The sequence below is a fragment of the Sus scrofa genome, chromosome 4, assembly GCF_000003025.6.
Source record: "Sus scrofa isolate TJ Tabasco breed Duroc chromosome 4, Sscrofa11.1, whole genome shotgun sequence".
NCBI classification, from domain to species: Eukaryota; Metazoa; Chordata; class Mammalia; order Artiodactyla; family Suidae; genus Sus; species Sus scrofa.
In genome coordinates, this window is record NC_010446.5 from 60,437,905 (window position 1) to 60,726,262 (window position 288,358).

Sequence of the window (288,358 nt, forward strand, 5' to 3'; positions counted from 1 at the left end):
ACCACATGGTCCGCCCATTGGGCTCAAGTACATTTTTATCTGCCTCTCTTTTTATCACATATTTCCTTACTTCGCATTTATATTTAATCCATCGACTTCCGTGATTTCTTTTGTATCGGAGAGCATGTAAAACACAGGGAAAATGAGTCGACATAGTCACTTAGCAGGGCTTTCTCCCTGGTTCTCTTTCTCTCTCTTTCTAGCTGAAACTCCATTAGGCAAAAGTGCTCCTGGAATTAATCTAAGATGATTAGCTGTGAAGTGGAACACAAAGACCAGCCTGGGGTGGAGCTAGCTGATGGTGAGAAGACACTTTAGAGGGAAAGAATCAAGAAGAACACGAGTTTAAGAGGCAAACTTCAAATAATATTAGGCACAGGAAATAATAATGTTAGCTACAGCTGCAAACCAAATGGCAGAGTGTGTTCACCAGTATGGAGATTGTTATTGGCCTTGCATTCGCTGTGCCTGGCGGCCCAGAGAGCAATATCAGTGTATTTAAGGTTTTTTTTTTTTTTTCCTCTCCCATTCTCTTCTTTTCTTTTAAAATCTCAAATCACCTGACCTTTTTTTCCTCCTATACCTACCTCTTCATTTCTCATTCCTTTAGCTCGCCTAACGAGCCATTATGTTGTGTTAGAGGCAGCACTGCTTACCTTGTATATTATGTGCTCCCCTAAATAATCCAGCCTTCCTTGCAATTCTGTTAAGCCATGAGACTAGTTCCAGCCAAGACTGATTTATCAGAGGGGACTTGTCACCATTGGTGAGCCAAATATCTGAGAGCGGGGGGTGGCACCTTCTTTAGGAAAGTGTGGCATCACAACATGTAGGGAACCTGGATCCCTGAGTCCCCTAATGGAAGTATGACACCCGTGACTGGCATCCAACAACCTATGAATAATTATTAAAGGTTATATATTTAAACTACTGAGATTCCAGTGTTAATTTGTTCTGATAGCATGATGTAGCTTAAATGTTAAGCTATCTTTTAAACTAAGATCTACACTGATATTCACCACTAATGTGCCAACTAAGTGGAAAGAGTGTACAGGCCATATACTGGGAGTCTAAGATTTTGTTTCTATCTATTTGATATTCCTTCAAACAATGTGTATTGAGTTTCTACAGCATTTTAGTCATCACTTCAGATATGCCCTGAGAACAGTAAGTAGTACAGATAAGAACCTTGTTCTCAGAAAGAGGGGTCAGGTAAAAAATAAGTAAATGAATAAATTAGGTGATTCGACATTTCCTAAGCACTGTTAAAGTTAACACTAACATTGCGTGTGACAAGTCACAGGGGAGGGAGTATTTAATTGAATAGTTAAGGAAGGGCTCTCCGTCTTAGAATTAGGACATGGATGAAATAAAAGAGCTAGTCTGGGAGTTTTCTTGGGTGCAGTGGGTTAAGGATCCAGCATTGTCAGTGCAGCAGCTGGGGTCACTGCTGTGGCTCGCGTTTGATCCTTGACCCAGGAAATTCTACACGCCATGGGCATAGCCAAAAAAAAAAAAAAAAGAGCTAGTCCAAATATTTCAGAAAAAGGACCTTGAGTACAAACAAATATGCTTAATGCATTAAGAAGAAAAAAATCCAAAGTAATTGAAGCATCATAACACAATGAACCTGGAGAGGGTAGTCCTATGTGAGGTGAGAGTGATGTGCTACATGTTGAGTCTGTAGCAAGAATTTGCAATTTTATTCCAAATTTTATGAGAAATATCAGAGGGATTTAAGTAGGAGATTTATTTCAATTGTGTTTACATTTTCATAAGTTCATTCTGGGTGTGGTGCAGAGAAGAGACATGTTTTTAATGCAGAACTGATTAGATTCACTAATGAATTATATATTTAAAGCAGAAAAATAAAGAAACCCAATAATGTCTCCAAAAATCTAAGTACAGAATGACCTCTTTTTTTTTTTTTAAAGGGCTCACCTGCAGCATATGGAAATTCCTGGGCTAGGGGTCCAATCAGAGCTTAAGCTGTAGGCCTACACCATAGTCATGACTACATGGGATCTGAGCAGCATCTGTGACATACACCAGAGCTTGCAGCAATGCTGTATCCTTAACCCACTGAATGAGACCAGGGATTGAACCCACCTTCTCATTTATACTAGTCGAGTTCTTAACCTGTCGAGCCACAGAGAGAACTCCTATAGTGATGTCTTTTGCTAAGATGAAGGAAACTGAGAAGAAGTTTCTCTCAGATGGGATTTATGTTGCCAATCACACATCCAAGTGGAGCTGTTTAATAGGAAATTAGATATAAAATACTAGAGCACAGTGAAAAACAGTAAGACAAAATTTGGAGGTATTTTATGAAAATTTCATTTAATGTGCTAGATTGGTGATGATCACTTAGAGATCTTAGACAGAGAAGAATAATCATCTGAGGGTAGAGTCCTGGCATATGCCAGCAGTTGGTAATTCAGAGACTTAACTCCTCAATCTCTTATTTCTCCTCAAAGCAGGTGACTTGAAGTTGCTAAAAGCTTTGTCTTGAGGAGATCCGTAAGGAGTGTTTCTAGTGAAATTTTCATGTATCGTGATAAGCCATTGAGAGAAGTAAAATCAGTAGGAGCACTTTTGAAAAATCGATAAATCACACTGCATAGGTAGTTGCTTATTTTATCTACCACCCTGACTTAATTATGAAATAGTCTCCTAACCCAGAGAATGAATCCTTATTGTATGACTCTACATAGGGAAAGTAAGAGCAAGCTACTTCCTTTAATATAGGCCAGGAATACAATCATAAATTTGAAATAAATTATAACCCTGCCACAAATCTTGATTGGGTTTCCATGAATAGCCCACTAGTGAAATATTCACTTGGCTAGTCAAGGAAGTGATAAGGGGGCCACCGACATGAGTAATTGTTCCAAGAGTGATCTGACCTAGTTTGTTATACGGCTTGGGGATATCACTCAAATTTACCGTGTGTGTTTTGAAGCAAGTGCTATGAAACGACCAGCAGTAGAGGTTCCATTTGCCGTCTTCGTGGCCTCTTTTCACAGGCAAACCACAACCATTGCTCATCAGGTAGCATGAGTACAGTTCTTATTGGTAACAAAAGAGACATCAGGGACAGTAGCAAACGATGTCTCAATGAAATAATGATGTTTAGCTCTTGAAAAACCACTGATAAAGTCCAGAATGCCAGCCACAGACCTCTTCTATATAGCGCTGTGAATACTGTACCCAGGCAAACCAAACGAAGAGAGTACACAAAACGCCTGTATCACAGTCTTAATTAGCAATCTCATGAAGGAGTCAAATAAGAAAGACTGGTTTGGGGAGGAGAAAAATTATTCACTCAATTTGTTTGGTACTTTCCTGCATAGAACTATTGCATCTCTTATGGATACACTTAGTGAAAATGGACTAAGAGAATGGAATTGCATTGTTTGATTCCTCATGAGCATTCTGATGGTCACAGATAAGTATTGCTTATTGGATTGTTGTTCGATATATAGTTGCTGCTATAAATCTGAGCAGGAACATAAATAAAGTGAGAAAAGAGGAAATGAAATAATATAAAGAGGAGATGATTCTCACCTTATGTGAAGCCTGCGTGCCAGTGACCCAGCAGCACTCAGATCCACGTGAAACAGGATACTTATACTTGCTGGCCCTTCTCCAAAGCCTCCCCCATCTCAACACATGCCTAATTTACTTAATTATTACATTTCCATGAGATTTGCCAAGTTTTTCCTCATTTCCAGTTGGACATCTCTCCCCCAGTAGTCTCTGTTCACCCCTGCTTCTCCAGCATGAATAAGCTGGTTACGAATTGAGTGCTATTTTGGAGTTCCCTGGTAGTTCAGCAGGTTAAGGATCCGGCATTGTCGCTACTGCAACTCGGATGGCTGCTGTGTTAGTGGGTTGTTCAATCCTTGGCCAGCGAACTTCGGCATGCCATGCATGTGGGGAAGTGGGAGAAGAATCAGTGTTCTGAGTACACCACAGTTTGCATCTGTTACCAGTGGAACTTCTGAAAAGCCAAGATAATACCTGAGTTTAGCCTGATGAGTATGGTATATCCTGTCAGCTCATCTTGAATTTAAACTTACATTTTTACTCAATTTTGCCTGAACTTTTACATAGCAAGCACTTTCAGATAGTCATCCAATTAATTTATTAATTTATTAAATATTTTTTAAGCACTTATGCTATACCAGAGTCCCTCTATGTATACTAGATACAAAGCAGTGAGCAAGATAGACATATTCCATGCCCTCAAACAACAGGTGGTTTCCTATGAAAATGGGCATTATTATATTAAAAATTACAATGAAATTTGATGACTTAATGTACAGAGTGATTTTGGATCTCACTACAACTGTCATTAGGAGTATCAAACAAATCATGTCCTATTATATAATCTGCAAAAGACCTTTAGGAGAAATGGCTCTAGATCCTCTCTCTCTTTTTTTTTTTTTTTTCTTTCTACCAGTCACACCTGTGACATATGGAAGTTCAAGAGCCAGGGGTTGAATTGGAGCTGCAGCTGCCAGTCTACACCATAGCCATGGCAACACTGGATCCAAGCCCCATCTGCGACCTACACTGCAGCTTATGTCAACTTGGAATCCTTAACCCACTGAGCAAGGCCAAGGATTGAACCATTGAACCTGCATCCTCACAGAGACAATGTTGGGTCCTTAAACCACTAAGCACTAAGCCACAATAGGAACTCCCCCAAACCCTCTTTTTTCTTTTTTTTTTTTTTTTTTTTTTTTTTTTTTTGCTTTTTAGGGCCGCACCCATGGGATATGGAAGTTCCCAGGCTAGGGGTTGAATCGGAGCTACAGCTGCCAGCCTACACCACAGCTCATGGGGCAACGCCAGATCCCCGACCCACTTAGCAAGGCCAGGGATTGAACCTACATCCCCATGGATACTACACAGATTCGTTTCTGCTGTACCTCAATGGGAACTCCCTAGACTCTCCCTTGAATTTTGATTCACACTGGGATATTTCCGGACTTTCAATTAAGTTAGTATGATCAAACATTTTCCCTTCAAAGCAATTTACTAAGGTGTTTTCTTGACATATCTAACATGTGTATTCTCTATCTCCTATCTATGTAAATCCTGACCATATAACCTCAGACACGGTAGAAGTATCATAGAATAAGGACTGTCCACTAAACTGGAGGCCTCGAAGTAGTTTCAACTCAAATGCTAATCTATGCTTTGTTGAGAAAGATTTTGGAGTCACATTTGAGATCAGCAAGAAAAAAGACCAACGCAAATATCTGTGACATGGAGTTCCCGTCATGGCTCAGCGATTAAGGAACCCAACTAGTATCCATGAGGATGCAGGTTCTATCCCTGGCCTCACTCTGAGTCAGGGATCCAGCGTTGCCCCAGGAGCTGTGGCATAGGTCACAGACTCAGCTCGGATACTGTGTTGCTGTGGCTGTGGACTAGGCCAGCAACTGTAGCTCTGATTGGACCCCTAGCCTGGGAACTTCCATATACCGCAGGTGTGACCCTAAAAAGCAAAACAAAACAAAACAAAAACAAAAAAAGAGAGAGAGAAGTGGTCTAGGGGAGTTCTGAAAAGACAAAAAAGAAAAAAAATCTGTGACATGAACATTAGAAGAGGAGGAATGAATCCTATTTGCCATTTCTGTGCTAGACTGAGCACCCCTCTTTGACTAAACTGAGAACTCCTCCCTAAGACTGAATTCCCTGGGGGCTAGACAATGTCTTATTCATTTCTACACTTATTTAGCGGCCTAATCGTTGTAAACGAGAGAGCAATTTTAGATAGCCTCCTTCCACTGAGAAATATCACGAGGAAAATCTCTGATTTAACTCAATTCCACATTTTTGAAACAAATGGAAGAGGATTTGCAGGGAATTTTTTGGAAAATGACTTATCTCTCTATTCTTCATTAGAAGGTATCAAACTTTGCCTTTCTACTTCATATATGTCTTGGGGGGGCACAGCAACAGCCACAGCTATACCACATATGAGTCACATCTAGGACATATGCCACAGATTTCAATAATGCAGGATGCTTAACCGTCTGAGCAAGGCCAGGGTCCGAACCCACATCCTCAGAGAGACAGTATCAGGTTCCTAACCCACTAAGTCCCAATGGGAACTCCTTCATATAATATCCCTCACATTCATATGTTGATGTGTTTGTTTTCTAAATTCATACTCCACCCAGAAAAAAAATGGAAGTGCCAAATGCAAGAAATTAAGTTATATCAAATTGACAAGGTATGACATGCATGCAATAGAAGGGGAACTTTTTTCTACTTTTTTTTTTACTATATTTATTCAAAAATCCAAGTATGTAAAGCATAAAAAGCCACAGAATAGATAAAAAAGAGTTTTTTAAAATATTAGTATCCTAATAAATCATGTGCAACAACTTATAAAAACTCCCCAATTCTGCATTTTTTCCAGTAAAAACATTATACCTATAATAATTGACTTTTTCTCCTGAACGAAATGGCAAATTGTTGTGATGTTGCTTCTAATAAGATTTACTTTTGTTTCTTAAGGAAAAGATGTTTTCACAATTTTCTCTTTGCTGGCACGTTTCTTGGGTGTGCTGCTTGTTCTGAGCAACTGTTCATTTCACATGCATATTTGGCACTTCTCTAAGTGCTTATTAAAAGCCTTTCAAATAATTACCCAACCAGATTAAAATTTTAGAAGAGACTGCGCTTGATACTTTTGTCAGGGATAGGGTGGGCAACATTAAAAGAAAATTGTTAATATTGTCTATGTTACATTGATTCATGATGAAAAATGTTTCTTAGTTTATTGCCTCCATCTGAGCAGCAAATCTATGTAGAAAATCTGATCAAAGCACACTCTTTAATAATGCATCATGTCTTTACTATTGACATTCTTAAGTTGTGTTGACTTTTACAGCACTGGTAATAGTAGGAGAAGCCCAGCATTAATAAGGGAACTGATATTTAAAATATATGTGCTCCACCTGAGTATTTGGAAAGTCATTTGAATGCTGTCTTAGTTTAAATATATTGTAGGAAAAAAAAATCTCTCTCAATGGCGGATGGAATAAATGTCGCTAAATGTAGACCCTTATTTGTCTCTGTGCATTTTCTTCTCATCTAGTAGAATTCTGCTGTGTATCAGGGCTGCACTTTAGCTGCTGGGTACCCAGTGGATTGGTCATAAGTGTCTGATCTGTGAGTGGTGAGTTTTCTGATTTCAACACTAGCAAAGGTGTTATAAAAGTGTTGTCTCCTCAGTCAGTATTCTAATGACCTTTCAGCACTGAATTGAGATAAAGCAATGGATGCCACTAATAGAATTTGCTGCAGGGAGGCCCATGGTGAATTGCTGACTTCACCATGAACTCTAATGCTATAGGACACTAAAACAAAGCTAGGGTGAAGGAAAGAAAAGTGAATAGAACATAAAAAAGGAAATAATTTTTTAAAAAATTAATCTGAATATTCAGAGACTGTGAAAAATATTATGTGATTTAATGTACTACTATTTTGTTCGTTAAATTGGAAGCTGGTGTCTTCTTAGGTTAAATAAGCCCTGCAGTGATGCACATGTTTTTATGCTGCTTTGCAGTACTTAGGATGGTATTATACATTATAATAAACAAAATGCTGGAATGTCACAGTTGGCTAAATTCCTATCAATTATGAACTTAATTTTTACACACATTTAATACTTATCTCATTTCAGACTTTGCTATACTGAGAAATTTTCTTTTAAAGAAAAATGGTTTATACAGTTCACTTCCTGCCATAATCAAGGTCTTTCTAACCTGATATCTGAAGGTTATGCTTCAGTGAATAATTCAGTAGGTTAGTGAAACTCTGGCAGCAAAGAAAGTGCTAATCTTAGATGGAAGCTGTGAGGGATATTAAGAAACAATTGCAAAAAGTGACATATTTAATAGAGAAAGATTACGCTGTGCTACATCTATTTAATTTGAATTGAATAAATTTTGCCAGTATTTTATGAGATGCAGACTAGAAATTATGTGAAACTTCATAGTGTCACTTTAGGAGAGAGAATAAAAGTCTTAAAAAATATTTTATTGTGATTTTGAAGACTTCTCTGTCATTGAAGAGAATTTTGAAGAAACAGAAAAAGAATTCACTCCAGGACTTTATTCATTTGAATTTTAAAATAAAGGTGATTTACCAAAAGATGGATAAGGTGCAGAACTAAAAGGAAATCATGGCATCAGAGTCCTTGAAATCAGGGAATTCCTTCTGGACTGTGACTGAGTGAGGCGGGCTTCCTTCTCCATTTTTCAAGGGAAATTTAGTTGATCTGGCCAAGACAAGTCTGAAATTATGAATAATTGCAAGTGGGAAAATGATGGGGGGAAGTTTGGGACCTTAATCACTGAGTAGATCCTCATATGAACCTATCTCTGGCATTTCTAATTGTGTTTTGCCATTTGTACACCTGACATAATTCCTGAAAAAAAAAAATCTAATGCTTAACCAAGCACTACATAATTTAAGAACTTAAAAACGGTAAATTTATTAACCAATCCACTTGAACAGAATTTATCTGTAGGAGTGATTGCAAGTATAAAAATATCTCAGAATCTCTTCTCTCTGCCCAGATTATGTTCCATGAAAGATATGAGCCTGTTTCAAATAATCTTGGGAAAAATATACATGCTATCTTCTTGGCTAGCCTCAATATTATTTAACATATTTTTTAAAGTCTAAAATGTCCTGCTGGAAAACAAATTAAATTTTTAAAAAATATATATTCACCAAAATAACATTTGTTTATCTCCCATTTCCCAAATTTGACTTCCACAGTCTATCCTCTTCCATATAATACCTATCCTGAAAAACACATTTTTGGAAATTGCTCTTTATATTACTATAATAGACTGAATGCTTGTGTCCTTCCAAAATTCATATGTTGAAGCCCAGACGGCCAATGTGGTGGTATTTGGAGGTGAGACTTTGGGGAGGTAATTGGTAACGAATCCTGAGAAAGGAGAGCCCATGATGCAATTAGTGCCCTTATAAAAAGAGGAAGAGATACTAGAGCTTCCTTTTGATGTTCACATGCACCCAGGAAAGAGGACACATGAGAAAGCAGTCATCTGCAAGCCAGGAAAAATGTCTTCACCAGAAGCGAATCAGGCTGGCACCCTGACCTTGAACTTCCAGCCTCCAGAACTGTGAGAACTGCCTCTTGTTGAAGCCACCCAGTCTATAGTATGCTGTTATGGCAGCCTGAACAGACTAAGACAATTGCTTGACCCTTTTTCCTTTTATACTCTATTTTATCCATATCATGTCCTGGGATCACAGGAGTTTCTTCTATCCTTCACCCCCACAGAGACATACAGGTCCATCTTTTAAAAGATAGAAATTTTTTTTTTTTTTTGTCTTTTTGCTATTTCTTTGGGCCACTCCCATGGCATATGGATGTTCCCAGGTTAGGCGTCCAATCGGAGCTGTAGCCAACGGAGGATCCGAGCCGCGTCTGCAACCTACACCACAGCTCACAGCAACACCGGATCATTAACCCACTGAGCAAGGGCAGGGACTGAACCCACAACCTCATGGTTCCTAGTCGGATTCGTTAACCACTGCGCCACGACGGGAATTCCAGAAGATAGAGACATTTTTAATGTGGGAAGGACAATGGCCTTGCCATCTGTTTTTACACCCAGGTTTTGCTGCAACATATCCCAGAGGAATTTCCATACTGAGCATTACCCTTCTCACCTAAAACAGTATTAGTAAAACTAAATCACTAAAATGATGTCGATTAAATATGCCCCTTGTATAAAAAATTTTAACAGCTCCTGTTTGCTAGACAATTCGTATGTGACAAGACATTTTGATCATTCTTAAAGGAAATCTAAAAACCAAACCAACTAACAAGACTACTGTTAGTATGTGGGTATGTGCCATCATAATATCAAAACAATTTTGCAACACTGTGAGAGAATAGGTAACCTTAGGATGGAAGTATTCTGGCTTTCTGATCCCTCTTCTTCTTAGCCCTATGGCATATTGAGAGAGAAAAACGTGCCTATTTAGTTACTGTGGCAGATACGTAAGTTCCTTGGCTCACAACCTGTGGACTTATTTCACCAGTGTCCTCCTGCTAACTTCCAGTTGCCAGCCTCCTGCCCCTGAGCTGAGTACCCCCAAGAGAGCTTTTAATCTGGCCACTTGGGCCCATGAGAAGAAAGCTGGATGTACTGGGGAAATCAATATCAGCCTCGCTCCCCATCCTTCAAGAAATGACTCTTGAGAGTTGGGTATAAATCTCCCAACTCGCTTGCCACTGGGTGGGATAATTCTGAGTACATTCCTCAGAGTTTCCATGAAAGATTAAAGTCAACTTCTTACTTTCCTTTTGATGTTTCCTGTACCTTCCAAACAAACTATTTGTCCTTAAAGTTTTGTCTCCTTCTGCTTCTAGGAGAACCCAACCTGAGTCAACGGCAACTCCTTGGAGTGGAAAGCAGGGTGTTCACGTAGGCTGTGATGCATCCATACATAAACAGCTTCTTCAGAAATGCTCTGAAGTCTAGGTTTACAATCGCAATTGCTATGAGTCCTGAATGACTCCATGGCCTTTTCTGCAAACATTAGGAAAATTAATAAAAACAAAAATGAGAACTGAATCCTCACTGTATGTAATGGCAGCACAAACAGTTACTTGGTTTTACAGTTGACCCTGGAGTTTAAGTCATCTCATATCTCTGTATTCCACAATGAGAGAGTCCAAAGGGCTTCTTGAATTTCCTGAAATTCCCAGAGAAGGATGTAACTGCTCAGAGTCACCCTTGCCTCTGGAACCATGCTTCCATGCAAGCCTCTTTCTTTTATTTAAAATTCTCCCTCACACTAATTAGCAGTTAAGTGTAGTAACTTTTGAAAACTTGGAGGGTGGAAAGTGAGAAATAGTTTGTATGGTGACAATGAGGAGAGCTGTTGTTCTTCCACAGAGCATTAGGCAATCCATTGTCGAAATATTATTGGGCCACTATGTTCTCTGCACTATAAAATATGTCTGCACTATAAAATATGTCTGCACTATCACAGATTCTACCCTGGCTTTACCTAAAGCCATGCCCTGAAGCATCCTGTCTGTCATGACCCAACCATTCTTTCTTTCTTCTTTTTTTTTATTGCCACTCTTTGAGAAACATATTATTCATTGCTCAGACCCTGAGAGCTTCACTATTTCCCCTACGATCACAAGGCCTTTTCTTCTCTAAGGAGTACTCTGGTGCCACTTCTTTACATTTATACTGTTTACATGTATTGTGTTAACTGTTTATTTATCTCATTAGATTAGTAACTTTCAGAGTAATGGCTTTCATCATTATGTTTCACTTGTTATTACAACAGCATTAATAAATATGACAAAATTATAGTGTTCAGTTCTAGGATAAACAGATGAACATTGTTTATTAGTTCTAAATTTATTTTATCTGAATTAGAAGCAGTATAACTGTAACACTAAACTTAAAGTTTCAAAGAAGTCATTGTGTAAGAAGAGATTACTTTCAAAAATTCTGGTTCAAATTAAAGTTGATATAAATAAAGATATTATAGGGAGTTCCTGTTGAGGTTCAGTGGGTTACAAAACCAACTGGTATCGATGAAGATGCAGGTTCAATCCCTGAATTCACTCAATGGGTTAAGGATTCAGTGCTGCTGCGAGCTGTTGTATATATAGGTCATAGAGACAGCTCAGATTGGCATTGCTGCACCTGTGGCATAGGCCGGCAGCTGTAGCTCCAATTCGACCCCTAGCCCGGGAATTACTATATGCTGTAGGTGTGGCCCTGAAAAGCAAAAAAAAAAAAAAAAAAAAAAATTATAGAGAAGTCGGTCATACTTCTGACATGGCCAACTAACATGACAAGGATTATGAAGCTGGTTTTTATTGACTGAATGAAAATGGCTAGGAGGGAGTTCCCCTTGTGGTTCAGTGGTTAATGAACCCGACTAGGATTCATTAGGACGTGGGTTTGATCCCTGGCCTCCCTCTGTGGGTTAAGGATCCCAAGTTGCTGTGGCTGTGGCGTAGGTCAGTGGCTACAGCTCTTATTCAACCCCTAGCCTGGGAAGCTCCATATGCTGCTGGTGTGGACGTAAAAAGACAAAAAGACCAAAAAATACTAAAAACTGAAAATGGCTGGGAGAATGTTTGTCATGATTCAGGTCCTGTTTTATTTGTCTCAAATTTTTATACATTTTTGGAAAGTACATGCTATTCTCAATTGCACTGTTAAATTTATTTTACCAGCTCTGATACACTAATTGCAATTTGTTGTGACTCTCCACTTTGCCAACTGTTCAAAGTTGAATTCTAACCCTAAGTAAAGTTATATTAGCCTAGTTATTTTGCTATTTAATACTTCACACACATGTGCACACATATGCATAGATAGATAGATAGATAGATAGATAGATAGATAGATAGATAGATAGATAAAGTTACAAATATGGGTAGACATAGTTTCACCTGCGGTGCTTTTTCATTAGATTTTCCTTAATATTTCTCTTTCAGAATATAGTCTTTTATATTCTTCTAAAGTAAGTCGGCTTCTCTAGCCCACTGTGGATTTGAAATAAAGGAATAAATCCTAGGCTAAGTACCACCTTAAAAAAGGTTTTCTCTTTATTTACTCCATGGTTCTTGAATTCAAAATTCTTGCTCTCTGTGTTACTCCTCCCCCAAATTTCAAAAAGCATAACGAAAAATGACCTTCATGCCACTGTACTGGGATTTCATTATTTAACAATTGTAAGATACTTTTACAATTACATTTAGATTGGTTCCAAAAATTGGGGACAGGAGAGGATGGAGGTCATAGTAACTCTTCAGAATGCCTTTGAATATCAGTAATCATTCATTCACCAAATATTGTGTCAAATATCATGCCAAGATTAACTAAAATGAAAACACAATGGATCTTGATGCACAACAAAATTAAATTATAATTTTTGCTTGCCCATCTTCAGAGTGAATGCAGTAATGTGACCATATTCATACTAAATATTAAAATATTTATCTGATATGATTGAATAGGCTACAGCCTAATTTCAAACTTTGCCATCAGTGCAACTTATTTCAAAGAGAATAAATTTTAAAAAATCATTTCCATTTGTATTTCTTTTTTACCTTGTCTTTGAATATGATTTTACCCTTTTTTCAAATATTGTCCATATATACTTAATTGTATCCTCAAAACAAACAAATCAACTGCATAGATTATGGCATTGCACCAGACTCATTAATGAGGTCACAGACAGAGAAGAAAAGCCACGTGACCTTTAAGAATGTCAAACTTGCTTATTTCTGTCTCCGTCCCAGTCCCTCCCACTGTGACTATACCCCGCATCTCCTAGTTGGCCATGGACAAGTGGATCTATAACAAACTAGTGGCTAGGGAAGTGGTCACGCACTTACAGACTTTAACCATCCAATCTTTACCCTAAAACAACTGTGCCTTCACCTTGGTACGAAGTAAACCACTGAGTTCACACATTTCCCCAATCACTATTGATACAAAAACAAACCAAAGAATGATCCATCAGCTTTTGTTCAAAAATTGTGATTCACTGTCTCTGTTTAGACACCTCATAGAAAGGACATTTGTCTTCTGAGTTACCAGCCTTTCCACTTCTGCCCTAAATCCTGTAATTTTCACTTACCTTCTATTTCATTTCCTCTCTATCCATCCATCTCCTCACTTCTGCCTTCAAGCACATCCAAGACATTTACTATCAAAAGAAAAAAAAATTCAACACTGTAGCTTCCAACTTGTATCTATTTTATTTTTCCTCCCATTGTACTTTCTAAAATTTAACTTGCCACAATCTGTCTTTAGATACATTTTAAACAATATGTATTATAAATGCTTGAATATCTGTAAAAGTTGAAATGTATTAAATAGTACTCGGTGAAAAACAACTCCTCCTCCCAAAGCTTCCACTAGCAGCGCATCTCCTTTTCTCAGAGGCAGCCACTTTTATCACTGTGTGTTCGTCCAGAGGTAGTCTAAACATATTTAAGCATGCATGTTTATATCCTGTTTGGTTTTTACACAGTTGGTTACATGCAATGGGCACCATTCCGTGTGTTTTTTTTTTCACCAAATATTAACATATCATGGCTGCTGTAGAATATTGCACATATGAAATGCCTAGGTTTATTTTTGTTGTTTCTTCTATTTGTTTGTTGACTTGTTAGTTTTCAGAGTTGCTTTGTAATCATTGCATGTGAATACCATCATTTATTTACCTGTAAATTAGCCCTTAGGTGTCTCAAAGTTTTGATATTTTAGTAATACTGCTGTGAATATCCTCTACATAAGTCCTTTCTCACATGGGCAAGTATATGTGTAAGATAAATTTCTAGGAAAAAGAAGTGCTCACTTAAAAACAGAATTTAAAGAAAAAGACCTCTAATTTTTTTCTCTCTGTGTATTATTGAATTAGTCTAGGTTCCGGTCACAATAACTCCGTGCTCCTCATCACACACTTACTTTCACATTCATTTTGCGACCTTCTCTTTAAATGTCCTTGCTACTGTTTCCGCAAACTCAAGTTATTATCTTCTTTTCAATTAACCAAAGTCCTTCTCTTTCATGAACCATTTTCTAATTCTTCCATCCACAAGGATACATCCTGTTTCTTTTTTCTTTTTTCTTTTTTTTTTTTTTTTTTTTTTTTTTGTCTTTTTGCCACTTCTTGGGCTGCTCCCGCGGCACATGGAGGTTCCCAGGCTAGGGGTTGAACCGGAGCTGCAGCCATTGGCCTACGCCAGAGCCACAGCAACGCGGGATCCGAGCCGCGTCTGCAACCCACACCACAGCTCACGGCAATGCCGGATCACCAACCCACTGAGCAAGGCCAGGGATCAAACCCGCAACCTCATGGTCCTTAGTCGGACCCTCTAACCACTGCGCCACGACAGCAACTCCATCCTGTTTCTTAATACCCCCATTAAATCTTGTTTACCATGAATGCTCATGACACTTAATACTCTCAACTTGGTAATGCAGTCATGTGCATTAATACTTTAATTCTCACCTAGTTTCTTAGAAGGCAGCTTATACCTTTTTTGTTTGTTCCTTAGTTGCCCTTAGCACAGGCCTGTTTATCTAGTAGACTCAATAAATGCTTGTTGCATGAATACATTATTAAATAAATGAATGAAAATGAATAAATGAGAAAGTGAAAGAAATCGAAGTTTCGCAGAAAATCACATTTAATTCAGTCTGAGAGGACTCTGAGTATCCTTCTGGACTTTTCTCTTTGTATCTACTTGATAATTTTTATCTCCAAAGCTATTATCAAATGAATAAAACCTTAGGGTACTTTAAAGACCCCTATAAAACTGAGGTGCATTGTAGTCCTTTCGACTTTATCATTACCCTTATACATTCGACATCCAAATGAAGATGCTGTTAGGAAAATGTTATTCTACTCTCTTTACAGGGTTAGATATCAGTTCCTACTAGTAATTGAGAACAAATGCATGGTTCATGAAGAAGCATATCTTCTGTTCATTGTTGTTTGAGGGAGTTTTGCCTTCTCTGCATCCCTCTATTATTTTTTTCTAGAGTCTAGATTCTACTGGGGTTTGGAAAAAAAAAAAAAAAAAAAACCTAGACCTCATATAAAGCAAAGTACAGGGCTTCTGATTATTTCTGTGAAAGATATACCATTGTGAGAACTGCTATCACAAGGAACAGCTAACCACATTTGCAGCCCCCACTGTACAAGTAACAGCATTTGAGATTTTATGTGATGAAGCTCTGTCTTTCTTAACAAAATAGACTATGCAAATGATTTTCTTGTCTCAATCCAAGGTTTGGGTCAATTGGGTAATTATTATAACTATTTGGGAGGGCTTTTTAAAAATTTTAGGCATTCTCAGATTTTGTAGTTAAAAAAAAAGCTGTTTAAAATACAGATAATAGGATATTGTGATATTAAAAGAATGTATTAGAAATTACAAGGAAGGGCTCTGGTCCAAACTCTGCCTCTTCTGTCACATTGTCCAGTCTTTTCCCTTTCTGTTCTCCATCTTCTCATTGAATAAATAACGATTTAGACTAGAAAATTTGAAGGTCCATTTAAGTCCTAATGATCTATTTAGGAGTGGAGCTCTGGAGATAGAAAACCTGCCTCCCAGATACAGTTCCACTATTTCGTGCTAAGTGAGTCTTGGCAAGTTATTTAAGTCTCTGTGCCTCCATTGCCGTCTTTTTTTCATTTGAGGCTAATGATGCCTACTTTACACTGTTATTGTGGGGTTTAAAGAAAACAAAGAAAGGAAAGATAATTGTAAATTTAAAGTCACTACATACAATAGTACTTATTAAAATAGTGTTGTCATTTCTTTCCTAATTTTGCATAGAGAGGATTCTAATTTTTCTTGCACAATGTTTTTTTAGGTGGTGAATAAAGCATGCATGGCACATTGTCTCCATAACCTAAGCTCTATTTTTTTGTCAAAACTTTGGGGACGTCAAGTTATGTCTTTCAGTCACAAGATTTGAATACCTCTAGGAAACAAACAAAAAAAATTGTTTTTTTAGAAAAAAGAATAAATGTTAAATAAGAGTGTCAGATGCCATGCAGGAATATTTGAAAATAAGCCAACTAATACCAAGAAATGCTTAAACATTTCTAGACTCTGTATATTTCGAATAATAGGTAACATTTTATGTTTTAGTTTCAGGCACTTTTCTAAGGATTTTGCGTGTGTTAGTCCAATTAACATTTAAAGCAGGTATAGATCATTTCAATTTTACAGGTGAGGTTAACTGTGGAATAGTTGAAGTAATTTGATCAAAGTCAGATCCGTAAGGAATGTAGTCACCATTCAGTTCACATGGTCCAGGTCATAATCACAGATTATGACTATAAACTACTTCACTTGTAAAAGGTGTTCAGTAACAAAAAAATATGCAATAGTAAGAATTATTTCTGGCTTAGGTATCCTAAAGAGTCATAGAAATAAAATTTGGACTTGCAACTTGTTTATTATTCCTATGTTTTTATTTTTGTTATTGTTTTTGTTTTTGGTCTCACCTGCAGTGAGAAGTTCCCAGACCAGGGAACGAACCCTCACTATGGCAGCAACCCAAGCCTCTGCAGTGAAAACACCAGATCTTTAACCCACTGAGCCAAGAGAGAACTCCACCAGTATTTTTAAATATAACATGAAAAGAATGGAGAGTCTCTGTGAGATAAGAGATCTGCATGCAGCAGAAGGAAGGGTTAAGAAAAAATTATTTGAAAGTCCATGATAGCTTTGTTTCTTTAAAGTCAATTAAAAAGTCACTCTGGAAAATGGCTCCAATTCTGTGGAAAATAAATACTGATATTAACTGCAGTTTGGGAACAAGTATCAATACCAGCTATAGTAGCATCAGTATGAAGACAGTAGTCAGCATTAGTGCGTAAAAGATACTTTGGAGCATAAAAATTGTAAACAAAACTGCACTATTCCATTATTCTTTTGCTTTCTCTTTGCATGTCTTAAAAAGATTGCCAAAAATAGAGGGAAAATGGTATAAAGAGATGTGTATTCTTTACTTGTCCCTGCCCTTTGAAACAGCAATAGTATGTTGTTGTGGCTTTTTTTAATTTCTTTATACAAGTGCGAGGTTGACTCTTTTTGCCTTTTGATGATTTACTTTGTTTGGTTATAGACTGTAGCATATTCATAATCAGTAACATTTGTCTCTCCTCCAATTAGGAACTAAATGAGACGTCTAAAACCATCAAATGTTATCATTGCAATAATGCTACCAACTGGAAGCAATTGGAAATTTAGAGAAACTAACTTGCCTTAAATGTTTTAGGCTTAAAAAGCTTTTAGAATCTCTGGGCAATTATATCACTGATTTTACCAACATGGCTTGGTCAATGACTCAAATTAAAAAAGGGTGTGTTGCACTGAGCATGATTTATTTACTTTCCATATACAACATGTTATTTTATTTAAAAAATAACAAGCTGCTTGAAATGTGGCAGGCTAAACTTACTGTGAACATGGTAATGTAGAATTAAAGAACCATAGGCATAGACAACCACAGAGAATGAGAGAGTAATACGTCTTCAAACTTAAGGCATTTGGTGTATTTACATACAATCAAATGTAGCTAATGGGCTTAATTTACCAAAGCAAAGCAATCTAGTTCCCTTTACGTGTGTGTACGTGCTTGCATAAACACTTGGGTATAGATGCTATCCTTCACAAATGCACCTTGTGTACACATGTCACAATAGATGAGAAGTGATATTGTCAGAAAGATCCTTAAACATTAGGATTGTATTTCTTCGGAAGAAGGTAAGTGAAGTTATCCTCCAAGCATTAGTTAATGTGCTTAGTGACTCAGAACTTCACTTTAGACAAGCTCTTGAAATTTTACCACCCTGTAGGTTTAAGGCAAGTACTATAGGTCCCTTGTTTTATATCTAGTTTGTTCTTAAGTAGGGACGAACAACTTTCTGCCTTCTGCCGGAAGAGTTTAAAGTCCCCAGTTTCCAGGAAGGCACTTGAACAAGGTTTCTAAGAAACATCGTATTCTCTTGCAAAGCCAGAAAGAAGGAGAAAAATGCCATGCTTAGATTTCTAGTAATACATAATTAGCAAATCATTACCCATAAAGAAAGCAAAGGGAATACAAAATGCAGAAGCAAGTGGAGTCCTCTTAAAAGTGGATACTACTTTTATTTCTTGTTTTTTAAAATAAAGTCCTTAACTGTGTATTTGTATAAGATATGTATACAGGGCAGAAATTGCATTATTAAAAAAACTAATATAAATGTATATACATATATGTATGTGTACATTCTTCTCTGCCTATCCATTAGATGAATATGGATATTCATATGGGTGGTATAGATATACATCCATCTTGATGGATAGGTAAAGATATAAATACAAATATACATAAAGAGAGAGAGAGGAACAAGAGAGAAAAAAAGGAAAGAGAAGGGCAGGAAAGGTCAAAGAAAGAAGGAGGAAAAAAAGAGAGAGAAGGGACAGATTTTTATGAAGAGGGAATCTTGCAGGATCTGAGAACTACTTCATTTGCTTTCATACCCTTTGCTTCCTAGAAGCTATAGAGTTGAGTGGCATATTCCACATGGCTTAGAGAAAAAAGGAAATTTTCTTACCTCTTTTTCTCTAACCCCTCCAATTAAATCCCTGCCAACAACCTGCAGTCAGTCTCCAAACATCTCTGCATAATGCTAGGGATTACATTTAACTATACTCTGAAATTGAGAATACTCATTCCATTGTATATTTCCATTCAAAGAAGGAAATTATAAAAATGAAATCAATTCAATCAATAGTTCGTATTTTGGAATCTATAATAAAACAGAGGGAAAAAAGGAAATGTAGAGTGATATAAGAATAACACTCAGGTAAAATATAGATTTACATCACAATATTTATGGAACACCAATTAAGAGATGCATGTTCAAATTGTGAAGATGAATATTCCTTTCACAGAGCATCATAAATGTTCATGTTGTCCTGAACCGAAGGAAAAAAAATATAATTATATCGCCACCTAGTGGATATTGGTGGTAAAGCAAGTGCAAGAAGTAAAACCTAAAAAAAAAAAATCCCATCAAATTAAAAAGCAGCAAAACAGGTTTGCTTTAAAAATCTTGTAAATGAACCCCAAATTAGTTTATGATGTCTCGAGAGATTTTAAGAAATATTAGGGTACTCTTGTTTTCAACGTTTTATCTAGGACAGCATTATTCTCTAGATGTTAGAAAATGATGTCCACACCTCCATAGGCAAAGTGTTTTCACCAAGCAGCATTAAGCCAACTTTATTTTATACATTTGAACTGTGCTTTGCAGCTGGTCTGAGACAGAAAAACATATACTTTAAATGGAATTGGAGATCGATTTGTATGCTTTGATGTGTATTTGGGTGGATATTGCCTCTCAAATTTTTGCCTGAAGAAAACAGTGAGCTTCATAATAATCGCTGGAAGCCAAAGAGAATTCCAGATTCAAAAAATAATAATAAAAGATAAAAAGAGATCCTGGGGTTGTATGAAGAACTGCCTATTTGCAATGATTTTGATGTTAATAAGGGAAAAGCTGGACACACAGGCAAACTCATTCAGAACAAAAAGTTTAGGGAGGGGTTATTTGGTGTAATTTAATTTCCTTAAAAAAACAAAACCAAATACCGAAACCCAAAAAACACTGTAGTGTTTTTTAAACAGCACAAGCATTTTTACTCCAGGAGCAAATGAAAATTTTTATTTTGGCTTTCCCCCTTAAGTGTTCAAGGGAATGTTATAAATATTTAAAAGCTATGATTTACAGCTATAAGATCTAGAAGCAGTGGACTGAGGTAATCTGCACCATGTAATATGTTTAGCACAATAATGTTCATCACAAAGACATATATCTGGTGTGTGTGTTGGGGGAAGGGGGAAAATGCACTTCTTGGAAAGCCAATGGATACATGGCATTAAAGTACTATGATTTCTCAACACAGAAACATGAAAAACATACACTGAGATAAATCGTTGCTAGAAAAACAAGATCACTGACAGTTAAAAGAAAAAAATTGTGGAACCCAAACTAAAGATGACTTTAAAAAATCATGAATTCTCTTAAAAAAAAAAGAATATAGAAAAAAAGATTTTTTTTAGAATGAGTGAAGAGTAGTAAAACTTATCAATTATTCATGGTAGACAGGGAGGAAGAACTGTAATTGATGAATTAGGTAATTACATATCTGGAAAGGTATATTAATACCAGAAAAAAATCTTTCAATAATAAAATTATACCATGAAAAACTGTAATTGCAAGTAAAAAGTAAAAAAAAAAAATAGCAGCAAGAAGAAAAAGGAATAAAATTTCAAAAGTCCATCAACTGATATGCTAAGATTTCTTTCACTTGTGTGTTTCTTGTTTCTTTCTTTCTATTTCTCCTTTGTTTTTGTTTTTAACTTTTCAGATTTTTAAAATATAACATATTCTCAATCTTTCTATTTGGAAATATTGTGATATGTTAGCTGTTATTGTACAGATCAAGTTTTCTAAATTGCGTTTTGAATGGATAGTTTTATATATATATATATATAATTTAAATAAAATTCCCTATCCAAATTTCTTTTCTCTTAGAAAATGGAAAGTTAATTTATAGCTCTACTATTCACCATTCTGTTTAATTTTTAGTATTCCTCACAATCTTTTACTGGCTTTATATTTGCAACAGATTTTGGATGACATTTTCACAAGTTAGCACATTTAATGTCTTGCTACCTAACTCTACTTACTATTTTTAAAATTGGTGATAAAGCAATTTTCTAATTTAATAACAATTATTTAATGAATAAAAACTTGTGAAAATGTAAAGAGGTCCCTTTTAAAAACAGGACTGGCGAATTATCCAAAAATCAGAAAATTGAACTATGTATATCAGTATTTAGTGCAAATTTTCAGGTCTGTATTGTGGTAACTTAGAAAGCTAATTTAGTAACAGAGCTGCTTCCACTATGTAATAACAGAAATGAAACTCTTTTCATTTATATATATCCCTGCAAATATTTTTGTAATTTTTCCTGAGACCTCTTCTCATTTCTTGTGAAACTGAATATAGATACCATGTCTGCTGTTGTCCTTCTAACTAAAGATTCAAATTTAAGAAATAATAGATGCCTGTCTAGACAACCCTAAAATTGTTTTACTTACTGATGTATGGATGACTGATAAATGTCATCTTTTCTGCCTGCAGTGCATTTTGAATCCAGTCGACTGACATTTGTCTATAGCTGACCTGGGTCTGCATTTTAGATTTACATGAAACATTTAAGTTTTACAACTATTAAACCTTTCTATTTCATTGTTCCTACTCTACATCCAATACAGTAAAACAATTAGATCCTCTACCATGTTTCTCCTTTCTCACATGGATGTTTTTAATTAAACCAGCAGGGAAGATTGTAATCAAACGCAAGGCAATGGAATTTACTTCATCCCTTACCTAGTGAAACAATTATTAAATTCCCTAGCTTCATATTTCTCATACCGATAAAATTAAATCTGCCGCTCTGCTAGGAAGGGCGGAAAGAAAAAAGCAGTGCCAAGTAATCAAAGCCTATAGGTCTTTGGAACAATAATGCAAAATATATAACTCTGTTGTCTGGAAAATTGTTAGCTACTCCTGTAGATTTCATATCAGTTTCCCTCATTTTCACTTTATTGGGAAGTGCTCCTATATTTTACACATAATAACAGAACAGTAGCCCTTAGAAACGTGGTTAGAAGACCTAATTAGGTTATTTCTGAACAATGTTTTTGCAGAATAATAGCTTACCTTGAGTTGACCCACAGTTCTATGGAAAGAAATAGGGTTTGGGAGCTTATGTTATATTATAAACACAAAATTATCAGGAATATGAATACTAAGACATGTTTTGCAGGCTGTGTGTCTATGAGTCTTTGTTAGACATCTCATTACCCTGATACACCATGACATGTGACATTCCCGCTTTTCACCTTATTTACAAGGCTTGGATATATTTAAAAATTTATATAAAAACCAATCTTCCTTACATTTTTAACATACGGAGAAAACAGTTTACATAATTCCTAGCCCATCAAGAAACAACTGATTTTTTTGTTTGTGAGCATCTAGAGAAGTGATAACTTCAGCAATATGAACAATGATTCTGACAGCCCTTCACATAATTTAGGTTTGCCCTGGATATTTGTTTAGTTGGCAATGGCCAGGGAAAATGTTCTTCCTATGTACATACTTCGTTTACAGCACTTATCTCAAATATATCAGCATTTGTCTCCATCACTTGACTGTGAGATTAAGAGCAGGAAACATAACATTTGTCATCATCAAGTACTTCACTCATGGAAGGCACTCAATCAATGTTAAATGGATTAATGAATTAATTAATATTAAAGGAAGGACTCTATATGGTGATAGATAGTTGAAATGCTGATATTATGTTACTGAATCAGACCCCATCCTCTTTCACATCAAAATATTTTTAAAAAACTTGTTAATTTTCCGCAGGATCTTATAAAAGATTCTGAAAGTCATAAATGAAGTTCACCCACAGATAAAAGCACAAAGACCCTGAAAAGTAAAGGAGAAAAATCTTCTGTGTGAATAATGTATTTGGATGAGATAAATGGAAGAAAAAATAAAACAATTAAGATGAACATAATTTAACAATATTTTGATTAGGAAGTTGAAGGTTTAAAGTACATTAATTGAAGGCACTTAATGAAAATTAGGCTGCAATCCTAACTTCATGACTCTTCTTTGTGATTTATTTTGTCTGGTTTCCAAATACATCTACGTTCTCTGAGGAATGCAGACTCTAATTTATAAAGTGATTTACACAGGCAGATTTGGACCACTTTGGCTAAACCTGGTGTTTGGTCAGGGATTCAGGAAATGGAGTCATACCTGTGACAAAAGTGGCTATAGTCAATGAAAATTTTGCAGACAATGTGATTTGTAAGATGATAGCATTTTGGGTTTTTTGGGTTTGTTTGTTTTGTTCTGTTTTTTGTTTTGTTTCGTTTTGTTTTTTTGTCTTTTTAGGACCACACTGGTGACATATGAAAATTCCCAGGCTAGGGGTCGAATTGGAGCTGTAGCTGCCGGCCTACACCACAGCCACAGCAACACCAGATCCAAGCCACTCTGCAACCTATACCACAGCTCATGGCAGTGTAGGATCCTTAACCCACTGGGATCGGCCAGGGATTGAACCCTCATCCTCATAGATACTAGTCAGATTCATTCATGCTGAGCCATGACAGGAACTCCCAAGATGATAATGATTTTTGAAAGCAATATTTACAAAGATAAGTTATACTATCTTGCACTGTTTTGGACATCAAGAAGACGGTACAGGAAAAGTAAAAGAAAAATCCTCTCAGGGGAAAAAACAAAAAAGAATATTCCCCAAAGGGGATACAATGAATAAAATTATACAAAACATAGGTTAATGCATTATTACTCTCCTTAAAAAAATTATCTTCATTAATTCCCTTAGTTATTTTTTATCCAATTTTTATTTATGTGCAGCTAGTTAACATAAATGGAAAGAGAAATAAGCATTTCTTAAACTTGCAGCCAGAATAGTTAATAAATTAGAAGATATATTTAAAATGAATTTAAATTAGAAGATAGATTTTAAATGAATTTAAAATGAATTTACCCAGAATGCATTACAGAGAGAGGAAAAAAACAAGAAATATGAAGAGGACTTCAAAATATCAATGCTAGAATGCAAAGATACTAAATATACCTAAAAATGTTGTTGAGTCTCACTCTTGACACTGTGGAATAAGTTTTCAGTAGACTTACCTTCCCACAGCTATTTATTGTTATAAACTCTGAACAAAATACCATAAAACAACTACCATATGGGTTTGAAGGGTCAACAAAAGGAAGCCTATTTTGGATGAGACCCGACTATGGAAATATAAACCCTCAAGAGGTGACTGCTCTCTCTGGTAGCTTTAGCCTGAAGGCAGGCTCAGATTGCCACATGGCGCAGGTGGACTCAAGCTCCTTTAAAAAATTTGCCATCATTCTGGCTTAAGGAAAAGGAAGTTGGGACAACCAGGAAAGTCTGAATGTAAGGGAAATATTTGCACAAAACAGATCCGGAAAAGGAGAGCCCATTTCCCTATATAAAATCTATCCACGTCCTGGACACTGGATCCAACATATGCCATTAGCAATCTATAAACATTTCAGCCAATAAAAAACTTTCAAACAGAAAGGCCAATTTGCAGTTTGAGTCAAACCTCATTCATTACATGCTACATCAGAAATATCGCATTGGTTGGAGGAAGGTCATAGAATCCAGAAACTCTACAACCTAATATTCAAAATGCAAAGAATACAGTTCAAAATTCCTTGATATACAAAGAACTTAGAAACTGGGATCCATGACCAAAGTAAAAGATTATCAACATTAGCAACTGTGAGATTATAACTACTCTCAATGAGAGAAAGAAAAATCCTTTTGAAATCAAAGAAAAGATAGTAAATCCTCAGCCAATAATAGAAAATATAAAAAAAGATTTATAGATCAAATCATGCCCCTTCCCACAAAGTACGTTGATATTTTAACCACTGGTATCTATGAATGAGACCTCATGCGGAAATAGGGGTTTTGCCAATATAATTAGTAAAAATGAAGTCATACTAGAGTAGGGTAAGCTCTGAATCCAATCATTAGATTTTTTTATAAGAATAAACTCAGAGGGAGTTCCTGTTGTGGCATAGCAGAAACAAATCCAACTAGTATCCCTGAGGATTTGGGCTCCGTCCCTGGCCTAGCTCTGTGGGTTAAGGATCCTGTATTGCCGTGTAGGTCCCAGATATGGCTCAGATCCTGCGTAGCTGTGACTGTGGTGTAGGCTCTCATTGGACCCCTAGACTGGGAACTTCCATATGCTTCCAGTGCAGCCCTAAAAAGCAAAACAAACAAACGAAAAAAAAAAAGAGAGTGAGAGAGACTCAGATGCAGAAGAGATAGGGAAGAATGCCTTGGAAAGATGGAGGTCAAGATTGAAATTATGCTGCCACAAGTACAGGAAGGCTAGGAATTTCCAGCAATTACCAGAAGATAGGTGAGTGAGGAAGGATTCTTCTTCCCTAAAGCATTTGGATGGGGCATGGCCCTGCCATACACCTTGATGTCAGCCTTCTAGCTGGGAGAGAAGAAATGTCTGATGTTTTAAGTCACCCAGTGTGTGGTAATTAATGACCACAGCCCTGAGAAATTCATACAATAATCAAATGGAGAATTTCAAACTGCAAAATACGTTATAGAAAGTCAATATTCACTGCATGGGCTTTATAGCAGAATGGGGTTAATAGAGGGGAAAGTCCACAAGTTTGAAACGAATCAATAGAGAATATCCAACCTGAAGAATGTATATTGACTTGCAAAAGAGGTGCAACTATTTTGAAAATAAGTTTATAGGCATAAAACAATGTAATCTGAATGAGTAGCTTTTACTCTGCTCACATATAACTTTTAAAGAGATTGTAAGAATTATAAATTAAGAGAAAAGTGTGAGAATTTACTCGAGAATTTATAACTTTTTATTGGGGCCAAGAAACCAATGATCAAAAGGAGAATGAAATGTATTTCCATATAAATGAATGCGTGGGAAAGGTACCTAGGAAGAGAGGTTGGGGATGACCCATTCTGCATGATAAAAAGGTTTCAGTTATGTATGTGCTGATGGATGACTGAAGTAGTTGAGAAAATTCACTGGAATAAAAAGATTTTGGAAAATGGGAAAAACATTCATAATAGAGGCATTAACATAGATATTAAGATCACAGAGTTTAGTGAAGGGAATAGAGTAAAAGAAATAAAACAAGTCTGGTTCTAATATTTCAGAACAAACTCATTAATTTTTTTTCAGGGGTTTTTTTTTTTTAGATTTTTTTCTTTAATGGCTACATCCACCACATATGGTAGTTCCTAGGACCAGGGATTGAATCCAAGTTGCATTTGTGAACTACACTGCAGCTGTGGCAACCCCAGATATTTTAACCCACTGCTATGGGCCTTAGATCAAACCTACGCCTCCACAACAACCCAAGTGACTGCAGTCAGATTCTTGCCACTGTGCCATGGCAGAAACTCCAGAACAAACTCATTTAAATAACATTTATTGGCCTCCTACTGGGTACTGGTCACTGTGAACGATAATGCACAAATAAATAGTCTATTTTTCAAAAACATAGTAGGGAGTCAGGAGGGTGTCTTAGCATTAAAGTTAGTGGCTATGAGCATATGTGTTAAACATATGGAATGGATGTCTTCAGAGACATGTTGTTGAGATGTGGTGCAGCCAAAACTGTAAAAGTGGGAATGGGGTGTGAAGTGGATCATGTTCTCCTCCTGAATCTGAGCATCTGGGGAAACCCAAGAAGCAAAGGCTGCAATATTAAAGGGAAGTAGAAGAGTCAGAAGAACTTCAAATTAACCCTAAGGGAGAAAAAGATGGGGGAAACAATTCCATTATTTCAGAGGTGACAGGAGGGATTGATGGCAGTATATTAAAAAGCCATAGGGATTGCGGGGTCATATGGAAGTACGGACAAAACTCTGCTTAAAAGAGACACATGCACCCGCATGTTCATTGCAGCACTATTCACAATAGCCAGGACATGGAAACAACCCAAATGTCCATCAACAGATGATTGGATTCGGAAGATGTGGTATATATACAAAATGGAATACTACTCAGCCATAAAAAAAGAATGACATAATGCCATTTGCAGCAACATGGATGGAACTAGAGAATCTCATACTGAGTGAAATGAGTCAGAAAGAGAAAGACAAATACCAAATGATATCACTTATAACTGGAATCTAATATCTAGCACAAATGAACATCTCCTCAGAAGAGAAAATCATGGACTTGGAGAATAGACTTGTGGCTGCCTGATGGGAGAGGGAGGGAATGGGAGGGATCAGGAGCTTGGGCTTAGCAGACACAACTTGGAATAGATTTACAAGGAGATCCTGCTGAGTAGCATTGAATAGTATGTCTAGATACTCATATTGCAACAGAACAAAGGGTGGGGGAAAAATGTATACATGTAAGGATAACTTGATCCCTTTGCTGTACAGTGGGAAAAAAATAAGTTATTTAAAAAAAAAGGTCAAAAAAATAAAGGTAAAGCAAATATGGAAAATAGAGATTAGACTATTTGTTGAGATTCTGGAAAAATGGCTTTGACTAACATATATTTTTGGATCTTTGCTTTTTTTGCTTTAGTTCTGTTTAATTAACTTTGCTGAATCTGTTTTTAAACATACCAATTTATTACTTTGATGATAAATTTCTTATTTAACTGATTTCATATTTCTTCTTTAATTTTCACTTAAGTAGTAATTTTCATCTAGACTGCCTTTCACACCATTTTTATCTTGCTATAAAGTCAGTTATATACAATAATCTTTGAGTCTAAAAATTACCTGTTAATAGGATCAAATAGCTGCCCTTTTCCTCTGATACAACAAAATGCAACTGTTTATAGTAATCAATCTTAGATCTTTTTTTTTTTTTTTTTGTCTTTTTGCTATTTCTTGGGCCGCTCCCGCAGCATATGGAGGTTCCCAGGCTAGGGGTCCAATCGGAGCTGTAGCCACCAGCCTACGCCAGAGCCACAGCAACGCAGGATCCGAGCCGCCTCTGCAACCTACACCACAGCTCACGGCAATGCCAGACCGTTAACCCACTGAGCAAGGGCAGGGACCGAACCTGCAACCTCATGGTTCCTAGTCGGATTCGTTAACCACTGCGCCACGACGGGAACTCCTCAATCTTAGATCTTAATGAACTTCTTTAAATAAATTCCCCTTTGTAATTTATATAATTATGTGAAGTTTTAAATCACAGCTACCTAAGGAAATATGGAATAAACCAACTAATGATTTCAAGAGAGCTAAAAAAATAAATAAAAATAAAAAGCCATAGGGTAGGGTGTTCCCTTCGTGGCTCGACAGTTAACAAACTTGACTAGGATCCGTGAGGATGTGGGTTCGATCCCTGGCCTCACTCACTCACTCAGTGAGTTAAGGATCCAGCATGCCATGAGCTGTGGTGTAAGTCGCAGATGTGGCTTGGATCCTACTTGGCTGTGGCTGCGGCATAGGCTGGCAGCTGTAGCTCCCATTCAACCCCTAGCCTGGGAACCTCCATGTGCCATGGGTGCAGCCATAAAAAGCAAAAAAAAAAAAAAAGAAAGAAAGAAAGAAAAAAGAAAGAAAAAAAAGAAAAAAATCCATAGGGTAAAAGTAGAAATAGTTGGAAGGAATTGGTCAAAAGAAGGTTTTAAAAAGGGCAAGACAGAGCTGATTAGGGTTGAGAGAAGTAGAAAACAGATTTTGCCTCCCCTTACACATGGCATGAAGAAGTTCCAGGCCAGGGATTAAACCTGGACATAATAGTGACATTACCAAACCCTTAACCTCTAGGTCACCAGGGAACTCCCAGGAAACAGATCTTTTAAAATGATGAATCAATGGATTGTAGATGTGGATAAATAGAGGAAAAGAATTTTGTTGTAGATGGGTGTACAAGTGACTGTGAACATGTATATACTTCTGTGTGTGTGCTTGTGCACACCTTCATGCACATACAAGTATAAATGGTGAGGAAAAGTGAGGTGAAGAAATATAAAGCCTGGAGAGGAAGTGTAGGCAGTATTTTTTCTTCTAAAAGTGATTTGATTGATTTATGAAATTGGTTGGAGTAGAGTAGAAGGAGATATATTTCCAAAAAGTACCAAAAATGCTTTAATTTTTTAAAACTATTAAATTTTAAGTAGTTCATATTTTCTTTTTTCTTTTCTTTCTTTCTTGTTTTTTTGTTTTGTTTTGTTTTGCTTTGCTTTTCAGGGCTGCACTTGTGACATATGGAAGTTCCAGACTGTGGGTTGAATCAGAGCTGCAATTGCAAGCCTGCCACACAGTCACAACAATGCAGGATCTAAGACACATAAGTGACCTACACCACAGCTCATGACAACGCTAGATCCTTAGCCCATGGAGCAAGTCCAGGGATTGAACCCTCTTCCTCATGGATGCTAGCTGGATTCATAACCTGCTGAGCCACAATGGTAACTTTAACAGGAACTTCGAAGAAGTTTGTATTTTCAACAAGCAGCCAATTATATCCACCTAGTTTTTTAGAGTCAGTGCTTTTCATTTGCAGCAGTACCCCTTGAAACAACGTAACAACATTTCGTGGTTTCCTATGTAAATATACTATCTGGCTGGAATAAATCATTGTCTCTGTCTTTGGGAAGTACAATTTTACATGCCACTGAGAATTGAAAGCAGGATGTAAAAGGAAAGGAGAAATTTTATAATGTAGTAAGCAATGACTTTATCAGCACCATTTTTTCCATGTAACAATAATGAAAGTACATTATAATTAAGTGTGATACAACTTGTTGTTTTTGTTATTGTTGTAGTTTTTAAATCAAGGACCAAGTACATCCAAAATAAAACAGGCCCTATAGCTGCCGGCCTACACCACACCCATAGCAACGCCAGATCCAAGCTGCACTGTGACTTCATCCCAGCTCACAGCAACACCGGATCCTTAACCCACTGAGCAAGGCCTGGGATTGAACCCATAACCTCACAGTTCCTAGCCTGATTACGTTACCACTGCGCCACGACAGGAACTCCATCCACACGCTCTTAATTATTTAACGTCTAAACTCGTTCTTCAAAGAAATGGAAACTTTTTTTAAAAGTTTTCCTAATGTATACTTATCTAAAACCTGAAAAAAATAATATTGAAAGAGCATCATTCCAAAATAAGCAGTACCAGGAACTCCCAATGTGGCACAAGGCGATCAGCAAAGTCTCAGGAACACTGGGATGCAGGTTCAATCCCCAGGTTCAGCACAGTGGGTTAAGGATCCAACACTGCCACAACTGTGGCTGAGGTCAGTACTGCAGCTTGTGTCTGATCCCTGGCTCAGGAGCTCCATATGCTGCAGGGCGGCTAATAATAGGGGAAAAAAAAAAAAAAAAAAGCAGTACCGAAATATCATATTTTAGACATGTTTAACAATATTTACCTTAGCACATATCTGACTTGTAACACAATTTTGTCATTTTAGATTATATTGAAAAATTTCTGATGTTTTAAAAATTATTTTTAAAAAGGGCTTTAAATACCTGACTATTCCATTACTTATTTGTAAAGGTATTCTTTTATTTAAAAAAAATTAATCTTTGATGAAAAAGTTAATTGCAACACACAGCGCTCTCAATATCTAAGTCAATTTGAGCATAAATATAGAAAGCAATTTATATACACACAAAACATATATAAATATATATGAACTGTGGAATTGATTTGGTGCTCCAGTGATAACTGCTAAATCTTTCTCATGAAAATTAATAAATTCATCATTCATTGTGGCTCTGGTGAGTGTCTCTGTTCTGATTCCAGGCTAGGTCCTCAGATTCTGTTGTTCTGACTTCCATATACTCTGTGATTCTGTCTGCCTCACCTGTAACAATACTAGTAAAATTTATTTTCCAAGGATTATTTTCTAAGTTTACAGATGTTTAAAGGCAATTTTAAAAGTAAAACATTTGTTATAAACAATATTTTTGATGTGACTGGGTTACCTTGCTGTACATAGAAAATTGACAGATCACTGTAAACCAACTATAATGGAAAAAAATAAAAATCATTAAAAAACCCCAATATTTTTGAAACTCCAGCTATTTCTGTTTCTATTCACCACTGAACACATCTGAGAGGTTCCAGTGTGTCCCTGGAAGGTGACTAGGATTTCATAGTCCCCATATCACTTAGAAGGTTGTAAACAACTGGTATCATTTGGAAAAACCTTTCTTCAGATCTTGGAAAACCTAGGAGTTCCCTTGTGGCTCAGTGGGTTAAAGATCTGGCATTGTCACTGCTGCAGATTGTGTTGCTGTAGTGCCATAGGTTCAATCCCTGGCCTGGGAATTTTCACACACTACAGATGTGGCCAAAAAGAAAAAATAATTTTAGAAAAAACTTTAGTTACATTTTGTGTTTTATCGCCAACACTCCTCCCGGTGGCTATAATGATTCTATGAAATAGTCCAAAAGTCACTTAGGGATTTGTGTTCGAACTATTTAACATTGTGAATGTATACATTAAATTAATTTTCTTCATAGTACATAGCACAAATATAACAAAATTTATTCTCCAGATTATACAAATATTCCCACCACTATCCAGAAAGAATTAGAAGCAGTCACATATGAACTGAACAGCCGTTATCCTTCTTTCAGATATTTAGTTCATTCTAAAAAGATCATAAGGAATTCCCATTGTGGCTCAGCAGGTTAAGGACCTGACACTATCTCCATGAGGATGCTGGTTTTTATCCCCTGCCTCACCCAGTGGGTTAAGGATCCAGCATTGCCACAAGCTACTGCATGGATCACAGATGTGGCTGGGATCCAGTGCTGCTTGGCTGCAGCTCTGATTCAACCCTTAGCCTGGGAACTTCCATATGGGGCAGGTGCAGCTGTAAAAAAGAAAATAAGTAAATGAATTTTCAAAAGAACACAAACTTTTTATAGATTTAGGCTTCAAAGTTATAGATTATTTAGGGAATACTTAGCTAAAATTATAGGATGGGAGGGATGAAATGATATATAAAAGGAAAGAAAAATTTGGTATAAACTTTTCTTGCTGACTTTGTATTTTTTGTTTTGGGGCTTCACTGTTTGCCTGATCTTAAAATATAAGTAATTATCTGAAACAGTGATATATCTGTTCAAAGTCTCCTCCAAGTCTGCAGTAATGAGGACTGGTCTAAGACACATGGGCACCCCAAAAATGCTCAGAGCCTGATACACCTTCAGATAAATATCGTTAAACTACTATTCAACATTTTTTTTTTCTGTAAGGAGGACGTTGGCATCTACAAAAGGGAGAAGGGAAAACAAAGGATTGTAGAAGTCAATATAATACTATCTCTAGGAATTCATCTCTAAATTCCGTGCTCCAATCATACATGTATTTTCCACTTTGCAGAAGATTAGAATTTCCTGAGTCAAGAATTTAACATGACGATTAGGGTTGGGGAAACAAAGCTCACCCTAAGTGTTCCATCTTTCAATTATTTGCAGAACTTTCCCTGAAGACATTTCTGGGAACCACAATCTTCTTCATCCTCTTACATTTCTGATGGTAATTAACTGCCTACACTAGGACATTGAACAGTTTCCATAATGATCTTCCAGAAAAACCAGTTCTGATATTTTCAGCATTTATCTTAGTTGTCTGAAATTCAAGACAATAATTACCTCTATGTCTTATAAGCATTTATAGATATGACACCTTTAAAAGAATGTCTTTACTTGCTGAAAAAAAACAAATGGGCAAGTCTCATTAGAGACCGAGAGATATAAGCATTGCCAACCCTAAACAAAGGGGAAGTTAAGCTTATTATATTCAACAAAGCATTTCCTTCCTCTCCACCTGTACCCGCCCCCCCCCAATCTCTCTCCCAATTCTCCTTTTTTCCTTGCACAAAATCTCATATCAAAACTTATTTTTCTGGCTTGATGTCCACATGTTAATTCTTTCAGCTAAAATGTGTCACAGCCTTATCTGCTCCCTTAAAACTTATCTTTTGATGCCACATGTCATCAAACTAATAGCCAAGGATCTGAAGAAAGATGACACAGTGGGATGCGGGTGAGTTACTTGGTAATTTGTATCACTGAATTAATTAATATAAATTGTAGTCTAGGCCAGCAGTGAGGTATGTTTTTCCCTAATGGGTAGGGAAAATCCCTTACATAACATCAGGTAGGAAATTCACAAATCCTCTTTAGGTAATTGTTTATTTAGGTAATGAATTTAAACACCAGAAGAAACATCTGTATTTAAATCCAGGTACGCCATGATCCAGAATCACCTATGAACAGCATTCACTGACTTTGAGCTCTGGGAAAGTCATGAGGTTACTCAAATCTCAATCTCACTGTAAACTGGAGATATTATTGGTACCTATTAGTATTAATTCAGACAAATGGAAAAATGCACATGAAGTACTTAATACAGGGTGTGGGAAATTGAAGGCATGTAATAAATATTATCTGCTACTATAGATGTTATTTATCTCAAGTATTCACTAAAACAATTAGGATCCTGTTGGTTTAATGGCTGAGTTTCATGTAGTCTGTATTCAAATACTAAAGAATATGTAAGTAGCCAAGTCTAAAATGATACAATCTTTGAAGTATCTTCACAACCTGAGGTCTAATGACTCTATGATTCAATATGAACTACATTGTGTCCAGTCAAATCTCATTCTAAGTACAGTATCATCAATATATTTTTCAGTTTTCCTTGTTTTAAAAACTTTGTAGATTTTTGAACAGAAGTATGGTGAAACTGAAAAGCAATGGATTCTGGTGGCAATTTTCTTAGTTTTCCTTGAGTATCCACTATAATAAATGTGGGGGTGACTGTTTTATTGATTGAGAAAGTGAAACTAAAATCATCATTGAAACAAATGGGGGCAGATGATCCCCCATCACTTTAGATGACATCATTGTTAAAGATCATTTCTTTGGAGATGTGTTTGCTGTCCAGTCCCATTGACATCAGGGAAGATGCCTTCATTATCTAGCTGCCCTGACTCGATGTTCATGCAGTGAAACTTAGAAAATGCCAGTAAACAGCCACAATTTGATGATTTTAATGTTTTTGCTCTTTCAAAACTCAGATTATTTTTTTTTTCCTCCATGGCCAAAGGCAGTAATGCCAGACAGGCTGTCCGATTATTTGGTTTAAAAATCAAACTGAACTCTTAAGTCCAGTTATCATCGTTTTGACAGATTTTGAAACAGCCCACCAGAGCTGTACTACAAACTGTCAAAAAAAAAAGTTGTGTTTCAATTCTATAGCTTCCCCAAGGCCTGGTTACCATTTGGTATTCTTAACTTACTTATTGAATTTTCACTCAAGTAGTCGGGGTTTCTGAGAATTGTCGGGCTGTTCTATGAGAAAGGAGAGCTCATTTGTAGACGGGCACTGCAAACACGGCTCAACCAGAATTAGGTCAATTCGCTAATTTTCATCTTCCACACGAATACAAGTCTTATTTGAATATGACTGCGCCTTGGTGCAGAATGAACAGTTTCTGGAGAGGTTGTGGTGCCATTAGAACAGATAAGAGAAGGATGAGGTTTAATTTTATGTCAAATTGAAATATTGTGTCACAAATCAATAGGTAAAATACAAAATGGTTTAAAGATTATATTAGTAGGATGTCATAGTTTTTCTAAACAGAGGAACCTTTTTGAATATATTTTTTATTAAAAAAATGAGTGACAGTAGTAATTTTGTTTAACACATTCTTGACATATTTCCTTTCCATGGCATTATTTATAGTTTCTTATACTTCTTTCAAAATAGAAACATTATAGAACCACCAATTTATTACTGGCTCTAGAAATTCAAGTAATTTATAGATATGAACAATCTAGGTGTGAATAAAAAAGGCAAGCCATGCGTCCATGTATGTGGCCAAACACTGGCTTAAAAATGAGGTTTATTTTCAACATGAAACCAGGTAGAATTTTAGAAGTGCAATTGAGAGACAATATGGCATAACCATCCCATTTTACAGATATGAGGAAACTATACCATGGAAATTATTTTTCTCATAGTTGTATCTGCAGCTATCCTGATTTCCCGTTCTTTGTGGTTTGCCATGAGCTCATGCTACTAGCATATAATTATTATTAATTCTGACTGTATAAATCAAACACTTCTTTTCCAAGACTCTCCCCATATTTTGAATTTTTTTTGCAAAAAATGCAAAAACATTTAAACAAGATCTACAGTTTAAAACTTTGCTTCCTTTGAGATGGAAAGATTACTGTAGGAACAAATTAATGTCCAAGTATTCTTTTTCTTATATTTTAAGTAAATATGGGGATAAATGAGGTGGGAAAAATACAGCCAAAAAGGAAAACAGTTTGTTCTTTAAGACTGGAAAGTTGGGGAATTCCCTTCGTGGTTCAGCGATTAACAAACCCAACTAGGATCTATGGGATGTGAGTTCAATCCCTGGCCTCAATCAGTGGGTTAAAGATCTGGCGTTGCTGTGAGCTATGGTGTAAGTCACAGATGTGGCTCGGATCCCACAAAGCTGTGGCTGTGGTGTAGGCTAAGGACTGTAGTTCTGATTCAATTCCTGGCCTGAAAACTTCCATATGCTGTAGGTGTGGTCCTAAAAAGCAAAAAAAAAAAGAATGAAAAAGTTGGATTTTGGTAGACTTATCTTCTTCATCTTTATCTCAAATGCTTATTCAACTGGAAGCACAGCATTACTATTTTATATATTTGCATAGACAAATATACACATAGTGGCATATCTACCAAAATATGCAGGAAAAAAAAACAGAGAAATGAAAGGATATTGACCATAGGAAGTATTATCTTTCTTCTCTACATAACCCATTTCTTCTGTATTATTTCATTTGTTAATTCTTGATTTCAAAGTTTTTGGTTTTTTTTTTTTTTTATCTTTTTGGAGGGTTCTCTTGTGGTGCTGGTATCACTGCTATGGCACAGGTTTGATTCCTGCCCTAGGAACTTCCACATGTTTTGGGTGCAGCCAAAAAAAGGAAAAAACAAAGAAATCAATTCAGTAAAGTTGCAGGATACAAGCTATATTACAAATCTACAGTAACCAAAATAGTATGGTACTGGCATAAAAATAGAGATGTAGACCAATAGAATAGAGTAGAGAACCCAGACATAAACCCAAATATATACCAGTCAACTAATTTTTGACAAACATGCTAAGAACACAGTAGGGAAAGGATAGTCCCTTCAATAAATGATATTAGTTAAACTGGATATACACATGCAAAAAATGAAACTGGACTATCATACCCCTCACTAGAATAAATTTGAATTGTATTAAAGACTTAAATAGAAGACCTGAAAACATAAAACTCCTAGAAGAAAACAGGGAAAAAACTCCTCAACTTTGGTTTTGACAGTGAGTTTCTGCATGTGACACCAAAAGCATAGGAAACAAATAAAAAAGTAAACAAGTGGACTACATTAAACTAAAAATCTTCTGCAGAACAAAGGAAACAACAAAATGAAAATGCAACCTATGGAACGGGAGAAAATATTTGCAAACCATATATCTGAATAGGGGTTAATATCTGAAATATATAAGGAAATTATTTAACTTAATGGCAAAAATAATAATTCCTCTTAAACTGGACAAAAGACCTGAATATATATTTTTCCAAAGAAGCCATACAAATGACCAACAGGTGTATTAAAATCATTAATATCATTAATCAACATCACTAATCATCAGGGAAATGAAAATCAAAACTACAATGAGATATCACCTTACATCAATCTTTTATCAAAAAGACAACAGAAAACAAGTTCTGGAAAGAATATTAAAAAAAGGAACCTCTGTATATTAATGGTGGTAATGTAAAATGGGACAGCCATTACAGGAAACAGTACAGAAATTTCTCCAAAAAATTAGTAAAAGTACCATATGATCCAGTAATCCTCTTCCAGGTTTATATCCAAAGGAAACAAAATTAGCATCTCGAAAATGTATTTAAGTTCCCATGTCCTTTGCAGCATTATTCACAATAACCAGATATGGAAACAACTTAAGTTTCCATTCATACATGAGTGGATTAGGAAGATGTAAGCTATAGATGTGTACATACAACTATATATCACATCATATATATATATATATATATATATTCCATTATATATGAATATATATGTAATATTACTCAACCATGAAAAAGAAGGCAGTTCTGCCATTTGCAACAATATCAATGACATTAGAAACCTTATGCTAATGGAAATTAACCAAAGACAAATACTATACGATCTCACCTATACATGGAACTTTAAAAAAATTAGAACTCATAGAAAGAGAGTAGAATGCTGGCTCTCTGGAACTGAGAGTAGCAATGGGTAAGATAGGAGAGCTGGGAAGAAGCTTGTCAAAGGGTCAAGTCTTTAATCATAAGCTGAAGAAATTCTGTATGTATTTCATTTGTTAATTCTTGATTTCAAAGTTTTTTAATATACAGAAAAATTTTAATATACAGTACAGCAACTATCATTAATTACAATGTGTTGTGTGCTTGAAATTTGCTAAGATAGTGGAAATTAAGCCTTCCCATCACACACACAAAAAAGAAAAGAATGTGAGGTTGATAACTGTGTTAATTAACTTGATTGTGGTAAATAAAATTATCATATTTTATGTTTTAAACATATAAATTTTTTTCTGTCAATTATACCTCAACAAAGCTGAAAAAAAAAAAGAAAACTATATCTGGTTAACAATCTCATCTAAAGAAAGAGAACAGAGATGACTAGCATTTTAAAACTGTATTTTATGATGTCATATACTAAATATCACTGGGCCCAGGGCTTAAGAGTAAAGAAAAATTATCTTTATCGATATTTTTAAATAACAAAGATTGGGATAAATTTAGTCACTAAATGAAACCTTATAGCTAGTTAATGTTTTATGACTATTTTTACATAAGAGGCAGAGACAATTAAGAACAGTATATACTGAAATATCGCTTGGTTAGCCAGTCTAACACAAACAGACTCTAAAAACTCATCATATTCACCCTCATAACAAAATAACACAAAAAATTGTTTTAACCTCCAAATTAGCTTCACATTTCTTCTCACTGATTTTCTGTTTCCTTCTACAAGTTTTAGTTATATTCTCAACAAGTCATTTAATATTCTTACCACCTTTATTCCACTACAGATGTGCAGCTTCTGAAAGGAAATTTTTTGTTTGCTTTTATTGATTTTTTTCCAGCAAAGTTTGCAAACATCTATGAGGTATATTTGGGGATATACTTACCTATTTTAGCAAGCTGTTATCAAAAACATCATGTACATTTCCAAGTTTCCCTGAAAAATAAAACTCTCTGAAGTACATGTTACATTAAGAGGTAAGAGGTTTCTATAACTAGTTTAAATGTTCTTTGATTCTTAAAGAGAATTCTAAAAATAAAGTTCTAAATATTTATAATAGAATAAATATTCTATTATTAATCATTTCTTTGATTAGCACTTCGCATCATGTAGCTCTTCAAGGTATGTTTAATAGGATCAAATGACCATAAATTGGCATAAATCCTTATAATGGAAAATTCAAATTAGGTACAATACCATTCACCTATTAAGATCTGTAATAGAGTTAACACCTGAGATGTTTGACTTGTCACATAATTATTTTCATTAATTTGCCTAATTGTTTCTGAAGGGCAGTAACACTGTGGCAAAGTCAATGAAACCACCTGATAGACCATTCCACAGAGTTGATACATAGCTCATCAAGTACCTGAACAAATATTGTCTGAAATAGGATTGAAAATAATTTTCTAATGTGTTAATCTTCCATCATCTGTCTTTTCTTACTAGGAATTGTAAATTACCTTTTTGCTTCCCTCACCTCTGTTAAAGTCTCTCTTCCTCTGGCCCTCTCACTCTCTCTCACTTTCTCTCCCATGCAATAATCACAAGTACCATTTAAACATTGACAAAATTGAATTTACTTCCAAATATCAACCTGTTACTATGTCTTATCTCTTTGATCTCTGATCTCTTTGAGTCCTCACATTTTTTTTTTCTCTGCTAGGATCAATTGTCATACTTAAGGTATATTCTCTTTGCATTTTGATCAAATAAAATATCAACTCTATTTCATCCCATCATTATATTCCCTCTACTTACTTATTACTTTATAGCTTAAATCAAGTGTTTTTTTTCCTTATATTTTCAAATTTTTATTGGCTAAATTACATACAAAATTTTGGGCTATGGGTCCATCATTTTCATGAGATTTTCAAAGTTTTTATGATCTTTTACCAATATCTTACATAATAGGGATAAAAACACACTTTGGGGAGTTCCCATCATGGCGCAGTGGCTAACGAATCCGACTAGGAACCATGAGGTTACGGGTTCGATCCCTGCCCTTGCTCAGTGGGTTAAGGATCCGGCGTTGCCGTGAGCTGTGGTGTAGGTTGCAGAGGCGGCTCGGATCCCGCGTTGCTGTGGCTCTGGCGTAGGCTGGCAGCTACAGCTCCAATTCAACCCCTAGCCTGGGAACCTCCCATATGCCGCAGGAGCGGCCCAAGAAATGGCAAAAAGACAAAAAAACAAAAAAACAACAACAACAACAAAAAAAAACACTTTGAACTAAAATGTCCCTTGGGAGTTCCCATTGTGGCTCAGCAGTAATGAGCCTGACTAGCATCCAAGAGAATGAGGGTTATCCCTGGCTTCACAGTGGGTTAAGGATCCAGCATTGCTGTGAGCTGTGGTGTAGGCTGGCAGCTGCAGCTCTGATTTGACCCCTAGCCATGGAACTTCCATATGCTGCAGTTGTGCCCTAAAAAAGCAAAAAAAAGTAAAAAAAAAAAAAAAAAAAAAAAAAAAAAAAAAAAATCTCCTGATTAGCTGTCTGATCTTATACTGATTTTAACAATTTACATCATATCACTTACCAAAATAATCCCACAAATTATAATGCTAACATGCAAATTAGCTTCACATTTCTTCTTACTGGTATTTTTGGTTTTTTTTGGTTTGGGGGGTTTTTTTGTTGTTGTTGTCTTTGTCCTTTTAGGGCCCTACCCATGGCATATGGAGGTTCTCAGACTAGGGGTCTAATCAGAACTGTAGCCACTGGCCTACGCCAGAGCCACAGCAACATCAGATCCCTGATGCATCTTCAACCTACACCACAGCTCATGGCAACGCTGGATCCTTAACCCACTGAGCGAGGCCAGGGATCAAACCTGCAACCTCATGGTTCCTAGTCAGATTGGTTTCTGCTGTGCCACGACGGGAACTCCTATTTTTTGTTTTAAAAAGTTAAAAATCACAACTGAATATTCAATGCAGTAAATCTTACTATCAATGATATTGGGTATATAAGAAATTACTGAGGATATAAATAATGAAGAAGACAATAAGGCAAAGGAAATAGAAATATTTTCCTCGATTTTGCTGGAAACATTTTAATGATTTATATAACACCTTATAACCTTTTTTGGTACATGTAGGAACTATTAATAGTAGTCACTTTTTAAAAAATACAACATCTCACAGAGAATGTTATTTTTTTCCATTAGAACTCAAGCCATTAAATCCATTATCCATTTTCGTTTCCTTGTCAATGCAATCTGTCTCTTTGCTTTGCCCCTATTAATGCCACATTGAAAAATTGAATCTGTTCCCTAAGTTAGTCTCTAACCTCTTTTATTATTTGAAAGAGAGTTTAGTGCTTGGAAACTTGCTCAGGGAAATAGAATTCCCGCCCGAAAATTTTCCGCAGCACAAACATCAGTATTGCAAGCATGTTCACCAGTGAGCCTCTAGCCTGCTTTTGAAGAATTGCTGAACAAAATGACTGAGGTCAATATAGGGCCTCTCAGAGCTCAGCTAATTTATATGTTACAGGTGATGCTGATCCCTTCGGGTTAAAGAAAAACCACTGCATTCTAAAGCCCACAGTATGGGGGGAGTATGGGAACAAGGGGATTATTTGGCTGGTCTACACACTTTGGGACCTACAGAGAAATACGTTAATATATGTAACACCAATTTTTGGTACCTTAAAAGACCTTCCTTTATTTAGTCCAAGATAGATTCTATTTTGCCATATTACATTATTTTATTTATTGTTTGATGAAATTATTGATCATTATTGAATAAAACTTGCATATATGGGATCAGCTAGAATAATGTGAGAGCTCAGCATTGAATGAGGTTATCTAAAAAACAAGTCAAGATTTATTTTTTTTTCTGCCTCAGAAGTACAGGAACATAGGCTAGACTAATTAGCAAATTTTAGCCACCTCTGACACCCTGAACTCAGATCTCTGTCTCCTGGTCTCCTCAACTCTGTGAGACCACCCTCGCCACTGCAGGTTCCTCTCCGTACATCGTGGTCTACACAGTGGGACTGTTCCACTATGTAAACAGCCAAGTTGACTATTGGACTCATATCATTGTTTTCTTTCTAAGAGATCACAGTCCTGCATTTTTGCTTCTCTAATGTCTAAAAACAGTAGTTTTGTTTGTTTTGTCCAGCTTTCTAATTAATTAATTAGTTTGCTTGTTTGTTTTTACATGGGGCAAGTCCGTTCTCATTGACTCCTCATGACAAGAAGCAGAAATCTCTTCTTATGTTGTGAGTTTGTTACCAAACGGAAGTAGTCATGGTCCCTTGTATAGCTTTTTCTTTTCTTTTCTTTTCTTTTTTTTTTTTTTTTTTGTTGTCTTTTTAGGGCTGCACCTGTAGCATGTGGAGGTTTCCAGGCTGGGATCCAATCGGAGCTGTAGCTGCTGGCCTACACCACAGCCATAGCAACACCAGATTAGAGCCGTGTCTGCGACCTACACCGCAGTTCATGGCAACACTGCATCCCCAACCCACTGAGAAATGCCAGGGATCAAACCTGTATCCTCATGGATGCTAGTCAGATTCATCTCCACTGAGCCACGACGGGGACTCCTAGCTTTTTCTTTTTAATATCCATACTTTAATTATTAAACTCATTCTGATAGAGAGGTGCAATTTTCTGATTCTGTCTATTTAACATTATACTCAAAGTTCTGTGTACTTTTGCCTTTTTGTTTCAGAGCTCTGTTCCTTTGTAGGTTACATCCCCCCCGCCCCCGGCAACCTCTAAAATTCTTTCTTTGTCATAGATTTTTTTGAAAGTTTTAAGGTAATGTGTCTTAAGTTCTTTTTGCATTGCGGTCATTAGGGATGCTCTTAGCTTGTTAGATTTGTATATCCAGTTTCTTCCCCAGATTTAGGAAGTTCTCCGCTATTATTTCTTTAAATAAACTCTCTGTTTCCTCCCTCCTCTTTTCTCCTTGGGGGATACCCATTATCTTTATGTTGCCTTTCCTCACGGAGTCAGATAGTTCTCACAGAATGTCTCCATTTTTTTAGATCTTATTTCTCTCTTTTCATCTCCCTGTATCATTTCTATATTACTGTTGCTAAGCTCACATATTCTGTCTTCCATATGGTCTGTTCTATTTCTAATGCTTTCTAATGCATTCGTCCTCTCATTTATTAAGTTCTTCAGCTCCAGAATTATTGTTTGGTTCATTTTTAGAGTTTCAATCTTTTTAGTAAAGTATTCCTTCTGTTCATTAATTTTATTCCTGAGCTCATTGAACTGCCTTTCTAAGTTTTCTAGTAGCTCATTGTATCTCAGTCGTGACAGCTATTTTGAATTCTCTATCAGTTTGATCACAATATTCTGTGTCTTTAAGCTTAGTTTCTGGAGAATTGCCATTTTCTTTTCATGATATCACATTAACATGGTTTTTTATGGTTCTTGGTGTGTTCCACTGCTGGCACATTTGAAGTAGTGAACACCTTTCTTCCTTAGATAAAGTTTTTAATTTTAATTTTTTTTTAATTTGACTCTAACAATTCAACAGATCAGTAATTACTTTCTTTTGGATTTCAGTAGGTGGTGCTATAGCACAACTTTTGGTTTTTCTTACCTACTCTACCGCTGACTACCTTGGAGAATCAGCACTTTCCAGCCTCCGCAGCCTCTGCCAGAGATATTGCCCACTGCCCTTGTTGTCACTGCTTATGTTTCCGGGTCGCTGTGGCCATGCTGCTGCCAGTGTTGCTGCTGGTGGTGGCATAATCGCCTGGGGCCCTGGGATGGTGGGTACCTCTGCTCTTTCCAGTGTCACTTGGATTTCAGGCTCTGCTTCCATTAGGGGCAGGGGAGCCAGGGTCATGGGTACTTCTGCTGCATCTGGGGTTGTTGGGTTTACAGGTGTTGCCACTGCAAGTGGTGATGCCAAAGTTACAGGTGTCTCCATGTCTGCAGGGATAGGGTCACAGGCCCCACTGCAGCTGCTGTCTGATTCCCTATGGCCACAGGCACTACTGTAGCTAGGAGGCCAAAGTTGTGTCTGTCACCTCCCCTGCTTCTACCATGTTGTCTGGGGCTGTAGGCTCAGCCTTTAGGGCTTTAGGGCTAGGCGGCCAGGATCACAGGCCCCACTTCTGTTCTTTCCCTGGTTCTGCCTCTTCTATCTGATCCAGTCCATCGACTTTTAGATGGGACTCTAAGGAATTCTGAAAAGTTGGGCAGAGAAACCTTGGTTGAGTAATGGATGTTTCACTGGTTGTAGATTAAAGGGGAGAGACAAAAAGAACATCTCATGTGGCCATGATGCTGGTGTCATGATTCAATTTTATTGCTTCTTCTCATATCATTTATACTTCTTTTAAAAAATATTTTACCAGGAGTTCCCACTGTAGCTCAGAGGAAATGAATCTGACTAGTATTCATGACGACATAGGTTCAATCCCTGGGCTCACTCAGTGAACTGTGCTGTAGCTTGCAGACGTGGCTCAGATCCTGTGTGGTGGTTGTGGTGAAAGCCAGCAGCTACAGCTCCAATTTGACCCCTAGCCTGGGAAACTCCATATGCCATGGTGCGGCCCTAAAAAGATAAATAAATAAATAAATAAATAAATAAATAAATAAATAAATAAAATATTTTACCAGTTAGAGTTTATAATTATATTTCAAAATAATGTGGAAAGTAAATCTTCACATCCTATACTACTCTAAATGTGGCATGGATATCTTTGAATATTTTCAATTTCTTCTTTCCATTCCTTGTGATATTGTTGTCATTCACTTAACTATCCATGTGCAATAATCATCCATCATATTGTTACTGTTACTGCCATAGTTATCTTTTAGACCAATTAAAAATATGAAAAATAAAGTATTTTATTTTATCTTTATTTCTTCTCCATTGCTCTTCTTTTCTTTATTATGTAAATTCAAATTTCTGATCCAAGTTACCAACTTTCTTTTGCCAAAAGAACTTCTTTTAACATTTTTTACAGAAGTATAGTAGCAATACATTTCCTTAATTTTTGTTTGAGAATGTCTATTTTCCCAAAACTTTTGAAGTATAATTTCACTGGCTATATAATTCTAGGTTGGTGGAGTTTGCATGATTTTTAATGAGAGTTACTCTATAATCCTCATACTTTTTTATAGAGGTATTTTTTTTTCTTTCAAGATTCAGCAGGGATATAAAGGAATATTTCTTGGGATTCTATAAGAACCTAAAAGTGTTCTAGAAGCAAAAAAAAAAAAAAAAAAAAACAAAAACAGACAGTGTGGAGGCCCGCTCTAGAATCATGGTCTGCAGAAGTTTCTCACTTTTGTGCTAATCTATAATCAGCCTCCAGCAATTCATCCAAATTACATTTTTGATACTCCCACCAGTTTATGGCTCTAGCAACTTCTGTTCCACCTAAGACAATCTCAGTTGCTATATGTCCTCTGATGAACCCATCTCTTCAGAGTTTAGAGTGTCAGTTTTCCATGTGACTTCCTTCCTCTGAGTCCAAGACAAGTCACTGGTATTCAGTTTGTTCAGCTTTTTCTTATAAGAATGGGAGTAATGACTTCCAAATTCTTTTTATATAGGAGGTAAAACTGGAAGTCCTCCTTCTTGTGTTTTCAGTATGCAGTAAGATAGTTTTAATGGGTTAAAAAAAAAAATAAATGGATTTTTGTTTCAGACTATTCTAGATTCAAACCCTGTTTCTCCACCTAATAAGTGAGTGACATTAAACAAATTAGTCTTCTGAGCATCAGGTTCCTCATTTGAGATTGGACTAAAGATATGTACCTAGATCGTCTATCATTGGCAATAGTGCACGAGGTATTTTCAAACCAAATTTTTGCTGACAACTGTAGAAAAAAAGAGTAGGGGAAAAAAAAAAACCCACACACTTCCAAATTTTTCTTTTAAGTCACTGAAGTAATGAAGAATTGTATGACCACCAGATAGGAGAGAAGGGTAATTGTATGACTACCATCTAGGAGAGAAGGGAAGCCAAAGAGGAACCACTTTCTTCCCAGGTAACTACTAATTTCAGGGGTGGTGGCTGAGAAGCTAAGCATAACTTTTGTTAGATTCATGAACAGTGAAGGCTGAAAATTGATTTCAAGTCCCTACAAGCAATAAAGGCCCAGAAAAATACTCCAGGAGTTCTGTTGAGACCTTAAAGTTTATTCACTACAAGAGTAAGGGTAATTGGTTATGGACAAGGGCACTTTTCAATTGGCCTTAATCTATTATTAGATTAATGTTTTTTCGGAATGGTAGTGTCCTGATCCAAGATCCTACCACAAGCAAAAGTAAATTCTCTCTGGAGGAAGAAAACCTTATCTAGTGCCTCAAATAGATTTATGATTTTTTATATGGTTCCTGAACAGATTGATTACTAGCAGTGAAATTGAATTTATAATTTTAAAAAAACTCCCAGCTGACGAATTTCAGGACCAGATGGCTTCACAGGTCAGGTTAATTCTACCAAACATATAAAGAAGATCCAATACCAATCCTTCTCAAACTATTCCAAATAGTGAAGAGAAGGGACACTCCCAAACTGACTCTAGGAGAACACTATTACCCTGATACCAGACAAAGACACTATAGAAAAAAAATATATTACAGGCTAATATCTCTAATGAATATAGATCTAAAAAATCCTTAACAAAATATTAGAAAAATGAATTCAAAAATTCATAATAAGGATCACACACCATGATCAAGTGGGATTTATCCAGGGATGCAAGGATGATTCAGTCTGAAAACCAGTCAATAAGATATAATACATTAACAAAAGGAAGGATAAAAATCACATAATCATCTCATACATTCAGAAAAAGCATTTGAAAATATTCAATATTCATTCAAGATTAAAAACTCTCAACAAGGTCGGAACAGAGGAAACATATCCCAACATAATAAAGGACACTTATGACAAAGCCATAGCTAATATCATACTCAGTGGTAAAAGTTGAGAGTTTTTCCTTCAAAATTAGGAACAAGACATGGATGCCTACTCTCACCACTTCTGTTTAACATAGTAATTAAAGTCCCAGAAATATTATTCAAACAAGAAAAAGAAATACAAGGTATCCAATTGGAAAGTAAGAAATAATATTGTCACTAACTGCAAATGACATGATACTATATATAGAAAACCCTAAGGTCTCCACCAAAAAACTATTAGAACTAATAAATGAAATCAGTAAAATTGCAATATACAAGATTAATATACAGAAATATGTTGCTTTTTATACATTAATAACAAAATATCAGAAAGAGAAAGCAAGAAAACAATCCTGTTTAAATTGCATCAAATAGAATAAAATATCCAGAATAAACTTAATCAAGGTGAAAGACTTGCTCTGAAAAGTTTAAAATGTTGATGAAGAAAATTGAAGATGATAAAAAGAAATGGAAAGCCATCCCACCTTCATGGAATCTAGGAGTTAAAATTGTTAAAATATCCATATTATTCAAAGCAATCTACAGATTAATGCAATCCCTATCAGATTAACCATGGCATTTTACACATATGAGAACAAATAAACATAAGATTTGTATGGAACCAAAACAGCCCCAAATTACCAAAGCAAAACTGGGGGAAAATACAAAGCTGGAGGTATCATGCTCCCAGCCTTCAGATTATACCACAAAGCTACAGTAATCAAAACAACATGGTACTGGCACAAAAAAAAACCAGATATATAGATCAATGAATCAGAATAGAGAGACTGATTAATTGACACACTTAGGTCAATTAATCTACAACAAATAAGGTGAGAATATACAATGGGGAAAAGATAGTTTCTTCAATTTGTTGTGCTGGGGAAACTGGACAGCTACATGTAAAAGAATGGATCTAGAACATTTTCTCACACCATATACAAAAATAAACTCAAATGGGTTAAAGACCTAATTGTAAGACCAGAAACCATAAAACTCCTAGAAGAAACATAAGTAGTATACTCTTTGACATAAATCATAGTAATATTTTTTGAATATGTTTCCTTGGACAAAGGAAACAGAGGAAAAATAAACAAATTTAACCTAGTTAAATTTCAGAGCTTTTGCATGGCAAAGACAACAATCAACAAAATGAAAACAATATTACTGAAGGGGAGAAAATATTTCCAAATTATATAACTAAGAGGTTCACATCCAAAATACACAAATAGTTCATACAACTCAGTATCAAAAAGGTAAACAATCTGATTTTAAAAAGGGCAGAAGACATGAATAGATATTTCTCCAAGGAAGATGTACAGATGGCCAACAGGCATATGAAAAGATGTTCAACAGCACTAATTATCAAAATCACAATGAGCTATCATCTCACATCTGTTAGAAAGCCCATTTTCAAAAAGTCAAGAAATAGTAAGTGTTGTAGAGAATGTGGAAAAAAAAGGACACTCCTATATTGTTGGTGAGACTAAAAATTGGTGCAGCCACTATGAAAAACAGTATAAAGTTTCCTCAAAAAATTCAGAATAGGACTACCATATGACCAGCTATTTCATTTCTGAGTATTTATCCAAAATATACAAAAACACTACTTCAAAAAGACATACATTCTTCTATGATCATTGCAGCATTATTTACAATAGCCAAGAAAACAATCTAAGTGGTCATCAACAGGAGATGTGTAACACACACACATACACACATGATGGAATACCACTCAGCCATAAAAAATAGAAAAATCTTACCATTTACAACAATGTGGATGGACCTTGAGGGTATTATACTAAGTGAAATTAAGTCAGATGGAGAGAGACAAATACTCTCTGTTACCACTTATACATGGAATCTAAAATAGGACAAATGAAAGCATATAACAAGACAGACTCATAAAGAGAATGAACTAGCAGTTACAATTGGGGTGAGGCAAGTGGGGAAGAGAAAGATAGTAGTAGGGTATTGAGGTACTAACTACTATGTTGAAAATAAATAAGCAACAAAGATATATTATACAGCACTGGGAAATATAGCCATTATTTTGGAATAATCATAAATGAAGTATAGTCTATAAAAATATCAAATCAGTATGTTGTATAGCTAAAACTAATGCACTATTTTAAATCAACTGTACTTCAATAAAAAGAAAACTAAGAAGCTTAATTCTACCAAATTCATACAAATTAGCGTTCAAGACAACAAGCATTAATAGTGGTAAAAAGAGATATTTTCCAATGACAAACTTTGAAGGAGACAAAGTTATCTGGCAGAGAAAATCTTTTCATTTTGCACTTCGGTTCTGTCTTGCTTGTTCTTGATTGTTTACATTTTTATATACATTTTAGGTTTATTTTATCCATTTTTACAGAAATATTGTTCTGAGATTTTGAGTAGAATAGAATAGAGTCTAAAAAAGCATTTTTTGAGAACTGATGTCAATTATTTATAATAATCTTCTAAACAGTGAACACAATACTATATGTTATATCTTTATGTTAATTTTTTAGTTTTCTACATGTGATTACAAGTTAGTCCATGAGTAGCATGGCATTTGAAATCTTAAATATAACTCATGTGATATTTTTATCATCATTTCCATCAGCAAATAAATTAATTTGCACAATGGATTTTATAAAGAAGCTTCATTTTTCATGAAGTTTCAACTATTTTACATTTTAAATGTATATTACAATATGAAACTCCATTTATTCATTTGCATAGTTTCACACTTTAGGGATTTTTTAATCAATATTTGCTTGAAGGATATAAAATTAAAAGCTTGTAGTGCTCGTTATGAGGCCAATAAAAGGGCATGCATATTATCATAGGGTTAAGGCATCTCACAAAGTTGTAACAGCAGAAATGAAAAAAGATTTTAACACAGTGATTTTGAAACTGTGATTAACATGCAACTGTTTTTGCATATTCAATCTTCAGTCATTGTTCTTCCTAAAGAAAACGTCCAGAAAGTTGACTTTCATAAATCCAGGTCTCTATTTGAAGATTACTTCCACTCAAATTATGAAGAAGACTGGTACAAAGCTTAAAGATTAACTATATTGCAGGATATTACTACTGGAATCTAAATGCCTAATAGTTGTTATTAAAGAAAATGTCCAGAAAGTTGACTTTGATAAATCCAGGTCTCTATTTGAAGATCACTTCCACTCAAACTTTTCCATTTATCCCACACTATCTAGGACCTTACCTCAATTCTCTTTTTTATTTTGTTTTTTCAAGTACTCATATTACCTCAGTGTTTGAAACACTGTCTATACAGTTATTATGTAAGTGTTAATAAATATATAATATATAATTATATTCATAAAATAGTATAAATAAAATAATATATAATTATTTATATAATCCTGTACGGCTTGTAAATATCTCAGATATTTAGTGTCATAAATAAGATCTTAACTTAGCTGAACACTATGTAACCCAAAGTTTTCGTGATTAGACACTCCCAAGCCCAAAGTCCAAATCTGACCAAGGAGTCACAACTGAATACCGAGTAATATTGTTGGAAGACTATTTGTATAACAATTACTGCTCCTATTTTTAATTATAAAATAGTAAATTCACTATGTAAGATGATTATATATACATTAAACTAACACAAGTTTGATTAATGAAGGAAAAATACTTTTGCTGTATTTGTGAATATATTTTCAATAAGGTCATTGTTTCTCTGATCTACTTGTCAGCTCTTTCACCAACATGACACTCTCTGGATTACTGTATCTTTGTAGGTTGAATTGCTGCAGGGATTATCTAGGTTTTCTTCTTCTTCTTCTTCTTTTTTTTTTTCTTTTTGCTTTTTAGGGCCGCATTTGCAGCATATAGAAGTCCCAGGCTAGGTGCTGAAACAGAGCTACAGCTGCTGGCCTACACCACAGCTACAGCAACTTGGGATCCGAGCTGCCTCTGCAACCTACAACACAGTTCATGGCAACACGGAGTTCTTAACCCACTGATTGAGGCCAGGGATCGAACCTGCATCCTCATGGATACTAGTTGGGTTCATTAACACTGAGCCACAACAAGAACTTCCTATCTAGGTTTTCTAAATGGTTTACCTAGCTAGGTAGTCCAGTTCCTATTCTTCAGCCCCTCTCATCCATCTAAGATTACTTCACTTCCTGTTCCCAGGTTCTATTTTACTCTCCAGATTAGTCATGCCTGCAGCATACGGAAGTTCCTGGGCCAGGGTTCGAACCTGTGCCACAAAGAAGTGATCTGAGGCACAGCAGTGACGATGCTGGATCCTTAACCCACTGAGCCACCAGTGAACTCAACACATTCTTAATTAGCTAAAAAAAGAAAAGAACTACAGCTAGTCAATAACTTCAGGAATTATATTTTAGAATATGCTATTAAGACTAAACTTCCTGGAGTTCCCATTGTTGCTCAGCAGGTTAAGAACCTGACATAGTGTCCATGAGGATGCAGGTTCCAACCCTGGCCTCACTCAGTGGGTTAGGGATCAGCATTATTGCAAGCTGTGGCATAGGTTACAGATACAGCTGAGATCCAGTGTTGCCATGCTTGAGGCCTAGGTCTGCAGCTGTAGTTCCTGTTCGACCCCTAGCCTGGGGACGTCTATAATGCCGCAGGTGTAGCATGAAAAGAAGGAAAAAAAAGAAAAAAATTTCTTTCTTTATTGTAACATTCCTAGTTTTTCCAGTTAGATATATGATTTAATGTTTGGAGTTACTTCAAGCCATTATTATTTCATTTTTTTCCTAATTTCAATTTATATCCTCTGCCATTCAGTACATTTCACACTGTATTTGGAAGTATCAAAACACTTTCAAATTGAAAGACTGCCAAACTCAAAGACTACAGAGTTTGTTTTGTTCTGTTTTTATCTTTTATGCTTGAGCATCAGTTTTATTGTGATTTTTTGGATACCTTCAAGGTTTTAAGTATTGCATCCAAGATTCCGTTGCAACTTCCATGACTGCCAACACTAAAATAGCATTATAGACATATTGCTGAATGTGGGATGAAACTGCTCAAGTTGGAGGATGATCTGATAAACTATTTTGAGCATTATGCTTCTTTAAGATATGTTCATTTGAGAAATTCAATTCTATGCCCGTAGGGGAAAAAGTAATTATTAATGCAATTCTTCAAACATTAGACTTAAATTTACTAGTATTCTCAAATTCCTTACTTTTTCCTTATAATTTCTAAAAGAACAAGGAATGATAGAATGTGAATCTGATTTTCAATATCTGTTTCATCAGCTTTATTTAAAAACTTTCTGAAATGTTCACATTTGAATTAACAAGACTTCTTATTAGTGTGTATATGCTGTAATAAAACAATCAAAAACATATTTTTAGGACTTCTGGTTGTGGCTCAGCAGGTTAAGAACCTGAATAATACCCATGAGGATGCAGGTTTGATCCCTGGCCTTACTCAAAGGGTTAAGGTTCCTACACCGGTGCAAGCTGCAGCATAGTTCTCTGATGTGGCTCCGATCTGGTGGTGTTGTAGCTGTTGTGTAGGCCAGCAGCTGCAGCTCTGAGTTGACTCTTAGCCTGGGAACATACATATGCCATAGGTGCAGCCCTAAAAAGAAAATAAATAAATAAATAAATAAATAAATAAATAAATAAATAAATATTTTTAAAAGCAAACTAAAAAATACATTTTTTAAAATTAATTGCAATTTTATGATAATGGATTTAGTACTCACATAAAAATAGTCTTCAGAAAGAGGAAGAGATCCACAATGTCAGAAGAATGGAACAGAAAGTACAGAGAGTTCCTATATAACCCTTATCCCAACACTGAACAATCCCCGCCCACCCTCCATCGCCATCTTTTCAACATCTCCCACCACACTGGTTCATTGATTTGGTACAATTAATGAACCTATGTTGATACATCATTACCACCCAAAGTCCATGTTTCACATTAGGGGTCACTGTTGGCACTTTATATTCTATGGGTTTTCGCAGATGTGAAATGAAATGTAGCTACAATTGCAATAAAATATAAAATAGTTTCCATGCCCTAAAAATCCACCCTCCTCCAAAATCCTCCATGTTTTTTCTACTCATCCCTTTCTCCCAGCAGGTCCTGGCAATCATTCATCTTTTTACTGTTTCCATAGTTATCTATTGCCTTTTCCAGTCATCTGGTTGAAACTGTACAATAAGACCCTTTACAGATTGGCTTTTTTCACTTAGTAATATGCACTTCAAGCTTCTCCATGTCCTTTCATGGCTTGATATCTCATTTCTTTCGGTGCCTATATAGAGTTTGGGTGTACCAAAGTTTATTAATTCACTTACTGAAGGACATCCTGGTTGCTTCCAAGTTCTGGAAATTATGAATAAAGTGGCTGTAAACATCTGTGTGAAGATAGCTATATGGGAAAAATTTTTCAGCCCCTTTGGGTAAATACTGAGGAGAATGATTGCTGGGTCATATGGTGAGAGTATGGTTAGTTGTAAGCAACTGCCAAAATATTCTGAAATCTGGCTGTCCAGTTGTATACGCTATTGCAATGAATGAGAGTTCTCTTTGCTTTGCATCTTAGCCAGTATTTGGTGGTGTCAGTGTTCCAGCTTTTGGATATTCTGAAAGGTATATAAGTGGCATCTAATTTTTGTTTTAAATGCTTTTCCCTAATGACATGTTTCATAATAATATGTTTCATATGTCACTAGGGAAAGACATCATAGGCTTATCACATTGTTATTTATCACTCATATATTTTCGTACATGAGATGTTTTTCCAGGACTTTTGCTCATTTTTAATTGGGGGGAGTTTTTGTTGAATTTTAAGAGTCCCTGTCTGTGTTTTTGAAGAGACTTTTATCACTGTTTTATAAATATTATCCTCTAGTCTGTGACTTGTCTTTCAATTTTTTTGACAGTGTCTCTCACAGAAATTTTAAAATTTACTAAAATCTAGCTTAACAGTTATTTCTTTCATGGATTATGCTATTTGTTTTGTATTCAAAAAGTCATTAATATGCCCAAAGTCATCTAGATTTTTCCCTATAATATTATCTCAGATTTTATAGTTTTGAGTTTTACATATAGCCCCATAATCCATTTTGAATTGATTTTTGTGAAGGGTGTGAGATCTATGTCTGAATTCATATTTTTATATGTGGATGTCCAGTTATTCCAGCATCATATGTTGCAATTTTCTCCATTGTATTGGTTTTGGCCCCTTTGTCAAAAACCAGTTGACTGTGTTTATATAGATATATTTCTGGGATCTCTATTCTGTTTCCCTGATTTATTTTTCAACTCTTTCACCAACATGTTCTCTTGATTACTGCTGTTTCGTAATAAATCTTGAAGTTGGGTAGTGTTGTTCCGCAAACTTTGTTTTTCTTTTTTCAATATTGTGTTGGTCCAGAATGTGGTCTATCCTGGTGAATGTTCTATGTGAGCTTGAGAAGAGTGTGTATTCTACTGTTGCTGGATAAAGTGCTCTATAGATATTAATTATATCCAGTTGATTGATGTTTCTGTTCAGTTCAGTTATGTCCTTACTGATTTTGCCTGCTGGATCTGTCCACATCTGATAGAGGAATATAGAAGTCTCCAACTATAATAGTAGATTCATTTATTTCCCCTTGCAGCTCCAGCAGTTTTTTCCATAGGCATTTTGATGCTCCGTTCTTAGGTAAATACACAGTAAACATTATTATATATTCTTCCAGAATTGCCCTCTTTATCATTGCGTAGTTCCCCTATTTATGGCTGATAATTTCCCTTGCGCTGTAAAATACACACTCTATCTGAAATTAATATGGCTATTATTGCTCTATTTTGATTAGTGTTAAGATGGTATATCTTTCTCCATCTCTTTACTTTTGATCTATGAGACTTTATATATATATTTTTTTAGTTGAGAGTTGTTCTTTGTTTGTATGTTTGTTTTTGTCATTTCTTGGGCCGCTCCCGCGGCATATGGAGATTCCCAGGCTAGAGGTCTAATCGGAGCTGTAGCTGCCAGCCTACGCCAGAGCCACAGCAACGCAGGATCCGAGCCGCCTCTGCAATCTACACCACAGCTCACCGCAATGCCAGATCATCAACCCACTGAGCAAGGCCAGGGATCGAACCCACAACCTCATGGTTCCTAGTCGGATTCGTTAACCACTGCGCCACAACGGGAACTCCGAGACTTTATATTTTAACATAGTTTTCTTGAAAACAACAAATAGTTGAGTTTGTTTTTTGTTCTACTCTGATGACTTCTGTCTTTTAATTGATGTGTTTAGACCACTGACATCTAAAGCGGTTATTGATAGAGTTCCCGGGTAGTTTAGTGGTTAGGATTTGGTGCTCTCACCACTGTGGCCCAGAGTTCAATTCTTGGTATGGAAACTGAGGTCCCATATCAAGCTGCTTCACACTGTGGCCAAAAAAAAAAAAAGTTGTTATTGACATAGTTGGACTAATAACTGCCATATTTGTTATTGTTTTCTATGCACTGCCCTTCTTTTGTTTACTTTTGTCTTCTACTTTTTTCTGCATTTCATGGTTTTAATGAGCAATTGATATGATTCTGTTTTCACTCCTATCTTCCCATATTAGTTATATTTTTGTGTTAACTTTTACCAGTGTTTCCCTTAGTGTTTTCAGTATACATTTACAACTAATCTAAGTCTACTTTCAAATAACACTATAGCATTGCACAAGTAATGCAAGTACATTGTAGTAACAAAAAATTCCTAATTCAGGAGTTCCCCTCATGGCGCAGCAGAAACGAATCCGACTAAGAACCATGAATTTGTAGGTTCGATCTCTAGCCTCACTCAGTGGGTTAAGGATCTGGTGTGGCTGTGAGTTGTGGTGTAGACCGCAGACACAGCTCAAATACTGTGTTGCTGTGGCTGTGGTGTAGGCTGGCAGCTGTAGCTCCAATTCAACCACTAACATGGGAACCTCCATATGCCACAGGTGTGGCCCTAAAAAAAAAAAAATTCCTAATTCCTCTCTCCTATCTTTTATATCATTGCTGTCAGATTTTTTTTTGGGGGGGGTCTTTTTAGGGCCACACCCATGGCATATGGAGGTTCCCAGGCCAGGGGTCGAATCAGATCTGAGCCACATCTATGACCTACACCACAGCAATGCCAGATCCTTAACCCACTGAGCAAGGCCAGGGATCGAAACTTCATCCTCATAGATGCTAGTCAGATTGGTTTCCACTGAGCCATGATGGGAACTCCTCAAATCATTTTTTTCTGTAATCTCAGTTTAGAATTGATGAACTCTTTTGGGTTTTGCTTGTCTGAAAGGCTCTTTCCCTCTCCTTCAATTCTGAATGATAGCCTTGCTGGGTAGAGTATCCTAGATTGTAGGTTTATTTCCTTTAAGCACTTTAAGTGTACCACACCACTTGCTTCTAGTCTGCAATATTTCTGCAGAAAAATTAGCTGAGAACGTTATAAGGGTTTCTTTGTATGTGACTCTTTGTTTTCCTCTTGCTGCCTTTAAAATTCTCTATCTTTACCTCTTGCCATTTTAATTATGACATGGCTTGGTGTGGGTCTCTTTGTATTCATCTTACTTAGGATCGTGCTTCCTATACCTGGATATCAGCTTACTTCTTCAAGTTTGGAAACTTTTCAGCCATAATTTTATCAAATACATTTTCTACCCCCTTTCTCTCTCCTTTTTTCTTCTGACACTCCTATAACTTGAATGTTAGTACTCTTTATATTGTCCCAGGGCTCCCTGAAACTATCCTTAATTTTTTAATTTGTTTTTCTTTTTGCTGTCTAATTGCATGATTTATATTATTCTCATTCAAATTTCTAATATGTCCTTCTGTGTCACCTAACCTGCTGTTAATACTTTCTTTACTCCCTGGCTTTAGAAAAGCATTCTGCCAGTCTCCAGGTCCCTTTCAGCAAGAGTTGCCCCACATGTAATTATATTTTAATGTGTTCTTGAAGGGAGGTTAGCTCAGTGACCTCTTACTCTACCATCTTGATTTTTCCTCCAGGATAAATTTTTATGTAAAGAATTAAATTGCTTTGATAAACATCTGGTTACTTAAATTTTATACTTTTTATGTCAATTACAAGAATTTTTTTTTTTCCTTTTTGCCATTTCTTGGGCCGCTCCCGTGGCATATGGAGGTTCCCAGGATAGGGGTCCAATCGGAGCTGTAGCTGCCAGCCTATGCCAGAACCACAGCAATGCGGGATCCAAGCCGCGTCTGCGACCTACACCACAGCTCACGGCAATGCTGGATCGTTAACCCACTGAGCAAGGCCAGGGATCGAACCCACAACCTCACGATTCCTAGTCGGATTCGTTAAACACTGCACCATGACAGGAACTCCCCACAAGAAATATTTTTAAGAAATTTATCCATTTCTTGGAAATATTTATATGTATTCCATAAAATTGTTAATAATTTTTGTTACACTTTAATGTATGAAAAACTTATACTGATGTCTACTCTTTCTTCCTTTATGTTGGTAATTTGTTTTCTCTTTTTTTCCTTGACTGTTCTTTAGGGATTTATTAATTTCATAAATATTTTTAAAAACTAATTTTTGTATGTATCACTTTTCTCTAATGTTTGTCTCCTCTTATTTCATTGATTTTTTTTTTTTCCTCCCTATATTTTTTTTTCCTTCTATTTTAGGGGGGGTTAATTTATCTTATTTTTTTAGCTTCTTTTTTGTTTTGTTTTGCCTTTTTTTTTTTTTTTATGGCCACACCTGCAGCTTGGAATTTCCCAGGCCAGGGATTGATTCTGATCCATAGCTGCACTTGAGCCATAGCTGTGGCAATGTCAGATCCTTTAATCCACTACACCAGCCAAGGATCAAGCTCACACCTTTGCAGTGACCTGAGCTGCTGCAGTTGGATTCTTAACCCACTGCACCACAGTGGGAACCCCTATTTCTTTAGCTTCTTAAGAAGGAAGTATACATTCTTGATTTTTTCAACCTTTGTTTTATAAAACTAGTATATAAACTACATGTTTTCCTCTAAGCACTTGCTTTAGCTGCATTCTACAAGTTTTGACAAGTTATGCTTTCATTAAATTTCATTCAAATGTTTTCTAATTTTCCTCCTTATTTCTTCTTTGGCCCAAGTGTTAAAGGGAAATGTACAGCCTAATTTTAAATATTTGTTACTGCCTAATTACATTAATTTTATTGATTTCTAGTTAAATTTTGTTGTGGTCAGAAGTCATATTAGATGCAATTTCATAAATTTTCAAAGTATTAAGACATGTTCGTGGCAACATATACAGTTTATCTTTGGGAATTGTCCATCTGTTTTTGAAAAGAGTGCTTATTCCATGGTTATTAGGTATAATATATCTCAATTATATAAAATTTCATGGTAATTTTGTTTAAATTTATATGCTTACTGATCTTTTGTCTATCTTTCAATATTTTTCTGTCAATTACTAAATGATGAGTGTAAAACTTTAGCTCTGATCTTGAATTTGTCTGTTTTCTCCTTTACTTATCAATTTATTTCACATAGGTTTTTAGATCTGATATTAAACAACACAAACTTATTATCACTATGTTCTTGGTTAAATGAATCTGTAATATTACAAAATGTCACATATCAACATAATCACTTAATGTTTGATTGTTGAATGTTTTCTACACTTTATTTGTAGTATATTTGTAGGTTTATACATAAAGTATAAGGAGCATATAGTTTGATCTTGCTCTATATCCAGTCTGAATATCTCTGACTTTAAAGGTTTAGTTAACTTATACTTGAGGTTATAGTTAATAGGTTTGTGTTTATGTTTACTACCTTTTGTTTTTCATTTACTCCATATGTCCTTTCTTCCTGTTTTGTCTCATTTATACTTTCTAATAAATTAATTTAGCATTTATTTAGCATTTTTAAGTGGTTTATTTTATCTGGCTTCATAGCTTTTTGTAGTACTTTTTTTTTTGTTAAGTTTTTGCTGGCTGTGCATGATACCTCAAGTTGAATGTCTGTCTTTTTTTTTTATTTTTTATTTTTTTTTTTATTTTCCCACTGTACAGCAAGGGGGTCAGGTTATCCTTAGATGTATACATTACAATTACAGTTTTTCCCCCACCCTTTCTTCTGTTGCAACATGAGTATCTAGACATAGTTCTCAATGCTATTCAGCAGGATCTCCTTGTAAGTCTATTCTAGGTTGTGTCTGATAAGCCCAAGCTCCCGATCCCTCCCACTCCCTCCCCCGTCTTTTCTGTCTTTTAATTAATTCTACAAATGTGTATATAAACTACATTCTATGTTATTATCCTAGGAGTACAATGATAAATAAACTCAACATAATTTCTTATCTCGAGTAACCTCAATTCTAAATGTATTTGTGCGTGGAGAAATTGTAGACAATTGAAAAAACAAAATAGTAAAACACTTGTTAGTTGAGATACATGTATAAAGGCATTCATTATGATGATGAAAGAAAAGATAACTCAGGGGACAGAGTCAAATTTCTCTGAAGAGGTGACATATGAGCTAAAACATGAACTGTTAACAATGTGTTAACTATATAACCAATATTCTGAATAGATGAAACAGCATGGTCGAAAGCCCTAAATTCCGCTAACATAAATAATGATGATAATGATAATGATGGGTCTCCAGCATAGTGAATGAAGAGGGTCTAATGGGAAATGATTAGATTGAAGAGACAGTATTTGGGTTTTGGGGGAAATTGAAATTTTACTCAAAGCTTAATAGGAAACCATTAGAGGTTTAAGAGGGGGGCTTCAATGATTATTTCTGTTTAATTACTGCACACAAACCCAAATTTCCAACAGAAATGTACCTTTCTCATTCTGGCCCAGCATTTGAGTCCAGTTTTATATGTTACCAAGGCATTTTGCTGTGAAGGAAAAAAAATGACTACTTCTTTCAAAAGATATTTTTGAACAAACCAAAACATTTTCATGTGCATTTTTATAATTTTATTTATTGAGCTATACCTTTAAGCAATTATCTTCATTTTATACTTAGGATTACTAAATTTTTATTATTTTTTAGCTGTTAAAGGGCATTAGTTGAAGAAATTGTTTTGTAATTTTTCAAATGGTTTCCTAGGGAAGGCTTTTCTTTATATCTGATCTTATCTGAATCCACCCAGGAGTCAGGAGATTGTCTTGACCCCAGAATGAATTGCTGTGAATACTTGGCTAGATTTCAAAATCCATGTGACTAGCACTTTGAGCTTGCAGTGATTACAGAAAATTATCAACCTATAGGAATTGACTTAGAGTGATTTTCATTTATAGCACTTTTGCAATTGTGCCTGTGTAATTATTTATGGCACATAGAGCAGCAAGAGCACAGATTGTCACTCAGACTGTCTAGATCTTATGTATGGCCACATAAAACTTGAACCCCTGGGCTATGTCCTTGGGATCATTCTAGATACGTGGTTCGGGTGCACCATCAATTCTTGGATAAGAGCTAACCACTTCCTTGCATATCTACCATTCCCTTTCCAGCCAGGCATTCCTTATATAATAATAAAAATATATATTAATGTAGATGTTGTATATCTCTTTTAAATTAATATTTGTAATTTCAAAAAAGCTTTTTTGCTACAACATATACAGATATTTGTTGTTTTTTTCATAGTTCAATAATTAGAGTGTAATCATGTTGATAAAGTGTTGGTCAGTAGGTCCTTAGGTAGTTTATATAACTTTCTATTGCAGTGTTTTACCAGAATATGAAAATAGCATTGCCACATTAGAGTACTCTATAAAAAAGTAATATGCAATATGTTTAAAAATTCCTGGTATATATTCAAATTATGATCAATACAAGATTATGTGGATCACTTTTTAAAGGAGGAATGCAATCTGAGTGTTTTTTTAACTGATTAAAAAAAAGTGGATTATTCACCTAAATTCTTAATAGAATTATTAAGATAATATATCAGAAATAGCCTGAAAAAGGACCTCGTTGTTTTTCAAAATGATATTTTACAGAAAAATTTCTCCAAAATATGTTCTACAAAACTAAGGAGCATTTCACTCTAAACTGGCAATAAGCAGTAATTAAAGTATTGGCGTAAATGCTATAAGTAGTGGCATACACAACAACTAGTAAGACACATGAAGGAGGTTCTTAATTTTAACTGAGAAGTTTATAAAAATGTTTATGGGGGAGTTCCCGTCGTGGCACAGTGGTTAACGAATCCGACTAGGAACCATGAGGTTGCGGGTTCGGTCCCTGCCCTTGCTCAGTGGGTTAAGGATCCGGCGTTGCCGTGAGCTGTGGTGTAGGTTGCAGACACGGCTCGGATCCCACGTTGCTGTGGCTCTGGCGTAGGCCAGAGGCAACAGCTCTGATTAGACCCCTAGCCTGGGATGTGGGTGTGGCCCTAAAAAGACAAAAAAACACAAAAATTATCTTAAATGTTGATGGACTAAACGCCCCAACCAAAAGACATAGACTGGCTGAATGGATACAAAAACAACATCCATATGTATGCTGTCTTCAAGAGACCCACTTGACTTATAGGGATGCATACAAATTGAAAGTGAGAGAATGGAAGAAAATATAGGGCTCTGATTCGACCTCTAGCCTGGGAACCTCCATATGCCGCAGGAGTAGCCCAAAGAAATAGCAAAAAGACAAAAAATAATAATAATAATAATAATAAATAAATAAAAATGTTTATGGGGAAAACGATAGTGATATATTAACTAAATCTTAAAGGACAAGTAAGAGCATGCCAAAAGACCAAAGAAAAGAGGAACACCAGCCAGAAGATACAGCCTGTGAAAAAAAGATGCAAGAAATTTGTCACCATTGCGAAACCCTTAACTACAGTAACTTATTCTAACAGAAACTCAGATCTGGCCAGCTTTTTCATTTTAATTACTATTTTCACACATCTGTGTATGGCTGTTCTCTTGCTTTCTGTACATCCCTCTGCTTGACCAGTGCCTGCTTCACCTATACATTGTTCGCATGACTGACCTTCCTACATACTTGTCCACACCCCAGCTAGTGATTATTCTTATCAAAGGAGCAGTGAGGGGCATGTCCCTCTGCTAGTTTCCCTGATAACGGATGAGCCAACTTAACATCAGTCTCCCCTAAAACTGGCAAACTCCCCTTTGCCCTAGGAGCTAAGACTACCACCAGGTCCTGCCCACTGTCTTCTGCACAAGGTGGAATGTCACTCCAGGACCATGCTTCAGACAAGTAAGAACCCCCATCCATTAAACCACTGATATGTCACTGACTCTGAGCTCTTTCTTTGATCTTGAAGATAAGCAGGCACAGGGCTTGTGGGTCTGCAGGGTGCAGCCCACCAATTGATAATTCAACTTTGTCAGCATTTTCAATGCTTCCTTTTCCTCCTAATTTATCAGTTTTGTTAGCTTGTTTTTTTTGTTTGTTTGTTTGTTTATTTGTTTTTTCTTTTTTTTTCTTTTTGTTTTGTTCTTGTTTTTTGCTTTTTTTAGGGCCACACCTGCAGCATATGGAAGTTCCCAGGCTAGGGGTTGAATTGGAGCTGCAGCTGCCGGCCACAGCCACAGCCACCACAACTCGAGATCAAGCTACCTCTGTGACCTATGCTACAGCTTATAGCAATGCTGGATCTTTAACCCACTGAGCAGGCCAGGGATGGAACCCACATCCTCATGTATACTAGTCCCATTCTTAACATGCTGAGCCACAAGGAGAACTCTCTAATTCAACAGTTTTTGATACCTTACTTTGTCTGAAAATGAACTAAGCTCTCAGAAATATTTCCTAGTTTTCAGTATTTCAGTGCAAGTATTTTTCATTAGATTGTTTTATAAATTTGATTTCTGAAGTTATTGTACTTTATACTGATTTTTGCAAATCTGATTTTTTACAAATATTATTTTTAATGATAATATTTAATTTTATTTTACAAATACCTGTGATGGTTGATAAATATAAATCAAGTCTATATGTTATTTCTGGTTGGATTCCCTAGGAATCAGATGGATATTTATTAGGGAAAGCTTTAAGTATCTATACCCAAAAGAGAGGATAGAGGCAAACTTTGGGAAAGGAAGAAGTTAAGCTGTGATGTAGATTCAAGAAAGACCTCAGCCAATCCCATAGTGAGCTCTGAGACTGGACCATTCATCCCGAGTTAGTGGAAGAAAGCTAAGCCTCTATGCCCCTTCATAAATCTTTAGATGTAGGCTGCCCCCAAGGAAGAGCATATGGTAATAAATGAGGTCACTTTCAAGTACAGGTAATTTTCACAGATGTCTGCCAGAAGAGAGTTCTTAGCCATTTGCATTCCAGCAACTGGCAGAATAAGTCTTTTGGTCTACACTGTTGACTGCACTATAACCCATGTACCTCTCCCATGCATATCTTCCTCTAAATTTAGGTAGCAGATCTTCTCTGATTCTAGAGAGCCCCTTTTCTGGGAGAACTTTAAGAAAAAAAGGTAAGTGGAACAGACTTGATAACACATCAGTGAAGATGTTCTTAAGGCTGCAACTGATCACCACTCCCTCCTTCTTTCACCACCTGGTCTAGAGTCTCCTCACCTTCAGCTTAACCACTGCAGTCTCAGTGGCTTGCGTGGTTGGCATGATCCAGACCTTCAACTCAGAAGTCTGAGCCTCTCTTTACCAAGCTCTTCTCAGGCATTGGCTGCTGCACTTGTCCATTTGCCTTCAAATTGGGCAATGGCGTACCAAGAAATGCCCAATGGATCAGTTGCACTCTGCTCCCATTGTGTAGCAGCAGCCTACCTCCTCCTGATAATCAAGATCAACTACTCCTATTGGGATAGTGATTCTTCTTTTAGTGTCTTGGTATCTTGGAAATATAAATAGAAAATATCTGTAAATGGAAATCTTTTTCAGAATTATCTCTTTAGAATGATCACCGAAGGAGCTCTCATCGTGGTGCAGGGGAAATGAATCTGACTAGGAACCGTGAGGTCATGGCTCAGTGGGTTAGGGATCTGGCACTGCTGTGAGCTGTGGTGTAGGTCGCAGAAGTGCCTCAGATCCTGCGTTGCTATGGCTGTGGCATAGGCTGGCAGCTACAGCTCTGATTAGCCTGGGAACCTCCACATGCTGAGGGTGCAGCCCTAAAAAAAGACAAAAGACAGGAAAAAAAAAAAAAACATAGAATGTTCACTGAGAGACCAGAATTGTGAGGACAGCGAACACAAATTCACCAAAGGGGCTGGGAATGGTGGTAGTAAGTAGGACCGCTATTTCCACCATTCGGTTTCCAGACTTAATTATTTTACCTATTGGGGACAGAGAACATGTCATCTGTCCTGAAGAATAACATCCTATCCTCAGATTTTATTATCTGCAAGCTATTTCCTCTGATGGACCTTCAAGAAGTCATTTCTTCTCTCCAGAAAGACAACAGATTCTGGCTTAATAAGAACCATCTCTTTTCAGGTCAGGCCTCCTTGGTTACTTAGCTAAATTTTCTGCTCATTAAAATGCTTGTGCTTGTTTGCGTCACCACTCAGCCTCCATGCTTTCAAGGTTTCTAGACAGGAGGATAAATTCTGTGTCCTAGTAGATTATTTACATATTAATATGATCTCCCTTAACCAGAGCTGCAGCTCTGATTCAACTCCTAGCCTGGAGCCTCCATATGCCACAGGCACGGCCCTAAAAATACAAACCTGTTGACTACTGGTTTTATAGCTCGTTATGTTGGAGATTAGACCTTTTTTTCTCTCAGCAAGCCTAGCACTCCCCTGACCTGGTAATGTTGTAATTGCACCCTAGATATTGGTTTATTTAACAGAAGAGGATGAGGGGACACGTCCTGAAGGGCACATGTCTTGTCTGGAGAAAAGGACTTTATTAGTCCTCAAGCAGTAAGTTCTTAACAGGAAGAGTAAGGCACTTCAAAAACTGACATCACTTATGACTCAAACCCAGCCTAAACCCAGACTGGGACTTGAACCCATGGCTTTTAAATTAGAATCACTCACCAGGTATCTGGACTTACTGAGGTTCAGGTTCTTTGTGCCTCAAAGCAGAAGGGATTCAGTGAAAGACAAAGTGACAGGAGAGAAATAGATTTATTAAGATAGAATGTTTGTGAGAGATGCAAGCAGGCAGGTGAGGAGGCTTTGCCCTGAGGATTAGGTGGGCTACACTTTTGTCATCCAAGGGGAGCGGGGGTGGGAAAAGACCCCTTCTTCTTCTGTCTTTGAGTAGTAGGATTTGACCATATAAGATCAAACTAGGACTATCGAGGTGCTTATTCAAATCAGCAGAAGATCAGTCCTTAAACTCCTGCCCTTGCTCCTAAAGGTAACGACCTGAGGCACATCTCCTTTTATTTGTGGTAAGCCTGCTTGGTTCTGATGGCTTTCTTGAGTGATTAGTAACTTACAGTGGTCTCCCAAAGTTCCCTAGGTTTCCCTCTCTAGCTATGGTCCCCTACTGGGACTTCTACAACTACGTGTGTAACTATCTTACTCCATCCCTGTCACTTCTGCAGAGAGAGTTATAGGGTATCAGGGAATTCAAGATTTTCTGTAGAAGTTCCTATCTCAATTTCAAGGTCTCATTTTTCCCAATCAGGGCCCTTATCCTGGTGTAGCTGACTTGTCTAGTTTGAGAATTTAACCACTCTGGAACTTGGCTACACTTCTGACTAAATTGTGGGCATGACTTCAAGCTTCTCTGTCTTCCTGATTATTACAATACTCTGAAGTTAGGATCTCACCATCTCTTCTGTAACTGAATACAACTCCTCTGATTTGGAAATTGTTGTGGACCTGACCCTCCTTCACTGGTGAGCCTGTCTGCCTCAAGAAATCAGAGGGATTTCACTGTGAGCCCTCTGCACATGGGTCACTGCCATACTCCCTTATGTTCTTGGTTCTGAACTTCATTGGTGCATGCTCTGTCCTTGGTCTTTAGTCTCTAATGTTAGACCACTGACGATTTTTTTTTTTTTTTTTTTTTTTTTTTTTGTCTTTTTGCTATTTCTTGGGCCGCTCCTGTGGCATATGGAGGTTCCCAGGCTAGGGGTCTAATCGGAGCTGTGGCCGCCAGCCTACGCCAGAGCCACAGCAACGCAGGATCCGAGCCGCGTCTGCAACCTACACCACAGCCCACGGCAACGCCGGATCGTTAACCCACTGAGCAAGGGCAGGGACCGAACCCGCAACCTCATGGTTCCTAGTCGGATTCGTTAACCACTGCGCCACGACGGGAACTCCCCCACTGACGATTTTGAGGTCTCTATTTGCAGAATTTCATATTACTTTCCCAGAAGCACCATTACACCTGTGCTTAATCATAGACTAGTCTGCATTTCCTTTACTCTGATGTCATCTGCTCCATATTTTGCATCAAAAAACATTTAAGGTTTTTTGATGCAAAACATAAAAGAACCAGAGTTCCTGTCGTGAGTTAGCAGAAACAAATCTGACTAGAATCCATGAGGATGCGAGTTAGATCCCTGGCCTCATTCAGTGGGTTAAGGATCTGGCGTTGCCATGAGCTGTGGTGTAGGTCACAGATGCAGCTTGGATCTGGTGTTGTTGTGGCTGTGGTGTAGGCCGGCAGCTGTAGCTATGATTTGATCCCTAGCCTGGGAGCCTCCATATGCCGTGGGCGCAGCCCTAAAAAGACAAAAAAAAAAAAAAAAAAAATTAAACGTTTAACATTTATAACATTCGAAATCTCTGTAGAGATTTTTCTTATTTTTAAGAAGTCCTTCCCTGGGCAACTCAGTGTAATTGGAGGGAAGGAAGGAATATAAGTTAAAAGCATCATTTCAAATCACTGAGTTGAAATGGATGTCATATTGCACTCAAGTATGGGGTTGCAATAAACTTTATTATTAACGTATATGATGTGTTTATTCTAAGTCACATTCCTTCTGTGAACTGCAGCTAGGACTATTCTTCATCTTCTCCCTTATGAGTTTAGGGTCTATTTCTTCTATTCTCCACAGAGATATAAAAACTACCTGTTTGGGGAGTTCCTGTCGTGGCTCAGCAGTTACGAACCTGACTAGTATCCAGGAGGACAAGGGTTAGATCCCTGGCTTTGCTCAGTAGGTTAAGGACCTGGAGTTGGCATGAGCTGTGGCTTGGATCTGGTGTTGCTGTGGCTGTGGTATAGGCCAGAAGCTACAACTCTGATTCGACCCCAGCCTGGAACTTCCATATGCTATGGATGCGGGCCTGAAAAGACAAAAAGAAACAAGAAAAAGAAATTACCTGCTTCATATTTTGAATGGTGGTTTGAAAACTTCTTAAAATAGTAACTACTAAGTAAAAATACAGTTTAGTAATAATCTGGGCAAATGCGGTAGGGATGGACTGTTTGTATACAGATAAGCTCTAAAAAATTGAAAGATATTAAAAATCATAGACTTTCAAAACTTGGTGAAAAATACCAGCTAAAACAGCTGCAATAATTGAATATAGTTACTACAGAGCAGAACATGAAGAGCAGGACTACAGGTTTTCACTTTACACGTTAAGTATAACTTGGGTTTTAAAATGATGTACACATACTACCCTGTTAAGAATGAAAATAAAGTAAAACCTAGTAGAATTCTACAAATGTAAAATCATTGGTCTTCATAACATAAGAGACTTTACAAAGAAGCTTGAAATGTGAACAAAGGGTACCAGCCATTAAAACATTTAGGTTAAAAATTTATATGCCACATTTACGTGTACAGTGTTTAAGCCCGCCTAGGTCATCTTTTTAAATTATGTTGACAAAACTTTCAAGTAAAACAACATAATTAAAGTACAAATGTGAAGATTCTCCCTTCAATCAGTGACCAACTATATGATCATTTGAAGATGTGCTAATGAATTTTTTTCTGGCCTCTAAAGACTAACATTTGCAAACTCTACATAAATTTAATTACATAACCACATAAAATATATTATCGGTATCTCTAAATTTATGAAATCTTGTCTGAACCATAATGAAGCATCACACTTCAATATTTTTTTTTCTCAATTTTTATTTAGAAAGTTTAGTGAAACAACATGGTATCACAGTTTAGAAATATTTTAATCTCATTATAATTTAACATTTAAAAAAATCTAGTAATTTTTGATTTTCAACAATGAAATTTATAAAAATAATTTTGCATTTATAAAATGAATCATTATTCGACAATAAATTATTCCTTTTTATTACCTGAAAAAAAGTAGTGTGCTATATAAAAGCTATAACTTTCCTTATCAACATCTTGAAAATATGCTGAAAACTTCAGTTCTCCTTTGTCCAGCATTTTTGGCAGTTAAGTATACAAAATATTATATTACACATCCCCTGACTATAGTCATTAAAACAAATTTGTTGGCAATATTTTCTAAAACATGGCTGTTTAGTAAATATATGCAGATAAGTTAGAGTGTTCATTAAAATGATGTATGTTTTATATTTTAAAGGTTTTTTTACTATCTTCCAAGAGGACACACAAAAAATTAAACAGAAAACTACAAAATATATTTCCTCTTATAAAAATCAAAAGCATTTTTATTCATGAAATAGAGACACTAGCATAAATTAAAAAGGAAGAGCAAAGTTAAAATTTTCTTCTGTTCTCACTCTCTCAAAGATATATTTTAAGGTTTCCAGGTCCAGCTCTTAAAGGAACTTTATTGATTCTATTAAATCAATGAAGTTTCTCTGTAATCATTTTTCCATTTTAAGAGTTCATAAGTTGGTTAAAGTTAACAGATTTTTACTTTCAGGGTAGGTAGGGACTATGAAATCATAATCTTAGAAATTTTGAAAGGTTCTGTAAAAATCATTTAATGCAGTCTCTCAGAGTGGGGAAACCTTTTTTATATCATTAATAATTACTAAACCAGTTTTTCCCTGCTTCAGCAAATAAATGTGTGTGTGTGTAAGGGAGAGAGAAAGAAATACTGTTTCTTGAGGCAGCCCATCACTTGTTTTTAAATAAGCTGCAGCTTTAGATAATATCAAATAGTTTGAGGCTCCAATGAACTATAATTCTCAGTCCACTGATTTTTGAAAATATGCTGAGTTAGTGATTTAAATTTGTTTTTGCTTTCATCATAACCTCCTTGGTATATATTTTATTTTCTTTAATCCATTTAAAAGATTTCTTTTTAGAAGAAAGACTTACTGAAAGTACAAAAGTGTTTTCTTATTCATGCTGCAACAAATTTACACTTGTTGACATATAAATATGAGTTATAGGGAACCCAATGGATAATATTCAATGATCACTCAATTGCATATATTTAAGAACCACAGTAAGAAGCTCACACTTGCCTTCCAAACCAAAGATTATTCTTGTGAAAGTTAACCAGACCTGGGCTTGAATGTGGCACTCCTACTCCTTAGGTTAATAAACTTTGGTTAAATTACTTAAACCCTCTAAGCTAAAGGTTTATTTATAAACGAAAGATAATAATACCTCTCTTACAGGGTTGCTATGAGGATTAAATGAGGCAACATGTGTGTGACAGATGGCAAAATCATCTCCCACTATCAGAAGCCCAGAGATGTACAGTTTTAGCTGGCACCAGGCTTTCTACCTACAGACTACACTCCCAGCCTCCCTGAGAATTAGATGTGGACATGTGCCAAGTTCTAGTCAATGGATGACTACTTCTATATTGTCTTAGGAGAGAGAAATAAATGTATGCCTTGATTGAGCCACCCTTTGAAGGGTTACTCTTTTACAGTTTAGCCTGTATCCTAACTGATAAAATTAACACATTTTATTTTAATATACATCTTCAAATATAGGCAGAGTTCAAGGAATACCTTAGTCATCTTTGGAATGCCTATTTATAATTTTCTAAACTCTACACAGGCATATTTCACTGTGGGCTAAAAAGGTGCTTTTTAGACACAGGATAACCATAAGTAATCCTCCTTTGAAGAAATACATCCTATTCTACAGCAACGCTTAATCTTTCAGATTTGAAGGTTTGAAATTATAAAAAAAAAATGGTTCAATTAATATTAATCTGGGATTTCTGATCTACTGTTCTTCTTCAAAAAGAGTCCTTAGTTCTACATCACATCACCATAAAGCAATTATTTACACATTTAAATTAATAATAAGACAACAAATGAAAGGTATACATAAGATTCAACTGGTTCAGGCACAGTACAAAGGAAGGTGGAAAAAATATACTGTACAAACATATCAAAACTCAGATATACACTGATTGCATCTAAAGCTTTCAAACAATAGCAACAACAAACAAAATGAGCATATAAACAAGAATAGAGGATACCATCTTATAACAGCACCATGAAGAAGCCTTGGCTGAAAGTTTGGCAAAAGTGCTATCCTGAGATATTTCAAGACCAACAACATTTCACATTTATGCAGTGCCGTTCAGAAGTAAACATATTCTCACAATTGCTTTTGTTTGGAGAGAGGCTGATGAGAGATGACTGAAGCTTGGTTTGCAGCTATTTTGTAAGGTTCTTGTCCAGAGCCTTGAGGTGGGGAAGGAAGTGGGGTTTCAGGAGTTGCTAAAAAAGAATCAAAGAATTGTATGTAATGGCGACAGTCACCCTGGCCCATCCCATTATATCCTGCATGGCACCAATATGCATTACTTTATTTTGGATATGTTTTAAAAGACTGTATACAAAGTAGTGATTATAAGACATTATCAGGTCATTTACATACCATTGGAGATGCACTCCCATCTTACCTCCTTAAATAGCATTAAATTAGATCATATTTAAAAATCTTGATAGTCAATGGGTATTTTCTACCTTCATTTTCTTCCTTCTTTCCTGTCTCTCTTTCTTTCTTTTTATTTTATGGCTACACCCATGGCATATGGAAATTCCTGGGCCAGGGACTGAATTCAAGCCACAGCTATGTCAACACCAATCCTTTCAACCCACTGTGCCAGGCTGGGGATTGAACCCACACCTCCGCAGTGACCTAAGCCACTGCAGTCAGATTCTTAACACACTGTATGACAGCAGGACCTTCCTGCCTTTCTTGATAGCATTTATGAGCATCTGAGTCTCTCATAAACCCAGCAGAAAAGAGTTAAAATGAAAAGAATGAACAGAAAGCTAGTTTTTCCCCAAAATCTTAGAAAACAAATGTTAACAATACTTGCAATCAAAACAGCACATAAAACATGATTGGTTTAGATTTCACTAACTCATTAGATGACATAAAAAAATTAAGGCAAGATAACTTTTCAGATGCTTTGAAATCTATGCTGTAGTTAAAAGCATCTGAAAAATACTAGCTTGGTCACTTCAAAATTATTCTATTACAATTGACCTTGGCTTTCCCTATCAATGCAAAGGTCACTGAGTAATTTAAAAAAGATGTTACAATTAGAATATTTCATTGTCTATAACAGTATTTCCTTGAATTGGCAAATTTTTGCCGTATTATAAAATAATCTAAGGGGAAAAAATAAATAAATAAATAAATAAAAATAAATTAAAAAAGGAGTTCCCATCCTGGCGCAGCAGAAACGAATCCGACTAGGAACCAGGAGGTTTCGGGTTCGATCCCTGGCCTTGCTCAGTGGGTTAAGGATCTGGCATTGCCATGAACTGTAGTGTAGGTCACAGACGCAGCTCAGATCTGGCATTGCTGTGGCTGTTGCATAGGCCGGCAGCTGTAGCTCTGATTAGACCCCTAGCTTGGGAACCTCCAGATGCCATGGATGTGGTCCTAAAAAGACATAAGACAAAAGACAAAAAATAAAAAATAAAATAAAATAATCTAGGAGCCATTCTCTAACTTTTAAAAACTTGAAATAGTTTAGTACTTATATTTATTATTACTCCATATATTTAACAGAAGAAATAGAAAATGTTTGATGATCAGAATGGGGCATTGCAAACTTTATCCATTGGTTTTCTGAACAGTTTAAAAAATATATAGAAAGAAGAGAACAGTCCCTTTTGCCTGTTTTTTTTTTAAATATATCAACTTTATATAATTAAGTATGAATTAGCAATTACTTAAAAATAACATTTTTAGATATAATTTAATTAACAAAAGAATCACCAAATTTGCTTAAAAATTATTTCTAGGAGTCCCTGTTGTGTAAAGAACCCAACTGGTGTGCATGAGGATGCAGGTTTGATCCCTGGCCTTGCTCAGTGGGTTAAGGATCCAAGTTGCTGTGAGCTGTGTTGTGGGTCATAGACACGGCTCAGATCCCATGTTGCTGTGGCTAAATACATACAAATATATATGTATTTAGGATAGATCAAATAGTGCAGTAGTCTGCTCTAAAAGACCAAAAAAGTAAACATGAACTTAAATTTTTGTGTGTGCTTGTGTTTAATGTTTTGCTTTGTGTAAAATATTAACTGTTCCAAATAAGCACAGGCAAAATAAAGTTGCCCTTTACAAATTAGTCTCTTAAATATTATGTTGAAAGAGGTAAAATAACAATGAAAAGTTTGATGATGTGGTTCTAAAATGATTAGGGTTAGTCATAGGCTTTTAAAATACTAGAAAACTAGCATTTAAAAAGTAAAGGATTCAACCACGAGCAAAATTTTAAGCTTTCTTGCCAGTTGTCTATAATGTTTAATGTGTTGTTAATGTGTTTTATTTTCCAAGTTTATAAATAACTGATCTCTAAGAGACAAGACTTTTTGGTGTGCTTTTGGGATGGGCTCGCTCTGTTATTGACTATTAATTACATGAAAATGGTAACATTTTCTTGCTAAGAATGGTCCAGTGTGAAGGTCCCTCAAAAAATTAAAACTAAACTGAAGAAAACAAAAACACTAATTTTTTTTTTTTTTTTTTTTTTTTTTTGGTCTTTTTGCCTTTTGTAGGGCCGCTCCCTCGGCATATGGAGGTTTCCAGGCCCGGGGTTTAATTGGAGCTGTAGACGCCAGCCTACGCCAGAACCACACCAACGCAGGATCTGAGCCACGTCTGCAACCTACACTACAGCTCACGTCAGCGCTGGATCCTTAACCCACTGAGCAAGGCCAGGGATCAAACCCGCAACCTCATGGTACCTAGTCGGATGCGTTAACCACTGTGCCATGATGGAACTCCCAAAAATGCTAATTTGATATATGCCCCTTAATGTTTTTTTACAGCAGCAGTATTTACATTTACCAAGATAGGGAAACAACCTAAAAGTCCATCAACAGATTAACAGATGAAGAAGATGTGGAATGTGTATGTGTGTGTAGTGTACATAAATAGATAGATAGATAGATAGATAGATAGATAGATACATATATCTCTCTATATATAATATTACTCAACTGTTAAAAAAATGCAATTTTGTCATTTACAACAACATGCATGGACCTGTAGGATATTATACTTAATGAAATAACTCAAACAGAGAAAGACAAATACTATATATTTTCACTTATATGTGGATTCTGAACAATAAAACAAGTGACTGAAAATAACAAAGGAGAAGTAGACTCATAGATACAGAGAACAAACTAGTGGCTATTAGTACGAAGTGGGTAAGGAATTAGATAGGAGAAGGGGATTGAGAAGTGCAAACTACTAGATGTAAAATAGATAAGATACCATGATGTAATGCACAACACAGGGAATATAGCCAATAAATGTGATACAATCTATAAAAATATTGAATCACTATGTTGTACACCTGAAACTAATATAACATTGTAAATCAACCATATTCCAAGAAAAAAAAAAAGAATGGTCCCAAACGAATGTCTTTCAAGTACATTAGGGCCCACAGAATAAATGTGCTATACTGTACATCATTAGCATATTTTAACAATTTCATTTCTGCCTCTGTCATTTACTCAATGGACTTTGTGTTCAGAAACAATTTACAATAGACCTACCATCATATATATCTACAGGATAGCATTGTGAACATTCATTTCTGTGGCTTCTACTCTCTCTACCACTAGGTAGCAATTAGACTGAACTCACTAAATGGTTGTCACATTGTACTGGACATTTGAGTAAAACAAAACTGTAACTAGCTAGTAAGGGCTATTGTAAATTTAGTAGGCAATACAGATAATCGTAGTAATTACATCTCAATAACTCAAGACATCTCAGTGAGGTGGCTGGTTTAGTGTTTACAGGCAATAAATCAAAGGTGAATCTGGGATTAATTAGTATAAATTCAGAAGCAATTAATTCTAGATATTTTGTCAAGGAGAGATTTTTAATCTCCAAGGTGGTTTATAAAAATAAAATTTGTGTTAAATCTGCATTAATATCATATTAATTAGCTACTAATGATCCCTAGTACATAATTAGTCCAAAGAACTAAAGAAGCTGAAGGTCTTCTCTTCGCACAATTCTAATATTCACGAATTTTCAGTTATTATAGCTTAGTTAAATGGCACCAGACTTTGGAAAATATAGTTCAAATTTCAGTTAGCACAGTAACTCAAATTAACTGTGAGTGGTTCGTAAACACAAACTAACTAGTTAGTGAGATAGTGTTAGCTCACTGCTAATTCCTCAGTCTACAAATAATTACTGAAATAATAAATGTGCGTTTTGACCAGTGACCAATCACATCACATCCTTCAGTCTGTCCATCATTGGTCAATGAATATATTTCATTCAGTTCACACACTGACTACAATGCATATAGTTGTGTTACCTGCTTGTCTCTCTCCCAATGATAAATTCACATGACATTTGCAAAAATGGACAGTTGAAAGAGAACTAACCAAAAGGAATGAATGTGCAGTAGAGAAACAAAAAATGATAATGATTGAAGTGAAATTGAAGTTGAACATAAATGAAGTTACAGAAGACATGGAACTGCTGACTATGGAAACACTGACACCACTGCTTGATTCTTTTAAAAGTATCCAAGAACTCAGTGAAGGAAAACTTGTCACCATAAATGAGGAAAACAAATTGTGTTAAAAGAGATCCCAGAGGAAGTGAAACTGGCAAAAAAGTCACATCAAATGGATTCTCAGAGACATTTCAGGATATTGAAAATGCAAAGGATAAAATGTTGGAAGTTAACCCGAACTTCCAAAAGAGTAAAATTCACCAAAGATGCTCACTTCCTCTTATAAGTTATTGGAGGAGGTGGCAACCACTGTTGAAACTACTCTTCAGATCTGTTTTACCAAGACAACATATTAATTCTCCAAGTTTCTAATATTTTAAATTACAGTGTACTAAATATTAGAATTGCTATTTTAAGCTTCCCAATATATTTATAACATATAATTAAAAGAATTATTAGTGTTTTCATGAAAAGATGTTTAACATCACTCATTATTAGAGAGATGTAAATCAAAACCACTCTGAGGTACCACCTTACACCAGCCAGAATGGCCATCAACAAAAGTCTACATCAATAAGTGCTGGAGAGGGTGTAGAGAAAAAGGAACCCTGTTACACTGTTGGTGGGATTGTACACTGGTGAAACCACTGTGGAAAACAGTATGGCGATTCCTCAGAAAACTCAAAATAGAACTCCCATTTGATCCAGCAGTCCCACTCCTGGGCATCTATCCAGAGAAAACCATGAGTCGAAAAGACACATGTACTCTGATGTTCATTGCAGCACTATTTTCAACAGCCAAGACATGGAACCAACCTAAATGTCCATGGACAAAGGAGTGGATCAAGAAGAAGTGGTACATATACACAATGGAATATTAATCAGACATTAAAAGGAAAGAAATACCAGCATTTTTAGCAACATGGATGGACCTAGAAATTATGCTAAGCGAAGTCAGTCAGACAATGAGACAGCAACATCAAATGCTTTCACTTACATGTGGAATCTAAAAAAAGGACACAGTGAACTTCTTGGCAGAACAGATACTGACTCACAGACTTTGAAAAATTTATGGTTTTCACAGGAGACCGTTTGGGGGATGGGGGGATGCGCTAGGGTTTGGGATGGAAATGCTATAAAATTGGGTTGTGATGATTGTACAACTATAAATATAATAAAATGCATTGAGTAACTAAAAAAAAGAAAAAATAGGAGCAAGCATAAAAAAATAAATAAATAATTCTTAGTGTTTTGACAAACATATTTAAATGTCACAAGCAATCATAATTTTCTCATTGATTCTTAAGATTCCTTTGCATGGGGAGTTCCCATCGTGGCTCAGTGGTTAACAAACCCGACTAGCATCCATGAGGACACGGTTCAATCCCTGGCCTTGCTCAGTGGATTAAGGATCCAGTGTTACTGTGCTTCCTTTGCATGGGTCCAACTTAGTCATTTTTATGGTCAACCAAAGCTAGGACTGCTTGTATATTCTTCTGTGCTTCCTGAGCGTATGAAGTATAAGGATTTAGGTACTCATATTTCCCTTTTAGGGAACAAACTCAGACCTAAGGAGAATAAGTGACTTGCTAAGTATCACAATCTCCCACAATTCAGTCCTGGAAAAGAAATTATGTCCAATTTTTACAATTTGGGGGTAATACTAGATTCTTTCCTCAAACTCCACTTTTTCTTGGTAATTAAGTTTAAGAGATATTACGATTCAAAAGTAGCCCAAGTACTTACAGATCTGGTCTGTATGAACTAGGGTTGACATGGGACCCAAAAGTATAGTTTGTCCCGTTAATGGATCTTGAGATAAATGTGGGTGCATCGGATGATGGAGATGGTTAGTATCACTGGAAGCACCTAAGGAAGATAAAAAGATGCTTGCCTTAGTGATATTTAATCAGGAATAGCAAGGTTACCTTGGAATTAATGTTTTGATTGACAGCTTGAATATTGTTATTTTTGTAAAGTGCTTTTTGGGAATTCAAAAATAAATTAATAGAGCCACTGCCATATTAAAGACAACATCAGCTTTCAACGTACATTGGCTAGATTAATGTTGTATCATGTTACATTGTATATTAACAATGGACCTTCTGTGCGGTTTCATTAGGTTTGCTGCCTGTTGTTAAGGTAATTCCAAGAATCACTTACCTCAAGTTTACAGTATTTAGAATCACCCTAATAGCATAAACAAACAACTTTTATTTCAGAAAGATAGCATTAGAAACACATTAAGCACTAGAACCTAAAATTAAAGTGATTTTACAAGGAAATTTAATCTGGATCAGAACACAAAATAAAAGATTTCCTAAATTATGCCCGACATCTACTATAGCAATGAAATCCCATTTTTCCCTTCTCATCGGGTTGTGTAAACTAATTATTTCAGGAGCAGAAAGTGTATTTTTAAGGTATTTACTATACGCATTTTTTGGTTATGTTGCAATTCCTATGTCCTAGAGCTTTTAGAGGCGGTGAGGCATAGAAAATATAATATACTCCAAGAAGTACTAAAATAGGAAATATGCTTCTATTTATCATATTTGGAAGGACCTGGAAATTGAGATAAAAAGGGGTGGGGTGGAGTAAAGGTGGTGGAAGCGAGTAAGAAAGGAGGTTTGGATATGCTCAATATTTTTGTATTTTTGAGTACATTAACATCACAGACAAAAAGCAAACAGGTCAAGTTTGTTCTAGAATACGCTGTGGGAAGCTAATAAATAAGAGAGAAACTGTTAAGCATACTCACCACCCAGTAACATTTCCTGAAGAAGATTGTCGATTTTAACCATCCCAAAAAGTTTAACAAATTGAATTTGCTCAATCATTTGCCAAGTGATGCTTTGCAATGTGGGCAGGAGCAGGAGCAGCTCTCCAAACCTGCCGCGGGAATCATACTGCCGGTCATTGATGTAGTCTTCCAAACTCAGCTGTACTTGGAACCGCATGTTTTTAATCTTCACTGGATCACTTAGCCCTTTTGCATCTAATAAAGAAATAAAGAGGGCAGTCTAAATACTCAGTCTTACTAGAGGGTGTACTTTTTTTTTGGACATGACCCCAGTGTACTGGAGTTCTGGGGCCAAGGGTCAAACCCATACCACAGCAGTGACAATGCCAGATCCTTAACCTGCTGAGCCACCAAGGAATTCAAAGAGTAAATATTTTCATATTTTAAAAAGTAGTTTAATTTCCACTACAATTATTTTTAATGGAACTTTGGAAACAAACCTGGATCAAAAAATACAATTGCTTTCAAACAAGCATATTCATTGTCATCAATCTGAATTTCCTGAAAGGGCCGGACCAGCTCATCTAGAACCCGATTGGCCACACGGCTGATTTCAACTTCACAGCTGTTGCGGTGGATAACGTAATTGTTTCCTAGGTAAAACAATACATAAATAAACATTAAAAATAATCACTCCACACATACAAAAACTGTCAGATTTTGTTTAAATGTTTACAAATCAACGTTTTAAATGTTTTTCCCTTGAAGAAATAGGAATGGCACTTCCTCTGTCAATAGTATTGTTAGTTCTGTTAGAAAAACTTAAGAACACTGATGGGATCAATAACATTGATAATATGATCACATGCATTTTAACAGCCTCGGTCACTGGTGATAATACTAAAGTACAGACTAATAACAAGCTAATTATTGACAAGGGAGAAACAAGATATAACGATTAGCTTTCCACTATGTCAGTTAGCTATTAGTGCCTTAACTCATTAATGAGCATAATTACAAAACCTAAAGAATCTCTCTGGCTTACAGTGAATTGGAAGCAGCATTCCTTTAGGGGTCTAGGAGTATGTAGGTGTAACAACGACTGAGACATAATTTTAACAAGCCTAAGTCGATGAAGTTGCTTTTTTAAAATTAGTGTGTATACTCTCATGAGTTGCCTTATCACATAGTAAATTCTCTCCTCTTGGGCTTTTTTAAATAGAGATGGGATGATCACTTTATAAGGCTGAATTCAAGGGAGTTCAGAAATTGGACAGAAAGCCGGACCACCTTATTCGTAAAGACGTTGCACCTTAGAATGTCTCTGGCCGTAATATGATAATACCATAGCTTCTAAAATATTAGAAAATTGGAAGCTTATTTTAGCCTCTAAAATAACAGCTAAATGTTTATGTTTGGTTTTATAAAAATTGGAATATTTTGAATTCTTTCACTGAGGGCAAAGACGATCTTCAATATAATAACGTGTGCAAAAATGTTTTTTAAAAATGTAGCCCTGCTCTTCTCATGAAAAGTTAAATTGCCTAATGATTTAGGGTAAAACAATTTAGAACTGTGTAGCAAAATTGTTTTGTGTTGTATGTATATTGCATGCAAATGCATACAGAGAACAGTATTGTAGGGGTCCTGAAAATGTAAGAGAGCATTTAATAGAATTTTAAGACAGTCTCATTAGATGGTCTAGGATCCTGCCGCTATTCCTTACTTGCTTTGTGATCTTAGGGAAACTTTCTCTGCCTTCATTTCTCCACCCACAAAACAGGCTGAAAAATAACACTACCTATGACCTAGGATTGCTGTAAGGATGAAATGAGACCATGTCCATATGTGTGTAAAGAACTTAAAGCAATACATTTTAGATAGTAAGTTCTCAATAAATAGTAGCTGATTGGGATATTATGTTCAATTTATTTATATTTGGGACAACATATGTCACAAAAATACAGCAGACTATTTAGTCATCATTTCACACCATCAAAGGGAAGTAGAGTCAATAAGCAGTATAGGGATCGGCTCTCTCAATAAGAAACCTAATTTTCTAAGTTAAGAGCACTTTCTTAATGGAGACACAAGCTCTTTCCCTCTGTGACTTATTCTACCTGCCCTCTATGTTCCACCTCCCAGCCTATGTTTGCCTGTTGCAGTACTGCTATTTCCTATCAGGATTTTTCCAGACACTGTCACCAAAATTTTTCTTAAATTTGGGATTTTGTAGCATATCAAAGCTCACGAGATCACAAGAAATAAACATGTTCCTTAAAAGAGAGAACTTTACCCAATAGTCTGTGATAATCTACATGGGAAAAGAATCTGAAAGAGAATGGATGTGTTAACATGTATAAATGAATCACTTTGTTGTGCAGCAGAAAAGATCACAACCCTGCAAATCACCTCTATTTCAATAAGACTTTAAACAAAGAAAAAAATAATATACACCATAATTTTTAGGTAGATACTAAGGTGTCGGAAACAACCCTGGGCCTTCATAAGATGGTGACACGAATCACTAATTCTTTGTCCTGCTATGAAGTAAACATACATCAATACTATGTTTCTTGAGCAACATCTCTTTCTTATTTTTATTTAGTTATTTATTTTGCTTTTTAGGGCCATACCCGCAACATACGGAAGTTCCCAGGCTAGGGATCAAATTGGAGCTGTAGCCGGCCTACAGCACAGCCACAGCAATGCAGGATCTGAGCCGCATCTGCCACCTACACCACAGCCCAGGGCAATGCTGGATCCACCAGATCCATAACCCACTGAGCAAGGACAGGGATTGAACTCGCATCCTCGTGGACACTAGTTGGATTTGTTTCTGCTGAGCCACGGCGGGAACTCCTCTCTTTTATTTTTAAAGCTTAATGCACCCTGAATATCTCAATGCACTCTGAACTTGCTTGTGATAAAGGCAAGGAAAATCAGGGCTTGAGTGAGCACCTGACCAATTAGTTCAATTTGTGAGGAGACAGCACCATTTGACAGTGTCAACGAATGCCTGTACCTTCAGAGTACAGAACAGACCCAGTGGAAGGATGGAGCATGCATAATTGTTCTCAAATTAGAGAAAGACTTACCCAAAAGCAAAATGTCTTTATATGCCATAGATCTCTTTGTAGCTCCAAGCAGTAAATGTTCCCCTGCGTGAGCTCTCAACAGTGCCACCTTAATGAAAAATTCCAAGATTAACAATTAATTATAAAATGTAATGATTAAAAGATTGTATAATATGAGTCTGATTAACTTAGTGTTCTTTAAGATGGGGACTTTTTTTTTTTTTAACAAACTATAGTAGCCAGAGATTCTTGTCATTATTAAGCCTTCTATTTTTCTATTTTAGCATGTCAACAGAGTTTTACTTTTTGAAATTTTTAAACCTAACAAGTCAATACAATGGCAACAACAACAAAAAAAAAAAAAAAAGAAGAAGAAGAAGAAAAAAAGAACAGAACAGTTCAGTGTTTGGGAGTAAATGATGTTTGGAATAGAGTCAAGCAAATCAGAGTTCACATTCCAGCTTGGTCGCTTACAACCTGTTTAACCTTATGTTAGTTAACCAGTATGTCTGGGACTCATTTGTGGTCATCTATCAAATGGAGATAGTGACAAAAATCTCAAAGTGTGGTTAGGAGAACTAAAAGAGAAAATATATGTAAAAATGTGATCTCTTCCACTTAATAAACTGAGGAAACAAAAGCAAAGCCAAGCTTTGTGATGTAGTGAAATGAAGATTGGGAATTCTGGGTTTTCTAGATTGAAACTTTAATTCTGCAGGAAGCTCTCAAATGAGCTCAACTGCCTTCTGAACATCATCAGTAGGAGGAATAGGAAGCATTTCAAATTGAACACATCAAAGTGATGCTTCTCTAACATCTTCATCATCTTATTAAATGGCGCCATCATCCAAAACGCTTTTTCATGTCAAAAACAAGAGTCCATTCGAACCTACATCTAAGTGTGTGGTAAATCTTATTGCTGCTTCACTACTGCTATCACCCTTGCCCAAGCCTTGTTCATTCCTCACCTGGCCCAACACAATACACTCCAAAGAGCTAATAGGTATTCCTGCTTCCTTTCTGGTCCCTCCATCCTAAGTCTGTCTTGATAGACAGCTTCTAAGATGATATTTGTATAATGATAATCACTTAATATCACTCCCTGCTAAAAACTCTTCACTGGTTTCTTATTCTCCTTAGAATAAAATCCAAACATCTTAACCATGGCCTCACATGAGGTGATGGCTCGATGCTCCCCCTACCCAACCCCCGTGTCTCTGCTCATTTTTCTCTGGGCACTTTATGCCGGCCCTCAGAGCCTTTGAACTTGCTGTTCCTGGATCCAGAATGATTTCTCCCCTAGATCTGACATGCTTGGCCCCATGCCACCAGGTCTGAGGAAAAATCTAATCCCCAATTTAAAGTATGTTACCATCCCATCTCCAGTCATTCCCCAACAACTCATCCCATGTCATTTTATAGAACTTATCCCCACCTAGAATTAACTTTGCTCATGATCTGTATATTTTTATTGTCTGTCTCTCCCAAATAGAATGTGAATTTTATGAGAATGGTGATGTAATCTGTATTTTTAGTGCCAATACTTACAGAGCCTAAAACTGAACAATAGTTCTAATAAATAAATATTTGTTTGATGAATTTGCTGAGTGAATTTAACTGACCTATGGTTCAGTTTTATAAACTATTAAAGTGGAGATTATAAAATTCATGCCGCTGAGCTCCTGAGAGCTTTAAATAAAATAATGTAACATATAATGCAACTGAAAACTAATTACCTAGTGCCTTACCCACTGAACATTCACCAATGGACATTCACCAACCCATGGCTATTAATGTGATACTGTTAATATTAAAGTGTTAGTTGGTAAATCAAAACTATTATTGACAAGTTACCGGATTTCAGTTTCCCGATTTTTAAATCATAGTCTTCACATATGTCAGCAACTTTTAAAGAAGAATGATAATAAAAATATAAAACTGATAAATAACATAACCTTACTTATATGGCTTGGGGTGAGACAAGTAAGTTTTAGCAATTTAGCATTATTCACTCTGAAATAACCTTCTGAGCCAAGCTATCTTTATGATATGTCCATAACCATGACTCATACCAGGAAGGGAGTTACAGGACATATTAAGAATGATTTCAGGTTTCACAGTATTTTCTTTTTGTCACTAGGTGAAATGTGCTCCTGGAAATATAACTGCTAACTTGCTGTGATTACTTTTATTTTTGGTTGTGTCAATATTTTGCCCTTCTTTGGTTTTTAAACAATCTTGCACCTTTCCCTTTGATTGTTTCTTTGTTTTAGTGTATCAGTGATAAAAGGAGCACTGGTCCGAGGGTGTAAAAATCGACACTGGTTATATTGTATATCATATTTCATTCAATCCGGAAAATTTCAAATTATTTACATCCACAAAATATTATATACTGCTTAGAGGAGTTTAAAATGAATCTTAAAAAAATAAATCTAATCTTTATTGACTAGAAAATGGAACTTCTTAACTATTCACTAAAAATATCTTAATATGCACAGGACACAATATGAACATGGATACATTAGGAAGAGATCACTCTATCTGAATTCTATTTTCTGTAGATTTCAGAGCACAACTCTACAGACTTTTTTTTTCTTACCATATTTATAATTTTTACACAGTGAATGCTATGATAAAACTGACAACATTAAAGGCAAAATCATATAAGTTAACTGCATGAAAGTGCCTACAAAGACACCCACACAACCTGTGTGATTTCTAGAAGTGGCCTGGTACTTCTGGATAATTTTATGCACACCTTCTGGTAAACACCAAGAGACCGTGGTGTCCCATTTGCCTCCCAAACTTTTAAACTTTTACTCTTTCCATACTTTGTCTCACAAAGGCAGATACCTGCTTTCTGTCTTTCTCCCTCACTTAAGCTCTTTAAACCTCAGGAGGAAATAACACGGGCTTGATCAACCCTCATCCAATCAATACATATGTACGACCCCTAAAATAGAAGTTAAACAGGCTGCCTCTTAATAGATTAAGGTGACTGAACAAGAAAACCAATCTTTTTCTCAGAAGATAATTTAACCTTTGTCAAAGATAGTAAATCGACTACAAATATAATTAAAAGAACAATGACAATGGCAAAAACTTAGCCAAGTTCAAAAAACTTTTTTAAAGCATTCAGAATCTCTTTAAATTATACCTGATCATCCAGTGGTAACTCACAGAAGGCAGGGATATATTTAGCCCATTCCACCAAGACTAAGAGCTGCTGTTTCATGGATTCACAGACATCACTGATACTGGCAATTTTCTTAACATTTATGTCAGTGCTTGCACCAGGGCTTGGGACTGAGATCTAGTATTAAGAACGTACATTAATTTGTCATTTAAAATAACACAAGACCAATATTTCTTTTTTTTTTTTCCTATGACTGCCATCATTAAAGTGAGCTTATCATTGTTATGGTATCTTGAAATGTACTAAACATCTTAAAATTGAGAAATAAAATACCTATCAGTACAAGTTAAATTGAGAACATTCACCACATGGCACCATGGTCTGGGAATAGTATCTTATTTTACTGGTCAAATCTGTAAAATAAGTTACTACAAGTTTTGGAGAGGTTCATAATTCAAAAGGACTATACAACGAGCTATAGGTTTCCAAATGAAATCATGTTGTGGGGTTTTATTTTTAATTAAAAATGTTACTTCCGGAGTTCCCGTCATGGCTTGCAGGAAACGAATCTGATTAGTATCCATTGAGAACTCAGGTTGGATCCCTGGCCTCGCTCAGTGGGTTAAGGATCTGGTGTTGCCACTGAGCTGTGGTGTAGGTCGTAGATGGGGCTCGGATCTGGTGTTGCTGTGTCCATGGCGTAGGCTGTCAGCTACAGCTCCAATTCGACCCCTAGCCTGGGAACGTCCATATGCTGTGGGTGGTGTCCTAAAAAGAAAAAAAAAATTAAAAACATTACTTCCATTAAGAAATACTTCCATTTTTAATAAGTTGTAATTTATGAAGAAAAGTTTCCATTGGGTAAAGTTTACCAAACTGAAGGAAAAAGATTTAGATGAGATGCCAGACCTTTAATGTTGCTGCATTCAAGGGAAGCCCATCCAAATGAAGTTAAAAAAAAACAAGCTTTGACTCAGCAACTTGAAAAGATGAACAAATAATGATGTTTTTAAAATTATATGTAATTTTGAACTATCTAAAATGTCAGTAGTGTTAAATGCCTTTCTGCTGAAAAAAAAAATCACTTCCTAAAAGTTTTTATACATTTAATTTTTGACCATGTGTGTGTGCATATGTATATGTCTTCCTGGAGTATATATAAATTTCCTCACAGCTCCTTTTAGGGCATACTCAAAATGCTTTATAGGACCATCAAGTAATCTTCAAGTAATGATGATGATAACGGTGATTAACCTCATCATATTACCCTGGTATTATCCAAAATGAAAGTAGTTGCACTGACTCATTATGGGGCCTGATTAATAGTTAGCTATTTCATAATTTGCTTTATATTAGAAAAATATGATTAACATTTCAAATAGGGGCAATGCTAAAGTAAACGTTCTTCAAGTTTTCTTTATTTGATTCTTCAGTGGTTTGTTTTTATTTATTCAACTGTTCACCTACATGTTTAAACTTTAGAACTGATATTCTCATTGTAGAAATGTAAAATAATAAACTTTCTCCTGTAGTTTCTGAATTCTGGCTCTTCCTTTAAATATCCATTTCCAAAGCAGGTGCCAAGGTGAGCTCTTGAGTCTAGAGGTCATTTTCAAGGAAGGAAGCTCTGATGATTTCTCAATACCCCCAAAGCTGTGGGTAACTAATTTTCCAGATTCAATCAATAAAACAAGATACTGCCCCTAGGGCATTGGGCTACACATTAAATATTTTAAATAGACCTTGTAAACAACTTTCCTTTTAAAAAACTTAGATTGAAATGCACTTCATTTTTCCATTTAAAAGATAGGAACTTGCCTGTGAAAGTCAAAAGTCAGTCAAAGGTCCAAGTAATATTTTCAAAGTAAAACTCTTAAATTCACATAGATGTAATTTATTATAGTAATGAGCATATTTGAATGAACTTATATCATTTTAACATCATGCCTAAACAAACAGCTGATTCTATCACGTAGGGTTAGATGCTAGTGAAGCAATACCTGGCGAGACCGAACCTCTGCCTGTGCCAGTGTATTAATGGAGGGGATATTGCTGCCATCGAATGTGCTTCTTCTGGTGCTTATTCTGTCACGCTCATTTTGCACAGCTAGGGGAGAAGATCACAGCATCTATTAGTCGGTTTTCTTCAATATATGTCAAAATACACAGTGTGACATCCAAAAAAAAAAAAAAAAGTAGGGTGAAAAGAGAGAAGAGATATTTCTACAAGACTTTGGGACGGGGGTAGGAGGCAGGAAGAAAAGTATGACTGAAGATATTTTTCATTCTGTACCACTTTTAAAGTAGAAAGAGCCAGGCTTGTCACTAGAGTTCATAAAATATTGCCTTTGGGGACTTTATGGTGGCACGCGTGTTAGAAAGTGTTGGATCAGCCAGTTCAGCCATGCTGTATCTTTACTAGGATGGTTTTCCATTCTCTCTGAGTTAATGATACCATAAGATAACTAGAGGAAGAGTACTGCCTGTGAGATTGACCAGGTCAAAGATAAGAGTGGATTCACTTGTCAGAAAATGTGAGTCATACATTTTGAAACTCCCATTTTTCTCTCGCTCTTCTAAAACACTAGCAAAAATGGAAGGTAAATTTATTTTAATTAGGGTTTCTTTCAGACTGAGATCTCATGATCTCTTATGAAACAAGGTCCTCGGGACAGTTTACAAATACCAATAAAGCAAAAGTTGCAGCCTCTAGGGGCCTCTCTTGAGAAGACTGAGATCTGAATACCAGCATTTTGGAACAATGAAGAAATATTAACTATTATATGAAAGTCTTCTAAGAAAGATACGGATCTACGTGTTTCAGAAAGGAAAAAAGAATAATGTGTATCTCCCAATTTTGTATTACAAACTACATTTTTAAATATAAGGAAGGGGGATACAAATTTGAATGTTTGTTATATATAGAATAATGTAAGTCAGATGTCAAAGTTGTATTTCAATATATGAGGCAAAATTATCTTCTCTTAACCAAAAAGTATGAAAACAAAGTATGTAGCCCCTGCATTATTTATTTTAATGCTCTACTCAATTCACCCAGAAAGACAAAACTATTGGAATTTCTTTCCGTAGTTATTTTTTTAATTAAAGAAATGTACCAATTCCTATGCTAAAATTTACTACCTAACCAAAACTTACTGTTACCTATCAACTCCATTAAGTTGAAAGAGAAAATACTACTCTTGCCTTTAAGAGTAATCTTTAGTTTGAGGGATCATTAATATTTTGTTTTTAAATCATATTTACTGGTAGCTTACTCCTTCTCTGTCTGTCTTTTTAAACATATACTGTTATTGACTTTCAGCCTAAATAGACTTATTTGGAAATATTTATATGGAGATAAAAAAATTAAAATGTAAGCTATGCCTTTATCAATTTCATTTATGAGATTAATCTTTAGAAAAACACTAAAAGATATGGTGACACATGTAATCTTGCTATTACCATTTTTGACATAAAAACATATTTACATGTGTTTCGATATAACTAACTTTAATATTATGCTGTAAATAAGAGAAATATATTTATTTTGAAAGCTAAAAGTCATTTCCTCATCTACTTAGGAAAAATTAATGCATTGTTCTATGAACAATATAAGATGTATTGTCACTATTTTTCTTTCTTTTAGGGCCACACCTGTGGCATATGGAAGTTCCCAGACTAGGGGCACCACCTACACCCTACACCACAGCCACAGCAATGCCAAATCCTTAATCCACTGAGTGAGGCCAGGTGTAGATCCTGCGTCTTCATAGACACTAATCAGGCTCATAACCACTGAGCCACAATAGGAACTCCCAATTGTCACTATTTTCAAAAATAATCTTATTTAACAAATTGTAAAATTCTTATTAAAGGAAATACAAAATTGTGATTTGTTTGTACTTTTGTAGAAGTGAAACAGAGGTTCAAGTAGAAATGGATAAAGATACCAACAAAGTATGTAGTTAATCCCATAAACTACCAAATACGCCACTAGAAATAAATCATTTTGAAATGAGAAAGTGTTTCTCCTTTAATTTTGTAAACTTCATTTTGCCTTCTTTTTTGAAACCAGCAACTGAATAAAACTAATGGAATTTTTGTCTCTTGAAAATAATGAGCAACAAAAGAAATTATGTTTAAGATATACTCGATTTTTCTTTTTTTCTTTTTTTTTTTTTTTTTTTTTTTTTTTTTTGCTTTTTAGGGCTGCATCTGCAGCATGTGGAGGTTCCCAGGCTAGGGGTCTAATCAGAGCTACAGCTCCACGTCACAGCCACAGCAACGCCAGATCCAAGCCGCGTCTGCAACCTCCACCACAGCTCACAGCAATGCCAGATCCTTATCCCACTGAGTGAGGCCAGGAATCAAACCCGCACCCTCATGGTTCCCAGTCAGATTTGTATCTGCTGTGCCACAATGGGAACTCCTGATTATTTTTTCCAAATCTGCAGTGTAATGATTTTCTCTAACTTATTTTAAATAGTGTGTGAAATAGTTCTGAAAAATATCTATTTGTATCTGATAGCGACAGGCACAGGCATGTGGCAAAACTGATAAGCACGAAATCTTATAGCGGCTATTCCCTGACAAACACTTAAATGTGCTGAACACTTTTGTTGCTAAATTAACCATAGTTATACTGTCAGAAGAAGTATATTTGGTATATTCTAAATGAAGTATATTTGATATATTCTAAACGAAATTAGCGCACATTAAAATAGAGCATCTAGTCTACAGTCTCTGTCCTGAATAGAATATAAGCTTCCTGAGAGGTGGAGATTATTTTGTTTGTTATGTTTGCTATTGAAACCTCAGCACCCAGAACAGTGTGTGGAAAGCAGACGGGCTCGATAAATTTGTGAAATACATAAATGAATGCATGAAAAGTCAATATTCACTTAATGCTTATGAAATGTATAAGACACTTACTGAGAATAAAAAGCGCATTTAAAATGCATTTATAATTTCATCCTATTAATATATTTTGTCATCTATCTTTTGGACAGGACAGTGAAACATTTTGTAGACAATAATTTTAATGCCAGGAATAACACAGTAATGGTCAGAATGGTGTCAAATCAATCACAAGGTAAAGACTGGCTCCACCACTTACTAGTGGGTATCAGTGTCCCTGAGTAAATTCTTAGTCAAGGAACTATAGATTCTCCACTGATGAAAATCATAATTCATGTAAAGGTTATTGTGATTAAATAATAATGTATGTATAACATTTTTCACCAATTATGTTCATTATCATTATGTTACATGTTATTACCTTCTTTTTTCATTCCTGCTCTAAAGCACTTTCTTAATCGACAGTATCTACATTGATTCCTTTTGTCTTTGTCAACAACACATTGCCGACTGAACCTATAATATCAAACAAAGATACATTAGTCTGCAGAAAATTACTACTTATCAAAAAAGCAAAGTGTAAAAAGTATGGTCCATCTTGGGTCAGTAGAAAGAATATATAATGATAAGAATATATGATTTTTCTAATCTCATGATCAGCATGTACGTGGAAATACAAGGATTAATTCTGGTGTCGTTCTCATAGTAAAAACAAAACTGAATATCTCACTTTTGGTCAGTATCCATCATCATTTCTATCATGAGCCATGAAAGCCAAACCTAGCTTAAAAATCTTTGAAATACAAATTCTAACGCTTACTGCTAAATTATTTCAGTGTGATGGAGAATATATCAGAACTTCATTCCTCTGAACTTTCATGCTTTTCTCTGTTTGAGTATTCTTCTATTAATTTTACCTCACATTAATTGGAGTTTAAATTCTAAATGACATATCAAGAGGCAGTTGAATGCAGCATTCAGAGTATAGTCTTTGCACATTAGGTACCACTTCACACCCACTACAATGGCTATAATCAGAAAAAACAGACAATAACAAATGTTGATGAGGATGTGGAAAAACTGGACCTCTCACACATTGTTGGTTGTAATATAAAATGATACAGTTGCTTAGGGAAAAAAAGGTTGGCAGTTTTTCAAAAAGTTAAACGAGAGTTACCAGATGACCCAGCAATTCTACTCCTAGGTATATACCCAAGAGAAATGAAAACATATGTTCACATAAACACTTGTACACAAATGCCCATACCAGCATTATTCATAATAACCAAAGAGTGGGGCCAACTCAAATGCCCGTCAGCTGATAAGGAGATAAACCAAAAATGAAAATAAACCACACAAGGAAATGTTAACAATAAACAAGGAAGTGCTAACACATACCGCAACACAGACGAGCCTTGAAAACACCATTATAAGTGAAAGAAGCTATATACAAAAGGTCATGTATGATATAATTTCATTTGTATAAAATGTGCAAAAGAAGCAAATCTATAGAAACAGAAAGTAGATTACCATTTGCCTCATATTGATGGTAAGGGAGTCGGGGGGAGGGCAATGAGTGAATATGAAAGGGTACTAAAAGGTTTCCTGATGGGATGATGAAATACTCTTTTTTTTTTTTTTTTTTTTTTTGTCTTTTCTGTCTTTTTAGAGCCGCACTTGCAGCATATGGAGGTTCCCAGGCTAGGGGTCTAATCGAAGCTGTAGCCACTGGCCTATGCCACAGCCACAGCGATACCAGATCCGAGCCTCATCTGTGACCTCTTGGCAATGCTGGATCCTTAAGCCACTGAGCAAGGCTAGGGATCAAACCCTCAACCTCATGGTTCCTAGTTGGATTCGCTAACCACTGCGCCATGACAGGAACTTCTGAAATACTCTAAATTGATTGTAGGAAGGGTTGCACAGCCAAATATACAAAAAAACTGAATTGTATATTTTTAAAAAAGGTACAGTCTCTGGAATTAGAACTGAGCTTGATTCCCGGGGTTCACCATTCACTGTCCATAGAACTTAGGAATGTTATTTTAACATTCTAAGTTAACTTATAATTGTAAAATAGGGAGGACTTGCCATCACAGGTTGTTAGGTGAGTGTAATAAAAAGACTTTTGAGACCAGCAAAACTTAAACTTAAAAAACCTTTATGCCCCTAAACTCATATCTATATAATATTTTCCAAATGGAAAATCATAGCATTTGCTTAATACAGAAGAAAAATGTAAAGAAGGCTAATTGGCAGAGGTATTCATAATGGGAATGCGGGAAAAGCAAAGCCATCCATGTTATAGATGTTGTTGGAATTTTTTTTTTTTTTTTTAATTTCTAAAAGTCCCAGGAATTCCACAATGGCTCAGCAGTTAACGAATCCAGCTAGTATCCGTGAGGATATGGGTTCCATCCCTGGCCTTGCTGAGTGGGTTAAGGATCTGGTGTGGCCATGGCTGTCATGTAGGCCAGCAGCTACAGCTTGGATTGGACCCCTAGCTTGAGAATTTCTATATGCTGCAGGTGCAGCCCTAAAAAGACAAAAGTAAATAAATTAATTAAATAAATAATAATAAACTTCCCAAAGTCCGAACCGGGACATTCCATTCCCACTTTTCCCATTCAAAAAGGGTGGAGATCTTGTGCTGACATTATCTGACCCTTAAAAGTTGTTGCTGGATTGAGTTGCTTAGAGGACCATTTTTCATACATATTTATTTCACCTTCAACAGACATGACTTAAAAACTGTAAAAAATATTCTTTCCATGTTGGTTGGTATTTATTTTGGTTATTACTCTTTGAGAAGCACTCAATACTTGATGTAATCACAGAGAAAATGCTTTTGTTGAAGGACGTCCACTTGATCGACTTTATACCTCTAGAATTTGGCTGTATATAAAAGCAATATTATACTTTTATGTTTGTTTACCAAGAAGGTTTTAAAGTGGGTGATTTGCATTTTTTTAACCTACTTTAAGCTCTCCTAGAAAAATTACTAGAGAACGCTAGTTAGATAAACGGGAGTTATAGATTAACTTTTCCCACACCCCTAGAAGACAAATGGCCTCATACAGTCAGAGAGTTAACTTCTTCCCAAACATCCATCTTGCTCCTACAACCCTTTGGCAATCCTACACATGACTTTCAGAGGCAGGGCAAACACAGATATTTTTCTGTTAAAATCAGTCATTTTTAATAGCCCATATTTAACATGGATGTAATCTGCATTCAAGAACTGTCATTCTGAGCATTCAAGATGAAATATCTAACCCTAAATTGTGTTATGATGTTGACTAGATATTATTTTTTAAAAGCCTGCTAGAGAGTTCCCATTTTGGTTCAGCGGTAACAAACCCAACCAGTATACATGAGGACGTGGGCTTCATCCCAGGCCTTGCTCAGTGGCTTAAGGATCTGGCACTGCTGTGAGCTGTGGTTTAGGGTGCAGACGCTGCTCAGATCCTGCATAGCTGTGGCTATGGTGAAGGCCAGCAGTTGCAGCTCGGATTTGATCCCTAGCCTGGGAATTTCCATATGCCATGGGTGCAGCCCTAAAAAGCCAAAGGGGAAAAAAAAAAAAAAAAAAAAAAGTCCACTAGAAACATGTGATTCATGCAATAGAGTTAAATACATTTTAGAGCAGACATTAAATTCAATGGCAAAAATTGTGGCATGAAAAATACATTTAAGGAGTTCCCGTTGTGGTGCAGTGGTTAACGAACCCGACTAGGAACCATGAGGTTGCGGGTTCAATCCCTGGCCTTGCTTAGTGGGTTAACGATCCGGCGTTGCCGTGAGCTGTGGTGTAGGTTGCAAACGCGGCTCGGATCCAGCATTGCTGTGGCTCTGGCGTAGGCTGGTGGCTACAGCTCCGATTCGACCCCTAGCCTGGGAACCTCCATACGCCGCGAGACCGTCCCAAGAAAATGGCAAAAAGACAAAAAAAAAAAAAAAAACATTTAAAATTTACAACCAAAAATTTCATTTTCTTCATCAACAGCAACAAGCTACCAAAATCTTTTGAACTTTCAGAAATTTGTTTTAAAACTCAGGATGTGAGGACACTAAAAAGATAAGCAACATGCAGAAAAATACACTCATTGCAAAATATTTTAAATACAGATTTATGTCTATTGGTATACGAACAGAAGAGGTGGTAAAACAATAAAGAAACACAAGAGGCAAACACCAAATTTCAGGTAATAGTTACCTGTGGAAGAAAGGGGAGGAAGAGAAAAGTGACAGAGGAGGTGTCCACTAGAGGCTCTGACTATATTAGTCTAAATTGGATGGTAAGTACCTGGGGTTTTTTTATGTACGTTTTATAAGTTAAGACATTTCATAAAAATGAACCACCCATATGAATGCATCTGCATACACACCCACACATCCTCCCTTTTAAGGTAGCTTATAAATTCTGTTCTTAGAGTTACAGAAATACGAAAGCTCTAAGTTTTATTCCCTTCCTCCCGCAGGACATTTTGAAACACCTCTGCAGATAACCTTCCCGGAAGGAGCACTGCAAGTACCTGCAGGAATAAACGTGACTCTTGCGTATGCTGCGTCTGAAGAAGCCCTTGCACCCATCACAGCTTGAGGCCCCGTAGTGCTTTCCTGTTGCTCTGTCACCACATATGGCACATAGACAGTTGACACCGTTATCCGCGGTATTCATACTTGTTGTCTCTGGGACAGAACTCTCTGTTAAAAACAAGAAAGAGTAGAGTGCAAGTTAGTTCTGGGGATATCATACTTAAATTATCCTACTAATTATTCATAGGGGCAAAACAGTCCATTTCCTGGCTCCTTGGAAGCCTCACACCAGTGCTCTCCTTTCAACAACTGGTTGCTCCTACCAGTCTCCATTCCAATCTCCCCACTCCCATTCCTGAGGATTAAACCTTGGGACACCACAGGGGTCAGACCCCAAATCCACTCTTTCCCAGGGGAAGCCCATCCAGTCCCATGACATTACATATCATCTATATGATGAAAAATCTCCCAATTTTTTATCTCCAGTCCTGATGTGTGCCGTCGGTATCGGCCTGAAATGCTCAAATACATATTTAACAACTTCAATTTGAAGTTTGCTAAGAATTGGATATTAATGTATTAAAAATAGAACTCTGATTTTTTTTTTTTTTTTTTTTCCTCTCTCAGAGCTCGTTTTTCCTTCAGTTTTCTCTAGTCAGCCAATACTCACCTATGGCCAATAATCTCGGAGTCTTCACTGATTCTCGCCTTCATTGCTTATATCCAAAATAAGTCAATATTTAAAATATGTGTCGAGTCTACGACTTTTCACCCTTTTACCACGGCCACACTTATCGAATCTGTCATCTTTCCCCTGGATCACAGACGTAGCTTCTCTACTTCCACCCTATTCTCCTACTGTTTACTCCTCAAAGCCCCCAGTGTGCTCTTGTCATAAGAAATTCACATCATATTAACTATATGCATCCAACCCTTAGTTACAGAATAAAGCCTACACATCTTGCCCTGGCCTTTAGAGCCCTGAGTGAAAAGGCCCTCCTCTCACTCTCTGGCCCCATTATCTGGTAGTGCTTTCATCCTATTCACTTCTCTCCAGTAATGTTGCCTCTTTTTTTATCCCCCCCCCCCCCCGCCCCTTCATTGAAGTCTGTCCTCATTCCAGAGACTTTACACTTGTTGTTTCTTCTGCCTGGAAGGAAAGTTCTTCCTCAAGAATTTTTTGAGATGGCTGTTTTCTGCTCAAATCTCACATTTTCTGTGAAACATTCTCTAAACACGCATTTAAAAGGGTTATCTTTCATCTGCCCTTCAAAGAGAACCTAAACCCTCCTTATTTTTTAAACTAACAACTTCATTGTCTAAATGACATTATGCTTTGGTCTATTCACTTATTACCCATTTTTCCCCATAGAATATAAACTTCATGATGTCAGAGGATTTATCTGTCTTAGTCACCCTTCTGCCTTCCAGATTTTAGAACCACACCTTACACACAATGGCACTAATTGTTGTGAAGAAAGAGGCTTCAGAACATCCACATAGTTATTTTTTACTTAAACAGTTCTTAAATTAGTTACTGTTGTTACTACATCTTTGTAAATATGTATTCAAAAAATATTAACTATATAAGACTATATTATAAATAATAATATAAATATAAAATTTCATTATTGTAGTTCCAATATAAAAAAGATAAAATCAAAGACTGTCATATCCTAATTACATTCTATGGTAATACATGTATTCTACTCACTAATACTTCTGAGCTGACAAATATTGTCATATATAATTTCATAAAGTTAAAAAATCTTCAATAAGAATATCTTTAAGGCTAATCATGTGATTATAGATTACAGAATTTCAATGCTAGGAATTTTTATTTTGGTAACAAAAACAAAATGGATATTAGAAATATGGTAGTTAGAAGTGTTAAGGATTGATTGTGTTCTGGAAGATTACATGGAAACACACAAAAAAATTCAACTCTTGCTTCCAGTTTAATGTCATATTTACATGTTATTAACAAGAAACGTACACATTATTACAAGAAAATAAGTTAGACCACACTGGAATAGCCACATAAGTCAGTTGTTTTAGTAAATATTTATGGTAGATCTGTCCCTATTATTTAGTAATCTATAGTCTTTAAAAAAAAAATCCTTGAGTCTACTGAGGTAAATACTCTATTAAATACCTCTAGCCAAGTCTAAACATGAGGATTCAAAATAGTGACTTGCTAATAGTTGCACTACAAATTGATTTTAACTCCCTTGCTCTAAAATTTCAGGATTCATTTAAGCATTTAGAGAACTCTTCTGACTAATAATTATTGTTTATTGTAAATATAATAGCTGTAGTAGTCACTGAAATTGTACAGCATAGTAGAACATTAAGATATCTTTATTAATACGTATAATTAATCATTTTGTTGTACAGCAGAAATTATCACAACCTTGTAAATCAACTGTATTTCAATAAAACTTTAAAAAATGAAAGAAGTAAACTTTTATCTTTTTATAGTACAAAAAAGATATCTTGATTACAAGATACATTCTCAGTCCTGAACATACAAACACATATAGACAGACACTTTCCAAAATATACATAATTAGTAGGTTTCAGGAGTTTTAATAATTGTATCTAATCTTGGCAAGCTTTTTCCTTGGGAAAAAAAATCTAAATTCAAAGTCAAAAGTAAACTGTATTCTATAAAGACATGAGCCCTAAACAAGTCATGTCTTATTTAAAGTTAAAGTGTTACAGTAGATGAATGCCGAGAGCTTTGTGAGGCTAAACATTAGCTTGTCAAGTGTGGTTATAATATAAACCTTTATTTATTTTCATATTTGTGTTCAGTGCAAGAACTTGGTAGTAATTTTAAATACAGTTTCTCAGCAGCAGCAGTTGAGAACTGGAATAATGAAAAGAGGAGGTAACCAGTTAAACTCCCCAGTGTGCTAAGGAAACTTTTCCATATGTCATTTTAAATGTTGCATAGAAAATATACTTTACAGCCAACCTTCCAATATTACTTATTACTGTGATTTACAGTAAATAAAATAACTTTTGAAACTACTCTTTCTACAGAACTGGCCCATGACAGAATTCCGAGGTTACTTTATTACGCATAACTAAACTTTTTCTATCTCAAACATAAAATAGCCATAGCATTATTAATTTAAATTTTGTGATGAAGTGCAAAAGCCTCAGATTTGTGGCCTTAAAAAAGCAAGCCCTGAATTCCCCAGCAATAAAACACGGAGCTACCACCTGGGAAGCTCAGTTTTACTTCTCTTGTTATACTTACTTTTCTTTTATCTACCAGCAGATGAGAACTCACCGTTTGAATTATATAGAATCTGCATAGTTTCAAACTCCAAAGTGGTGTAAGTTGGGTCCAAAACTTCACTGTAATTTGCCATCTCCATGTCCAGTATCGGTTCCGATACCCTCATCATTGATTTAGAAACACACATACAAGTGGCACCACAGGCCCAGAGTGTGTGATGGCTGTTTGGCCTTCAATCTGTGAGTGATAATCCAAAGTTAACTGTAACTGAGTGACTTATGTGCTGCAGTGGGAGGAGCTGTAAAACTGTAAACTCCTTCAGCAAGCCATATTCTGAGTATTTCTTTTGCTTTTATGGCATGCGATAGCAATTCCCTGTGATAATGCTGGAATGCTTCATGGAATCACCTTATCTGAAGTGCTTAGTGGACTAATATGATTTCCTAAATTGATTTCCAGTAGACAATAAATGATGTCATTAAAAGGATTAAAAATAGAAAAGAGAACATCTCTGGTTTTGAACTGTAATTAGTGCATGATTTATCCCATTTAAGTGGCTGCAGTCATACGCCATGTGTTCCAAACAGTGGGACTTATTTACTGTTATATAGTCAAGACTATAAGTTAATACTTAACATAAGCACTTAATAATTTCAAGTTTTCTTACCCATACACTAAAGATAACTTTATATTGAGGAAAAGAGAATTGGTAATTTGAAATGACAAGGATATATTCCAGTAGGAGCCTGGGCATAGCCTTGATATGGCATAAAACATAGTCTCTTAAACTATCAACCTATGAGTCCGTGTCCCCTGCATGTTTAGAAACATCCCAAGGGCAGAACCAGGACAGTTGCTAATATATTTCAGGCATTCAGTGAATAATTGTTACATGATAAGGTGTCATTTCTTTTTACTACTGATGCCAATTACAGTCTAGGCATTAAAACAAAATAAAATTTCCCTAACATGTGTGGATCTACACATTCCCATCATCAACTTTCTCCTACCTAACATTACTATATCTTTTTTTTTTAATATTAGCATTTTGTCTTTTCTTCTTTTTTCATTTTTTAAGGCTTTATTGATGTATAGTTGATTTACAATATTGTGATAATTTCTGCTGTACAACAAAGTGGTTCAGTTATACATATACACATATCCATTCTTTTCAGACTGCTTTCCCATACAGGTTATCACAAATGTGGGGTAGAGTTCACTGTGCTATACAGCAGGTCCCAGTTGACCATTCCTTCCATATACAATAGTGTAGCACATTGTATCTTTTATGTGTCTGTGTGACAAGGAGCATTTAGAGTGCGGGGAACATTTAGGAGATAAGATTCAGAGTACATTTTATTTCTGAGAATATGCTTATTGATCTTATCTTCCAAGAAAGAAGTTCAGCCACATTTACATTATAAAGTCAGAATTTCATTTTCCACATTTGTTAAAGATTACTGCAAGGTAATAGTTCCCATTCCATTTCTTAATACCAAAAACCTTGTGGCTATTGTACCTTAGAAATTATTTTATTGGAGTTCCCGTCGTGGGGCAGTGGTTAACGAATCCGACTAGGAACCATGAGGTTGGGTTCAATCCCTGTCCTCGCTCAGTGGGTTAAGGATCCAGCATTGCTATGAGCTGTGGTGTAGGTCGCAGACACAGCTCGCATCCGGCATTGCTGTGGCTCTGTCATAGGCTGGTGGCTACAGCTCCGATTAGACCCCTGGCCTGGAAACTTCTATATGTGGCGAGTGTGGCCCTTAAAAGAAAAAAAAAGAAAAAAAAAGAAAAAAAAAAGAAATTATTATATATTTCATCTGGGAAGACTGGTCTCTTAAACTCAAAGCCATGTGAAGAATTGTGAAAATAACAGCGAGAGTCATTTTAGCAGCCAGAGTCACTACATCAAACGGTAATCATTGAAATAGTCTTCTTTGCCTTCATAGTCTGTAGCACTCTTAATTGTGAGGATAATATACAAGGAATACATTTTAGGGGCTGATTTTCTTTAGAAGGTCAACTGTGGCTATTCCATTTTCTAAGGAGATAGCAAGCAAATCCTGTGGTTTTCATTTGCATGAAGTGGTTCCCTTTTGTGGTAAGGTAGCCTAGACCTGTTGTGTTTCCTGCATGAACCAAAAGAGTGCATTGTGCATAGCCCACGATCTTTCTTGTAGTGACCAACCAATGCTGAGGTATGTTACCAATGGGAGTTTGCCAACAGAAGGAAAAGGAGAGAAGGAAAAGGTAGAGAACCATTCATTTCTAAGTCTGCACAACACTAAGAGAAATGTGGCTATAGTGCAGGAGAACAATGCTGACAGTTTTGTTGGTTTACTGCATTCTGTGCCCATGGGTGGCATCACCATGAATCAGGGCAATACACTTGAAGGTAGAAGTGGCTTTAAATTCATCTCAGCACAGCTCCTCCAGTAGCCACTAGCAATGAATCAGAACTGGCTTTCAGGATGAAACCTGTTTCCCAGCCATGTCATTGCAAATTATTTCTTCATTTTATCGAATAAAAACTCAAGACTTTCCAGAAGACACTGCAGACCCAAGTAGCAGGAATATCTCCTCAAGCAGAAGAAGTCTGTCTTCCTAATGGTATTCAGAGGTAGAAACTCCCACAGAATCCAGTCAGCCTCACTCTAGTGAAGGAAAATTTCTCTTAAGTTTTTTGGGTTCCCTTCAAAAAGATTACAAATTAGAGCAGAAGTCCTCTTATGTTAAATTCTAGAATTGGTAATTTACTGAACTGGTTAAGCAAATAAAATGATTGAAACAGAGAACCATAAAAATGGTATATCCATACTTAATATGTATAATTGCTACTGTTTTGTTAGATAACCAAGATGTTTTATTTGAGTAAGAATCCACTACTTGGAATTTTTCTTTTTTTAAATTGAAGTATAGGTGGTCTACAATGTTGTATTAGTTTGTGGTATACAGCAAAGTGATTCATAAATATAAGAATATTTTAATATATGTATATATATGTATTCTTTTTCAGATTATTTTCCATTATAGGTTATCACAAGATATTGAATATAGTTCCTTGTGCTATACAGAAGGACTTTGTTATTTATCCATTTTATATAAAGTAATGTGTATCTGTTAATTTCAAACTCCAAATTTATCCTTCCCCATCCTTTACCCCTTGGTAACCATAGATTTGCTTTCTATGTCTGAGTCTGTTTCTGTTTTGTAAATAAGTTTATTTGTATCATTTTTTAGATTCCATATATAAGTAATATCATATGATATTTGTCTGACTTACTTTACTTAGTATGATAATCTCTACGTCCATCCACATTGCTGCAAATGGCATTATTTCATTCTTTTTTATGGCTGAGTAATATTCTATTATATTCTGGAATGAATATAATAGAATATTACATCCACTCTTTTTTACCCACTGATCTGTCCATGGGCACTTAGGTTGCTTCCATGCTTTGGCTACTGTAAATAATGTTGCTATGAACACTGAGATGCATGTATCTTTTTGAATTAGAGTTTTCTCTGAATATATGCCCAGGAGTGGTATTTTTGGATCACACGGTTAACTCCATTTTTAGTTTCTTTTAGGGAACCTCCATACTGTTCTCCACAAGTGGCTGCACCAATTTACATTTGGAATTCTTTTTTTTTTCTCTCTTTTCTGCCACACCCGTGGCATATGGAAGTTCCTGGGCCAGGGATCGAATCTGAGCCATATCTGTGACCTATATCACAGCTGCAGCAATGCCAGATCCTTAAGCCACTGCATCAGGCCAGGGACTGAACTGGCAATGCCACAGAGACAAGCCAGATCATTAACTCACTGAACCACACAGGGAATTCATATTTGGAATTCTTTATTATTTTCTTCCAAAGATCCCATACACTGCTTTTGACTTCCAGTATTTCCTTAAGTGGAAAAAAAAAAAAATCAAAGTTATCTGTAAAGCAACATGAATACAGAAGCCTTCTAGAATTTTTTTGTATTTTAATCAACTGCTTTTATTCACTTCCAAAATTTCCCTGATTTTTATAAGGAAAGATGTTCCTTTTAACACTCATGTTTCATTAGATTATGAAATATTTAACTACATTATAAAATGAAATAACAAGAATGAATGGTATCAAGACACTAGATAACAAATACAGTGATCCTTGACAACTATATAAAGTTGATGGGATGGTCAGAGGACACTGCAGTGCTCTTCACAATTACCAAGGTGGAAACAATATAAATGTCCAAAAGTGGAGAAATGGATTAAAAATGTGGTATACAGTGGAAAACTACTCAGCCTAAAAAGGAGTGAACTACTGGTACCTACTACAACATAGATGAACCTTAAAAACATTACAATAAGTAAAATAAGCCCATCACAGAAAGACAAAGACTGTATCATTCCCCTAACATAAGAGATCTAAAGTAGTCATGCTAATGGACTCAAAGAAAGGAATGGTGGTTGCCAGGGGCCGGGGGAGGGAGAAAGGAGGAGTTACTAATTAAACAATTTAAAATTTTACTGAAGCAAGATGAATATGCTTTTTAGAGATCTGCTATACAATATCATATCAGCTGGCAATGATGTATCGCACACTTAAAAATGTGTTAAAAACGTAGCACTCATGTTAGACGTTCTTAGCACAATGAAGTCAAAATATTTATGATGAACTGAAAATGCACAACTTTACTAGTAATCAGAAAAATGTAAAATAAACAATCAATGTTGTTTAAAAGAAAAAAAAAAGCCTCTAATTAAGGTAGCCTATCCTAGAAACTAACCAGTATCTTCCACAAAGGAAGCTGAGAAGTTAAATGAACACAGGGAACTGGCTAGGTAGAGATTAGTTAGATTTTCTCTTGCCTTGATTGTAACATGAAATAACTTGTATTTAAAAATTAATTATACCCTGCCATATGACAAACCCTCTTGCTACTTCTAAAATGAATTAGGCTTGATTCAGAATATTTTTCATTTGCTTAAAGAGGAGTAGGAGAGGACAATGAGGAGAATGAGAAAGAAAATAAATAGAGGAAAGGAAAAAAGAAAAGAGAAATAATTTTAGATATAGTTATGTTTGGATTTTTTATTATGTACCATAATCAAGGCACGTATCATACTCTTTAGTATTTTTAGTGTTTTCCCATTCAATAGTGATTGTGGAATTTTCATAATTCAATAACTTTGATTTTTGGTAAGATGTCACCTGGTAAAATTTATCAAAATAAAATTGTATACAATATAGTTGTATAAAACAGTTATGGTGTTTACTTATGTGTTTTCACATTGAAACTCAGTTATTTTCAGGAATGGGATAATTGCTTCATTAAAAACTTCTCCTGGATAAATTCACTAAGGTTATATTAGATTAAAAACTTAAGCAATTATAAGAAAAAAATGTATTAATTTTATGCCTAGGTGATATAGAAACAATTGTCCTTAAAATGGGACTTGTATTAGTAAACCCTACATTGAACATAAATTTATGAGTAATTAAAAATTCATTTCTAAAAGTTTACTTGGGAGAATCATCAACTATTCATGCTAATTCCTAAGACAGTAATTTGTCATACCTAGCACACATTTTCTAAAGTAGAGATATATAAACTTAATCTACATCCAAAAATATAAATATATGTGGTAAACCGTGATTTACTGAAAATTTCGCTAAACATACGTCACTTTGCAGTATCTGTGCTGTAAGCTGGAAAATGATATTGGTCTTTGGTGTGATCTCATAGTTTGCAGGCTAAAATGTACCTTCTTAGTCCTAGTCAGATCAAATACCTCAGAGAAAAAGACAACATTATTTGTAGATAAAAGGTTAATTTTAAATAGGACAACTAATGTTGTCGAAAAATGTCTTAAAGCAATGGTTTCTTAACTGGCAGGTGAAATACGATATTTAGAGCAACATAGCAAGAGATGAAAACAGCATTGTGTTTAAAGAAGACCACAACTCAATTCACTACTGACTGACTATTTAGGGTAATAGCAGAAACACTTCTATCTTATCTGTAAGACTATTAAGCTTGTTAAATTGCTCTATACTTTATATTTGATTTAATCTTTCCTCTGGAGCATGCTTTAAAATAGAAAACAGGATAATAAAAACCAAGATGATTGTCATAAAAGAATTTTCGTAAAAATAATTTGAAATGTTAATATTGAAACAGTGTACTTTAAAGTTTTAGTCAATAAAATTTGTTCTGTAAATGTATTCCTTTGAGATTGCTTTTCATTACTAAAAGTACTATGCTAATCACAATCACATTAGTAGTTTCTTTTGTTTCTGTATTCCATTTTTTCAAGTATGACAATTACACAAAAGTGACCACTGAAAGTTAAATGAAAAGCAACCCAATTCAACCCAGTGCATTTTTCAGTATAAACAGGAAAACATTAAGAGGAGAATTCTACCCAATAAAATGGGTTATTAATTCAAAGCAAAGCCTCCTCATTTCTCAAAAAAAAGTAGTCAATTATTTTCCTTGCTGCCACTGTCTTAACCTAATCATCGTTCCTTTTTTGAGATAGAAATCTTGTCTCTTCTCCTTTCTACTTTCAATAAGGGAAAACAAATATATTTAAAAATTAAAACAAACAAAATAGGCATTGGAGTTCCCACTGTTGCATGCAGTGGGTTAAGAATCAGACTGCAGCACTTCAGGTTGCTGTGGAAGTGCGTGTTCCACCCAGGGCCTGGTACAGTGTTGCCACATCTGTGGCTTAGGTTGCAGGTGTGGCTTGGATTCATTGCCCAGTCCAGGAACTTCCATATGCTGGGGGTACCGCCATTTAAAAAAAAGAAAAAAAAAAAAAAAGGCACTTTAATCTTCAAAGCAAGTTGCTATCACTAATATGCAAAGAAAGAAGTCTGAAATCAGATCTAATGACAGGATTATATCTTCTAAGTGCTTCATAAATTCTCTTTCTTTTTTTCTATTTTTTTTTTTTTTTTTTTAATTTTGTCTTTTAGGGCCATACCTGCGGCATATGGAAGTTCCCAGGCTAGGGGTCAAATCAGAGCTGCAGCTTCCAGTCTACACCACAGTCACAGCAATGCCGGATCCAAGCCGTGTCTGCGCCCTTAACCCTAGCTTGTGGCAACGATGGATCCTTAACCCACTGACCAAAGCCAGGAATCGAGCCTGAGTCCTCATGGATACTAGTCAGCTTTGTTACTGCTGAGCCAGAACTCCCATAAATTTTTTCTTAAAGCCCAGATTATATATCATTTTTAAATAAACAAAACTATTTTTCCTTGTCCTTTTTTATCCTTCTTCGACCTAGCTGATGATCATGCAACAATTACCAAAATCATATAACTCATTAGGTCATTTAAGCCAAAGTCATTACCAACATTAAAAATATATATTATTATTATTGAAAATACTACTAATCTCAGAACTGGTGGAAAATTTTTAAAATAAACTGAACTTTCATAAATTTTGCTTACAAATTTCTATAATTTCCCTTAAAAATTATAATTTATTCCATAGCTCATTGTTCAATTCATATTGTTTTTCAATTCATGACTATACCCCAAAGAAACAACTTTAAATCCTCATTTTTAGATCCATCATTTATCTGATCAATGCAAACAACCCCACATTACTACTAAAAAATGCTAATTAAATTGGATACATACAGCACCTTATGAAATAATTGAATTAATTTAGAAATATATAACTTTTTTTATAATACATAGTTTATCTCAGCTATTCTTTCTTTATTTGCTCATTAAAACATCAGACTGTTACTTAAAACTAGTTGTATATAAATGTAAAACCCTAACTAATGAGGAGGGAAAAATGATATCAAAATTAAATCAGTTACAGTTAGGACAGACAAAAAGAAGACTGCACAGCTAAAACCTAAATGTAACCCAGAAAATACTCTGAGCATAAGCTTAGAGGTGATATGAGAAATCTGCATATATTAAACCCACCTTCAAGGTCAGCTGCCTTGTGATTCAAAACAGACTCTCCTTTTCAGATGATAAGGAGCTGATTAGTACTAAATTATTAACTGGAGTATAGATTATACTGGCAAGGAAAATAAAAAAAAAAGTCTGGATATAAGGAACATGTTGGGATTTGACAGTCACTATTTCTGCATTTCCTTTTTACAATGGGTATTATCACTGTTGCTACTGCAAACTCAGCAGAGTTAGTCAGAATATTTAAGACTATGGTGGCACTCTGATACCAAAGATGCTGCATTATGCAAAATGAAAAGAAGAAAGTTAGCAGTTGAGGCCAGTACTTATTATAGATATGTTCTGAAAGGTATAATGTTTAGTAAAAATAGCAGCAATTCTAGTAAGTTGAGTGCACTGTTAGACTTGAACATTTTGAATGACTGTATTATAATGACTTTAAACTTTTGCATCTGGGAGCCCAATGCATACATACATACATACACATATAGATACATAATGGTTAGTTCCTTTTAAGAAATGTAAGACGTTATACACTCAGTCTTATCATCAAGAACTGCGCAGCCTTCCTCCTTAAAGCTTCTTATGTAGATTGGGAGAACAACATATTAATATGACATCTGATTTAGATAAAACTAAGATTTCCATCTCTGTTTAATATAGTAGATATTTGGTCAACTGTAATGTTAAGTATTTCACCACTTTTATGTAAATTTCTTTTTGAAAGATGCAATATTAGTTGATTTTTTTAAAATACCGTGACGAAGAATATCTTTTGGAATAAAAATATAAGACAAATAAAATGACATTAATTTAATTTGAATCAAACATCATAGGTAAGATCATGGCTTTCGGCAAAGTGCTAAGTTTCAAAATCAAAGTATCAGAAGCTATCATCACTCTCAAGCAAGTAATATGGATTGCTTAACTTCTCACTCATACATTAGTTCAGTGATTCACAAGTTCTGCTGAATATCAGAATCATCTGGGGAAATTTTAAAGACCCCCATAGTCCAAGTGACATCAGTTGCCAATTACACTAGAATGTCTGGGGGCGGGAGTCAGATATTAGTGTTTTTAAAAATCTTTAGGGGATTCCAATGTGCTGTAAAGTCTGGAAACTATTGCTTTAAGCTTTAAGTTCTATGAAGACAAAGATTTTATATTCTCTTACTTATCAGTGTGTCTTTAGGGCCTAGAATAATGTCTGCCGCATGGTAAACACTCCACAAATACTTAATGAATGTGTGAATAAAATGCATAGGTGAATAACTTAGAGTGTGGCATTAACATTGAGCAGATAAATACATTGTATGTCAAGCACATTCTGGGTAACTGAGTATTTCTATATGAACAGAGAAATTTCCTGCTCTCATGAAACTTATAATACAATAGTAATAATTGATATCTTTACAAAGAGGTGGATAATTGAACCATTGAGTTTCCACTGGATTCACAAAGCTGAACTGAGAAATTCAATGTCTTATATATTTAGTCCTTGAAACAGTAAACTTACTGGTCTGTAGGTAGGTAGAAAGAGGTGCAAACTTTCCTTACTCTCTGATTCTTAAATGCCTATTTTAATTTACATTGTTTTTTATTCTTAGATATTTTGGTGGGAAGTTGCTGCAAACACTGAATTAGCAGGTACTGAACCTTCGCTCCTAGAAGAAATATGGCATTAGGTTCCTATGAGCCTCTGGTCACAATATTTTCATCAGTGAATCAATTCATAGCCTTGTTTTACGTGGATTTCATTTAAAGACCCCTTATTTAATGACTATATTTTTTAATTACCACAATGAGATCATAATGAAAACAGCATTATAACTCATGCCTGAAGGAAGCTTAACACACATTTTCTCTGTAAGGCATATCACAGCCTTCAGCAATTAGGAACATTAGACAGTACTACACTTGGAAGTGATTTTATTTTTATTTTGTTTTATTTTATTTTGGCTGTACCTGCAGCATGTAGAAATTCCCAGGCCAGGGACTGAACCCATGCCACAGCAGTGACCCAAGGTGTCTGCAGTGACAACACCAAATCCTTAACCCTCTGTGCCACAAAGAAACTCCTTGGGGGTCATTTTATTTTATTTTGTCTTTTTGCCATTTCTTGGGCCGCTACCGCGTTATATGGAGGTTCCCAGGCTAGGGGTCTAATCAGAGCTGTAGCCACCGGCCTACGCTAGAGCCACAGCAACTCGGGATCCGAGCCGCGTCTGCAACCTACACCACAATTCACGGCAACGCTGGATCATTAACCCACTGAGCAAGGCCAGGGATCGAACCCTCAACCTCATGGTTCCTAGTCGGATTCATTAACCACTGCACCACGATGGGAACTCCCTTGGGGGTCATTTTAAACAGCAAGATCACCAACAAGAAGCACAAAAATAAGGGAAACATGGCACTAATTATGTTGTGAAAAGGACATTCATTTACAAAACAGAGCCGAAACAAGAAGGCGCTGCAGCTTTATTTAAACTCAAATGAGAACATCATCATGGAGCAACTCAAACTTTTTAAATTGCTAAGCACTGCAAAAGTGTTTTGGGTATTGATTTTGGGGTTAAAAATAAATTTTAGCAAACAATCAAATTCATAAACACAGAATCTAGAGTTCCCGTCGTGGCGCAGTGGAAATGAATCCAACCATGAGGTTGAGGATTCCATCCCTGGCCTCACTCAGTGGGTTAAGAATCTGGCATTGCCATGAGCTGTGGTGTAGGTCTCAGACAAGGTTTGTATCTGGTGTTGCTGTGGCTGAGACATGGGCCAGCGGCAAGAGCTCCAATTAGACCCCCAGCCTGGGAACCTCCATATGTGGTGGATGCGGCCCTTAAAAGACCAAAAAAAAAAAAAAAAAAAAACCACAGAATCTACAAACAATGAATGATCTGCTATTTATACACATACACATAATTATTGCGGTTTTGTTATGCAATAAAAAGAAATTGGCTGTGATAACCTGTTAATTACATTTTGATGCAAATAAAAACTTTTTGAGAATTACAAAGTCCATTGTAGTTTATCAAATATACACATATTTTAAAAATTTCTGTGTTAATTTGTTACAGCACTACCAACCTTTAAAAAAATCTGTGGAATATATTTCTGTGCTTAATATTTGAGTTAAATGTAAAGAAAAATCCATTCTTTTTTTTTTTTTTTTTTTTTCTTTTTAGGTTTGTACATTTTCGTTGAACCAATCTCCAAATGCTTACCAGTCATTCTTTTTTGCTGTTGTTACGGGAAACTAAACAATAACTTTTCAGTTCCAGGGCTTTCAAAGTAAAAATCATATTTCCAAATCTTTGATTTAAAAAAAAACCTTCAGGAGTTCCCGTGGTAGCGCAGTGGTTAACGAATCCAACTAGGAACCATGAGGTTGCGGGTTCGGTCCCTGCCCTTGCTCAGTGGGTTAACAATCCAGCGTTGCCGTGAACTGTGGTGTAGGTTGCAGACGCGGCTCAGATCCTGTGTTGCTGTGGCTCTGGCGTAGGCCAGCAGCTACAGCTCGATTCGACCCCTAGCCTGGGAACCTCCATATGCCGTGGGAGCGGCCCAAGAAATAGCAAAAAGACAAAAAACAAAAAAAAATTTTAAAAACCTTCAGGAGTTCCCGTCATAGCTCAGCAGAAACAAATCTGACTAGTATCCAGGAGGACGCAGGTTCAATCCCTGGCCTCACTCAGTGGGTTAAGGATCTGGCATTGCTGTGGCTGTGGTGTAGGCTGGTGGCTGCAGCTCTGATTTGACCCCTAGCCTGGGAACCTCCATATGTGGCGGGTGTGGCCCTAAAAAGACAAAAAAAAAAAAAAAAGATATTTTAATGTTTGCATAAACTATTATCATGAGCCTACACAAGAAATGAAAAAGATGAGTAGCAATTGGTATCACTGATTAAGTGTGATTTTCATTCTAAGTTTTGGGAATATAGAATTATTTCAGTTATGTAATTCTTCTGTGCTTAGAAAAGAGTATACTACTGTTTATTTATTTTTTATTTTTATTCTTTGCTTTTTAGGGCCTCGCCCACACCTTATGGAAGTTCCCAAGCTACAGGTTGAATTGGAGCTACAGCTGCCAGCCTACACCACAGCCACAGCAACGTGTCTTCAACCTACACCACAGCTCATGGCAAAGCCGGAGCCATGGGTTTGATTCCCGACCAACTGAGCAAAGCCAGGGATCAAACACACATCCTCATGGATACTAGTCTAATTTGCTTCCTCTGCACCACAACCAGGACTCCCGTGTGTTGCACTTTAAAATGTTTATATTTCTATATCCTTCTCAAAAAATGTATCCCACTGGCCTTCTTTTAACTAGAAAGTTTAAGCTGTAAGCTATTCTTTTTATTTTCTTCTTGAATCTATCTGGGAAAACTTCAGGAATATTTATTTCCACAGCTTTAAAACTGGATCTGATCATCACCAATATTTATTCTTTTGGACTTGAGTATGTTCTACTATTAATTCTTATTATTTCCCATTAAAAAATTGTCCATGTCTAAAATATTTTATTTATATTACATCTTGCTTAAGATAATACTTTAAGATTTGGATAGCAGTAAACTTAAATGAGAAAAACTTGCCATTCTTCACATTTAATATTATATGTGTTAGTATTTTACTCCACTTTAAAATTATTCATACAGGAGTTCCCATCGTGGCAGAGCAGAAACAAGTCCGACTAGGAACCATGAGGTTGCAGGTTCAATCCCTGGCCTCGCTCAGTGGGTTAAGGCTCCGATGCGGCCGTGAGCTGTGGTTTAGGTTGTAGATGCAGCTGGGACCCCACATTGCTCTGGCTGTGGTGTAGGCCAGCAGCTATAGCTCCTATTGGACCCCTAGCCTGGGAACCTCCATTTGCCGCGGGAGCAGCCATAAAAAGACAAAAAAATTAAAACATAAAAACAAAATTATTCATATAACGATTTACCTAAGATACTATCAAGTTATTTTTAAAATTATAATGTTTATTGAAAATATTAATTTTATGTTATTTGTAAAATTCAGCTACTTTTATAGGAAAGCAAATTATGTTAGGAAGAAAAATAAATAAGAGAAGTTATTTGGCAGACAAAATAAGCAAAAAGACATGGTAAAAGAGGAAAGAGGCACAGAAATTTAAAGCACTAAATGAAAGTGGTCATCATTTAAAAATTTACCACGACTTATGAACTTTGGCTATTACATTTGTATGACATCCATTAAAGGAATAGATGGTCCTAAAATCATAATAGTGGAAGAAGGAGGTCTTACATAATGTATATAACTATTTCCTATATAACTAGTATTATTGAGCTCTTTATACATTTCTAGCATTCTGCTAAGCTATTATCCTATTTACTATCCTATATCACTATTTATTTATATCTATCAATTGCAGATATTTAGTATTATTTATTATACTACTATACTAGTATTATTATATTATTATACTATTTACTATATCTTTATATACACTATTCGCTATTTATTTTATTATACAGTTTACCAAATCTTTACACTATCCAAACAACGATAAAATGTAGATACTACTTTCCATATTTCAGAATAAAGGAGATCAAAGAGATTAAATTATTGCATTGCTTCACTTATTCAACAGCAACAAAAAATGGACAGACACATTGATGTCTAAGGAGGAAGAAAAAAATTCAATAGAGGAAGTAAAATGAAATCATAAAATATGTTTAATTTAGCACTGAGAAGCCAGCAAGAGACACAAAGGGAAACAAAACATAAATGGAACAAATAGAAAACAACTAGCAAAATGGTAGATCTTAATGCAGTCATATCAATAACTACCTTAAATACAAATAGTCTAAACGTTACAGCTAAAATACAGAGATTGTAAGGTTGAATAAAAAAGTAAAACACAAGTACATACTGTCCATAGGACATAAATAGGTTAAGGGTTAAAAAAAAAAGTTTGAATAAAAAGTAAAATACAGCTATATACTGTCTATAGGACATAAATAGGTTAAAGGTAAAAAAAAAAAAAGAAAAAAAAGTTTTTTTTCTTTTTTTTTTTTTTGTCTCATATAGGGCTGCGCCTACAGCACATGGAGGTTCCCAGGCTAGGGGTCGAATCAGAGCTGGAACCACAGGCCTGCTTCACAGCCACAGCAATGCAGGATCTGATCTGCATTTGCAACCTACACTGCAGTTCAGGGCAATGCCAAATCCCACTGAGCAAGACCAGGGATTGAACCTGCATCCTCACGGATGCTAATCAGATTCGTTTTCACTGAGACATGATGGGAACTCCAAAAAAAGTTTTTTAAAAAGGTATATTATGCTTTTATTAAGTAAAATAAAACCGTATTAATTTCGGACAAAATAAGTTCAGAACAAGGAATATTATCAGGATTAAAGAAGGCCTTTATACAATAATAAAAGAGTCATTCTTGCTCTCTCTCTCCGACTCCACCAGAAAACTGTTAGAGCTCATCCACGAATTTGGCAAAGTTGCAGGATACAAAATTAATACACAGAAATCGATGGCATTTCTATACACTAACAATGAAAGAGCAGAAAAAGAAATTAGAGAAGCAATCCCGTTTACCATCACATCCAAAAGAATAAAATACCTAGGAGTAAACCTACCTAAAGAGACAAAAGACCTATACTCTGAAAACTATAAGACACTGATGAACAAAATCAAAGATGACACAAATAGATGGAAAGATACACCATGCTCGTGGATTGGAAGAGTTAATATCAAAATGACAATACTACCTAAGCCAATCTACAGATTCAATGCAATCCCTATCAAATTACCAAGGACATTTTTCAGAGAACTCAAACAAAATATTTTAAAGTTTATTTGGAAGCACAAAAGACCTAGAATAGCCAAAGGACATCCTGAAAAAGAAAAATGGAGGAGTTCCCGTCGTGGCGCAGTGGTTAATGAATCCGACTAGGAACCATGAGGTTGCGGGTTCGGTCCCTGCCCTTGCTCAGTGGGTTAACGATCTGGCGTTGCCGTGAGCTGTGGTGTAGGTTGCAGATGCGGCTCGGATCCCGAGTTGCTGTGGCTCTGGTGTAGGCCAGTGGCTACAGCTCCGATTGGACCCCTAGCCTGGGAACCTCCATATGCCGCAGGAGCGGCCCAAGAAATAGCAAAAAGACAAAAAAAAAAAAGGAAAAATGGAGCTGGAGGAATCAGGCTCCTGGACTTCAGACTATACTACAAAGCAACAATCATCAAAACCACATGGTACTGGCACAAAGACAGAAATATAGATCAGTGGAACAGGATAGAAAGCCCAGAATTAAACCCATGCACCTACAGTCAACTAATCTATGACAAAGGAGGCAAGAATATGCAATGGAGAAAGGACAGCTTGTTCAATAAGTGGTGCTGGGAAAACTGGACAGCCACATGGAAAAGAATGAAATTAGAACACTCTCTAACACCATACACAAAAATAAACTTGAAATGGATTGAAGACCTAGATATAAGGCCAGACACGATAAAACTCTTAGAGGAAAACAGGCCAAACACTCTCTGACATAAACGACAGCAACATCTTCTCAGGTCCACCTATCAGAGTATTGACAATAAAAACAAAAATAAACAAATGGGACCTCATCAAACTGAAAAGTTTCTGCACAGCAAAGGAAACCCTAAACAACACAAAAAGACAACCCACAGAACGGGAGAAAATTTTTGCAAGTGAATCGACAGGCAAGGGATTAATCTCCAAAATTTATAAACAACTACTGCAGCTCCATACCAAAAAAAAAATCCCCTTCAAAAAATGGGCAGAAGATCTAAACAGACAGTTCTCCAAAGAAGACATACAGATGGCTGAGAAACACATGAAAAGATGTTCAACATCACTCACTATTAGAGAAATGCAAATCAAAACCACTCTGAGGTACCACCTTACACCAGCCAGAATGGCCATCATCCAAAAGTCTACAAACAAGTGCTGGAGAGGGTGTGGAGAAAAAGGAACCCTAGTACACTGTTGGTGGGATTGTAAATTGGTGCAACCACTCTGGAAAACAGTATGGCGATTCCTCAGAAAACTACACATAGAACTACCATTTGATCCAGCAATCCCACTCCTGGGCATCTACCCAGAGAAAACCACGACTTGCAAAGACACATGTACTCCAATGTTCATTGCAGCACTATTTGCAATAGCTAAAACATGGAAACAACCTAAATGTCCATCAACAGAGAAGTGGATCCAGAAGATGTGGTATATATACACAATGGAATATTACTCGGCCATTAAAAGGAATGAAATAATCGGCGTTTTTAGCAACATGGATGGACCTAGAAACTATCATGCTAAGTGAAGTCAGCCATACAATGAGACACCAACATCCAATGCTTTCACTGACATGTGGAATCTGAAAAAAGGACAGACTGAACTTCTTTGCAGAACAGATGCTGACTCACAGACATTGAAAAACTTATGGTCTCCGGAGGAGAGAGTTTGGGGGGTGGGGGGATGTGCTTGGGTTGTGGGATGGAAATCCTGGGAAATCAGATTATTATGATCATTATACAACTACAGATGTGATAAATTCATTTGAGTAATTTAAATAAATAAATAAATAGTCATTCTTTAAGAAGACATAACATTCCTAAATATATATGCACTTAAAAATCTCCAAAATACATATGCAAAAATTCATAAATCTGAATAAAGAAACAATCAAATCCACCACAGTACTCCTCTCCGAGCAACTGACTGAATAAGGGACATCAACTCAATAAAACATAGGTGACTTAACTCAAGCAGTGAACTCACAAATAAAGAGGTTCAACATAGTCATTTGATTTTGAGAAGATAGTAAATTGGAAATAAACATCTGGCAAGATTATAAAGGAAAGAAGAAAAGACACAAAGAATATTAGAAGCTATAAAAGGAATAAAGCAGTTACATCAGATATTTTAAAATAATATGTGAACATTATGAACAATTTTATGGCAGTGATTAGAAAATCCAGACCATATGGGCATTTTGCTAAACAAATTTAATTTACAAAGTTTGATCAGAAGATGTAGATAATCTGAATGAAGTAATTATTGCCTTAAGAATTGTATCTATTTATTAGAATCTACCAATTATAAGATTCCAGGCTCAGGAAATTTTATAAGCAAGTTATGTCAAACACTTAAAAAGTATATAAACTCCATCTTTCATACACTATTTTAGAACATAAATCAATTATTTTTATGAATATATTCTTAATTCGGAAATCAGGCAAGGACAGATAAGTAGATACAACACAAATAAAAATTAGCAAATTAAATCCAATGATATATAAAAAAATACAATATGATCAAGTTGGATATACTGTAGGAATGTTTGGATGGTTTAATATTTGAAATTGATGTAATTCTAATTTAATTTAGAGATTAAAGTAATAAAGATGACAATGTAAAGTAGAAGAATTATTTGATAACATTCAATAGCCATTCATGATAAAAGTTCTTAGCAAACTACAAATACTAGTGAGCTTTTAAAATAAAAATTAACACCAAATATTATTCTTAACAGTTAAAAAATAAGATCATAACTTTTAAAGTCATGAAAGAGATGAGATGGCAACTAACATTGCTTTTATTCAACTATGTTCTAGAGGACTTAAATGGGACTTAAAATTTTTTTGATCAACTTGTCCAAAGAGAAAACCCAAAAGAATTTACTAATACTTTTACTATTAATATGATCACTCAAAAAGTTTACTGAACATAAGCTCAAAAAATCCCAAATATCAATTCTATCCGCTGTACTAGCAATAAACTGATAAAAAGTCTGGGTTTTGAAAAGAAAAAAAAAAAAAATCTCCCATGCAGCAGTGGAACAAAAATGTTAATGTACTTAGGAATGATGAAAAATATTATAAAACCTTATTGAAACTCATAAAAGTTAATCTACATAAATGGAGACATATACCATGTTCATGGATGTTAACACTGCTCAAGTTATCCTACATCTTTAACTTAACTTTCACCCATAGCCAGTGATGTTTTCATTGTATTTGAATAAGTGATTCTATAATAGATGTAGATGAAGAAAAGGCCCAGGAAAGCCAAGAACAAGCAGGAAGGACATTCCCAATTAGACATGAAGGCATACTTAAATATTATAGTATGATATAGTTACAGAGATAGTTAATATAGAAGTAGAATAGAATAAAGTGCTGAGTTCCCTGTGGCATTCCCTTGTGGTGCAATGGGTCAAGGATCTGGCGTTGTCACTGCAGTGGCTTGAGTCACTGCTTTGGTTCAGGTTTGATCCCTGGCCCAGGAACTTCCACATCACACGCCACGGGCACAGCCAAAAAATAAAAAATAAAGCACTGAAAATACAGCTATGTCTGGGTGAGAAATAATTGATATGTAAATGCCATTCCAGACCAATGGGCAAATGGTGGAATATTTAATAAATGGCCCTAAGAAGTTAATTATTCCTATGTAAATTATATGATCAAATCCCAAACATAAAGTATACGTAGGTAAATGATTTAAATATATAAAACAAAGCTTTTGTGAAAAAAAATCAATAATATTAAATATATTTATTTTCTTAGTATAGGAAATGGAATCATAATAAAAGATTCAAAAAGCACAAACCATAAAGAAAATATTGATATACCTGATTACATTAAATTAATAAAAATTTTGTTTTTGTTTTATAACATGAAAAGATACCATAAGCAAAACAAAAAGCCAAAGTGCTAACTGAATAAAATATTAAGCAGTAATATAAAATGATTACAAGAAAATGTAAAAACACTGTTATTAAATATTAATTCAAAATGAGTTTTAGTTACATAGACTTCACTTATATAAAACACGCATAAATACACTCACTCAGAGATAGATGATAGACATGGAGATAGATGAGACAGAGAAAAAGAGTGAAAAAGAGAGAGTGTTTCACTCATGGGCCTTATTTATAAATTTTACTTTGACACCATTTCCAAATGAATTATGACAATGCCTCTCAGTGTATCAGTATCCGATGATACCACCATATGATGGGCATTAGAATGTTCAGGTTTCTTACCCTCGAGCTCATTTGCTGAATTCCTGTTAGTCTGCCCAGTCCTGACTAAATGCCTCCAATTAACCTCAGGTCTCTTGTCAGTCAAATCTGAGATCCACAGCACTAAATATGGACCCCAGCATGATTCCCAAACTTTTGCACTTTCTATTTCTTTCTCATATTGGTTCAGTCCTTGGCTTTTCACAGTGAAAACTGTCTCATTACATAGAACTCCCTAGAACTAGGAATAAGACCCTAAAACCCTAGCTACAAATATCTCATCTTGCTTTTCTTTGGATGTTCTTTCAGCTGATTTCTATGTGAGCAGGTTCCTGCAAGTAGTTCTGCCTCCATGGTACTTTGTACTCACTTTCTAAGAGGACTTAATACACTATTTATGAATTTTCTGCTTGTGAATCTTAGCTGAACTTTCAGTCCTATAATCACTTCTACTCAGTTCTCTTCCTGAGATATCTGCTGTTTTAGCTGTCATTACTTACATTCTGAAGGTTGGTAATCTCATCTTCTCTGACGGTTGCAATTATGTATATATGAATAATTATCATATATATATATATATATATATATATATATATATATATATATACTACACACACACACACACACACACATATACACACATACATATACAAACATACAGAAATGATAGAGAGAGGGATATGGGTAGAGAAAGAAAGAGAGACAGAGTCAGAGAGAGAGATGTGGCCAAGCTAAACTAGACCAACCCTCTCATTTAGCCTCATCTTAGTATCTCAAACTTAGTATGTCCTAAATGGAAATTATCCTCTTCAAAACTTTCCTACCACCCTCCCAAGTCAAATCTATTTCTCTAGCAGTCTCTTAATCTATAATTGGTACCATCATCAGCCTAGAAGACCAACATCATCAGTCTAGATAAAATCCTAAATTTTATCAAATTCTTCCTCTCTCCCCTCTCTTCTACTCAATAATCAATTCCTGCTACATCTATCTCACTTTTACCCTCTTTCAAAAGGAACACTTTGTTCTTTTTATCATGTTAAAATTAAGTTTAGAATCCTTTTGACAAGTTTTTCCCAAACTGTAAATTAATTCAAAAGCTTCTGAATGATTTGTATGTGTTAGTTTTCTCTGGAACTTGGTAATTCAATTTATCCCCTTTTATGTTTTCTTTTAAATCACTTAATAAGTTTACAATTGTCTTAAATTTGACACATCTCTGCTTACAATTCTTTCCAAATACCATGTATTTTTTAAAACATATAACTAAATTTTGATGGAATTAGTATTTTTTGGATCAGTTTTATAACTTTACTATAAATATTACTTTTATATGTAAAATATATTCCCTGGAGTTTCCATTGTGGCTCAGTGGGTTGAGAACCCTACATAGTGTCCATGAGGATGCGGGTTCTATCCCTGGCCTCAGTCAGTGAGTTAAAGATCTGGTGTTGCCACAAGCTATGGCATAGGCCAGCAGCTGCAGTTCTGATTTGACCTCTAGCCCAGAACTTCCATATGTGGCAGGTGTGACTGTAAAAAGAAAAAAAAAAAAAAGAAATATATATATATATATATATACACACACACATATATACACACACACATATATTCCTTATAAAAAGAATAGTGATGAATATCATCCCCATTTCCCTTGTACCCTTTTGTTTTCTTTTTTTGCTTTTTTAGGGCTATACCTGCAGCATCTGAAAGTTCTCCAGCTGGCATCAGAGCTGAGCTGCAGCTGCCGGCCTATGCCACAGCCACAGCAATGCTGGATCTGAGCTACATCTGCACTCTACACCTCACCTCCCAGCAACACTGGATCCTTAACTGAATGAGAGAGGCCAGGGATGGAACCTGCATCCTTAGGGATACTATGTTGGGTTCTTAACCTGCTGAGCCACAGTAGAAACTCTCCCCTTGAGCCTTTAATTATAAAAGTCATATATGTGTGATTGGAAAAAAAAGCAAATTTTACAATGTAAGTAAATTAAAATTTGAAAGTCAATTCTTCCCCTCAGCAATGTCACTCTTCAGTGATAGGGATACAGAGACAGAGATTGTAATAAAGTAGGAGGTAGACATGTTATATAAAAAAGATAATTATCTATAATTCCTATATATAATCCATATATAAATATACAAAATACATTTCTTAAACACTCACACATATATAACATACACATATACAATGTAAAAGTTTCTATACATACAACCTTTTCAAATGCCTATAGAAATTTTCAGCCCAAATAAAATTGTATGTTCAACTGACGAGACAGGAATATTATTCTTCCTTTATATGTGGAATATCTATATCATTTTTACTCATTGTATGAAAGGATTTTTTATTGTTATTGTTGGAAGCTATTTCAGTGGTTTCCATCTAGGTCACAAGAACTGGAAGGGGGAAATAATCCTTACAGACTACCTTTTGATTTTACATAGGAGAAGAAAAGTGGAATTTAGGAAAAGCCAGTGCATAAACAACATATTCAGAAAATATTAGGAACTGTAATTAAATAGTAGTGAGCCAGTTCAATCAGGAAATCTACCAAGCTTTGAATTTAGAAAGAAGGTCAAAGGGAATGAGATTCTAGTAATCAGGATACAGACTACCCTGTAGGAATCAAAGAATAGGAAAATGAGGTGGCTTGTTAATTATTTTCTCTGATTAGGTTACCTATTTCTCCCCATGAACATTTAAATATTAATCAGAGATTCACTTTAGTACAGGGTTATTCAAAAGGATAAAATGAGGGAAGAGTTCAAGTACAAGATAAACAGCCACTTAAAAAGGAAGATAAGAGTTCACTGCTTACTAAACCTAGTACTTAATAATTATTAAAGCTTCTTATAATTTTATGATAGATTTCATTTTTGCTATCTTATAAACTAAATTTTCGTGTTGATGAAATTAGTATGGTATTTGTTTGACTTCGCTCATATTCTTATAAAAATCATTAAATCTTCTACTTTCAGTCCTATTTAACTTTTAGGCTACACAGTTTCTAATAAGCTAGAAGGTTGGTATGCAGTGGTAGAAAGAAAAAGTACCATTCTCTATAACAAATATCTAATCTTAGGTTACTTACATAACCCTTTTTAAAAGCACTTCCAGGTTTTTAAAACACAAAGTAAAGCTGTCCTTTTCGTTAAGGGAGAAAAATCACTAAACTAACCAGTTTTAAAAGGGCAATTTTACCTCCAGGAATCTTAAACTGTGGAGATATCTTTCACAATTAGAAAATTAATTAGAGTGGACTGTTAGTTATTACAAACAGACTGTCAAGGGTCATTCCACTTAAATCACTGAGTAGTAAGCAGAGTTACTTATTCAAAGTCCGTGTATGTACAAAATATTTAAAATGTAACTGAGAGTTAAATGAATTCATCACATTCTCTCAGATGATTTTTAAACTAGATGGAAAAGTGTCAAGGATTCAAAACCATGTGTATTTGCAACTCATATTATGTAGTGCTTTACTATAACTACTGTATTATGGAGCTTGCAATATAACTATCTCTAGTCTCAGGCACATGTGTCTTGTTTATAAGTGACAGGACAGTCAGAATGACTCAAAAAGACTGCAGGACCAAACAATGTTCTTACATATTTTGCTTTATATTTGTCTGTTTTTTAGTAAATGAACATAATTTCAAAACAGCAGGATTTGGGGTTTCAAACTTTTGAAAACTTTGTACTGTTTATCTTGCTTTGGAAAAGGATTAAAGAGTGATATAGGGAGAAAATCCAACTTAGTGTAGACCATGGAGAATCTGAAATTCATTTGGAAATTCCAAAGGTGTATTTGGAGACAAGAAATGTACAGTATTAATGAATCAATAGGCACAGCCAGCATGGAGTTTGAAGACATCTCAGGATAATGCTTCATTTGCAGTTGAGGAATCAAAGAGTTTAAGCAATTCATCAAAAGTTCACCAAGTTAGCAGAAGAATTGGGTTGAGAAATCAGTAACTAAATCAAATATTTAGCGGGTAAAATTCGTTCTCACACTCAAAAACTAACATATTTTCAGAGAATGTGAGCACAGAAAAACAGAACCCTTCTCTCTAAACTCTAATGAACTATTAACAAAATCCTCTGCAAAGAAAATTTCTAAATGATAGTCATAATAATGCTAAGAGTTAACTATATTGCAGATTCTGGTAGAAATTTCTATAACTACCACCATTAGTAAGAGAAATTAAGAAATACCTACTTTCCTTTTCACTCATGGACCACCAAATATAATAGGTCTAATTCTAAATCACAACTTCTTGAGTCAGACAGATAAAAGGCTCAAACCGGTTTCCAGAAGTCATAATTCAGAGTAAAAGACGCCAGAGTACTTAAATACAAGTAACGATGGATCATTTTAATTTTTAATAAAAACATCCAGAACCTAATAAATCATCATAAATGGAACATAAATACACAATTTAGAAAAAAAGGAAATATAAATAAAATACCCACATACGGGAAAACATCCAAACTTGGTAATAATTAAAGGACATTGATCTCAAAATATAATTTTATGCCTAGCATATTAGTTTATTTTATAAATGACATTACATGCTGCAGATAACTGATATCACTCATACAATGCTGATAACAGTATAAGCCGCCCTCCCCTAAACAGATATATATATGTATTTATATGAGTGTGTATACATCAAGAACTGTTAAAATACTTAGAACTTTTGGCTGAGTAATACCAGTTCTAAGAATGTGTCTTTCTTAAGATTTAGGAAGCAGAAAGGCACTTGGTATTTTAAAAGCAGAATTACTATTGTTTAATATAAAGGGTAAGACTACATTTTCTGTTTCCTTTCCTGATTGTGCCCAGAATTTTACTGGCTTTTAGGGTTACAGAGGCAACTTTAGGTTTTGCGTATTCTGAAAATAGTCCACAATGATCCTTAGGTCCTTAGATCACCTGGAACTTAGTGTTTACTGACCTTAAACCAGTCGGTAGCAAAGGCTTATAACCTGTGATGACATAATTTTCTCATATGTGGCACACCCCCATTGGCACACCCAGAATTGTCAACAATTCTCTGCATTATGGCTGAAGGTAACCCCACTCCTTTCCTATTCAAAAAATCATTTAACAATTCGAATGAGTGATAGAGGTGTTTTTTTATTGGCATAGCACTGATTCAGTTCTAACACAAAAGAAACAATCCTCAAACTCTGCTCAAGGACTATGAGAAACAAGTTACAATATACACAACAATGACTGTCACATATCTGCTTGTCATGGCACATTATAGGGGAAGCTCTGATCTGGATCAGCAGCCAGTGTAAGAATATCTTGACAATATCTGTCATTAGAAGCCAAAAACTCTGTATATCAATATTCTTGAGCTACTATTTCTACTACTAATAAAAATAATATATGGCTTTTATTAGATGATTACTCTTTGTCAGGCCGTACTTACTTTAATACTTTATCTTATTTAACACTTACAATAGCTCTGAAGATGGCCATCATTTTAATCTTTATTTTAGAGAGGAAAATGGTTCTTAGAGAGTGTAACTGAAATATAGTAACAAAACCAAATACGAATATGGAGCTATCTAATGTCAAAGTCTGTTCTTATAACCAGTGCATTGTTTTTTTTTTAACCACAGGAAATCTCTTTGAATATTAAGAATTATTTGCCTATAAAGTTTTTGATATGGAAAATAATCTCCTTCTCCCTCTAGATCCCAAACTGCCCTTCCTAGGGGCACCACAGCTATTTCATCACTATTGCAAATTTGTGCAGAGAAAATATAGGCATGTAAAAACTGAATGTGTGTAAATATGTTTGTGTACTTTTTAGGTAGAAATAAATCAAATCTACATTATGTCCCTCAAATGTCTTTGTTTGCTTGAGCATCTATCCAGGAAATGCTTCTACACCATGTATCGGGCAATCACTCTCTCAATACAGTCAAGTTATCTCCAGGCATTTGCTCTTATAGATGATATTATTACAAATAGTCTCTAAATATCTTTGCCCGCAATGTGTGAGTCTTTTCTAGAGACAGTATCCCTGAGTCAACAGGTATAATTTTTTTTTTCTTTTAGAGAGATCAGGTTAAATTACTTCAAAATTGTTGTAATAATTTATACACACACAAATACTATGTGACAATAAAATGCCTGTTTTCCCACGACCTCTTCAATATTAAGTAATAATGTAAGATTTTATTTTAGCTAAAATGAATAGTAGAAATATTATATTGTTGTGAATCCTTGCACTTCTTTAATTATTTGTATAGACCAGGCTTTTTTGGTTTTTTTTGGTCTTTTTGTCTTTTTGTCTTTTCTAGGGCCGCACTCACAGCATATGGAGGTACCCAGGCTAGGGGTCTAATCAGAGCTGTAGCCGCTGGCCTAAGCCAGAGCCACAGCAACGCGGGATCCGAGCCGCGTCTGCAACCTACACCGCAGCTCATGGCCACGCTGGATCCTCAACCCACTGAGCGAGGCCAGGGATTGAACCCACAAACTCATGGTTCCCAGTCAGATTCATTAACCACTGAGTGATGACGGGGACGGGAACTCCAAGAGCAGGCATTTTAAATCTATTAGAAAGTTTATTTTTTTCTTTGAACTACACGCAAACATCCTTTGCCTATAAAGCTGGTTGCTACTTTCTTGATTTAAAAAAGCTCTTTATATATTAAAATTTATATTTATTCATATTCATTTGATATTGTAAATTAGCATTTTTCTCAGGCAGATTTTTAAACAATTTCACACAGTTAAATTTCATTATTTGTTGTGTTGTATACTTTACTGTGTTTACTGTTAGAGGTATTCTTATTAAAATTAGAGAAAAAATATTCTCACAATCTCACTCCCTCTTTCTTACAACCTGTGTAGCTATTATTTTCCATTTAAAAATGTATTTCATCTGGAATGTATTTTAGCATAATATATGAAGCAGAGATGCACTTAAAAATTTTTCTCTGACTACTGTCCTATCGTCTACATGTATTTATTGAATAAAATATCGTTTAGCAATCATTTGATATAGTCACCATATAAAAAGAAAAAAAGCTGTGTGTGTGTTTAGCAATACATTTGGACTATTTTATCATAATTCTATACCAATTTTTTAAAATTATAGTAGTTTTTTAGTATGTTTTAAAATCTGGTGTTGTCTATTGTTCTCAGGAGGTATATCTACACACACAACAAATAAACATATATAAGTATATACATATATAGTAATTATATATTTATATTTATTTATTTATAGTGTGATTGTTTTTAATATTCAAAGGGTTGTGCAACCAGATCACTATCTAATTACAGAACATTTTCATCACCCCCCCAAAAGCCCACTCATTATAAGCCCTTAGTGATCACTATTCCATATATTTTCTCTATTAGATTTCTTCATTCCAGACAATCAATACGAATGGAATATTTTGTGTGTATGAATTTGTCATATTCCTTTCATTTAGTATAATGTTTTCTTGATTCATCTCTCTTGTAGCATGTATCAGTACTTCATTTTTTATGGTTGAATAATATTCTATTGTGTGGATATTACTATTATGTTTATTCATCAGTTGATGGAAATATAAATTGTTTCCACTTTTGTCTTGTGAATAATGCTGCTATGAACATTGGTGTAGAAGTTTTTTGCATCAACATGTATTTTAAATTCTCATAGTATATACCTGAAAGTAGAATTGCTGAATCTTATGATGAATCTATACTTAACTTTTTGAATAACTGTAAAAATTTTCTTCCCAAAGCATCTGTGATATTTTGTATTCTATCCAATAATGTATGTGAGGTTTCAATTTTTCAATGTCTTAGCTAATACTTGTTATTGTCTGTCTTTTTTATTGTACTCATCATAGTCTTATTTCATTGTCATTCTAAATTGCACTTTCCATTTATGGATCTTCTTTATGAAACTACCTATTTAAATCCTTTGCTCATTTTTAATTGGGTTATGTATCATACTACTGTTGCAGTGTAATAATTCTTCATATATTCTGGATACTATCCCCTTAATAGATTTATGATTTTCAAATGTTATCACCCATTCTGTGGGTTGTCTCTTCACTTTCTTGATATTGTTCTTTGAAGCACAAAGATTTTTAATTTCGCTGTCTTTTTTTCTTTCATTGCCTGTGTTTTTAGTATCATATATAAAAGTCCATTGCTTAATCCAAGTTTATGAAGACGTAAAACTATGTTTTCTTATAAGGATTTTATAGTTTTAGCTCTTACATTTAGGCCGTGATCATTTTGAGTGTATTTTTATATACTGTGTTAAGTAGAGGTCCAACTTCATCCTCTTGCACATGAATTTCCAGATGCCCCAACACCATTATACTCTTTTCAAAATTGACTAATTATAAATGTATGGACTTATATCTGGAATTATCTCAATTCAACTTCATTGATCTATGTATCTATTTTTATTCCGGGACCATTCAGTTTTAATTACTGTAGCTTTGTAATAAGTTGTAAGTTTTGAAGTCAAGAAGAATGGGTCCTCCAACATACTTTTTTTTTTTTTTTCAAGATTGATTTGTCAATTCTGGATTCCTTGTTTTTCCGTATGAACTTTAGGATAATCTTGTTAAGGTCTGCCAACAAAGGCTGCTGAGATTTTGTTTAATGAGTAGATCAGTTTGGGGATTGCGCCATTTTAACAACATGAAGTCTTCCAAACCATGAATGTGGGATGTCTTTCCACTTACAATTGACACTTGAATAACACAGGGATTAGGGGTACTGGACCTTCACACAGTGGGGAATCTGAGTTTAATCTATAGTTGGCTTTCCATATATGCAGTTCAATATCTGGGGATTTAACCAACCTCTGTTCATGCAGTAGTACTGAAGAAAATTCGCATGCAAGTGAACTTTACAGTTCAAACATTTGTTGTTCAAGAGCCAAATGCATTTAGATCTTCAATTTATTTCAAGAATGTTTGTAACTTTCAGTATATAAATCTTGCACTCCTTTTGTTAAATCTATTCTTTGGTATTTTATTTTTTTAATGCTATTGTTAATAGAACTGTTTTCTTAATTTCATTTTTGGATTGTGGACTCTAGTACATACAAATACAACTTTTTAAAAAATATATTGACATTCTATCCTATAACCCTGTTGAATTTACCATAGTAGCTCTAATAGCTTTTATGAAATTCCTCGTGATTTCATATACACAACATCATGCCATCTGCAAATAGAGATACTTTTACTTCTCTCTTTCAAATCTGGATGCATACTCTTCCTTTGCTGGTTGTCCTGGCTAGAACCTCTAATATAAAGTTAAATAGAAGCAACAAAAGCAGGCATTCTTGTCTTATTCCTGATATCTGGGGGATGTGTTCAGTCTTTAAACATTAGATGTGATTTTTTTGTTGTTGTTAGGTTTGTTTTAACTAGTGAAGGAAGTTCACTTTTTCTAGATTGATGAAAAGGATATTGGAGTTTATCAAGTGCTTTTTCTGAGATGATCATGTCATTTTTGTCTGTTATTCTTTTAGTATGCATTGATTGACTTTTGCATCTATATTCATAGAGTTACTGTCTGTAGGGTTTTTTAATGATATCTCTGTCTAGTTTTGGTATCAGGGTAATACTGGCCTCATAGAATATATTCAGAAGTGTTCCCTCCATTTGAATTTTTTAGAATAGTTTTCAAAGAATCTGTGCTAATTCTTTTTCAAATATTTGTTAGAACTCATCATTGAAGCCATCCAGTCATGGGTTTTCCTTTGATTACTGATTCAATTTTATACTTATTAAAAGTCTATTCAGATTTGTTATTTCTTCTAGAGTCAGTCTGTATACTTTGTGTCATTCTAGGAAAATGTCCATTTCATCTATGTCACTGAATTTGTTGGCATACAATTGTTCATAGTAAAGCCTCATTTTTTTCTCTTACTTGTTAACTTGACAGAGTTAACAGAAGACCCAAAAAGTGGGTATGGATTTTGAATAATATACTCCAAAATAATTAATTATAATTAGGAAAATATCATTTCTGAAGAAAAATCTGATTTATATAAATGTTGTTGGAACAAGACTCCCTGCATTAAGCAGTCTTTTTTGTTTAAAATTGTGTATTGATACTCTGACATAAGGGATTATATGGTAGAATTTAAGGATTCTCTGTGGTTCACAAATGTCTTAGTGTTTGCCTACAGTATACCTTAATTTTCTTTTGAAATTTCCAGTGAGGCCTCTATTAATATGTATATAATAATATCATTATGGTATATTTTAAAAGAGTCTGTACATATTTTTGAAAATTTTTATACCTGAAACTGAGACACCAGGGTAATAGTAAATACAATTTAAGTTTGGCTTCTAAATTGATTTGTAATAGCACAGCATCAGACTCTTCTTTTCATAAAAAAAAAAAAAAACAAGAATCCTATGAATAAATTCATAGAGTAACAATTGCTAGGAACACAGAAATATCTAGAGAGTTTCTTTCATTACTGTAAAGAAAACAAAGACATCTAGGAAAGATCAGGGAGCAACCAGGAAGAAAATAGATTTGATAATAGGATTTAAGATGAAATAAAGATTTTCTGCCCTGAATTTATAATGATGTTCTTCTCTTCAATAGTTATAGGAAAACAATGTTATCTTATTCTCTGTGAGTTATTTATAGGATATATTATTTACTGGAATTTACACCTCTTTTAATTTCTCTATTATGTCCAGCAGTTAAGAACTCCTTCTGCAAGGAATCAGATGTGATATCCTCTGCCTAATGAAGTTAAATTTACTCTAACAACACACAAACACAAACACATTTCTTTCTGTTAATAGAACAGACTTTGTGTTAAAACAGCTGTTCTATGCACCTAAGGGTCTTTAAAATAGATTCAAATACAAATACACAGCTCTCTTTGGTTCTAAGTCATTACACTCTTCTCATCTACACAACATTTATATACCCAGTCAAGTCTACTGGGAAGCAAAGGGCTGTGGACACTACTTAACCAAACTATTCTGAATCATGGGTCAATGAAACTGAGAACATGTACTCTGTTACAGCAAAATCTGTACTTGGTTGACAAGGTAATATTTCTAAATCAAGTAAACACCACTGCATTTGATTTTTCCTAAAACGGCAATTCTCATAATCACAAAACTTTATGCTGGTCATCTGAGATATGGCAAAACCTTTTTATTAAAACTGATTTTAATGCTATTTACACATATAGTAATAATGTAGTTGATCCTGCCAGCTCCTGAGTCTAGTGAATTTGGGGACTTATAGTAATATTGCTGGTTAGTGTCTTGTTTAAGAGTAACCTCCCATCCTTAACAATGCTAATAAAAGTGATAATAGTGAATGCCATCACATAGGGATATTCCAAATGGAGATTTCTGAGATATTACAATTTATTAAAGTTTTCTTTAATCTTTAAATTTTCTCATTCACACACACATACACACATGGTTGACAATGTAGAAGGAGACTAAGGAATAATCATGTGGTAGGTAAGTGATTTATTTGATAGTATTTCATATAAAAGAAGAGAACAAGATGAGATGGGTATGGGGGCACTGTTTCATCTTTCAAATCGTAAAAACTATAACCTGTGAGTCAACTGCTAAAGCACAAATAGAATAAGAAAAAATTCATTTTGCTCCAAAACCATTGCCTTTTGTTCTCCTTCCGTGATATTCCTCATTCTGTCCTCCATTTTTTTATTTGGTAACATATAACAGCTTATTACTGGAACCTAATTACTCATTAATGGAGACCAAACTTCATGAAACTATGTAGTTTCCTTTTTTTGGGGGGGGGTCTTTTTGTTATTTCTTGGGCCGCTCCCGCGGCATATGGAGGTTCCCAGGCTAGGGGTCCAATCGGAGCTGTAGCTGCCAGCCTACGCCAGAGCCACAGCAACGCGGGATCCGAGCCGCGTCTGCAACCTACACCACAGCTCACGGCAACGCCGGATCCTTAACCCACTGAGCAAGGGCAGGGACCGAACCCGCAACCTCATGGTTCTTAGTCGGATTCGTTAACCACTGCGCCACGACGGGAACTCCTATGAAGTTTCTTAAACACCAAGAACATCACCCTGCCCACAGATGGCAGGCCATAATTTAAATAAAATTTCTTCTTGTCACCTTTTTAAAGTATTAGCTTATTGTTAAACTAAAATATATTTTCAATGATTTTGTCTCTGAGTGCATGTTTATTTATATGTATATCCTGAGTGAACAACATTATCTAAAATTTAGCCCTTTCAAACATTACCTTTTACCATATTCATTCATTCAAAAGACAGTAACAATCATTTTTATGTAGTAGACACTAATCTAGGCAATAATTTCAAGGATTAATAAGTCATCGTACTTGTACTTGATAAAACTGTTTCTAAATACACATGATTCATAATATTTTAATATGCAATCTTTATTTATTATATTCAATAAAAACAAATTTAATCTCTAGTCAGTAGCAGTATTCTCAAGGGTCACAAATTAAAGGCCAATTTATGCAACTATAATAAAAGACCTTATTAATGTGTGTCTCTTATTTTAGGCCATAAAAATGGCTTAATTTTCACTTATCTACCACATCATTTGCTGCTAGAAGGTAGGGGGGAATGCTTTCTACTCACTCCCTGCAAAAACACTTTGTCTGACTTTATTATGTCATTTATTTCATGTTAATTTATTGAATACATGTTCATAACCTCAATACACTGCTTTTTTGCAGGAAGATTCAATGTTTTATAAAACTCAGATTTTTCCCATAGCTTTTCAACAAAGTATGGACTCAGTACATTATGATTACTTAGTCAGTAGTCCTAAAATATATTACTATTTAAATATAAATACAAGGCTTTCTGGGATCTCAGATTTTGAAAATATTAACATAGTGAGAATGGATTTTTATGTCTGCAAATTTGCTTAGAGTGGGAAATGTAGCAACAGAGAGAATTTTTTAAAAATGTACCTCAATTATTGGGACAAATTTTCAACTATTTCTTTTGGAAAAGGACCACAATAAAAAACGAAGTCAGACAATGAAATCAGTAGGTATCAAAGGAATTTTCTAATTTTTACTGATATCGGTGGGAATTATATATGCTTATCAAGTATTTAAAAAGGATAAAAACACTATGAGGCTTATATAAATTGATTTTTAAAACACTGTTAAAATAGATACTATGAAACATTAAGAATATATACAATTTTGGGGAGTTCCCATTGTGGCTCAACGGTAACGAACCTGACTAATATCCATGAGGACTCAGGGTCGATCCCTGGCCTTGCTCAGTGGGTTAAGGATCCGGCATTGCTACGAGCTGTGGTGTAGGTCACAGATGTGGCTCAGATCCCATGTTGCTGTGGCTGTTGTGTAGGCAGGCGGGCAGCTATAGCTCCGATTTGACCCAGAGCCTGGGAACTTCCATCTTAAGGGGATGTGACCCCAAAAAGACCAAAAAAAAAAAAAAAAAAAGGAATATATACAATTTTGAAAAATAGGAAACATAATTACTAAACAAATACATAGACAATTTCACTCTAACTACACTGAAAACTATAAAGAGTATTTTTTTTTTACATTTCAAATTAGCATTTTTTTTTTTCAGTTACAATACCCAATGCTAATAAAGATACAGTAGAATGGACAATCTTTTACACTTATGTTGGAAATACTCATTAGGTACCAACATTTTACAAAGGTACGTTTATAATATTTGCCTCAATGATTCATTTTGTGAAGAAGAGGGCCTTTTTAGGGAACTCTTCAGGGTGGAGAAGCCCATGTCCCACCATCTTGCATTTCTCCTTAGGGCATCAAAGAGTCTACCTAATCCAGTTCAGCCCAATAGCTCCCTTATTTACCTTGCTTCCTTCTCTAAAAATTTTCAACACGAATCTGGTCCATCTCAAGGATAAACCAATTTCAATCCAAAATTTCACTAAACACATGTTAAAACAATTACAAAGGAGGCTGTTAGACTAAAGTAGCTCTATTGCTTTGGTGGCTTATGTAAGCAAGTCAAAATCTAAGCTGCAAATGCTTCAAAAGTAGGAAATTAAAAACTAAGGATAATAAATCATAAATAGTCAATTAGGTTTCAAGCTAATCAAATGCTTTCCTTTATTTGCAACTTCTTGATTGGCCTGTCCCCTAGCTCTTGTTCTGGAGGCTCCCAACTACTTAAGTGTTGGCATTATCCAATCAGGATTGACTTTTGGTCAAACTTTAAAATTTTTAATATGCCTCAGTTTAGCTTTTAACAATATAAGTAAAGGTAGACACACATTTTTTCATGCATTTTAATGTTTTATGATCTATATATGATACATGTGTATTTGTACATATACATATATATATATATACATATATTTTAAAATTATGTTCCAATTCTGTTCCCTTATGCATCTTTCATAGACAGTGGGTCTGCTGGTTGCCACCTGTGTCTTGTGCCAAACCAATTTTTTAAATTTAATTTTTATTTTATAATATTGTATAGTTGATTTACAACATTGTAATATATATATGTATATTCATTCTTTTTCAGATTTTTTTTCCCATATTGGTTATTACAGAATATTAAGTAGAGTTCTCTGTGCTATACAGTAGGTCCTTGTTGATTATCTATATTACATATCATAATGTGTATGTGTTAACGCCAAACTCCTAATATATCCCTCCCCACCATGTTTCCCCTTTGGCAACTATAAATTTGTATTTGAAGTCTGTCGGTCTGTTTCTGTTTTGTAAATAAGTTCTTTTGTATCATTTTTTTTGTTTTAGATTCCATATATAAGTAATATCATAGGGTATTTATCTTTCTCTGTCTGACTTATTTCACTTAGTATGAGAATCTCTAGGTCCACCTATGTTGCTGCAAATGGCATTAGTTCATTCTTTTATATGGCTGAGTAAAATCCCATTGTATATGTGTACTATGTCTTCTTCATCAATTCCTCTATCAATGGACATTTAGGTTGCTTCCATGTCTTGGCTATTGTAAATAGTGCTGCAATGAATACTGGAATACATGCATCTTTTCGAATTATGGTTTTCTCCAGGAGTGGATCTTATGGTAGTTCTATTTTCAGTCTTTTAAGGACTGCCATACTGTTCTCCTTGGTGGCTGCACCAATTTACATTCCCATCAACAGTGTAGGAGGGTTCCCTTTTCTCCACATCCTCTCTAGCAATTGCTGCTTGTAGACTTTTTGATGATGGCCATTCTGAATGGTATGAGGTGATACCTCATTATAGTTTTGAGTTGCATTTCTCTAATATTTAGTGATGTTGAGCAGCTTTGCATGAGCTTTTTGGCCATCTGTATGTCTTCTTTGAAGAAATATTTGTTTAAATCTTCTGCTCATTTTTTGATTGGGTTGTTTGGGTGTAAAACCAATCTTGCTCCAAGAACAACCCTCCTCCTTGCCTCCAAAGGGGAAGAGGCAGAGACTTTTTAGGTTGTTCTTCTCTCACTTTTTCAAAGAGAAATCATTTTCATTTTTTATCAATGAAAGCTAAGAATGCCTTTCTGGCCTTCCTCAGGTAGTGCCTGTGAGGATGAGATGGGCCATTCTGTGGAGTGAGCTGGGACTGATAAAAATCAAGTAAGGGACTTCTGTGAATAACCTCTTTCAGGCTCTGGTTCATCTCTTCAAAGTAAGGATAACAAGACATCTCATAAAATGGTTTTGAAGAATAAATGAAATAAATTGTGAGAAATCTTTATGTAATCTATGAAGGAGCATAGTAAAGCCTGTTAGTATATATAGTAAAATGATGCACAAACAAATAGGATTAATATAAAGCTCCAATTAGTGTTAGAATTTGCATTTTATCCATAAATATTCTCTGATTTAACTAGATTTTCCAGTCTCTTTTTAATCTTTCACTGGAGAGCTATTGAAGGGATAGTAAAAGAATCTCCCCTGCCCTACATGTGTTTCTCTGTGGGTTAGATATTATCTGAATGGAGATTAGATTAGCATCTAATCTCCGATGCTGGCTAGAGTGATTCATCACTATCAATGCTGAAAGAATTCATAAAAGGAAGAAACAGTAGGTGGGAATAACAGGAACAGATTGTAAGGGAGGTGACACCTCTGCTGGGCCTTGAAACACTGGAATTAATCTTAAGAAACAAGCATTCTAAATCAGGAGTATGAAAATAAGTATTAAAAAAAAAAAAAAAACCCTCATTTTAAAGGTGAGTTCCTTCAGCATACAGGAAAAGAATGAAACCAGGTCATAACAATACATGTTGGTATAAAGCAATGGATAAGAAAATCAGCACTGCACTGGGGCAAACCTTGCCTGGACAGGTTATCATGGAAACAGGCTTAAGAGAATGGCTGTAAGGACCTCATTGTCTAAAGCTGCTTGCTGGTTTCCAGCTCTGCTCTTCTTGTGCATATTTTGCCCACTGCAGTCTGTCTCAAATAGCTGGCTTCATCTCTTTGGAAATCTTCATAATGGATCTAAACCTTTATCTCCTAACAGATTTGCATTCTCCACTTCATTGAGAATCATAGTGATCTTAGAAGGATGTTTTCATATTCCTCAAATTTCTATAATTAGAAAAAAATTGCCCAAAAGATGCTAGGGTCTTTATGTATAATTGTTAACTACCCATTTTCTTTATTCTCAACATGTATCTATTGGTATATAAAATATAAACATGGTAAAATTAAATTCTTTGGCAAAAATTACACATCAGTAATGTCAGAACCATTATAGAACCAATTAAAATGTGCTTGTGCTAAGACTCTATATTATCACATTTATTCTTTCAATAACCCTTTTCATAGATATTCTTCTTATTATTATTATCATAGTAGAATAAAGTGCTATTTACAAGAATTAAGTTACTTTCTTCAAGTCACAGACCTCATAAATGGCAGATGTGATTGAAAAGTTCATACTGTTCAAATATGATTAAATGAATTTTAAAGATTGGGCAAGATGTGTAGCCTTTGGGATTTCCAAACCATACAGGGTGTTACAAAAACCCCAGCTTTAATTCACAAAGTGTATACTGGTACTGAACCTACCAAAGTAGGAAGCTGGGGAACCGAAAGTGAGAAATTCATATTATTAAGCACACACCTCTTTCTGCTGAGTATTTTTTATGTCTATGTGTGTAGTTTCAGTCAGCTAAGAGTAGACAGTCACAATCTTCAAATTGCTCTGTTCTACTGAACACAGAAATGTATTTTTTATTATCTGAATTATAAACATTAAAAATTCTCCTGGTTCACAAAATCACAAAAGAAAATCCAAGAGAAAAGAGAACTTCCAGAACGTTGACTCTACCACATTAGTGCAAGGGGGTTAAATATGTGCATCTGCTCTGATAAACAATTTTTATTAACAGAAACTGTTTTCTTTGTCATTAAATAAATGTTCTTTAAACACTAAACTTCTTAGTTTGAAAATGTGCTAATTAGTTACTCAGTACTAGGTTCCAAACTGCTGCCCTGCTTAGTGCTCAGTCTGGGACCTCTGCATATAAGCATTTATGATATTTTATCAGGAGTTATATCAGAAATAAGAATGGCAAAAGGCATAATCATAATATTGGTGGAACAAATCCTATTTGCAATATAAAATAGGAAGAAAAGGAGTTCCTTAAGAAGGTTGTGGTCAGTATACACACTGACACCTTTCAATGTATACGAAATCTTAGAAATCACAAGCAAGGAGACAAGAAGAAAAGAGGTCTTTACAAGGTGTCCAAGTAATAAATAATTTACAAAGCAATTTAGAAACCTCAGCAGTCACCACTTACAAGGCTGTGGTAGGGAACGGAGTCTATATTTGTAGAGAAGAGTAGAATCAATACAAGGAGTAAGCTGTCAGTTTTTTCTATAGTGTCAATATCTCAGACTGGCTGCTTTCACTGGTGCTCCTGTGGAAACAATTTCCAAAAGTATACTATTGAGTGACATGCTGCATGGATTAAATGATTTACTTTAATCCCCTAACTGCATGTTGAAAGACCAATAGCCCAAAAGGAATACCAGACAGCCTGAGGACAAAGCAACCTATAATAACAGTGTGATTTTTGGAATGGTTTATACTTAAGAAAATCCCAGTGCCACAGCCAGTTCCATCCAGAACAACAAGTAAAAATGAGAATTGGCCACAGCAGATTTATAATATCTGGCTATCAGGAGGCTCATTCGCAATATTGAGAGAGCTGATTAAATAGATTTATTGGCCAACTTTCCAGTTTGTAAGTCATCAGATAAAATGGTGATTTGATCTTAGAACAGCAATGGGTAGTCTTAACTACTCCCTTTGCATTTATATCGATGCAAGAAAGATCTGGCAAAATTGTCTGAAGTGTCTTATCAAGCTCAAACACGGTCTTAGCACTAAGTAATTAGGTATAAGAAGTGCTAATTTCATTTACGTCAGAGGCTATAAAATTAAATCGACTGTAAGCATAGAGCAATGGAGAGGTTCAGAGACAAGGGTAGCAAGAAAACACGCCATCTCTAGACATGAAGTAGGTTTTAAAAGGGTGGCTCTCCCAGCTCCATTGTGATGTGACTTTGATCTTTTCATCTTTTAAAGATGAGTTCAGTTTATCTCTAGTCTCTTCCAGCACTAACAATTCTGTTAGTATAAACATCAATTACTGTTCAATGATACAGCACACTGATCATCTGTGAGCTACTGAGGTGTGTGGGAACATTTGCCCTTAAATTGAAAGGCATTGAATTGCTGGGATAAAAAACTACAATGTAAATATAAGTGGGGTTTTTCGGGTTTTTGTTTTTTGGGTTTTCTGGGTTTTGGTTTGTTTGTTTGGTCTATTTTCCCAGTTCAGATTCTACCTTTTAGGAACAGTCACATACATTCAGAAGGTGGAAAAGATGCAGATTCTTCACTGCTCCTGCAGCAGTAGCAGGTGAATAAATGCTCAGGCTTCAGCACATAGGAGTTTCTCTAGTGGCCTCTGTTGTGTTCCTGATACTCAGCTCCTTCAGTGTTGGAAAGTAGTTTTATCAAGGCTGGCAGCTCCTTAACTCTCTAAAGTCCATGGTGAAACTGAAAGCTAAGGTGTCCTTTCCCGAATTCTGTTTCTCCAGGCCTTCTAATGGTTTCGTGAGTAGTTAGTTTTTTGAAATCCCTTCCTTCTTCAGATTTCTAAAGTGGCTTCCGTTTTGTGACTGAAGCACAGAGTGTCTTTTACGTTTATTAGTAGGTGGAAAATATCACAACACACATTCATTTTAAAGTTTGAGGAAACAGAATGAGAAAGAGTGTCAAAGACACTTGAAATAAAGACTATTAAGAATAGCTGATCCATACTGCCCCCATTTAAATCTCAGTTTTCTCATCTGTAAAATAAATCATCTGGTATATTAATCTCTAAAATCAAGGCACTAAGATTACATGATTCTAAATTTTTATTCAAAATGTCCAAATGTCCAATTTTGTTAAATTGCTTATAACAGCAGCAATTTCAAATACGGTTTTTATTTTCAAGGAGTCTTTATCTACTTGGGGAGAGAAAAATCAGTAATTAGCAGGAAAAAGTGGGAAATGAAATTATTCTAACTACTGAAATTCAGGGAAAATTTCTAATTGAAGATTTGGGTAATCATGATATTAGGTCTAAGCTGGGATTTGCAAAATGCGTTGATTTTGATTGGTAGACAAGAGAAGACTTTGGGGTAAAAGGAAAGCAAATAATGGGTGATCGAAAGAATATGCAGGACTTTGATTAGACTTTAAAAGCGGGGCTACATTATAGAGGGGGTAGCAAACGCTAGGCAGAAATTTTCGATTTTGTTTCCAGGCATGAATGGAAGCCATTAAAAATTTTTTTTGAGTAGATAAGCGGTAAGTGTACAAATCAAATAACACATAAAAAAATCAAATATGTATCTATCCTGGAAGTCTTAAATATTGCAGGCCTTGAAACCAAGGACATCTTATAAATTTTGATAATAAAACAAAATAAAGAAAAAAAAGAATGAGTGATCCATACATATAATTATATGCAAAAGGACAACTCATCTGTGAGTTGGCAAAAGGAGACTGCCTCAAGGTAAACCTTATCAGTAAGGAAATGAAAGACTGTGAAAATATGAAATGTAAAAGTTGTGAAAATTCTTATTCAGAAAAGAGTGAGTAAACAAAATGGGGTTACCAGGTTTCACAATGTTTCAGATTTCTGAGATGTTAAGTGGGATTATAAAATTACTCAGTTTTTGAATTCCCCTTTGGAGAGTGAATTTTCAAAATCGACTTTAAAATTTTAAGCTGGAAAAGGTTTTAAAATTTTTGTTTTTGGTGTGCTAGAATTGGGCCAGGTTCCATGCACAAAAGCATAGATAAGCTACATGGTTCACTCCACAAATGAACCATAGTAAATTATTAGTAATTTAAATACTACTAGATAAAGACTACTATTCACATGTATTTTGTCTTTCATCTCAGGGCTTAGCTCTACTCTGCACTTAACAAAATTTCAGCATACATCTATGATCAAGGAAGGAAGAAAAGATGGCCAAATCAGGTTATTCAAATCTAGTTATTAAAATGTAATAAAATGTACTGTCAAAGCTCAGGGAGAAAGCATGTTGGGATCTCTGCAAAAGGGACAATGAAAGTTACATTCTAAGTCATGTAGAGGATTTAAGGAGAAATAATTTGGCAAAGGCTGGTCCTAGAGACAATGTCCCAAGGAAGGATCATCAGATTCATTTGTAACATCAAGCCAAGAAGTCCAATATCCTGGTTAAGAAAAATCAGCTAGAAATTAGCAATCTAGTAAGAAAGAGGGTATTCATTCATTCAATCATTTACTCATAAGATTGACTTTGGATTAAATTATGTGGAAAAGTTAATCAATTGCTAATTGTATGCCAATTCACGAGATGGTTATAGCTCTGCAATATACAGAACTCTGATTTTTCTCTTTCACATAGTGTGATTTTTGAATGAAAACTCTGGAATTTGGTGTCAAAATATCTGGACTGAGCAGTATGCACCATTCTAGGGTAGATAGATTTTAATAACTATTTTCCTTTTTATAGAAAATGATAAAAACTTAGTGTAGAAAACTTGAAGAATGTTAAGATTGTGGGCAAAACTTAAGAACTACTGCAACCCTACCACTATATCTTTATGTATTTTTCAAAATGTAAAATGCTTGTAAATTCATTATTAATAATAAATTAACATGAAGTTGGTGATCTCTCACCAAATTAACCAACAAATATGAACATTTAATATAGTTCAACAAAATATAGTTGACATTATATTAAATGCAACAACTTGCACAATCCATGGCTAAAAGCTTGGGCACTACATTCCAAGACATCAGATTTCAATTTGAGCTGCCCACTGACTTGCCATATAACTTTGGACAATTATTCTGTCTCTAAGATTGTTTCCTTATCCATAAAAGGTGGTAGAGATGGTCCCCATTTTATAAGTTTTATTTGGAGTCTCAGAGAGATTATGTGAAAATTCCTCAGCACAGCACCTTACATCCATTCATTCACTCATTTCTTCAACAAATTACATACATATATTTGTCTTTCATCTTTTTAGGGCAGCACCCGTGGCATTTGGAAGTTCCCCGGCTAGGCGTTGGATCAGAGCTGTAACTACCAGCCTACACCACAGCCATAGCAATGCAGGATCCAAGCCACGTCTCCAACTTACACTGCAGCTCACCACAATGCCGGATCCTTAACCCACTGAACAGGGCCAGGGATCGAACCTGGATTCTCACGATACTAGTTGGGTTCATTAACCACTGAGCCATGACAGGAACTCCAACAAGTATTTACTGAGCTTATACGGTGACCCAGTTTCTGTACTGGGCATTGAGAAGCAAGGCTGATGCAATTCCTACTCAGAAGAAGTAATAGTCTATTGAGAAGAGAGCTGAGCAGAGATTCAAATGATATTACAAGATGATTATTATGATAAGTACTAGACTGTTAGGAAAACACATAACTGGGGTGGTACACAGCTGGTCTGAAGTGACCCTGAGGATCAGAGAATGCTTTCCTGAGAGGGTAACATGTCATCTGGAACCTGAAAGATTAGTAGCCAGGCAAAGAGATGAAACAGGAGAATTGAGAGAGGATGCTGAGGTGGGTGGAAGCCCTGTGCATTGAAGTATTCAAGCTTAGGACTCAGAGGAATGTTTCTATAATTATGATCATACACATTTTACAGTTGTATATCCTGCTTTTCTTCACTTTATCATTAACCTGTGAACACTTTTTCACATTATTTGAAAACAAGATTTCCAAGAGTTGCTTAATGCTCATCATGAGGATACACAATAATATACTTAAACATCCTTCTATTAATCATTGGATTTTTTCTAATAATTTCTATTTTAAGAAAATGCTGAGATAAAAGTTCATATTTACTTGAGATTACTTTTGCGTAATGATACATTGGGTCAAAAGGAAAAAATATCGTCAATTTTGCCAAAATTTCATTTTATTAAAAGGCTAAAAATTTACATTCTGAAAATCAGCCATCCACTTGGCTTCCTTAGTGTGTCTTTCTTAACTTATTTTTGAATATTTAATAATATCTGTATAACAATCATAATACTAATAGGGCTGTGATAATCCAATGAGAGATTTCATATCAAAGTGTCATCCGAAGAGAAAACTGTACTAAGATGTTAGTTATTCTTTTCATCAATGGTGTTATTATTGCTCAAGTATATTAACACAGAAATATTAGTTCCAAGCAACTATAACAAATAATACTTATTAAGATCTTAGCCTGTTTAATCCTGCAACGGGTGTCATCATGATAAATTTTTAAGGGGAATATCTGCTATGACTTAGTTTTAATAATATTTACTTTCTAAAAAATATTATCTACTTTCTATTCAAACACTATCATTTTTCTTAGTTTTAAAGAAAGTAGACCTATCACTGAATAAGCCCAGGTTTAGATCAATGACACTGAATTTTAATGAAAAGTTGTGCAGACTACACATTTTTAGAAACAAAAAGAAAGATGAGTAACCCAAACAATTTAGACTGTGAGGCCACTTGGTGAGATGCAGGGGGCAGTGTAACAAAAGCTGAGGAAGGAAGTGGCAGAACTGAAGGAGTCTGAGCAGGGAGGAACCAACCTACCAGCCTGGTCGTCCCTGAGCAAAACAGGCGGTTAGTTCTCTTCTAACAAGAGAACATCACTGCTTATTTTGTTAACAGGACTGTTAAAAGAAAAAGTACTGAGCTCCGAGCTACCAAAAGCACTTCAAGAATTACATTTGTGTTGGAAAGAGAAAATAAATTTCCCTTGACTAACTTACCAAGATAAAATTTGGGAAATTTGTATCTGATCTAATTAAAATGAATGAACAAATATTTTTAATAAATAAATTATTTTTAGAAAATACAATCAATTTTACATGCATTTTAGTAAAATGTAACATGATAAACAACTGGTGATTTCTCATAATTGAAAAGTTATTTTATCATCACTTCAAACTTTATGTTATAACCCCTGTGCATGTTCAGTTCACCTGTCATTGGATAAGAAATGTTCAGTCGCCTTTCTGAATGTCCAGTCATGACCAAACACTGTCATTTAGTCATAAACCGAACAAGTGATTAGATTAAAATTTTAACTAGAATATGAAAAATTAATTGGGAACAACTTCAAACAGGAAATGATAATAAAATGATGGGGTAAACCTGTGATAAACACTATCACTGTTACCTAGAGAATTAAAACATGAGTGTCTCAAATCGTGTTCGTTTAGTTTAAAATTTAAACAGTTTTGATGGGAATAAGGAAGTGTGATTGCCAGCAGGGCAATACTTAAAAGAACATAAGCGCCAACAGTTTTCTAGTATATTTAGTGAACATTAAAGGTGCTCAGAAAAAGCAGCTAAAAGAAAAACAGCTCTAATATAAATGATCTCTTTCAAGATTAACACAAGAAGGTTGCTTTAAAGTCCTCTCAAATTTCCAGATGAACATTCTGTGTCCTTCTAGGCAACTGGCTAATCTGTCTGCCTCTTTCATAACTATAGTACAACTCTGAAATATTCCTCAATACCCTTGGTGAACTGGAAGGCATTTTTTATATTATGCTGCAGGGCATCAAGTAGAGGGTACCGAGGTTAAGAGTGAAGGATTTTACCTTAGAAGATATCCACTTACAATTTGATCATCTTGAGAACATTGTCACATTGCTATTGACAGTCAAGTTTGCACTAGTTTATAAATATCATGATGTTAAGTGCTAATATTTCCAATAAGATTCACTAAGTTTTTGTTGAACAAAGGTGCAAGGTTATGTTCACGTTTGGGGATGAAAACACGTGCATGTGTGGTTCAGAGGTGTATATGAATGACCATCGCATGTGTTTTATTGTTCCGGCACATTTGGGGTTTTATTTTAAATGTTTCCAGAAGTTAAATTTTTCATTAAAAATGTATGGAGTTCCTGGCATTGTGGCTTAGCAGAAACGAATCTGACTAGCATCCATGAGGACGCAGATTCAATCCCTGGCCTCTCTCAGTGGGTTAAGGATCCGGCATTGCCTTGAGTTGTGGTGTAGGTTGCAGAAGCAGCTTGGATCTGACGTTGCTGTGACTGTGGTGTAGGCCAGTGGCTATAGTTCCAATTAGACCCCGACCCTGGGAACATCCATGTGCTGCAGGTGCGGCCCTACAAAAAAAAAAAAAAAAAAAAAAAAAAAAGAGAGACAAAAATATAGATGTACAGGGAGTTCCCGTTGTGGTACAGCAGAAATGAATCTGATTAGTATTGATGAGGATGCGGGTTTGATCCCTGGCTTGGAGTTGCTGTGAGCTGTGGTGTAGCTCCCACATTGCTGTGGCTATGGTGTAGGCTGTGGCAGCTGTTGTTCTGATTTTACCCCTAGCCTGGGAACCTCCATATACCATAGGTGCAGCCCTAAAAAAACAAATATATATATTTGTATATATATATAATTTAATAATATCGATTTTAAATTTCCCTGTGGAAAATCCCCAGGAATCCCATTAAGACTATGCCCCAGATGCTACACATGCTCTGCATAAAGTGCCCCATCATCCCACCACTACCTTCTACCCTTCTCCCTACTCCCGCTGGTCCCCATAGGAATTAGAGATCGCAACTCTTCAAATGGATAATGACCATGATAGAATGAAGAACAGGTATGTACCTCAAACAGATGCTCACACATTGTTATTGAAATTCCAAGGAAGGGGAGTATCTCCTGCCCATCATAGAGATGGCCATAGACTTGGACCTTGAAAAACAAGTGCAGTTGCTACTGATGAAAATGGGCAGATGGGCATCCCACCTGGAAAAGTCTGGAATACAAAGCAGTGGTGATCTGTGTGTTTGATTCCAGCACAGGAATTGGGAAAGAAGAAATGGATCATAAAATGTTAAAAGGGAGAGAAATTCCAAGTGTAATCTAATCCAGAGGCTTTTCAAATCTTTACTTTCTGGAAGTATTTTTAAACAAATCTCAAGCATGCAACTAATAGGTAAAAACACAAAAGTCAGAATTGTGTAGAAGACTAACGCACTCCTGATCTGCAGGACCTGACAAAGCACTGTTTGAAAATTCCATCCCCTGACGAGAAAGTGAGACTATGAGAAATGAAGTTACTTACTCAGAGTCATACTAGGTTTTGAGACCAAGGGTACTTTACTTACTTTGCAGTAATATGTATAACACCATGGATTATCTCAGCTATATTTTCCAGTAAGGTTCAGGAAAAATAAGGTAAAATATTATTTGGATACACACTTCAAAATGAACAAATTAATAATGGTAGACGATTTTACCTCCAGCTGAATTTCATTTTATTTTAAATGTTATCTTTATAACTCATTCTTGCATTGATGAAAATTATTTATTTATTTAAAAAAAATTTTTTTTTCTTTTTAGGGCCACAAGTGCGGCATATGGGACTTCCCAGGCTAGGGGCTGAAATCAGAGCTACGGCTGCCAGTCTATGCCACAGCAACAGCAAGGCAGGATCCGAGCTGCATCTGCAACCTTCACCACAGCTCACTGGCAATGCCGAGTCCCCAACCCACTGAGCGAGGCCAGGAATCGAACCTGCATCCTCCATGGATACTAGCCAGATTCATTTCTACTGCACCACAATGGAACTCAAAAATTGTTCTTTAATCTAAAAATACAAAATCAGATAGAAGGCTTATAGTTGCTTATCAGTCATGCTGCAGGTTTCGGCCTGAGCCACCACCTTTGCTCTCTTCAACACTTTCAACATTCACTCTGGGAGGGGTTCCATCATGACTGCACACAGGTTACAATCAAAATGGAATACCACTCAGCCATGAAAAAAGAACAAAATAATGCCATTTGCAGCAACATGGATGGAACTAGAGACTCTCATATTGAGTAAGTCAGAAAGAGAAAGACAAATACCAAATGATATCACTTACATCTGGAATCTAATATACGACACAAATGAACTTTTCCACAGAAAAGAAAATCATGACTTGGAGAATAGACTTGTGGTTTCCAAGGGGGAGGGGGAGAGAGTGGGGTGGATTGGGAGCTTGGGGTTAACAGATGCAAACTATTGCCTTTGGAATGGATTAGCAATGAGATCCTGCTGTGTAGCGCTGGGAACTATGTATAGTCATTTATGATGGAGCATGATAATGTGAGAAAAAGGAATGTATACATGTATGTGTAACTGGGTCACCATGCTATACAGTATAAAAAAAATGTATTGGGGAAGTAATAATTAAAATAAAATAAAATAAATAAAAACAAAATATTGAGTCCTGCTTAAAGAAGCAGAAATGATATTTCCCATATTTGGACTTCATATCACTGTTATGTATTTGATACATTCCAATTAACTGAATAAAGCTTTGTGTGGTCTTTAATTCTTAAATTTTTATTATTTAGGTTAATACAGTAAAAGCTGCTTTATATATTACATAGATAAGTCATTTCTTACCTACTAGGCAATTAAGTACACATTCACCAGAAATTACATTGTTTGGAAATTGCACAGTATTTTTCCCAAAACGAAACTCTTAACTAAGAACCAGAAAACCCCTAAAAACTAGGTATTGAAAAGAATGTTTTTTCAACGTTTTCCAGCTTATCATAAAATGCTCCTTCACATCCACATGCATGATAGTTAAACAAATATAGAATGTTTGTCATATTTCCTTTTGTTATCCATTTTCTAGCAAACAAAATGTTCATTCAACAAAAAACTTACTCATACACAGTACAACTATTCTTTACACAAAACATACGCATACCAAAAATCATTAGAAGCAAATGGCAGAACCTCATTAATGACATAGTGTGGTATTATTTTTTTCCTGACTTTATCTATTTACTGTGCCATGAATAAGTATACAGCTCCAGTCTCCCCAAGTTCAAATTCTGGTTCCACTACTTGTGTGACCTCAGTGAAATATACCCAAATTCTTTTTATCTCAATTTCCCTACATATAAAAATGGAATCATATCTATATATATGTGAAGACTGAACATGTTAACACGTGTGAACTACTTCATGTGGTAGCTGACATTTCTAAAACAATTAATGAGTTATTACTATTAGTCTGAAACTATAAACAAATGGAAAATTCACACATGTTCTTTTTTAAAAGGTAGAAGTAAATCCAAATATTCCATATGGATTAAAAAACTAAAAAGAGGAGTTCCCGTCGTGGCTCAGTGGTTGGCGAATCCAACTAAGAACCATGAGGTTGCGGGTTCGATCCCTGGCCTTGCTCAGTGGGTTGAGGATCTGGTATTGCCCTGGGCTGTGGTGTAGGTCGCAGGCACGGCTCAGATCCCGAGTTGCAGTGGCTCTGGCATAGGCCAGTGGCTACGGCTCCGATTCGACCCCTAGCCTGGGAACCTCCATATGCCACGGGAGCAGCCCAAGAAAATGGCAAAAAGACAAAAAAAGAAAGAAAAAAAAAAAAAGAATGCAGATTTTCTTTTTTAAATCTTAAGAAAATGCTTAAACCATCATACAATGTTGGTTTTTTTCCCCCTCTTTGCTTTCTTATAGGTGGAAAAACTACCAAATTTCTGACACCTCTTGAAATACTATCTTTGGGTTACCATAGAATTGTATATCTGGAAAAAGAAAAAGTATCAGAGACTACAGAACAGACTCAAACACCATCCTCTCCTAAAGATAGAGCACTTGATTCCATATAATCTGCATTTGAAAATTGCATTATCAAGGAAATATGCAAGAAATGAAAGGTTTGACTTCAGCAAATGTGGCTCATTTTTAGGTGCATGAATCTGCTGACTGTTCAAGGACAATCATTTCTATTTCTTTAGGTAAAACAATCATTTGCCTTCATTCATGAGCAAAGCCGAGAGATATAATCTGAGAGGTGGATTTATCTTTTAATAGGGGTTGTAGCTTGGAGAGAGACAATTTGATGCATTGCAATTGAAAGGAGAATATTGTGCTTAACAGATACTGAGGGGACTATTCCGTGCCATGCATTTTGCAAGGGCTTTTTCTCATTTAATCCTAACTAGATTTTATACAGTGATGTGTTATTGTTCCCAGTTTTATAAACAAGAAAACCAAGACTCAAAAGGGAACAGTAACTTGAGCAAAGACACATATTACTCACAGTACTAAGAGTCTAACCCAAATTTATCTGGTACCAAAATGGATTCTCTCAGGTCACCACACACATCTGAAGATTCCAGAGTCTGATTAAGTCACTTCCTTTAGTTTTTAAAATGAATTCATAGCTCCTCCATTTGCAGACTCAACATCTAGCTCTTGCTTTGCCATGAATTTCATGATATTCACCAAAAGAAACATGTTAAAAATTCCACTATATAGGGCCTGGAGTTTGGAATCCATGTAACAATAAATTTTAAAACTTTAAAATGTCTGGGGAAGTCTCATGAGAAATCTCATATCCATGAGGTCCTTAAAAGGTTTTCATCCTTTGTCCCTAGAATCTTTTGAATTTCAATATATATTTATATAAGTTCGTGAATCATGAGAACTTGTTTTAATAATTCTTATAATGGTACAAAAAGTAATACAAATAAAAATGCAAGGTCTAACAGAATAATGAACCCTGAACTTAGTTTCATTTAACTTGGATTGACCCTATATTGAGTATTTCTATACTCAGAAAATAGGTGTTTCTCTCTTCCTTGGATATCTGTTGCCCTTCTGCTCCCTGTACATATGTTTCCAAATTTGGTCACCTGATAATGAACTTCAACTTCTGTATATATAAGAACTTCAATTTCTGTATCTATAAAGAGACATGAAAAATTTGATTCAAAATATACATGATGCAATAGACAATAGTATTTCTCTTCCCCATAGGATGATTTTAATAAATATTTTAGCTCTAAAAGTTGACAGTTCAAAAGATTAACCTAAGAATCCTTTCAAAATGTAATAGTAGGCTCTGACCTCAGGGAACACATGGACAAATCAAGTCAAATGGTCTCCTTTTCAATTTCAGGATAATCTAAAAAAACAAAATATTTAAGATTATTGAGGAGTTCCCTTCGTAGCTCAGCGGTTAATGAAGCCAACTAGGAATCATGAGTTTGCGGGTTTGGTCCCTGGCCTCGCCCAGTGTGTGAAGGATCCGGTGTTGCCTTGAGCTGTACTGTAGGTTGCAGATACGGCTCAGATACAGCGTTGCTGTGGCTGTGGCGTAGGCTGGAGGCCACAGATCCAATTCAACCCCTAGCCCGGGAACCTCCATATGCCGTGAGTGCAGGCCTAAAAAGAAAAAGCAAAAAAAAAAAAAAAAAAAGATTATCGAAGCTAAACTGGCAAACAGTTCTATTTCACTCGACAAACTCTAGTGAAAGGGCCAGCCATAAAACTGGCAAGGTGTTGATAAAGCAAGTGGATTGAGGAGGGCTAATTAATGTTAAAGGCAAATACTAAATCTTTAATTTTATTTTGAAACAGATAAATAAGCCAAATTACCAACCACTACATTCATTAAAACTTTTATGCTTAGTTTTCAAATTAAACCCTCTCATGAATATTAGAAATATTAATATTTTGGTGGGAGACACTTAGTCCTCACTCCTGATATTTCTTTCTGTAGAACTGAAGCTGTCTGACCCCAGGCCACCCATTTCTCCTGGCTCTGGAGGAGGTGAAGAGACTTACGTGGTAGGACAATTCGGGAAGATAAAACTGGGGTGTGTAGCCCCAGTCAGGCCCTCTTTCCTTAGGGAGCAAGCTGCTTATAAGTTCTTATAGAAGGTTACACAGAATGGAATTCTTACTATCTGAGTTACTAGTAAAATATGACATGAATAAATTACAGCATATGCAAAAACAAAACAAAAACAAATTTAAAAAATTATGCATCAATACGTTATCTTCTCACAAATGCTGAAACACATAACTGGGTTAATTTCGCCAATGAGTTCAGCCTAACAAATGTAAAAAAAATCCCATAAGCCTGACATTGGAAGTTGACATGAAGATATATACTGAAACTTGGAAGTTCAACAATTTGCATTAGAAGTTGAAGTTAAATTAGAAAGTCACATACAAATTGCCAGTTGTAGACACTTAATACGTATTGTAGTTTCTTTTCTATAATATGATTATATTTCTATGGCTTATTGTAAATGGAAAATAAGACTGGGAACTGGGCATTTTCTTCTTGGCACTTTAAAATAAAAACAATAAATGAATAAATTAAAAACCACATTGAAGCTGTAGGTTGCCAGTGCTCATCAATATAACTGATCCATGAGCCATTAGTGGGTCATAAAATAAGAAAGCTCAATAAAATAATCATAATCTCACATGTTTATTTAGTTCTGAGACTCAAATGATGGACCTTTGTACCTGACCATGCCCGGAGACAGAGTTTCATTACACATACCCACCCACCCCACCCCCACCTCCCACAAACATGTTTATGGTCATGTTCTCTCTTTTAATTGTGTAAACTCACATACACACATGTTCATGGGATATCTATAAAGCCATCATAGCTTTCCTTTAATAAACAACAAAGGGCTGCTATTTAGTTTTCTTTTAAAAACAAATAACTTAAGCAATGGCTTTTTATTTAAACTATAGTAATTCACAAGTCTCGACCTCTGAATTTCCTCTGAAAGGCAGATGAACCCAAATGAAAAAGAAAGGCTCAACTTAGGTGAGCGTACTTCAACCCTCTGTCAAGATATTTCTAGCCTCTGAACTTGTTTCATCATTATCAAGTTCATTTTTTTCTTTTTCTCTTTTCTTTCTTTCTATTTTTTTTTTTTTTTTTTTTGGTCTTTTGTCTTTTTAGGGCCGTACCCGTGGCATGTGGAGGTTCCCAGGTTAGGGGTCTAATCGGAGCTGCCGCCACCAGCCTACACCAGAGCCACAGCAACGCAGAATCCGAACTGTGTCTGAGACCTACTCCACAGCTCACGGCAACGCCAGATCTTAACCTACTGAGTGAGGCCAGGGATCGAACCCACAACCTCATGGTTCCTAGTCAGATTTGTTAACCACTGCGCCACGACGGGAACTCCTCAAGTTCACTTTAAGGAGGTTTTCAGGATTTGAAATTCAAGATTTTCATACCAACACTTAACCTTCTTTTTTCTAAGTTCTCAACTTACACATAATATGGTATATACATTTATTATTTCTCAAGTTATAGTAGTGATTTAGACAAATTTAGGGTGAATAAAGAATGTTTCTTACATAGAAAATTAAATGTTTTTACACACTTGAAAAATGTCTTTTGTTAGTAACAGAAAATTAGTAGGCTAATGCCATATCTCGATTCAAACTTTCAAACTGTTTGACCTGGTCGATCTTAAACATACAGAAAGCAATGTTTTTAACTACATATTTCTTTTAAGTTTCTGTTATCCAGGACCATACATCCCCCTCTTAATCACTAGATTTTAGAAGAAAGGAATTTTCTTCCTTCCAAGGGAATCTCTTTTAACTAGAATTTTAGTTTCATTTCTCATCTATGTCTAGAAGCCTTCTATTGACTCTCCCTGGTTGACCACAAAGATATTCATCTCTTCCCTATGTTAACAAAAACTTTGTAATTCTACTATCCTACTTTTTTCTCTTAATTTTTTTTCCTTAGACAGCAGTTCTAAGAAATTGTTTACTATTTGGCTTCCATTTCATCATCATCACTCACTTTTTTTTAAGCTCTTTTCACCCAAGTCTTGCCAAGAAATTTTTCTCTAGGAGTGGTCATTGATCAAGGCCAACTTCCTTATCCTGTGCTGATTATTATTATTATCATTATTGTTATTATTATTATTTGCTTTTTATGGCCGCACGTGCAGCTTATGGAAATTCCCAGGCTGGGGTCGAACTGCAGCTACAGCTGCAGGCCTACTGCACTGGCACAGCAACACCAGATCTGAACCACATCTGTGACCTAAACCACAGCTCATGGCAATGAGTGAGGCCAGGGATGGAACCGAATCCTCATGAATCCTAGTCAGGTTCATTAACTGCTGAGCCACAAAGGGAACTCCCTAAACTGACTCTTTTGCACAGTCCTTGGTCTGGTTTTCCCAATTCCAATCCAATTTACTCATTCCCAAGAGACTGACCTTTTTCATCTTTCAAACATGTAGTTTGGTTAAATCCTCTTAATGTGGAGAATAGAGACAGCAGAGGGCAGAGGAGTCTCAATGATTTAATAGCTAAAGAACCAAATGGATTCTTCTTCCCCAGAATAAACTTCGTCCTGATTCACCATTCTTTCCACTTCTGATTGAGCAAAACTGTTAAAGTCACTATTCTTCTATACAGCATTCACATGCCTGCCTCAAACCTTAATATTCCCTTTGTGTAAAATAGTATCTTTCGAGTACTTTTAACCATGACCTACATACAGTGAGACGTACAGTTTAAACTGTGACCATGTATACATAAAATGATACATCTGTATTTTATGTTGGTATCACATAAATAGACCCAGTTTTCATGAAATAATGATACTCTATAAACTTCTTATATGTAAATCATGATCCAATAAACTTATTTCTTCCCTCAATAATGAAGTGCAACCCATTGTTTAAGCATCCTGATCTACATTACTTAAACCCTTAAGTTTTTTCTAGATCCGATTCAATTATATACTTCATTAAGCCATTCATCATTCATTCCATTCGAAAAACAAGTAATAATCCTTTGCTGGAAGTCAGGCACTTCTGTATGCACTGGGAACAAAATGACAATGAGCATCAAGCCCCTGCCTGCATGGAGTTTGCCCTGTTCACCTTCAAAGGATAATAGTCCTTCGAGCTTCTCTCTTCTTAAAGCATTTACCTGTTCCAATTGTTTCATAGCTATGTCATGCTACTTCTCATTTCTTCATTTTTATGTCTAAATTCCATATCCACAAACAGACTGTAGTATCCTTCAAGAGAGAAATCTTACATATTTGCCTCCTATACCTTCACATAGTAAGGGGAACAATAGAGTGAAAAAAAAAAAAAAAAAAACCAGCTGAGCTCTCTCCTCAGCTCAGCACTTACCAGCTTGCAAGTTTAGGCCAGTCACTCAACTTCTCTCAAATTCAGCTTTCTCATCTGCAAAATGAGAAGGTGGGGCGACATCAGCAGTTTTCAAATTCTACTGCTCAAAGTTTTTAGGATTCGGTGGAGATTTCAAAGTATGACAATATGGGGTCTTTACTCAGAAAAGAGGATCCCCCTCTCCTGCCTCAATTAGAACTTAATGATTTTGTTTAATTCTTGATGGGTTAAAAAAAAAAAGTTAGTTTATTAAATACCAAGATTTTACAATCATGTGCTCCATCTTGTCCAGAGGTCTGGGAAGAATAAGGTAGAAATAAATGAGGGAATATAGAAGGAAGAAAGGAAAGAAGAGAAAATATTTTTAAAAGAGTATATACTACTATGTTTCAGAAACCGTGTTAGGATCAGTATAAACATTACCTATTTTTGTATTCAACAGTTTCACAAGATAGGAATTATTAGACCCCCTTTAACCCATGAGAAAAAATCCTCAGGAGTTCCCATTGTGGCTCAGTGGTTAACGAACACAACCAGTACCATGAGGGCATGGGTTTTGATTCCTGGCCTTGTTCAGTGGGTTAAGGATCCAGCATTAGCTGTGGTGTAGGCTGGCAGCTGTATCTCCAATTCCACCCCTGGCCTGGGAACTTCCATGTGCCTCAGTTACAGCCTTAAAAAAGACCAAAAAAAAGAAAAAAAGAAAAAATCCTCACAACTTTGAGGACTATATTTCAGCATTATCTTTATTTTGCCAATTAGGGAGCTATGGTTCAGAGAAATGAAAGTTATCTGCCCTAAACTAAATTCAGTGGGGGCAAGGATGGAACGAAATGCCTGAATTCACTTTTTTATGCTTTTTCCATACACCAAATTGCCTCCTTGAAAGAAAGAAAGAAGGAAAAAAGAAAGAAAGAAAAAAGAGGGAAGGAAAAAAGGAAGGAAGGAAGGAAAGAAAGGAAGGAAGAGAGAGAAATGGGAAAATAGTAAGAGGGAAGGAGGCAGAAAGAATGGGACAGGTGGAGAACTAACAATTCCACTGCTTACTTAAGAGGGCTAGTGAGTCAGATAATTTAATGGAAAGTACCTTGAAAAATCTGAAACAGTCTATCAACATAAATCATCATTATTAACTCTTCAAACAGTGTGCCCTAAAGATGACATTTTATATTTTTGTAAAATTCCGTGTGGTAACTGCAAATATAAAAGAGCTATATAACGAATTAATTACTTAGACATACTACAGAAACTCGTATAAAAGAAGAGCAATCTGACACTCTTGAGATTATGATATAAGAATTGGTTACACACGCCTGCTTTCTGTTCATGATATACAGTCTCTACTGGCAGTAGAATAATTCAAATTTTCCATTTTTCTGGGATTTCATCACAAACTCAATCAAAAGCATGAAAGTCAGTATTTTAATATCCTTGCACCATGTGAAAAGTAATGGTATGCTCTACTACCTGAACTCTCAGGGCATTTTTTATTTTGATTGTCTTCCCATTATACTGAGAGATTGTCAGGACTTTATCAGGAAGATCATCCAAACAAACTAGAACATTATTAAGGTTCCAGCAGTGCAGTAACTCACTGAATGTATGAGTGATTAAAAGCCACACAGTTGTGACAAGGACCATAAGGAGATCAGACAAAGAAGTTACATGTCTTTAAAAGGAGAAAAAAAAAAAAAAAACAGGGCTAGAATGATTTAACCCTTTGTATCTTTTACAGGTATTAAAGCTGTGATATTCTTTGATCAATATTTAAAGCCTTATGTGACTGGATGCCTTATAGCAAACAACTTCCAGAGGTCAAAACAGTGACAAATACGATTAGCACAGAATTACACTATGACTATAGCCTTGTTTTGATGCCAGCATCCCAAAATATATATGTATCATAATATGATGCCCTAACATCAGTAAAACCCTATCATTTTGTAATTTATCACTGACTATAGTTACATTTTTTGGTTCATTGAATTATTTGTGCTTAGAGAGACATTCCCACGTCATTTAATATTCAAAAGCCTATTAATGAAGTGCTTCCTATTTGCCAGACAATGCATGGTTCCCTTGAAATAGGGTGTACACTGAGAACAGATGCTCCTTGGAAGAATGAACAAACTAGGGTGAGAGAGAAAGAGCTAAATTAATTTTTACAATAGAACATAACTGAAAAAAAAGCCTTTGTCATATTCTTAAATTAAAAAAAAAAACCTTAAAAAAAATAGTACCAAAAAGGTTAACTGTATTCTCTAAAGCCAGAGAACAATGATTGCTATAGACTCTTTATTTTATTCTTTACACTCTGAATGTCATTTCATTTTTTAAAGTTTGGTGTACTTTAATGATCAAAAATACAGAATCCAAGAAAAACTGTTTAATGGATATTCAGGTAGAATGCTGAGAGAACCCCAGAAGAAGACCACCCACTGAGTCAATCAGAGCCTGAGGGAAAAGGGGAACTGGCTCTGGAAGGGGAATCAGGTTTACTGAGTGGAGAAGATAATAGATTATGGACAAGGGAGTGAGAGAATCATCTAGAAGAGTGAAAGGTTTTGCAGTCAGCATTTTACATAGTTTGAGTGGCAGAGAGAGGAGAAGGTGGAGGTTTCTCATGTGAGAATACCTTGAGACCAAATTGCAAAGGGCTCTAGATGGTACCCTAAGACATGTTGGTTTTGGCCGTGTCCTTGACATGTGGAAGTTCCCAGACCAGGGAATGAACCTGTGCCACAGCAGCGACCCAAGCTGCTGCCGTGACAACACTGGATCCTTAACCCACTGAGCCAAAAGAGAACTCCTGCTAAGACATTTAGAGTTCAGTCAATGGAGACTGAACACAGCCCTAGCAGCTGAGGCCTCTAAACATGGGACACTCTCAGATTTCTTTTATGTAAGATGCTCTGGCCCCAGATGTCTATGAGGTAAAACTTCTGGTTAAAGCTGAAAATGTCTAATGGAGTGAGGGGATTTGAAAGGTAGGATGATTTGCAGCTGACAGGATCTGTTCACCAGTTGGTATAGGGACAAGAAAGAAAGAAAATGTGATAATAACACAAGAGATCTGGTGATGGGAAATTAAGGAGAAGCAGGATTAGGGTAAATAAAGAATTAAGGAAATAATGGTGCATATTGAGGATAAAGAATATCCTCAAGGAGTTCCCATTGTTAGCTCAGCAATAAAGAAAAAAACTAGTATCCATGAGAATGTGGGTTCAATCCCTAGCCCCATTCAGTGGATTAAGGATCTAGCATTGCTGTGAGCTATGGTGTGGGTTGCAGAGGTAGCTTGAATCCTAATGGGATCCCTTATTGCTATGGCTGTGGTTACAGCTCTGATTTGACCCTCAGCCTGGGAACTAAAAAGACAAAAAAAAAAAAAAAAAAAAAAGGAATATCCTCAATATTGAGGAATATTGGTTGGACTGTTTAAAACACAGACCTTACATTCACAAGAGAGACTGAGACGCTTTCCTCTCTAATTTTCATCACTACTACAGTAGAGTAACTAATTATATATCATTAAGAAGTGTGGAGTTCCCACTGTGGCTCAGCAGAGACGAATCTGACTAGTAACCATTAGGTCAAATGTTCAATCCCTGGCCTTGCTCAGTGGGTTAAGGATCTGGAGCTGTGGTGTAGGTCACAAACACGGCTCAGATCTGGCGTTGCTATAGCTGTGGTGTAGGCTGGCATCTGTAGCTCCGATTTTGACCTGTGGCCTGGGAACTTCCATATGCTGTGGGTGCGGCCCTAAAAAGACAAAAAAAAAAAAAAAAAAAAAAAAGAGTAAATGAGTAACATTTTTAATCTAGTAAATTCTTATTTTTTGTCTTTTTAGGGATTTGTTACTTCTGAGCCACGACAGGAATTCCATAAACGAAAATTCTTTGAAAAAAAAAAAAAAAAGCTTGTGGAAATTTCTGATAATGGCAAGATAAACAAAAAGTCAGGTACATCAAGAATATTCATACTTCTATTCACGTACTTTCCTCTTGATATAAATTGGATTATTGTTCCATTTATTCAGTTTCCTAAACTAGGATTATACAGCCACACCCTGTGCTACGTAATTTTATAGTGCCTCCCACTGTGGGTGGAATATACTTCCCTTCCCCACTAATGTTGGGCTTGGCCATGAAATTGCTTTGACTAAGAGAATGTGAGTGGACATGATGTAACAGAGACTAATTGCTTGCGTGGCTTAGCTTGCTCTCTCCTGCACCTGTGATCTGCCACAAAAACAACATGTCACTCATTCTACTATTCTTTCAGCCTGGACTTGGGTTTGAAACTTAAGCAGAAGCCTATAGGGTAGCCCTATTCCAAAGGAGTCTAGCCTAGATCAGCCATTTTATACCCTTGGGAGAGTAAAAATAAATTTAATATCAGTAAGCCACTGAGCACTTTATGATTTTGTCGTTGCTATTATACAATATTGTACCAAGAGCTGACTAAAACAGCACTTCCTTTACCTCCAAGTAAAGAAAACAGAGGGTTTTTTCCTTTAAAATTAAATTTTTCTATAAAATCATAATATACTTAATATACATATTCATATACATGAAAGGGTCCCATGGAGAAAACCCCAAAGCTGAAGAAAATACCAACAGAGTTCACCTCAACTCAATAAATCATATTAATCCACAAAGTTATAACAATTCCAATGAACATCCAATTGTGATTTTTAGTGAATTTTAATAAGCTCATTCTAAACATCTATACAGTATTGAAAAGAAAGAGAGTAGCTAAGACAATCTTGAAGATAATATCTACTTGACTTTATGCATGTATGGCATTTTTATAGTTTCAAAAATTAATGTAAACTTAAAAACAGAAATAACTATAGAACTAGAATGAAATCTTAAAGATTAAACATATGATAACAAAAAACATAAAATGCATCAGAAGCCTAAAAGTAATAAAAGTATTTCTTATGTAAAGATCAAAAGTGGAAAGAGAATTAAAAGATGAAATAAAAGACAAGAGACAAAAAATAACTAATCTAGGAGGTGCAACTAACAGAAATGAGAGTGAGAAAGAAAAAACAAAGAAATGGGAAAGAAGAAACTATCAAACAAAAAATGAAAATATCTCCAAACTAAAGCAAGATAATAAGTTTCAAAACTGAACAGGCTCATGGGGATCCCAATATAATGAGTGAAAAAATTGCCCACACTCATATCTTTGTGAAATTTTGAGATACTGCATTTTGAGACTTAAAAAAAATATGTAGAGCTTCACATGGAAGTTTCTGGGGGGTAACCTCTGAGACTTTGATGGGAAAAATAAAATGAGGATAATGTAATAGCAAATTTAGAGCAGAAAGCAAAAAGAAACACAATTCAGGATAAAAACTGACCCCTATGAAAAAGTCAAAGCCCAGATATAAAGCAAATGTAAATCTGGAATAATATCAAGCAACTGAATTAAAAAATAAACAAGGAGTTCCCGTCGTGGCGCAGTGGTTAACGAATCCGACTAGGAACCATGAGGTCGCGGGTTCGGTCCCTGCCCTTGCTCAGTGGGTTAACGATCCGGCGTTGCCGTGAGCTGTGGTGTAGGTTGCAGACGCGGCTCGGATCCCGCGTTGCTGTGGCTCTGGCGTAGGCCGGTGGCTACAGCTCCGATTTGACCCCTAGCCTGGGAACCTCCATATGCCGCGGGAGCGGCCCAAGAGATAGCAACAACAACAACAACAAAAGACAAAAAAAAAAAAAAAAATCAAAAAATAAACAAAAAAGAGAGTCTATTTGTGAACTTTTTTCCGAGAGTGTCCCAGGTTTCCTGGGATGGGCTCTATCTAAGAACAGAGCATACTTGTGATTCATCATCAGACAGTGTTTGTGGAATGCCAACACTGTTACACATTTCCAAAATTTAGAATCAACATATTAAAAAAAGACTTGGTGGTGGTTACACAAAGAATGTAAATATAAACAGGCCTGACAATATAAAAGTAAAAGTTTAGCTGGCTAAAACCCTCTGTGAGAAGGAAAAACTGAGGAAATGAGTAGAAGTATGAACAACTTGTCTTAGAAAGTAAACAGTATGGGCTCGTCGGAAAAGAGAAATAGACTTTCAGCTACATATTTTGCATTATAAAAGTAATCAATAAAAGAACAAAACTAAAAATATAAATGTCAAATGCTGAAAGGAGGTGCAGGGAAAGGCAGGGTAAGCAAAGTGGGACAGATCTGCAAGTTTCACATCAGAGGTCAAGGATATCAGCTCCAAGGTCATGTGATTAAGAATTGCAGAATAGCAGTGCAAAGAAAAACAACTAAAAACGTCCAGTTAAGAGTTGCCCCTGAGAAGGTGAGCGGAGCAAAGGAATAATGAGGCACAGATAGTGCTTTATTATAACTCTCTTTAATGTGAGATTATAATTAAAAAAAAAATATTTTAAAAGACTGACCAGGATCAATTTCCCATGAATCTATTAGTTGTACACTTAACAACAAGCAATAAGGAAAGTTTCATCTTAAAAAGCTAAGTATGAAAAATGGAATCAGAAAAAAGTCATCATCAGGTAATGAATGAATTCAGATACTCTGTTTAACATTTTAGTAAAAAAAAAAAAAAAAAAAAAAGGCAGGCCAAAAAAAGTACCAAAAAACAAAGCACACTAAAAGAAAAAGAGAGAATACTGAACCACAGAATATTATTTGTTAAATAAAAATAAAGCCTATAAAATGCTTAACATATTTAGAAAATAAATAGTTTCCATAGTTTAATTATTATCAGACAGTACTTGTGACACTTGAGGACACATGTAATATTTTACCTGCCTTCTCTTTGTTATTTTCTAAAAATTGAGGTGAAGAAACAAGCAGTTATTGACCATCTACCTGCTCACTGTTTAATTATGTTTCCATTTGTTCTATGAATAAAATTTGGTATAAGTTACCACCATTTCAATTCTAAAGAAATGGCACTAAGAGAGTCCCCTCAGGTTGTACAGGTAGTAAGTGATGGAGCAGGAATTTTTCTAGATTCAGAACCACTTCATTATGTACTATATATATAATCTATACATGTTATACCCTATCATCATTTTAGTGGTCATTAATCTTACTGATTATGATTTGGTCTACCAAATATCAAAATATCGATTTTGAAATACACTTAGAATGGCAGTATATTTACCTAGAACTGTTTAAGCTTTGGTCCTCGTCAGAAGATGCCCTAATCACGGAAGCCACGAATACGTTACCTTATACTGCAAAAGTGACGTTGCAGATGTGGTCAAGGATCTTTAAAATAGGCAGATTATCCTGGATAATTGGGGTGGACACAGTGTAATTACAAGAGTCCTTCAAAGAGGAGACAGGGAGACAAAAGAGTCAGAAAAGGAAATGCGATGACAGGAATAAAAAAGCAATGAGATTGTTGGCTCTGAGGATGGAAGAAGAGGCCATGAGCCAAGGGATGGGGGAAGACTGTACAAGCAGAAAAGGCCAAGAGAAGGAATACTCCCCAAGTGTCTCCAGAGGAATGCAGTCTGGCTACACCTGGAATTCAGCCCAACAAGACCCCTTTGGGACTTCTAACCTTCAGAGTTGTAAAATAATAAATCTGTGTTATTTCAAGCCACCCAGTTTACTGCCATTTGTTACAGCAGAACTAGGAAGGTAATACAGAGGCTCCTCCAGAATCAGAAAGATCTGGGCTTAAGCCCAGTCTTTGCTAGGTGACTTTGAGCAAGATTCCTACCCTCTGCGAACCTCCAGTTTCTTTATCTGCAAAAGTGAATTTATAAAAACATCCGTCCAAGCAAGTTGACTGATCGTTAGGCTACAGTTAGAATTCATTAAAGTACAGATATTATTACTAGGTACTAATTGTAGAAGAAAAAAGAAAATTTGTAAGAAGAAAGATTAAGATTGTCTTTTGCCTCCAGACCCCCCCCCCCCGCCGCCAAGTCAGCTAGCCAGTGATTCTTCATAACATACTGTCTATAAGTTGAAATATGAAGGAGGAAAACTCCTCCAATATTGAAACCACGATTTGAGCTCATTCACTCTACTTCTTTAATATCTAGCCTCTTTGGGGAAGAGGCAATATCCTTGACTGGCTATAAATTTATGAGTGTAGTTGCTTTTATGGCTCTGGATGTAATAGAACCTAAGTAAATACTGATAAGTTCTCTATTCTTCTGAGAAGTTTCCACCCACATAATATTGTCCTATCATTGGAAATCCCCACAGTTTTGATAAGAATGAAGGCAAGAATGCTTTTATATATAACACTTGTCAATTAGAATCAGAACAGCATTCATCATTTTAGTAGGAAAGGTTATGGGGTTTTTTTTTAAAAAAAAAACCACTTGAAGTCTATATAATGAAATTTTGCCTTATTGTCTTTTGAGCACCTTCTGCTGGTTTGGGAGGTCAACGCTGGCTTTCAAGTTTATTTTTTTCAAGCATCCTGTAACATGGTTTGCATTTATAGATTAAGTGGTAAATTGAATTAAAGGAAATAAACACTTTCTGTCACCACAGTCTCCACACATAAAGAGACTAAATTTGAAAACCATATCCATTTTTTCAATACAGAGATAGGTACTGTCTTCGTAAACCAGGCTTGCAGGGAACTATATTAACTCTTTCAAACTACTTTGTCACCAGTCATTTTCAGGAATTCTTTGAGACCACAATATTTTTAGAGTTTTTTTTTTTTTTTCCCTCAGATGCAATGTATTGATTTAACCTTTCTGTGTACAGGATTATAACACAGCACTAGTTAATTAGTACCCAGGAGGCCTCACAAGTACGTGAAATCTCACTGAAAATCATGATCACCCTAACTGGTATAAAATCTGACTAAGGACAAATGATTACAAAACTCCCATTATTTCTGTGGCATATGGTTTTTCACTGGTATGCACCTCAGTTCAAGATACCACCTAATTCATTTATAAAATGACTCCTTAAGGAACCATTATTGGTATTCACCAAAAGATCCTGCAGCTCTTATATGGGTATTTTGCATTGGCTCTAAGAAAACTGCTTTGGGTGTTTCTTAATTGGACATCAGGATGAATTTCATACATCACTAAACAGAAAAGTCCCTGTTTCTTGTACAAAGCTAGTAGGTGCTCATTAAATGCTTACAGAGTGACATACACACAAACACACACATACACAAGTTCACAATTCTGAGAGAGGGAACTTTTTATAGACTGCCAGCATTCTGAAGATAAGTGTCAGTCAACCCCACTATCAGTGTCTGGATCATCCCAAAGGATAACAGGTATTACAGACTGAATATCTGTGTCTCTCTAAAATTCATATGTTGAAACCCTAATCCCAAAGTGATGGTATTTAGAGGTAAGGCCTTTGGGAGGTTATTAGGTCATGAAGGTGGAATCCTCATGAATGGGATTAATGCCCTTATAAGAAGAGGCCAGAGAGCTAACTAGTTGTCTTTCTGCCACATAAGGATACAGCAAGTCTTCTATCTGCAACCCTGAAGAGGGCTGGTGCCATCGTGGTTGCCATGATCCTGGACTTCCAGCCTCCAGAACTGTAAGGAATAAATGTCTGTTATTTAAGCTACCCTGCCGACAATAATTTGTTAGAGCAGCCCAAACTAAGATGGGAGGTATGAATAAACAGTATGTGATTAAATGCACAAATGAACAAACATTTCCTGAAGGAGCATATACATGAATTAGTTACTTGATTTTAAACAAGGACATAGCAGAGTTTGTTTCTCTTTGCTAATATGAAGCCAGAGTACACAGTTCATTTATAAACACCACTACATGAGCAACATTATGAAGTCAAGACTAGAATAAATATTTTATTATCCAGAATCCTATCACCTAACAAAGCAACTATTTTTTTCATGTTCCTATTGATTTCCTGATCATATTTTACACAGTTTATTTGTTTAGCTCCAAGAAATCAGAATATTTTTCCATATAATGAGAAAAATTCAGGCACATTTTAAAATTCTCCACATAAATTAGGTCTTATATTCTTGACAGGTCACAGTGATCTCTCTTTCCTAAGAACCCATTGCACTTTATAAATTTCATACCAACTAGGGAAGCAGTCATATATGTACTGCTACAAGACACATTTGAGGGAGATCCCATTGTGGCTCATGGGGTTACAAACCCGACTAGTATCCATGAGGACGCAGGTTCGAACCCTGCCCTCGCTCAGCAGGTTAAGGATCCCGCATTGGTGTGAGCTGTGGTACAGGTCACAGTCACGGCTCAGATCCTGTGTTTCTTTGGCTGTGGTGTAGGACTATAGGACGGCAGCTGCAACTCCAGTTAGACCCCTGGACTGGGAACTTCCATGTGCCACAGGCACAGCCCAAAATAAAAATTTAAAAAAAAATTTTAAAGGCGAGGATTATACAGACCATCTTTAAAAAAGACACATTTGATATTACCATTTAGCCCATGTTCTATTCAATTTTATATGTGTTATTCGCTATGAAGCTCCTTCTTATTAGAAGATAGAAATTATGTCTATTTATATAATCCCACCCTGCCTAGAAGTGTTTTAATAATAGATGGATAGATAGGCAGATAGGTGGTAGATACACACATAGATATGCATTTGTTCAGTGAATGTGGAATGAATGTAGTCATTGTGAGTGAAGAAAAATAAATGGAAAAATTAAAAATGCCAATATTTTAAATTATTGTATTTTGAATATAGTTACAATAGCTTATTTCAGAATCTTACCATCTAAGATAAAAGAACCATTACTGTCCCTTAAAATTATATATTTTAACAGAAATAGAATTTTTACACGCATTTTTATCCATCAAAAACAGTTCAAAATATCAGAAAGTCGTTAGGAAAATAAAAGAGAGCAAGAGGGATTATTATTATTCTCTGCAACTTTTGCTTTTGATTTAAAAGCATACATGAGAGGAAAACTGTATTCTTAACTTTGACCTACTTAACTATGCTGAAGAAACCTGAACTCTGCCCCTGAATGCCAACCTGGAAGTGGAAGTTATTGCCTCTTCCCACGAGTGTATAAATTCAATTACATAAATGTAACAAAGGCACCAGACTTTTAGGAAACAAAGACATGAAGAAGACACAATCCCTGCTTTCAAGGAGCTTACAGGACAATGGAGACATTCACACATATCTAGAACTGTCAAAGTCAGAACAGGTTTTTGTTTTGTTTTGTGTTTCAGTAGAAATCACAAAAATTGGATCCCTTGCTTTCTTTGGGAAAAATGAAGTCTTTGAAAATCAGTCTGGAGAGTGGGGTGGTTGGGGAGCTTAGGGTTAGTAGATACAAACTATTGTGTTTGGAATGGATTAGCAATGAGATCCTGCTGTGTAGCACTGGGAACTATGTCTAGTCACTTATGATGCAGCATGATAATGTGCAAAAATAGAATGTGTACATGTATGTGTAACTGGGTCACCATGCTGTATAGTAGGAAAAAACATTGTATTGGGGAAATAACTATTAAAAAATAATAATAATGACAATCAGTCTAAGCGTGTCTTTATCCTCAGGGTTTTCCCTTGTTTTGACAACTTTCCCTCCATGGTAAGTAGATAAATCTAGTTTATTAAATATAAACAGTCGCCTTCTTTCTCCTAATTATTTCCTTCCTTCCTCCTCTTCTAAACTGGGTTTTACATTTTCCTCCTATCCTTACTTCAAGATTTGGTCTTTAACCTCATCTTGTTTATATATAAATACATTAATTCAAAAATCTTATGTACGATTAGAGCTGCTACTATTATTATTATCTCCCAAATGTATGTTTCTAATCCTAATCACCTAGCAATGAACAGGCTGGTCTTGAAATAGAACAGCCCATTCAATTTTTTTTAAAATTAGCATCATTCTCTAATTTGCTCTTTACTGTAAATGGTCAGTATCTCACTCCTAGCCATGTATACATATAACTGTATGTGTACACACATACACACTCATTTGTAAGTATATATATGTGTGTGTATGCATATACACTTCTAAAAAAATAACCATTTCATTTTATACACTGCATTTGGCATAAACACATTTTGATAATTCCTCAGGAAGGAGGAATTAATTTCTGCAGCAGTCCTAGCAAGTGTTTATTCTCTTAAAAGTTTCCACTATCTAACAAGGAACTCTACCTTATGATGGTCACTCCTCTATCACTAAATTAATCACCCCATCTTGAGGATCCTGAATCCAACATAGTGATGATGCCAAGTTCCCCATGAATCTGCTTAGGGCCATGACCTAAGGCCCACCAGTTTAGCTCACACCCCAGCTCTCTTCAAGTCAAGGAGACCTGACTGTGCCAAAAGAGGGGCAGGGCAGTGGAGGTTAATGCACATCCAAGTCTCACTTTCTCTTAGATTAAGGGTATGTAAGAAATATGGTTTTTCATCATGAAAACAGTTGCACGTGTCTTCTCTTTACAACTGGCCCACAGAACAGTTCCTCACTATAATATGAGGCCTTGGAATCTACTTTGAATACTTCAGATACTTGGTAAATGACTAAATTAATTAATTAGTCAATGGATCTGTCTGGATATATCAGACTTGGTAAATATTTAAACAAATTAACTGGTTAAAACAGATCCTTCATCCTATGTGGCTTTTACAGAGAGTGTTAATTTCATCATTTTCAGACTATCAGGAAGAGATTTAAGTCACTACTCTGGTAAGAACTGTATTTTTTATACTTTTAGAGGAAATTTTGGAGTCAATTCTTTATGTTCCATTATCTAAAAAGGAATTAGGCCTAAAAATGGCCCATATAAGATATAACATCAAGTAAAAACTTGAAATGAAAATCAAGCAATCCAAGAAAAAACAAAAAGTGTTACATTTGTCAGGAGTTCCCGTCATGGCGCAGTGGTTAACGAATCCGACCAGGAACCATGAGGTTGTGGGTTCGATCCCTGCCCTTACTCAGTGGGTTAAGGATCTGGCGTTGCCGTGAGCTGTGGTGTAGGTTGCAGACACGGCTCGGATCTCGTTGCTGTGGCTCTGGTGTAGGCCGGTGGCTACAGCTCCGATTAGACCCCTAGCCTGGGAACTTCCATATGCCGCCAGAGCGGCCCAAGAAAATGGCAAAAAGACAAAAAAAAAAAATTTTTTTTTTTTAAAAGTGTTGCATTTTTCAGAGGACTGTGCTTTCAGGAAAATAGAAAAAAGGTTAAAAAAAAAAAAAAAAAAAAAACCAAAAACCTCAAGCATACAAATCAGCAAATGCTCACAATAGTCCCAAAAGTCTCTTCTTGAACTGTATTACATTTCAGTGCTCATACTACCCTCAAACTTTTAAAAACTCATTCTCGGTAGGTGATTAATCCATTTAAAATTAACTTTATACTTTTCTGTTTCCTTCCTCAGTAACAATAACAATGCTATGCTGAATTTTGAATAATTCAATTAAGATCTTACGGAGAGCATAAGATCTCAGAAGTGTAGGAAATGAGCCTTTTAGGTATGCAAGGTTATGGGCAGGTTAATAAAATATGTACTTTTGGACAAAGAAGTCTCAGATAAAAAAATAATGTATTTTATAGTTCCCATAACCAGTTAGTTAACTATGTCCATAAGGTAGAAAAGTTCATATAACTTGCCACAAACCAGTTCTGATTTAGAAGACCAAATTCCATTGAGATTATTACTCTATTCAATTAGAACGTTTTGTTTTTTGCTTTTGGTTTGGTTTGGTTTGGTTAATATTTTGAAGAAGAGGAGATTAAATCAGTCTTCATAAAGAAAATATACAAATATTGTAACTGCTAGTATTTTAAAAGCAACTAAAGTAAATTATAGAAGAAACTGTATTAACAGTGCATCATGGTTATTTTTAAAAATCATTTTAACATCCAACCGGAAAATGTAAAGGCAATTACTACTCCTATGAGCTTTTTCAGTTATTTCAATGACACTGAATGACAGTGGATGTGTCTGCAAAATCAGAGAACTGAAATAATTTATCAAGATAAATGTTAGTAGAACATTTTCTGAAATTACTTGCACATTTCATTTTGCTATACTTTAAGCTGAGTTATCCAGAACATTATAGTTCTTCAATGCTCAGGCGTAACAGGAAACACCAGGTTGTAGCAATTGATTTTAATTGTTCTCTTGAGCATAAATTACCTGAACATTAATCACTGCATTGTTGTCATGGTTGAATATGTATGTGACTAAAGATACCAACAGTTTATGAACCTTATTTTTTAAATTATCAGTTATTTCCTGTCTAGAAGCTATGTGATTCTTAAATACAAATAAATAAAATACCTCTAAATAGAGACAGATGGAAGAGCTATGCGAAATATAACACCTAGATTTAAAAAGTTCATAAATTTCACTTTCTCTAAAACTACATTTTGTGTTTTCAAAAAGAGCATAGTAATCTGGTATTAATTTCTTAGGAAGTCAATTTCCCAAAAACTTACAGTTAGTGTTTTATTGCTCTGATGGTTGATATACTTAAATTGGAGGATGAATTATTTGTTTGGTTTTTGATAGAAGAAGGAATATGTCATCTGCACTTAAGGAATATGTTATCTGCACAAAAGGGAGATGTGCGGGAGTAAAAGGGAAGGAGGGATTTATGACCTATATCTCATTTTTCATATATAATTGACAGTTTTATGTTATTCCATCCAAAATGCTAATGTTTATAGCAACATACATATATATGTGTGTTTCTAAGTAGTTTGATTTTTAATACCAGCATATTCTTATATGATTTCTTTCGTTCAGTCAAAAGACAGTGTTTAATGATGCCATAGACAAGATGCTCCCTAAGTGCTGGGAACAGAGCAATGAATTAAGGACAAAGTCCCTGCTCTCATGGACCTCATTCTTGTGCACAAGGGGGTACTATAAAAATACATATCAAAATATGAGTGCCTGCTGAATACAATGAAAAGAAATGAAACATGATGAGATGATAGCGTGATGAAGGCTATTTTTAATTTGATTGGAGAAGACCTCCAAGAATTTGACATGTAGGAAGAGACCTCAGAAAATAACTAGGGAGAAAAGGGCAACAGTGGAGAGCCCTTCCCACGGTGTGCAGCAGCTACATGGAAGCAGCAACAATCTCTGGGCATTCTGGAGACTTCGGGTGGGCCAGTGTGACTGCAGAACAGGAGGGTAAGCAGCTGGAGTCCTTAGAATGTCCTAGGAAGTGTACTAACCATTTTGTATTTATCATACTTAATCCTCAGTAACGTCCTATGGGAGATGTTATTTTCCTCATTTTGCAAAATAAAACATAAAACAGAGATCAGAACTATGAAATAAACAACCTGCCCATGGTTGAGGTAGAATAAGACCTAAATCTAGGAGGTCAAAATCAATCTCTTTAGTTCCTAAAATATTCTGCTTCTGGCAAGGAATGAACAGAACTGATAGTCCTGGACTAAGGAGTCTGGCTGTAGGTATTAGAACAGCCTGGGACAGAGAATAGAAAGCTTAAATTGAGGGGGCCTGACATTACTGCTATGTAATGGTGAGGACTTAATCTCTTAAATTTAATTATGTAATCATTCCTTTCCTCATTAATTTATTCAAGTATATCTATTGAATGATAATCAAATGTGCCTTCAAGCATCCCTCATTCAAGCGGAAGACAAATCTATGGACATACCCTTCAAGATAATATAAGTTCAATAAATAGATAGAAAAGAGTGCAATGAAAACATCAAGCCGGGAACAATCCTGTCTAGTTGTCAGCTTTCTGTAAAAGTCAGAAATGATGCTCCATGATCACATTGGGCCTTCCGCACCTCTAATATTTTATTCTGTCAGTGACTGAGTGACATTCTATACATCCTGTGAGAAAGCAATATTATATAAATTCCCATCATAAAGTTTAAAGTTTTTTGGCAGATATAAGGCTATAGTAGGTTCCTCTTTCTCACCTTCCTATAACAACCCCTGTAATTCTAAATTATTTTTTCTAGTAAGATACAGGCTCAGAAATCTTCACAGGTCATGAGTTTCTTCATTGGTAGCAAAAATAATGGGTAGAAAGGATGTCACCCAAGTATATAAGAACTGGCTACCACTCAAAAATGAAGCATGTGCAAAGGGAAACTTTATGTATATTTGACTTGCCTTTAACATTTGAAAAATAAAGTCAGGTCTTTAAAGTATAATCTTAGAGGAAATAAACTTGAAGAGCCCAAGTTTATATAACTGGTGACATGCATCTTTACTAAAAAACACTGTATATAGTTTGCATCCACAAAACTAGTTTTTAAAGATTTGAATAAGCTCAAGAATAATAAAGGAGAGTCAGCCATACAATGAGACACCAACATCAAATGCTTTCACTGACATGTGGAATCTGAAAAAAAGGACAGACTGAACTTCTTTGCAGAACAGATGCTGACTCACAGACATTGAAAAACTTATGGGAGTTCCCGTCGTGGCGCAGTGGTTAACGAATCCGACTAGGAACCATGAGGTTGCGGGTTCGGTCCCTGCCCTTGCTCAGTGGGTTAACGATCCGGCGTTGCCGTGAGCTGTGGTGTAGGTTGCAGACGCGGCTCGGATCCCGCGTTGCTGTGGCTCTGGCGTAGGCCGGTGGCTACAGCTCCAATTCAACCCCTAGCCTGGGAACCTCCATATGCCGCGGGAGCGGCCCAAGAAATAGCAACAACAACAACAACAACAAAACAACAACAAAAAAGACAAAAGACAAAAAAAAAAAAAAAAAAAAAGAAAAACTTATGGTCTCTGGAGGAGACAGTTTGGAGGGTGGAGGGATGTGCTTGGGCTGTGGGACGGAAATCCTGTGAAATCAGATTGTTATGATCATTATACAACTACAGATGTGATAAATTCATTTGAGTAATAAAAAAAAATAATAAAGGAGGCTAACTTGAGATTTGTGCTGAGGCTCATATAATGAAACTCTAGATAAGAAACCAAGTGTGAGAACAAGTTATCAAACTAGAGGGTGAGCTAAGCTGAACCTAGTAGTCTGTCTAGAAACAGCTTTGTGTTTCTAAAGTATGGCATCCCTCTTGAGGAGTTAAAAATCCTATTTCTCTACCACAGCATTTATAAAACAAAAAGTACATGCAAAATCTAAGAAATGGGTAATTCTAAAAATAAATAAATAAATAAGGAATTCCCATAGTGGCGCAGCAGAAACGAATCCGACTAGGAACCATGAAGCTGCGGGTTCGATCCCCGACCTTACTCACTAGGTTAAGGATCCGGCATTGCCATGAGCTGTGGTGTAGATTGCAGACACAGCTTGGATCCCACATTGCTGTGGCTCTGGTGTAGGCTGATGGCTACAGCTCCAATTTAACCCTTAGCCTGGGAACATCCACATGCCATGGGTACGGCCCCAAAAAGATAAAAAGACAAAAATAATAATAATAATAAAGAAATGGATAATTATGAGTCAGAAACTAAAATTTTTACGTAAATTAGTAAGTAAAATGTTGACTTTCAAGTTGGACCTATGACATAAACAAATTTACCAATACTCCAAATGAAAACCAAGAGTCAGTTCCTACAATCTCTACTCTCTTCAAAATGAGATAATATATCAACTTAATGTTTCCATTCTAACATAAAATCAAATGTTGTTTTAATATAAATGTTATATTAAATGGGGTTTGTGATTACTTCCTAAGAATTGAATAATAAATCTTCCATTGAACATTAAATTTGATTAGTCATGCTGACACTTGCTGTGTTGATCAGGAGTCTAGATTTGCACAAGATGTGACAGTCTTTGTTGTCCAAGCCTAATTAATAATAGCATGCACTTAACTCTCAAAAGTTTTCTAGTTTCTAGTTTTGAAGATTACGGCCTTTCTCAGAACTTAAAATAGTGTGATAAAGAATAAACTTAATATTAGAGAGAAAAAAGGAAAAGAGAATTTACATCTTTCTAAATCATATTTGGTGAGCCATCATGTATGTTTTTTGTGCCACTGATCCATTCTACCTCTAACTACAACCAGAAGCTCAGTTAAGAAATCTGAAATCTTATTGGTGCTGTACTAGACACTAAAATAAAAATAACTTCAAAGATATACCTTTCTTGGCAGAAATTAACACTAAATAGAAAATAAGGTGGCCTACCAAAGAGTATATAGAACCCAAAGCTACCAAAATGGAAATATAAAAGCAGCCATGTGAAAAGACACACATATGCCAGGAAAATACACTCCTTATGTAAATGAAAACACGCCTATATAAAAAAAAAATGAATTTCATCTAAATTTGATTTACTTGGTTTAAGTATTTTTCTAAAAATGTTCATTCTTGTTTAACTATATTAAGCATTATAATAACACTAAAGAAATATGGGCTCGAGAGAAAGACATTCTTAATTATTAGCTTTGATATTTGAATGTAAACAAAATGTAGGCCTATTATTGAAAATTTTGTAAAATATATGAAAGTAAAAAGAAAAAATAACCTATAATTTTATCCAAATTACTACTTTGAATGTTTTCTTACATTAGATATACATATATATTTATATGCACATATATATTACATATGAATGCGTAACGTATTATACACTCATGTATATAAACATTTGCCATATACATATTATTCTCTATTTGTAGATTTTTTCCATTTTTTTTCTTCTTTTCATGCAATATAATGCCTTGAGCATTGTCCTATATCATTATTATCTGAAAATATTTTTATTTTTTCTGGCCGCACCCATGCATACAGAGGTTTCTAGGTTAGGAGTAGAATCAGAGCTATAGCTGCTGGCCTATGCCACAGCCACAGCAACGCAGGATCTGAGCCGAGTCTGCAACCTACACCACAGCTCCAGGCAACACTGGATCCTTAACCCACTGAGCAAGGCCAGGGATCAAACCTGCATCCTCATGGATGCTAGTCAGATTCGCTTCCGCTGAACCACAACAGGAACTCCTGAAAATATTCTTTTAATAGCTAGACAATAAACTGTAATGACTTTGACTACATCATGAATTATTTTAAAACAGGAAAATATCCTAGAAGCACGATCATTAAGTCAGATGGTATAAATTTCTCTAAAGATCTGGACCCACAAAATTAATGCATTCTCAAAAAAGTGGTCTTTTTTTTATTATCCACGAGTGATGAGCAAGGTTTTTGGAACAGGAGTGCCTTGAGTAAAATTATGGCTCAAACACATACTAATTGTGTGGTTTAGACTTTAAACTCTTGAAAACGCAGATCCTCATTTGGAAAGTGGTGACAATGTACCCATCTTTTGAGTACTGTTATGGATAACAGGATGTGAGGTTACTAGGGATAAAGGATGTTGGACATATATTAAGGTTGCAACGATTATTTGTTATTGTATATATTACTAGTAAGGGTATAATGCCAATATTGGAACTTATAATATTTGTTCTTTAATAATATGTATTTATACCATTTATTATAAAGTTGTAAAGTGATGTTGAATTTCCATGATTAACAGTTTGGCAGAGACAGGTATCAAAGACATGTTCCTCTTTCCACAGCCAGAGATTAATAATTGGGCACTGTGGATTGGAGACCGCATTTCCCAGCCCCCTTGGCAACTGGGTGGAGTCATGTAGCTAAGTTTGCACCAGTGGAATGGGTTCAAAGTGATGCTTGTTATTTATGTGCCTACGCCTTAAAACACCATGTATGAAATCCTCCAGGGTGTCTGCTTCCTGAAAGCTGAAATGCAAATGTTCCTGTGATTTCACATCACCCAGGCAGGGCGAGACAATGCCCTAGGGTAAGGGTCATAAAACTAAAGAGCTGCCTCTTTTAGTAAATAAAATTTTATTGGAACAGAGTTATATCCATTTGTTTATGTATTGTCTATGGCCACTTTTACCCTACAACTGCAAAACTGAGTAATATTCAAGAGATACCAAATGGCCCCAAATCCTACAATAGCCTGGTCCTTTACAGAAAAAGAAAAAAAAAAAGAAAAAAATGCCAAATATTGCCCTAGGAGATGGCAAAGCAACAAGAGAGAAATGATCTGAGCCCCTAAATGACCACATGAAACAAAAATGTCCTTCAACCCAGATCAGAGACTTTGGGATGTTACGTGAAAGAAAGAAATTTCTATTTTATCTGAGCAACTCTTTGGGGACACTGAGTTCTGCCTGTATAATTTTCATCCTAATTAATACACCAGGAAAACTGAGCTTTTAGTTTGTCATTTTTATTGAAGTTTGAGAATTTTTCTTCTTAGTTTACGGAATTCTTTGTGTGTTAGAGATTTAAACCTATTCCTGTAATATTTATAGGATATAATGTCCATAGGTGGTTGTTTGATTTTTATGTTATGATGTTTCTATATAGTTTATACAATATTTCTCTTCTATAAACCTATTATTATTCCCTTTATAGTTTTTTACATGGTTTTATATTTATAAAGTTTCCCTTATCCCAAGATCAGATAGATATTTGGCCTTTTGTGTGTGTATTTTTTTTTACTATCTTTATATTTCACTCATAATTTTTCATTCCAAATGACATCCAGCAGTACTTTCTAAATTTTTTCCTTAGAAACATCATGATCGTTGATATATTATATTACATATATTTAGATTTATATCAGATAATATATATTTTATAAATTTATAAACATTAGGGTCAATTTCAGAGTTTTTATATTGTTACACTGCTCTAGTCTTCTTGAATCAATATCATAGAGCTCTAATTATTATAATTGTAATGTTCAATTGATATCCAGTATGGCAAGTCACACTTGTTCATTCATACTTAACAGTTTCTAACTTTAGGGAGGAGGAAGAGAAAGGGAGGCTTTATAAAAATTTATTTTGTCATAATATAAAATAAATTATAATGAATTTATCACAGAGAAAGACTGGCATAGATGGATGTATACAACACAGGTGGAAAAAAATCACACAATATTATGTACACTATATCCAAAAATAAACTTGCTAATCCATTCCAAAGGCAATAGTCTGGATTAGCAATGAGATCCTGCTGTGCAGCACTGGGAACTATATCTAGTCACTTATGATGGAGCATGATGATGTGAGGAAAAAGAATGTATACATGTATGTGTAACTGGGTCACCATGCTGTACACTAGAAAAAAAACTAATGTACTGGGGAAATTTTAAAAAAGTAAATAAGTTTAAAAAATAAAATAATAAACTTTCAAAAAATCTAATTTCATAGAATTCTTCATTAGCACGAGGGTAGGATAATTTTTGTCAACTAACGTATAATGCTAAACTTTTAATATATGTTTTCTCACAGAGTTTTTGCAATAATTCGGAGAAGTTTTTAGTGCTATTGTTCTTTTCATTTTAGATACTGGAAAACCAGATAATGCAATTAAGCAGGCTGATTAAAATATGAGTCACTAAGTAGTAGAGCATGAGTTTTGGTATCCAGGTGCACTGTAGTGATTTTCAGTCACAGTGATCCGAGTATTCATTGTACAATGAGTCTGGCCAACTCACTCAATGTGGACATTTTATTATAATTTTTATAATCCCAAACACCTTAAAAACAAGGTGTTTATGTTGCTCTGATCAACCCCCTATACTGAAATTCAGTAGAGAATAATTATGTCTTGTCCCTCACAGGAGGCCTTTGGACATTTATGGGTATTACTTTTTTAATTTTATTTTGCTTATTACTTTCCTGATTAGAATTAAACCAAACATATATATTCATGTGAACTCAAAGCTTTATAATCCTGAGCCTCCTTATCTGGGAATATTTTCATTTTCTTTTTAGGGCTGTACCTGTGGCATATGGAAGTTCCCAGGCTAGGGGCTGAATCAGAGCTACAGCTGCTGGTCTACACCACAGCCACGGCAACACCAGATCCGAGCAACATCGGCAACCTATGCTGCAGCTTGCAGCAATGCTGGCTCCTTAACCCACTGAGCAAGGCCAGGGATCAAACCCGCATCCTCTTAGACACTATGTCAGGTTCTTAACCCGCTGATCCACAACAGGAACTCCGAACAATAAAATTTAATATCTGTTCAGCTTAATAATTATAACGAAACAAATATCCATATGCCCAGTATTCAGCCTATGAAAGAGTGACTATGAAGGCCTTGGGTATCTTTCCTTATTGAATTCCCACTCCTACTAGAGTTCATTACTAGCCCGTCCTAGTAATTCCTTACTTTTCCGTGAGTTTTGCCTCATGTGTATGAACTAATAACAATGATGTACTGTTTAGTTGTTTCTGTTTGGGTCTTTATATAAATGAAACATTACTATAATATCTTCTTTGGCTTGAGTTTTTTTCTGAACGTTGTGTTTACAAGATTTATCTATGTTGATGGATAGAGGAGTGATTTATTTACTTCCTCTGCTTTACAGTCAATCATCATGTGAACATACCACAGTGCATTTTTCCATTCTGCTACTGACAGACATTTGGGGTGTTTCCAACTTTTTGCTTTTTAAAAAAAGTGCTGCTATAGATATTCTGGTCTATGTTCCAGGTGTACATATCAACATACGATTTGGGGACCCAAGCTAGTTTGTGAATTGTTTGTTACAAATCCATGATGGGAAAAGTACAGAAATGGAGGCTAATCACTTAGAGTCTTTAACAGCAATTGAACTTTGTTGTAATATCCAAACTCACAATCAGTGAACTCATCTCATTTAACAGAGTTTCTTCAGTTTGGTTCTGCTGAATCCATGTGGTGACTCATAATATGACAAAAACCACATATGAGTCATGTGTAGTAAGACCATGTGAGATTTTTAAGATTAGATTGGTAACTGTAATCCAAAAGAGGATAAAAATCAAGTAAAATCTGAGTACATATATATATATGTATAGAATATCTGTACATTCTTTTCATATATTATTAAGCCTGCTTTGTATTTTTTATTTATTTTTTAATTATTATTATAGTTGATTTACAATGTTTCATCAAATTCTATTGCACAACAGAGACCCAATCGCACACACTTCTCTGTGCTGTGCAGTAGGATCCCATTGTCCATCCATTCCAGATATAACAGTTTTTAAGCCTACTTTTTAAATTTATGATTTAACATTATAGCTAAATAAGAGAAGTAAAATTTGTGTTATTATTTTTAAGGTCTATTTTGTTAAAAGCAATATAAACTAAAATGTATTTTGCTACTGTTGTTAAGACAAGATACACCTTTCAAGAATGTAGCAGTAGAGTTCCTGCCAAGGCTCAGCAGAAATGAATCTGACTAGCATCCATGAAGACACAAGTTCGACCCCTGGCCTTGCTCAGTGGGTTAAGGATCTGGCGTTGCTACGACCTGTGGTGTACGTTGCAGACACAGCTTGGATCCCCTGTTGCTGTGGCAGCTACAGCTCTGATTCAGCCCCTAGCCTGGGAACCTCCATATGCTGCAGGTGCGGCCCTAAAAAGACAAGAATATAGCAGTAGCAGTACACAAAATAATGACAAAAGGAAGTGATTTCAAAGAAATGCAGAACAAATATCCATCAGTTTTACCTAGGAATGTCATCTCTCATGTGAAAGTACAATGTGTTATTTGAGGGGATTTGTTGGCTAATGAAGCATTAACACAAAAAAAGCCTAAAGCAACAAAGTCAAAATCAAATTATCTGATGGGATTATTGATTGAACTGAATTATTTGAAACAAGAATGCTGAGTTGTAAGGCTGGTAGAAGTAGATATTTTATATTTCCCATTTAAACATTAGTATACTTTTCAGGCTTTTAAAAAAAGGATATGGTGTTGCTAAGGCTAAAAATACATAAACATTGCTAAAACATGAGTTAAAGATTGTATCCAAAGTGTGTGCTTATAGGTAGGTATATCTTCAAAAAAGATGGTAGTTCATGTACCACTTTCCAACAACATAGTCCAACAGTTTGCAGAAATTGAGGGCAACTGAGGATCAACTCACAAAACAAAAACATCTAGGGGCTTGACAAAAACAAAGATTTCACTAACTTGGCACCTATTCTAATATATGCACAAATGATATATAATCATCACATCAAGAAATATTTTTTCAGCTCTATCGATGACAAACACAATCAGCTATAAATTTTAAAACTGTAGGACTACACTGACAAAACAAAAGTTGGGAGTTCTAGTTTCATTAAGCGTATGTTCCGATGGCACAGTGGCAATGACAAGAACATATTCTAGAATAGTTATCCAGATTAAGATGTCATCACCAGAAATATAAATCAACATTCCAATTTCTTCACTGAAAAATACATGATATGAAAAAAAAAAATGTCTCAGTGATGGAGTAAAAATTGTGAATTGACAGAACAGCATTTTAAATTATAAATTATTTTTATTATAGTGTAATATGTAAGTTGATTATTTAAAAAGCCTTAGGTCATTTAGAGAGGAAAAAGTTAAATAAGGAAAAATTTTTGTAGAGAATATTTGTTCACATAGATGAACATTTAGGGTTCATGCAATTTACTAAACCACATTTTGATCCCAGGTATTTAAAGATGTAAACGGGACAGCCAAATTTGCTTAATTTTCTTTGTCTTTGGTATAGTTAATACTCTTAATATTTCTATGAAAAAAAATGTGTTTTTTCAATGGTATATATAAAGAAAAGAATGAAAGTTAGGTACTAATAGAGCAAACTATTACATTATTTTTACATGTAGTATAATTTAACAATATCATCTGTGAAGTAGTAATGATCTTGATATTGCATATGAGCAAAAAATTATTAGGTTCTATGAATTTGATGGAATATTTTGGATTTTATTTCTCATCAAAAATTCACATTTTAGAAATTTGCAGAAAATAATTTAAGTATAAATTATAATGTGTAACTGATGGAAGACTGAAAATGAATTTTGAAAAGACTGAATGACCAGGTTTATTTTGCATAAAAGTGAAAAATAAAGTTGCGTTTGTCCTTTAATGGTCCAATCCCATTACTGTAAAGTAATCCTGAAAATGAACCTCCAACAGCAACAACACACACACAGTATTATTAATTACAAGGTGTTTGTAATTACAATGTATTGAGAAGTTCCCATTGTGGCGCAGTGGTTAAAGAATCCGACTAGGAACCATGAGGTTGTGGGTTTGATCCCTGACCTTGCTCAGTGGGTTAAGGATCTGGCATTGCTGTGAGCTGTGGTGTAGGTCAGACGAGGCTTGGATCCTGCAATGCTGTGGCTCTGGCGTAGGCCGGCAGCTACAGCTCTGATTGGACCCCTAGCCTGGGAACCTCCATATGCTGCAGGAAGAGCCCAAGAAATGGCAAAAAGACAAAAAAAAAAAAAAAAAAAATTACAAAGTATTGAGCCTACTTAAGTATTCAACCTAGGATGTTGGTTGAATATATTGTGAAAAATAGATACAAGAGAGTATTATGCAGCTACAAAAAAAGAATAAGGAAGATCTTCACGAATCGATATAAAGAAAATCCCATGACAGTACTTCTTTTTAAAAGTATTTCTTTCATGGAAGAAAGATCAGATGTCTCATGTCCCTTTTCAAATTTTATTAACCCAACTATAATTGGTTTTTATGATAAGTTATGTGATGGGGTCCACTTTTATCTTTTCCATAATAATTGATAATTTCTGCAACTACTTTGTCCAGAGGACTAAGCTTTCTCCATTGGTCAGCAGTGCTGGCTAAGAGAACAAGTGTCTACAGATGTGTGTGTTATTTACAAGCCAAGCCCTCTGTCCCAGCAATCTATTCCTAAACTAACACATTGTAATAATTAAAATAGATTTAAGGAGTTCCCGTCGTGGCGCAGTGGTAACAAACCCAAATAGTAACCATGAGGATGCGGGTTCCATCCCTGGCCTTGCTCAGTGGGTTAAGGATCTGGCATTACCATGAGCACAGAAGTGGCTCAGATCCTGCATTGCTGTGGCTGTGGCATAGGCCAGCAGCTACAGCTCTGCTTCTACCTGAGCCCAGTAACTTCCATTTGCCTAAAAGTAAAATGAAATAAAATGAAATAAAATAAAATAAAATAAAATAAAATAAAATAAAATAAAATAAAATAAAATAAAATAAAATAAAATAAAATAAAATATCTTTCTATATGATAGGACAAGATATCCTTGCTTGTACTACTTTCTCAGAAGTGAAATAACAATTCTTATGGGTCTGATCTACCATATATGTTAAAATGAGATGGTTAGTTTTCATGAAAAGTCTTAATGAGAATTGATAGGAATTGCATTAAATCATAAACCTACTATGGAAAACTGTCAGTTTTAAAAATATTATCTTCTTGTCCATAGTGTGATTCTCCATTTATGCGGCTTTTAATATTCTTCAATAAATTTTATAATTTTCCATGAAAATAACTTATTTTTACACTATTCTGAAGTACTGTACTGTATAATTTATGCTACTAAAAGAACATTTTTCTAGTTAAAATATTAATTACTAATATATAGAAATTTATTTAACTTTGTATTTCAATTTTTGTATATTTTACAGCTAAAATGACTAATGATAATTTTTTGATTTTTATTTCTAAATGGGAAATCACATCACCTACATAACAAATTAAAATTTGTTTATTTTTCCTTTCAAAGCTTAATAAATTGTATTTCTTTCTCTCTTCTTATTGTCCTGGCTATAATCTGCAGTACAATAGGAACTTGATGTAATGAAAACAGGCATTGTTGATTTTACTCTGGATTGATTTTTTTTTTTTTTTTTTTTTTTTGCCTTTTTTAGGGCCACAGCAATGGCACGTGGAAGTTCCCAAGCTAGGGGTTCAAATCAGAACTACAGATGCTGACCCCTGCCATAGCCACAGCCACGGCAATGCAGGGTCCAAGTCACATCTGTGACCTATACACAGCTCATGGCAACACCTGATCTTTGACCCCCTGAGTGAGGCCAGGGATCAAACCTGCATCCTTATGGATACTAGTTTGGTTAGTTTCCATTGCACCACAACAGGAACTCCTTTACTCTGAATTTTAATGATCCACCATAGAATGAGATCTTTATCAAAAACTTTTGGTAGCGGAGTTCCCGTCGTGGCATAGGGGAAATAATCTGACTATGAACCATGAGGTCGTGGGTTCGATCCCTGGCCTCGCTCAGTGGGTTAAGGATCAGGCATTGCTGTGAGCCGTGCTGTAGGCCGCAGATGCGGCTCAGATCTAATGTTGCTGTGGCTGTGGTGTGGGCCAGCAGCTGTAGCTCTGATTCAACCCCTAGGCTGGGAACTTCCATTTGCTGTGAGTGCCCCCCAAAGAGGAAAAAAAAAAAAAAAAGTTTTGGTAGATACATGTTACCATTTTAAAGATGGTCTCTTGTATTCTAGTTTATTAAACACTTTAACAGATGTTGAATTCATAGACAGCTTTTTCTATACTTATAAGATGATGATATTAATTATCACTAATATGGTTTTGTTTTACTAATATTTTGTATAGGAATTTGCATTGGTGCTCATGAGTCAGATCAATCGGCTATTTTGCTTTCTCATGTTATGTACCTGGTTTTAGTATCAGGGTTATACAGGGCTCATGAAATAAGTTGTAGAGTATTCACAAGTATTTTATCCTTTGAAAAGTTCGGGTACTACTGAAATGATAGAATCCTTAATTATTAGATTTGGACTTATCTTTTCTTCATTGAGAGATTGTGACTATTGATTCAGTGTCATTGTGGCTATTGAACTATTAAGATTTTGTTTCTTCATGTATCACTTTTGGTAAGTTATATCTTTGTGGATATAATTACTTTTTAAATTGTTAAATATATTGATATAAAGCTATCCATGATGTCCATGTATTGTCATTGTAGTCTCTGTTGTATCCTAGTTATATCCCACTTTTATTGCTAATGTGCCTCTGTGTGTGTGTGTGTGTGTGTGTGTGTGTGTGTGTGTGTGTGTGTGTTTAGGCATTGTTGATTGTTTTCTCGAGTCATTTTTTAGAGGTTTTCAAATTTCTAAGGCTTTTTTCCCATTCTATATTGTTCATTCCTTTTTGTATTACTTTCTCACTCAATTTTTTACCATTATGACTTTTAATTTCATTGTTTTTATCCTACTGTTCTAACTTCTTCAGTGAGACCTTTATCTATTTTATTTTCAGTGCTTTTAAAAAATCTATTGTAAGCATTTTAAAACTTAAAATTTCTCTTTTGCTTCTACTTCAGCTGTATTCTAGAAGTTTTGATATGTGGGATTTTTTGTGATCATCCAGTTCTAAATATTTTCTAATTTCCATTATGATTCCATTATGATTTCTTCTTAGACACAATAGTTTTTTAAAGTGTATGTTTTTGATTTCCAAACTAGATGTTCTTGTACTTAATTATTGAATTATATGTGAATTGTGCTGACGTTAAAGAATATAATTGTATGGAGTTCCCGTCGTGGCGCAGTGGTTAACGAATCCGACTAGGAACCATGAGGTTGTGGGTTCGGTCCCTGCCCTTGCTCAGTGGGTTAACGATCCGGCGTTGCCGTGAGCTGTGGTGTAGGTTGCAGACGCGGCTCAGATCCCGCGTTGCTGTGGCTCTGGCGTAGCCTGGTGGCTACAGCTCCGATTCGACCCCTAGCCTGGGAACCTCCATATGCCGCAGGAGCGGCCCAAGAAATAGCAACAACAACAACAACAATAACAAAAAGACAAAAGACAAAAAAAAAAAAAAAAAAAAAGAATATAATTGTATGATATTAGTCTTAAAATTCATAAAATCTTCTATACATTTACTGTTTTAGTGGCCTGTCAGTATGAGACTTAATATTGTTGATTTACCTCTCCCTCTGTAATACTATATTAAAATGACTATAAATTATTACTTAGTTTATTCTAAAGTTCTAGCAGCATCCATTAAGGTTTAAAATTGCATTCACTTGTTTTACTAACATTTTCTTTTTGTGTATATGTTGCTGCATATTAAATTATTTCAAGATTTAATAGCTTAAAACAACAATAAAAATTATTAGCTCATGGTTTCTATGGGCCAGGAATTTGGGGGTTTAGCTTGGTGGTTCTATCTCAGGATCTCTCATGTGGTTACACTCAAGTTGTTGTCAAGGGTGCAAACATCTGAAGTTTGACTACAGAAGAGAATTTGCTTTGAAAATGGCTCAGTCAACTGGTTGCCAAACTGGTACTGTCTATTGGCAAAAGGCCACAATCCTTTAAGCATGTACCACTCCATTAGGCTGAATGCCCACACAGCATTGCAGCTGACTTCCCACAGAGCAGTACTCCAAGAAAGCAAGGTAGAATCTATACTGTCTCTTATAATCTCAGAAGGCCTACCTTGTGGTTTCTAAAATATCTTATTGATTAAACTAAGGCATACCTATACATTCTTGGATAAGACTACACAAAGCTACGAATACTAGGAGACAAGAATCACTGGGGGGCTGCCTTAGAGGCTAGCTACCACATGGAGCAATATTTTTAGCATTATTTCCTTTTTCTGTTATCTTTAACAATTTCTGCATTCATTAGTTTAGGAATATTTCCATAAACAGTAGACATGGGATTTGTTACAATGGTTTTTGTTTGTTTTCTGCCTGATAATTTCTTTTAATTGGAAATTTTAATCCATTAATATTTATTGTGATTACTGATGTATTTGGATTTGCGACTTGTTTTTACCATCTGCTATTGTCCTATTTTTTCTGTTAACTTTTTTGCTCCTTTCTTCATCTTGACCAAAGTTAGGTGATTTCGCAATAATATATAAAGGTGTTCTGTGATTACACTAATGTATAATTGGCTTGATATATGGTTTGCTTTGTGAATATGAAGTGTATCTTTCATTAGTTCAAAAATTATTCATCCATCATCCTTTTGAATATTGTTTCACCTGTATTTTTTTTACTCCCTCTTTCTGACTTTCTAATTAGGTATATGTTATACTTTCTCTTTCTAGTCTTGTTATCTTTTAAAGTCTCTTTCATATCTTCTTTCACAATTTATGCATAATTCCTTCAGCTCTATCTTATATTTCAAAAAATTCCCTTCAGCTATGTCTCCTCTACTGTATAAATATAAAATGTATTTTAACTTTTCATTTGTTAATTTTTAAAAATCTCTCAAAGTACTATTTGGTTCTTTTTCAAATATGTGTTTGTTTTAAAGTTACTTATTTTTATTATATTTTGATATTATATATTATTTAAGTATTAAATATATTAAATGTAATTAATTTTACATATAGTTAATTCATAAATGAAAGTTCCAACAGCTATAATCTTTTTGGACTTGCTTCTACTGTTTGTGTTTCCTAATGACTCTCACTGTGATGCTTTATTTTGCCTGAATTCGGTGACTACTTTTTATTGCAATCTCATGCTCTTTGAAATTTCATCTGTGGAAACTACTTAAAGCTTTGTTTTAAATTATTTTCTTTCCCTTCCACAAAAGAATTTTTACTTGCTTCTGTGAAATACATGGGAATATGATCAAACTTAAAACTGAAATTTTATCCTTAGATTTTTTAGGTTACAAGTGAAGTGTGCATCTGAATTATATGAGAGTAAAGTTAGGAATTTCATTCAGGTAAAACTCTCTATTTCTTCCACTGTACTCACAACCAAGACTAAGAAAGTTAATTATTCTCACTCTCTCAAGAGCATTTGTTTACTCTCTCTCTCTCTCCCATTCTCTCTCTATTTGCTTTATTTGCTTAATTTAACTCACAATAAGAGCTGGCTTCCAAAGATCCTATTTATGCAAAGGGTTTTCCCATCCAACCTGCCAATTTTTAGCACGAAAGCTGTTTTTTGTTTACCAAAAATGCTCTCTGAAATCCTAAACTTCCATGAGGGATTGTCAAATATCCCCAGGAAAACTGTCTGTTTCAGTGTTTGCTTACTTATCTTGATTTGTGATTTCGTGCTGTCCATGGACTCTGACAAGTCTCCTTACTTTCTTACCAACTTAGATGTACAACAAAATAATTTAATATTATATATTAACTATATTTATATATTTAACTGTTTACATATTATAACATTTTATATTTATACAAAATGTCTGAAGGCCAAAAGGTACAAGCTTCCAGTTACAAGGTAAAAAAGTTACTAGGAATGTAATGTACAAAATGATTAATATCAGTGATATTGCTATATATTATATATGAAAGTTACTAAAAGAGTAAATCATAAGAGTTCTCATTACAAAGAAAAAAAATGTTTCCCTTTTCCTTTTATTTTGCATCTATATGAGATGATGGGTATTCACTAAACATATTGTGGTAATAATTTCATGATATATGTAAGTCAAATTTTTATGCTGTACACCTTAAATTTATACACTGTAGTATGTCAGTTATATCTCAATAAAACCAGAAGAAAACAAACAATAAAAAATGGAATAAATTTTTAAAAAGTAAAAATTATGTACGGAAAGCACATAATTCAGTGTATACAATACAGTAGCTACTTAATTAATTGGTGACTCCATTACTGTAATTTGAAAAAAAAAAAAAAAGAAAAATATATTCCATCTGGCATTTTTAAAATTTTTACCAATGAGAAAATTTCCCTAGACATAATCTACCATATTGTCATAAATTAAAGTAAGGAATAACCATGGTATTTCTGTTTGGAAGTCAGAACGACAAAATGTTATGATTCTAGACTTCTTTCTCCTAGACTTTTTTTTTTTTTTTTTTTTGCTTTTTAGGGCCGCACCCACACCATATGGAAGTTCGCAGTCTAGGGGTCAAATGGGATCTACAGCCGCCATCCTACACCACAGCTCACAGCAACACTGGATCCCCAACCCACTGAGCAAGGCCAAGGTTCAAACCCACGTCCTCACGCATACTACGTAGATTCGTTTCTGCTGTGCAACAACGGGAATGCCCCAGACTTCTTTCTTAAATTCAGATTTTTGGTCCTGATCAAAGGGAACAACACAGAGCTACCCCTCAAGTCATCACATTTGCAAAAATATCAAGGTATTCCCTAATACGGGAACAAACCTAACATTAGCACAACTAGTTTCATTATTGCGAAAAGGCATTATTTCAGTCATGGTGAGCAGCAAAGAACCAATAATCCTCTTCTATGTTGAATCTAGTGGGTGAGAGTTGGACACTGAAAATGGAAGAGAAGAAGATAATAAAGGCTTATTTTATATTGGTATTTCTGTTTCTAAAAAGGAGGGAGAAAAAATTGGTCTTATTCCACACTGAAAATTTAGTTCAAGACATAAACATTAAAGAAACATATTTTTGAAATATCTGCTCTTAGAAGTCTGAAATGCACATATTTAGTATGTACAAGTTGGAGTCAACCATGGACAGGGTCTGTCTAGGCTGTGGTCTTTTCCTATATCCTCTCTCTCAGTTATGGATACAACTAACTCTTCATTTAGGCAGTCTAGAAACCTAGAAATCATTTTTGAAGTATCTCCTACACATTCACATATCCAGTTCATTACCAAATCCCTTACATTTTGCCCTACAAAATTTTCTAAAGTCAATTTCTACCTTATCTCCTCTACCAGCACCTTCGGCCAAGCTATCATAAAGTGTTACCTGGACCACTACTAAATAGTCTCTTGGTTGGTCTATACTTTTGGCCAGCCTTTGTCCCCACCCAATCAGGCATTCTCCTGCAGCCAAAGTGATATACTCAAAATGTAAGTCTATTCATATCATCTCCCTACTTAGAACATCTCGACAGATTCTTATCACTCTGAGGAAAGACAGAAGCCCTAATATTATGTATACATGCCTCCTGGATAATATTCTTCACCACACTCATTTCTGTCTTTGCATCACTTGCATCGTCCTTCTTTTCTTCATATTCTGTGGTCCTTCCTGCACTACAAAGACTTTCTGTATATTAGTTTCCCTACGAGAATATTTTAACCTTTCTTCCTTCTTTTTCCAAGTTAGTTTTGACTCATTATTTAGATATTAGCTCATTATTTAGTTATTCTCTCTTTCTCAATGAAGCCCTTTCTTCACTTCCTTAATTAGATCATATCACCTATTGCAGTCTTTTAGCACCACATACTTCACATTCAATAAGCCTAGAGCAATTGCAATTATTGAATTAATGTCTACCTTTACTCTAGCTGAAAGCTCCAGAATACAAGGCTATTACCTAACATACTACTGTCTCTAAGACATGGTTCATTTTATTTTATTTTATTTTTAATAATGATTTTTATTTTTTCCATTATAGCTGGTTTACAGTGTTCTGTCAATTTTCTACTGGACAGCAAGATGACCCAGTCACACATGCATGTATACATTCTTTTTTCTCACATTACAATACTCCATCATAATTGACTAGATATAGTTCCCAGTGCTATACATCAGGATCTCATTGCTTATCCATTCCCAAGGCAATAGTTTGCATCTATTAACCCCAAATTCCCAATCCACCCCACTCCCCTCCCCCTTGGCAACAAGTCTGTTCTCCACGTCCATGATTTTCTTTTCTGTGAAAAAGGTTTGTATATTAGATTCCAGATATAAGTGAAATCATATGGTATTTGTCTTTCTCCTTATGACTTACTTCACTTAGTATGAGAGTCTCTAATTCCATCAGTGTTGCTGAAAATGGCATTATTTTGTTCTTTTTATGGCTGAGTAGTATTCCATTGTGTATCTATACCACATCTTTTTTATCCAATCATCTGTTGATGGACATTTACATTATTTCCATGTCTTCGCTATTGTGACTACTGCTCAGTGAACATGTGGGTGCAAGTGTCTTTTACTTTTTTTTTTTTTTTTTGTCTTTTTGCCATTTCTTGGGCCGTTCCCGGGGTGTATGGAGGTTCCCAGGCTAGGGGTCTAATCGGAGCTGTAGCCGCCAGCCTACATCAGAGCACAGCAACACGGGATCCGAGCCGCATCTGCGACCTACACCACAGTTCAGGACAACGCCAGGTCGTTAACCCACTGAGCAAGGGCAGGGATCGAACCCGCAACCTCATGGTTCCTAGTCGGATTCGTTAACCACTGTGCCACGACGGGAACTCCCAAGTGTCTTTTTCAAGGAAAGTTTTGTCTGGATGGATGCCCAAGAGTGGGCTGCTGAGTCATATGGTAGTTCTATGTATAGTTTCCTAAGGTACCTCCATACTGTTTTCCATAGTGGTTGTATCATATTTTATTTTTAATTGTAAAATACATTAGAAAAGGAAGCATGTGTATAACACATTTGTGCAGGTTAAGTATTAATGATAAATGAAACATGTATTAACAGATACACCCAACAAGGCCCTATTATATATAGCACAGGGGACTATATCCAATACCCTGTAACAACCTATCATGGAAAAGAATCCGAAAAGAAAAAATATTATATATAACTGAATCACTTTGCTGTACACCTGAAACTAACACAGCATTGTAAATCAACTATGCTTCAATTAATAAGAAGAAAAAATAAAACACTGAGTAACATTACCCAAGTGAAGAAAGAGAACACTGACAGTCTGTGAAAAACTAATTTGTGCCCCGCTCCATACACATACCTACTTGGTATATACCATAATAACTAAGCATTAACATGGGATTTTGACCACTATTCCAACTCTTTTCTTTACAGAATATAATTAAAAATATTATATCAAAAAGTATTTATATTTTCTAGTTTTTGAAATCATAGAAAAAAATGCTACTCAATGGATCTTTCTCTGACTTGCTTCTTTCACTCAATGTTATGTTTCTGAGATTGAACCATGTTGATGGTGTACCTCTAGTTCAATCATTCTTTACTACAATATAATATTCCATTGTGTGAATATAAAGCTGTATTTTATTTGTTGTACTGCTGATGGACATTGGGACTCTTTGTTGATTTCTGCTATCATGCATTGCTGTAAAAGTTTCCTTATACACATGGGCAAGAGCTTGTCTAGAGTATGTAGCTAAGAAAAGAACCACTGGATTAGAGTTACACAAACCTTTAGAATTCATTTAACTTAGTAATTTGTGAATTATCTCACATGCCATACTATGCAGCTACTGCAGTATTATATAGGTTTTGTTATTTTCTACACTTTTCTCAATATAGCCGGTTATTATCTAAATGGTAAACTTTTTAAAAATTTTACTTACTTCCTTAATATATACATTCATCATCAAATATTTGAGGCAATCATTCCACTACATGTTAGGTACTACACTAAATAATAAAACAGTCTTAATTTCTGTGTAAGTTCCTGGGCCCGGGATCAAACCCAAGCTACAGCATTGACAATGCTGGATCCTTGACCCACTAGGCCACCAGGAAACTCCGTTAATGTCTTATATTCTTATTCCAAAAGTTAGAGTCTGAATGCTTGCTAGATGCTCAACACCCCAACCCACTCATGGGTCTTCAGAAGGTAAAGTTCTTTCTGATACTAAGAACCAGCATGAGAGTATGAGTATAAAAATACCTGCAAATTGCCAATATGTGGTATGTAGTAAATTTCTAATAAAACTGTCCTAAAATCATTACTTTTTAATGCCTCACTTCTCATGTAATAGCAATATCTTAAAACATTAAAACATTTTCTTAAAAGCAAAGTCAGAAGTTCCTGTTGTGGTTCAGCAGTAACAAACCTGACTAGCATCCATAAGGATGCGGGTTCTATCCCTGGCCCCATTCAGTGAGCTAAGGAACCAGCATCGCCCTGAGCTGTGGTGTACATTGCAGACACAACTGGGACCACGCATTCCTGTGGCTGCGGCTCCAATTTGACCCTAGGCTGGGAAGTTCCATATGCTGTGGAGGCGGCCCTAAAAAAAAAATGAAAAATGAAAAGTGAAAGTAAAGTCAGTTAACAGTTTGGGAAAGAACATACAGATTTAAAATATTTAACTGTGATTTTTGTCTCTCTTTCAAAATAAATAATTGATTTCTCTCCCACCCTTTCGTGATGACCCTCAGGCCTAGAAACAGCTTTACATGACGGAGTCTGAACAAGAGACTCTAATACTGCCAAGAACTAAAATAAACAAGAACACAGTTTGATCAGTGTCAGAGTGTTTCACAGCACTTAGCCAATCATTATCACTTCCCATCTACTCTTTTCTCTTCACATTCTTTTACCTTCCAATAAATAGGAACTGCAATAATGGAAACATTGTCTGGCCTGCACCTCAAGGATATTATTAAGCTTCAAACCATGGCTGTAATTCAGGTGTCCCAGAGAGAAGATATTTAAGGCTGACACACCCTAACAAATAAAAGCTGCTTAATGACAATGCATGAAAGCCTGTGGGGGAGGAATTTTTTTCACTCACTTCCTGGTTCAGAGGTATAAGAGAGGATTATAAAAGAATCACCCGAATCACTTTGAGAAAACTTGGCCATAAGATGAGCAGATGATGTAATTTATAAGTGTACCTTAAGTTCTTTAAAAGATGTTGTTTTCATAACCTTACTTAAATATAAAGTATGTTTTCAAAATCATGCTTACTGATACCCAATAAAGCTCAGGATTTGCATGCAGGGATCTTTGTGCGTGCTCTGCTTACCTAAACTGTTCACGTGAACTCTATGTTAAAAGTGCAAGGGTACAGTTCCACTGGGTTCACTAACATAGACAAATACTTACACCTGTCGATTGATGGTGTGTATTCAGCACTTACTAAGTGTGAAGTGATAAACAGAGTGCAATGGGGAAACACAGACTACTGAGGATGTGATTCTGGGAAAACACAACAGCATGAGCAAAATCCAGGAAGAGTAGAAGCAAAGGGTATTTATAGCCAACATAGTAAAAATAGTTGCATGTCAATTATATCGCAATAAAAATAGTAATAATAATAAAAGTCTAACCGTTTAGGAATTCATTTCTGTGAACTATAGTTAATAGTTTCATGTATGATAAATTCATGCAGAAATAAAGGGAATCATCCCTGGCAGGTGGAACTTGCTAAGTTTTTCCACCAATGATAGACAGTTTGTAAACTCCGTTCTGTAACTGCTTTTCTAAATGATTTATTCATCCCCTTGCGTATGACAGTATAACATCCTTACCAATTTATAATTTTGAAATATTTTCCTATTATTTTAAATAGATTTTAAACCTTAAGGAAGGTAATATTTCAGATAAATATATGTGTCCTCTGTGTTCAGTCATTCCACTCCTGGGAATAGACTCAACAGAAGTGAGGGTTCAGAGCCAACCCAAGGCATGTAAAATATGTTTAAGGCAGCTTTATTTGCAGTAGCCCGTAACTGGAAACAACTCAAATATTCATCAACAGTAGAACTGGTAAACTGTTGTATATCCAGCCAATGGTATACTACAGAATAATGAAAAAGAACAAGCAAGTAACATACACAGCAACACAGTGAAAGAGGCAAATTTAATCTATGCCTGAGTGGAAGCCCAATGGTATTTTTTAACGAACTGGAAAAACTCTATTTTAGGTGTCAATAGTTACATTTTACATTGTATAAACTGTGTATACTTTAAGATTGGCTACAACACAATAAAAAAAAATCTCCAATTAAAAGCAAAAGCAATACAACAAAAATGTGTCAAAAGTAGAAAAAATGCTGACTCATTGACTTAATAAATTAATTTAATAGTAAGGAAATAAATCAATTTTTTAAAAAACCTGTGTCCACATGCAAACATTAGTTGTAGAATTGTGAACAGGAAACAATTAAAATCAACCTGTGCAACAGTAGAAAACTGGTGAGGTAGATTATGTTATTTCAAGGTAATGGAATTTTTACGTGATACTACAGAGATAATTTTAAGGACTACTTTTTAGAGAAAAAACAATCAATAATCAGCAAAAAAAATCCAAATACAACTTACTCATGGTGAGTAAATATAAAACATATGCATTCCCACAAACACACACATAAAGGAGACTAGAGAGAAATGTGTAAAAAGGAAATGTGTATGTGATTGAAGAGTGGGTGATTTATAATTTAAAAAAATCCTTGAATGTTGTTATAATTCTGCTCTGATCATTAAAAACTGGTAAAAAAAAATACTAGAATTTTGAGAAGTAATTAATGTAAAATGTTACTAAAGGGTAGATGTAAGGAAAAAGAAGAGTAATTGCACTTTCAGACAAGGTGAATGGCATGGAGGAGACACAGAGGGAGGTGAGAGTACTGAATGGAGAGAAGAATTCCAGGCAAAAAATTCAGATGGATGTGGAGTTGGCTAGAAATTTACAGACTAGGAAGGGATCAAGGAAGAGAGTACCATGCCTCAAAAGAACAAAGTAAGGCAGCTGAACCTCAAAAAGTGGAGGATATAAGGTAGCAGTTAAGGGTTCCAGAATACCATCCCTGCTCACTGACTGCATAATGTCTATCTGTAGAATAAGAACAGCAATAATAGGGAGTACCCATCATAGCGCAGCAGAAACAAATCAGACTAGGAACCATGAGGTTTTGGGTTTGATCCCTGGCCTCGCTCAGTGGGTTAAGGATCCGGCATTGCTGTGAGTTGTGGTGTATCTGGCGTTGCTGTGGCTGTGGAGCAGGCTGTCAGCTGTAGCTCCAATTGGACCCCTAGCCTGGGAAACACTATATGCTGTGGGTGTGGCCCTGAAAAGAAAAAAGACAAAAGCCAAAAAAAAAAAAAAAAAACCAATAATAATAGACTCATTAGGTAGTTACAACGACTAAATGAGTCAATGCAGGTTTAGAACAATGCTTGTCAATAATAAATGCTCAATAAATATTAGCTAAATCAACCAAAAATTAAAATCTTCAGAGAAAATAAAGAGGAAAGATTAATTCACTGACAAATTAGATTGGGTGTTTGAGGAAAAGACAGAAATTAAAGATAACACCTGGCTTCTGGTTTAAGTAAAAAACTGAAAGTGTTTTCTTTTTTATTATCTATTTCCAATATCCTAAGAGGAGACCATAAATCACGGAAAAGAACGAAAGGATTTTGCCATTTATTAAGCAACTGCCAAATACCAGTAAATGGTGGGAGGCATTATCTATGTTGTCCTCTTATATATGTTGTCCAATTTCAGAGTCTCAGGAACCCTATGATAGCAGGTGTATTATCCCAGGTTAGAAATGGGCAAAATAAAGCACAAGAAATTAAATAACTTGTCAGGGGTCACTCAGTAGCTCAGTCTGCTGTTTAACCCCCTCTGACTGAAAATGCTTTCCACACATCATAACCCTACCAGGACTGATAATTTTCTCTAAATCAGTGAACTGAATATTCCCCAGATATTTACTGCAAGGTGGCTAAAGAAACAGAACAACTCATCTTCCACAATTTTAAAATAGACTCACCGTACTGAACACAACTGTTTGAAATGCCTGTGATTTGCAATTATACTGTCAGTGAAATTAAAGTTTTGTGGGAGTGAATCATAGAGCTTTTACTCCAGTCTGAGTTGTTAGGATTCTACCTGAAAAACTCTTAAACAATCTGTTTAATGCATAATTTCAAATGCAGAAACTGCCCGTTGTACGTGAAAGGCTGTGTTTATCTCTTTCAATCAAGGATGGAGAGCATCCTTCAGAAATGGTCTGACATTTTGGCACTTTTGTTATTGGCATAAATGGTGCTTTACCATATGTCTCTTCTCTTCTAAAAAGACAAAGGACAAAAAAAAAAAAAAAAAAAAACAAAGACCAAGATGGGGAAATACTATGGATATATGTTACAGACAGTAGAAATATATATGTGTGGGGGGGGGTGTATAAGCTTTGTAGGGCTGCACCTGTGGCATATGGAAGTTTCCAGGCTAGGGGTCAAATTGGAGCTCAGCTGCTGGCCTAGCCACAGCCACAGCAATGCTAGATCCGAGCTGCATCTGCAACCCACATCACAGCTCACAGCAATGCCAGATCCTTAACCCACTGAGCAAGGCCAGGGATCGAACCACATCCTCGTGGATACTAGTTGGGTTCATTACCTCTGAACCACAACGGGAACTGCGGGAATATATATATATTTTTTTTAATCAGACATATCTCTAGATTATTCCCAGAAGATTTTTCTTTTTATGTATTATTCACTGAATCTAGATATTATCTCAAGCCACACCATTTTTGGCCATCTGTCCCAGGCAGAGGGACAGATCAGAAGGAAGGAAATATTAAGGAAACAAGGATAGAGTGTGGATGTGCCAAGTGAAAAGAGAGAGGAAAGCTTCCTAGAGTTCAACGTAAACGATTTGGGTTTTGGACTCAGTTGATTTAATTTAGAATCTAAAACAAAAATACACATGAACCATAAGTATCATTTGAACACCTAAGGTTGTAATAAGGCTAACACACTTTATGCTTAGCCTCCTGTTGTGAGCTGAATGACGTCTTCCCAACCCTCAAACTCTTAACGTTTAAGTCCCAACCCCCAGTACCTCGGAATATTCCTAGTAACTTTTTTACTTTGTAACTAGAAGCTTGTATCTTTTGGCCTTCAGATATTTTGTATATATATAAAATGCTATAATATGTAAATAGTTAAATATATAAATATAGTTAACAGAGCCTTTAAAGAGTAATTAGAGGAAAATAAGTTCCTATGGATGAGCCCTTCATTAATCAATATAACTGGTGTCCTCATAAGAAGACATTAGGATACAGACACTCACGAAGTGTACTTCCATCTACGAGTCGGGAAGCGAGGCCTCGGAAGAAACCAAACCTGCCAACACACTGGACTTCTAGGCTCCAGAACTGTGAGAATATAAAAATAATTTCTGTTGTTTAAAACACCCACTCTGTGGTTTTTATTATGGCAGCCCCAGCAAACTAAAATACCTACCTAAAAAGATATTTTATTCCTTTTTTCTCTTCAAGTAGAAAAAAAAAAAATTTTTTTTTTTCTTTTTGCAGTGACTTTTTTGAGGGGCTGTGCCTGCAATATGTGGAAGTTCCTGGGCCAGGGACCAAACCCGAGCCACAACAATGACAATGCTAGATCCTTAACTATAAGGCCACCAGGGAATTTCCAAAAAGTATTTTTAAGGTAAGTTCTGTGTACTTTCCCTATATTTAGAATACACTATACCAAAAAGAGGAACTATGGAATCTCTTTGGTGTATATATTTTTATAGACATGGATTTTTAGAACTCCAGATTTAATAAATTTCCCACATTTTGCTCTGCTTTTATTCTCTTTTCGAAATCAGCTTCACTAGTTTTGATAGTTGCCCCTCCTTTGCTTTTTATTTATTTTGTTTAAAATTGACAAACTGCTCAAGGCGTAATACTTAACTATAAGACATTAAGGACAGATAATGGAAAATATAGCATATTACTAAGATTACTTAAACTCTTTTATTTAGCTCAAACTTGGAATGAATGCATTTAGAATCCAAATACATATGTGTATGTACCTGTGTATATACTATGGTATATTATTTATGTATATTATTTGTGTGTAAATAATATATATATATGCAGACAAACATATATGTGTATCTGCATATATGTGTATACACAGATACACATGTCACTGGACTAAGTGATTTGTATGTTATAACACCATATTTGTATATCATATTTGTATATTAAAATACCATAAACCAACCTGAATGAGAATATTTTTTGTATTTATATTTCTCACTGGTTTGCCAGTTCCTAAAATCTAGCGATTCTATTTATTCTTTACATCACTTAAGCCACTACATGTCTTGCACATAATACTCAAATAATTCTTGCCTAATTGAATTATAAAACCCTTTTAAACCAATAATACCAGAAAGAAGTTGATCAATTAAACCAAGAAAGGAAAATCATCTTGTAAAACACTCCTAGCCTTTTAAATTGTAAGCCTTGCTTCCCAAGAAATTTCATTTTTAATCACTAATTAAGACAATTTTTCAACTAGTACTTTTTCATGACGACTGAAGAGAAGACAGTAATATATACATACATATTTATAATTAAGTGAATATTTGAAATATTCAGAATAATAATTCTTTTAACAAGAATTCATGGGAGTTAAAAATGGATGAAATTTGCAAAATTAGGAGCAAATGAGGAAATTTCAAAACTTCCAAGTGAGGGGGAAAAAAAGAAAAAATTAATTTCTAAATAGTGTGTCTGTTCAGTATGTAATTTTTCTCATGTCTCCTAAGTTGACCTGTGGTACAAATAGAACATGTCAGTGGCATAGGGAAGGAGGGCTGTCCTGGCCAGATGTTGGAAACAGAATTATGTTTGAAAACTTCCTATGAGAAATGAAGAAATTAAAAAATAAAGAACTTGGAGTTTCAAAAAAAAAAAAAAAAAAAGGCAGCAGAAATGCAAGTTCGACCCTTGGCCTTGAGCAGTGGGTCAGGGATCTGGCGTTACCATGAGCTGTGGTGTAGGTCACAGAAGCAGCTCAGAACCAGCGTTGCTGTGGCTGTGGTGTAGGCCAGCAGCTGCAGCTCCAATTCAACCCCTAGCCTGGGAACTTCCATATGCTGAAATAAAAATAAAGAACTTGATCATACTGTTTTTTTCCCTTCGCAAATTAGCTAACAAATACATATAACAAATACATATAACAAATATACTTTATTCATATAGAATCAGAACACCTAAAAGAAAATTCATGGAATCTGGAAAATCCCTTGAGATTCTGGAGTTTTAGTTAAACACCCAATGCTGACTGTGAATTTTTGAAGGACTACACCTATACTCCCCAGCTTGTATCAGGGTTTACTCTACCATCCCTGTCTGACTGGGTTAGCGGTCTCTTGCCCTTGCAGACCATCCCAGCTGTCACTCTTTCCTCACACATTAAACTTACACATGCTCACACACTAGCCAAATATACCTGAGCTCAAAACACCAAAATGTATATTTAATATTCAGCACACTTATTTCCAAATCTCAGTGTCTCTCCATGTTTGTCACAGGACTTAAATAAAATAATGGAGCGCCAAATACTGCATGCTATGTATATGAAAGAATCTATAAACTGTGACACTCGATTATTAGTATCAATATTGTTCTCATATGGATATTTATTCATGATAGTCTCACACACACACACACAAAGAGTCTAAAGTCCATAGCGTGATACCAAAAAAATCTCTATTTTCAGGCTTCTTTCTTGTGTGAACTCACTTTCCATCACCTTTTCCTATTTTGCCACACATTAAGCCTTTTAAAACCACAAAACCAACTTTTTCATTTGCACGTGCTATTCCTATTTATGACTAAAATGTTCTTTAGTCTCTTCTCTCAGTCAAATCCTACCCCCTGTATGAGAACAAATTCATATAGAGATCCTATTTTTAAAACTTATATCTGATAAAGGACTTTTAAAGTATACACAGAACCCTTAAAACTCAAGAATAAGAAGGTAAACAATTCAATTTTTAAAAGACTGGTGGGACAGAGGGGCACGGATGCATAGGTTTTGAACCACCGAAGAAAATTCATGAATGGTACAAAAGCTCATGAAAAGATGTTCAGCATCACTAGCCATCAGAGAAATGCAAATTAAAACCACAATTAAATCTCATCATCTACCTTTTAGAGTTAAAAGACTGACCATAACAAGTGTTAGTAAAGATGTGAAGAGACTGGAACTCTCATACTACTGGTGGGAACATAAAATGGTACAACTACTGTGGAAACTGGTTTGACTGTTTCTTCCATATATCTAGCCTTTGATTGCTAGGTAACTATAGAAAACAAATGAAAACATATGTCCACACAAAAATTTTGTACAAGAATGTTCAGAGCAGCTTTATTTGTAAGAGCCAAAACTGGAAACTGTTCAAATGTTCATCAACAGATGAATAAATAAAGCATGGCATATCCATACAATGTGATGGTATTCAGTTAAAATTTTCTTTAAAAAGAACGAGCGTTTGCTAGATGCAACAAAAGTTATGAATCTCAAAATAATTGTGCTGAGAGAAAGAAGCGAGATACAAAAGAATAACCCCATGATGCCACAAATAAGAAATTCTAGAAAATACAAACTAATCTGCAAAAGCAAAAAGTAGATAAGTGGTTGCTTCAGGACAGAGGAGAAGGAAGGAAGAAGGAATAGGAGAGAGGGTTATAAGGAGCTTAAAGAAACCTTTGGGGGTGTTGGCTATCTTCACTATCTTTATTGCAGTAATTGTTTCACGGGTAAATACATATGTCAAAACTTTTTAAATTGTGCACTTACTTTTTATTGTACATTAATTGTACCTCATATATCTGTTTCTTTAAAGAGGAATAAGCCATTGATACATAGAACAAGATAGATAAACCCTAAAATGATCAAGCTAAAGGACAAAAAGCAAGACACAAAGAGCTATATAGTTTATGATTCTATTTATATATTATTCTGGAAAAGGCAACCCTAGGAACAGAATTCACATCAGGGGTTGATGGGGAGAGGTGAAGGGGGTTGACTGCAAAAGGGCCTCAGGGAATGGAGGGAGGGGTGTGCAGAAATGTTCTATATTATATCCTCATTGTGGTTGGTGATGATTATAAACTGCATACATTTGTTGAAACTCATTGAAGTGTTTGGTTAAAAAGGATGGGTTCTATTGAACGTAAAACCCATCCTTTTTACTATGTCAATGCAATGTAACAAGTTATATCCCTTTTGACTTAAAGAATTCATATGTCATCTTTTATGTAGCCTAATTCAGTAAAAGTTAGTGGGCCTTCTGCTAGGTTTCTACTACCCTTCTCCAGTGCTCAATGTTGGCCCTTGTCACAGTGAGTAATAAGTCTTTAAAGCATATTCCTAACCAGACATGAAAATCTTAGGAAAAAGTTATTTCTAATCATTGCTTAATCCTCAAAATAGGATGTAGGGTTTGAAAATTAGGTTCTCAACAAATGTTTTAATTCATTGCTGGTATTTTCACCTCCCTTCTCTATTACAGCTACTCATTCATTCAATGAACACATGCTCATTAAACCTCAGCTAAATGCCCATCTAAAGAAGTGAGCAAGAATAATATATTTCTTACTCTCAGAGGCCTAACACTCAAGCTCAAGCGAATCCTCATCAAATCTGAAACTACAATGTGTGATGAAGTTGGGAAGTATCATGACAGGGAAAGAACAAGATACAATTCAACTGGTATAGTGGGTCAGGAGGTCAGGACAGGATATTTGCGCAAAGACCTGCAACATAAGTGGGAGTCGGCTGGAATGGAGAGGGGAAGTGGTGACAATGGCTGAGAGTTTTCCAAACAATGGCTACAGCACTTTGGAGGTGCAAAGCATAGTGCATTTGAGGAACGAGAAAAGATTCACCCCAGCTAAAGACAAAAGTGAGGAATGCAAGAAAAGAGAGATGAGGCTTGGAGTGGAAATCATAGTCCAGATCACATGGGATCTAGTGATGTGGATTTCAAGAGAAGGCCATTGAGAAGTGAACAAATGGTTTTAAATGGAAGAACAAAGACAATGATCTGATTGATCACTCTAACTGCCATCACAGGAACTGACCGGGGGTAAATCTAGGAAGGGAGAATGATTGGTTGTTGCACAAATTCAGATTAAAAATAGTAATTACTTTGCCAAAAATTAGCCCGAACTAGAGAAACAATCCTTTTCCTAAACCCTTGACAACCTGGTTTAAATGGCTAAATAAGGTTTAATTTTGCCATACAAACCAATTTTCAAATTGTGAACAACCTGCAGGAATATAATAGGTGAGAAACTATAAATCCATAATGACCATGATCAAATCAAAGCTTCCTTTACAATCCTAAAGATTAAAGGTCAGCTTCAATCCCTCACATTCCCTCACCTTCCTTTTTCTACCATTCTTAAGTTCAGTTTAAAGAACCCCAAAACATCTCTAGATTCTATCCTATCCTCTTCACATCTCCATTGCCCTTGGGAAAGCTTCCCACTTATTTCTGTCTCTTGTCTGTCCCTCTTTGATCCAGCCTCCAAAATGCCTCCAATACATTTTAATTAAGAGAGAGAGAGAAAGCTTTCATAAACGAATCTATTTACAGACTTTTGATGGCTCCCTATTGCATAGAAGAGATATCTCAAATCTTTGTTACCCACGGGTTCAAGACTGTCAGAATCTGGCCCAGTGTTTCTTCCCCACTTCATTGCTTGACATTCCACCTATTTCAAATGCAATCTCTACCTTTCTGATCCTTCTCTCTTCAGCAAGTTCCAATCAGAAAATCATTAACCCCTCCATGAAATCTCTTCAGGCTACTCAAGCTAACTATATCCTCTGTGCTTCCATTTTCCATGGTATTTTTATTTTATTAATGCAAAGGTTAGGTTATCACCCTATGAAATAGATAGTTATATATGTTTGTCTTACAAGTAGATTATTTGTGTTTCAAAGTGGGGACACTGATTTATTTCTACCAGGCATCTAGTACAGTGCATATAATTTCACTCCATCTAAATTAATACATAGATTTTATTTGCAAACTATGTCCATGATGTCTAAAACAAGAAAACGCAAAAGAAAAACACACTGGGACAGATTTCATAATCTTTTTAGTAAGCCAGAAACACAAGCAAAGTACAACACAGTATGCAAGCCTTGAAGAATAATACTCAAAGATTCAAAATATTAAATACTAAATTACCAGGCACAGTCGATGCTATCAGCAGATACTTTTAAATGAGGCAGGAACACACTACCTCGATGTCTATGTTGACTTTTTGCTATTAGATATAAATGTGATATTCTTCTGTATTGAAATAAGTTAAACATTCAACAAAGAAAATACTTGGCTTAAATAATACAAGAATTAATCCATGTACACTTTAAGAGAAAAGAATGTTATTGTCATTTTAAAACTTTTTCAGTGGAGGCACAGAAATGTTAAATAATGCACAGGGACACACAGCTGGCAGAGGGCAGAACAGAGATTTGTACTCAGGTTTTCATGATTTCTAAGCCCCTGTTCTAACCGCTGAACTAAATTTAGGGGGATCCTTGTCTATACCGCTTAGTTAAAAGTTTCATGAAGTCAGGGAGTACATCTCTCTTATTCATCGTTGACCTCCGAAGTCTATTAGAGGGCTTGGCCAGGTCTTTAGGAGTCCATAAGCTCTTAAAGTCTCATGCAATTTGTTTGTGTATGTAAATACAATCTCTCTAGAGACAGAGTCAATAAAAACAAGGGACTCTTATTAACAACTTACCTTAAATCAAGCAGTGTTTTAGATGAATTATCTCATTCTATCACAACAACGACAGCAACACAGAATACATGCTGAGTACTCAGTATATGCCAGGTATTGTCCTAAATATTTTCATGAATTAATGTATATAATCATCATACTAATACTACAAGATAAGTATTGTGATCACATACACTTCAAAAATGAGGAAATTAGGCCTCAAAGAGGTTAACTTTGCCCAGTGCCCCAGCTTCTGCGCCCCTTTTAGTATATAGCTGGACAGGAATATAAATGCCCCTGTGTGAAAACAAAGCCTTCTCTCTTTGCTTGTAGCCCATGAGATGGTCATTCGCAAAAACATTCATATGTTCCAAAATGTTAAAAGAATTATAAACAAATAAATACATAAATAAATAAATTCCTCTTGCATTTCCAAAAAAATCATCTTGATAAAACCAAAGGTTTTCATGTCAATACAATGTCAGGGGCTACAAGTTAATTTTCCAAATACAGAGAGCCTGCTGTCTCCTTGTGTATTAAATACAAGGTAGGGAGAATAGGTAGTAAGGAGATTTGTTAAAGGGTATTAATGAATAGGCAAGGTAGTATTGAGTTCCAAAGGTACTTACACAAGTATGCAAATATGGCTAAAGGAAGCTCCTGAATATCAGGAGCAGGGCTGCTGTGAGCCCTTACAGCCATTTTGTGACTTAGAAAAGTGACTTCCCCCAAGAACACTCAGCCAAGAATAAGGGGACATAGCTTGGCCTCTCGGGTCCAATCAAGGTATCATTCCTCACTTCCCCTTCAGAGGGGCAACCCTGTGCAGTGAACAACCAAGGACCATATGGAGATGCCATGGTTACCATTATGGCCTAGAGCCACAGTAGCCAGAATTAAACAGGATTTAATGATGTGTAACCTTAGTCAAGTTTTTAAATTTCTCTCTGTTTCATTCTTCCCATCTGAAAATGGGAAGGATATTAATATAATAGATTCTTGTTTAAAGAATCTAAAAGGAAAAAATGCAAATAAGTGGCCTAGAACAATAAGTAGCATATATTCATAATTCACTTAGTTTCAGCTAAAATATATATATACTACTAATATTCTTAAATAGCTCTCCCAACTGTAAGAGTAAGCCATATCTGAAGCATTCCACAGGTCTGTGTAAGGGCTGATTAATACCAATAGGTGCCAGTTCCTATGGGGAGGGTTGAAAGAAGTATCATTATACACTCAGAATGTACAACAATGAATCATGGATGTATCATTGTACAAGATGTATCATTGTACACTCAGTTGTTTTGTTTGCATCTACAGCTTCCTCAGGACCAAAAATTATGTTGTCTTATTTAAAATTGTGCTTTCATCCCTGAGGATGTGAATCCTCTTTTATGAAGGTGGCAAACACATAAGTCAAGATCCACAAAATCATTAACAGCAACTACTAGGCACTCCAGAATCATGGGTTTGCAAACCAGAAATTCTCACTTACCAAGTACCAGTATCTCCAGCTATTCAGTAAATGACAGATAGCAACTAATACAGTGGCATCTTTTATAAGCTCAAAATAAGGTGGTATTTTGAGATGCATTTAATTCCCTTTCCACTTTATGACTAGATTTTCAAAGCAAAATTCTCAGACTCTCCAAATCATATATTATAGGACCAGCTTATATAATTTCCTAATATTCAACTTCAACAATGAGAAATTCATTTTTCAGCAGCCACACTGGCAACGTTTTAAACAGATCATTATATACAGTGTTGGCAAGAATATGGTAAATATACTGGGAGTACTTAGGAAGGCTCTTTGCAAGATCTATCGAATTTAGAGTGAACATTCCCCTGGAACCAGCAATTCTCTTCTCAGAAAAAAATATTTAGGAACACCCTTGCAGAGGTAATGTACACAGATACCCACTGCATCACTGTTTGTAATAGTAAGAAATTGGAAAATCCAAGTATGGGAATATTCTGAGGGATACTGGCTGGCTGGCTACATTGAGTAGCCATTAAAAAAATTATTTTAATACATTGACAGAGAAATATTAGATATAAATTTCAGGACACTGATATATGAACCACTATCCAATTTTTTTTGAAATAATGGAAGAAAAATTTCTGTGGTTATACACAAGAAGGGACATAAATCCAACCATCAATGGTGGTTATACACATGGAATGGAATAGGGAAGGGGGTTCAATTTATTGTTTACCATAATTTTTTTATGAATTCTAAAGGTACTAGTCAAGTACCTTTAGAATAGTACCTTTAAAATTCATAGAAATAACAAGAATCTTCAAAAGAAATGAAAGTCCAAAAAAAAGTTATTTTTTGCATAGGGGTAATAAAATCTTAGCAATCCAAAAAATTAATTTCCACTGTCCCATATGCTTATAATCACAACCACAGAATTACATGCTTATGAGATCTTAATTGACACTTTAGTTAAAAAATTAGACTACCTTCATAAGGCATGTTGAGAAACTTTCCCTATTTATAGGCCTATAAATGGAGCTTAGGAGGGGTGGGAAGAAGAGAATAAACAACTCTCAATCTCTACTCCACTTTGAAAAGTGAAGAATGAGTGGTTTACCACCACTGGCCACCTTTCTCTCCTCCACCCTCTCCCCCAAATGGTATCATGGAGGAGCCCAACCCTCCTAGGCCACTGACTTTCAACCTCACAATAAATATATCAGGTGACTTGCCTAACAGTGAATACAAAAGATGAAAACAGAGGGAAGTGTGATGAGAGGGCCACAAGGGGGACAGTAAGCTTCTTAGAAAAAATGTTGATAGTTGGAGGGGAAGAATATTGTCATGATGAAGGAATGCTTGTTAAGAGAGAAGGTACAAGTAAAATGAACAGAAAAGCGGGAATAAGTAACAAAAGAAAAACAGGAAATGTTACTGTTCATGAGGTGTTTAGTTTTCATGACATCACACTAAGTTTTGAACCTCTGTATTCTGCATTCTCTAGCCCGTGCCCTCAATGGAAAGCTGACTGAAGACTGCTTGTTGGAGAGTGGTCCTTTAACTCTGCTTTGAGCACAGCACACCAGGTATGAAGCCCATTACATTCAATTCAAACATCTTATCACGTGCTGGCTTATTCCCGTTAGAGATGGAATGAATGATTACTGCTTATCTAGCACCTTGCTTAAACAAGCTTCCAAAGGATATTTCTTCCCAAAAGAAGCTAAAGTGGTTTAAATAGAATTAGATATATTTATGCACATACGAGTATAGATAGATAGACAGACAGACATATACATATATTTTTCATATAATCTCTCCAGCAGCATCACTGGAAGATGCCCACTCTCAAGATGTGTCTAAGAGACAAGTGGCAGAAACGGAGACTGGAGCAAAGGCCTTACAGTGATGCTTCAGGACGAAGCACCTCCCTACACACCTCCACGGGCCATAGACATTCCAAAGCCCTAGACTTGCCCCAGGCACCCCCCAAAACAAAATAAAACTCCACCTAAGCCCCCAGAAGACCTAGCAACCACGTGACCCGCCGACAGACACCGAAACTTTCGCTGCCAAACAAATCCAAGTTTTCTTTTACTCTTCCACGGGGAACGTCTCGCGCATGCCCCCCGCTGCCTCTCCTGCCCTTTCTTCTTCCCTCCACCGCAGGTTGTGGGAGGCCTCAGGGTATCTGCTTTCAAGCTTGCCTGGCCTAGGGGTCCTAAGGCTCAGTCCCTCCTGGGCGGGCGTCCCTCGTCCAGCAGCCTGAGGGGAGCTGAGCCTCCTCCTTGCCCCACACCGGCCGGGGGCGGAGGATTCCGGCTCAGCCCCAGGCGCCGGGGCGTCGGCTAAGAAACTTACCTGCGCGGAGCCGCTGCCGGAGCTCCCGCGTCGCAGTCAACTGCGCGGCAGCCGCCGCATCTCCCGGCAGCAGGTCCCCCCAACCCGCCCTTGCAGCGGGGTCCTGTGCCGCACTTTTCCCAGCCTGGGAAGTAGGTTGAAAGCGCGGAGGTGGGAGGTGGGGGTGGGGCGGGGTGATCTGGGAGAAGAGGCTTAAGGATGTTGTTGTCGTTTGTTTGTTTGTTTGTTTTCCCCGATCTCTAGCAAAGACTTTAGACCATATGCTGGGAGAATATTAGCTTTGCTCAATGGCGACAAAGCCGCGGCCTGTCTCTCACAGTCCGATCGATTTACTAAACAAACTGAAACGTGGGTGGGGATGTTAAACAGTAACCAGCAGCCTCAATGAAAACTGAAAGCGGCGGGGCCGCCGCCGCCTCGGCGCGCTCATTTCCCTGTTCCCAAGGCCCCAGGGCGACCAGCGGGAGGGCCAGTAAGTCCCAAAGCCCGGCCTGCGTGGACCTTAGCTGCTCTCCGGGGCCTCCCGGAGGCCGCCAGGCGGCACCTACAAGCCACATGCCTTAATTTCCACCATCAGGGCTCGGCGCTCGGCGGCTCGACCACTGGGTGCCGGAGTCCTCTCTCTCCCGCCTCCCGCACCCGGAGGACCCCCGCCAGGTTCCGCGCCCGCGGCCTGAGGCTAAGCAAGGTCCCCGCGACGCAGGCACCGTCCCCCTACCCCGCCCGGGTCATGCCTCGCCCAGGGCGGTGTCAACCCTGGGCCAGCGCGTTTGGACAGGAGGTTGCGGAGAGAAGTTTGCTGACCCAAGAATGCAGATATAATTCCGAGCCATTGAGCCAATGACAAAAGGGCCGGAAGTATTAGTAAAGGGAATCAAACAGGTTCCTAGGGACAGCACCGAGGCCGCACCACTAGCGGAAGCCGCAACCTCTGGCCGCTGGGGTTAATTTCTGCCTGAGGCTTGTGACCACCTTGCTCTGCTGGAGTTCTGGGAAGAAGAGGAAGACTGGTTTTCCATTCCCGGTCAACCCAGCCACCTGTGGATTCAGTCACTTTGCACCTCTTTACATAAGTATCCGATGGAAAGCTTGCTTTCGTCTTCCCATTACCCTAGGCGCAGTCGCAAACTTTAGACTTTGACAAATGATGCTCAGACCCATTTGAGATGCTCTGGTCATCTGGATCAGGCTTTTGTTAACCAAGCAATAGTCAGAAGCTGTGGCTTTTAAAAACATCTCAACAATTTAACTTCGTGATTTCAGGAATGAATGACTTCAGGTCAAACAAGTAATTATCCTCATGCGATAAATAGTTACTTAATCCGTAAGGTTTTTCTTTTCCGACCAGGGGGTTGGCAGATATTTTAAGACTGTAATAACAATGCCAGGGAGATCAAAGGGCTAGGTATTTTTTTCTTTTTCTTTTTAGATCGGGTTTACTAAACTTTCTCAGTTTCCTCCTTCTGAATCTCTTGCTGAAAGGCTCTTTTAAAAACAAATGGTTGTTTTAGAAATCAGAACAAAGGGGAGAGATCATATACTATTTTCTTTAAATCGACCCTGTTGAGCAAAACACATTCTTTAAGTCCTCATTGCCCACGTGGTCTGCAAACCCTGTCAGAGTGAGGGCCTCTGCCCATGCTGGCTCCAGGAAAACTGTCCAGAGAATGCTGAAGCGGAAAAGAAACAATTAGCAGGTTGTATTTATTATGCAAATATTTCACAGGTATGTTGTTTAAAGATTACCTGTGGACATTCTCTTTAAAAATATTTCCAGATACTTGGATAGTGAAGGTTGTCTTATTACTTGCCAAAATAAAAATATACAGTTCCCATAAAACGCTGAAAAGTCTGAGAACAGAAACTGTCCATTCGCATTCACGGGAGCTTTAATGCCATCTGACATCTGTTGTTCCCAGAAGAGAAACCATATTTTAGTTCAATAGCCTCAGTTTATTTCATTGCTAGCAATTCATGATGTCAGTGGGTTGGGTTTTGGATGATCAATTCCTCATCAATGTGTCGCAGAATCGCTGATCTACCAGGAAGTGATCATCACATATTCAGTGTTCAAAATTATTTTGACACAATATGTAGAATGTCTGCCAGGGAATTTTATCGCCACAAGGATTATGAGTAATAATAAGGAAATTGACAGTATATTAAAAGAAGTATAAACTCTGTTAAGACTTTGCTATCTTCTAAAGGAAGCATTGCATTTGTTCAATTTAGAAAAATCTCCAAGAGTGTATGTAACACTGCCAGTCCTCCTGCATCAGCAGCAAGTAGGGAGTGGTTTCAGGTGACTAAATAAATAAACAAATAGGTGACTCTGAGGGCTAAAGGAAAGTATGGGGAGTTGGCTCAGCTCTCGGTATGGCAGTTTTTTCTAAACCAACCAATGTCAATTGATCAAATTTTAGAGCATCACTTATATTGTCCCTAAAACTAATATATTATGATTCTTCATGGCGTGGATTTATGATGCTGAAAATGAAAAACGTGCTCCATGCACGGCGAGGTAGGGAGTGGTGGAACAGCACAAGGAGAGGAAAGAGATCGGGATAATTTTTTAGGGAAAGATTCTCAGAAGATGCAAAGTACTGTTTCAATAGTTAGTGTTTAGGAAGAAATTATACACATATATATTTATGTCACATGTGCTCCGAAACTAAACACAGAAAAGTGGCATCAGAAAACCCTTTGCCTCACTTTACGTCCCATTTAGCCTGGGCTTTTCCTTTCCGCTTTGATCACCATTTTTGCACCATCCCCCCCCCCCGCCCTTCTTTCCAATGCCCCCAGACCGTCTGGAGAAAAACTCCGCGTTTTCCCGGGAGCGTTTCTGATACTATTAATGAAAAGCAGTGGCCTCTGGCAGAGCGCTTGGGAGGTGGGGAGGGCGCGGGCAGGCGCGCGGAACCTCGAGGGAAAAAAAGGTCTTGAAGATTCCTACACCTAGAGACCGTGTTTCCGAGGGCAACCCCAGCCCCTGGCCAGTACAGAAACCTTCCCAAGATGCGAACGGACGTGTCCTCTACTGGTCCAGGCGACCCCCACCTCCCCTGACCTGGTGCGACCGTCGTCGCACCCACACTGGAGCGGGCCACCGCCTCGGCGGGCGTAGTCCGTGAGGATGGCCGGCCACCCTCACGCACGCTTACACGCCTTGGGAAAAACAAAGGAAAAGTCAAACGCTCATGCAGTTCTCCATTTGCCGATTCTTTCTGGATTTGGGCAAAATCCAGGTGACTCCTTGCAGGCTATTCGTATGTAAAGAAAGGCGAGCTGGAAGCAGCCACCCGGACTCAGGTGAAATTTAAAAGTCTGGAGCGGCGCTAAGCGCATTCCCAACTCTACCTTTCGGGCTGTGTTTGACCTTGGGGGCAAAACAACGGGTAAAGTAACCTCGGCCAGAATTTCAAAAACTCTCTGGACTCCACCGCATATTTTATGCATCAGAAGTGAAGGCCGGGATCCCGATACTTGGGACTGGGGTGAGGAAAAGGCTTTGCTAGCGGGTAGTGGGCTGAGGGGAACAGCCTAGAGCCATCCAGGCCTCGGGGCTTTTCCCCTCCCGCAGCTGCTCGCGATCTTGTAGTCCACCCCCTTCTCTTTCAGAGAAAGCACAGACCTTTTGCACCCTAGTACAGCCCTGAGCGAGGCACTGCCAGGGGCTCCCGCCGCGGGGAAAGAGGATGCTAAGCCATTTCATCTCCTCCGACCCTGCGCAGTCGCTTCCGCGAGGTCTGCCTCTCCTGCCCGGAGTAGTAACAGATTTTGACTCTGAATCCCGGGCTTTGGTATCCTGGTCTGTTGGAGTTGCCAAACTTTCTTCGGGGCACCCGCCTTTAATACTTTGAATTTAAAGTGGCAAAACAAACAAACAAATAATAATAGAAACCTCAAAACCTAGCAGAACAGGCAGATTGAATACGGAGGAGGAACTGACTGGTGTCCCTTCAACAGCACCGCTATCAACACCGAGTGGATCCTAAAAAGTAACGTCCAGACCCTTGCATGGCTCTCTGGGGGAGTCGGGCACTTGAAAACACTTGTGAAAAGCTACAAGGCAAGGCCTCCAGGACTAGGCACCCTCCTTCGCCACGCATTGGTCCAGATAAAAATTGGCCTTTCTTGGAGTTCCCCTTGTGGCTCAGCGGTAAGGAACCCCGACTAGCATCCATAAGGATGCGGATTCGATCCCTGGCCTCGCTTTGTCAGTTAAGGATAACCCCCCCCCCAACTGCCCTGTAGGTCACAGTGCGACTGGGATTTGGCGTTGCTGTGGCTGTGGTGTAGGCCGGCAGCTACGGCTCAGATTCAATCCCTAGCTTGAGGAACCTCCAGTCTAGGTGTGGCCCTTAAAAAAAAAAAAAAAAAAAGTCTTTTTGTTTTGCTCTAGTAACAGATCAGGAGCACCCAGATTAAGCCCGGAGTAAATATGGCCACGGAATGACCCTATTACCTGTTACTATAAATGTAAAACCAAGATTTCAGATTTAAGCTTCTAAATTGAAACCCCTCTTTGGATGGACGTTAGGCATCTAGCCGAGACCCTGTCAAAATCGAATATTCACTAATTCTCAACGTCAACTGTATGGGTCCTCTGCCAAAAAAAGCAAACTGCTAGGCTAGGTCTCTTTTATCCCTACCTCCTCTCTTTGTAGATTTCCTGCTGAAGTATTGATTGCCAAGATCTCTGCAAGATTTGCAAACTTTTACAGTCATTTATGGGGCAGGCAATAAAAAAGAGGTGATATGAACCTGCTAGTTCAAGGTGTAATTCAAAGATGTATTTGGTGCCCTTGGCAACTATCTGTGGGACCTGTTTGTCTTTGCAGAACACACCCTTCTCTGCAATGAACCCCTCTGCAACAAAGATTGGCCCTTTACATTTCCAAGGCCTTGGCCCCTCAATGGAAAGCATGAGCTCAAACCAGAAAATTCAATTATTTCTACCTCATTTCACTCCAGGGGAAAAATAACTCCAATCAAAATTGTGGAGGAAAAAAAAAAAAGAAAGAGAGAAAAGAAAAAGAATCATTTAAAAGTTCTTTACTTCCCTACTTTCTCCTATCATAAAGAAAAATAAACAAATCAATTACCAAGTTATAAGGTAATCACCAACTGCCCTTCGCATAACAAGACCTTCCATGGTGAGAAAATAAAAGGATTTAGATTATTCAGAAACAACACACCATTTAGATTGCATGTGCCCAAAGAAGAAAGAAAAAAAATCCTAAAGTTTTTGTGAAAATACATAGCTACTCAAATACAGATTTGTTGCTGGGCATTAGTTTCACAATTTTTCCATAAGAAAAATAAATTTGCAAAGTTCTGTTCTGTACTTGTAGATAAAACATAAAAGCCTTATTAGAAACTCTATACCCCTTTACCAGTTTTACCAGTTCTTTTTGTTTTTTAAGTCTATGTGTAGGAGACTGAGGGAAGTGAAAGAAAAAGAGAATCATTTCTAAAATTTCCTACCTTGGACCAAATCAGTGTTCTCATCCAGTGCTGCAAATAAGAAGAGCTGACACATAGCTTCTGAAAGGCATTCTGAATCCTCTACCTGCCATCTAGTGGACATAAAAGAAAATGAGATTCTAGACCTACTAAAAAGATTGAATCTCTAGCTGTTTTCTTATTTATACAAGCCAAGTCTAAGAAATAAAAAGGAAAATGCAACTTTAAAATTTAAAGGAAAAGGAAGTAAACAATTAGGGGATCTATAAAGTGATCATTCAATTGCATTCCATTTCCTTTTGTCTTTAGTCATCATTAAGGTTATTGATCTTTGCTGAGATACTCAATGTATTATTATAACTATACTGCAATTATAATATTGTATATTATATTATTATTCTAAATTATAATTTTTCTTCCGCATATCCTCTCCCCATAGATTTTATGCCTTTTGTCATCTGCTGAATTAAACTCCTTTTCAGTTTTGCATCTAGTTGATATTCAAATTTCTTTAAATTCAAAAAGAAACTAAGTATTGTACTTAGATTTGAACTTCTAAAATATCCACAGAAATCCACCCTCCATTTTGCAAGACACAGTGAAAGAGAGAGATAAAATAATTGAATAAATAGAGGAAGATGGAGTTCCCATCGTGGCTCAGTGGTTAACGAATCCAACTAGGAACCATGAGGTTGCGGGTTCAATCCCTGGCCTTGCTCAGTGGGTTAAGGATCCGGCGTTGCCGTGAGCTGTGGTGTAGGTTGCAGACGCGGCTCGGATCCCGCGTTGCTGTGGCTCTGGCGTAGGCTGGTGGCTACAGCTCCGATTAGACCCCTAGCCTGGGAACCTCCATATGCCGCAGGAGCGGCCCAAGAAATGGCAAAAAGACAAAATAAAAAAAAAATAAAAAAAAGAGGAAGAAAGGAAGAAAAGAGAGAGAAAAAAGATGGGGTTAATTAAATACTTGCTCTTGATGCTTTGTTATAAATATTATACTCCTTTAAAAACTAACTTGACCAAATATCAAAAAACAGATAGGTTAAGATGTACTTAATTGGTAACTTAAACTACATTTCTTTCAGTCTCACATAATTAAATATTGAGGATATGGAGAAGCTTTGCTGCGCAAAATAGTCATTAACTATCATCATCACTATATTTTAATGATAGCCGACCTTTTTTGAAATGCCTACACTATGCTATGCACTGTTTTATGGGCTTTCAATCAGTTAATACATTGAGTACTTACAATAACCCTAAAAGATTTGTCTTATTAATGCCATTTATAGGTGAGGAAGATAAGTATCAGAATTATGAAGCTGGTAAGTTCGGAGCTGACTTGGTTCCAAGGTCAAGGCTAGCAACTTCCATATCATCCTGCCTCCCACAGAGAAATGAAGCAAAAAAAAAAAAAAAAAAAACACTGCAATTCATGTTATGAGATAAAATAGATATAAGATACATCCAAAAGAAAAATTTGTTTGTTGAAATTTGGTATGCAAAATATCAGACACCTAAATGAAAAGGAAAAAAAATACCACTCATTAAGCACTAAGGAAATATATTCTCATAATGAAATAACATATTCATTTATCTCATCTGTTTAATATAATTTTTGACAGATATCAAAACTTTACTACAGATTTATCATACAGTCTATGCCCACTTATATTTTAAGTAATGAAGTCAAACAGTCCTTGAAAAGCCCTTCACCATACTACCAAAGATTTATCCTTGAATTTAACTGGCTCTATTGGCTCAATCATTTCCTCTCCTTGCCTCATTCTAATTTCAATTTTCATTTCCTAAACAAAATTTATATATATTCTGAACATATTTTTCTCCTCTTTAATTATTCTACTCTTTTCAATACAGCTGCTTTATATGAGCTCCTTCAAGAGTCAAGAATCTTACATCATTACAATTAAATGTATTCACATTCTCTCCATATCGCTGTATCATGAGAACAAGCTTTCTCTTCTGGAGGCAGATTGATGATTTTGGAAACTATAGGTGAATGATCAGTCTTCTGCTTTGTTTCATCTTCCAATACACAACATTCAAAATATTAATTATTAAGGAGCACTCTATTATGTAGGTATGAATTTAAGAGTAGTGACTGCTTTCAAAAGCTGACAGCAGCTGGCTCAGGATTCCTGCCAGGGTTTAACACTCACAAGTGAAGTTACCAGTTCTGCCTTTCTGAGGTCTCACATACCTCCAATCAAGATCAGACATCAGATAAAAAGCTCAGACTATGGCACTCAGGCCCTTTGTATCCCTCCTGAGTATCCCATGTGGATCTAAGTGCACCCTCCCCTTCTCAGGAAGAAATATTGATGCTCTCACAGGAAGAAGAGATTCAATTCCTGTTTAAGGTTAATCCCTCCACCTGTGTTCTTGATCCCATCCCTTCCTGCCTATGCCTGGCCTTGTTCTATCAATTATTTCTTTTTCTTGCATCTCTGAACTCTCTCTCACCAGTGGCTTCTTTCCTGCAAGTTGTAAATATGTTCAAATCTTACCAACAAGGTAAAAAAAAAAAAAAAAAAAAAAAATTTAAACTGAATTTGCTCTCTCTTCTCTGTCCCCTTCAGGTGTTGCCCTATTTTTTTGTCCTTTGCAGCCAAGAATGACTAGCCAAGGCAATTTATGGTCTCTTTATCAATGCTTCTGTTCACTCCTCTTCCCACCAGCATCTGGCTTTCATTGGTTCCATTCCACAGACTCTGCTCTTTGGAAGGGCCTTACTTAGTACCAATCCCTGGCTGGTAATCCAATAAGGACACATTGAGACCTTATATTAAGTTCGCCAGAGTCTATGTCTACTAACCCTCTTAAACATTCTCTTATCTATATTTCTTACCACCTTGTTCCAACCATCCGTAAGAACTGGTTTTTCTAAGGTTTTCCCCTTAGCCTCTTGTCTTCTCATGCTATATACACTCTTCCTGGGCAATCTCAGGCACTCTATCCATGTTCCCTATTATGAAATTGGCTATTGATCTTTCAATCATATTCAAACCCATAGCTTTCTCCTAAGTGCCAGTACTGTAGGAACTTTGATATTCCAATCACCTTCTAAAACTCTTAGATTTTTCATAGGCACTTCAAACTCAATATTTCCAAAACTCTCCTAAATTATCTTCTGTTTTTTTTTCCAGTCCATTAAAAAAATGAACACAAGTTCCTCCCACCCCTATAAGCACTATGACTGTGCCATGCTCCCATCAGGAAGTAGAGTCTGGAGTACAGATAAAATGAAGGAAGTATATAGATTGCAACCAGGAGGGTGAGAATCTTACACTGAGGATGGTAGGATGGGAAACCAGAAAGAGCTTGAGCCCTGAAGGAATTCTTGAGCTGCCTTCCCAATTGGGAACTCCTTACCTGCAGACTTTTTGTTATGGAAGAAAAACAAAACCCTTATTTTAATCCACTGGAGAAGATGAACTGAAATACTAACTCTAGGCAATGAAAATGGTGGCATCACTAATGGTTTCCATGTTGCTGGCTTAGACAGCTGGGTGAATCATGGTTCCATTAATTAATGCAAACTTTTCAGCAAGTTTGGGAAGAAGATAACTTAGGAGAGTTTGGGAAATACTGAGTTTGAAGTGCATGTGAGAAGTCTTTTTTTTTTTTTTTTTTTTTTTTTTTTTTCTAATCACAGAGAAAGCACAGAGAATAGGTACTGGGTGTGCAACTATAGTGACTGCTTCTCTCATATTTCAATACCATTTCACTTAACCTGTCACTATCTTTTTTTTTTTTTTTTGTCTTTTTAGGGCCGTACCTGCAGCATATGGAGGTTCCCAGTCTAGGGATCGAATTGGAGCTGTAGCCACTGGTCTACACCACAGACCACAACAACGCCAGATCAAGCTGTGTCTGTGACCTACACCACAGCTTACAGCAATGCCGGATCCTTAACCCACTGAGTGAGACCAAGGATGGAACCTGCGGCCTCATGGATACTAGTCAGACTTGTTTCCGCTGAGCCAGGACAGGAACTCCAACCTGGCATGGTCTTAATAATACTATTTTGTCCATTGTATGCATTCACTTAACTTTCTAACTCCCTGCCTCCGGTTCACAATTAGCCTGGTCAGTTATATGCCCCCAACCCCATTCATATATTGAAGCCCTAATTCCTAGTGTGGTTGCATTTGGAAACGGAACCTCTAGAAAGTAAATAGATTAAAAGAGGTCCATAAGGGTGGGGCACTGACCCTGCAGGATTAACATTCTCACACGAAACACACTGGAGGGGTTGCTCTGTCCCCTCTCTCTCCATGTGTGCTCATCCAGGAAACCCATGTGAGGGCAGAGTGAGAAGGGGGCACCTGCAAAGAAAGAAGAGTGCTGGCACTGGAAACCCCAACACTGCCAACACCTTGCTCATGGACTTCTAGCCTCCAGAACGGTGAGAAGATAAATTTCTGCTAAGTCTGTGGTATTTTGTCATAGCAGCCAGTGTGGATTAGTGCAAGCTGTCTTTCTCTCAGAAGAAGTAAACAATTACACAAAGTGGAACACTGTAGGTTATGTCCAAGTGACTGCGGACATCTAGCATGCCACCTAGGAACCCTAAGGCCTTCATGTGTCCCAGGCTATCAGTCTCTGCTCTGCCACAACATCCCAGATAACTTTCAGAAAGACACATTTACTTCCATGGTCATTCATTTGAAAACTTTCAATAGTTTCCTATCAGCTTCAAAAAGCTTAGCGTGGGCCTTAGTTGTTCTTCCCAGTTACCATTGATTTTCATGACCACTCAAAGCTCCCATCTCCTCCAAGCAAATTACAGCAGTGAAAGAATGGGTTTCTGTGCCTGGGCCCAATATGCTCGTCTCCCTCTGTATCTTTACGTCCATTGTCACATCCATCTGGGATGTCCCCTCCCTTATCTTCCTGCTGAACATGAAATGTACTCTTTTTTTTTTTTTTTTTTTTTTTTTTCCTTTGGCTTTTTTAGGGCTGCACCCATTGCATATGGAAGTTCCCAGGCTAGGGGTCAAATCAGAGCTACAGCTGCCAGCCTACCCCACAGCCACAGCAACGCAGGATCTGAGCCACGTCTGTGACCTACACCACAGCTCACAGCAACGCTGGATCCTTAACCCACTGAGCGAGGTCAGGGATTGAACACACATCCTCATGATACTAGTCAGATTCGTTTCTGCTGCGCCACAACAGGAACTCCCATTTAGTCATTTTTGAGCCTTGTTCTTTCTGTAAACAATGAACCTTCTCCTGTAGTCCTCCTCTCAAGCCCCCTCCAACAGAGTTTGTCAGTTTTCCCTTCTGTGCTACTTCAATTTTCTCATATATACCATATGTCTTATTTCTTCGTCACCTGCTGCTAATTGTTAATGTGTCTGTAATCTTTGATAATAGGTTTTGTGACTGCGAACTAATAAATTTGGCTTTCGCTATCAGAAGACACACGAAGTTCTTTTAACATTTCCTTTTAATGAAATTCTGAGATACACAGTAGAGAGGTTGTTTGCCTTTTGGCTGCCAAAGCCTTACCTGAGAATGTACGTATGCTCTCAATTTATTTCTTCACCTTAGTTCATTGATAAGCTGTTGAAAGAGTATAAGAAATTCCTTTGTAATTACTAATAGCTTAATGCTTCATTTCTTTGAAGGTATCTGCATTTTAATAGATCTGGGAAAAAATTTTATGGAGTGAATAAATCTTGAATGGTGGAAACGCAGACATCACCAAGAATCAGGGCAAAGGGGTTCCCCATGTGGCACTTAAATTTTACACACTTGTGTATAACTTTCATCTCTGACTAAGGTTACCAATGCTCCCACTGCTGACATGGTAGATTCAAAAAATTAAGGCACCAGTCAATATTTATGGGGCTATTTGTCAAGTCTTGTAAATGCATTTGTGACACTCCAAAAATAGTATTTTTGCTATCACCACGTCACCACAATTACTCATAATGTTCATAAACTATCAATTAAAAATGTTACTGTAACAGACACTGTGCTAAGCACCTTGGGTATGATTTCACTTAGTTCTCATAAGAGCCCTAGGAGGTAGTTTTACTGATGCAAAACCACATGTATCCCAGAGTTAAGCGACAGGCATACAGGAATGTAGTAAAAGTTTGAACCCAGCAATCATACTTGGTTTCTTTTAAACGATGTCATTATGGGACTTGTTCACAATTGCTCTTTCTTCTAAGATTGGATTTGATCGTGCAGAACACAGTGAAACACAAATTAGCTTCTCCCTGTCCCCTGCCACACCAGCAGAATCAATGCTCTAGGAGCCTCCTCACGTTTAGCCAACATTTTATGCCGTTCGAAAGGATCTTCAAAAGCTGGTAGGGGTGTATTTTCACTTCTGCCACAGCCTTCAGGTACCTGATGTTCCTGTCTCTCCAAGTTCATTAACCTCTTCAGCCACAGCTGAATCCATGGTGAGTTATGTCAGGACTCATCTTTTTTTTTTTTTTTTTTTTTTTTTTTTTTGTCTTTTGTCTTTATAGGGCTGCGCCTGCGGCGTATGTAGGTTCCCAGGCTAGGGGTCTAATTGGAGTTGTTGCTGCTGTCTACTACTACACCACAGCTCACGGCAATGCCGGGTCCTTAACCCACTGAGTGAGGCCAGGGATCGAACCCACAGCCTCACGGTTCCTAGTCAGGTTCACTTCCGCTGCGCCACAATGGGAACTCCACGTCAGTACTCTTCTCACCAACACCCTGATCTTACTTACTGGCCTTTGGCACTGAAGCTTATCCAGTTCACACAGAGTCTACTCTGCTCTCTGAACTCTTCCTCCCTGGCCTCAAGCTGGAAATTCTATCACAAAAGCAAGCTCCCCTTTCACAGCAGGTAAATTGAAGCTTCAACAAAGCCTTTGTAGGCATGCATATTCATATTCTTTCTTTTATCTCTTTGACTTAAAGTGGCCATTCCAGGTCCTTGTTAATCCATTGAAATGTATAACCTCAACCTCTGACCCCAGTGACTTACTCAAACACTTTGATTTATCCTTTGTGCCTCACTCACCTTTAACCATACCCCAAATCTCTTCGCCCTTATTTTCCTGAACCCCAATGTTTTATTTTTATTTACTTGGGAATATCTTTACCTGACTGTACCCTACCTTTATCTAGAACAAACACACTGAAATAGTCTCCAGCCACAACATTTCTACTTCTGAAAAAGCTGCCAGAGCTTTCCTTATTATTCTTACATGAAGCCTTAGAATGATCTTCATTTCCCCCTATTCCTGGCTCTTCTTGGCCACTTAATCACAAACTCTTGATGTTGTTTTATCCCAAACTCTTGCATCTTTTTTTTCCTTTCCATTAAATCAAGGCAATGATGTAGGAACTGATTTCTTTGCCTTTCGTTTCTTCCTTTCCCAAACCAACCAACACACTGTTAGTTTTGTCCTAAAACAAAACAGACTGCTTTCATTTAACTTTTTGGCTCCAGTATTTTACATGATGTCTGAATAACTAAAGAGAATTATCAAAACATCTAAGAAGGAGCATAGATGGGTGTCCACACTTGGCCCCAACCTTTTCCTATAAGAATTAGGTTAGGCTGGACCTGTGTGGCAGCAACAAACAACTGCAAAGTCTCAATGGAATAATTTTTTTTTTCGGCTGTACCCATGGCATGTGGAAGTTCTCAGGCCAGGGATCCAACCAATGCCATAGCAGCAACCCGAGCTGCTGCAGTGACAATGCCAGATCCTTAACCCACTGCACCACAAGGGAACTCCCTAGTGATACAATTGTTTTAAAAAGGAGTATACTTCTCAGGGCAAAGGCTGAGTCGTACTCTAAGAAGTGACAATTAGGAGTTCCCGTCGTGGCGCAGTGGTTAATGAATCCGACTAGGAACCATGAGGTTGTGGGTTCAATCCCTGACCTCTCTCAGTGGGTTAAGGATCCGGTGTTGCCGTGAGCTGTGGCGTAGGTCGCAGACTTGGCTTGGATCCCGAGTTGTTGTGACTGTGGTGTAGACCGGCAGCTATAGCTCCAATTAGACCCCTAGCCTAGGAACCTCCATATGCTGAGGGTCCAGCCCTAAAAAGACCAAAAAGAAAAAAAAAAAAAGTGACAATTATCAAGACTACATAGAACTTGAGGCTCTGCATTCAACAAGAGCCCTCCATATTCATGACAGCATGAACTCGATGAGACTGGAGAATCACAAAGGGTCTTTTTATTGCCTCAGCCTCAGCCAGACACATGTCCATCTGAATCAGGCTTAATTATCCCGGAATAGCTGCATGGCCCCTTCTAATAGTTTGTACCAAGGAAGTATCATTTTTATGTGCCCAGAAAGAAATATGAAATGGAATTTAGTAAACTTATGGCATTTCTCACTTCTTAGTAATAAAGCTTGGAACCATCCATTCCTTTGTATGGGCTGCCCCACCGTCCTGCAATATTCTTTCCACTTCTCTTTAGGGAACAATGAAAATGCTCCATATATTCAGAAAAGAAAACTGTTCTGACCACCGTAATTCAGAAGGCTTTCTCTTTTCCTTGAATTATTACAGAAACTTTTTTTTTTTTAAATCCGTCATTCTTTTGCTGCTATGCTAGCTATTAACTATAGCCTCTGAATATTTCTGATTATCTGTCTTCTATACTTCCTGTTTGTCTTTAGATAGGTGGGACCATGTGACTAGTTTTGAGCAGAAGAGTGCCACCTGTGGGCTGAAGCATTTAATTGATGCTATGACACCCTTAAGGGCCTTCCTCTCAACCTTGGTCTTTAGTTGATCCAGTGAATAAACCATCTGCTTGGGGTGAAAAGAAAGTAGAGTACAGAACGCAGTCGCTAGCTACTCCACCAGGGATATTTGTATAAATGTGAAAAAAAAATCCTGGTTTTTAAGCTAAAATCTGTGTGTTTGTTTGTTAATGCAGTACAATCTAGCCAATTTTTTTCTTTTCTTTTTTTTTTTTTGTCTTTTCTTGAGCTGCTCCTGCGGCATATGGAGGTTCCCAGGCTAGGGGTTTAATCGGAGCTGTAGCCATCGGCCTATGCCAGAGCCACAGCAATGTGGGATTCAAGCCGCATCTGCAAACCTACACCACAGTCACGGCAATGCCAGATCCCTAACCCACTGAGCAAGGCCAGGGATTGAACCTGCACCCTCATGGTACCTAGTCGGATTCGTTAACCACTGTGCCACAATGGGAACTCCTACAATCTAGCCAATTTTAAGTGAAACGAATTGGTACTAGAAGTGTGATGCTACTTTATAAGGATACTAAAGCCCTGTAAAGCATCAGGCAATCGTTAGAGGACTGAGCAGTCATAGGCTGTGAAGAAACTGGTTTCAAAAACTGGGATCCATGAACCATGTCAATGAAGCATTTTAGTAAACTGTTGATTCTATTAACTAGGAAGTTAACTTGATTGCCGGGAAACACAATCTGAAAATAGATGTTAGAAACAATGTTTGCTGCTATTGGCTATGTTTGACAAGCAATTGTAAGACAAAGATGATTAGAAAAATGAGTTTGCTGATTTAGAAGCAGAAGCGAAAAGAAATAGAAAAATTTAGGGGACTTGGAGAGTTGGAAAATTCAAATATTTCTTAATCCCAAGGAGTACAAAAATAAACCTAGCTCACCAGGCACCTGGTGGGTGAGGAAGACACCATTCTAGCCGGTAGATGGAGTAGAGATAATCTCTGGCACAAAGGAACAGAACAATTGCTCAAGATTTCACCAAAGGGGACTAGGGGAAAGGTCCTAGTGGAGGGGGATGTTATGGAAGAGGTGATAAAGGTACAGATCTTTGTAAAAATAAGGATGGAACAATGCCTACAAGGACAGCTAAGATCACTCATTTCTGTTAAGCTGTGCCCTCACCCTGCAAAATGATGAGGGCCTGAGAGCTGATAACCAGAAGTTAGTAACTAAGCATGGAAGTCAAGGAACCTCTCTCTTAGCTAACAAAGAGACCCTCACTACCTATAGAGGAAGGGCAGACATTGTTGAGGAAAGGCTGAAGGCCTAACCATTACAATTATAAGACTGCAGAGATGCCTGAATGCTCAGCTCTGGCTGATCTGTTACATGATGCTTGGGAGTCTAGTGGGGACAACCTGGACTCTTGAATCCTGGTGCACATTTTACATGGCTCCCATGGTAGAGCAAGATGAATGAACCTAAGAAGGTTGCTTCTTTAACCACACTGGACCCTTTGGGGTTAGAGAAGTAGCCCACTCTTCTCTAGCAAGGGCTAGAAGATGCTACAGAAACCACTCCCACTCCAGAGAACAGGTGCTTTATTTACTCCCCCTTTAGAAGCCACCAACATGTACTTTCCTATACACTGTCTTGATAACTAGGGCTAAATCCCAATATAACCCACACAGCATCATGTGTGGGAGCAGGCCCATGGTCATGGGATCTGTAGTACATATCACATGCTGCGTAACCCAGAGGCACCCAGCTTCCTGGAATTCTCAATCAAGTTTCCAAAAGCACAACTGAAGCACCATGTTAGAGGAAATAGTTGAAGGAATGGAATACATCCTGCAGGATGTGTGCGTTTAGTAAATCAAAGGTCTCTACATGATGTTGTATCCATAGGTAGAAAGATACCTATGTTGAGGAATCAAGAAGTGGGAAAAAAGTGGCTTCCATATCAGTTCAACGACTCACTGAGAAATACTGTGCTTCCTGTCCTCACAAATCTGAGATCTGTAAGTGTGGGAGTCCTGGTCCCTAAAGAGTGGAATTCATGAAGGGGACATAGCAAGATTCCTATGGAACTACAAGTTGTGGCTACTACCAGCACTTTGGAGTGCTTATGCCCAGCAGCCAGTAGATAAAAAGAGAGTCATCATACTCAGCTATTCCTGATCAACAGCACAGGAGGAGGTATGGCTGCTTTTACACCCATACGTGCCAAGGTGATAGTTGAAGGTAAAGGGAATTAGAATGGACGATGGTGGAAAGAGAGGATAAGGACCAGTTATATCCCCAAGATCAAATTCAATGACAAGGGTTGTAGTTTGACTGACTAACCTTCTTCTTCTGAAACTCCATTCAGGAAGAGGGGGCCATTAGGAACAATGGAAGAGCTATTTCCTGAACCTGGGAGAGAAATACACCTACATGTCACAAGGGGTAGATTGTGGTGGCTGTGAGAATGTGCCTTGCAAAACTCCAACTTCTGGGAACTTAACTGACCTAGCTGTTGCATTTTGATACCCATGTCTGTCCTTGCCCACACTTAACCAGAGACTTCTCACAGTCAGTGTCTGAGTGCACCTGTAATACTAAGGCAGCCCATTTCTAAGAGATATGGGATTACTTTGACAGCTGACTTTGGCTACAGACACATCTGGAAGCCTGACTGAACCCTTTTTTGATGTCATGACCATCTAAGATGCTTTTTCCCATTACTCCTTTCCCTCTTCCTTCAATCAGGGTCCGACGTACATCATACTCTGGTATGTCTTCCAGCCTTCTCTAGACCGTTCCTCATTCTCCCCCACAGGTGTTTCCCCTAGAAAAATAATGACTTGCTTATTCCCATCTTGGCATCTACTTTTTTCAGGACTTGGAGGAACACACTATCCTTAAGTGGAGAGGTGTTTTCCACCATTGGTTTTTGGGTGAGAGTAATTTGGTTTTTTGTCATGGATGTCCAAATTAGGGAGAGCTACATTTAGGTCTGCTATGGACTGTCCCACATTATCCCTAACTTTAAAAACTATGATGTATCACCCAAAGAATGTGGATTTAGGGCTTGATGCCATGTTGGATGGGACTTCTGTTTTATTGCCTTCATTTAGAGGGTAAGTGTGTTTGTGTCCAGAAAAGAGAAATCAGCCAAAGATTTCATTATTTGATGTAAGAGTTGTGGTGATCATCAAAGCTCCTCACTAATTATTTCCGATCTTTAACTTCTAAGAATATGCTAGATACTATTTCCTGACCCTCTTATAATTGGGTGTGACAGAGTGACCAGACCTGGCTAATGAGTTCTAAGTGGAAGTGACATTTGTGAATTTCTAGGCCAGCATATTTAATTGCCAGATCTACTTTTTTCTTCTAAACGGTAGCAGGAGTGTTCCCTCAGCCTGGGTTCTGAAGGAAGGACATTATCAGAGAAAGGAGTCAGCAGGTAAGACACAAAAAATATCCTGCATGAGTGAGAAATAAATCTTATTTAAGTCACAAGAAATTTATTACCTGAGCATAACTCAGCCCAGAATTTCTCAAACTAAATGTGCATCAGAATCACTTAGAATATTTGTCAAAACACAGATTCGGGGGCCTGAGCTTTTGAATTTCTGATTCCGTAGGCTCTGGCCTGGGACCCAAGGATCTGCATCTCTAAGAAATTCCTGGGTGATGCTGATGCTACTGGGCCAATGACCACACTTTGAGAACCTGATCTGATGGATCATGACATACACAAGTATTAACCCAACATTTTTTGGCAGACTATTTAACTATGAGCCTGAAACAGTTTAAGGACAAGCATGATGGAGGTCACTTTTCTGCAGTGAGGATTGTATTCAGCTTCTAAATAATTGGAAAATTGCTTTTCCCATCAATGGAAGTGGGAAACAATCCCATATGTACTCTAGAGTGTGGACAACATATTGAGTCAGCAGTTAAGACATATTCTATGAAAGACAGGATACTTTAGGACCATGTGACTATATAAGAAAGCATTAGTAGCTGTATTGGTCAGCATTCAGAAAACAGAATTCTACTCTAGTTAAAGCAGGAAAGTATTTAGAACACGGTATTAAATAACTTATAAAAATATTAAGAATGGTGAAGAAATAAATTTTAGGGGTGGTGTCCATCCTGTTTATGAACATGACTCTACAAGTACCTTGTACTTAATATGTATTTTTTGACAGAATAATGACAAGAATTCATGACTTATAGCTTTTTATCACTGTGCTCATTATCAGAAAATATGTGTAGCTGAAGGTTGGGTATGACTGAAAACTGTTCAGCATGAAATTATTTTAATAGAAGGTTTACCCTTAAGTTCATTCTATATATGCACGGTTGATGGGCCCCACTTGGTGTTCAAGGTAAAATTTCTCAAAAGATGAGTTTAGAGGTTCTATGGGTGATTTTATAGAAGGAATCATTCCTAGCCTGAACTGAAGTCATCCTTCAGAGAGTTACCAAATTAACCTTGTTTTAAAACTGGTGTATTTGTGTTCAGATAATTCTATTATATGTTAATGCATCTCAAAAAAGGTGATTCAGAAAATACAGAAAAACAGTCCTCTTTGTTTTCCTGGGGATGTGTGACACTGTAAACATAAAAAACATGAAGATCCTAAAAATTAAATGGAAGTAAAGAACTAATGAAATATTAGAAAAAGAGATTTGAATTCCCCTTGTGGTACAGCGGAAACGAATCCGACTAGGAACCACGAGGTTGCAGGTTTGATCCCTGGCCTCTCTCAGTGGGTTAAGGATCTGGCATTGCCATGAGCTGTGGTGTAGTTCACAGACGCAGCTCATATCTGGCATTGCTGTGGCTGTGGTGTAGGTCTGTGGAAAGTAACATAATGTCTTTTCTATCAGAGGAAATCTTGGTTACTCCACTTTGCTCAGGTTTTGCCTTCCTGTGAACCCCACCCCTCCCCTTTCCCTCTTTTCCCAGTAACAATTTGTTTCAAATTAGCCAACCAGGAAGAATGTGTGCCCTGACCTGACCAATGGGAAGGGTACAGGAAACTCACCTGCATTAGGGATAAATAGGGGAGGGTCCTTTGTTTGTGGGCACACTTTTTGGAGTACCTGAGCCCTTCTGCAGAAGTAAAGAGCCTTGTTGAGATCTCCCCGTGTTAATGTGACTCACCTTTCCACACTGACGATCTGAGCCATGTCTCCGACAGGTCGGCAGCAACAGCTCTGATTCGACCCCTAGCCTGGGAACCTCTATGTGCCGTGGGTGCAGCCCTAAAAAGACAATAAATTAATAAAATAAAACCAAGAAAAAGAGGTTTACAATTATAATTTTTAATAATGATTTTTTTTTTTCTGTTATGGGAACTGAGCTTGTTTAGCTGAATCTATTTTGTCCCTCTGTACTTTATCAAATAAAGCTTCATGTATAGAAAAGCAAAGTCAAATTGAAGCTTGCATTCAGGAGAAAACAATTATGTTTGTAGCTGAAAATTACTATAATGATTTTTTTAATCTAGCAACCAGATATTTGAAACCTGAATGATTAAAGGAGAAGGAGTTAAAGAAAGGTCATTGCTCTTAGGTCCATTTTTAAGCAGCAGTAGACAAAGAGATATAGGAAAGCATACGTTTTCTTAATCTTCTTTGTTTATGTGAGTAAACCTGTTCATGAAAATGTCACATACTACCAAGCACTGTTCTTATATTATATCAGGCAGCATTCAGTACACATAATGCCAGCTCCCTTCCATTCTCTGTTAACATCAGTAGAGCATAAATTGGTAATTGTGTGGTAACTATGCAATTAACTCATGTCACCACTGTACCTTTTCATTAGCGTCACCAAGAGTAGTATTACCCTCTCAGTGACCTCAGAGAAAGTGATAACATCCTTAGCTGTTAAAGTGAAAAAAAAAAAATTAAGTGAGTTTAGGGTTGTGAAGGGTGATGGAGTGACAGCCTTGGAGACTGGAGCCCTTTTTATCTATCGCAGGGCACAAATAGTGCAAATGCAAACCACTCTAAGCAGCCTCATTAGTACCTCTCACCTCTTTTCTCTAGGAACAGAAGGTTTCTTACTTATTCTTTTACTTGCAAAGTTACCTATTGTGTTCATGATTTTTCCCATGAAAGGTAATGGCTGTGAGAGCCCTCCCAGAGTCAGGGGTTCATTTGCTCCACTTCCAGACAGGACTCATGCTAATAAGTACATATGGTGTATCTGTTCTTAAAACACAACTTTGGAAATCCTTATCACTGATTTTCATTTGTTAAATGTGTAGCTGGGGTACAAACAAAAACTTATAAATGTTCAATCACTTTTACAGAAAATTCATTTTTATATTAAAATTGGCCAGGTTTTTGATATTAAGTTTTATGTTCTTGCTGAAAATTAAATTGAGAATGGATTGATATATACTCAGTAGGGTAGCCTTTCTTGAACTATGAGACATTGGAGGAGGAAAGTTAAACTGGAGGGTGGTGGGTATCTTACTGGTCAAAAGCATGGAATTGAGAATCAGATCCACTTGGACTTGGGTCCAGGTGCCAGCATCACTTCCATGAGGCCACAGAAGAATGAATGCTGAGGTATTAGGAAATGCTTCCTTGAAGAAATGCTTTTTTCAAAATCCGTGATGTGAAAGAGAATTAGAATTAGATCTAGGCACAGGGAAGAACATTCTAGGCAGAGAAACTAAGAAGCTGGCATGTGAAACAGCCCCATTATGAGAGAGTCCAACACACCCACGGGTTCCAAACATGCATGTTTTGTGTGTGTGTGTGTGTGTGTGTGTGTGTGAATGTTAGAGGAGAGGTAGGAAATGCAAGGTATGGTAAAGGATTTTAATAAAACATGTGCTTTCGAAAAACTACACTGGTTTCAGCATAGATAATCAGATAAGAATCCATGTGTGTTGGGGGGGTAGTCAGTTAAAAGGCTATTACAAGATTTTAGGTAAGAAATAAAGGCAGTCTTCATTAGAGTGCTGGGAGTGAAGAGGGAAAGATGGGTACAGATTCAAGAGCTGGATCATGAATGATTTCCAGAGTTTGGCTTGTAGAACTGGATGGTTACTTACATGGAGGACCCCTAAAAATAAATAAATAAATTGGTTTATGTGAGAAGACCTGAGATTTCTCCAGGTAACCTTGAGATCTCTGAGTAGATCATGAGTCCACGTATCTTGTATCCACTTTTGTTCCTTCCTATCCATTTTCCATGGTGAATCACAGAGCCAGATATCTCACAAAACCCTAAATTTGATTATAACACTTCTCCTGCTAAAATCCTTAAATGATTTATCATTGCATTTAAAGAGTTAACAATGTAAAAAGCTTGTTTGATCAGGTCCCTGCTTCTTCTTTTGGTATTATATTATGCCACTCTTCCTCTTGTTCATTGTACATCCTTTACATTGGCCTTCTATTGAAACCATGCTATAGTAGCAAGGTCCTTAACCTGCTGATCCACCAGGGAACTCCCTTTTAGTTTCTTGAAAACATCTTGCTCTACAGACTACATGCTCAACAATCCTCACATATTTATCGTCTACCTATTCTTTTTTTTTTTTTTTTTTGTCTTTTTGCCATTTCTTTGGCCCCTCCCGTGGCATATGGAGGTTCCCAGGCTAGGGGTCTAATCAGAGCTGTAGCTGCCAGCCTACGCCAGAGCCACAACAATGTGGGATCCGAGCCGCGTCTGCAACCTACACCACAGCTCACAGCAATGCCGGATCGTTAACCCACTGAGCAAGGGCAGGGACCAAACCCGCAACCTCATGGTTCCTAGTCGGATTCGTTAACCACTGCGCCACGACGGGAACTCCTACCTTCTACCTATTCTTTGGTTATCAGTTCAAATTTCATCCAGGACATCTTTCCTGCTACACATTCTCATGATCCTTATAATTTTCTTTTACAGCATTATTGTTGGTAAATTTGTAATTGTGAGATTGTTCACCTTCAGAGTCTTTATGGAAGCTTATATTTGGGTTGGTAGGATACATTGGTTTATTTGGATGCTCTAGTAGACAGAAGAGTGGCCTCCACCGCCCCAGTGATTTTCATGTCCTAATCTGAAAACTATTAGTATGTTATTTTGTGTGGCAAAAGCAACTGCATAGATTTGATTAAGCCAAGGACTCTGGGATGGCAAAATTATTCTGGATAATTACGGGAGTGACCCCACCGAATGTCGCAGCTTCTAAAAGTGGACAACCTCTATGATCAGAGGAAGAGATGTGGGGACAGAAGCAGAGTGAAAGAGAAGGTGCATCACTGATGGAGGAAGAGGGACAGAAGCTATATAAGCTATATAAGTGGCCTCTAAAATCTGGAAAAGGCAAGAAAATCGACTCTTCTCTAGAGCCTCCAGAAGAGAATGCAGCCCTATTATATCTTGATTTTAGCCCAGTGAGACCTGTGTTACACTGCTGACCTATTGAACTATAAGAAAATAAATTTGTGGAGTTCCCGTCGTGGCGCAGTGGTTAACGAATCCGACTAAGAACCATGAGGTTGCGGGTTCGGTCCCTGACCTTGCTCAGTGGGTTAACGATCCGGCGTTGCCGTGAGCTGTGGTGTAGGTTGCAGACGCGGCTCGGATCCCGCGTTGCTGTGGCTCTGGCATAGGCCGGTGGCTACAGCTCCGATTCAGCCCCTAGCCTGGGAACCTCCATATGCCGCGAGAGCGGCCCAAGAAATAGCAACAACAACAACAACAAAAGACAAAAAAAAGACCAAAAAAAAAAAAAAAAAAAAAAAAAAAGAAAATAAATTTGTGTTGTTTCAAGCCAGTGTTTGTGGTAATTTGTTATAGAAGGAATAGAAAATTAATAGATACAATGATGAATTTTGTTTGTACTACAACTAATTCAAAAAATATTTCTAATGTCTATTTCTAATTTTCCATAGATTATTAATTTAGGAATTACACTGTTAATTTTTTTTTTTTTTTAGGGCCGCACTTCAGGCATATAGAAGTTCCCAGGTTAAGGGTGAAATAGGAGCTGCAGGGCTGGCCGACACCACAACCACAGCAACTTGGGATCCGTGTCTGCAACCTACACCATAGCTCACAGCAATGCTGGATCCTTAACCCGCTGAGTGAGCTCAGGGATCAAACCCCCATCTTCCTGGATCCTAGTTGGGTTCATTAACCACTGAGCCAGGAAGGGAACTCCCGGCATTGTTAAATTATAATGAAATTAATCTCATGAAAATGTAGTATTTTTAATTTTCAATATAAAAATGATCTTCGATTTTGATCTTCTTAATTGAATTCACAGCAGCATTTATAATAATATCAAACATTTAACTTCAGAAAAAATAAACTTGCAAGGCTTTATATTGACTCCATAAATAGAATGAATAAATTATTGCATTATTAAAATTAGCTTATATGATTACATCTTTTAGTTATGATATAAAACTGGCCTCATTTAGAGTTCCCTTTGTGGTGCAGTGGAAACGAATCCCACTAGGAACCATTAGGTTGTGGGTTCGATCCCTGGCCTCACTCAGTAGGCTAAGGATCTGGCGTTGCCTTGAGCTGTGGTGTAGGTCACAGACACGGCTCAGGTCTCACGTTGCTGAGGCTCTGGCGTAGGCCAGCAGCTGTAGCTCCCCTTAGACCCCTAGCCTGAGAACTTTCATATGCTGCAGGTACTGCCCTAAAAAGGCAAAAAATAAATAAATAAATAAATAAAACTGGCCTCATTTAACTCTATAAACATCTTCTTTTGCTAATAGAACCAATATATTAACAGCAATCATGTATAGTTCTCCAAGAAATCATGGAATTGAAATGGGTAAAAGTAATTCAGAAGTACAGTTATTTGATGTATGTGAAAAGTCATGCATCACAATGTGATAGTACATGTACCTTCGGCAGCCACACTTATTCTGTCTTCGTGAGCACAATGTTTGAAAACTCACTGTTGCTTTTTTGAAATAGTTGTTGATGCCTCATCATCAGATCTATTTCTTCTGTCTTTTATGTAGTCAATGATATCACTGTAGCCTCATACTAGATGGTAAGGTCAGCACATGTTTTGAACCAGTTACATATTCATTATCAACTCTCTTGAGAAACAAATTTCAGTAATAAATGTTTATAAAATTGGTTTTTTTTTGTTTTTTGTTTTTTTTTTTTGCTTTCTTATTACCAAAAATGTTTATTACCAAAAAAAAAGCAGTGTATTTTATGACATGTTTGTGCACATTCTATTTTACATTACATGCAGGTATAACCTATAAATTCCTGTGATTGCCAGCTGGCCCCAGGGACTAGTATCCTTTAGAATAACTGGCTGGAATATCAAGTGGCCATCAGCCTCCCCATTAAAACCAGAAGGAATTAATTGTCCCTAGCCACTTTTGTCTATTTATGTCTTGTATAAATATTACACTCAAAATTTCCCTGGGGAGTTCCCATCATGGCTCAGTGGTAAGGAACCCAACTAGTGTAGATGAAGACGCTGGTTTGATCCCTGGCCTCGCTCAGTGGGTTAAGGATCTGGTGTTGCTGTGAGCTGTGGTATAGGTCACAGACGTGGCTCAGCTCTGGCATTGCTGTGGTTGTGGTGCAGGCTGCCAGCTACAGCTCGAATTTGACCCCTAGCTTGGGAACTTCCATTTGCCATGAGGTTGGGACTAAAAAAAAAAAAAAATATATATATATATATATTCCCTGGGCCTGTCCTTTGACCAAGTTGTGTAACTATTTTCTTTAGGATGAATTTTTGAGGAGACTTTGTCCTTCAAAACTTAGAAATTTTGTTATGAAATGAGCTAGGCACACCTCTTCCTCAATACCTAGTTCCTCCCATCAGCATTTCTAACCCTGATACTGCTTCCTCTTGACAACAGTCTACACAGGCCTGGGTGCATCTGCTTTCACAATCTGAGGGCTTAGGTCTTTGCTCTGAAACCTCTGCTGTCTGCTTTTCCTCAACTCCTTGTGTTCCTAAGTCATTTTCCAGAATAAAAGAAACTTCTGAAATGTAGCAAAGTTTAAAACCTGGAGTAACTGCCATGATTATCTGTTCTCTTGAAATAAATGTGCTTTTCAAATGCATCAAAGATGACTCTGAGTCCAAAAAAAAAAAAAAAAAAGCACAAAAAATGCAAAAAACAGCTGGACCAGAAATGGATGTTTATATTTTAGCACTAAACTGAAGGTCTATTTGACTGGCCAATTTTCATGACAGAAAGTTAACCTTTCTCCATTCCAAGTAATTTTCATTGATTCAGGATCTCTTTCCACTCTACCTTCAACTCATCAAAATTCTCAGTGGCTTTCTTAGTGCCAAACTCTGAGCAGTAAAGGGTTTGTAGTGTTCATCTCTGTCCCTGTTGGCATCTCCTGAGATGTACATGGTGCTGGAAGATTCCTGGTCCTTGGTCCATCCAGTTGTCACTGCACTGTTCCTTGATCAACCTCTCAGCTACTTCCACACTTCCGCTCTGGGGCACAGGGTCCATCTCGCTCTTGCTCTGTGCCACTCTGTGAGGCTGACACAGTCCCAAATGCATGCTCACACTAGACCTTTTCTTCTGCCTCTACTCCCTACTGCCATGGGGATTTGGGGGCTTTAACATAAGCCTGATAACAATCAGATGTGTCCAGTCACTACATCCCACCCAAAGTACTTTGTGGTCAAAATAGTACAAAGGGAGAATCAGCCACTAACAGAGACTATGCTTGAGCCTCAAGAAGAACCATACTTCTCAAGTCAGAAATCAGACTAAAGGTCACTGCATTTCAATAAAAGGAACCGCTAAATAGCTACATGCCTTTATTTTTAGTAAAATAAACATTTTCTGTGCTGGAATTTTAGTTAAGGCCAAGTTTGCTCTCTCATCACTATTGATGTGTTTTGTGTTCTTGCTTCTCTATATTTAGAATCAGAGATTATATTTTGCTTACTTGGTTTATTTGATTTTTTTCAGAAGTGTTTTCTGGACAAAAAAGTTATGTGGTCTGAATTTGAAAATATTATTAAATGTAGAAGAAAGAGATGCATGGTAGTTAATGAGAAATGGACTTGCTCAATTTAGTCACAAGATATTAGTTTATCCAGTGCATTAGCAAGGCCACATTAGTAGGGTAGAGCTCTTGTGAAAAAGAAAACATGTGCCCTCATCTTCGCCTTAGTACAGGCAGACCAGCTAAAACCTCTTTACATACAGCTGATGTCTGGGTTCCATCTCCACTATGTGCCACTGCCCCAATCACTGGGGCCAGCTCTCCTGACCTCACAACTTTCATGAACCCTGAAACTAAATTTAATTGAGAAAAGGCCCTCAACACAGAAGTTTCCTCAGAGAAATATATAGATTCTTTGTTCTATTTCAGGTAAGGCCGGCAAAGTAGACTTTGTTGTATTTTGAATGAATCATTTGATTTTCAATTATTTATATCCTGTCATTTTCTTCAGAGAATTTAAGATAAAATCCAAGTCCTAAATTGCTGTTCCATCCTGAATGGGTAGGAAGAGAACTATCTGGTCCCCTTGTCTTGAAGATACAATCATAGAAGCCAGCAGAGCTTCCATCCTTTCCTCCCCATGATGATATACCCCTTGTGGCATAAATTCATGGTCTATGGAGGAGTCAGAGTTCTGACTTTAGTCCTCTTCCTTTCCAGACCTCAAGGAAGATGGTAAAGACCTGGCATCTGTAACAGTAAATATAAGAATGTATATTTGGTAGACATGATGCTTTTTTCTTAAACAACCTTCAAAGCAGGAACAAGATATATCCTGCTGGGAGTTCCTAACCTTCCATTCTGATTTTTTTTTTTCTGTCTTTTTGCCTTTTTTCTTGAGCCGCTCCCATGGCATATGGAGGTTCCCAGGCTAAGGGTCTAATGGGAGCTGTAGCCACCGGCTTTCACCAGAGCCACAGCAATGTGGGATCCGAGCCACGTCTGCAACCTATACTACAGCTCACGGCAGTGCTGGATCCTTAACCCACTGAACAAGGCCAGGGATCGAACCCGCAACCTCATGGCTCCTAGTTGGATTCGTTAATCATTGAGCCCACCACGGGAACTCCTCTTCTATTCTGATTCTTTACTGTCCACAAATATTAGCTGACTATGGGTTCAGAACTATGATTAGAATTACATAGATGTAAAAAGCAGAAGGCATACCACTTTCCATAAAAAAATCTAGAACCTAATTGAGGCAGTTGACACATATTTTTATGAAAATAAAATGATCATATAAATGATTTCAAATAAATGATCAGATTTCTACTTTGTGGTGAAAAACAAGTAAGCAGAGTAGGATCGGTGAAAGAACACATTGAAGAAGACTGGAATTCCACAGAGAACCAAGAGAGGGGTATAAATTACTCCTGGGCATAAGATTTAGGGAGACAGGAGTTCCCGTTGTGGTGCAGTGGTTAACAGATCCGAGTAGGAACCATGAGGTTGCGGGTTCGGTCCCTGCCCTGGGTTAACGATCCGGCGTTGCCGTGAGCTGTGGTGTAGGTTGCAGATCCCGCGTTGTTGTGGCTCTGGCGTAGGCTGGTGGCTACAGCTCCGATTAGACCCCTAGCCTGGGAACCTCCATATGCCACAGAAGCAGCCCAAAGAAATAGCAAAAAGACAAAAAAAAAAAAAAAAAAAGATTTAGGGAGACAGATAAAAGAGGTTGTTTCAACTCTACCACTAACATTTGCCTATTCTTTGTCACCAATTGATATAAATCTTTAACTCTTTCAATTTAATATCTTTTTTTTTTTTTTTTGTCTTTTTGCCATTTCTTGGGCCGCTCTCACAGCATATGGAGGTTCTCAGTCCAGGGGTCCAATTGGCGCTGTAGCCACTGGCCTATACCAGAGCCACAGCAACACCAGATCCGAGCCACATCTGCAACCTATACCACAGCTCACGGCAACACCGGATCCTTAACCCACTGAGCAAGGGCAGGGATCGAACCCGCAACCTCATGTTGCGGGTTCATTAACCTCAGTCGGATTCATTAACTACTGCGCCATGACGGGAACTCCTCAATTTAATATCTTTACATCACACGTTAAGCATCTTAACTTCTTCTGATAATAAATACTCTATTTATTCCACCAATGTTTAAGAAATAGGTAAACAATATCACTTTAATTCAGCCCAAACATAACTACAAAACCAAACAAAAATTTTCTGATGAACGTATTTTAAATTCAGTAGCTTCAGCCAATAAATTTAAATCAACACATATTTCTTATCATCAGAAGACCTCTGAAAGCACTTTTTCTGTTCAGAGGGGAATATAGGGAAAAAAGACACTAAAGGATACCATAAGTCCTAATTTTCAGGCACTTAGTTCCAGAACTTTGGGATTCTGATAGGTCATAAAAGATTGCCAAAGTACTCTGTCCCAACCTATCTCATTCTACAGCCAAAGAGGAGAATATATCTCAGGCTAAGCTAATGATAGTTTTATATCCTCTTGGTCATGGTATCCAAGAGGTGGATATGTGATCCAAACCAGAACAATCAGGGTCTTTCCTTGATTTCCAAATTGGAGTGAAAAATAGCTCTTTCTTCTAGAATCATAAGCTGTTAAGATATAAACCCAAACAATTTCTCATTACACAGGTCTGGAAAGAAAGAGAATTAAAGTCAGAGCCCTGACTCCTCCATAGACCATGAATTTATGCCACAACGGGTATATCATGCAAAAACAGAAGTCTAGAATAGTGATGGTTGTGGGTGGGTGAAGAGAGAAAGCTGGAGAGAAAAATTAAGAGTGCTGATATTGTTTGATTTCTCAACTCATTCAGCTTCTGTCTGAAAAGTGTCTCCACTCCTATCTTTGTATGGTTTAGTTACAGAAGCTGATACATTTACCTTTATATGTAACTGTTTTGAGTTTGATTTCTGTTACTTGCAGCTGAAAGTTTCATAACATATGATTCAAGATGTGTGAAAGAGTTACAGAACAAGATAACACACATAATGAAAATTATGTAATTAAAATTCAATAAAAGTTTATAAAATGGGGGTTATGTGTGGCCCAGAATCATGAAAGAAGGAATCATGGAATAATAAATCTTGATCAGATATGGAAATATGCTATTGTTGGCTAAAGAGGTGAAAAAAATGTTCTCTTTGCTTATATAAATATCTGTAGAAAGACATGGAGGAGTTCCTATTGTGGCTCACTGCGTTAAGAACTTGACATTGTCTCCGTGAGGATGCAGGTTTGATCCCTGGCCTTGCTCATTGGGTTAAAAGATCCAGCATTGCTGAAAGCTTCTGTGTAGGCCACAGATGTGGCTTGGATCCAGTGTTACTATGTCTGTGTCCTAGGCCAGCAGCTGTGGCTCTGATTCGACCCCTAGCCTGGGAACTTCCATACGTTGCAGGTGTGGCCATTTAAAAAAAAAGGGGGGAGAAAAAGAAAAAAAGAAATAGAATGGGAATGCAGTGGTAGACAAGAAGTAGGAGGAAGAAAGACTCTGAAATACATACACAGATTTCAACTATACACAATCTTTGAAAAGCATTACTTTATTTTGTCAAATTATCTGAAAATTCATTAATCTGAGTTTAATTTGCATGATAAATCTTTTTAAAAATATTAAGGCTTTCAGAAGGTTATTAGTCATGTACTATGTCATAAATTAATATGGATCAATATTACGTTGTCTAATACGGATGCAGATAATTGACATTCCTCTTAGGATGTAGAGCTATGTGAGAAATGACATAGCTTCCATGACAACAAGATAAACTCAGACAAAATAAAAATCATAATTTTCTATACAACTAGTGAAGAGAGGAGAAATGATATTTACTTACACAAATATTTTGGGAAAATAAAAAGAAAATCTGAGCATTTTACTGTGTATGTATCATACCTCAATAAAAATGTGTTTTGCTTATCAAGGCACTGTGAAGATAATTCAAACCAACAAGCTCACTGTGATAATAGATATTTGCAACACAATTCACAAACCTGCATAATATATAGATAATCCATATAAATCAATAGGAATTAAAGAGGCACTATACAAAAGAGAAAATGTAAATGGCCAACAAGCAAGTAAAAAAATGATCAACCCTATATGTGATCAAGGAAATATTAACTTTAACCATAGTGTTATGCTATTACATTACCTGCATTGAAAATTCTGACTATAACAAATTTTGGAGAGGGTTTGTAGCAAAGGGCATTCTCCAATTACTACATACTTGAGCGACTGCTTTAGAATTTCAAAGTTCAGACTTAAAGTGGAGTTGAAGATGCACAAAACTCACACAACAAAAAAATAAATGTCTTAATAGGCCTATATCTATCAAAGAAATTGAGTCAATAATTACTAACCTTCTAAAACAGAAAGCAACAAGACCAGATGGTTCAAATATATAAGGAAGAAATACTATAAATGCTCTATAATCTCTTTTAGAGGATAGAAGCAGAAGGAATAGTTCCTAACTCATTCTTTGAGGCAAGCATTATCCTAATACCAAAATCATCAGACAAATATACCATAAGAAAACTACAAATCAATGCCTCTCATGAATATAGATGTAAAAATCCTTAACAAAATATGAGCTAATTAAATTCATTGATGTATAAAATAACTATATACCATTACTCAGTAAGTTTTTTTTTGTCTCTTTAGGGCTGCACCCACAGCATATGGAGGTTTCAGGCTAGGAGCTGAATCGGAGCTCTATCTGCTGGCCTATGCAGGATCCAAGACACATCTGTGACCTACACCACAGCTCATGGCAATGCTGGATCCTTAACCCACTGAGCAAGGCCAGGGATCAAACCTGCATCCTCTTGGATGCTAATCAGATTAGTTTCTGCTGAGCCACAACAGGAACTTCTACCCAGCAAGATTTATCCCAAGCATGCAAGGCTAGTTCAACATTTAAAGAATCAACTAATGTAATCCATCACATCAACAGGATAAAGAAGAAAAATCCTTGACCATATGGATAAATGCAGAAAAAAACATTTGACATAATCTAATACCCATTCAGAATAAACACTTTCAGGAAACTAGGAATAGAGGGGGAACCTCCTCAACTTGATAAAGAATACCTACAAAAATCCTATAGCTAATAACATCATAGTTCATAATGACAAAGTGGAATTTTCCTGCTAAGATCAGGAACAAGGCAAGGATGTACTCTCAGACCACTCCTTTTCAACACTGTACTCTAAGTCCTAGCCGATACCCTAGGACAAGAAAGGAAATAAAAGGTATGCAGATTTGAAAGGAAGATATCAAAGTTTTTTTATGTACAGACGACATGATCATCAATGCAGAAAATCATAAGGAATTGGACAAAAAATAACAAGCACCTTCTGAAACTGATAAGCAAATATAAAAAAGCTACAGATAACAAGGTTAATGTACAAAAGTCAATTGCTTTCATATAATTCAGTCATGAACACATGCAATTTGAAATAAAAACATAATATCATTTATATTAGCATCTAAAAAGTGAAATACCTTGCAATGATAACTCTGATAGAAGAAACTAAATAAATGGAGAGTTATTCCATGTTCATGGATAGAAAGATTCAACACTCTCAAGATGTCAATTCTTACCAACTTGATCTAAAAATTCAATGAAATATCAATCAAAATGCCAGTCAATTATTTTGTGGCTATCAGCAAACTAATTCTAAAGTTTATAGGGAGAGGAAGAATAAACAACACAATACTAAAGAAGAAGAAGTCCAAAGTTGGAGGACTGGCATTACCTAACTTCAAAATGTATTATAAAGCCATAGTATCTAGATGGTGTGGTATTGGTGATAGAATAAACATATAGATCAATGGAACATAAGAGAGAGCTTAGAAACTGACCCACATACATATAGTTAACTGATCTTTGACAGAGAGGCAAAGGTAATACAATGGAGAATGACAGTCTTTTCAAAGACAAATGGTGTTGGAACAGCTGGACTTACACAGGCAAAAAAAATGAATCTAGACATACGCCTAACACAATTTTAAAAAATTAACTCAAAATGGATCATAGACCTAAATGTAAAATGTAAAACTATAAAACTCCTAGAAGATAACAAAAGTGAAAACTCAGACGATCTTGAATATGGTGATGACTTTTTACACCAAAAGCATGATTCATGAAAGAAATAATTGATAATCTTGACTTCACTGAAATTAAAAACTTTTGCTCTGTAAAAGTCACTGTCAAGAGAATGAAAAGAGAAGTCACAGATGGGAGAAGCTATTTGCAAAAGATATATCTGATAAAGGACTATTATCCAAAATATACCCCCCCCAAAATCTTAAAACTTAACAATAAGAAAATATACAACCCCCCCCAAAAAATGGGCCAAAAGGCCTTAACAGACACATTACTAAGGAAGACACACAGATAGTACACACACATGAAAAAGTGCTCCACATCATATGTGGTCAAGGAAATGAAAATTAAAACAATATCACTACCTACTCATTCAAATGGCCAAAATCCAAAATCCCTACAATACTAAATACTGACACAAATGTGGAGCAAAAAGAACTCTCATACATTGCTAGTGGAAATGCAAAATGACGCAGCCACTTTGGAAGATAGTTTGACAATATTTCAGATGATTAACCAAACTCTTACCTATGACCCGTCAATCACAGTCCTTAGTACTCACCCAAAGGAATTGAAACTTATGTCCACACAAAAACCTACACACAGGTATTTATGGCAGCTTTATTCATAAATACTTAACTTGAAAGCAACTAAGATGCCTTGAATTAGTAAGTTCAAAAATAAATAGGTGAATTCATTAATAAATTGTCTGTGGTACACTCAGACAATGGAATATTATTCAGCTTTCTTTTTCCTTTTTTTTTTTTTTTTTTTTTTTTTTTTAGGGTCACACCTGAGGGACATGGAAATTCTCAGGCTAGGTCAAACAGGACCTGCAGCTGCAGGCCTACACCACACCCACAGCAACATGGGATCTGAGCCACACTTGTGACTGACGCCATAGCTTGCAGTGACACCAGATCCTTACCCCACTGAGCAAGGCCAGGGACTGAACCTACATTCTCACAGACACTGTTGGGTTACTTGCTGAATCATAACAACAATTCCTGATTCAGCTCTTAAAAGTAATGAACTCTCAGGTCATGAAAGACATGGAAGAAACTTAAGTGCATATTACTACTTGAAAGAAGACAATCTGAAAAGCTATATACTATATGATTACAATTATATGACATTTCAGAAAATACAAAAGTGTGACGACATTCAAAAGATCAGTGGTTGCTAGCAGTAGAGAGTGGGGCTTGGGGTAGTGAAAATACTCAGTATGATATTATAATGATAGTTACATTTTTAAATATATTTGTAATGTGTAACACCAAGAGTGAACCCTAATGTAAACTATGGTCTTTGGATGACTACAATGTGTCAATGTAGACCCATTAACAGATATATCACTTTGGTGGGCGACACTGATGAGGGGGAGGTGATGCATGTGTGAGGGCAGAGGATAGATGAGAAATCTCAATACCTTCCTCTCCATTTTTCTGTGAATCTAAAATTGTAAATACCACATAAAATCCTTTAAAACACTGATGTTTCCATATTTTTTCTTGGCCTGATGAAAACAAAGCTACACTTAGAAGTCAAGAATTGAAGAAACTGGTCTTGATCATCTTAATTATATGTTACTTGTACCACAATGAATTTAAAAGTCATGAGTTTTAATGAGAATTTATTGTTCAGACAAGTATTACTAGATTGAAATGCTGGAGTTGAAAAACAGTGTTGATTGCTTTAAAGTATTCCTTGGTTTTCATATTGATTGTCTTACTTTTGGGGTTGGGGGGCATGTCTGCAGCATGTGGAAGTTTCTGCCAGGCTAGGGATCAAACCTGCACCACAGGCAGTGACCCAAGCTGCTATAGTTGATAATGCTGGATCCTAAACCCACTGTGCCACAAGAGAACTCACCAGATTGACTGCCTTGTAAACTTGCATTTTCTCCTGACTAAAATTTTATATATTGCTTCTAAAAAGTTTCATTTATTGAAAAATTAATGACAGGCTTACTTCAGAAATATTGTGGGTTGGGTTCCAGACCGCTGTAATAAAATGAATATTATAATAAATTGAGTCACACAAAATTTTTGATTTCTCAATGTATATAAAAGTTATGTGCATACTATATTGCAATCTGTTAAATGTGCAAGGGCCTTATATCTAAAAAAACCCCACACATACTTTAATTAACAAATACTTTATTGTTAAAGAATGTCAGAACTATTACAACAGTAAAATCAAAGATCACTGATCACAGGTTGCTGTAGCAAATATAACAATAATGAGAATGTTTGAAATATTGCAAGAACTGCCACAATGTGACACATGATGTGAGCAAATGATATTGGAATAACAGAATCAAAAGACTTGATTGATACAGGGTTGCCACAAACCTTCAATTTGTAAAAAGCTCAATAAAGCAAAGCATGATAAAATGAAGTATGCCTTTATTCATAAAATTGGCAATAAAATCCTAGGATTAAAAATATCACACATTTGGAAAATCACTGATAAGTAGGGTTTTTAACCTTGGTAATATGTGGAGATGAGCCTCCATATTTAAGTGAACATTACATTAAATCTCATATGCAATGATGCCATAAAAGTCTAGCAAAACACTCTGTTACCAATAAATTTCTGTGTTATGCAAATGCACTGCTAAACTCATATACTTGTCTTGTGAACAACCCTTACTTTTTAATATTGGGAAAATGGTTGGTTACCTTTAGGGGAAGCTAATACCACATGGGTTATTATTTAGCTTTTAATTTATTCTTACTTCTTTTCTTTTTTAAATATAGACATAGTAAAACATTCCTTTGGTAAATTTATACATTTGTTTTGTCTCTGCCTACAAAAACCTCACTAAGAATATGTGCAATATTTTCTTCATTTCATCAAGGCCATATTAAGTTATAAGTGTTTTTATTTCACTGCTTAGGAACAGCTACATGAAAAAGAAAGTCTCTTTTTCTAAAATACAAATTCAATACAAATATTTATAAAATTTTATGTAAATAATATGTCATGTGAAAGCAATGCATAGGCAGATTTTTCTGCAATTACCTTTTATTAGAACTACATATGATCGTTCTCTGATTTTTTTTTAATACTTTAGTAAGGTTCAACAGTGTTAACATATACTTATGTATTATTACTTAGGTTCTTTTTTATGGTGTTTATAAAACTAGGGCTATGCTTTTCATATTATTATGAAGCCTGGAATTTAATAATATAAATATATGTATATTGGTTGAAAGGATCTATATATAAATATGAGTAGTATATATGAGTATTTATAAAAAATATCATCAACAATTATCCAACAGTAAGTGCTTAGTCTATGTGGAACTTATATTTAAGGACAGCTATTACCTTAAAATGAACAATGACACAATTTACAATAAATAGCAAAGGACAATGATACATTTACTAGTGTCAGAATGGGAAAAGCTTTATCCTTTAAAGGAAAAATATAAAATAAGGTATAAATTCACAGGAAATTAGAGTGTTTTAGGTGATATTTCAAATTATACAAATATTAACTTATTTTAAAGAATGATTTATATTCTTTAATATACTAATGTACAAATAATAGTGATGGGAAGATTCAGATGCATTTCCCAAAGTAGCCACCAGATGGCTATATGAGTCCTTCCTTGATTTTGAAGTTTAGTGGGTTTTTTCCTTTCTATAAAACTAAAGATGTAAGCAATTCTTTACATATTCTTATGGAGTTCTGAAGTAACTGAAGTGGGATGATATAATGGATACAAATGCAATGACATGCACATGTAGTTTCTTCTGATTTTAGTGCAAGTGTTGAAGACATAAATTTTAGAGAATTATCAAATCACAGAACTTTAAATATTTAGCTCTCTTCTAGTTCTAAACCTTAATTTTTAAAGTTAAAAATTTGATATGCAAAATATTTGCATCTCTCTATCTTTTGGGCTTTATTTTCACTGGCAAAGTAAAGTCGAAGTGCATTATTCACACAATTCAAATGCAGGATTAGGGAAAGGACAACAAAATTACCTGTACAACTACTCTACAAATAAAAAAATAAGAGGTTTATTTATTTAATAATTCAGGAAGTTATATTTATCCAGTGCTGAAGTTTTCACTTTGCTTTCATTCTGTCAATGTAATTATAGGGAAAAATAGGCAAAATAGAAGGAAGTCTAAAGTATTTTTGTGATTATATCTTATCAGCATATTTTGCTCTGGATATAATTGTCTTAAAACTAATTATCATAAAAATAAATATGAGACTATAACTCTGTCAAGTATTAGTGTGTAATATAATCAATTTTAGAAGGCTTAGTATAATATACTTTAATGTAGCACAACTTTATTTTCCAAAAGTAACATTCATTTTGGTCTATTATTTCTGAACTATTTCCAAACCATTTTCATTAATTTGTTTTAGTTGTGGTTTTGAGTATATCTTGACATTTTTATAAAAATACATTTAAAATTTAGCATAATTGGCCTTTCTTCTTTTTGTGGGAGAGCAAAGTTGTGCTTGCATACAATTATGATATTTTTCTCAGAATGAACAAGTGCTTTGTTCCTCTGCAAGTGAGACTGTTTGCCTGGGAATATAAGCATTTTTTTTTTTTTTATCAGATCCGAGCCACAGTTGCAGCTACAGTGCAGCAATGCCGTATTTTTGACCCACTGTAACGGGCTGGGGATTGAACCTGCGTCCTAGCACTCCAGAGACATCGCTGATCCTTCTGCATCACCACAGGAACTCCTAGCCTGGAAATATTAATACTACCTTGCAACAGTCCCACAGCAAAGAGTGGAAACAGAGCTTGAGGGTGCCAAGGAATGTCTGGGTAATGCCACTTTAGCAGGCCAGAAGTTACAAACTACAACTCAGACATGTTAAAATATGATAGGATCTTTTTTCTTTTCTTTTTCTTTTCTTTTTTTTTTGTCTTTTTGCCTTTTCTAGGGCTGCTCCTGCAGCATATGGAGGTTCCCAGGCTAGAGGTCTAATCAGAGCTGCAGCTGCTGTCCTACACCAGAGCCACAGCAACGTGGGATCCAAGCCAAGTCTTCAACCTACACCACAGCTCATGGCAACGCCGGGTCCTTAACCCACTGAGCAAGACCAGGGGACGAACCCGCAACCTCATGGTTCCTAATTGGATTTGTTCACCACTGAGCCACAATGGGAACTCCTGATTTATTTTCTATATCTGATCTCATCTTGCTTTCAAGTTTCCTTTCTCACTGATTAAGAAGAGGAAACAGAGAAAAGCAAAAATCAAACTTTAATCTTGGTACTCCAATATTTATCCCTGGTGTTAGTGTCTTTTAGCTGGTCATTTCATATTTCTTCCCATATGGAAGAGTTTTCTCTTCCCCTTTTCTTTATCAAGATGGTCTAATATGATGAGGGCAAAGTATGCCTAACCTCCTGTTTAGGGAAGAAAGGTCTTCTGGTTGTTCTGCTGTTTTTTTTCAGTCCACATTGTCTCCATCGTGATGTCCCCGGGGCCTTCATGTCATAGGGTATCCTGCAATAGTGTTATTATAAAATCATGGTCCACCGGGCTTCTCATCATTTTTTTTATCCCCTCTCTAGGTCCTCAAGAATGTTTATTGTGTCACATAGATGATGAGGAACTGGCTGTACTGTGCTTTGGCTGAACCATGATGGTACAATGTATAGTCTCTTCTTAGCTCTCCAATCAAGAAGCTGGGCACAAAAACAGTCTTTGCTTTTAGTTTCCCCATCACTTTCCTTGTGTTTTAGTATCTCTCTTCAAAGCATTCTATCTCTTCTTTGGGGTGGATTTGAGTGGTTGAGTTAAGGAAAAGCTGCTTTTGCAGCTTTCTCCTTTTGCATCATGATGTTATCCACCCAATTCTTTCCAACTCAGTTCCAAGACTGAAGGATTATCCTTTCTCTCCAAATTGCATGGACTTCCTACATTTTTCCATCCTCTCTTCTATGGTTTTTGTAGGAAAACCCTAAGCTCAGACTCTCAAGCTCTGTGCTGCCTTTGCAATGGGAAAATTTGTGAACTGAAAAAAAAGACATTTTTAAAAAAAGATTTTCTCTTTCAATAAAGCCTAATGTTCAAACCTTTCATAGTTGGTGAAAGTATATTAGAAAAGTTTGATGCTTAAAATTGAAGAATAACCACTTCATTTTAGGCTCTGTTCACCTTACCTCTGTGAAATAAGGAATTAAAGAATTATGTAGGTGGAAACACATGGCAAATCAGAATCTGTAATGGAAAAAGACACTGATTTAATATATCACTTGAATGTCACTGTTTCATTATTAAGTCTAAGTAGAAAAAATTATCATGCTTAGCCACTGTGTTCCTGATATTGCTCCATAATTCTCAGCAAAACAATACTAATGGGGCATAAAATTCATATTTTATTGCCACTGTATTTTGTTGCCCATCCATCTGGCAGGTCATGAAAAATAAGTCTGTCTCATGTACACTCATTCATTCATTCATTCACTGAGTACCAGATGAATATGAAAAAGAACTACAACAAAAATAAAAATAGCAACACAACCCCAATTTTAGTCAAAATATAGTCCCTCTGATCCCACTGTAGTATTTAAAGACATCTTTAAGGGCAAAATCAGGGCATCAGTTTATTGGTTAATTTTTTTCAGTTAACTTGAGAGAATCCTCTGGGAAAGAAATTGGTTCTGTCGCACTTGTTATTACTTTTATAATCAGGAAAAAGAGTATCATAAAAAGACATGATTTTGACCTCACCCTGGCCTAGAGTTTGGCAGCTCTAATTAAAAAGTGAATGTACCCAATGTCTTATAGAATAAAGCCCTTTTATAACAAATAACCTTTTGATGGAGAAACCACACTGTTTGTATACCAAAAAGTAATTTTAAGGCTTATCTTGAGTTAATGCCAGGGTAAACAGAAGCTGAAGCTTCTTGCCCTTCTTCTCTCTTTACCGAGGAATCAAAGCAGATCTATTTCAGCATTCTGCTTTTACAAATATTCTACTGTAAATTTTATGCAGTTTGCAAGGACAAAATCCCTTCCAGTGACATTTTGGAACAAAAATGAAAATTCTGGACCTATGGTTGTGTGACTAGATTTTAACAATCTGTACAGAAGAAGCCTTACTGTGAGGGAAGCCAAATTTAATACTGAAATGTTCCAAAGAGTTGTCAACAGTTCATTTAAGGAAACATTGAGGAAACATCTCACTGTTGAAATTTAATTTTGATGCAGTTTACAAAAGTTGGAAAGCCCGAATATTTGTTTTAGTTAAGGAAGATTTTTTTTTAAAACCTGAGTTTATCGCCATAACTTAATGTATGGAACTGTGACTACAAGAAAGGCAGGTTTGTTTGGGTAGGAATTTCAAAACTGGATCATTCTGAAAAAGCCTCCAATGACAAGTTAACAGAATTTCAACAATCACCAAAAAAAGTCAGTTCTAAAAATACAGGCTCTAATCTTTTGACCATGGGTCATTTTATTGTGATGACCAAATGCCAAAAAAGAGGGGCAATTTTTACCTGCACTTCTTGTCACAATAAACACTTCAAACATCACCAATGAGTATTTACAGATTAAGCTCAAGAGTTTAAGTACTTCTTCTACCTTGCTTAATAATGTCAGATAACAGCCCCATGCCCTTTATAGTTTACAAAATTCTTTAAAGAACTTTTTTTCATTGAACTGTAGTTGATTTATCATGTGTTGGTTTCTGGTGTAGAGCAAATTGACTCACATAAACACACACACACATATTCTTTTTCAGATTCTTTATGCATTTTTATTTGGTCATCTTAGAATGTTGCAGGCTGGGTGTAAAATCTTATATTTATTCTTATTTACACAAAAGTAAATCATAAAAATTAAGTACCTTGAAATATCTTTTGTAACTGAACAGTGGAAGAACCAGGATATACTGAAATGTGGAATTTCTGATTTAAAATTCTTTGCAAATACTTAATTTTCCCTTTGGTATAAACATTCATTTATAAATAAATGTTCTCCTTACTCAATATTTACAACATCAAGACATCACATTACTTTGATAGATTAGTTCTTTTTAATGCACCTCTTCTTTTTAGCCCTTAAGCATTCTCATTAACTCCTCCATTAGTCTCTCCAGTAAAAGACATCTCTAGCTATGGAAAGCAAATTCTAGAAGATAGGATATGTATCTAGAAGATTCCTGGGTCTTTTTTCACATGCTCAAGCCTAACAAAAAGTAAAACACTAACAGACTAAAAAAATCAAAACTCTCCTTGATCTATAAGAGAGTGGAGGGCACAGGGTAAATCACTGCTCCCAGTATTGGAGACAAGTGATTAGAGACAGCCACAGCTCTACCAGAGGAGAGATGCACAGAAACTGCTCGTTTTTACCCAAACTGTAATTGACAAATTTCTGGAGGCTTAATGCAGACAACTTTGATAGCTAAAAACTCCAGGGGGAATCCTGTCATGCGGACGCCCAGAAGTTTTTGAGTTTTAGCTCCAGGAGCCTGATCATGTTCTCACAGCAATGATTAGAGAAAAATTCTCTTATTTCAAGAAGGAGGAGAGGAAAAATGAATGAATCACTTTTATGCATGTGAAAACATTTTGTTCTTATCAAGGCCCTCTCTCAGGGGAAACTATTTAGCCTGAGTCTAACCTGTCTAGGTATTGCCAGAGCCTCACTACCTGGGGGAAGGGAAATATCCAACTACAGTCCACACTGGCCATCCTATACTATCTAAGGGGAGCAGAGAAAAAATCTGAGAAGCAGTTGTAAAGTTCACAGTCCAGAGGCATAGATGCTAAAAGACTGAGACCTATAGAACAATTTCTCTCCCCTGACACCTTACCATCACACCACTAAAGACCTATTTACAATGGTTTCTTTCACCCAGAGCCTTATGTGTGTCTATCAAGAAAAAAAAAATTACAAGGGATACTAAAAGGCAAAAATTACAATTTAAAGAGACAAAACAAGTATTAGAACCAGACAAGAGAGCAATGTTGGAATTATCAGACTGGAGATCTAAAACAATTATAAATTAAGGGCCCTACTTGATAAAATAGACAACATGCAAGAAACAGATGGGCATTGTAGGCAGAGAGTTGGAAATTCCCAGAAAGTAACAAACAGAAATGTTAGAACATTGTAACAGGATTGAAGAATGTCATTGATAGATTTATTACTAGGTTGGACATGGCTGAGGAAACAATCTCTGAGTTTGAGATTATCTCAATAGAAACCCCAAAGCTAAAAAGCAAAGAGAACAAAACTGGGGGAAAAAAGGAACAGAATATTTAAGAACTGTGGGACAACCACAAAGGATGTAACATATACATATTTGGAATACCAGAAGGAGAAGAAAAAGAGGAACAGACAAAATAGTTGAAGAAATAATGGCCAAGAATTCCCCCAAGTAATGTTACACATCAAACCATAGATCCAGGAAGCTCAAGGAAAACCAAGCAGAATAAATCCCAAGAAAACTACCCTTAAGCCTATCATTTTCAAGCTATGGAAAATCAAAGCCAGAAAAAAACCCAAAAGAAGCCAGAAGAAAAGATCTTACCTATTGAGGAATATAGATAAGAATTACATCCCACTTCTCCTCAGAAATTATTCAAGCAAGAAGATACGAGAGTAAGGAGTTCCCATGTAGCTCAGCAGCAACAAATCCGACTAGTATCCACAAGGACATGGGTTCAATCCCTGTCTTGATGCTCTGTGGGTTAAGCAATCCAGTGTTGCCATGAGTAGTGGTGAAGGTTGTCGCTCGGATCTGGCATTGCTGTGGCTGTGGTATAGGCCAGCAGCTGCAGCTCCAATTCAACCCCTAGCCTGGGAACTTCCATATGCCACAAATGTGGCCCTAAAAAGACCAAAAAAAAAAAAAAAAAAGGAAAAGAAAAAAGAAAAAGAAGAACAGGATAGCAGAGTGAAATATTTAAAGTGTTGGTGTTCCCACTGTGGCTCAGCGGAAATGAATGTGACTAGTAACCATGAGGACACAGGTTCAATCCCTGGCCTTGTTCAGTGGGTTGATGATCTGATGTTGCTGTGAGCTCTGGTGTAGGCCACAGACACAGCTCAGATCTGGCATTGCTGTGGCTGTGGTGTATGCCAGAGGCTACAGCTCGGATTCAACCCCTTGACTGAAAACTTCCATATGCCGCGGATGTGGCCCTAAAAAGCAAAAAAAAAAAAAAAAAAAGGTGTTGGTAGAAAAAACCCATCATCCTTGGTTATGTAACTCGTGAGATTATCCTTCAAAAGTTAAGGAGTTAGGGAGTTCCCATCTTGGCACAGCAGAAATGAATCTGACTAGGAACAGTGAGGTTGTGGGTTTGATCCCTGGCCTTGCTCAGTGGGTTAAGGATCCAGCGTTGCCATGAGCTGTGGTGTAGGTTGCAGATGCAGCTTGGACCTGGCATTGCAGTGACTGTGGTGTCGGCCAGTGGCTACAGCTCTGATTAGACCCCTAGGCTGGGAACCTCCATATGCAATGGATGCAGCCTTAAAAAGACAAAAAAAAAAAAAAAAAAAAAGTTAAGAAGATTAAATACTTTCTCAGACAACAAAAATTGAAGAAATTTTTTGCAAGTAGACCTACCTTGCAAGAAACGTAAAGAAGTTCTTTAGAGAGGCAAATAATAGTATAGGTCAGAAACTTGAATCTATGTAAAGATAGGAAGAGCATCAGAGAGGAAATAGGTGAGAGTAAAATAAAAACTTCTGTTTTTCTTATTCTTAATTGATCTAACAACTAATAGTTTGTTCAAATTAATAATGACAAAAATGGTCTTGGAGATGTATGCTAATTTGCATATCTCATGTATAAGTGGAATGAATGATAGCAATGCTATAAGGGACAGGAGGCAAGAATTAGGATTACTTTATCATTATAAAGTACTTATACTTCTTGTGAAGAAGTATTATGTTAATTGAAAATGGATTTGGATTAGTTGTAAATGTATACTGTAAATTCTTGTGAAACCAATTAAAAAACATAAAGTATAACCAAGAAGTTAAGAAAGAAGAAAAATGAATCAAATAAAATGTTCAATTAAAACCACAGAAGGCAGAAAAGGAAGTAAAAAAACAAGAACAAAGTACAAGGACAACAAACAGAAAGTGATAATAAGTATGGTAGCTATTAATTCAACTCTATCAATAATCTCTTTGTCTGTCAATATTTTAAATGTACCAATTAAAAGACAGAAATCTTCAGAGTGGAACAAAGATAAGACCTAACTACTTGTTTATAAAACGTGCTCGTCAAATATTAATTCACATATAGATTAAAAGTAAATGGATGGAGAAAGATATATAATGCTAACACTAATCAAAAGAAAGAAGATGTAGGAATATTAATTTCATAAGAGTAGATTCTAAAGTTAAGAAAAGTTATCATAAAACTAAAGAAGGTCATTAGGAGTTCCTGTTGTGGCGCAGTGGTTAACAAATCCGACTAGGAACCATGAGGTTGCGGGTTCAATCCCTAGCCTTGCTCAGTGGGTTGGGGATCCAGTGTTGCCGGGAGCTCTGGTGTAGGTTGCAGACACGGCTCAGATCCTGCGTTGCTGTAGCTCTGGCGTAGGCCAGTGGCTACAGCTCCGATTAGACCCCTAGCCTGGGATTCTCCATATGCTGTAGGAGCGGCCCTAGAAAAGGGAAAAAGAAAAAAAAAAAAAAGAAGGTCATTAAACAATGATATAAGGGCAATTCTCCAAGAATACATAACAGTGCTTAATGTACATACTCAGAGCAATACAGCATCAAAATATGTGAGGAAAAAACTAATAAAACAGCAAGGAGAAATAGATGAACCCACTGTCATTGTTGGAAACCAACAGCTCTCTGTTAGAAATGGATAAAACCATCAGGTAGAAAAATCAATAAGGATATAGTAGAACTAAGTAACATCATCAATCATTTGGATATAATAACTGACATCTAATGATTATTTCGTCCAACAACAGGCGAATATACATTCTTCTCAAGCTCACATGGAATATTCACCAAAATAGACCACATTCTGGGCCATAAAACTTGTCTTAACAGGGAATTCCTGCTGTGGTACAGTGGAGTAACAATCTGGCTAGTCTCTGTGGAGGCACTGGTTTGATACCTGGCCCAGCGCACTGGATAAAGATCCAGAGTTGCTGCATATGGTGTAGGTCGCAGTTCTGGTATGGCTTTGATCTCCAGCCTGGGAATTTCCACATACGGTAGGTATGGCCAAAAAAGAAAACACACACACACACACACACACACACACACCCCCTAACAAACTGAAAACAAAGAGAGAAATCATACTATGTCTGCTGTCAGACCACAATAGAATTAAACTAGAAACCAATGAGAAAGATAACTGGAAAATACAAAAGTACGTGGAATTTAATGAATACACTCCCAAATAATACATAGGTGAGAGAAGAAATCTCAAGAGAAATTTAAAAATGTTTTGAACTGAATGAAAATTAAAATTAAACTTATTAAAATTTAAGTGTTTCAGTACAGGGAAATTTATAGCATTTACAGCACATATTAGAAAAATTTTAAAAATCTAAAACAATAATCTAACTATCCAACTTGGAAAGTAGGAGATGACCAAATTAAACTCAGAATAAGTGAAGAAAAAAAGTAATAAAAACTAGAGCATAAATCAATGGAATTTAAAGCAGAAAATTAATAGAGAAAATCAGTGAAAGCAAAAACTGGTTCTTTAAACAGGTCAATAAAATTGATATGCCCCCACCCAGGCTAACTAAGAAAAAAAAGAAAGAGGACACAATTACTAATATCAGAAATGAAACAGGGAACATAATTACAGCTCATGGGCATATTAAAGAATAATAAAGGAATATTATGAATAACTTTATGCCCACAAATTTGATAACCTAGATGAAAAGTACCAGTTTGAAAGACACAATTTACCAACAACTCACACAAGAATACACAGACAATCTGAGCATGTCTATACCTATTTCAAAAACTGGATCAATAATTAATAACCTTCCAAAACAGAAAATGATGGGCCCAGATGAAGATTCACTGGAGAATTCTATCAAATATTTAAGGAAGAAATCACACCAGTTGTCTAAAATCACTTTCAGAGGATAGAAATAAATTCTACTAGGTCAGCTTTACCCTAGTACCAAAACATAGTACCAAAACAAAGACATTACAAATAAGCATATCTAGTTTTGTTCACAGTGACTATATGCACCTAGTAAAATGCACCTGTAATATGGTAGTTCCTCAATAAATTGTAGCTAAATCAATCAACATATCAATCAAGGAAAGAGGCTATTTCTTCACATGGAAAGAAATAAATAGCACTTGTTTTCTCTGATGTCTCTCTCAGCTCTAGCAGTGACTTGTAGAATATTGAAAGAGAGACTGCGATATCTCTACAAAAGAACAGAATTTTTTTACTTTAAAATCGTGATCTTTCTGCCTTTTTGACATGTTCATAGTAAGGTCCATAGGATTTGGCCTGGATACTATGACTATGGGAGTCAGCCTAGAACTAATGTGGACCTAGAGCCTGTGTCCATAAGGGTCTGCCTGGAACCTGAGGCTGGAGCAGGCCAGGAACATGGGTCTACAGGAGTATGTATGGAGAGTGGGGCCCCTGGGGCCAACCTGGCACTGAGGCAGCCTAGTAGCCTATTTCTGTAGGAACTAACTAGAGGTCCATGAGCTTGGTCTGACACTCTGGTAGGCTCAAAGCCTGACTCTACAGAAGCGAGTCTGGGTTCTAGATCTCCAGGAGCTGGCCTGAATTCTGTGGCCCTGAGGGCCAGCCTGGTGCTGAGATGGGATAGAATTCTGGGTCCATAGGAGTCCATCTGGAGCCTGGACCATGGGGGTAGGCCTGGAGCTGGGGTCGGCCAGAGCTGGGTCCATGGGAGCTTGCCTTACCCTAATGTGGGCTTGGTGCTAGAGTTTGAAGTCAAATTGGGTAGTCATTTCATTCTTCCCCTGTGGGGAAGGGAGAGTGTCTCTCTCTGTGCTGGGCCTCCTGGGTTTGTGTAAGGGACAATGGGCAATGTGAAACTCTTTCCTCCCATCTTCAATGCATTTTTCTTATTTCTGTGTTCTACCCCAGAGTGTAGTCTCTATCCTGGAAGTCTTAGCTCTTGGGAAAGTATTTTCCTGCATGAACAGTTGTTCAAATTAATGCTTTGGGGAAGGGACCAGCACTAGGAATTCCCACATCACTGTCTTGAGGCTGTCACTCTCACATTTATGGGTGCATTTTTTACCAAGCTGAACAGGTGATTTTGAAACACATTAAATTTTAAGAATAATTGCTCTAAAAAGTAACATCCACAATCCAAGCAGGGTATTCCCTGTTCTTAGCCATTTGGCCCATCCTACCTCCATCACCTCATCTCTGCCCTGTCTTCTCCTTCCTTTTACCCACTTTTGTATGACATAGATTTCTTTTGATTACATGTCAGGCTCTCCGCAGTACCCAGTACCTCTTAAGGAAGACATTGTAGAAACACAACAAATGCTGTCTCTTAATGGCTTTCCTCACTATGCAGGCTTCATCAATGTTCTCCTTTTTGGAATTAAGTGAAATTGTGGGACTTGAATCAAACAGTACTATACTTAATCATATACTTAAATTGAATACGTGTCACTTTCAGACATGATATTTATTAGACAAGTTCATCCATCTGGAAACTAAATAATAAGAAACCAAAAAAGAAATTAATAACCAAATGTTCATAAAATTTACTTGTTGGAAATATATAAATGTATTCATTCCTAATTTGGACAAAATTTTAATAAAGCCATTTATCTTGTCTCAGTACACAACAAATTAGAATCAGAACTTAGAAAGGGGAGTGGGGTGAAGAAGGCCAGAGGAAAGTAATGGGTAATGTAAAATTAGATATAAGAGCTAACAGCCAGAAAGATGGAAAAAATAATTTTACATAGATTTGAGTGCTCAGAAAACCCCCTAATGTCTCAGAGAGCTTTAATGTAAGGGAATGTATTCTTACTCTTTATCTCAACAATTTTAAAAATATCTATAACTTCTTAAGTATACAAATGAGTGTTTGCTTCTGCCATCAACAAGGAGTGCTGTAATTATATCAGAGAAGAGCCAGTGATGTTTACAGGGATGATGCTAATCATTAAGAACCATTTTACTTAATTATCTTGTTTACAAAATAAAGATACTGTTCAGTACCTTTAAGAAAGATATCTAATTGAAGTTGTTTAATAATAGTAAAACCTGTTCTGCTGTTAAAATTATACAGTTCACATCTGTCTTATGTATGTAATGGTCTTATCCACTCAATCATCTCAAAGATTGCAGATTGGTGTCTGTTAGACTTCTCAAGGACCAACAAGAGCTGAAGACATATTGGACAACCAATAGATACTTTATATTGACTATTGATTTGATTAGGGGCTCTGAGGGCTTCAAAGGTGGATTGGAAATATTAAAACTGTTATTTGAATCAAGAGAAGAAATCTAGGAGTTCCTGCTGTGGCACAACAGGATTGGCAGTGTTTTGGGAGTGTTGGGACACAGGTTGGGATCCCCAGCCTGACACAGTGGGTTAAGGATCGGTTTAGCCGAAGTCACCACTTAGGTTGGGACTGTGGCTCAGATCTGACCCCTGGCTTGGGAACTCCATGTACCCCGGGGAGGACAGGAAAAGGATTATGTTTCAATCCTTTCAAATGGATGTCTAATATGCAGTCATGCCCAAAATGATTTGAATCAACATTCATGTTTAAAAATTTACAAGTATAGTTCCGTCTTTGGTGCAGTGGGTTAAGAATTCAACTACAGTGGAGGTGCAGGTTCAGTCCCCAGCCCAGCACAGAGATTAAAAGATCTGATGTTACCGAAGACTTCCATATGCCACAGGTGTGGCCATAAAAATAAAATAAAATAAAATAAATTTTAAATAGAAATAAAAATATACAAGCAAAAAAACAATCACCACCCATGGCATCCCCAAATATCCCTGGTATTACTGTAGGCCCAATTCTCATTTTTCCACTTTAGTCTTCTTCTTTTAACTGAAGAGTTTTCTCAGATCATATTTTGCTTCTATGAATTATCTCCTTTATCTCCTCTGATTTCCAACTTGTTCTAAGCTTTGACCTTCTGCCTCCTTTCCAAACATGACTCCTACTTCTGAGACATAAAATGCAATAATTGTTGACTGAACAGTTTCATGTCTCAGTAAATATCTAAGTATAGAGCCTCTCCCCAATACTGGGTGAGAAGCAGTTCACTCCTAAACCTTATGGAACTTGCACCAACCCCACTTCTTTACTGCCCACCACAATCTCCCCCCTCCCCATTTCCTATGTGATCAGAGAAAGAGACTGAAAGATGCAGAGCTTTAGCTCTGCCTGTTAACCAGAATTCCCCTTAAACATATTTTATGATACTTAGTCTATAAGTCACTTAATGGCATAATTGTTATATTAAACAATAATAACAGCTAAAACAAATCAATCCTCCCAAATTATTTATTTACAGTATACCATTTTCTTGGCATACTGTGTGCCTGCATTTAAATGTTTGTTCATTTCTCAGTTTCATCTTCACAACTCTATGAGATGTACTTTCTCTCATCCCCAGAGAGATGTCCGACTTGTAGAGGCATTAACTAATTTCCCAAAGCTCTCAAATGTCAGTGATAGTTTTGAATCTGGAATTTGTTACCTCTAGGATTATCCGCAATCACTATGCTACTGCGAGTTCTAATAGTACCCAGTGAAGCCTTTTTCTGTTCATTTGTTTATTCTAGCCATGATTTACTTAGTATTAGGCACTGCAGATACAAAGAGTAAAAGAAAGAAGAGGTTTCCAAAAGAGGTGAAAGTTATAATGGAGATACACGTAATAAGAACAATGTGGGTGATCAATGCTCTGATGGAAGGAACTAGAGGAACTGGGATATGCTGTGGGGATATGGAGAGGAAAGGCTCCAACTTTTTCTGGAGGACACAGATCTGGGGGATCATATAACATCCCAGAAGAGGTCAAAGCTGCAGCTAAGCTTAAGGATAAAGATGAGATTGTCAGATTAAGATGAGCTGGAATACATGGAAGAACATCTCAATCCCAAGCCTTACAATTAGATTAATTTTAAGAAAGATGAAGAATGAAAAATTTGAGCCTGTGTATTGCATTCTAATTACTCAAAAATTAATATTTCATTTAGTGTTTTAAAGGTGATATTCCATTTAGAATTTTTTTTGTGATTATAGAAAGAGACTGGTTGTATCAACAGCAAACCAGGGAAGATTTTTGCAATGAGGAAAATTGTTCTAAATATATCAGATTTTCAAAGTAGTAGAATTTTGTTTTATAATGTATTTAAATATGTTATTTAAAAAATTAATTTATTATTTTTTTTGCTTTTGAGGGCCACACCCATGGCATATGGAGGTTCCCAGGCTGGGAGTCAAATTGGAGCTGTAGCATAGGCCGGCAGCTACACCAGATCCAAGCCATGTCTGCAACCTACACCACAGCTCACAGCAATGCTGGATCCTTAACCCACTGAAAAGACCAGGGATCAAACCTGCATCCTCATGGATTAGTTAACCACTGAACCACAACAGGAACTCCAGTATGTCATATTTTAAAAATAGGGAAAAAATTCTTCAGTATGATGCCCAATTTAAAAACGGTAAAAGAATTAAGATGTGGACAAGAGATTTATGACAAATTTTAATTTTGAAAAATTTTAACTTGAAACTGGTTTTACAAAATAAAACACATTTACAATGGAATAGTAAAGTAATATACCAAATTTTATGTATTTACAAACATTAAAAAAAATTCACCAGCGAGAATTAATTTCAAAAGAGAACACACCACGGTATTGATGAGGAAAGCACCTTGATTAATTCTACATATAAAAATCTATCTTTCACTTGGGATATAGTGAGATTTTTCATGTGTAGTATTTTAAATAACGTAGGAAAAACAGACCAAAAAAATGTAGTCTTTGTTCTTAAAAAGATTACAAGTTCATTGTCCAGGAGAAAAAAAAAAAATGCTTCAGATATATGAAGATAACATCTATGACAAAATTAGGCAAATATATACCACAGAACTTTATAGAAGGATGTGACTATTTTGAATTAATGGTTGCGAAAACTATTTTAGAAAAGTTAGCATGTGACCTAGACCCTGAAGATTAGGTCCATTTGGATAGGTATAGGAAAGGGAGAATGTCTGCAGACAAAGATTGCAGGACATCAGCAAATACACTGTGGTAAGGCTACCCCAACTAATAGCTTTACTTGCGGCAGACACTGCTAATAGAGCCCCAAACGCTTCTCCTCTAAACTCCTTGCAGTCTTCAATAGAGCCAGTATCAATCAATTATGGTTGACATACAGCGTGAAGCCACTTTGGCTACTGTTAGGACGATATGTGTAAAGGTAAAAGAGTAAGGAAGGAAATCTGGAATAAAGATAGAGTAACTTAATTAAAATAGAGGTTTAACAATAATGATAAGAGCTGGGAAAATATGTAGGTGTCCCAAATGGCATATTAAGATTTTCTACTTTTTATGCAGTTCCTGTTGTGGCTTAGTGGGTTAAGAACTCAACATAGTGTTCCTGAGGATACAGGTTTGATCTCTGGCCTCACTTAATGGGTTAAGGATTTGGCATTGCCACAAGCTGTGGCATAGGTCCACAGATGCAGCTCGGATCTGGTGTTGCTGTGGCTGTGGCGTTGACCAGCAGCTGCAGCTCCAATTTGACCCCTAGCCTGGGGACTTTCATATGCTTCAGTTGAGGCTGTAAAAAGGAAAAAAAGAAAACAGATTTTCTACTTTTTTATATTTATTTTTCATATTGTCAATATGCTAATTTTTTGTCAATATTTGATATGACAATGTTGGTATTGTTACTTTTAGAACCTATCAACATTTCTGTAATGTCCATTCAATTTTCTTTATTAGATTAAAGATAAATACTCATTAATTTAGTAAACATTCATTGAGTATCCACCATGTGCTGAACACAGTACCAGAAACTGGAGATGTAGCCATGAGATGTACATAGGATTTCTGTTCTTATGAAGCTAATGATATAGCATAGAACAGGATTAGCTAAGTAATTAGATTTTGGGACTATTTATATCAGAGAAAGTACAGGGTATTTTATTCTCATCCAAACCTTGTAAGATTGTTTTATTATGATGTTTATCATTTATCTAGCTATCTTATTCCAAAAAGCTTTTAAAATTTCCATTTTACCAATTTTTAATTCACTTGTGATATTTCTCTAGTTGTAAATAAGCATATCTTACATTGAAAAATCCATCTTTTATATCTTTTTGATGGTTCTTAAAATTTTGAACAGAATAGCTGCTTATTGTTTAAAAAAATAGCAGTACGCTCCATTTCAACTGTGTCCTCTTAATAGGGTGATAATTCCCCCATTTATGAGATATGGTCACTGGAAAATGATTTTGCATATCAGGACCACGTCCTGGTAACCATAGGCTTAGTGTGTGGGAGTACGTTAGGATGTGATAAGATAGCATGTGACCTAACCAAGCAAAAATATTTATGTTCCTTTGAAAAAAATAGTATGGAAATATAATGCCTTTTCCCATCCTACTTCTTGAATTGCCTGTAGTTACTTTTGGCATTTCTAAATTTAGAAAAACATTTCACCCTAATTGATTAAAATGAGATTAGGGGTTATTGTTTATAAGGAGCCATCCATATTTCAGAACCGTAGTTTTAATTTTCATATATCACTAGACAGAGCAGGCAGTACCTTCAGAAATATGAATGTAAGTGAAATCTATGAGTAAACCTAGGTAACAAGTGTTTCGATACCCCACACATCTTTATATGAAATTGCATTTCAGAATATATTGAATGTGAAAAACCTGTGCCTTATTATCATGATGAGACAAGAACAGAACATGGCAGAGGATTATAGGTAATTTATTTTCATGACAAGGTTGCAATATCATGAAGAATTGTGAACATAAACCATTCTCATTGCCATCTCAAGACTGTAATCTTGTCCTCCAGAGATGTCGCACCTGGGCCTCAGTTGTTTTAAATGACTCATTTCATATCTCTAGATCTTCTTGAATGGTCTAGTTATCAGAGCCAACTATTTCTAAAGTAAATGAATATTATTCTTGTCTACACTACTGAAGAAAATTATGCTAACATGGAACGCTAGCTTTGAATATTTATGAACCATCCAAGCAACTTGAAACAAATTAAAGTGATCTTGTTAAGAGCATAGTTTTTGAATATATGTATATATATCCTAGAAGACAGCCAGGGTGATCAGACATCATCTGGGGGATGATGGAGAATGAGAAACCCAATCAAATGTCAAGGGTAAGGGTTCTTACTAAACTAACTTAGCAAGGTTCTAGCTAATACTGCACCTTACAAGTTAGAGCACAGATGTGCCTAGGAGAAGGTTCTGGTGCTTGACTAAAGTTTGGTCAAATAATCTTTTCCAGGAACCTATATCATACATATAACAATTATCAAGTTACTATACTGTGTTTCACTTCCAACACATTAAAATGAAACTGAAGTTTTAAAAGTTAAATGCTTGCTGTTGGAAGAATTGTCTTTTAATACAAAGTATTTAAGCAATCAGCTAGTAATAACAAAATATCTTAAGCTGTTTCAACTTTAAATGTATTCTATTTCAACTGTATTAATTATTTTCCTGTAGTTGCAAAAAAACTAAGGACAAAGAATAATATTATATTCTATCATTTAATTTTTTTCCCAATTGGGGGATCTTCTCTTTCAGGGAACAATGTATTAGAATGAACTTCTCTCTTAGTCACTGTGATACCTTTATCTTACAAGTCTCTAGGTAAAATCTAGAGAATTCTTTGCAGAAAACAGTAAAGCCAAAAGTATTTCAAACATATGGACTTTGCCACAAACAATAACAGAGTAAATTAGTTCAAGTTACTGAGGAATGGGGAGAAAAATCTTTGAAGTAAAGTGTAGACGGGAAACAGATAAAGAGATTTCATACTGACCATCTAGATTCTTAACCAATAATTGCATTGGAGAAAATTCTGATTTTTTTTAAATGCATGACAATAAAATAAAGACCAATGATGTGAAATTGGGAGCAACTCCAGAAATGAATGAATGCTGGCCACACATTCTTTTTCATAGCATTGCTTTTCACACAGTAGGTACTTTAGAAATATTTGCTGAATGAATCAATTATCCTTGAGAACAGCTGGAATCAGTTAACTTAATACATTTACCTGGAATACAGAGTGCATTTTTTCCAGAGCTGAAGATTTGTCTGCAGCACATTTGAGTAATACAGCCGTTTCATTTCCTCCATCTCATTTCCCTTCACCTTCAGTCTTGGCTTTCCCATAAACGCCTTCAACTGTGCTGACGATTTCAGTGCTGACTACTCTCTGCCAGTGTAGAGGCCTGAGCGGTGGTCCAGGCCCAGGCCAACTGCCCCTGGGCATTTCCCTTTAGTAGCTCGAACATTCAGTTCTAGAATTTCGATTTAAAAATATCTGCCAACAATATGCCAACAGTACAATGGACCTTTGGATTTTCCCTTCTTTTTTACTGGAGTGATTTTTTTGTTGTTGTTCCATATACTAGTTACATATTTTTAAGAGCTTGCATTCTTCTCCTAAATGAAATGATTTTATTTGATGCAATGATAGGATGGTTATAATATTTTGTCTTATTTTATATACCTCCTTTTATTCCTTAGGAAAAGCACCTGGTTTAGTTGTTTCTGTCTGTATTACTGTACTGAAATTTTAATCAGAGCGTCTGCCTACAAAAATATGTCTTCTCTCAGCTCCTCCACTTCTTAATTGGAGATAGTTTATATTTTGGAGTAAAAACGAAACAAAACAAAAACTTAGTTCTGAATCCTTGCACCCTTTTATAAAACCTGTGGCCTGGGCAAGCCACAGGACCTCTCCAAGTGTTTGTTTCTTTACCATTATAAAGAAGATAATATGATTAAATGAGGTGTTGTGTCCAGCATACCATGAATATCTTAAAGGCTAGTTTCCATCTCTCTTTCAATTTCTCACTTCCAACTTAAAGAATCCAGGTTCCTCTTTGTGTTTTCTTTAGTTCCCACAACTCAGTTCTCACAAATTACTCTGGCATCTCTATTGTTTAGCAGTCTATTGCCATAAACTAAGTTTACAAGGGAGCAGCATCAGAGGCTAAGATGTAAGAGCTGATGCTCTACTGGGGTGGGGGATGGGAGTATACAAAACCAGAAGAGCAAGAGTGAGTGTGAAGCGGGGGAGGCAAGGAAAGATGAGAAAGCAGGTGAAGCACATTGTTGTGCTGGCTACTGTTTCAGGAAGGCTCTGTGAGGTCACATGTTGCTGGAGCATGCATGTCTTCCCTGGATGGGCTCTACGCACATACTAACACTACTTCAGAGTATTTCATGGAAATATGGATCAAAGGGTAATGTCTCTGTACATCTCCACTAACTCCTGCTTTCCCAATGGCTAAAATTCAACTTATACCTTCACCTCGCTTCTAGGCTGAGAAACTTGGCTTCTTTGGGAGGCCTTCTGTAAGCCAGATCTCATGGCCTGTGGTGGTTTAGTGTTTCCTTCTGGTGTAGAGGTGTTTCCTCTCAAGAGGAAAGGGTCTGTACCCCAATAGCAAAAACTGGTTGACCCCCAAATAGGCCCAGAAATCCCTGAGAATGTGCATTTGAGTCAAAGGAATTACTCAGCTCAAATTTAATCTGAGCATTCTAGTTATAGAAACTTTCTCTAGCTTTAAATTCGATGCAAAACTCGAAGGTGATTCAGGGTTCAAGGACAGAGTTCATCTGAAGGGTGAGGAAGGTACATCTCCCCTCTTTCACCATGACTCACCTGCGTCATCTCCACAATGCCTACATAGTCCAAAGTTATTGAAAATTCAATACCCCTTTTCCTCTACCATTATTACATGGAGAAAACAAATATTTGCAGACATAATATGGCATCTGAAGATATCTGTGGGCATGTGACACTATAAGTAGGTTTAGCTAAGCATGCCAATGCCATGGGTAATCATTTTCTGAATTTTAGTTTTTGCATCTCCACAGCAACATTGTTACATCCTTTCTGAGGCTAAGTGAGCATCCTATTTGCTCTTGGCTCTATCAACTGGCAGCCCTTCAGTGATGAGTTCCTTCTAGTGTGTGCTGTGGGAATTATTTTGCTCTTTCCTCAAGAAATAGCAATTAATGCATTTGTTTCTTCTTCCTTTTACAAAGACTGATGAAACGTCAGCTCAAAGATGGGCAGGCAATAGCATTAGTCAAAAATCATGGGTATAAATAAGGGAATAAAATGAGTTTTTGAGACTAAGCGGCAGATTCAAATCCTGATTCTGCAACTAACTAGCTACCTGACTGTGAGTGCATTATAGTGGTCCCCCTTATCTGTGGGGGTGGGGAGGTGGATATTCCAAGACCCCAGGGGATGCCCGAAAATGCAGAGTGCCAAATCCTATATATGCCATCTTTTCCTATATGCACATACCTATGATAAAGTTTAATTTCTAAATTAGGCAGAGTAAGACATTAACAATAATAATTAATAATAAAATAGTTATAACAATATACTATAATAAGAGTTATGTGAATGTGATTATTCTTCCTCTAAGAATATCTTATTGTAAAAATTTAATGTTTTTTCTATCTTATCTAAGCATTTATTATGCATTGTGGCCATAATTTTTGCAGTTTAAGTTATGACAGCAAACCGACCAGAGATATCTTTTTTCATTCTTCACAATTTTACTGATAGAAGATTTGTTCTTACTGCAGATCTTAGCAACCTCAGCATATGATTTTAAGTCAAGAACTTTTATATTTTCCTTTCAGTAAAGCCCTGTAGGCTCTCTCTGGAAGACGCAAACTGCCAGCATCTCCACCTTTGCACTTTGGGGCTTTATTAAGTAAAATAAGAGTTACATGAATACGCACACCAAGTTACTTCAACAGTCCATCTGGTAAGAGAGCAGCTACTAAGTGGCTCACAGGCAGGAGGATGACTTATATCCCAGGCAGGACCTAAGAGGACAGCAGGAGATTTTATCATGCTGCTCAGAATGGTGCACAACTCAAGACTTTATTAAATACTTCTGGAATTTTTCATGTACCATTTTGGGACCACAGCTGACAGCAGGTAGCTGAACTTTGAACACCAAAACCACGGATAAGAGCAGGGCTACTGTACTTAACCTCTCTAAACTTTAGGCTTTTAATCTGTAAAATGATACTAATACCTCCCTTATAGATTCTGAACAAAAATTAAAAGATAAATAAATAGCTTAGCACATGATAAGCTCTTTCTTCATGGAACTTAATATTAGAATCAGAAATCTTAGTGTTAGTATATGTAATTCTATCCTTTTCCAGTTGGGAAACTGAAGTCTGGCAAAACCAGATGAGTATCTCAAAGTTGTATATACAATTAGTGGCAAAAGACTGTTGTATAATCTGCTTATTTTAACAAAATCTAATGTTCTTTTTTACTACAAAACAATGCCACATTTATTATGAATACTACCAAGAGCATATTTTTGACCTAGAGAATGATTATATTTCCTGATAAGAGAAGATGTTAGTAATTTTATTTTTGGGGGGGGGGTTTATATAGGCATACTTTGTAGACAGTGCCAGTTCTGTTCTAGACCATCACCATAAAACCGATACTGCAATAAATTGAGTCACACAAAAGTTTTGGTTTTACGGTGCATATAAAAGTTATGTAGGGAGTTCCCGTCGTGGCTCAGTGGTTAATGAATCCGACTAAGCACCATGAGGTTGCAGGTTCGATCCTGGCCTTGCTCAGTGGGTTAAGGATCCAGCATCATGGTGAGCTGTGGTGTAGGTCACAGACTCGGGTCGGATCTGGCAGTTGCTGCGGCTCTGGCGTAGGTCAGCAGCTATGGCTCCGATTCGACCCCTAGCCTGGGAACCTCCAGGTGACGCGGATGCGGCCCAATAAAGACAAAAAAAAAAAAAAAAGTCATGTGTACACTATACTGTAGTCTATTAGGTGTGCAATAGCATAGAAATATTTCTAAAAAAGTATATACCTTAATTTTAAGATAATTTATTGCTAAAAAATGCTAACCATTATTGCTTATGATTTTATAATAGTAACATCAAAGAACATGGATCACAGATCACCATAACAAACATGAAAATAATTTTATTTTATTTTTTATTATTTGTTGTTTTGCTATTTCTTTGGGCCGCTCCCGCGGCATATGGAGGTTCCCAGGCTAGGGGTCGAATTGGAGCTGTAGCCGCCAGCCAACGCCAGAGCCACAGCAATGCGGGATCCGAGCCACGTCTGTAACCTACACCACAGCTCAGGGCAATGCCAGATCATTAACCCACTGAGCAAGGGCAGGGATCGAACCCGCAACCTCATGGTTCCTAGTCGGACTCGTTAAGTTAACCACTGCGCCACGACGGGAACTCCGAAAATAATTTTAAAAGTTTGAAATATTGTGAGAATTACCCAAATGTGACAGAGACAGGAACTGAAGAAATGCTGTTGGAAAAATGCCGCCAATAGACGTGCTCCACACAGGGTTGCCACAAAACTTCAATTTTTAAAAAAACACAGTATCCGTGAAGCCCAATAAAGCAAAACACACAAAAAACAAGGTATGCCAGTATGAGAGTTTTCTTTTGTCTAGAACAAAATCATGTGTAAAAGCAAATGCATTAGCAAAGCATAATTTATTTAAGGACCATATAACTAGTTCAAGACAACTTGATTTTCCCAGTGTATACTCTGAACTTCACTCTAGCAATCAAGGATAGTATATTTAAATGTGATTTCATAGTACTTAGTTGATCTATTATTTAATTTATTACATTGTTTGCCTGCACAATTTCATCATTATCCTGCAAAAGCAAGTGTACGGAATAAGTACTATGATTTCAGCTACTCTTTTAGTATGAGAATGTAGTTTTCTCATTATTCACATCTATTTCACTTTATACCATGATAATTTTGAAACAAAATGCCACTCCTTACTTTCCTGTGTGTAATTGTATATTTATATCATGTCCAAAATAATCAAGATGAAACTGTGCTTAGTATAAAAGTCCTTTTACGTTCAGAAGAAATGGTTTTGTAGAAGGCAGGCCCACACTGAAACCATGGCATGAGGCATGTGATGGCCTAATGGCTTTCTTAAAAATATTTCTGACAGAGTCAATTTCGTTAAAAACAACGCTGTAAAACTAACTTCACTTGTGAAAAAAAAGAGCAGTGGTTTTAAGGTACAGATGTACAGACCTCACAGTGAATGAAGCTTTTAGGCATAATGTTTTTTGTGGGGGTGGTAAATGATTTACTTACTTACTTATTTATTTATTTATTTTTTCGTCTTTTTTTTTTGCCATTTCTTGGGCCGCTCCCGCGGCATAGGGAAGTTCCCAGGCTAGGGATCGAATTGGAGCTGAAGCCGCTGGCGTACACCAGGGCCACAGCAACGCTGGCTCCGAGCCGCGTCTGCAACCTACACCACAGCTCATGGCAACGCCGGATCGTTAACCCACTGAGCAAGGGCAGGGATCGCATCCGCAACCTCATGGTTCTTAGTCGGATTCGTTAACCACTGCGCCATGATGGGAACTCCCGGTAAATGATTTAAAATGGAATTCTGACATCACTGCTGCATCTGATACATAAGAATCATCTTACACTAATTGGCCATTGTGATTTTCTGTAACGCATTTAACCTCTCTGATCCTCTGATTCCCTTTCTTTCTAATTATAGGCAGTAATTTCTTCCTAAGAATAATGAGATGTTTCAGCTTCCATCATCTCTAGAGGAGAGCTGTGTCAAGTTCATTTTTATTTCTGGGCTTTGCTCCATCAGTTACGTTCTCTGTCCAGGAACTTCAACATCTCTCTTCACCCTTTTAATCAATCCATCAAATTATGACCCTAGGGTCATCATTATTTCTCCACTAGATATAACTCTCTCTTTTCCCTTTAAAAGCTGATTTTCTTGCAAAGAGCTTTCTCACCTTGGAGGTAACCACATAAGATAGCAGAGAACATCAGAAAAACTGTAACTTGTTTAGTGTGCCTGGAGTAGAAGTACAGACATATAAAGTAAAATTAAAAGCATAATTGGGGTGATTCTGGTTTCTGGTCCAGTGTATAAGGAGATTGGAAGTTGTCACTCTATTCTAACAACAAATTAAAGGCTGAAAAAACAACAGCTCTTCTTAGATCCATTAGAGAAGTGAGGTCACAGTGCAAAGTGCTGCCCTTATAATTAGAGAGACAGACAGGAAATTGTAGATTATCACAATTTAAGAGAGCAGAAACCCCTCTGAGCAAAAATCTCCACAGAAACCATGCCAGGGTAGGACAACATGACTTGTAATTGACAAATTTCTAGAGGCGCAGAGGGGACAAGTCTGAGAGTTAAAAACTCCAAGTGTGTGTATGTGTGGCAGGGGGTCATCTACAGGGAGTTCCCATACATACGGGAGTTTGACCTCCAGGAGTTTAACTACATTCTCACAGTAAATACTAGAGGCAAATCCCCTTCTGTTTCTGGCAGAAATGGGGAAAATAAATCATTTTGAGATATGCCAAGGCATTTTTGATTTTTAAAAATAAGACAGAAATAGGAGTTCCTGTTGTGGAGCAGTGGTTAACGAATCCGACTAGGATCCATGAGGTTGCGGGTTCGATCCCTGCCCTTGCTCGGTGGGTTAAGGATCCAGCATTGCTGTGAGCTGTGGTGTAGGTTGCAGACACGGCTTGGATCCCAAGTTGCTATGGCTCTGGTGTAGGCTGGTGGCTACAGCTCCAATTGGACCCCTAGCCTGGGAACCTGCATACACCACAGGATCAGCCCAAGAAATGGCAAAAAGACAAAAAAAAAAAAAAAAAAAGACAGAAATATATTTCTTGTTCACAAAACAGCCCTGAGGTCAGTGTCCCAGGGTTGGCACCATCACCTTTGACTTCTATGTCTGGTACAAAAGTGGCTACTCCAGCTCCCACCATCACATCTGTGTCCCAGTTGAGCATGGAGAATACATGTTCATTCATTTTTTCCCTCAGATTTATTGAGGTATAAATTACAAATAAATATTGTATAAATTTAGGGTGTACCACATGATATTTTGATATATGTGTACATTGTGAAATGATTACCACAAACAAGCTAATTAACATATTCATCATCTTATTAAAGTCATTATTTTTTTGTGAGAAGAACACGAGATCTCTCTTAGCAAATTTAAAATATATAATACATTATTATCATTGTATAAGGTATATTGTACGTAGTATAATATAAATTTAAAATATATAGTACATTATTATCATTGTATAAGGTATATTGTATGTAGTATAATATAATGCATAAAATATTATATTTTTGTGTATGAGAACATGATATTTATTTTTAGCAAATTTCAAATACAATCACATTGCTGAATATATTATACATAATATAAATGTATAATATGGAATATATTTTATATAGTCACCATGCTGTATATTAGGTCTCCAGAATTTATTCATGTTACAACTGAAATTTTGTCCCCTCTGATCAGCATGTCTCTATTCCCCCACTCTGCCCTCTGTTACTATGAGTTCTACTTTTTCAGCTTCTACACATAAGTTACATCATTCAGTGTTTATCTTTCTGTCATGGCTTCTTTCACTAAGCATAATGTTTAAGGGGTTCTCAAGATGCCTTACACTCAGGAGAAACTATTTTATCATAGTCCAATCTATGGGAGTTTTATCACAGCCTAGCCTGGTTTGGGTTAGGAAAAGATCCACCTTTATCCAACTCTAGCCTTCCACACAGAGGCAGAAAAATACCCATGTCAAGCACATAGCAACCATCATATCCCACATAACGAGGCAGGGGGAGGAAGGATAAGAAAAAAGCCCTTGTGAAGGTCAAAGTCCAGGGGCATAGGTTGGTTAAAAGACTGAGACCTAACTGTAAGACTACAGAATGCTTCCCTGTCCTCTATACATTACCACCACATGACTAAGGGACTATTACTTCACAGCTCACTTGATCCAGGATATCATGTGTGGCTATCAAGAAAAAATATAAAACACATAAAAAAGGCAAAAAAACACATTTTGAAGACACAGAACAAGCATCAGAACCAAATTCAGATATGGCAGGAATATTAGAATTATGAGACCAGGAACATAAAAATAAAGATAAAAACTCTAGTGGACAAAGTAGAGAGCATGCAAGAACAAACTGGCTATGTAAGCAGAGATGAAAGTTCTCAAAATGAATCAAAAAGAATTGCTAGAGGAGCTCCCATTGTGGCTCAGTGGAAATGAATCTGACTAGCATGCATAAGGATGCGGGTTTGATCCCTGGCCTCACTCAGTGGGTCAGAGGTCTGGCGTTGCAGGGAGCTGTGGTGTAGGTCGCAGATGTGGCTTGGTCCTCTGCTGCTATGGCTGTGGCATAGGCTGGCAGCTCCAGCTCCAAATTGACCCCTAGCTTGGGAACCTCCATATGCTGCAGGTGCAGCCCTAAAAAGAAAAAAAAAAAAAAAAAGGAAAGAAAAAGAAAGAAAGGCTAGAGGTCAAAAAACATTGTAACAGAAATGAAGAATAACTTTGACAGGTTTATCAGCAGATTGGATATGGCTCAAAAAAGAATCTCTAAGCCTGAAGATATCTCGACCCCCAAATTTAAAAATCAAGGGGAATAAAGACTGAAAAATATAGGATATTCAAGAAATGTGGTACAACTATAAAAGGTGTAACATGAATAATGGAAATACCAAAGGAGGAGTAAGAGAGAAAAGAACAGACAAGATATCTGAAGCAATAATGACTGAAAATTTCCCCAAATTGGTGTTAGATACCAAACCACAGATTCAGGAAGCTCACATGATCCAAGTAAGACAAATGCCAAGAAAACCACACCTAGGTATATAATTTTTAAACTACACAAAGTCAAAAATAAGGAACATATTCTGAAAATAGCCAGATGAGGGAAAAAGAACATTTACATATAAAAGAACAAATAGAAGAATCACATCTGACTTCTAGGAAACCATTCAAACAGGAAGAGAATAGAGTGAAATATTTGGAGTGTTGAGAGAATAAAACAAACAACCTAGATTCTATACCAGCACCACTGACTAAATATTATAGAGAAGAAAATTAAAATTAGGACAAATTCTATTATATGTACATCAGGACTAAAAATTTAAAATACATAAAACTGTTAATGTCAAAGGCTAGTGAGGATGTCGAATACCTGCAACTTTCATATGCTTCGGAAAACAATATAGCTTATGAAAATCACTTAGATGCTCAACATCCCTGATTATTAGAGAAATGCAAATAAAAACTACCTTGAGATACCGCCTCACACAGTCAGAATGGCCATCATTAGTAAGTCGACAAATAACAAGTGCTGGAGGTGTTGTGGAGAAAAGGGAACCCTCCTGCACTGTTGGTGGGAATGGAAGCTGGTACAGCCACTATGGAGAACAATATGGAGGAGGTACTTCAGAAATCTATAAATAGAACTACCATATGACCCAGCAATCCAAACTCTTGGGCATCTATCCGGACAAAACTTTCCTTAAAAAAGACACTTGCACCCGCATGTTCATTGCAGCACTATTCACAATAGTCAAGACATGGAAACAACCCAAATGTCCATCAACAGATGATTGAATTAGGAAGATGTGGTATATATACACAATGGAATACTACTCAGCCATAAGAAAGAATGACATAATGCCATTTGAGGCAACATGGATGGAACTAGAGTCTCTCATCCTGAGTGAAATAAGTCAAAGAGAAAGATAAATACCATATGATATCACTTATAGCTGGAATCTAATATACAGCACAAATGAACATTTACACAGAAAAGAAAATCATGGTCTTGGAGAATAGACTTGTGGCTTCTGGTGGGGTGGGGGAGGGAGAGAGTGGGAGGGATCAGGAGCTTGGGGATAAGGGATGCAAACTATTGCTCTTGGAATGGATTTACAATGAGATCCTGCTGTGTAGCATTGAGAACTATGTCTAGATACTTACATCACAACACAATGGGAGGAAAAATATGTATACATGTATGTGTAACTTGGTCCCCATGCTACACAGTGGAAAAAAATTAAAAAAAAATTAAAAATAAAAAAATGAAAATAACTTAGGAAAAATATTTGGAAATACTTTTCAAATGAAACACATTCATTCCTCCAATGCAGCACTGTCATCCTAGTTTATACAGGTTTACAGAACTGTAAATGTCTATACACTATGTTGATATATATATATATATAAAGATATATATATAGTTGCATCATTTGTAATAGCTGCAAAGGAGAAATAACCCAAATGGACATTAATAGCTAAAAAATAAATAAGTTTTCATGAAAACATACAGTTAATTCTACATAGCAATGAAAGAGAATGAACCACTATATATGCAAAGACATGGTTGAAACTTACAAAATTGAGCAAAAAAAAAAAAAGCCAGGCATAAAAGAATGCATACTACATGATTTTATTTATGTGATTTTCAAAAAAGACAGGAAAAAATAAACTACAGTGTTAAACGTCATGAATTATTCCCTTTGGGGAAGCAATTACTTAGAAGGGCCCTGAATGCAATTTCTGGGTGTTAGTAATGCTCTATTTCTTGATATGGGTGGTGGTTATATAGATGTAGGCATTTGTGAAATTTCAGGATTTGTGTGCTTTATTATGTGCACATTGTATATTATTTTGAAATTAAAAATAAGAATACAGATGATTTGAGGAATGTAAATAAAAAGCTGGAGCTAATGTGTATTTATGACACCATATCCAACAATTGTAGAATACATGGGTTTTTTGGTTTGTTTGTTTGTCTTTTCGTCTTTTCTAGGGCCGATCTCACAGCATATGGAGGTTCCCAGCCTAGGGGTATAATTGGAGCTGTAGCTGCCGGCCTATGCCAGAGCCACAGCAATGCCAGATCCGAGCCACATCTGCGACCTACACCACAGCTCATGGCAACACCAGATCCTTGACCCACTGAGCAAGGCCAGGGTTCGAACCCACAACCTCATGGCTCCTAGTTGGATTTGTTAACCACTGAGCCATGACGGGAACTCCCATATATGTTTTTTAAAAGCACGTATAATACACAACCTAAAAAATGTTCCCATAGAAAGTTTCATGAGGCAAGGCGATGAGGCCTCCTGTCGACAATGAGCCTTAACTTGCCGGGAATGTGACAGAGCTACTTTGGAAATGGTCCTTTAGCCTCAATCCAGTCTTTAGGTTACTGTAACCCCAGCCTACAACTTGCCTGGAACTTTTGGAGAAAACCCTAGAAATTTTTATATGTATATTTAAGTTCCAAAATCAACCTTTATTCTTTCTCCTTCCAAACAATACAAAGACTGTAGTATGCTTTAATTGTGATCAACCTCTCCCAATTTACCTCATGCTCTTGTCCAGTATTTTAGTTCTGTTTTATTTCATTTTAATTCAACAATGTGAACCATACTGTTATTATTTTATATAGTCAATGTTTATTTAGATTCACCCATATGTTTACACTTAATACCTTCTTGCATCTAAGTCCTTGTGATGGTTGGCAAATGGTTATTTTCTTTTTCCTTTTTTTCTTTTCTTTTCTTTTGATTTCTTTTTTCTTTTTTTTTTTTTAGGGCCACACTCAGTGCATATGGAAGTTCCCAGGCTAAGAGTCAAATCAGAGCTGCAGCTGCCAGCCTACACCACAGCCACAGCAATTCAGGATTTAAGCCACATCTGAAAAATACATTGCAGCTCTCACGGCAATGCCAGATGCCACACCCACTGCGTGAGGCCAGGGATCCAACTGCATTATCGTGGATACTAGTTGGATTTGTTTCTGCCAAGCCACAATGGGAGCTCCTGGTTATTTTCTACTTCTATCAGTTCTTCTGCATTTATGAGTTAGCAAGGAAGAACATCCTGTCTTCTTTCATTCAGTCACCATTCCTTCATTACAGCAATGTTGATTCATGATTCTTAATTTGTTCAATAGATTCTAATTTCCTAACATCTTTATTTATTTTGATGTATGAATTATCCCAGCTTTGGTCAGAGGTAGCCCCTTCAAGATGGCTTCTATTACCTTTACACATGTCCCCATAACTCGTTGAGTATTTCTTCATATTTTGGCACAAAAAGAAGTTTCAGGCCCAGAGTTGTTTTCTTTTTTCATGTTCTAGCTATATATAGTTTGACAAGGCTCACCATGGAACACAGATTCCTTTGAGTCTGACTAATTTTTTTTTTGCTTTTCAGGGCACCCATGGCATATGGAAGTTCCCAGGCTAGGGGCTGAATTGGAGTTACAGTGGCCGGCCTACACCACAGCCATAGCAATGCCAGATCCGAGCCGCGTCTGTGACCTACACCACAGCTCACGACAACGCTGGATCCTAACCCACTGAACAAGGCCAGGGATTGAACGTGCATCCTCATGGAGCCTGGTCAGGATCTGCTGAGGCACTAAGGGAACTCCCAAGTCTAATTTTATATTTTATATTTTATTACTCATTTTTATTACATTTATAGTTGTACAACAATCATCACAACCCAGTTTTACAGCATTCCCATCTCAAACCCCCAGCGCCTCCCCCTACCCCCCAACCTGTCTCATTTGGAAACATACGCTTTTCAAAGTCTGTGAGTCAATATCTATTTTGCAAAGAAGTTCATTGTGTCCTTTTTTTAGATTCCACATGTAAGTGATAGCATATGATGTTGGTATCTCGCTGTCTGACTGATTTCACTTAGTATGATAATTTCTAGGTCCATCCATGTGGCTACAAATGCTGTTATTTCTTTCCTTCTAATGGCTGAGAAATATTCCATTGTGTATATGTACCACATCTTTATCCACTCCTCTGCCGAGTCTGACTAACTTTATTTTACTTTTTTTTTTGTCTTTTTGTCTTTTTAGGGCCACATCCATTGCATATGGAGTTTCCCAGGCTAGGGATCTAATCAGAGCTGTAGCTGCCGGTCTACACTATAGCTCACAGCAATGCCAGATCCTTAACCCACTGAGGGAGGCCAGGGATCGAACCCACAACCTCATGGTTCCTACTCGGATTCATTTCCGCTGCGCCAAGACAGGAACTCCCAAGTCTGACTAATTTTAAATAGCTCTTTTGATATATTCCTAGGTCCAGGTATGCTTGGGTTTGTTTCTTGGTCTATTGCTATTTGGCTGTTTTTCACACTACGTTGACTTAAAGACTGTAATTTTATAATTGGTTTATTCAACAATTATTAACAAAGTGATATTATATGCCAAGCATTGTTATAGAAATAATAAATATAGCAATGGGAAAGAAAAGACAATATTCCATTAGGAAACATATTTTATTTGTAGAAGAGAGATGTAAATAGCATAAAATATAGGTATAGCAGACAGTGATAAATCTGTCTTGTAAGGATAGCTCTTAATCATTATTCTCTTTTCTGAACTATACAGGCTATTTCTGAACCCTTCTGACTCTAGCAAATTTTAGGATCAGTTTTCAAGCTTGATAAACATTCTGAAAGAACTTCTGTAGTTTCCTTAACTACACATTAATTACTACAGAAAAAACAATTTGATGATACCCAACCTTTATGTAGGTATATAGACAAATTATTTAACAGAAGTATTGTTTCTCAATCATTCATGAACAATATCTGAATTATTTTATAATAAATCTTTCTGCTGAAATCCTATTGTGTTATAATCTGTTTCTAATTTTTTATTAAAAAAATTTTTTTTCATTATAACTGGTTTACAGTGTTCTGTCAATTTTCTACTGTACAGCATGTTGACCTGGTTACACATACATGTATAGATAGATTCATCAGAAGTGATTAGACATAGTTACCAGTGCTCAAATTTTAATATACATGTAGTCATTGTTTCACACACAACCAAGAATTTTGTCTTGCTCAGTGATTGCAGAATATTTTACAGCATATGGTTAAATAATGAGACAGGTAACAAAGAAGCTGAGATACTGATGAGAAGAAAAAACAGGAGAAATGAGAAAGGATCAGCAGTTGAATGAATGAACTCTGGCAGTCTATGTGTAGGATAAAAATATAGGAATCTTCATGTGGAATAGTAGAGAATCTTTGAGGCAGTTACGATATGTGAGATACTGAGGAAAAAAGGAATGAAAAATGTTAAATTTCAATCATTTTTGACATGTATATAAATGGAATCTTTGGTGTTTTTGAGAGTAATTTCCATGCAATTTTCTTTTAAAAAATAAAATTTTATTTTAGATAATGTTACATTTTAAAAAATAGTTACAAAGTTAGTACAGATATACTCTATTTTCAGCTTTCCCTCTTGTTACCATTTTACATTACTATGGTATGTTTGTTTTACTTAATCAATATGTATACAGTATTATTAACTAAACTACAAACTAAATTCGAGTTTCATTAGTTTCTTGTTTTTTTATTTAATTTTTTTCTTTTTAGGACTGTACCCATGGCATATGGAAGTTCTCAGGCTAGGGGTCCAATCAGAGCTGTAGCTGCCAGCCTACACCAAAACCACAGCAAAGCCAGATCCAAATCACATCTGTGACCTGCACCACGGCTCACCATGATGCTGGATCCTTAACCTACTGAGAGAGGCCAGGGATCAAACCCAAGTCCTCATGGATGCTAGTTGGGTTCATCATCACTGAGCCACGATGAGGGCTCCCATTAGTTTCTTGTTAATGACTAATTTCTATTCTAGGATTCCACCAAGGACTACTAGATGATTTATTTTAAATTAATTTGTTGCTATTGCTGTACTCTTAGTTCTTTTTAATAAAAACAAAACAAAACATAACACCCAAACTATCCTGAGGCCGACTTCCAAGCATGAACAAACCAGTCAGGCTTTATGTGTATTATGCCAGGGCATGATGACTGAATCCTCTGAGATTCTCTTGCTTTGTGGTCAGTTGGCAAAACACTGTTTTAGACTTTAATTTTTTTCCTAAAAAAAATAAATTTGTTTAAAGGTGTTAAGATGATCACCTAAAACTATGGACTATAAACAGCTAAATCTAAGTCAGAAAATATAAAAGTCACTTCCAAAGACTCTGAAGCTACTGTGCTTTCTTTCTTTTTTTATTATTTTTTTAATCCAATGAATTTTATTGTATTTATAGTTCTACAACCATTATCACAACCTAATTTTACAATATTTCCATCCCAAACCCTCAGCCTATCCCTCCCCTACAACCTATCTCTTTTGATAACCATAAGTTTTTCAATGTCTGTGAGTCAGTTTTTGTTCTGCAAATAAGTTCATTGTATCCTTTTTTTAAGGTTCCACATATAAGTGATAACATCTGATGTTTGTGTATCACTGTCTGACTAACTTCACTTAGTATGATAATTTCTATGTCCATACATGTTGCTGCAAATGCTGTTATTTCATTTCTTTTTATGGCTGAGTCATATTCCATTGTATATATGTACCACATCTTCTTTTTTTATTTTTTAAATTATTTTTATTTTTTTTCCATCATAGCTGGTTTACTGTGTTCTGCCAATTTTCTACTGTACAGCAAGATGACCCAGTCACATATAAATATATATACATTCTTTTTCTCACATTATCATACCACATCTTCTTTATCCACTCCTCTGTCAATGGACATTTATGTTGCTTCTGTATTTTGGCTATTGTAAATAGCATTGCAATGAATATAGCGGTGCACGTATCTTTTTGAGTCATGGTTTTCTCTGGATAGATGCCCAGGAGTGGGATTGCTGGATTATATGGTAATTTTATTTTTAATTTTTTGAGGAATCTCCACTGTTTTCCACAGTGGTTGCACCAATTTACATTCCTACCAACAGTGTAAAAGTTTCCCTTTTCTCTACAGCCTCTCCAGCATTTATTGTTTGTAGACTTTTTGAGGATGGCCATTCTGGCTGGTGTAAGGTGGTACCTCATTGTAGTTTCGATTTGCATTTTTCTAATAATGAATGATGTTCAACATCTTTTCATGTGTTTTTTGGCCATTTGTATGTCTTCTTTGGAGAACTGTCTGTTTAGATCTTCTGCCCATTTTTTGATGCAGTTATTTGTTTTTTGGTTATTGAGCTGTGCTTGCTTTCAAACTGCATGTGCCCAAGGGCCTTGGATGGATCTCTAGGTACAGGGTATAACTTCTGCTGCCCACAGACTTTTGGTGAATAATGTGAGATGTTCATGAATATCACATATCATGGTTTGAGGACTAAAATTAAGAATCAGAAAGTTCTGAAAATGGCCTTGGCACAGTGAATCATGTCTCGTCTACATGCCTGTATTCAGTAGTGGAGAACTAGAAGAACTAGTCCTGACACTCATGATGTATGAAACAGCCCTCAGCAAACACATAGGCTATATTGTTCAATTAGTTTTTGAACACTGATCCAATTCAACTGTGGTCATGTAGCCTGAGCCTAGGAAAACATTTCCCTGTAGATGGATGTTCAGAGTAATAGAATATTAAAAAAAAAATTTAGTTTCCATTAAAATAGTCTTTCAAATATCCTCATTTTATTAATTTTGGTTGTAATAACATATGTGGAAAATAGCAAAGTATGCCACATAGGTATTTAAAGGTTTGGTGAAACGAGATTTTTTAAAAAAATTTTTGTTATAGTTGATTTACAATGTTCTGGCAATTTCTGGTGTACAGCAAAGTGACCCAGTTATACACACACACATATATGTACATACATTCTTTTTCTCATAATATCTTTCATCATGTTCCATCACAAGTGACTGGATATTATTCCTTGTGATATACAGCAGGACCTAGATTTATTCTATTGACTCATTAAAATATATATTGAGCTCTTAGTATGTGCTGGCCACTGTATTAAGCCCTAGGGATACAATGGATGAATTGCCACAAGAGAAAAAAAGACAGGGTATGTTTTCATTTCCTTGTGGAGCTCGTTTTCTGGTCAGGGAGAGCCTTGGTCAAATAGACAGATGCATATAGTATCTCCATGTCTATGAAGTGCATCAATGAACCTTGAGGGGACACAGTTGTCCTTGACGTGAACCCAAGTAATTACAATTACATTGCATTCATTTAAAAAATTCCTCTATTGATAGCCTCCCCAACATCCATTCGCACCTTCTCCCATTTGGAACCACTGAATCCTGTTTGGGGATCTACGTGGTTCTAAAGAAAACATGTGAATTTATATGACTATGGTAGCATTTGATTTCTTGGCTAAATGACTTAGGCTGGTCTAATCCAAGTTTTATCTCAGGATTTTGTAGGCAATGCTGAGAAAAGGCTTTCCCCCCCCAATTCCCTCCCTCTCCCTCCCTCTCCTGGATTCTCTATTTTTCTCCCTCTCCCTCATTTATTTCTCCCTTGTTGTCCGGAAACATTTTTTTTTTGGGGGGGGGTTTGTCTTTATGCCTCCTGCAGCATATGGAGTTTCCCAGGCTAGGGGTCTAATCAGAGCTGTAGCCACAGGCCTATGCCACAGCCACAGCAACGCCAGATCCGAGCCACGTCTGCGACCTGCACCACAGCTCACAGCAACACCAGATCCTTAACCCACTGAACAAGGCCAACAATTGAACTGCAACCTAGTAGGATTTCTTTCCGCGCTGCACCATGATGGGAACTCCAAGAAACACTTCTTAAACAAATATTTGCTGAGCACCCACTGTATTAAAAAAAAAATCTTTCAAAACTTTTCTTGTGGCAATGATCTTCTTCACAGTCTCATTATATTAACTGTCATACATTTTCAAAGATGTGTCATAGTTACAGTGTATGGGGGTTTAATGAGAAAGTCAGTGTTTACCCTGTAGAGAGTATTATATCCTGGTAGCACGTCTTTCTAAACCTCAAAACATGGAGAGGAAATATTAGGTGACACTGCAGGCCATATAGCAGATAAGTAAGTAACTAGGATAGTTCAACAATCATAACCAAATCAAGCCAAATCTTGCATATATACGCTGGCTAAGTACATTGTGGCATTCTATTTAGATTCTTCCATTGATAAAGAAAGTACTTTTAAAAGCACTATGGGGCTGATTTACAAGTTGAATACATTTTTTGAAGAGCATGTGTTTTCAGCGTATAAAATCCTGTTAATGGAAAGATGTGGCTGATGAATTAATAGTGTAAATATATTATTTTAGAAATGGATAAAATGACTTGAAAAATTTAGTTTTTATATATTTTTTAAATTGTAGACTCATTTAATACTGTTTCCTACCAATAGATCTTAATTGTATCCATCCTAAATATTATATACTCTCAGTCTATAAACTGACAAAATACATTTTCTTTCTTAAGTTTAAGTTTGAAGTGGCATAAATGGGAAAAATAAATATATGAGTACCACATTTAAAATACCAGGAAATTTAGTGGCCCTAAATACTGTAAGGATATATGATAAAGGACATAGGGATTTATAAAGATACAGGCAAATTTCTTTATTCAGTTTTTGGTATACCAACATTACCTTAGCCTCCTTATATACCAACATTATTTTAATCTCCTTACATATGATGTATCTACCACAAATCTCAGGAGCTCAAGAACTTCAATAATGCTTGCATATAATTTTAAATCTGTGTTTGAAAGCAGCCAGTCAGTATATGATCATAGAAATCATATACTTTAATTCATGCATTTATTAACTCTCCAAAAAATGTGATTTTAGCAGACGAGTATCTTGGCAGTGTCCCTTGACTGTTACAGAAAAACTTGTTTGCCTCCCAAGGTGAATTGAGAGAGTAGATGCAGGAACTACTACAGTTGAACATGAGAATTACCACACTGAACAAATACATCATCTGCATGCATTACTTTCAGGTCAACTTTTGCCTAAATTCCCTTAAGACTACTCATGAAAGGCTTGCTTACTTCATCATTTCACCTCGGTCACCATCCCAGAAGGCTGACTCCACCTACACTCAGTTCAATTTTCATTCCCTTTTGCCAGTCCTGTTTCCAATTCGCTCTGCAGGCTGGCCATCTATCTTTTTTCCACTGAGTACTTTGGTGGTATGAGCTGGCTTGAGTTGAAGGGACACTCCTACATTATCAATCTTGTTGCAAATGTTCTTTCTATCGATTATGTTAAATAAAGCTGGATCTTTCCCACCACACATCCTGCATTCCTCAAAAACCTAAGCAAATGACAGGTCTTCACTTTCTACCTGCCAAGTTGTACAGAAAAGCTGCAATCAACACTGGCCTTGTTTTTTAATAGTTGCTCTCAGATCATTGCCATCTGTTCAGTTCAGAAGCGACACTGACAAATGCAAATCTCCTTCCTCTAATCCTGCGCTTGCCCTGTGAAATGCTGCTGCAGAAAGTTGAGGAACCAGGTGCTTGGTCTCCCTCCATAGCCTCAAAGAGCAGGACAAGAATTCTGGGGGCACCTGTGGTTATCTCTCGCTGGGGGTACTCTGGCTGGTCCTGCCATTACTATAGAAGACTTGTCACTTCTCATTCTGACCAGGTATATAACTAGATGACATAATGTCCTAATTTGTTCAGAGGCATTCTGCAACTCTCCTCTTACCCCTGAAACAAAACCCCTTACCTTCACTTTTCTGCTTTTCTTCCAGTCTCAGAGGAGAATGAGTATTTATTTTTAAAGTTCTTTATTTTTTGTGTTTTTGTTTTTATTTGCTTTTTAGGGCCGCACCTGCGACATATGAAGGTTCCCAGGCTAGGGGTCCAGTCTGAGCTACAACTGCTGGCCTACACCACAGCCACAGCAACGTCTGCGACCTACACCACAGCTCATGGCAACACCGGATCCTTAACCTACTGAGCGAGGCTAGGGATTGACCCCCAACCTCATGGTTACTAGTCAGATTTGTTTCCACTGTGCCATTATGGGAATTCCCATTTATTTATTTATTTTTTGTCTTTTCTAGGGCTGCACCTGCGGCATATGGAGGTTCCCAGGCTAGGGGTCTAATCAGAGCTGTAGCCGCCGGCAACATGGGATCCAAGCCGCATCTGTAACCTACACCACAGCTCAGGGCAACGTGGAATCCTTAACCCCTTGAGCGAGGCCAGGGATCGAACTCGCAACCTAGTTCCTAGTTCCTAGTCAGATTTGTTAACCACTTCACCACACCGGGAACTCCCTCACCTTTATTTTTAAAGTTTAACCATGTTACTTAGGCTCATAATCAATTACCTTCTTTTCCTTCAAAAATGTGCTTTGAAAATTACCAAATTCTTGTTTTGTATTACTCCCCAACCTAAAAATACTTCCAAATTCTCTTAAAAATTAATGACTTTTTCCCACATTTTGTGTACATTCAAAGAATAATATCTTTGCAAAAAATGAGTTCACATCCATTGCCTTAATGCCCACTCTCTCCTCAGGCTTTTAGGTTTTTTCGGTTTTTGTTTTTTAGGGTTGTACCCGCAGCATATGGAAGTTCCCAGGCTAGGGGTCAAATCGGAGCTACAGCTGCCAGCCTATACCACAGCCATAGCAATGTGAGATCTGAGCCGTGTCTGCAACCTACACCACAGCTCAAGGCCGAATCCTTAATCCACTGAGTGAGGCCGGAGATTGAACCTGCAACTTCATGGCTCTTAGATTCGTTTCTGTTGCATCATGATGGGAACTGCTCTTCAGGCTTTTAAAATCTGATTTCTATTTCCTGTTCAAACTACCTCTTGATAGCCACCAGTGACCACAACATCACTAAATCCACCAGCCTCTCTTTGTTGTTGTTGCTTTCATGCTTCATTACTTCTCTTTAGCAGCTGAGGTATTTCAGCTCCCCAGTACTTTGTGATGCCTTATTCAGCCCCAATTCATTCAATTAACGATATTTTCTGAGACCTAGCATGTGGCTGACCCTGTCCAGGTGCTGTGGACTTACAATAAACAAAATGGACTGAAAACTTGTCTTCATGGAGTAGATGTTATAAGTTATGGAGTACATTAGAAAGTGGTAAAGGCTATGCAGGAAAATGAAGCAAGGAAAGGGAGAGTGTGAGGGACAGATGGATTTGCAGTCTAGAACTTTTTCAATATGTATAGGAAAAACCTCACTGAAAAGGTGCCATTTGAGCAAAAGTTTAAAAGAAGTGAGGGGTGAGCCAAATGGGAAAGAGGCTTCCAAGGAAGGCAAAAGCCAGTGCCAAATCCTGAGACAAGAACCTAGAGGCGAGTTGCTGATGCAGAGTAAGCTAGAGAGAGGGAAGAATAATACGAGGTCAGAAAAGTAAAACAGAGTGATGCAGGTCATTTATTAGGGGAGGGAACAAAGACAGGGCTCCACAGACACGGCTCACCTGGAGGGGACAATTCAGTTTTGTTCTGAATCATAAGTAGGAATGTACTGGAAAGAGAGAATAACATTTCAATGTGGCAACATGTTGGGTTCTGGGAACAGCAAACAGTTTTAGGTAGCTGGAGCTAGAGCCCTTGTGAGGAAGAGAAGAGAAGATGGGAAAGGCAGGAAGAAGCCAGGCCATGAAGGTATATCAGCACAAGGGAACAATAACCGAATTTCAGTCGACAGCCAGTGAGAAGGCATCAAAGGCATTAGACAAGGAGAGTGACGTCAATGATTGAGAGAGAGAGCAGCCGGAACCAGCTGCCAAAGCTCTACTAAGGGCAAACCCTGACCTCTTGGCTTTCCTGAGCACCCTTCACAGCCTCTCTACCACACTCCCAATCACCTCACATGCCCAGATAGTTTGCTCCCATCAGGTAGCCTTATCTTGCGTCTTCTCTTGGTTCCTTCTCCTTTCTTGTGTTGGTTATTCACCTACTCTCTCTTGGGGCCCTCCCTATTCTGTATTTATTTATTTTTTAATTGAAATAATCATCTTTATTTTTTATTTTTTGTTATTATTATGATTTCTTTTGTCTTTTGTCTTTTTGTTGTTGTTGCTGTTGCTATTTCTTGGGCCGCTCCCGCGGCATATGGAGGTTCCCAGGCTAGGGGTTGAATCGGAGCTGTAGCCACCGGCCTACGCCAGAGCCACAGCAACGCGGGATCCGAGCCGCGTCTGCAACACTACACCACAGCTCACGGCAACGCCGGATCGTTAACCCACTGAGCAAGGGCAGGGACCGAACCCGCAACCTCATGGTTCCTAGTCGGATTCGTTAACCACTGCGCCACGACGGGAACTCCTATTATGATTTCTTAATAGTTATTTCCCCAATACAATTTTTTTTTCTAATGTACAGCATGGTGACCCAGTTACACATACATGTATACATTCTTTATTCACACATTATAACGCTCCATCATAAGTGACTAGACTTATAGTTCCCAGTGCTACACAGCAGGATCTCATTGCTAATCCATTCCAAAGGTAATAGTTTGTATCTATTAACCCCAAGCTCCCAAACCACCCCACTCCTTCCCCCTCTCCCTCCCCCTCCCCCTCCTATTCTGTTTTGTGATTCTGGAATTGGGACTCAGCAAACTACGCTTTGCCAGCTATCTCCTATTAGGTTGAGGTTGAAAGGCTGGAGGAAGAAGAAGGCACTCACTCCTTCCTTTGTGCTTGCTATTCCTGCCAGTGTCTCCTCAGGATGACTCTTCATCCTCCTCAGGAAGTAGCAGTCAGTTCCAGTGGTAACTGGTTACAACTTTCACTTTCTTTTTTCCTTGGTTTGCTTTACATCTTAAAGAGCTACATCAGAGATATTAGCAAGAGCCACCTGGTGCTTGGCTCCTCAGAGGTGTGGGTTCAGAGTTCCCGAGGTACCAGCATCACCAGACAGCACCTTGACTTAAGAGTTGTGAGTCTCAGCCTCATGGAAACCTACTCCAAGCTTCTAGAGTCGAATGACCAATTGTTCCCATTTGTTCCATGAACCCTACAGATGAAGGATGCCCCTAGAAATTACTATCTCTATGTTATCTTGGTTTTGTTTGCTGCCTTTCTGGTCCTTCAGTACTGGTTTAACTAATTTCCTATATTAAATTCTCTCCATTAAAAGAACTGGTGTAATCAGTTTTCCTGACTAGACCTTGGCTGATACCTTTCTTTATTTTCCTTCTCCACCCATTCAGCTGAAGATGCTTCAGTCTTTGTTCCTATTGTGTCTTCAAGAGATTCTTTTGTTCTATACATTTTTTTACTCAAATAAAAACTCACTTTAAACCAACTAAACAAGGATCTGAGAGCCTGCAAGACACTGTACTAGACACTATTAGGGGAACAAAATATGGTGGAACAGTGGTGTTCTCTTGATAAATAGGTAGGTAGGTAGGTAGGTAGGTAGATAGATGATTGATCTGAGATACAGATACATACATACAGATATACATACATCTGAGCTAAGCAATAACAGAAGCCCTCCCATGTAATAAAAGTTCTCGTATTTTACTTTGTCAACCCCTAAAATATTTGTATTGTTTCAACAATGGCTCTATTTTATTAAACAACATTCTTCTTGGTATGTTTGTCTTACTCATCTTGAGATTGCTATAAGGTAGTCTTTTTACTCATCTTACATGGAGCATTCAATTCTTTCATGCATAAACTGTCATAGCAAAAACTTAATATTAAACTGGATCATTTACAACCATTCTCTTCATCAAAATGTACTTTAGAAGCCACAAGTTTCTCTACCTCCTTCCTTCATGCCTTCCCTTGTTGACCAGATTGTTCAGGGGAGTGGGGAGGGGAGAAGGGAAGGGGAGAGAGTTGGTAAGAAATTGTTAACTTGTGTAAACAAAGCAACAGCAGTTTAAAGATTGTAGGAGAGAAATTTGCAGGCCCAGAGGGCCAGAAGAGAGGAGGCTAAAACTGCAGAATCAGCAATATTGTAAAGAAGGAACATTGGCACTAGTTAGAAGCCTGGAAAATCAAACACCAGTTTAAAGGCAGTTGGTACACTTGGCCTCTTAGGAAGTAAAGACACATTTCACATCCTTTGTTTGAGATGAATTCTCAAGCTGCTAGATTTCAATGAACAGAAAGATACATTATTTGTGGAATATGCTTAAGAATTCCTAGGGGTGCTAGATCAACAGGAACTGGCATAATTTATTATATTCCAGCTGACAGAGTGAAGAATAAAGACAATTCTGTGTAAGGGTCATATGAAAAAGGAAGTCAAGTGTAAAAGAAATCGGATCTTATTTTTTCCTGATCTCTAGCCAAACATTCAGTTAAGAGGTGAACTTTTCTTCCAGCAAAGAAATGTTGCTTGCCAGGAATGTGGAGGTAAGCTATCTTATTCCAGGCCAAACTGGGAATGAATTATGAAAGCGAAACTTATATCTTTTGGGAAACCAGATCAACTAAAGATCTGATGCAAAATGAATTGAATTCAGGAGGATCTGGATTCTAACTTAATCTCAGAGGGAATTCAAGGACTTTGTGGTTTCCTTTTTTTTTTGGAAACAAATTTTATACTCTTATATTTGTAGTAAAAATATGTTTTCTGAAGTTTCTGTATGTTTTGTGGAGGTTTCAAACCATTATTTTATTTAAACAGCAGCAGATGGTGCATTTAATTTATGACAGTTCTGTGTACCACATGGTGATCTTTAAATGTTTCTGTATCATTGCCAATGATCCCTTTGGCCTTCCAATTGACAGTGTCTTTGGGGGAAAGTCATCAATGGTTAAAATCGAGTAAATGGTGCTATTCTTTGATGCTGGTAGTAAAAGTTACAGAAATAATATATGCTCATTCTTAGCTGTAAGTATTAACTATTCAAATTTTTTTTATTACTTTTAAAATAAATAAATGACAGTTTTAAGAAGAAAATGATAATTGCTGTCATTTAAAATGCTTATAATAGGCATTTATTTGTGATTGGCCAGTCTTGGATTTTCTAAGTCAAGCATTTCTGGTATGAGAGTATAATCTAATACAGACAGTATATTTGTAAACTATTAAAAAAGACAAATAACTTTAAGGTAATTTATAGAAATAATGTAGGATGTTAATTAGCTAATGTAATAAGTGAAAAATAATGATTACTCTTCTCCACATTTTATGAGGTGAGAGAGCTAATATCAGTTCATTGTTAGACTACTTTTCATGAAATCGCTATGCTATGATTTATGAAATTATTGTCTAGGTTTAAGTTCCATTAAGATAGAATGAGTGTTAGTTTATTAACCAATCTTTAGTATGTTTTATTTTATTATTATTTATTTATTTATTTATTTTTGTCTTTTTAGGGCAATACCCGTGGCATGTGGAGGTTCCCAGGCTAGGGGTTGAACTGGAGCTGTAGTTGCTGGCCTACACCACGGCCACACCAACATGGGATCTGCGAGCCGCGTCTGCGACCTACACCACAGCTCATGGCAACGCCGGATCTTTTAACCCACTGAACAAGGCCAGGGATCAAACCTGAGTACTTTGCAAGTTTATGCTGGTTTTCCTAGTTAGAGTGTTCATGATATTAGAGGTGAGAGTTTGAAGAGGAAGGTCCAAGAAAGTGATTCTCTCAGGAGACATTATGTCATAAATAGAAGCTGCATGGCAATATTTAGTCAAACATAGTACATGTGAAATGTGGTGGTAGATAGAAACAGATTGAAAATTAAGGTTATTATAGTTGATAGCAAGTATGAATGACAGTATTCTAACAAAAAGAGAAAAGTGATTAGTGGCAAAAAAATAAAAATAAAACCCAAAGCCAATTAACTAGTATAGGAATTCACATACCAGAAAAGGTTTGTATTTCCTGTGAGAAACAAGAAAGGAATGGCAATGGAAGAGTGTGGTTGGTAGACAGCATGTAAGACGGCTCCCAACGATCCTTGACTCCTAATATTCACATCCTTATGTTATCCTTTCCCTTTAAGAGGCTCTCCACTAATGTATAGAATACTGCAAAGGTGATGGGATGTCACTTCTGAAATTACATTACAAAATTACACTGGCTTCCATCTTTCTTGGTCTCTGTTTCTCTCTCACTTACTTGCTCTGGTGAAGCGAGCCCCCATATTGGGAGCGGCCCTCTGCAGTGGCAAAGAAATGAGGGCAGCCTGTAATCAGAAGCCAGTGACAACCTCAGTCAATAGTCCATGGCAGACTGAATCTTGCCAACAACCACATGAGTGAGTTTGGGAGTGGATTCTTGTTCCAGTCAAGCCTTGAGATAACTGCAGCCCTGACTGACACCTCAATTGCAGCTTAGTGAAAGACACTGAGACAAAGGCATCCAGCTAAATTATACCTAGACTCCTGATGCAAAGAAATTATAAGATAATAAATGTTAGTTGTTTTCAACTACTAAGTTTTGGAGTAACTTGCCACACAACCATAATTAACTACTACTACAAAAAAAGCCATTGAAAGAGAAGAAAATTTCAGGTGAATGCCTTAAAGGCGAAAAAGGGAGATTAAAGTATATTCCTAGTGGAAGGAATAGCAAAAAAAGTGCATAGAGCTAGGAAATGCCATGGATTGAGGAAAAGCAATTATTTGAATTTTCTGGAGAATAATGTGCATGAAGATTTTGTAGAGGATAGAATTTAAAACAATAATTAGGAGTTCCCATTGTAGCTCGGCAGTTAGAACCCGACATAGTCTCTGTGAGGATGCAGGTTCAATCCCTGGCCTCACTTAGTGAGTTAAGGATGCAGCTTTGCTGCAAGCTGGGACATAGGATGCAGATGTGACTCAGATCTGGTGTTGCTGTGGCTGTGGCATAGGCATACAGCTGCAGCTCCGATTGGACCCCTAACCTGGGAAATTCCATATGCCACAGGTGTGGCCGTAAAAAAAAAAAAAGAAAACAGTGCACTTATGTCTTAACATAGATGGTCTGAAAAGTCAAGTTTAGAATTTATATTTTATTTAGCTGGATTAGGAACATGAAGTAAGCAAACTAGTACTTTAGGAAGTTTTGTGGAGTATAATGTATAAGATGAATTGGAAGAAAAAGACTTATAAAAAGTCCTGTTGGAAGAGTATATAATAGTAATAGCACAGCAGAAAAATAACGGGTAAATGTGATGGAATAAAGATGTGAAAGACTAAGGTAAACAAAGAATTGACTATATATATGTGTATACATGATTATATATATATATATATATATATATATATATATACACACACACACACATATTAGCAACTGATTTTATCTGAGTGTTTTAAGGAGAGAGATAAGACATCTGTAAGGATTCAACCTTGGAATCTTGGAAAATAGTAAAACAACTGAGAAATACTGAATTCAAGAGGAGAAATACAGTTTGGAATGGAGAAGACAAGTCTCTTTTGACTTTTCAAGGCAAGACAGAAATAAAACCTTGTGGTGACAAATAAAAGCTACTGGTGAAAACTTCAAGATACAACTTGCATGTGAATTATATTTAAATACGTGTGAAATGATCAGAGTCCAGACAGAACCTTGGAAAAGATCCACATTTAGGACCTGAATGAAAATGTTTAAACAACAGAGAAAATAGGACATTACCAGAAGAAAGTAGGTGGTATGAATATAGAAGCAGATAAGCTCTTATACAAATGGAAATCAAATGCTAGTGTTTTAGGCCAAAAATAGTGTAATCAAACTTAATCCTCGGCCATTCAAAGAGAAAATTCACAAACGCTGCCCTGTAATCCTTACCTTTTGATATAGAATTTGCATGTGGATTATGCCTAATTTTTATTTTGCTTTACAAAACAAACCAATTATAAATATAAATGACCTTAAGTAGGGAGCTCCCATTTTGGCTCAATGGTTAACAAACCCGACTAGCATCCGTGAGGACGTGGGCTCGATCCCTGGACTTGCTCCATAGGTTAAGGATTTGGTGTTGCCATGAGCTGTGGTGTAGGTCACAGACGTGGCTCAGATACCAAGTTGCTGTGGCTGTGGCGTAAGCCAGTAGCTACAGCTCCGATGTGACCCCTAGCTGGGAACTTCCATATGCCATGGGTTTGGCCCTAAAAAGACAAAAGACAAGAAAATAAATAAATAAATGAACCTAAGTAACTGAACTAAATTACTTGCTACATGGCATTTTTAAAAAGGAAGCATCTTTGCAAGACAATTATATAGATTTTACAGTTCTTCCTTGTGGCAAATGGATAAAAATGTCAGCTATGGATTTATTCACTTAAATTTATATCTTTCACCTTCTATATGGAAAGCATCATTCTAGATATTGAGGACACAACAATAAAGATAATTATCATTCTTACCTATATTTAAGAGGTCAATTCGATTCTAACAGAATTATGATACTTCCATAAAAGGGAATGCATCATATATTAACTGGTGAATATATGCATGGGGCTACCTGTAGCAAATATAATACTGGGACTTCCTACCATATAAGAACCACTTCAATGTAGCATATTTGTGGGGGAAAAAAGGCAAGGGGTTGTTCTAAATCCACTGTGGCATTATCCACTTGAGAGCTGCTCCTCTGAGTTGTCTGCACTTCCTATGCCACTGCTTCCTTCACTCACTGCTGGCTTGGGTATTTAATTCACGGTTCCCTGGGTACCATGATGCCACATTCCGTTTGTGGGATTAGACCTCGGTGTTGGTACTACTCCTTTCTCTCCCATTCCACACTAGACAGTCCACAGGACACAGGGCTGTTCAGTAGTACATTTCTATACACATGACTAAGTCAAGAATTGTACAACAGTGGTAGTTGGACTGAGGTAGGGGAGTACTCAGAGATGGAGGGCTGGGAGTTCCTGTCATGGTTCAGTGGTAACGAACTTGACTAGTATCTATGAGGATGTAGGTTTGATCCCTTACCTCGCTCAGTGGGCTAAGCATCTGACGTTGCCATGAACTGCAGGGTAGGTCACAGATGTGACTTGGGTCAGGCATTGCTGTGGCTGTGGTATAGGCCAGTAGCTACAGCTCTCATTTGACCCCTAGCCTGGGAACTTCCATATGCCGTAAGTGTGGCCCTAAAAAGACGGAAAAAAAAAAAAGAGAGAGAGATGGAGGGCTAATTTGAGGAGGCCAAATCGGGATAGTCTTCAGCACTGCAAATTTAATAACTAGGTTTGTTACGGACACTCTTAGTACACGCAAACAGCTGAAGTGTGATGAGAGCACTCCAAGGATAATACCAGCTAAGACTGTCCCATCATTATATAAGCAAATCAAAATCTGGGATATTTATCTGTTTTGTATTATAGCCCATCATTTAATACAATATGTAGCACAAGCAAATAATAAATACTGTTAAATAATTGTACAAGTTTGGAGTATAGTTATGTTCAACGTTTCTAAAAGTCTATGCATATCACGGTTAATTCTCTCTTTTCTCATGTACATGCATATCCATACACAAAACCCAGACATACTTTAATTTTCAGAGGTAACACAGAAACCTATAAGAAAAAAAAGAAATATTTTCCTATCTCATATTCGGAAGACTATTTTTTTGGATTTAATATTTCACTAAGGGAATAATTTACATGAAGTGTTCAGTATGATGATTTTTGACAAATGCATGTACCCTTGTAATCAAAACACCTAAAAAGTGTTTAAAAAGTGATATAGGACATTTCTTTTATTTCCAAAAGTCCCCTCCAGCTACTTAGTTAATCCTTCCACTCCAAGGCAATTGCTTTTTTAAAAAAACTTAATTTTATTTTTATTGAAATATAGCTGATGTATAGCATTATGTCAATTTCTGCTATATAGCATAGCGACTCAGTCAAATGGCAACCACGGGTCTGTTCTCTATGTTTGTGAGTCTGTTTCTGTTTTATAGATAGGTTCGTTTGGGCCACATTTTAGATTCCACATATAAGTGATATAATATTTGTCTTTCTCTTCCTGACTTATTTCACTTAGTATGAAAGTCTCTAGTTCCATCCATGTTGCTGCAAATGGCATTATGTTGTTCTTTTTTTTATGGCTGAGTAGTATTCTATTGTGTATATGTACCATATCTTCTTAATTCATTCATCTATGGATGGACCATTTAGGTTGTTTCCATGTCTTGGCTATTGTGAATAGTGCTGTAATGAATATAGGAGTGCATGTATCTTTTTGTTTTTTTTCTTTTTGTCTTTTTTTTTTTTTGCCATTTCTTGGGCCACTCCCGTGGCATGTGGAGGTTCCCAGGCTAGGGGTCTAATTGGAGCTGTAGCCTCCAGCCTATGCCAGAGCCACAGCAATGCAGGATCCGAGCCACATCTACAACCTACACCACAGCTCATAGCAACACCGGATTCTTAATCCACTGACCAAGGCCAGGGATTGAACCCGCAACCTCATGGTTCCCAGTCGGATTTGTTCACCACTGAGCCATTATGGGAACTCCCTGCATGTATCTCTTTGAATGAAAGTTTTGTGCAGATATATATATGCCCAGGAGTGGGATTGCAGGATCATATGGTAATTCCGTATTTAGTTTTCTGAGAAACCTCCATACTGGGTTTTCATAGCAGTTATACAAAATTTAACATTCCCACCAACAGTGAAGGAGGGTTCCCTTTTCTCAATTTTTTTCTTTTTTAAGTGAGAATTGCAACAATTTTTAATTTTTATTTATTTGTTTATTTATTTATTTAGCTTCTTAGGGCCATACCCACGGCACATCGAGGTTCCCAGGTAGGGGTCAAATCAGAGCTACAGCTGCTGGCCTACACCACAGCCACAGCAACGAAGGATCCGAGCAGTGCCTGCAACCTACACCACAGCTCACAGCAATGCCGGATCCTTAACCCACTGAACGAGGCCAGGGATCAAACCTGCAACCTCCTGGTTCCTAGTCAGATTCGCATATGCTGCACCGTACCATGACAGGAACTCAGAGGGTTCCCTTTTCTCCACACCCTCTCCAGCATTTGTTATTTGTTGACATGTTAATGGTGGTCATTCTGTCCAGAGTGAGGTGGTACCTCATTGTAGTTTTTGGGTTTTTTTGTTTGTTTGTTTTTTTGCCATTTCTTGGGCCGCTCCCGCAGCATATGGAGGTTCCCAGGCTAGGGGTCCAATCGGAGCTGTAGCCACCGCCAGCCTACACCACAGCCACAGCAACGTGGGATCTGAGCCGCGTCTGCAACCTACACCACAGCTCACGGCAACGCCGGATCCTTAACCCACTGAGCAAGGGCAGGGACTGAACCCGCAACCTCATGGTTCCTAGTCGGATTCGTTAACCCCTGAGCCACGATAGGAACTCCCTCATTGTAGTTTTGATTTGCATTTCTCTAAGAACTAGTGATGTTGAACATTTTTATGTGCCTATTGGCCATCCATGTGTCTTCTTTGGATAAATGTCTATTTAGATCTTCTGCCCATTTTTCAATTAGGTTGTTTTGTTGTTGCTGTTGTTGTTGAGTTGTAGGAGTTGTCTATTTGTATTTCATATTTGTATTATGGAGCACAATGGTACTTTTTTCTAATGAAATTTTATGCAAAATTTCACCTCTTTTTAAAAAAAGGACTTTGAAAAAAAAGCAAGTATCTTGTTAAGCTCATGGTAGAGAGTACTTTTACAGACTGTATCTGACCAGAATTATGAATTTTACCTCTGCTCAAGAGTGTTTTATAATCTTGTCAACATAGTGTTTTCAATTTTTATTTGTCTTGAAAGGAAGGGATGAGACATTAAACAATTGTTCAAGACTGGATGTCTGTGCCTTACCCCATCCCCAAAGCCAGACGTTGAAGCCTTAATCTCTAGTATGATGGTATTTGAAGGTGTGACCTTTGAGAGGTAATTAGGTTTAGATGAGATGATGAGAGAGTAGAGCCCTCATAATGGGATGAGTGCCTTGATAAAAAGAGGAAGAGCCTATGCGCCCCCCCACCCCTGCCCCCCACTATGCCATGTGAGGACTCTGCCAGGAAGAGGGCCCTCACTAAATACAGAATCTGCCTGTACCTTGATCTCAGACCACCCAGCCTCCAGAACTGTGAGAAATAATTGTCTGTTGTTTAAGCTACCTCATCTGTGTTATTTTTCAGAAGCCCAAGCTCACTAATGCAATAGTATATATACTCTATTTACTTAACTATATCCTAACATTATTGTTACTTGGATTATACATATGTTTATGCTAGTCTAGATTATATATTTGGGAGAAGACAGCAAACGGAATTGTGCTTTTTGGAATATATGTTTTTCTCTTATGAAGGTCAGTGCATCTATTTATTTGTGACAACCAAATAGCTTTTCTATGGGACTTGGTGATACTTAAAAATTCCATTACTCTCATAAACAAAATATGACACTCCCTGAATAATAACAATATTATATTGAATGAGCAGAGCTGATATTTAGTGTTCCTAACAATAATTAATCTATATAATATTTTGTTTATTGGTTTAGAAATCTTATAAGAACTTGAAGATAAAAGATTGAAAATATCTGAATGATGTTAATCAACATCCCCAAGAATGAATATTTCTTTCATTTTTATGAGAATTCTCTAAAATCCTTATATGAAAATATAGTTGAAAATCAAGGAAAGAGCTTTATTAGGATAGTCATTTATTTTTCTTTGTGAATCTACAGAGTTACAGAAAAATGTGAGTATACATTCCTAAAAATCGATGGAAAAAGATGAGGATAATATTATCGATGCCATCTATCCAAGTACAGTATTGCTTTTCACATGAATTTGTAGTGTAGACAGCTGGCTTTGATTAATTTGAAATATATTAGGCTAATTTACACTTTTTTATGTTAGAACATATGAACTTAGAAGTTCTATAAAATGTAATTAACATAAAGACTACTCAAACTTACGTACTGAAATTGTTTAGTTTTGTACTTTTTTTGGCTAAATCCTCTTGTGTTGTGATCCCTATTGTCTGATTAATTTGGTTCATTAGAATAGTGATAACAAAAAATAGATCTTAAGCTGTTTCCACATATGAATTGATTGATTTGCTTTATTTAATTTTATTGCTCCAGATCACAACGTATCCATGGTCAGCATGTCAACAGTTAACCAACCAACTAACAGAGTCCTACTGAAGACCTACTACCATGTTTTCAAAATGGAGGAAGCTTCCGTCGGCTTAAACACAATACACTTCTTAATGGATCCACACTAGAAGAAACAAGGCAAGGAGTTGAGCCAAAGAGTAGATTTAGCAAAATCAGCACATCACTAGAACTGGGGGGAAAAAAATCAAATCAAGGAGTCAGATGTTCCATTTTTATTAAATGACGGATCATTATCTTTTATAGGTAATTCTACCTAAGTGGTAAACATATGAACTTTAAAAATGATCAACATTAGGTAAAGCAGAGCATTGGAAAATTTCCAGCAAACTGGGAAACTGGGAAGGGCCGGCAGCACACTTTGGACTACTTTGGTTCAATTAAGAAATCTTCCTTGGGCATCCCCATTTTTTTTCATAACGACCATATCATTAATGTCATTAATATTTACTCTTGCCACTGCCAACTACTCTACATTTTTGAAAAAATTAACAGCGATGATAGGAAAAAAAACCTATGAGCTCCTCTCTCTCTCTTTCTCTACGGCTCCTAAGTAATCACCTTTCCCCATCTGAAACAAATTAACTCCTGGGGAGGAGATGTTCCAAGAGCTTTCACATAGCTGTTGCCAAGGAAACAGCTTTTTTTGTCCATATGCGTCCTGCAGTTCAGACAGTAAATTGCTTTGTAGCATCAGACAAAAGTCTAGAGTAGCCAGCTAATTTACATATATTTTAGAGGCTTAAAATGAAACTAAGAATCTCACTGTAATCAGTGTTGGACCACCATTTTTTCAAAAAAGGCTCAATTTACTTTAGGAGATGTGGAAAACACGATGTGTGGAGTTTCAAATCTTACTACGTTGGTTATAGTCATAAAATGGCTTCTCCAGAGGAACCTTTTCAATCCTGTGGACTGTAACAACATTCAGTCTTGTGGAGCCCTCTACTGGAAAGCTTCATGTATCAAACTCAGAAAGAAGGTATTTGTTTTCCAAAATCCATCCAAGTGTGACTCACTATATTAGTAAATATTATTTAACCCTTTCTCATGAATTTATCTGTATTTCAATAGTTTTGAGTTACTTTATCTAAAGAGTTGTCCTTAATTTATTTGCTGTTGTTTCCTGTTTGGAGAAAACAGTGTTGTTAAAGGAACTTGATCTATTCTTCCTTGTTGACATAAACCATTATTCTAACTTAGTCCTTCTAACTTGAAGAACTGATAAGCTCTTTCTGACTGTGAAGGCTTCAAAAAACAAGAAAAATGCTAACCCTTTATGTGCTTCATTGTTGTTAATTATTCCATTACACTTAAAAAAACTTATATCCATATCATGTTTTTAAAATCTATGAAAAATGATAGAATAAGAAGAAAAAAGATAATAGTATCTTTAATGTGACATGAGAAAACTTCAAGTGTCACAAGATCAGAATGGTGTTGCCTTAGGCAAGAGAAATTACAATATTCACCATATAGGGAACAGTACCAAGGGAAAGTTCAAAATTCAGTGTAAAGTCAAAGAAAGAGTAATTTTTTGAGTGTGAAAATTTTAAAAAGATAATAGTTTAGTTCAGCAAATGTATCATTAGGGATATAGTACCATAGGTTACTCCATTTAAACTATGTAATAAAAAATTAACTATAATGACGTTTGATATGATAAAGTTATTACATTTAAAATCATATTTATATAATAATACAGGGATGTGAAGTATTGTTCCTTATAATTTATGATTACTATTATTTTTCCAGTTAACAGGAAGCATTCTCTAAATGTATCATCATCTTCAGAGACCTGAAATTCTACTTATTTTGAGATTAGACTGTCTAGATGAATACAAGTAGAGTCTGTCACTGGTAGGAGCAATGGCAGGATCTAGCTGAGTGGCTAGGTTTATTGAGAAACATTAAGGTAGGCTGTTCAGATCATTCATTGTCCAAACCAGGAAGATCCTGACAGTAAAAGATAATAGATTATGTCATGGCAATAGTATAAATCAAGCTTTTTTGAGCCACCTGGGACCGGCAGTCACACAATTCATGACTCCATATATGTTTGTTGCATAAAGTCTTAGTCATTTGAGGCTAAGACAGATACTCTAAAAGATAATGTTGGAAACAGTGACTGCCCTAGGTTTTACAATATTTTTCCACTTTCATACTAAATGGTTTATATTCAAGCCACATAGCTTGGGGCACCGTATCTTGAAATCTGACAATTTCAAAGTTGTAATAATCTGTTGTGTAAACACTGACATTTACCCAAAGTATTCTTCATTAGCATTAACAGTATATATTAAGAACATTCCTTCGAAGAAAGAAGAGGTTTGAATCCTACCCCAGGACTTAATATTTGTCATTTAAGAGTAATTTTCCCTATGCGTGAAGTAGAAAAACTATAATACTTATGTCTACAGACTGTCATGAGGATTTAATAAGTGTAAATAATAATAAAATACTGGATATATCACAAGAGCTTCAAAAATATGAAAGCTGTTATTATTTATTAATAGGAGTAACTTTATTCATTTAGTGATTTTCCATTTGCCAATAGTTTTTATATATATGGTTTAATATTTTTCCTTATGACTCTGAAGTTTATGTTATTTATTTGTAGTTTACAAATGAGGGCACTAATCTTCACAGAGAGCAGGTGATTAAACAAATCTGGTGTCATAGAATAAGATGTAAAAAACACTGATTGCTATCTAAGGAAAGGAAGAGTGGGAAAAACAAGTAACTAATTTGGTTAGATGTATAACTAGACTAGAAATCTTTCAAAGGTGTTTGAATATTTAAACATATATTAGGAGAAAGGACTATGGATTCTATTTGAAAGAGGGTGAGGGAGTTCCCTTCGTGGGTCAGTGGTTAATGAATCAGACTAGGATCCATGAGGACATGGGTTTGATCCCTGGCCTCACTCAGTGGGTTAAGGATCTGGCGTTGCCGTGAGCTGTGGTGTAGGTCACAGACGCAGCTCAGACCCTGCATTAATGTGCCTGTGGTGAAGGCCAG

General features: G+C 36.4%; 1 protein-coding gene and 2 long non-coding RNA genes across 7 annotated transcripts; 2 read left to right on the forward strand and 1 right to left on the reverse strand.

Annotated features, from left to right (window-relative positions):
* HNF4G (hepatocyte nuclear factor 4 gamma) lies at positions 67,484-203,148 on the reverse strand. 5 transcript variants are annotated; one of them, XM_021089184.1, is made up of 12 exons: positions 199,145-203,148; positions 148,349-148,402; positions 132,607-132,726; positions 92,586-92,757; positions 88,472-88,566; positions 85,194-85,300; positions 83,215-83,370; positions 80,076-80,163; positions 77,478-77,630; positions 76,996-77,232; positions 75,981-76,103; positions 67,484-69,996 (listed from the first exon to the last, which is right to left on the reverse strand). In XM_021089184.1, the coding sequence occupies exons 4-12, from the start codon at positions 92,729-92,731 to the stop codon at positions 69,875-69,877; spliced, it is 1,227 nt and encodes a 408-aa protein (XP_020944843.1). In that variant the 5' UTR covers positions 92,732-92,757; positions 132,607-132,726; positions 148,349-148,402; positions 199,145-203,148; the 3' UTR covers positions 67,484-69,874. The 5 variants fall into 5 exon arrangements, with proteins under 5 accessions (XP_020944843.1, XP_020944845.1, XP_020944842.1 ...); XM_021089186.1 differs by lacking the exon at positions 148,349-148,402; XM_021089183.1 differs by lacking the exon at positions 132,607-132,726.
* Positions 197,345-198,733, forward strand: LOC106510047. The gene is made up of 3 exons (XR_001308178.2): positions 197,345-198,157; positions 198,288-198,369; positions 198,607-198,733. It is a non-coding gene; the product is annotated as an uncharacterized LOC106510047 (long non-coding RNA).
* On the forward strand, positions 216,694-237,443 carry LOC110260457. Its single transcript, XR_002343768.1, has 3 exons — positions 216,694-216,755; positions 235,977-236,191; positions 236,947-237,443. It is a non-coding gene; the product is annotated as an uncharacterized LOC110260457 (long non-coding RNA).

Excerpts from the sequence above, each read along its gene's own strand:
- HNF4G (XM_021089182.1), bottom strand. The coding sequence starts at position 96,026 with ATGTGTGTTTCTAAATCAATGATGAGGGTATCGGAACCGATACTGGAC. Across the intron at positions 83,371-85,193 it reads CAGAGGTTCGGTCTCGCCAG|ATCTCAGTCCCAAGCCCTGG; the intron begins GTATTGCTTCAC and ends TCTTAATACTAG. Across the intron at positions 76,104-76,995 it reads TCAGGAAATGTTACTGGGTG|GTGCTTCCAGTGATACTAAC; the intron begins GTGAGTATGCTT and ends TATCTTCCTTAG.